This window comes from Ischnura elegans, chromosome 8 (assembly GCF_921293095.1).
Source record: "Ischnura elegans chromosome 8, ioIscEleg1.1, whole genome shotgun sequence".
NCBI lineage: Eukaryota > Metazoa > Arthropoda > Insecta > Odonata > Coenagrionidae > Ischnura > Ischnura elegans.
Genome location: NC_060253.1, coordinates 75,687,971 through 75,926,454, shown reverse-complemented (window position 1 = coordinate 75,926,454; position 238,484 = coordinate 75,687,971). Strand labels below are relative to the sequence as shown.

General features: G+C 37.4%; 1 protein-coding gene across 2 annotated transcripts; it reads left to right on the top strand.

Moving 5' to 3' along the window:
- The first annotated feature begins 8,448 nt into the window (after positions 1 to 8,448).
- Positions 8,449 to 232,845, top strand: LOC124163756 (C-type lectin 37Db). Of its 2 annotated transcripts, none has more exons than XM_046540838.1 (4): positions 8,449 to 8,847; positions 180,036 to 180,160; positions 195,551 to 195,659; positions 230,926 to 232,845. In XM_046540838.1, the coding sequence occupies exons 1-4, from the start codon at positions 8,715 to 8,717 to the stop codon at positions 231,168 to 231,170; spliced, it is 612 nt and encodes a 203-aa protein (XP_046396794.1). In that variant the 5' UTR covers positions 8,449 to 8,714; the 3' UTR covers positions 231,171 to 232,845. The 2 variants fall into 2 exon arrangements, with proteins under 2 accessions (XP_046396794.1, XP_046396795.1); XM_046540839.1 differs by lacking the exon at positions 195,551 to 195,659 and adding an exon at positions 185,109 to 185,217.
- Positions 232,846 to 238,484: the final 5,639 nt, after the last annotated feature.

Below are 238,484 nucleotides of genomic sequence, written 5' to 3'. Positions count from 1 at the left end.
TCTCTCGATTTTAATTAGAATTAATCCCGTGCATCTTTCATTACTCCGAGAAAAGTATCCGACTTCCAAGCTCATCTAATTTTCATCAGACTGGAACGTTGTACTAACTGACAGGTGCGATGCATCGTCGTATTGTATCTCCATTCACTATCTTCAACCGACCTTCGAGAGATGTGATGTGTGTGGAATACCATAAAATTGATAGCTTCCAAAATGCAGTAGTAGTTCAAATTGCCTTGATTCCAATTCATTGCGAGTCAAAGACATTCTTTCCACATTTCCGCCCATTCTAATCATAAATATTTACTTTTCCACACCTTTCTCAACCTTGAAAATGTTGAGTAATTTTTTGCTGTGCTAATGATGAATAGAGACTCACTTTTTAGCAAATATAAATATGTAGAACTTTTGCTTTCACTCACCTTGAATATAAGTCACGTCATTAAGTAAGATATCTGCAGCCACTGGAAACGAACGCATAATTGACAAGAAAGTGTCTTAACTAACTTACGAAAAATGTTTGGAATGGAACCCAATATCCTTGAGAAGACTTGGTTTCTTAATTAAGCGTCATGAATAATTAGCAGTTTATTTTTTTTGAGCACTCATAATTCGAAGTAAAAATTATAAATGACTTAGGTTTGCACGAGATTAACAGGAGATCCATGCGTAATTGGTATGTTGACCCTTACTTGTTTCATATCCTTTTCTTTTAGGAGAGCCCATTTATTTTTGGCTGATATATTTTGAAACCTCACTTATGATCGGTACAAAGAAATACTTCACTATGAGGAATTTTACCTTCAACAACACACTTCATAAAAGAAAAAAAATATTGAAAAATCATGATTTACAAAATATTTCTTCAGCAAATGAAGTTTTTTCGATCATGAAAAGTGTTAAAATTAGTTCCAAACCCTCTACTAAGTACCTTTTTTTTTCAAAAATTTTCCCCCTGGTTTTGGACCCCCCCCCCCCCGAACGAAATTCCTGGATACGCCACTGTGCCGGGCTGCGTTTCACACGAGATCAGGTTTCTGAGTTGGAGTCAGCAAGAATTTCCAGAATTTTAGGCTTTGATTTCTTTGGGCTGTCTCAGTACTCGTACATGATGGGTTAGCATGGAAAAAAATCATCAAAGTAATCTATTGATGATAATGAAAGTAGGCACTACATTTTTTTCCGAAAAGCGTGTAACAAATTTGACGGCGCAATTTTCCTGCACCATAACTAATTTTCTGATCGAGGAAATAATTCAAGTGCAGTTGGAAAGGAGACGCTTTTAATATCTTATCATGTAGAGCGTGGTAGCTCACTCAGAGAATAGATGGTTTGGTTTATTTCCTGACGGTCCTAGGTTCGAACCCCAGGAGAAACTTTCCAATGTCCCTAATGAAAATCCTTGCAGTGAGAGGTGGCCCAGAGAAAGGAAATAGCCCCCATACCCAGATTGTAGGTTACTTAGAGGTGAGCGCAGCCCTCAAATATCTACAAAAACTTTCGGTGTGATGAACATAATGGGTGAGTGATCATGTGATAATTTCACAGCTCCAATGTTCTTACGGTGTTTCACGAGTTCGAGTAAATTAAAAAGCTATGCCAACCAAGGTAAGCAGAACAAAACTGACCAATATCAAGTTTCCAATGTAATACTATCGCTTCTATGAGTGGAAATGAAAAATTATTGGATGTATTATTGTAAATTATTTCGTCAGACTGAAAGCGATGAGGGTGAGGTTGGAAAAATCTGACTTTGTCTTTTATCGATAAAGAGAGAAAGCTTAATCGTTGCATGCAATAGTATTTCACCATTCCTACCCGTCTATTTTTGAATTAGGGAGTGACATTAACTGACAGTCATTCTCCAGAATTATAGGATTATTTACAAGCTTTGGCTAATCACTGATTTCTAATACATAAATGGGATCAAAAAGAGTCCACGAAGCGAGCATAACATAAATAATGAGAAATTTAATATTGAGGCCTACTTCAGAATTGTAGTTACTGAAACATAAAAATTGAAGGAAAAAATTAGTATCTTAGGACCCAAAACGATTGTTTATACAGAATTCGACAGAGGATTCAACAATCCCTAATTTAGGGTCGTTGCATCTTATCTCCTTGAAAAAATAAAGAAAAGGAGAGATTAATAAGATGAATCTCCAGTTTTGAGGAGGTGATAAGTAAAATCTTACACACTAGCCTTCACTGGGGATCTAATTATAGGCTGAAAAAGGGAGCGGCTACCTAGACCTCTTATCAGAGCGATAGCATCGTTTATTCTTCGCACCCAAAACGGAAGCGCTAATGGAGAGGCAACGACACGGATGGAATCACGGCATAATACAGCCCTCGAAGTTTCTAGATGTTTTGCCATATTTCCAACCAGAGGTGTTAGAAGACCAAGATATAGCCATCGGAAAAAATCTACGTCGGAATAACACATGAAAGACAGCTATTTTATTTATTTGTTCCCAAACCACAGCACATACTGGCCATTTACACCGGGGTCTTCAGCAAGAGATCTCTTTCAACGAACGAAAAATCATGCCCTGGATAGGGCAACCTACCCAGGTGGGATCTCACGAACCCGCGACCTCTTGTTTGGCAGGCGAGGACTTTACCACGCCGCCACCGAGGACAGCAATATAAAAGACTAATGACATTAGGGCCACCTTACACAGGGGCGGAGGCAGGATTTTTTTTGGGAAAGGGCACAAGGCAAACGATCTTCTAATAGTTGAGATTAAAAACAAGTTACAGCAATAACTGTACGAAATATTTGAAAGAAAATTAATTCCCATGTGCCGTACTATTTGGTGGGCAGATGGGGGTGAGAAGTTATAATGCTAACAAGGGGAGTAATGAACGAAAACAAGATAAAACACTAAGAGATTATACAAACGCGAAACTCACTCACGATCCTCGCGGATTTGCTCCAAGGAACAAATGTCCGCGTAGGACACACGCACTCACACACTCAGGTTTGTGAAGCTTGTTTGTGAAGAGTACGGCCCTGGGGAATTAATTTTCTTTCAACTGTTTAACGGCCGTAGTTCGTTCAATCACTTAATTGTACGAAATATTCTCTTTATTTTAACACCAAATTTATTAATATGAAATTAAATGATTGAGGCCCTGTAATGAACAAAAATACGTAATGAACAAACGTACGTAATGATAACAGTATAAAGTGTTTTTTCTAATTTTTAAGCGTCTTGGGGGACACGTGTCCCCGTGCCACCCCCCCTAAATCCGCCTATGACCTAACATATTTATCAGGCATATTGAGTAAGACTTGATCATACACGAAAACAACACTAATTTTGAATAATTTCTTTAAACAACTTTATTAAAATTGTATAGGCTTAAACCATGCAGACTTTCACGAACACTATTGAAATGGACTTTGGAAACCGTACCAACTGTCTCTTTTCTAAAAACATGGAGTTTAATCAAATGAGCCTAGGATGGTATCGCGGGACCCGGACCTTAAGGACAGGCGTCGTAGGAGGCAGAGAGGTCCGCATGGTCCTCGAGGTCTGTATCATGCGAAATCCAAGCAGAGGGTTAGCATCAGCAACAGCATTTTAGAAAGAAGAAAAGAAGACCAAGACGATCGAGTACAAAAAAGCAGCAATGAATGTAGGGACATGGAAATTTGTGGTTAAGGGGACTCCATTAAATGAGACCCAAGAACACAGCGGTTAAGCGTTATATCTTTTGCCGTTTCGCGCGCATTTTAATCGGCAGCGCCACTAGGCTGCTGTATCTCGTTCAGTGTGACTTTCGCCATTAACCACGGTGAAGTGATCTTTTTAAGATGACAATCATCTCGTATGCGTTATAAATGCATTGCATAATTTATGCATGCAATGCATAAATAGTCTAGCATGCGTTTTACATTATTTACTGGCCCAGTTACGTACTGCGGCCGTGTATTTGCCGGCCGGCCGTACTGCCTCGTGAACTTGTGACGCGATGATTGGTAGCGCCGCGAGTGGTGATTTTGAAATCTGATTTTAGTGTGCGCGGAGCGACAGTGATTCTAGCGACAGACTTCAGGACCCTCTAATGTAATATTCATTGCCATGACAATTTGGGCGGGTATACTAGAAAAAGAGTCAACGAAGGGTATCTTTAGTATTAAACGGTAAGTTGGGTGAGAGAATGGTTGATATAAAGCAGACAAGCAGTACTTGACATGATGGGCAATGAGAGAAAGATTTTAGATAAGATACGGAAAAGATAAAGGGTTTGGATGGAGGGAGCACTGAGTGGGGAGGAGGTGTTAAAAACCGTGCTGGGGTAAGAATGATTGGTGAAAAGTGGAGGGAGATGAAAATAATAGGATTTATAGATGGAATGAAAAGGAGAAGGCCGTGTTGGGCTCTGAAGAGCAGGGGTGGTAATCGAAACTAAACGAATATCAAAACCAGTAAAATTTCAATTGTTTCGTTCCCGGGAGCGAAATGTAGAAACGAAACGAAAAAGAATTAAACCCGGGGAGCTAAACTCAGGGTAGAAACGAAATCGGAGTCAAAACTACTCCGGTTAGAAACTAAACTAAACCTCTGGAACAAAACGGAACGCAGATAATATTTCGCACCGGAGGGACCACGTGTTTCATCTTCTAACAGTTTAGTTTCGACCCACACACCGAGTGCGAAGAATGGTGAATGAAGTACAGGTTCGGCCTACCGCCATTAGATGCATGGGGCACTCATACTTTTACCACAAACAGGCGAACGGTGAACGCAAACTGGCCATTCGATTTTTAAGCTCAATGTTTTAACCTTTCTATATTCTGTCATTAAATGGGTCGAAACTATATCCTCTTATACCTCTCCGCTCAACTTATGGGATCGAAACTTAACTACGAGCAGCGGAGTTTCGTTCATTTAGTTTCGTTCCTGGAAGTAAAGTTTCGTCCAGGGTCGAAACTAAACTCCTTGGCAATTTTTATTTCTTGCGGGAACGAAACTAAACCTAGGCCTAGAGCTTTAGTTTGCCTCCGGGTCGAAACGAAATATTTTCGTTTCGTTTCACTTGCCATCCCTGCTGAAGAGGGAAGTCCAAGAGGTAGCGGAGATGGCCAGAGTGAATCTCTCATGCTCCATTCAAACCTACCGCAACCGGTAAAAAACTTAAGTAATAATAAAGAATATTTTAATGAGTCTATATTGCGATCGGAGCGGAAATAACCCGCGTGATTCTCAAATGAAATCATAAAGCATATTTAAATGCGTCGATAGAGCATCCGGATCTTATAATTGTTGAGAATGAAAAAATAGGGCGTATATTCAGCAATCATCAGTCCCTCCACAACGAATTCAAAATATGAAAAAATACTGTATTTTAGGGAAGTGCAATACATGCCATGCACCTTGGAGCAGGCACGACCTTAAGGCCTCCGAGCTCAGCCAATGGCATTGTCTTTCCAGGAAAAGGAGATGCAAAATAACATCCAGGTCCTGGACAATCCGAGGGAGAGCCACCAGGAAATTTATTAAAAAATGTATTTTGAAATTTAAAATGGCACGTAATATCTGTAGATAAGATACATTTCGATTTATTTTGTACAGATAATATGACCTAATGTAATAAGAAATCAGAGTGCAAAATCGAAATTAGTAAAACTCAGAAAAATAAAATACAATGCAACAGAGCATGCTGCTTGTTGATTATAAAAAGACTTATCCATAAGATTTGAAGGATAATTTAATACAATTACTGCTAGAAATTTTCTTTTTTTTAATGGGGAACGTGGCGGCCTGATGGGTATATCTTTTAGCTAATCACTAAAGGATCATTAATTAAGAACCGCATGGGTCCTCGAGATATCCTCGGATTGAAATACAGCACAGAGTAAGTGACTGCCCCCCTTATCTTGAATGGGTGAGATGAACAAGCATGTGACAAAGTTCGGGGTGATATCTAACTTTATGCATTAGAACCAACCTTAGGGTTTAGTTGAGGAAAACCGAAATTTGTAAAACTCATAGATTACAACCTGTAGTTGAGGCACTGTGATATTTATTTGTGGTGCAGCTGATTTGGGCGTCGAAAATGGGCGTAAGTGAATGTAACGGTGGCACGTGGATGAGTTGAAAATAAATGCTTTCGGCGAACTCAATCGCTTCGGCTTTAAATTTGTGAATATCCATGTTGAAATGAAAAATAAACATCCTTGGTAACTTTTTACTGGAAATTTGTATAGATACGACGCGTTTCCACGTTTAAGCTTCATTTTCAAGTACGCCTCTGCATACGTCTGCATCAAAGCGTAATTGAAAATGACGCCTCAGCGTTGAAACGCGTCGTACCAATAAAAATTTCCAATGAAAAGTTACCAAGGTTGTTTATTTTTCATTTCAATACTTTCGGCGTTAGAAAAGTATATGGGAATTACGATTTCTAACCTCTCCTCCAAATCAAACTTGTGTGACACATAAGAAGAATTTTATGAAAGAGACTTTGAGAAACTAGGATTCATCAAGCGTATTGGGAAAGGCCTTAGGAGGAAAAATCGGAAAAGAGGAGCAACTTTGCCCCGTATTTAGAATACGTGGCAAGTACACGCGAACTGGCGCAGAATAATTCAATCCGTAAATTAAATAAAATACAAACAACAACCGTGCGCCGTGTTACAACAAAGCAGTTGTAACAGATGGCGTAGCACAGATTTTAGACGGATTAGAATAGGGTGGTTTCCTATTATTTCTTTATTGCCTAAATCGAAAGATTATTACTCCTGGAGTACGTATTTCGCGCTTCTAGATTTTTAAATGACGATATCGATTTTTCGCGATTAAATGAAAGGTGAAAATTTTTAAGCGCGCGAAAACGCGACAGCTACAAGTATGAATTCTAGGAAAAGCCCGCGTGACGTCTGACTGCTGCTGTTTGAGGCCATCTGGGTGCGAGGCTATGAACGCCGCCGCGATGCAGGCTGCTTGCTGCCGAGTATGGCGGAAGCGTAGAGTACCCTGCCAGCAGGTAGCGCATTGCTTAAATAAGGAATATTAATACCCTATCAAACGAAGGAAACTTTCCGACCTTAGCCAATTTTAATAAGTGATTATTAAGAGATGTTTCCCTGAGCTCTGTGCCTCATGCATGCATTGGTAATCTCAGACGAAGTAAAACTCCTGACCACTCGTATAGCATCTAGGTCCCTGTGATGTCACGTGGAGTCGCATCGCATGGCCGCCAATCTGGCCTTTTTTAAACGGGGTTAAAATTGACCATTAACATTCGGCTGAACTGGGATTTAAAAAACCAAATAATTTGTACATTATGAATACACTAATGGTGGGTAACGAATAGCAATCAATGCCTTTCGTTTTCTTTGATGAAAAAAACTACCCTATTGGAGCCGATAGAGCATTTGAGGCACTTTTTTCCGATTTTTTTTTAGAATCCTCAAATAATTAGGAACGGATATTTCAGAGTGAGTATGAGGATATCATTTAATAACCGCACAACATTTCGAAGTTTGTCATAAAATAAAAAATTAGCGACATTCTTTTTCAAACTGATGGGAAAAAGATTCGTTACTCCTGAGAACAATTAAAGACTTTAATTAAATTATCCGTAGCCCACTCGCTCACAACGCAAAACTTCATTTATCTTACAGGTTAACGGCTGGTGTCTCAACACCCTTCTCAACGGGGTGCATCATTTAACATTCACACTACAATTCCAGGTCTACCGTAAACGATAAAATAGGAGATATACTTTTTTTAAAGGATCATTATATGAATTTTTTCCCTGGACAACGTAGGCCATAGAATAACATTTGTATCAGAATATTAAATATATTACCCTATATCACTGAGAAATAACTCTGGTGATGATGAAATGATTTCCAAAAGAAATTAATCTCCGTCTAGATTAACAATGAGTTACTTTAATTATCCAAACAACTTATGGACATAATGTATAGTAATTTATCTAACCTTAACATTAAATGTTGTTGTAAATAATACAGAATATCCCATCAAGGCCCTCTGCGAACAACTGACTAATGAATAAACCAATATGATTAATACATCCATTATTATAAATAGGAAATAATGCTTTAGTAGATTATGTAGTATGTTTAAAATTAGTTCGCAATAAATTAGCTCATGACGCGCAACTTAACTTCTCTAACGTGTCCCGAAACTCCAAGACACAACACCTATCGAGGCCGTTAGAAGAGTACATAATGTTTAGAGGCCAAAATATATGCATGGAAGTCCGCAGAATCACCTGTCATTGAGCCGGCGGGCGCGTGAAGCTGCCTTCCGACGGAAACTGAGGAATGGTGTTGCCTTGCAGAGCCACCGGGGGATGGGGAGAAGGGGTGAAAGTGGAGACGGGGGAGAGCGGGAGGGGCCGGCCGCCTCGGGGGAGCTTCTGGGGGCCGGACGGTGTGGGACTGGCCGCGAAGAAAGCAGTCCGCCTGTGGAGACCGTCTGAGAACGTTGTGGAGGGTAGTAGTGCTGCGGTGTCTGTCTGCGCGGGTGAAGCGCTCATCAGTACAGGGGAACGAGTCAGCTGCTTTCGGACCATACGACGTGTACTCGAAGATAAAATAATAATCGCCGATTTTGTGAACTGGTGCAGTGACTCCAGGATTTTTGGTCTGCCTCACCGGACTTGTCGGTGAAAATAAGAGATAATAAGGAAAGTCGAGAGACGAGTATCGGGGAATTAAAGTGAAGACGATGGCAACGAATGCACGCAGCTGTAGGAGTCGCGGGAGGAGCGTCTGGCGCCCGTTCGCTGTGCTTTTCGTACTAGTGGTGCTGGCAGTGCCGGGACATCAGCAACAGGGAAGGAGTCACAAGAGGGATGCCGGTGAGTGCCAAGCAATTCTATTTATCTTCTCTCTTGGTGGTGTTCTGGGATTTTTTTCTCTGCGCTCATACTTAAACACAAGACAAGGATATATAAAGAGTAACCAAGTGTCAATACGAGGGCTATTATACGTTGATTACACCAATAAACTAGCGACAAATCAGGGGGGGAAACAAGTATTCTCCCTACCGGGTGAGAAATTCTCAAGAAGCTCGCGTTTTGGGTGGTGAAGCCTCATCTATTATCCAAGCAAAAACCAAAGGAATTAGCCATCATTAGAAATATAATGATGGCATACTAATCTCAAATATATTGGGAATTAAGCCAATACATAGGTAATGTCTGAAAAGGCTACCCCATTTATGTGCTCGAGAAAAGCTATCTTTGCAAAAATTTACTTAATTACAAAGGCTATTACCTTAAATTTTTGCTAAGGTAATGGGTGACGACTTGCTATTCAAACCGTCTGGAAATTTTGAATTTCATACCCGGTACGCGAGCTAGCGAAGACTTCGTGAAGATTTCATTCACAATCGACAGGAAAAATAAAAAAATATACATAACTGTAAGTTGTTTTGGTCGAAATCTTGTTGAAAAAAACATACGATTTCTTCGACACCATAGAAGGATTAAATTGTACCAAAGAAATAGCAAATATCAATTTCGAAGTACAACATGCTAGATTAGTTCGTTAGAAGCTACATAGCAATACTGTCACAGCAATGGAGAAAACATCTAATAAATTAAAAATTATTTTTATTTAAATGCAAATCATCATTTTCTGGCTAAAATCATTCTAATTTTCCGGTAAATTAGTATCAAACTTTGTGGATCTCGATATTAGTGCATATTAGTATAAAATGCACTCGGGCACAAGAAAAATAGAGCCAAATATTCTCCCAAATCTAGCCGAACAAGATCAACCTTATGAGTTAGAATAAATTCCCTGCTTTTCGGATGAAAATATTTTCCACTGTCTTACCAGAATTATAGATAGCAAATTAACTCAGATGCATAAATAAGTAAGGTAGGATGTGAATGATAGCTACTCGGGCTGCCCTATCTGGACACAGTTAAAATAGCTAAATTGATAAGCATTCAAAAATATTTTTTGAAAGAGATAAATCTTTCTTACTTCGCCAAATACCAATCAAAATTCATCCTCGAAATCATGTAAATGTCATGAAAGTTTGACGGCTATCATTCGAGCGTTGAAATCACCGGTTGTCCTTCATCAGCATGATGCGATCGAGAATTCGCTTTTGGAATCTAGTGAGTGCGCAAAGCCGCCCAATGCACAGCGCGACGGACAAGTTTCGAAACCCGCGGATGGGATCACGGCAGGGAATTAACTCGGGCTCTCAATCTCGTCGAGAAATCCGGATGTCGGCGACGGAGGAGCAACAAGTCCTCCTTCGGACGCCGCTGGCTGCACTCCTAGTGGGTCACCACGGGCGTATTTCATCTCGAGTCGATCAACCGCGAGAATCTCACTGCTCTGAGCGAGAACATCATCATATCAATTCAATATTCATGTATGAACAGCCTTTTTGATAGGATAGAATGACTCCCGCTCATCTGCCTGTTTTTACCACGCATTGTTTGTTCAGAACTTATGCTACAATATACATGTAAAGTCTTCAGTCTTCACTTGGTGGAACCACATGTCTATAAAGCGAAATAAATCACTTTGTATTGTTCCACAAAACTTTCTTATTCCGAACCTGATTTCAATTACAATATAGTCAACCTTGCACCTTGACTATAGCACCTAGATAATGGCAATTGAGTAAATCCAGTTGAAACCCACGGTCGAAATAATAAGGTTTTGTGGAATATTACCGAATGACTTATTTCTCACTATAATAATGCTATAATCTTGAAATTAAAAAAAAATGCAGTGTATACCTTAGTCAACAAAATTTGCTGCAGCTCAACTTTTATAATTTTGCCTCGTAATTTTCTCTGATACGAGGTTTATGCATCTGAGGTACTGGTAAATGCTCGCAATATTAGGAGTGATGTGCACTCAGAACTAGGATATATATTCCAAAGAAAGAAGCAACCGACGTGAAATTCTATTCTAATAAATCGATCAAATTATAATCAGAAATTTAGGCGATTGTATGGGCTTTTGAAAGTTTCCCGAAGCTGAAGTAAATAGAGTTACATAATATTAGCTTCCGCTGAGAGTAAGCGAGAGGATCTGAAGCTGGAAAGTAAAAATTTGAAAAATAATAGTAATCGGAATAATTTAATTCAATGGAAAATTTAATGATGTAAAACATAAAATTATTAAAAATTCAGTATAATTTTGTACAATGGAAAATTAATCGATGTAAAGGAATAACTTCTTTAAGGTTCACTAAAAGCTAATTTAAGACGGAAGATTCGGGCATGAATAACTTAGAAACGACATTAAGTGAAGAAGTTGTTACTGAGAGATGGCCTTAAGGGCCAAATCCTTTCTGTAAACCTCATTAAAATAACTCTTTGCTTTCTAGTTGGATGTTCTTCTCTGTAAATCCTTCAATCGGAAATATAGACACAAAAACTCATGGCTTACAAGAAATGCAAGTTAACATACTTGACTTATTTTGATTATCCAAAAGTAAACATGAAACAATTCGTTGCATGCTTTGCGAGCGTTTAATTGGTGGATAGGGCTAATGATACGAGATATGTTATCATCAGGTCGGGGTAGCAATTCCCGTCTCGATTCACACATGCAAGCATAACAACTAAATCCCTCCCCAAAACAAATGACACACTCCATAAAAATGTTTGTACACATTCCTCCAAGCCATTATTGTAGGTGGGCGCCAATCTTTTTTAATTCAACTGATATATTAAATAATTTATCATATTAATTATACTTTTGTGATCCCCCCAAAATATAGTTTAGAGACGACCACCCAAAAATTCAAATGACGCAATATGCGCCATTTTACCCACCATGAGCACCCCTGCAAGTAGTACAACATATATTCAGTTACAAATAACACCACATTAGTGTATTCATGGACCATTCCTCTTAGCACATATTAGAGCAGGTATTTTTATAGGTCATAGCCGGACCAAAAATTGGGAGTGGACATGTAGGAGAAATCTTCTGGCCCCGAAAAGTGGCCAAGCTCTCTTTCAAAAACTTTCGCGTTTCGATAGGTCCGTCGAGGAAAAGAATTTTCAGGTGCTTAAAACCGTTTGGGAAATAAAATTCACCAAAGAGAGTTCAAAAATGCTCTTTTCGTCGACGCTTCCAAAGTTTACAGTTAAAAACGTAACACTAAGCAAAGAGAAGAAGAGGAAAAGAAAAGTGAATCTACCTCCGTGGCATATGTCCAAGGTCATTCGTCATTTTTTTTTCATCGCTCAATTCTGGCACTATACTAACTTCCCCAGTCTTATTGATAGTATTTACAATTGCAGAACTGTTGCAATCTGAGTTAAGTCACAATTACGGATGCTATGGAAAATATATCGAATAGCAGTAAACCAGCTCATCACTTGATTGTGAATCAATTAATGATTTAACTAAATAAATTCTTATTTTGGCAATAAAATCTTTTCGATTTTATACATACTGTGGTTAAATGTCGCTTAAATTGCATCTATTTAAAATAATGTGTCTGGTACTCGATGAACATTGACAAGAACATGAGTCACAATGGATCTTAGAAACTTCTGAAAACATTCAAAATCATTAAATCCTACTGAAATATATGTTTGTTTATCATTTTAGCACCTAATATTAAAAAATAAATTCAAAGCTTTGATGCATAGGTATCAATATCCTGGTGAAGAGGTTAGAACAACATCACTGGAAAAAATTTCCGATACCGTTCATGACTTTTTTCCGCAGTAACTTCCATTAGCAAATATATATTTTTCAATTAAATCCAATTGACTTTTTTAATGTTCAGTATTACACACCAAGCTTACCGAAAATGCAAAGTATGAAGGATACTTATGCTGACCATTAATAGTTGCAGAACTTGCCTCTTCAACTAAACGACACAACTCACTTTTCCAATAAATATGTCCAAAGGAAATATGTTAGGGAGGTAGGGAATCTGTCCTGGGGATTGACGGTCTACAAATTCCTCGCCAATATCACCAATAAACATGAAAACACCAGAAAAAAACCTCCAAGATCGGGATTCGAACCGAAAACTTTCACTTTTCGAGCCAATACGAAGGTCAATCCGCTACGCAGTTTCCTTTTTGAAGTAATTTAATATTTCTTTCATAATGTGTTCATAACTAACTATTATGTTTGATTTTTTACATCGTGGGTATGTTAACATAAAAAATAAGGATCTAGGATGCATAATGGTCTGCGAAAGACCCGAACAACCTTCGACCTGATTCGATTGCGATACAGGTGTATATTTTCATCGTGGTACATCAGGTGCATTTCGCAGGGGACGAGGCTGAATCGAAGCGATCGCATATCTCTATTGAGCTTCCGGATGACCAGTCCTACTCCACGGCGGAGACAAACACGCGTTGAAAGAAAGAAAGAAAGAGGGAAAACCGCTAGACGCGGAGTATTTTCGTCTCCTCCCGAATTTGGGTCTTGCCACCTGCGCGCCTCGCGGAAGAGTGGCGAACGGCCTTGTGATTCATTCCGAGTGGCGCTGTCGTCTGTCTCACCAAATACGAGCGCTTAATTCGGTTGATCACATCAGAAAAAGAATGGGACTTTTGAGTTCTGCGTGTAAGGGAATAATGGAACTGGAAAAAGAACTCAAGTAATGAGACTCATGAATAATCCTGAGACGATTCTGTGACAAGGAAGAAGATCCATGATTGGGTTTTTCTGAAGATGGTATTTTTTACGTGAGGGGAAGAGCTTGTTTACGTGTTCTTCTTTCGATTTTATTTTTATTTTCATTAAATTTGACATTTAAGAAGAACAGGAAAAAGGATTTGAATGAAAGTTATTTTTCAGGCTTGAATTTACTACCGTTTACCATTTTCCAGCACGATATGGGATATTTCTGGATTCACGCGGTTTAAATGTTAGAGCCCGTAGACTTTTCATTAATTCTAAATTATGTAGTAAATGGTAACCTCAGTATTTGACGTAATTCAGACGTAAAATAGAGTCTGAATAGTGAAGATAGCATTGCTGATACTTCCGCAAACGGCATTATTTACCCTGGATTATATTCATCCTGAGACTATTATTATGAAAGGTATGCTGCTAGAAGTTGCAGTGGTAGATTTAGAAAGAATATTTTGCAGCTCTCCCCATCCAGTCCTCTTTCAACATTGATCTGCCGTTTGCTGTTCACAATACGGCCCAATCCCTTCATATCTTCCGTAAAACTATTATTATCCTATGCAATGATATTAAAGTGACTTCAAATTTAAGGTGTTAATCCTGAAAAATTTGTTGGTGAGTTTTAAACGTACTTTTCCCCCCGCATCACATTTCTTCCTAAATGGAGGAGTTATGGATCAAGTCCTCTCGGGTAAAAATTACATTTCATGATAATTTTATTATAAGGGGATGCAAGAAAGATGTCGCTCATACTGCAAAAGTCACTTACAGTTGATGCATGCTCTTAATGCGGCGCTCAGCTATATTAAATAAAATTTAAAATAAAATACCATTACGTTATCCCACAATCATTATCCCCCATCATAGTTCCATATCATAGGCACATATATCCCACATTTTAGTCTTTGATTTTAATAATTTATTTTAAGGGTAAATTTTGAAGAATACACAATTTTTTGTCAACGTATTACCTCGCGCCACTGTACACATAGGCAATATGTGTTACTCAACATCTCGACAGGTGACTCCTACTCCTGCTATAATATATTTACATCTTTAGGTGTGAAGATTTCAATATGCTATGAAACCCGGGTCGTGCTTTTTTAAATATATTACTGAACCTTAGAAAGTTTATTAATTTATTTTTAATAATGGAAAGGTTTCACACAGTTAAGTCCACGTTTTCTCACCGTGGAGTGCCATTCTCCAGTCATTAGCTTTTTCCATAACACTCTCACGTAACCACACAATTCAGATAGGTACTAGGTACGTACAAAATTGATTTAGTTTGACCAGGTCGCCTCCGTTTCTGTTCCGCAAGATAGCTGTCGCAAACTCTTGTTCACAATTCATCTTGGCAGGCAGCATTACTGGCAAGCACTAGTTGAAAGCAAGGAATTTAATGATTAGTTAACTATAGCAATTAAGATTCAGCCCATAAATTCATCGAGATCGACTTATTAAAAGAGAGTCAATCCAAGACTTAGCGGAAGTCAGTGAGATGACGATTTAAACCTTTCTTTTAATAAATAAGCTAGCAAACTCCTAGAGAGAGCTTTTAAAGTGTTCAGGCGTCGTACGAAATATTTGGACGTCCAAAATCATCGTCATAGACGTAGGTAAAAATGGACATTTAAAATCGACGTCACGCAATATGGCCCAGCAAAAAAGATTTATCCTCCTTATTCTGATTGAGTAAAATTTACAAGCCTGTGGCTTACTCCGGGTAGTGCTCTAATCTCACCTATACAAACTAGTATTCAGGTCGAAATACTTATAAAAGATCGATTCTTTCATGTTTTTCACGAATCCTGACGTTTTAAATGTGAGTGAATATCAATATGAGTGAATCTAAGGGAATAAATGGGACGGAATTGAGTAAGTACATATAATTCCTCATCCTAATATACATACACCGATCATAATCCCTCACCTTGTCACCTGCTTTTAAGCATTATCGTGTGCCATTCAATGCAAAGGTCAACTCAGCGAGCGATCCATCGCTGGAATGCGAGTCCCCAACTCTAAGTGCACTAAATATTCTCCCATTTTATGCACAAAAGTGGGTTACCGCTTTGCGGAGCACAGGTTAACGAGAATTGTCCTTCTGGGAGCGTAGGTGGCCACTGAGTTATATCCACGACGTAAAAGAGAGTGATAAAGAACGTGATACTGATCTTTTAACAGGACAAAGCCAAATGTAGCTGAGCTGGAGAGTGACTGAAAGTGAAATTACATTAAGACTAGAAATAGAGCACGGAGTCCACCTTATAATGGCCACTAAAGTGAAATTGAGAAATTTTTGCTATAACTCTGCTCAAGTTTTGAAATGATGGACTGAAGCACAGTTGCACTTATTACGTCGAGCTCTTATCGAAGACCTTATGCTTGATTATTTGCGCTTAGGCAATACAGGTCCACACGTCGTGCACAATGTTAATGCAACGTACCAAACACGTAACAGTGATGTATCGTGATCCACTCTCACCGTTTCTGTCTTCTTTATGGGTTAACCATCGCATTTAAGATCCACACCACAATCTTAACGGGATCTGCGTAAGAAAAGCACCATGCAGCGCGCAACAAGTGAGAAGATTCAAATGAAAGGGTTGCTTAGCTCGGGAGATTTATCGCAGTGCAAATGAGATTTAGTGCTCCTTTGAGCGAGTCGATAGCCAAGGCCCTTTTGCATGGGACTTTTAAACGGATGGACGTTATTTCTCAATTTTCTGAGAGATAATGAAAATAAGTTAACAAAAGAGGAAGCAGACGGCATTTTTTCAAATACCTACACCAAGGATGTAAGGGTATCAACTCGAAGTTCACAGCTTCTAACCTCACTTAACTTCATGATAATGACTGAATAAATTATTTAATTTTTCTGAAATATCATAATACATGTACGATACGTTTCATCATAATGCGACGTTTACAGTAATGATATTTTTCTAAACTTGATATTGAACATATATTGTTGACAACATTTCTTGACACAATGGAAACTGTTACGTAAAATAAATTCTCTTTTCGCTTCCTGATAGAAACGTCGTACTTGGTGATGATCGGGACCATATCACCAATCGGTGGTTTTGACACATGAAGTTTCATTGCAAATTGTATGTTAAAAACTTGCTCATTTAAAAAGAAAAGTTGTACTTTCTGCTACCGTAGAATTTTAAGGACATTAAAAAACTTAAGTGAAGCATCTATCATGGAAATGCACCAATAAATTTGTGACAGGTGAAGTCAAAGCAAACAAAGAAATATTACATCACAAATTTTATTCGAGAAAAAAACTTAATCACATACTGTCTCTTATTCCACAATAATTAATGCCTCACTCATCATTGTTTTCCTACCCAAAATGAAGAGACGTGCAAACATTTTTTATACGAATCGAATTGGGCATATTCTCCAAAAAATTCACGTCCATGTAAGTAGCATTAATTTTAATTTTAAATACCTTGCCACCCTAATTTTTTATTGGTTTAAGTATCATTATTCCTTGGGTAGAAATAGAACTAATTAGCCTTTGACTGTTAACTCAATAGGAAAGGAATCAATGCATCAAGATGTGAAAAACCCACCGAGAGGAGAGGCGAACCCTCGACCTCTAGGCTATCAAGCGACCAAACGTCGCCGTCGCCCAGGCAGCCATACCCAAATAGTACACTGTAGCCTACTTCTACATACCCTACAAGAGTCTCTCGGAGGAATAAGTAGAAAATATGGGTGCAAAGTGGGTTGCGCAAAACGCTATGTCACGGTTCAGTGTATTCCGGAAGCGAAAGCGAATAGACGAGGTGAAGGGAAGTATTAAGGTACGAACGCGCGGGGAAAAGGATAGCGTCCTGCGGCTAGCCATTAGCAACCAGATGTAGATCCTACCCAAGCGGCACCTCCTATTCGAACAATGATCTTCCGCCAAGCGGTCTTGTGTAACATCTCCGGTAACGGAAACTCCATCACTGAGACTCCGCCCACACAAGGCTCAGCTCGACGTCGCATCGGAGGCACTCAAGAAAGATTGATGAAAGGTCGAAAAAAAAAGATCTTCTGGAAAAGCTGGCACGTATGGAAATCTGAGGAAGGTTTTTTTCTTTGTTTCAGGGATGAGTTTGAATTTAAGATTAACGGCCAGAGGAAATCATGAAGATGAAAAGGCCGGGGTCGTGAACATCATTTCCGTTTCGGGTCAAAATCACTAAGTCCTTTTAACTCTTCAGCAATTCATCGTAATTCGTAAACTTTGACCATGACACGCATTAAATTTTGCACTAGTTCCCCCTCTTAGTTTCGGGATTGACTTTTCCAAGTTAAAGTGGTGCAAGCTCGATTTCCTTTAGCTAAATAGAATCCAGAATAAACTTTGTTATACTCCACACAGTATTAATAAAAAAAAAAAACCTTCCGTTTTCGACCTTTTCAGGTCATCAAGAGGTTACATGGCCTAACCTCTTGATGATGACTTGAAAAGATCGAAACCGTGAACAAATACTGTGTGGAACATAACAAAGTTTATTTTTGATTCTGTCATATCACCATTCCACGAAGTGAACTCTCGAGCCATTCATTTGAAACCTTGAAGTAGTTTAACAAGACCTTCCCTCGGATCGCAGCGTCCTGCATCATAGAATTCTTTACGCCACTGATTATTCTGCCGATCTTCGTAACTAGAACAACTATGACTCGCATGCTCTCATGAATTGTAGAAAATATTACTATTAATATTTCTATCGCACGCGGTAAATATTACACTAATCTTAGAAATTTAATTATTTTTTAAACAGTCTTTACCTCTCGAGGAATTTCGACTCGGTGTTAAGACTGTAGCTATTTTTCGTCTATTTTTCCAATCATGTTAATTTAAACCGCATAAATACATTAAATAAGATACTTTGCAATGAAATTATCCTTGGTCTAGGTTAATGAGACTTGATATAATCAGTGACGGTTTAGGAATGTTTAACCCACAGTAGTGCCTCATAAGCGTATAATATTATACTTTAACGGTAATTATATTTATCTTATATTATTTATAATGACGTTAATACAGATATGAATTAATACGTAGACATCTGACATTATTAACACTTAATGAATACAACATTTTATTTTAATAAAGTAAAAAGCAGTCATCTGTGTGCTGAAATTTATGAGGAAGGTTCATTAGAATATACCTTGATTACTGCAGTTAATGCCTTTCATTATTTAAGCCATTAAAGCAGTGCTATATAATTACTGTACGCCAAAAATAAGAATTAGCACACTATCATAAGTATGAAGTGGGATCCGCAAGAAGTGGTAAGGGGAGAGGGAGCCTTCCCATAGCAAAAAAATCATTACTTAGGCTCCATCGTGCATCTTTCTCTGCCCTTATTTGAGAGAAAAATTACCATCCTATAATTTTCTCGGAGATAACACCACCTTTCCAAAAATGTTTAATGCATGCACCCTTTGCTTCTGGGCGCACTTGATGTACTTGGCCGCTTTTGGAGCCTCTGATACGCTCTCGCGCATTACAAAAACTCACGAAGCCACCGCATATTCGCCAGGAGACGCATTGCCCGCGGCGAAGACTGTTCTAAACACCGATAGGAGCTTCTTCCCACGGCTATTGGTGAGTTCCAACGCTTGCAAGCTTCGTAATTGCCGATGAAAGAGTTTTGACAGAATCGTAATACGACGGGCAATACGTGGTCGGTTAGACTTTGATTAGTGGCGCAAAGCGATTAAGGCATGGATTTCCCGGCATGCACACGATTATAAGGATGGAATGGAAGGAGGAACTGAAGCCCAGATATTTTTATCTGTTGGGTACACGTATAACTTTCACCCATAACAAACTTGAATCGATGTCCGAACCTCTTGGAAACAATTTATAATGCTTGAAAACATGCTTGAAAATTGATTTTGAATTATTATCTTCATCCCATCGTGACAGCAAAATTAACGATAACCTACCTATGAATCAGAAAAAAAATTGACCCAGAGACTGCTTTCACTAACACTCAAGTACAATTTGTATACCATATCTCGGTAATAAGTACTTTTAAAAGACACTTTTCGCACTCTGAGTTGATATTTCATGAGGAAATATTGAATGAATCGTGCGTAAAAATCAAAAATTGCCTCAATTTTGGCTAACATGACACATCATACATCGTTATGACTTCATCCCTCAAGTAAGAGCTTACAATATGTATGTGATTTTTACGTAACAATAGGTCGATAGCTGATATTACTGACAATCAAAGTGGTGGTTCAAATATCAAATTATTTGAATAAATGTCTTCACAAGTCAAAGTTCAAAAGAGAGGCATCAGTGCGAATGCCTTCGGGTCCTTGTCAACTTTCACCGGAGGATCTGCATTTCACTGGCTGCCCTTCATTGCATTTCAGTTCTCCATGTGATTCAATTCCAGGCTGTGCATACATTAAATCCAAGCAATTCATTTTTTCTACAAATTCGTGTGGAATCTGTATAGGAAGTAGACTTCGCAATATTCGTATCAAGCGTATTCTTTCCATGGACAGACGTTCATGGTAGTAAGGCCCTTTGTTTCCCCGAGTGCTAGAATCTGTTGCAATATATAACAATTGTAATCCATCTAAAAATAGAAAGGGACGAGAGTGCAATTAGAATCAGATTACTAGATAGATTTAACTGGACATTTTTAACAAGTAATTGATTCAAGAAAACTTGTAAGTTGAATGAAAAAATCAATAGCAACGATCATCGGGATTGTTCTTCAGAATTATCGTTTAAAAAAATTCGAATAACAGCCACCCTTGACGGACTACTTGTGAAACATAGACCTGACTTAATTTCACCCAAATATTAGAAGTATTTCATTTGCACGCTGAACGGAATACCGTAAGTTTAATCCCCAGTATTTGTTATAACTAGAGTCCTAAAAGAATGTTATAGCTGCCACTGTCTTCGGCTATAAAAATCAATATTATGTAAATCATCAGAAGCGAGGCAGGGCATCGAGAAAGAGGTTCAGGAATTATCAAATAAAAAAGATCGTGATCTTTCGATCATGAATGGAATCACTAATAAATAGGTCACTCAGCGTAGATTCGCGGTAGTGGGAAGATGATGCTAACATCTGAAACATCTGAGTACTACATGATCGGTATTACTACAGAAAAAGGAAAAAGTAATGAGTAAAAGCCTTTGAAATAGATGTTAATCAGAGAACAATATTCTTCTTTTCTCTTGAGTCCTAAGTTTAATGAGGAATAGTTTTTTAGTCGAAATAAACAAGCTCACCGCTCCAAAGCAATGTAGTTGACAAAATCAGCCAACGACAACCTTCCTCTAAATCAGAAAATAACTGGCATAGAGACTGCTTCTTATCTGACGCTCAAGTAAATTTTTTAACAATAATTTATAAATTTATTTTTGTTTATTTTTAATTTTCAGTAATACGTACATTTTGAAACTCTTTTTGCACTTTTATTCGATATTTCATGGGGAAATATTGAATGGATCGTCAGTAAAAATCTTTATTACATTATGATACCAGCCTAATGGTATGCATTTATTTTCGGAAGACAGTCTCGATTCAGTAGCTTCTACCGTTGATTCTACCTAAATCTCCGAATTATTTGTTCTCAAATAATGTAAGCAGTCATGAAGGGAATATGCATAATAATTATTATTTTGCCTAATAAGACATCATATATCGTGGGATTGAGAAATTTTATTTTCTACCCTGGCCGCATGCTCAGAAGAAAAGTATCTAGTTTACCTATCCTTAGTATAATAAAAATCCTCGGGAGAAACTTCTTTTTATTTCAGCCAACTTGGTTGGATAGCGCGAGGGCGAAAAGTCGGCGCGGGAGTTACGAAACGTGTACGTGTGGGTTCGCGAAAGACCGCCCGCCCCTCGACGCATAGTTTTTCCCACGCGCGCGTCGAAGTCTCCGCCGATCAGCATGCCGTTGCGACACAATGCTCTTGGGAGCACGGTCCACACCACCCCCGATGAAACGTGCTCTCGTTCTCAGCATTAAGGATCCTTCGTGTTTTTTTTTCATTCTTCGATTCTCTCCACCCTCGTTTCAAAGCCCATGCAAAGCGTAGCACGGAGGGCCGAGGTGCGAGGCGAGCAAATAAAAATTTGACTTTCCGCGCGCCAGATTTTAGGTCATGACACAACACCCTCCCATAACCCTGAAATCATATCGACAGGACAATGTAAACACCCGTATACATTTTTTCACGTACCAACTAGTCGCTCAAATAAACGCTAATGCCAATGCATGATAATGCTATGTAAAAGTTTATAACAAAAATGTGATGTCTCAAACAAAAGTGTTATGTAACATAAATCAATCTGCCATTATATCAAAGTCATAAGAGAAATTAAAGAAAGGTTGTACCAGATATAACGAAATATTTTACTTTTAAAATCATTAGAAATTTGAATATCAAGCAAAAAATACGGTAATTTCGGAGGAGATAAAGCGATGAGTATCAGGTAAAATTTTAGAAAAGGAGTGAAATTGAAAAATATATTAATTCATCTCCATGAATATTGAATGAATGAATATTTTTTATTATGCTCTAGGTAAAACCTATGAGAGCAAAAAATAGAAAATACAGGAAATGTTCTACTCCATGGGTTATGCAAAGAATTTTTAGGAGAAACCACGCGTAATTAAAAATATTGAATTAATTGTAAAACGCAAGAAAGATTTAGAAGAAACTCAATTAAAAAAACCAACAAAAATGACTGGAAAGAAAAACGATTTTGTCCTTTTGATGAGCAAGAATGAATCCTGAGCAAAGTGTCTATCAATCAGCGCTTCCATGAATTTGCAGAAACATACACATTCTTAAATCAAGAATGAGGATTAGTTGTGATTAATGTACAAGTTGGAGAACTAAGGGCCTGTATTCGATTTTCGGTCCAGGTAAACAATGGTCTTCGCGGGAATAAAGTTTGACTCCACTCAAACGGCAAGTTTGAGATAACCACCCCAACGGGATGAAGAAAACAGAATTTATCGCTGGCGTTTTAAATGAGCGCGGAAGAGATGATTTAAAGTTCAACGGATGAGACGGAAGATAACAGAAGAAGGGTTCGACATGATAAAGGAGGGTACTTACGGAGAACATTACATAGAGACAGCGCTGGTAGATGGAGCAGGTGATGACGTAAAATTAGATGGTGACGAGGATATCCTAAATGACAGAGAGAGAAATATTGTGTAAGCAAGGACGGAGAGGGAAAAGATAAGTCTTCGTGGATATGGATCGTATGCTCACTTAGAGAAAAGAGGTCGTGGGAACAGGTAGAATACTTTGCATGTACATAGGCCCGTTTTAAGTGGTAACCAAAGTATGCGGCCGAGCAGGACGCCAAACAAAAAGGGGCGCCTAAGCGCTCAGTCCAATGATCTGTACTAATTAAACAAAAAGATTAAAGATTGAGGGTTGATTTAATCCACAAAAGTATTTTAGAAGTAAGGAGTAAAGGTTTATCGTTATATGTTCACGTTGATATATAAGTATCGACCGTTATTTCTAAACTATTTGTATTTATTTAAAAATCTACCCAGAGAGAATCCCTACAGTCTCTCAGGTTATTTTTGAGGGTGGGGGGTGGAATATTGCTTGTTTACAATAGAAAAATGTCTAGAACAGGCCCTGAATATACATCACCGAAAGAAAAATAATAAAAATGTACATATGTGAGCTTATAACTACTATTAGATCGTTTACATACATTCATGAGTGTTGTACTGCTTGTATGTAAAAATGAAAAGAACAACTGAATGGATCCAATAAGGTTTGGATTGGTTATTTGCTTTAATGTCCCAAATAAAAGAGGTCCTAGAATGGTAAACGAGCATCTTCAACGAACTCGGAGAACTGGTTGAAAATTCCGGTAAAATCTGGACTGCCGTATGAATGGAGAGGGATTTTCAAAGCAAAAGGAGGGAGAAAGAATGTGACAAGTGGAAGGTATTTCCAGAACTTGTTACGGTCTGAATTTCCTTCTTGTCCCGAAAAAATTTTTAAGGTAAAATGAGGGCAATAGCCTTTTCTGAAGAATTAGAGGCAATGGGAGACTTTTCCGATATTTAGTACTCGTAATATGCCATTAGCAACGATTACCAAAACAGAAAGATTCTTTCGATGAAACCGCTCTTATTTAAAAAAATATGGAATCAATCATGAAATGGAAGCGATTTTTTTAACGAGATCTAATAAAAAAAGCAAGTAAAATGCTTGAAAAATTAATGACTTAGCCCACGGTTTCCTTGGTGTGCAGACATTAATCCTGAATAAAAAAGTCTACGAACCCCCATGAAGTTGCAGAAAAATTATGAAGTTTTAAATCAAGGATGAGAATTAGTATCGGATAACATACTGAGTCGGAGAACCAGAAGCCTGCGGCTCGATGGTTTGAATGATTAATTTGGAAAATGCTTAAAAGAAGTTAAATATTTTACAAAGAATGAGTTCCAATAATGGTAAAATATTACGAAACGAATAAATAACAATCCCAAAATCATTTTCTTAGTGCTCATGCGAAGTAAATAAATTAGGTACCACTCCTTCATTACCGATTGTTCCTAAGACTCGTACCATGCCGAAATGATCCCTTCACGATTCGTCCAAACCATGATTCTAAGAAAATTCTTTCATAAAACCCAATGGCACAGAAGGCATGCCAATTTTTAGCGACTAAGGTAAAATATTGCGAGTGCTCATAAGTGATTCCAAACGGAAAAACATCAGGTGAAAAGTGTGTAAAATGAACCTAAAAAAGGCAAATTTCAGTGAAATAAATTGATTCGTAATACGATTCTCGGTATGAAACTACGTGATATCATAAGGATGAGCTCCCCTAAGAGATGCTGCTAAAAACGATGCTTAAAAGGGAAATAAAAGATAATACGTTCAGCACAGTCATCACCTCATGAATAAATATCTTTCTTCAACATGTGTCAAGATCCGTAAACATTTCCAAAAACCATTATCTGCGATTGAGAGATGTAAGTCAGGATTAAGGTCATATCTGATCGTTCATATTCGAGAACAATGGTGAAAAACTGTCATGAATTTTTATCAAGATTTATAAAGGAAGAGAGAGAGCACCATAACGTGAGGTTTAATGCCAGCTCATAAAGCACTGCAATCCATAAATGTACACGCAGTGAATCTTTTAAATGTGCCGTTATTATCTATTATCTAACTATCCTAGAATCATGCCGTATCACTGTAATCAGGGTGTTTTGAGTGATGAAGATGGTTATGCAAAGAAAGATTATCCTCAAGTAAGGGATAATCGTCTGAAAGCTAACGTTAGGTTTCGTAATCAGCGACGTTATTGCATTTGGCCCCGGAAATCTCCGCGTCATTTCAAGCAGAGTAAAAGATTGTAGCGTGACTTATGAACATCTTAGATTGACTAGAAGGTCATAACGGAAGCCATGCGAGCTTATTTTGGTTGCAATTAGTGCTTTAAATGAAATAAATGAAAAAAGTTTACATTTTTCAAGATGAACAATAATTTTGTCGCATATGAGTATCTCATTAATCCTATGACAGTGGTTTTCTTTTATGTTAGACATCAAATTTCATTCAAGACCTTTCCGTTGCGATGGATTTTGGTGAATATTATAGCCGCATGAAAATAACCTAATGAACCAGCAATTCCGGATCAGTAGCCTATTAATTTACATACGCATCACGCACCCAGTTTTAAAAGGGGAAGAATAACCAACAAAGAAGATACAGGACGAAATTTTCCGAAGATATTAGAGTCTGGTCCACATTTAGAAAAAAGCAGCACTTTTCATATAATAGCTATGGATATTATTTTTACAAAAAAATTAAAGCAGCGCGTACAGAGGCTAATTTCATTATTAGTAAAGGTTCTAATGGTAAGCTGTTAAAATGATGTGAAGAAATTTCCCATAATTTGGCAATAAAATTTGTAAAGGAATCACTCAATTTCTTTCTGCCTTCAAAGCTAATATTAGGAGTATACAACTGGCTCCCAATCCGGAACATGTTGCTATTTTTGAAAGCAAAATATTAACAATTACGAAAGAGGTGGTATTTTCCTCAACCGTAATAGACATTTATATCACGTGATTATGGCATAGGAGCCAAAACTCGAATGGTAATTAAAGAAGCGGTGTTGAGGAAGCTAGACAAAAGGCTCAGTTGTAAGCACTGGTATTTATTCAAACCTCCCTGATTCACAATGTTTTCGATGACAGCCTTATTAAACTAAAGATCTAAAATTTAAAAAATCGAGTTTCATGTTGAAATCTATTTATAATATAATCATTTCCTTAAATGTTTTATTAGTACCATTAGTCAATATTAATGTCTTTTGGGTAAACCCGCATCAAAAACTAAGTTTACTCCCTTTGCAAGAGAAGTCATCAGGGCTAATTACACTTGATCATGTCTCCGGCATAGGTGAGGAAACATTGGCCATTTTAAAGTCTTGACGCAAGTTAACCCAAAAGCCCTTAATATTGACGAACACAGACCGCGAAAGTTTAAGTAATGCCATTTTTCATTTAATCAAGTATTACTATTGTCTAAAAACGTCGATTTCGAGACCAGGGATGATGATTATTACTCTTTCGACCAGTCTTAACGAAAACTTTTCCTACAGAGTCACTCTCGGGGTATGCTAGGATTTTAAGGATACTTAATGATTATTTGAGGATCCTAGAAGCCAAGGTGTACAAGTGCAATAATTATAATTTTGGAAAAACTGCTGATAATGGTTGGTGCGGTACGCTTTATAATTGTGCCATCGGGATAAAAATGAATCATTAATAAGCATATGTATGCGTACATACATAGATTCAGTGGTTCACTTTTATTTCTCTGCTACGACAATATTGTGTACCCCACCTACCATTATCTGCACTTATCTCCAAAATAATAAAAATTGCACCTGTACCCCTTAGCTTTTAGGGTTCTTATTTGAGCATCACGATCTGAGTCCACCAGTGGCGCAGCGAGGGAGGGTTTTGGGAGTTAAAACCCCCCCTAGAGCTCAGAGAAATATTTAAGTTTAATCCATTTTACTTAATTGGATTGATATTACAAATAGAATAGTGTAAGGATTAATAAAATATCCCTCAGAAAGCCGTTAAACTCAATATTTTGAACAATTTATCTTAAAAATTCCGCAATTTTTTAATCTCGCACCTACCGCTTATCCTGGTGGATATTTCATACCCCCACACACCCCGGTATTAGTTGCTCCTAAACCCCCCCCCCCCCCAGCCTGAATTCCTGGCTGCGCCCCTGGAGTCCACAGCCATTTCAAATTTAATCCTTGCGTCTCGCTCATGCGTTCAATGCAAACTGGCTCCCATCCTGCACCAAGGACTTCGGAATGGTTTATGAAGGAACACCTCGATGGGAAGGATGGACCAAGATGCCCAATTGGACCCACCACTAAGACGCAGACGATATCACGCGCGTACGTGAGCGCATCTTCAACTGGCGTCCGTCTTTAAAGGGCAAGGCCGTCCGTCACGTTGGATTTTTTTTCCTCAACTCCCTTTTGACTGGTTGACGCGTGGGATGGGTGATTGGTCGCGCCTTGAGGGACCGCGGGGAATGCTGGGAGGGCGAGGAAAAACGGAGTGTGGCCTCAAACTCTCTCTCCGGACCTCACTCACACTCTCCCTGGGAGAGTAAAAAAGAGAGGAGAACGTTACGAGGTCAGTCAGGTAGCTGCCGCGATGACCTCCTTGCTTGGCGCGCCGTAATGCTAACGCTACATCCCAGCATCCTGCCTGTAACCTGTCGCTTCGAACGGATTTCCCAGCGATTTTCGATAGTTCTTCATACTTTATGTACTATAGACTACGCTGAAAATTATGCAGAGAAACAGGTAACAGCCCATACATACATGGCATTTGTTAGTTAATGGCCGTCAATTCTAACACACCGTCGACTGTGGATTTCTTCTAAAAGAAGACCTTCTATAATCAATGGTTTTTTTATAGTCGAGTATCTTCTATAGTTGATGAATGGATGGTTTTCGATTTTTCATGTTTTCATATAGTTAATGGTTTTCAATTGCAGGTGGTCTTCGATTGCTGATGGTTTCGAATGTTGACGGTTAATGATTGTAGATAGTCATCGAGTTTAGACGCTCTTCGATGTTATACACACTATTTCGATAGCTTTCTGTATCAACCTTGGGTGAAAGCAAACATCTTGCATCGAGAGAAGCGCTTAGCTACCCTAGATTGATACAGAAGGCTATCGAGATAGCTAAAATACAATACAACATGACCGAGAGGTGGGGCTCCCTCTCCACCAATCACAGAAGAGAGCACGCAGAGAGGCAACAAATCAGCGAGTACAGACAAAAAAGGCGGCAAAGGAAGACTATTAAGACCGATACTTGGGATAGATACTAAAGGACCGAGTAGTGTCTTCAAATTTAGGTAGGGCCTGAGCCTGGGGAAGTAAATAGACATGAAAAATCCAAGAAAGTTCGACAGAAGCAAATAAAAGCTAATTTCAGCACATCAGTCAGCATTAAGACCGAGAAAATCACAGAGCAGCACGTTTAGCCTGAAGACTACAGGCGGATCACTGTCGAAAATGTTGTTTACGGCAAATTTGGACGCGGTGTAACCCGAAAAATGGAGAATTATATTCGCTGAATTTGTAAAGCAAGTCTTTTTTTTCTTTTATATGAAGAAAAGATTTAGGAGATACGAACTATATAGAATACATGTACGGACAAGATGGGACAACGATTTTCATTATTTTTTCATAGAAGTTTCAAAGGTGAAAGAACAAGAAAAACGCTATAATTATCAAGGTGAGGAATTTACCGCAGCTAAACCTTCCAAGCGCACCAAAGATCTGTACCGCTCAACAAAATATTTGAATTTTCTGGGTCACACTGGAGAACGAGATAGTGGGAAATTAATGACGAAGTTCAAGGCTGACGCTTCTAGAGAGATATACGATAAAAAGTAGTCCATCGAAGCTCTAGCTCCGTGATTTGGGACTGTAATTTTCCCGAGTATCCACTAAGACTATTACCACAAGTTCGTAGTTCCATACCTACGTTTAACGAAATTTTGTACAGAAAAAAGAAGAGAAATACTGATGACCCTGAGTCTTTAAACCTATCATCACTTTCACAATCTAGCAGCCCGCTATGATTTTAAAAAGTGGCCAGCGATATATCCGTGTCTTGGCCCAGCGGCATTATAGCCTCCAACAAAAAATTCAAGGTTTGTAGGGCATGCTGATGGATACTGCTTAGAAATTGATCGTTATTTCGTAAAGTCTTACTTTTTAGAAGATTACTGTCGTTAAAAAACTTATTTAAGAACGTCTACTTGAATTTTCCAAAATGGTAGTGTTCATGACTCACGCTAGCCTGTCAATCGCAAAAAATATTTATGCCTAGGATAATTTTTCAAAAAGAAAAAATGTTCATTGGAAACATTTTCGATTCTTAATAGTCACTAAGCAGTTTAGCTCTGAGGGTGGTTTGGATAGGTGAAGGTAGGGCTCATAGAGAGCTACGCCGCGGGTGTGTAAAGTTCACACATTCAAGGTAGGAGTAGCTATATCCTTTTCTTCGGCCACATTGTACTCCGAGAATTTCTTAAGTGTAGAAGGATTAAATTTCAAAGTATTAATTATCAAAATCCAAAGCTTGCAATCAATTATACTCCTCACCAGCGTCATTCAAATAAGCAATTATATTTTAGCCACAAGAAGATAATTAAGTCAACTTTTTCCAGATAGATATCGTGGAACAGCATATCAAATGATAAACAAAGGTAAGATAACTGATGATGATTGAAAGGCCAATTGGAACACGTGTAGTAGAGCCTAACATGAGCCTTGGTAAAATTGCCACGATATATCAGGAACCCGGATATCGTAGTGGTCTACGCAGTGGCCCGGAAAGGTCAAAGGTGCGTGGTTCGATTCCCAGTCCAGGGTAATTTTTTCTCATGACAATTTTTGAGCACGTGCAGTAGAGCTGTGAAATAATATTATGTGGGCAGTACCACGGGCGTACCCAGCGGGGGGCAGCTGCCCCCATATAAGCAATAGCAAATTTAGTTCAGAACGGAAATTTTCTTGAAAACCAAGAAAAGTGATATTAATAAAAAATGTAATTGAAAAATAAATTTTTTTCGAGCAAATAATTTTAAAAACTAATAAAGCACCGTATTATTTTGTAGAAATTTTGGTTTCTTTAACCTTCTCTGTGTTACAACTTGAATGACTACGGCTCGCCCCCTCTAGATTTGATCCTGGGAACGTCCTTTGGCAGTACGATATCTTTGTTTATCCCAAGAAGAGAGTTTTCATATTTAATACCGAATACATGTCTCAATATTCAGTATCAAGGGAAACAGCGAGCGTTTTCCATAAATATTTCACAGTTCTGGTATGGTATGGTATTTGGAGAAGGCGACCAACAGCTGAGGTCATTTGAGCCAAGAGGGAAGGGTATGGAAGGAGGGGTAAAGATAAACCTGGGAGGGCATTAGCCGGATTTTAACCAAATGCACCAAGGGGACCACAGCTTCACGTCCCATTCAACGTACGTACTGTTGCGCTTGACATGTCCTCCGCACCACATTCAAGCAGGGATTGGGTAGTATCTGAAAATTCTTTGCCACCGCCGGGATTTGAACCCGAGCTCACGGGGTGGGAAATCAACGTCCTAGCCACCACACCAATCCGATCCCCATTTCAGAGTTCTCATTGTACTAGAAAATATTTAAAGTCTCCATCACGAGGAAAGAGGGCATCCACCCCATTGAAAATATGTCGTGCGCATGGAAATGTTTTCCCATTCCTCGAACGGATAGCTGTCGGATTTGCAGAACTTTAAATGCAGCCTTACCACTTTCACTCTCGCTATTCCATACCTGGCACCTGAGGAAACGGCGGCGCCCAAGACACGTGACATGCGGAACCACATCCATCGATCCGGCGACACCTGATTTCCGGCTTGGTCCCTAAATTAGGGTAGTTTACGGGAATTAACTTTGATGCATCAATTTGGAGAATTGAGGTATCTTTACAGGTTTTTATTTTGCAAATACAATACGTACGACCATAAAACAGCAGTCTTTGGGTGATCATGTCAGCAAAAACATTATTGCTTTCTTTAAACTCTAGTTAAAATAGATGGTTGAATAAAAAATGCTGATAGGAAATTAATCAACGGAAAATTTCTATCAGGAGTAATCACGGTGTATGAAAAAAATATTTCGACTTGATACATTTGAGATTCCATATAGAGAAATCATAAGCCAATTAACAACCTACAACTGTGTCTACTTTAGGATGATCTCTACCCTTACCTACGCACAAAAACACTTGGGTTGAACTTCTGAGAGAGAGGCGGCGCAATACTACGAGCAAAATAATACACGTACATATATTTCAGAAATCGTCTGAGGTTGGATCGTTAATTTCAAGCTAAAAGCGTTCAAAATCATTGGCTCTTTCAACTATCTACATCCTGCAAAATCCGACGCCGACTACAGTAGAATATAGGTAAGAGCCCAATTAAAAACGGGTAAATAATAAGCCGCGATAATTGCATTAATGTGAACTTCGACACAGTTTAAACGTTACGTAAATTTGTGGTCCTCAATAATATTTGGGAACATAATTAAGGTCATAGAAAACCGTAAAGGAATTAAAATCAGAGGAAAGCATTGCATAATAACTCATCAGTGCCAAAAATGAAGATTCATCTAGAACAATCGGTTTTTAAAAAATTCTGGCGATCCGCCAAATGATTAACTATCGAAATTTAGTCATGTAACAGTACGAATACCATCAAAATTCGTTTATTCGAACAGATTACTAATAGAGTGCAGTCTTCAATAAGTAGGCCATCATTCATATATCCTCATCTCCATAGTCATTTTATTTCTATTGTTCTTACGCACGATATTATGAGGTACAATTTACGGCTACTTCACGATTTTACTCATCTGAAAAACTCCTGTTTTTCATTTTCCCTATCTTCTTGATCTAATCAGACGTATGAATACAAATTATTTTCAGCAAGAACTTATTTACAAGTCTCGAGGGATAATTTAGCCTAATGAAATGATAAGGTGAAAGAGCTTGGCATACAGCAAAATAATATTAGGAGAGAGATTGTCTCTCACCCTTGATGCCATACGCCTTGTCATAACTATCCGTCCATTAGCAGCGGAGGAGATTCTGCTGCCACGGTATCTTAATATGCGAACTTATTATTCTTCAATGCCAAGTCTTTCTCAAACCTCGACCTTTGCCGTTCTGTAAACCCTTCCTAGCTCAATTTTATAATCATTACCTTGCTTCCCTCTCCTATGGTATTTCAAAAGTCACATCTTTATCCATTCGCATTGCAATAAGCACGAGTTCCTAGATTTAAGTCCCCGGATGACTGTCAAAAAAAAAACTATTTCTACTAATTATCTCCCACTGCTTCTCATCCGTCCCTTTGACTTCCTTTCCTGCCGACACCTCTTAAGGTGGAGGAAAAACCCAAGTCTAGATGGGGATGACTTTTGAAGGATGAAAAACCACTGAAAATTTTATCTCCACACTTTTAGTCCACGGACCTGACCTTCACTTAATCCTTCAGCAAAATCGTCTTCTTCACTCTGACCTTGACTATAGGAAAAAGAACAAATAAAACAAGCAATAAACGCAACACCTCTTTCAAACCATGTCGACATTCAGCGTAAGGATATAACGTTACTTACGGTAAGAATGCAACTGCCCGTCACTTCAACTAATGGAATTACTTTCACTTCTCATAATATGCTGATGCAATTTTTCCAATACTATATCAAATTACCTAGAATGATTTCCGTGTCATGCGTTGACCAGAATTCCACTTTGAATGCGTACATTAAAATTTTAAAATAAAGTCTATTGTTCTAGCTTATCAAAAACTGTATTCCACCCCATTCTATACCTTTTAATTACTTTAATATATCGATTCTACATCGGTTTTCTGTCGACAATCCTGGCAGCATTTAATTTATCAGAAAACATAATCTATTGCTCCCAATACTATATTAGTCTTCTACTACCGACAATTCCGGCTTCAGTGGCGGCGGCGGGGTCTTTGCCTGCCAAACCGAAGGCCGCGGGTTCGAGTCCCGCCTGGATATGTTGGCCCTTTTCAAGGAATAGATGATCATGTACGAATTGTTAAATGTAAGAGTCCAAACAATATTGTTTTCGGTGTCACATAAATATCACTTCTTAATATTAAGATATTTAAAAAATAATCTTCTTAATATGAAGATATTCAAATAATACGCAGTGAAATAGAAGGCAATTCTTCATTAAATCATTCGTAGGTACTCGTCATGTTAGCCATTTCTTTAGGGCTTTGTCGCCGCGTCAAAATTTGAGAGGTCCCAACGTTTCCCGACCGATGCTGGTCGCTTTTTCAAGTGGATCGAGGTTAAATAGCTAAAAAAACAACTATGGCAAGAAGTTTTCTTAATAGATAAGTACGCGCTCTGTGAAAGGAGCTAGGAGTAGGTGCAAAAGAAACGACCTTTTTTACGTAAGATTTCAGTAATATTTCTTCGGCTACGTCCCTAAGCTGCGGTTTTATTTCTGGATAGAACCGGCCTTAACACTTTCCTTCCGACGAATTCTTTGATTTTCCTAATCATTCTCCGCTGATAGTCCAAGTCCCATCGCTCTCTACGTTTTTTCAAGCTCGCTACTCAACACACTAGCAACAGTTTAGCTTTCTCTTCACCACCGAAATGAGGGAAGGACCCAATCATTTGAATTCGTGACGAGTCTTTCTTTTTTCGGAAAGGAAAAGCCCAAGCTTTGCCAGGACGACCACATCACTCGATTGAATCCTTGGATGTTCTCACGGAAGGAATATAAAAGCCTTCCACTAAAGGAAAACACATCTGAGAGTGCCTCATTTTTCACTTTAACGTACTGTCCATGTTTTCCTTCTAAGGATGGGGATTCCAATTTATTTGTGTTTTTTCAATGTGACATTCTTTTCGACTAGTGCTGAGCAGTGGTATTAAATAAAATTATAGCCACAATACGCTAATGAGGAGGCCTATTTCAAAGATGAAACTCTCTATTATAAAACAAACTCATGGTGATCCGAGGCCATCTCAGTTTAACCTGTAAGCCTCACTGTACAGGAACACTGTACAGTGGTGCACAGCTTAAAAAGAAAGACCAGTCCCCTAGGATAAAAGGCTATATCAATACAAATAATTTCCGAAGGTTGATGGATCACAATTGTGCAATGCACCAAAAGATGCATTTCACCATGGCAAAATTTTCGACTTACCCGCGATTCAAACCCGCATCTCTCAATAACGAGTCTGGCGTGTGCCAGTTACACCAAGCCATTTTCGCAGACCGAACTTATAACATAAATTGATTTACAATTGCGCAGTTTAAATAATCATTTCATCAGGAGCGGTGCTGAATGAAGATAGCTTCAAGACGGTTATGATATATGTATTAAATTACTCAGGGTTAACGATTTGGTTAGTAATTTTATGGTAAATTTTAATTTTGATTGGCAGTAATTATAAAGAGAATTTGGTGTACCTAGCGAAAAAAGATATTTTCTCTTCCGCGACAACACGCCCACGAAAATGGGCATCTTACATCTCCGTGTTTTTTTTCTCGCGAAATTGAGTGAAAACGTGAGTCACAAATTGGTGGCACGCCTAAAGAAAGGATATGGAGGGATCTCCGGGGCATTTTAAAAATTTCCAAAAAAAGAATGTGTACATCTATTAGTGGGAAACGCGCGAAAACGTGATCTACTAAAAATAATCCATAACTTTAGAGAAAGCAGGAAGATTGGCCCTTTGGACGGAAGCTGAGAAGACGAATTTTAAGGAGTCAGTCGAAGCATAAGGGAAAGCTTTCACTCATTCGCGTGGACCTCAATCAGAGAGCATAATCTCGGTAGGACACAACGTCACTCGAAAGCAACGCCGACGGTTATTTTTTGCATAAAAAAGCGCTCGAGTACATGTAATTGCAAAGGGCGTTTGCGTTATAGCAGACCGGAAACCAATCTCTGACGGAAGTATCAAGTTTTTATCGGTGCCATCAATCACGACACCTGGACAGTTGACAAAATTCTCTCCCCAGTCGAATGTTCGACAGAAGGTGGACCCAGACTGGATTGAAAAAAGAAAAGAATAAGGCCAAAAGAAATAAATCAGCTCCTTCTCGACAAGAGCCGTGACTTCTATTGCGTCAAGTCAGGAATTTTATGGTTCCATTTACGATGCGATATAATAATGCACAGTTGAGAATGGACCTAATGGTGTAGATAAAAGGTAACCAGTAAAAATAATAAACAAAACTCAAGGATTATCACTTCATTCTCATGGTTTATCTCACCATTTTAAGCATGTCACATGGATTCACTGATGGATTTCTAAAAATATTCGATATTTATTTATGCCAGCAATATTGAAAAAGAATTATGCTAGAGAGTTTTCTGAAAAACTGGGTTTATCGGGACAAAATAGTTTTTTTATGGTATGATGAATTCGTTTAAAAATTGAAGGTGCCACAGTACTTGACTCGGCACTTATAATTGAGAATTATGTGATGATGAGCAGGACATGGACAGGCATTGGGTTGATCCCTTTCCCAAGGACACCTGAGAATCAAATATTAAGCTTTTTAGAACATTCCACCGAGATTTCCCGCAGCAGAGTCGAGTTGCTTAATTCGAAATGAAACCCCGAACACTACGGTGGGCAATCTGGCCTTCTCGCATAATGTTACTGCGACTTCGGATGCTGTTATGAGAAGTCAACTTACAAATCTGAAAAAAGAAAACCTTTTCCACTCACTATTTGATACTGAAAGGTCGCGCAAATATTTTTCTAATAATATAATAAGGAAAATTTTGAGTTGATTCACGACTAAAGGCCGGGACACACATGACCGCACCGAGCCCGCACCGACACACGGCCGACACACGGCCGCGGCACGGACGACTGTTGGTGACGGTGGTAGGAGAACACACATGCCCGTCATTGCCCCGAGCGACGGCCGTCAATATTGTCTCATTTCTGTTCCTAGCGTGGTGTGTTTTTCTGTTCTCGATCATGTTTTCAAACTTTCGGAACAGTGATCTAGCGATGATTGCCTTGGCTCTAGATGAAGAGGAAAAAGAGGAAACTTTGAGGAGGCGAAGAAAGAGAACTTGGGTGGACACTGCATGGAAATCAAGACATATTGAGGGAGAATTTAATACCCTGTTTCATCGTCTCATGGATGATGAAATTAAGTTCTACGGATATTTTCGAATGACACAAAATACCTTCCATCTTCTCCTCAATAAGCTCCAAGAACACCTGAAGAAGAACGATACTTTTTGGAGGAGATGTATTCCACCAAGTGAACGTCTGGCTGTGTGCTTAAGGTATGTTCTCATATTTGTGAGTTTTTAGGAGGTGTACATATATGTGTGTGTGTGTGTGTGTATATATAACACACACACGACCAAATATTCTTCTTTTCTAATTTCTGTAGTTTTACATAATTGTATAAGAGAGTCACTAGTGGTAATAGAAACACAATATCAAAAAATCAATACTTTAATTGCCAAATTTTTTATACTAAACATGTTAATATTATTATTTTTACAATTTAAAAAACGAGGCGTGGTTCATTGTATGCATGGAAAGTGGATTCGTTATTTGTTGGTTGCTTTCGTTAAGGGAACTGTAATGAGGTGATTCATTGGTGAATGATGAACGTGTGGAGGAATCATTGCTGCCTGCGACGCTTTCATTTTTTGATAACTGCTTCAACTCAAACTCTTGCACTGTAGTGAAAATTGATGTTTTTGCCTGGTTTAATAATATGGGGTCCAAAGATTTCAGAACTGGAGCCAGGCTAGCAAGAAAAATATCGATAGGGTGTTGTTCAGGACTGGTTGGATTTACTCTGACTTTTTCTGCCTCTTTTTCGGCTAATATATACGCCATAAGTTGGCTCGAAGGAGACTCTTGCGCCGGTTTTTCATTATTTGATCCCCTTCGTTTAGCATTCAATGGTCTATTGAAGTGGTTTCTTTTACCAGAAATGGTTTGCGTGGACTCAGCTGGAGGAACTGAAGAGGTAGGCTGAACTGTAATCTGAGAACTTGTACCAGGGTATTGAGAAACATCGTATTGGCTTTCAAGCTCACTTCCGGGATCATGTTCAGGCTCTTCTTCCACTCTAGAGTCAAATTCGGAATCATCCCTTTGGTATTCCATTGATGTCACATTGGAGAGGGTTTCTCTTTCCACAATATGAGGCAGCAAAAATTCCAAAATGTCTTCGTACTTGTACTTATTTTTTTTGGCAGCAGCTTGTCCCGATTTTGTCTTCCTCTTTTGTAGAGTTCGACGGAACTGATCTCGAAACGAGGCCCACCTTTTCCTGCACTCTTCCGGCCCTCCTAAAAAAAATATTCTTTTAGAATAATAATTTTATGTTAAAATCTATCAAAATATCTTTTTTCAGGTTCCTTGCAACTGGGGATACTTTCAAGACAATTTCATTCAGCTATAGGCTGGGCAGATCGACTGTAGCTGCTATCATTCACAGTACATGTAAAGCAATAGTGGACGTTATTCAAAAGGAGGTCATGCCTGTGCCAGATGAAGCAAAATGGAACACTGTGGCATCTGAGTTTTGGGAAAAGTGGCAGTTCCCCAACTGTATTGGAGCCTTGGATGGGAAGCATGTTACAATTCAAGCTCCGAAGTTATCAGGCAGTCTATACTGGAATTACAAACACTCATACTCCATTGTACTTCTAGCCTTAGTTGACCCATGCTACAACTTCATTGTGGTAGACGTCGGAGCTTACGGGAAAAACTCGGATGGAGGTATTTTTTTAAACTCGAATTTTGGAAGAGCTCTGGAGCATGGCCAGCTCAATGTTCCCAGGGGTGGAGCACTACCTGGAACAAATTTCGAACTGCCAATGGTCATTGTAGGTGATGAAGCCTTTCCTCTTAAAAGATATATGATGAGACCTTATCCTGGAAAAGGTTTGACAGATGACAAAAGGATATTTAACTACCGTCTAAGCCGAGCTAGGAGGATTTCTGAAAATGCGTTTGGAATTTTGGTACAGAAGTTTCGCATTTTCTCCCGACGGTTGCAAGGAAATCCTGAAAACATTACGACTTTAGTACTAGCTGCTTGCGTCCTCCACAATTTCATACGACATAATGAAGGAATTAACATGTCAGCATTAAATGAAAGCAAAGATGGGACTGAGAGCACCAGCCTCCCTAGCAGGGCCTGCAATTTTCAAGACCTACCCCGTCTACGAGGAGGGTCAACAGGAGAAGCGTTTGCTGTTCGAGAAAAACTCAAGGATTTCTTTAACTCTCCAGTTGGAAGTGTAGAGTGGCAAGTGAGGGCTGCACTGGGAATATAAGACGCCCAAGATTTACCGCCAAATGACATTGGACTTTAACGTACAAGTAGCGATATTATTTTGAACTACAACTTTCAACTTTGGAAATTCAACTGTGTTAGTGCGTTAATTATTATTGTTAAATTTTTATTTTTTCTTGACCTCTTCTTAAACTTATTTATGTATATTTTTGTGAGTTCTTGGAGTTTAGGTCGAAATATATAAAAACCAAATTTAGCCAACGCTTCGATATAATTGTATATCTTCTAAAGGGCTTAGTTATGAAAAAGAAAATGAGATAAACATATGGATGAATTAAATATGATATGATAGTAAAATTTGGAATCATAAATATATAAAGTTACAATACTGTTTTTAGTTTATAATAAAATAAAACGACAAATTCAGTATTAAGTAATTGAGAAAAGGGATACACAGGAGTTCAACGTGACTTAATTTGTGGTGTTTGTTTGTTTATGGTAACAATGATTATTTTGTAGACCATGGTTACATTCAGAGAAAATCAATAAAGTAAAAATAAATTATACTCAAATTATCAATATCCGATCTTTTATTACAACAATTTTCATTTTTTTGAAATATATATAATTTCTTTTATCAACCGCTTCGCTAAAATTAATTCATTTTCTAAAATTTTGGTATTACTAAAGTCGAAATAATGGCTATTGAATAATCTGGGTTGTGCAAGGGCACATAACTGTGTTTTATTTTTTATTGATGATTTGAGTTGTGAATTCCTATTCATTAAGTACTGAGATGTTTGACCAATGTAGAAACTGTTGCAAACTTGTACATGCACTATACACGGTAAATAAACACTCTGTATAACGAAATGAAAGAATATAAAAATGTGACATACCTGATACTTTCAGTTTCTCGGAAATCATTTTCCACACCCTTTCCTTGTACTCGACATTCCGATAATTATCCACAGTTTGGTCATACAGAACTGGGAATTTCCGCACTTCTTCAATAAGTTTCTCGCTCTCCATGTTGCACGAGCCCGCACCGTCACCGTCAAAAAGTAAACTGAACTAGTCGGTGACGGTGCGGACTCGGCGCGGTCTCCAAGCACGGTGACGGTGCGGGCACGGTGCGGTGGTGTGTGTCCCTACGCGTCTGAATGCATTGTTTTCCTTTCTCGCCGTAGCACGTCCAACACTCGGCCGTGTGTCGGTGCGGGCTCGGTGCGGTCATGTGTGTCCCGGCCTTAATAATGAACAATTAGGTTTATTTATATCAAACTAAATTCGAGTTCGTGCGATATGAAATTGTAAAAAATAAGGTACGTCACCAAACACAGCCATGCTATTTAAGACCGTGGAAGAGCCAATGCCTATATTCTTGTAGCTAAATGATGATGTCGTCCGTCAGCATTAATGCATACCTTCCCTGAAAAAGGGGATAATATCCGTCGTTCATCAGCCTAAGTAGCGAAGGATCTTTATAAATTACTTTCACGTGACACAATATCTTTATTTCACAATGGATATTTGATAAAATAAATAAGATAATGCCTTGAGACACAACTCAATCAAATTATACCTCTTACAACCTTTTAAGACGATTAAGAAGAATTTCGAGCGAGAGTCGGAAGAATGCCATTAAACGTGCTAAAATTTTCATGATCTAAAAAATACGTGATATAATTGTGTGCGAACATTTCAATACCCATTCTTCGCTTGGTTTTGTTTACGTTCAACAGAAAGTAGAGAACGTAATGTTTTCATCACAAGCTTAAATGAACCCTTGGCTGTCTCGTCGGTATTATTACTTAAATGGGTCAATCTTGCCAAAATTAAAGACCGATCATGGCTGTTGGTGTGATATAGTGGCCGATAATGTAAGAAATCGATCCGCCCTTAAATGCTTTGAATTTGAAAGTGAGGCAATCAACAATTCACCACTGTCAAGGTTTCCAGGTATATTCATGGGTTCCAGATATTGAGGTTACATTGTGACGCAATCCATTAAGTCTGTAGGACCAAAAAATTCCAATGAACTGTTACAAAAAAATCTTTAATATCCACCGTTTATGGGCGTTAAACCTTTTAATCTATTTCTGACGCAAGAGAATGAAAAAATACCCTTGAATTCAGAAAAATACGGATAATTGACGATTTTAAAACTAGCTTCTCAAACAAAATTGTTTTTACGAAGTATGTTGATTTTATTACAACTTGCCTGATGGCTTACGGTACGATTTCTATTTCAGTGTGATTAACTTTGAAAATATGTGTCGTCAAAGCATATTCTGTTATTACGTTATCTATAATAAACATCAAGTTACCAAGCTAAATTTAAAAAATTAAGAAGAACCTTACACGACAAATTCTGCATATTCAATGCCTAATGTAACATTTAAACTCTCTGTGACACTGATAACAAAATTACATGGATAACCACACAATAGTACTAGGCTACATTGTTAAACGAAACGCCTCGTAGGAATGTCCATTTGAAGGTCACATTCCCATATTTTTTCTCTAAAAACTGTTTTATTTTCAATAAGACACACGCGTAAATGAAAATAATCGCCCTATATTCTTTGCTGCATATCAAGTGAGTTTCAATACCTATAAATTGTGCTAAAATAAAACGGGAAGTTAGTTTTTTCCGGTTAACAACTAGTAAAACATCATTATCTGAACTAAATGACTCCCAATCACACCTCCAAATACATTCTTTTAGCTTATCGTCGAATCTCGATTAAAAGATTCATACCACACGGCCAAGTATGAAACAGCAGGAGACTTCAACTGTCGTAATTCACTACCTCGGAGGACGGTGGGGAGATATACTCGCAATTGAGGAGACACGTGATATTTCTCGCTCAGCGGTCGAGGCTTGCGGAGTTAGTGTATGTATAATTAACTGGCATTATTCCTCAACATCTCAAATATATACTCATGATTTAACGTACGGTTGCCAACACTTGCTCAGTTAACTGGATTAAAAAATGAAAAAGTGTATTTTTTTGGGGGGTATGGACGACATTACTATAATTAATATTCGGCAAACATTTGGGAATCAATATTTTTTCTTCGAAGCTTTACGTGCCTCGCGGACGTGATCTTTTAAGCATTAACGTCGACGCCAGAGGGAATTAATATGGAGACACGTGTCGCTGAAGCTTTGATCACGACCGGTGTTGTAACGTATTACAAACTCAAAGGGCGATTCATCGCGGCGACTAATGGAACTCGTCCAATGACAATGAAGTCAGCATAACTCCAGAAAAAGGTTTCATTAATGGCAAAGGGACCGAAGCTACTAAAAATATATCAATAGTGGTCTCTAAAAAGGAAAAAAGGTTGCGTTAGAAGATGGGAAACTCAATAATATTTCATAAAGGTAGATGCCAATTGAAGAAAAGAGCAAAATGCTTACATAATTCTCTCACTATACCAATTGTTTTCCTATTTAATGAATAAGCTTGCGCAAAAAATAAAAGAACAGTTTAGGAGAATAATAAATATGTGAATTCATTTTCATTTAATTTCGTTTTGCTTTGAAAGTTTAAGGTGTTTTACTAATCTATACTATTTATTCATGCATACGTTAATATCGACCATTTTACTTTGGTTGATTGAGGGCACTAGCAAGCAAGTCAATAATGTTCAGAGAAAATGTGCAAAATTGAGCATTGAATCACGGAAGATTGTTCCGATCCAACTCCTGAGGAATATACGTTTTCTTTGCTTATAACAACAAATATAAACCAGCACTGAGAACACGTAACGAATCGATCTTTAAATATCCTTTCCATTATAGAAGCAATAACTAAATCCATACAAATATAAACACAAAATTGAAAAAAACCGGCTTAATTAGCAATTCGAAGTTAAAAAAAAGCATACTGAAAACGAATGTAAGTTATTAGGCGTAGAATGAGAACGCTCGAAATCTGAAAAAAATATTAACAACTATCAGTAGAAGTTCGGAGTTAATATATACTACTACTATACGTATTTGATAATAAGTACTTCCGTGATAAAGAAAAGAGAAGGTCTTTAGGGATTACCATTTTGTTTACCGTTACTCGCTGCCAAAATTTATATGACCAATGCCGCCAAAATCCATAGGAATAATTTTAATGTCTCTAACAATATGATTCCTCTAAAAACGCCAGGACTTGCCGTGAAAATGGTGAGTCTGATAAAGGGACATAACACTCGTGACCGGGAATTAGAAGATCCGGGTTCGAATCCCGGCTAATTCCAATATTTTTTCATGGCGAACTTCATCCTTTGGTGTTTGTAACTTTGCACCCGTGCGCGTGACTGCAAATAAAATCACTTGTTTCAGGCAGAGCTCCGCATGGATAAACCACCCAAAAGAAACTGGAATTGCAAAGGCAGAGGTAAGGGAGAAGACAATATGAAGGTACGCCAGCAAGACAAGAACAGGAAGGGCATGGAGGCATAAGACGGGTGCATTGTAGTGAACCCGGATTATTCTCGACAGCATGTGGGAAGGATCGAAGGGCAACAGGGTAGAAGGGTTGTACCAAATACACGTGAAGAGGGAGTGTTAGCGATCAAAATAAGAAGGAAAAAACAAAAGGAAGTGCATGGGAGCGTTATTGGCGGGATGAGGAAAATCGGATCTCAATGGAAGCAACATTCCAAGGATGCGCACCAGACGGCTATGGCAAGGTTATCGGTGGCTTTCCCTTTTGCGATTCCATACGCTGTCTCCTCCGACAACAATCATTATCTAGTTCCCACGCACGCGATCCGACTTCACTTTTGGAAAGAATGCACCGCGTTTTAACCGATGCATCCGATGCATTACATCGCTGACCACGCAAGCAAACCTTTTATGAGCTATGTCGACTGATCAGAGTCGACTTGGCATCCGGAATATTTCTCTTCCCTCAGCGAACACTGCACGTGTCTCAGTTTGGATCTTTTCCATGAGGAATCACATCATCCTGCAACGCTGCAATTTAACAATCAAGCCGTTTCCGAATACGGATGATATTTGCGGGGTTTACCACTAAGTAGGCAATTATTATCATTGCATGCAGCAATGGACGACGATTTTAGAGGCATGAAAAAGTAAATACATAATTGGAGGGAACTGCGGTGAGTAAAATATTCATTTTTAAAAGGTGTAAATGTTTCTGCGATTTAACAAAACTCCGATCATAGAGAATAAAATAAGAACGAGTGAATAATGTACCGCATCAGTCCATTTTACTTTAAATAAGTAAATAGAGATAAAAGTATCATGGGCCCATAAAATTGACAGGTAAAGGAATACAAAATATGAAAAAATTATCAATACCCTCTTCTAACCAAACCAGCTTCAGTGCGAACTACCCTCTATTCTGAATTTATGAAATTCACATACTAGTACACAGGTTTTTCCTGGAGAAATGAGCAATATTTAAGGAGGTGGTAGGGAAGACAATTTAAAGCATATTTTGTCCATAACCAATGGGTCGCAACTACTTAGATACTGAACCGTGGCAACATAAATATTGTTTTGGATGTACGTTGCAGTAACTATGAAAACGGTTTTTTTAGGGGTTCCAGCCTTTTCGACATATTATTAAATAATCGGGATTTTTAAGGGCATTTAGTAATTAAAGCTGGACGAAAATTTGCGATTATAATTGTCTTAAAAATTAATTTAAACCTATGTGAGACAGCGCAATCCTATTGGCGATACTCACTCAAAACTTTCGTTTAACTAAGCTCAAGGATTAACTGTTTCAGACAATTATAATCGCACATTTTCATCCAAAATTAATTTTTTATTTTCCTTAAAAATCCAGAGTATTAAATGTAATGTAGAAAAGGCTGTATAACCAAGAAAAACCATTTTCATGGTAACTACGAAGTGCACCCAAAGAAATTTTTGCGTTGCCATGCCTCAGTAACTAAGGAAGTGCGACCCCATGATTATGGACAAAATATGCTAAAAAGTTTCTCCCCAACTGCCTTCTGAAGAGTTGTCAATTCCTCTTGAAACACCCTGTATATTCCGGGATGATCTCAATAGCCTCGCTCTCGCAAAACCTAAATGAGGACATTTTTTGCATGGAGAATGATTCCCAAGAGTACCAAATGGCATGAACAGATCTGGTGACCAGGTATCCTGTGGAAAAGTCAGGCACTAACAAATTAAGACATGTTAAGCAAAGAAGTAGACAAAAATGCCAACTCCCTTCTTTCAGACAGGAGACCACTGCGGCTCCTGCTATGAAGCCTGCAGTCCATGCAGACCTTGGCCGAATCGGTAGCTACAGGATCACATTATGGAGGTGAATCATTGCCGAAAACCTGTCATTAGTCACAGTTGACTGAGTTTTCAGAGAGCAAATCCAGACCAACCTTTGAATTGAAGCAGTGAGTAAGTGACCGTAGACGAAAGAGCAATTGGATGTCTCCTCTCCTACCCACCCCTTCCAACACCTCTTCATTCGTCCCAAAATGTTCGCTGAAAGTGGAAGTGGGCGAATACACGCATACTCGACGGATGACGCATGCGTAGAAGGCGGCGTTGGCGAGAGGAACGGGTTCGTTCGTGGGATAGAGCCAGCGCCGCGGTGTCCTTCGAGGTGACCACACTACTATCCCCCTCCCGGTGAAACGGTACTTCCCTCCCCACTAGAGCCTCACGCATACGGCCATCAGCTCATCAAGATGATATACAATTAACCCCACGCTTTCCTCCCGTGATGCAGCTCTCATCGCTGGCACTGACCAAGGCAATGCAGCGCAATCTCTAGATAAAACGATTGCGACAAATTCGCAATCGCTATGAGGTTGGTCCGTCTATTATCTGAGTATGCCAAAAACTGTAAATTATCCTCGAGTTTTACACACGGTGCCATTTATGCTACGCACGGTAAATCTTAGTGGGTATATTACTTTGATGGAGAGGTCTACGTTCTATTTTCAGCTAAAACTCTCTAATTGCAGGAAAGCTAATTTTGCTGAGATCCGTGGGTGGACGAAAATCAGTAAAAAAAAGTTATCGTTTGCGACATTACGCAACTACGCTTCGCAGAAATTATTTTTCTATTGCAATCTCAGGTTTTTCTACGGCTAAGGGCTTTCGGCGGAAACTTTAGCCTGCTACTATTATCAAGTGGATAAATACTTACGCACTAAAAATCCACAGATTAAAAAAATCATTTGCTTTGACCGGGATGAATAATTTTTTTCGCCCAATTTGTGTATTACAGGTGACAACTTAAAAGTTATCACCGTGGCTAGTCCAGGTATACTCAAGAAATACTTATATCTTTGAAGTTTGGCATCACCATCAAAATTCTTGTTCCGCTAATGGCTTTTAGCCAGTGTAGAAATTTGAAAACATGTAATTTGGGTTCGCTGAGAAAATATTCCGCAATGCCAAGTTTTTCATAAATATGCACAAAAGCCGCAATGTAACATCGAATGAAGGGTGGAAAATAAAGCCGCAAATATAATAAATAAGTCGCCTCAGTAAAAAAATTATCATAGACCGGGTTTTCATGGATTAGCCCTTACAATCTCGGTCCATCACTAGTTACATGAACATAAAATAATCGGAGATCGGGTTGATATGGTGGCTAGAATTTTCAGAGACAACCCTATCCCTGCTTGAATGTTGTGTGAAGGACATTTCAAGTGTAACACCTCTTCCGTCGGAAGGGACGTTAATCCGTAGTCCCCCTGGCGCCTTTCGTTAAGAGCAGGCTAATGCCGACGCCGGGTTTCTCTCCACCCTTCCTTCCTAACCCTTACCTCGTGGTGCAAATGACTTCAGCTGTCAGTCCCCTCCTCCAAATGCAATACCATAAAATTATCAGCAAGGCATACTTGGCATCACTATAAAAGATAAAGGTATCATTCACAGTCGCCACAAGTAGGTATGGAATGTCAATATGCTTCAAAAACGTAAAATATAATGAGAGTAATTTTATAGAAACAAAAGCACGGATTAGATTAGATTTCCAAATAGCATGGGAATGAAGAAACCTGTATAGTGCAGTTGCCTGAGCAGTGAACGTAAAGCGAAAGATCCTTCAGTCCATGGCAAAGTTTTCTCTTCGGAATTAAATTAACTTTACCACCCCCGTTCACGCGGAAGATTTTAAAAACATTGCAAGGGACCTTTCCAGTGGATCATTCAGATTTTGAGAGCAATAGGTCTGCTCGGATTTTCGGTTCTCACTTCCACCGGTTATTGAGCTTAAGAACGGAATCTGAGCGAAAGTAAAAGAGAGTTAGTACCAAAATAATTTGCACAAATACCAGTTCGGAAACGTTTATGAAACACATGGACGTTACTACCAACTTGGTGACCGTAAATGGAGCCATCTTTTACATTGTGGCTAAGAATGATATTTGCTGATATTTGTTATTGCTTATGTAACCAAGTCGTGGACTGAGATTTAAAGGGGTATTTCATAAAGAAAAGCTGTAATAAATCGATTCGATAAATGTGAAGATCTTCTCACTACCCACCTACACATACTTTAAGAAGTGTAATTTTATGGAAATAATCACTTTCCAGATGTCATAATTCATAATTTCTTAATGACCATTCGCAAATCATTAATAAATTTTGAAAATGAAGCCATATGAGTGTAACAATTGAGGAATCAAGAACCGGAACCGAGAACCTGGACCGGTAGCTGCGGTCAGGGACAGAACCGGAATCGGAACAGGGGAATGTGTGGAACCGACCCGTCATAACCTAAAACCCTCCAAAAGTCTAGATTTAGGAAAAGAACAGAGGTGTCATGGTGCCGAAACGCCGTTCCGGCACCGGTTAACAAAAGATATAATAGTCAAATAACACTTTAAACAATTTTTTTGTCTCAAAATTACTAATATATACATTCGTAACCAAAACATAATAAGATGTAAATAATAACTCGTAATAAAAGGACAAACAGAGTAATAATTAACTTCTAAAAAAAAGTTAAGAGAAGTGCGTTCCGGTCCTGATAATTTTGCCATGATGTCACTGGTTTATCATAGCAATAGGTGAAGATGGTGAAGATAAAGAAGGATTAGAGTGAGCATTTACTTTGACTGCCAATCTATACCCAATGGAAATAACACCGGCTGCCTCTAAGAGAACGTGTAAACTTTTCACTCGCTGTCGGAGCTATTCCCTCTTCTGCGTCGTCACACCCATCGGACTTTCTCCTCTCGACTGCCCCTCTCACTACATACTCTCCCTCTCTTCACTCAAGAGGAGGTAGCATCTCCATTCACACTCGACACTGTCTCCCAACAGCCCTCTCCTCCTAACAAACACCTTTCCGACACGTCAACCGTCAAGTCCGCACATAGAAAAATGCTTTAGACACGGCCCATCACGAGGGGAACCATTGTAAAGAAGGGTGATGGCATTAGGCTTTGTTGCGGAGGTTCTTAAAAGAAAAAGGAGTGGAAACCTTACACGATTTCATGAAAAGGAAAATTTTAATATTAAAAAAAGTATTTTTCATTAAATGGTTAGTAAAATATAAATATATAAGTGATTTCAGAGAAATCCAAAGTTTTTATTTAGAGCCCAGTGGCATCACATCAGGGAAGAAATATTTTCTGGTATTCCCCCAGTCACGATTCCATTTATTTTCACCTGGTTCTCGTGTAGACTGTACTTCCACGCACAAATAAAAAAATCGTGATGCTATGACTAGAAAACAGGTACATTCGAGCATTTAATTTCAAGTTAATGAGGACACGAACACCAGTGTGATCAAAGGATTGAGTATCGTTATATTACCCCAGTTTTGCGAGAGCAGACACTGATTCAGACACGGTATATGAATAAAAGATGAATAGATTGCCTAAATCAACTTATTTCTATCAGGATTACCGGAAATCGAATTCTGCGGTTTCTTGCGACCATACCCGTTACTTGGCCCTTTGTGATTTGATTTTACCATTCTCACGATGAGTTCCCTGTTTCCCTAACTGAAACTTTCCCTTTTCTCCTGTGCCCTACTCTTGTGTCAGAATATAATATTTTTTTAGGCACAAGTTTGTATTTCCACAGTGAAGCTCCAGGCAGCATTCATTAGATGTCTAATGCCCGAATAATGGGGCGAAATGTCAAGATTTTTCATTGTGTAACTTATGTTTCTCCATCAAACAATTTGCAGAGAAAATGTCTAACGAGTGCGAAAAATAAAACCTCTATTGCTCAACATGGATTTCCAAAATGTCATGTGTCAAATGGCAGGGGATTCCTTCATTAATGATTACTAATGGATAGGAGAGGCGAGGATAAAAAATACAATAGTGAAAAAATTTCAAGACGTATTTCAAGAAGGGCTTCTTCGATACAAGAAATATTTTGCTTCCTCAAATTAGGGAAATATATAAAAATGAAAAAGGGAGGGAATAAAAATTAGGGAAAGAGTATATTCTGATTGGATAAATATGAAAACAGGAATCAATTAATATTTGTATCGGTTAGCCATTTTAATCAATAAAGCAGTATGTTTATAAAAGGGTCAACTATTGAGAGAAAGGGTTTTGAAGAACCTCATCAATTGCTCAAAGTAATTTTACTATACCTTAGCTTAAAGTTATTTTTCCAGCTTAACGGAGTAAAGTGATTAATAATTAAATTCCCGTTTTTGATTGGAGGTATAATATCAGCTTCACTTAGCCAGCAAGTGAAATAAAGGGATGTATTAAAACTGTTGTTGTTTTTAAAATTGGCGCCGATGGCGCTCTTAGAATATCTTACCCGCGCGGAAACATAAGAAAAATTTTAATATTCTGTTCGCCGGGAAAGTGTAAAATCATATGCAAAGGGATGTGTTTACCAGGTGATGAAATATCAGATAAGAAACGCAATGAGAATGACGATGCAAATCATCTTCGAATAGAGAAACCATAATCATCAAAGGTCATCTAAATATGAGAAAAAATGCGCAACGGATATGGCGAAAACGATTAATCATCTACATCTCTCAACAGTGCTTGCATTAGGGGATGATGAGCAAATCAAGTCATAATGATGAACGGACCTTAAAACCAGACGCTACGACTGATGAAAAGTTCTATTCTCTAATTCAGATTCCTTTCATCAGGCTTAGTGACCGCTATTCATGATCAAGCATTTCCGGTCTAAACCTCAACACCATTTAAGATGTGAAAGCTGGGATTAAATTCAAATCCTTCTTTTTCTTTCTAAAGCCTTGAATAATTAATGATTTTTTCTTTAAGGAATAATCCATTTAAATTAATTTTAGCTGTAAAATATTCTCTTCAAAACACGGGAAAAAATCTGCACCTGACATTTACCTAATCTCATATTAGATCAGCTAAGTTAAAAAATATTACAAAAAGCCTCAGAGTCCCATCAGAAACCAATATGAAAAACGCCGTCAAATAGGATGAAATGCCACAATGACATTGCCTTTAAATATTTCTTCAGCTCGTCAGTAGAACATGCCAAGAGATCCAAAATTGGCACGATCATTTTATTTGGGAAGGTCAAGCTTTCATTCACGTAAGCAGATTTAATTTATGCATACGGAATTTTAAAATGCCAAAATAATACGATGACAAAGCTGTTTTCCTTTAAAAGCTTACTAAAAGCCCCCAAGTTGGATGACAAGTTGAAATGAGCATCTCACGTATTACAAGCAATTCTTCAGGTCATTTGACATATTTCACATTTCAATTTGGACAACTAATCTCCTAGCGAAGATTTCAGGTTGAATAATAGATGTCCTTTCCATCGTCAACAAAGCTTTAAAATCAGTCTGATGCGAAAAAGTTTGAAAAATGGCAGAATATTTCAATTCATACTTTGGTAGTGACTGTAGATGCTATTCTTTTCTCTTCTTATTGGTAAAATATGAGGGTAAAATTTCATACTAGATCCTTATACCGCGTCCTATTTGAGCTTACACTTTCAGACTAACAGGTACTCGCAGTAATTAAGCAGTCCATATAAGAAAATATCAACTTATTTATTAACTTTAGCTTAATTGCAATTTCGGTTTCCAGAAATTTATTTCTGTAAATTATGTATATTGAACATAACAATCAAGTTGCATTGTTTTTTGATAAAATTTTCTTTTTGAGTTCATGTGTCAAATATATACTTATTAGATTCTTCCATAATTTTTTCCAGTATGTTGGAGGAATACCAGCTACGATTGTGACAAATCGCACTGGTTTTTACTCTACTCTGAAGTGCAAATGTTAATTTGAATTTTCAATACATCCTTAAAAAGTTCAAAACTAACACCTCGAATGAAGTCTTCATACGTTTAATGAAAAGGCATAGTAAAAATTAAGGGCATTAGGGAAGAATTAAGAATGAAATGATATTACATTGCCTACAAAGTAGCAATAATAGCCAGGACATCTAGAATGAAAAATAAAGAATCAAGAGACTTCAGGTGCGTCATTTTTCCAGATTTAAGTAAATGCGATGCTAAGCCTGCATTTTGGTTTAAGCGATATGGCGCAGGGCGTTTAAAAGACAGTCCTTACAGTCGAACCAAAACGGTTCCTTTTTCCTACAAACTTCATGATATTCGAGGAGGAAGTCCAAAAAAAAGAGAAAATTCTACTTTATCACGTATTCACAGGATACTACTTTCATGAGTAATAAAAATTTCATTTACGTATTCATCGATGAAATGTCCAAAGAATTAAAACGATAAATACACTACGCGTCTCAGTCAGATAAAACAAACAAACTGCCAAGGGCATTTACTTTTTATTATTTAGGGAACAAATATGTCAGAAAAACAATCAGTTATGTGTTTGAATTTTTTGAAAATTTTCCCGGTTGGCAAAGTGAAATGATGTTATTGCAACTGCTGCAGTGCTTCCTGGCAGGCGTAAACATCATACACAAGCACGATTAACAGAAATCGCTAATGTAGTTTTTTTAATCATACTGTTGACTAGAACAGATTAAATTCAGACTAAAAATAACGGTAGATATGTCCCAAGACTGAGGAGGATATTCACTCCCTACCGGGGTGAATGTGGCCCCTTGTTGAGTCATCCTGAAATGACAGGTCGAGGAAACAGAGGAATGTACGTTTGCGTGATCGTGCAAGGAAATGGGGATGATGTGAGAAAATGTGAGAAAAAAAGCAGCCTAAAAATGAAGGCATGGAGAGATATGACTGTTCGGGGCGGGGGAGTCGTAAAAGGAGACGAAAAAGCTGGGACCCTTCATTTACATCTACATAATACACTGCGAGCCACCACTAGGGCGGTTGGCAGGGGGTGATCAATTACCAGCATGCAGCATGCAATAGGATTCCCACATGCATACCACACGGTTACGCATGCTAACAAATTATACTACCATATTCATGCCGAGGCAAATCTTGCCAACTACTCGTTATGGTAATCTTCCAATAAACCTAGAACACACAAAACATCTAGTTAGAAATGATAAGGAAATTCAGAAACATGCATTATGGAGTACATAAGTTAGTAGGCTACACTACAAGTCATCTAATCCATTCGTGAATCCTAACGCTGCCACTATAGTCCAGGGGCGGATACAGAAAAAACTCAAGGGGGGGCGCAACATATCTTGAGTTGTCTTTACTTTTATCGTAATAAAAGATCACAGTCAAGTCACAGCCAAAGTATAAGAAAATATTATTTAAAATGATTGTAAACATGTAAAAGATAATGCCACCTTATGATATGAAAAAGTTGCAATTGTGGTTTTGCAATGTTCGGCAATACGGGCGGACCCGCAAGGGGGGGCGCGCGCCCCCTGCGCCCCCCATCTGTATCCGCCACTGCTATAGTCTTTTATTAACCGTGAAAAAACAACATCATGAATCCATCAGTTCCACAGTCTATCTCACTTACTTTATGTATATGATCTGATCCACCGTATTATGTTGGCGTTCGTAAGATATGGTGAACCCTTGGAGGATTTGAAAACGGATTCTGGGAGCGACAAAAGAGTGTTTCGGATGAGAGGACTGAATTGATAAGGTCGTCTGTCATGCCTTCTTTGGGATTCAGAGATGATTTACTCAGGGGGTGAGCGGGAAGAAGTTGAAAGGTCACGTGAACGTGTGTGATTGGGTAGGTCCTGCCATCTTCAGCGAGAGATGAAAAAAGGTTAAAAGAAAAGAGAGCCACGGAGGAGAAACCAATGTTTCTTGTCCAAGTTCTGTTCCTTTTTTCAAGATTTGGTGAGCGTATTTCTTTGTTATTAATATTATTCATTTACCGGTTTCAACGCCAGGATCACGCCGTAAGAATTATATCTCGATATTTGAATATAATTATGTAATATCCCTTACATATAATCAATCCAACGACATTAAGGCAATCTAACGCAAATAATTCTTAGATTGCTCATTCGATATTGAATGAATTAATTGGTAATTGACAACATACGCAAAACCATAACAATTTTTTCTCCATTTAAAAACAGAAAACTCTCGCGTGATATAAAATTCATTTGCGGAAAAGGACCCGCAAGTTTTCAATATGAGAGAAGATGATTTGAAAGTGTTTTCTTTATGATAATTTCTCTACATAGGAAAGTGTACAATAATAATATACGTAAAATGAAACAAATAGTTAACGCAAGCAATTATAATGTATTTTTTTTAAATGATCCTAAACGAGCATTTCGAGAGAACGCTAATTTAAAAGGAACACTTTAACACTATAAAAGTCCAAACCGTATGAATTGCAACACTGATTCACGTGTTCTATTATCACTCGATAAGAGAAATACTCCTTTGTTGGCCCCATGACTTGTCAAGGAGCTCCAAGTGACATTTTATTTAATGGAAATGAAACTGTTTTCCCCAGAAAGTTGAAACTATGATTACAGCAGATAGTAAGTTTGGAGCATTTGTTCGAAACTAGGGCCTGATTATTTTGGCGTGTGTGCTCGTTGCGTTGCCTAATATAAATGTTGTGATTTGCGCTATTTCCAATTCCTTTACAATTGTAGAATGGAACAATTATAATTGTTAATTAAAGGCCCAGAAGTATTTTGTGGGTTTGCGAATGCTAATGCTGTTAAAATGCATCCACTTATCCTTGGAATTTCAACCAAAATTCAAGAAATATTTCCTTCTTGCGTGCCATTTCTTTCGATTTTTTTACGTGTGTATATATTTTGGGAGAAAATGATGAAGTAGCAAAATAAGTCGGAGAGGAATCATATTAATTCCGCAAATTGTTAGGAGTAAACCAAATCAGGGCAAAGACTATGTACTACACTCAGAGCATTTCAACAGGTCTCCTGCTTTCGGTGACGTAATATTGACCAACCTTCGATTGCTAAGCTAGCTAAATATAACTCACGAATCCCAATGTCAGGAAAATTCCCCGCGTTCTTAAAATTTGCATTCAAGAACGGTCAGACGTTCGCCCACACGATCACTCCCTTTCCTCCTCAATCTCTCCAGTGTAACGGGCAGTAAAATAAAATGCTAAAACATTCCTCGTCCTTCTTTGCACGGCCTTGAGGCTTCCTCTAAGAAGCTTTTCCTTCGTCTTCGACAGACTTATCCTCCGGCCATACTTTTCTCCGTCGCTTTCCAACTCATAACCAGCGAGAGATGTATCTTTTAACCTATCATTTTTCACTCCTCATGGGAAAGTTTGCCTGCTTGGAAAAAAAATCTTGTGATTAACCAAAGAAGCCGACGGTAAATAACAAGTTTAGAGATATTTTGGACGGATAAGGTTACAGTAAGTTCAAATGATTCGTTAAAAATGCTACTGCAGAAAAATCACAAAAAGACCACTGGTATTGGAAAGGAATGAATAAAAAAATTCCTTAATATAGTTTTCAAAATGGAAGATTGTTCTTTCAGTCACCTTATGAAGCTTCTCTTATTTTTTGAATTCAGTTAATGAAGGTTTGAGCTTTTACCATGTCGTTAATAGTAGGTTTAAATCTATGGTTATCACCACAAAATTATAAACATTAACTGTAGAATAAACGAGAACGTTTTGTGAAAAAACACGAAGACAAGTAAATTAAATACCTTCTATGAAATTTAAGAGAATAAACTCGAAGATATAACCTATAAACTTTTGTTTGGTAACCACTTTATTAGAAATATTTCCCAAAATAGAGAAAATGATAACAGATGGATAAACCATATGTCAATTATGCCAGAAAGGCTGATTTGAAGACCATGTTGCTCTTTGCACATTCTCCGTTCACAAAACAATCACACCAATACCTACATTCATGCTAAGCCATCACGCTACTTCGAGATCTTCTTGGTCGACACTTCGCCAAATTAATATTATAATTCGTTTGTAATGGATGCTACGAAAGATTACAGTCTGTTAGCAGAGCCAATGATTAATGGAAAGATTTTCTTTGCTAGCGGAGCCAAAACATCCTCAGGGGACAAGCAGGTATTACGCAAGACCTTTTGAATGAGATGAGGCAAGGACTCATTTCAAATTGGCGAGCCTGGGTGAGATCGGTGCCTTCTTTCAATGCTAACCGTGATGGGGCATTTTCATCGATTTTGAAATTACCATCGAAGGCTAAATCTTAGGCTCCGTTAGATCAAACAGTGGGTACTTCCTGCCCGAAATAACTGCCATTGACCATTCGCTCAGAAAGCATTTCATACATTTCATCAATAGCTTAAAAGAAAATTTTGCAGGTATTTCCCATAATATATTCAGTGGTATTTGAGCTCGACTAAATCACGGTCGGTGTAAGCTACAGGTGAGATCGAGGTTAATTCGAAAGCTTACCTACGTCTTCATCTCAAACATTAAAATTAAATTTTATAGCACTAAATTTTGTGTAAGAGATATTCAAATGAATCACATTATTCTAAATTGATTCGTTTTAAAATGTGCATCTACTCGAAATTTATTGAGAATAAAATATTATAATCGATTAAAAATAAAAATCTTCCACTGGTGCAGCACTTCTAGATATCTTGCAATCTCAAAACAAAATTGTTCTCAGCATGGATAAAATACAGGCAGCATAAAATAGGTTCATACCTTCCCCCATGGACTTGATTTCAACATCGTATCGCTATCATTGTCCTCTGATACGATCACTATTTTAAGCCAGCGTTCTTTCAATGTGATTATTGGCTGGAATCCACCATTCAAATTACAACCCAACCATGCCCTACATGTAGGATCTTTGATTGAATTTCTCAAATCGTCCAAATTCTTATAGAGTCATAATGGCCGTCTTCTTTCCCCCGAGAGGCACGACATTGTTATTGAGGATGCCAAAGGCACTACGTGAATCAGTTCAAATTCTTGATGCAACAATTTTTCAATCAAATTAGAAAGACCACGTTCAAAAATGATCGTTGTCTTCAATCGCGCTTCAATGAGTACACTCATCCTTTCCTTTGTCCCAGTCTTAGAACCTATTGATTCATTATTTTATTGTCACTTTAATGTATACATAAATTAGTGCATAACAATTGGTCCCCTCTTTTAATGATTTTACATTCCATCCTGAACGCCCTAAGTGATGAATAGATAAAAAAAAGATTAAAGTAAGCAATAAGCAAATCAGCGGTATAAAAAAATTGAAGATAGCTGGGAATTTTAAGATATTTAACTTATAACTAGGAAATTTTATACATTGAAAAATACATACAGTTATTTAGACAGAAAACTTCAACCATGCAGAATTATAATTGCATATGCTTTTATCCAGCTCTTACAAATGCCAAATAAGTTTAAAAAATATGAATCATGCATCTATTCTGTAACATGACTAGTCATTATCAACAATTGGACATAGTTCTCTACCCAATTCTCCTATCAGCTAATCTATCAACACATGCTCATTTCTTCTCTTTCACATACTTCTTTATCTATTCATTATATTTTATTCGAGGTCTTTCTTCTCCGATCTTACTATCTACTTGTCTATCATCAATTTTCTTCACCAGGCCAATACGTCTAATGCTATGTGTGTATAGTATGGCTTACGCTAAAGTTTATTTTAAACACCTGAGTTATTTCTTCCGGCACTGGGAATTTATTAATGGCTCAATTGTTTTAGGTATTTTACAATATCTCGCATACATTTTTTTGCATGCGTTCGACTTTTTGCCAGAATAAATAATATCTCAGCGTAATTTTAACTTAAAATTTCACCCGTTTAGTGGAACGAGGATAGGGACACATGAGAGAAAAGCTTTAGTGAAACTAACGAGCAAAGCTCGGTCCAGTGATGCGTGTTAAAATGAGCAAGCATATACATGTTCAGCTCATTAAAACAGCTTACAAATCAAGAATAGAAAACGTAAGGAATAACGGCTCTGGGACAATTTCAATTCCTTCACGTGTATGCTTCGAGTTGGTTATTCGGGACTCAATAGTGAAAGTCAAATGAGGAGGGAACCTAGTTCCTAGGGATTGCTTGCATTACGTGGGTGTCGTGCATCCTAGGCAATAAAGGGGTGCTGGAGATGAACCTATGGCTATGTGGCGATCAAAAGCGATTTCCCCTCTCTTACGTCACCAACGAGTCGTGAGGGAAGTGTATTGGATGAGACGGAGCGCCATCTACTCTGGTTGGACGACATTCACGACGGCTGGACGTTCACACCGCAGAGGAATTTACAGAATTCGCGTCAACCACAGTCTGCACGCCGCGAAGTTGCAAAACGAACAATTCGCTCGCCCAGAGAAGGATCGGTTTCGTCTCTCGCACACAGTGTGAGAGAACGGGCGTGAGCAGACGCATCTCCTTGCTATCTGAAACGTCTCTCATGTAATTTAAAATAACCAGTAACGAAAATGTGAATAGTTTGTGATTATAAGTGTTTTTTTGTTCATTTAGTACCTTACTTAATTCACACATTATGTATAGATGTAACTGGTATGCTGACATTTTTTTAATGAAGTACTTGGACGCCATTAGAAAAGGAATTATTTACTATTTAGTTAGTAGTATCAGTGATAACATAACAGGCATATATGATTCCAAGCATTTGCTGGAGAGAAGAAAATTTTATATTAAAAATTTATAGATAGAAGTTTATGAGTGAAATTGCTATTTTTTAAAACACCAATACATTGTATATATGGTATGATATAAATTTCTTAAGAGTCGCAGCCAAAACCCCATAAACTGCCGGATTAAATACATCTGTAGTAAAAGAGAACTGTGAATACTTGTTTTCAGTTTCATGAACAGAGCATAAGAAAAAACAAAATTATGCGAAATGAACTTATAATTTTGAGGTGACCACTTCAATGCGAAATATGGAGTATGATTACGACATTAGTTCTTTAAGATATAACTCATGAATTTTCTTTGGCCATTTGCTATTCGAAAATTTAGTAAGTATTACATCATCCCCGAAGGGGAAGATAATTACCCCCTCATTAAGCAAACTGATAGAACAATGAGATCAAATACTATTTTTTTCAATATAACTTGGAAATAGAAAGAGGTAAGGTTTGAGTTAAATAAGAGAAGGATAGGGAACCAGGAAATAATTGAATAATGTGGCTTCACTCGGCAATGTCCGGAGTTTAGCAAGCACGTTTTCCGGGCCAGAGATTTTGAGGAACCGAGCCTTTCTTCAGGTGCCATTATACTCGAAGTGTTTGTCTTCGCTAAAGCCAATTAAGATTGCTGAAAGGGATTGCATTATCATTTGCTTTCTCCTTCCTGATTATTCTCTTCCGTAATGGGCGATCCGGCACGCTTTTTTAACGTGATTTCGGCCTTTGGTTTTTCGAACGTTACTTAAAATCCCCTATAATCTTTATTCGTCAGGGTCCATCTCCTCGTGATTCAATTCCTTCCCAAATAAAACCTCCTCTCCGAGGTATTTCAATCAAAATGAGGATTTCCGCCATGCTTACTCCACCTTTTGGGCCATTTTGTGATTAGCACTTTGAATTGCTTACTTTCTCATATTAAAAAATTTGGAAGATAACTGTCTGCAGTGGGGTTCTCGACAAAATTGTATTGAAATTTACACATTCGTGGTGGTATGGTATTTGGAGGAGGCGATCGACAGCTGAGGTCATTTGCGCCATGAGGGAAGGGTATGGAAGGAAGGGTGGAGAGAAACCCGGCGTCGGCGTTAGCCTGCTCTTAACGAAAGGCGCCAAGGGGACCACGGCTTAACGTCCCATCCGACGGACGGAGTGTTGCGCTTGAAATGTCCTTCACACAACATTCAAGCAGGGATCAGGCAGTCTGAAAATTCTCTGCCACTGCCGGGATTTGAACCCGAGCCCGCCGGGTGGGAAGCTAACACTCTAGCCACCACACCAGCTCGATCCCCTTACACATTCGTTATAGGACACTTAAAAAACAGATTTTATTTACAATGTACATCAAAAAAGGGAAACAAAACTATTTCAAAATCCATAATATTCTATTATATCATGGTATTTGCGTGAAATACGTGATAAAATTGATTTATTTACATTTCATCAATACATTTTGTAAAAATCTATTTCATTTTATAAAAATATTAATATTCGATTATATCAATCATTGACTTCCGTCAAAGTCGCTTCATTATAATCTAAGCGTGAAACAGCGTATATATTTTCAGGATGCATATACAGAAAAACAACCCTCAAAAGTGCTAATGAAGCTCATCAAAAATGTAAATTAGGAAAACAGTACATACTGTAATGCTACATATTTGTTTTCCTTATGATAAATTTCAGCATTGTAATAAGTTACCAACAAAAGTAATTAAAGTATTTTAATACTCATACATTACCAGTAACTCTCATCCGCTCATTTAATGCACGGAGGGCAGCACTGGTGATATGTTTCTTTCAAACACGTATTCCTGCACCTTTCATTGGAAAATTAAGCTATCGCTTTCAGTCGTTTTTAAAATTTTGAAAACGCAACAAAAATGATTTTTTACTTAACATTGTTTCACTCAGGCCTAAAATTATATCTAGTGGGATTGTTAATAAAATGTTCAATATACGAATAAAAAGATAGTACATTTCTCTAATTAAATTTTCCGGAAAAATCTCAAACTTGTAAATTGTAAGTAAAGTCATGAAAAATTTTCACATGGATTTGGTTATTGCAAGATATATGCTTTGCAGTGCAACAATGACATAGGAAATAAGGAATTGAAAAAATAGTATTAACTATTGTTGAAATTTATGGGATGTCGGTGAACTCGGAAGTTGCTTTTGATTTGAAAGAAGAGCAAAATCTTTCTCCAACGCAACCTGTTTTTTCCCCATCTCTTTTAATCGAATTCCTTTTCTTTAACCATAAGATTAATGGATTTTGCTGGCTAGGCTGTCGAATGCGGCTCGCTGATTAAGGTGAAGGCCTCAGGAAGACGAGTCTCATGGCTCATGGGGAAAGCTATGGAGCTGGAAAGATTTGTTCCGTATCCCATCACGGACTGTCTCCCTCCTCGGACGGTCAGAATCGATTCCATAATTGACAGAAGTACCGAAACGAGCAAAATGGAGACAGGAGACACATTCCTTAAACTTGAGCTAGGAAGAGAAAGAGTCGGTCAACTCGGAAGCGATCAAGAGGTATTGACCCTTTCAATTTGAAAGAAGAAAAGAGGAATTCGTGGCAGGAAGCACTCTTTTTCCTTATAAAATAGTTTTCAACAGAGACAGGAAGGAGCGAGTAGACTGCGGATTCCGATGGCGTTCTCACCCGCAAAGGTAAGGAGAAAATAAGGAGGAAAACTTCAATCAAACTGCAAGTCTCAATAGGAAGCGTGGTTAAGTTATCTACTTGCTACAGAAAATATCACTAAATTGCGTTAAACGGAATAGTTAATCTATTAAATATTTTCATATTAATAGCCATTCACGGATACCATTTTTTCAAAAATCTACAAGAACAGTTTAAAAACCCATTAGCACCATGTACCTACGTTTGCCTAGCTTTCTCCTTCGTCATTTACCAGCATTCTTGATACGAAAGACAAGATTCTTTCTATTTAGTGTATTGAAGCATCGTTGTAAATATTACATGGAGGGTAAATAGGACAACGTAATTAAACCTTGGTAAGGATACGATGAAAACTACTAAGGCAGCTTGATTTTGTCCCCTTATGGCAGCAGTTAGCAATCCGAAGATTGGCTTCACACAATTCTTGACTCAATTCTTTTATCATCTTGTCTTTTATCTCCGACATAATTCTTCTGTTTCACATAATCAAGGTAGTTGTAGGACATAATTTAAAAAAATGGGGTAGCAAATTTCACGACTTAAAAATATATTTACCTAAATTAAACAAACACAATCGCCATTCCTGACATTTAATTCCAAAATTGAGTCATCATCCCGCTACAACATCGTTAACTTTCAAGCGAAACGAAGATATTAATGTATATAAATCATTCGTAGTTCCAAATTTCAGTATTTTATTTATCTTTATTTTGCATCATCCCAATTTTTTTTAGAGCTCACGAAGAATAAACCGAATATCAAAATTTAACCTCCTTATAAGTTTTCGCAGCCAGAAAATAGAACCCAGACCTTCACGATAAGAAGCCGATACTAAACTTACCACACCAATTACCAGGTGATTTATATGGTGACTGTTTTTAGCATCCACCACAGGTAGTACTGTCTCCCATCTGAAAGAACAAACATGCATTTCCAAGATGATGAACCGTTTCACTTGCATACGGCTGCCACTGACAGAAGTTTTTTCATGCGCAGCACGAGAACACGAGCGATTGGTATGATATCGGCGTCATAATGCTCTTTTGCAATACAAGAAAGGTCATGGGGCGGTAACGACAAGTATGTTTTCAATCAACAGTAATAGTCCCGAGGGGACTTGTGCTGCCGGTGGGAGGAATGTTGCTGCCTCCCATTATGGACCATCTTCGAAGCGTTGCGCAACGGAAAACTTAAGCATCCCATTGGTAGAGCTGGTTCCGCGGACAACAAGTTTGCAGACTAATGAGTGTATACAGTGGAAGAGATAGCGAGAGAGAGTGAGTGAAAAACAGCTAGGCACATGATAACTCAGATAGTACAATGACAGATGATGATCACTCAGGTACAAGATCTGGATTCAGGATGCAACTTTGAATTCAATGACATGATGCATTGAATGATTGCTTGTTACATCTTTCATCATTCATTTAAATATAAATTATATACATATTGATAGATTTTGAGGGTGCTCTAACGAGACAAAAATTGATTCCGCTTACGTTTCGAAAATATTTTTTTTTCTTCTCTTCCGAGATTTTACAACTTGAATAAATACAATACTAGTTGACGTCTGTTTTATTGTAACAGCTATATAATTTATAATTCATGCTAAAAACTGAGGTCAAGACAAATATTCATCTTATCTATTTCAGCGTGATGCAATATTTCACATATAAATTAGCTACTTAAGGAAAAGTTAAATTAATAGCAAATTCCAAGAAATTGGGAAAATATATTTTTGAAACATTCATTGAAATTTTATAAAATATTATTATACCGTCACCTTCAATAGTAATCAGAAGTTATATGAAAATTATATTTTTAGAAGCTGCAGTATTAAATTGTCGACCCTGATAAAGCGACCATTTTCCTTACAATATGTCATCGATAAGTTTTTTTTTACTGATAGAGATGAGTTTTTACTGACTGAAATAGCGCAATAATTAGTTGCAAGACAAGAGTACAACGAAGACCATAAAATGTTTGTCGTTCGTTCCTTTCATCAATTTTATTTTTACTTTTCATTTTCTCCTTTTGTCTGTCTGATGATCAGTTTAAAGCACAACTGCATAATATGTAGTTAGCGCTCGTTGCCAATGCATTGGATCGCAGATTACAAGCCCGAATCAATATAGTCTCCAGTTCAAAGGAAGTTATATTTGAAAATAATATAGATACTTTATACGAGTCAGAGAAAATTGGCAGTTGATCCTGGCACCATTTTTATCAGAAAGAAGCCCGCTTTATTGCTTCTAGATGCGAATTAATGGAAAAAGGTAGTCCTGTCAAGTTATAACAAACATACATATATTTCAGTTAACATCATAATACCCTCACAGTTAATCAGATTCAAGAGATATAACTCATGCATTACTCATCTAAAATGAAGAGCTATAACAGTTTTCATTGGAGCTATCTGACGTCATTTTCTTGGCTGCTAAGTACAACAGGTGCCCATACAGCTGGATTAGAGTCATAATGGTAGGACTAAGCGGGATGAAAATATTATTACTTTCACTATGCTGTTTAAACAATGCATATAATCAACTAGAACAGTCACGAAATTTTCTGCCAAAGGCACATGAAATAGGTATCTTTAATATTGCTGCACCAGGAGATAAATTGCGGCTCCAAAATTATGTTTGACCCTGAAAAACTATTTTTTTCTATTTTGAACACAATATCTGCACATCGTAATTTATGGTTACCAAGCGACTCTCAATAATAATATGGTTATGAAAGACTATGGTCGCACATAAGGAAATATGAATTTAATATTCAACCATATAGCACTCGTCACATCCTGAAATGAAACTAAAACGAAGAGAGCTGGATATGTAATATTTGTGCATCATCATTATCATAAACACTGGTCAACAATCCTAAGATTGGTTTGACCCAGCTCTCCACTCAATTCTCCTATCAGTTAATCTTTTCACACCTACGTATTTCTTCCCTTTCACATCTTTCTTTATCTGTTGCATACATTTCGTTCCAGGTCTTCCTTTTCCGTTATTTCCGCATTTGTCCCTCGATGATTGTATTCATCAGGCCATCATGTCTCAAGATATGGCCTATTAGTTTGTTCCGTCTTCTTATTGCGGTTTTCATGAGGCTTCTCTTCTCTCCTAATCTTTTTAGGACTTCCTTGTTACTAACTCGGTCGATCCATTTGATCCTCATCATTCTTCTGTAGCACCACATTTCGAAGGCCCCTATCCTACAAGCTTTCTCCGCTGTTGTCATTGTCCATGCCTCACTTCCATATAGGAGTATACTCCAAATGTAGGTTCTTATAAATCGTGTCCTTACTTCCATATTTAAGTTTCTCGCTGAAAGCAGGTCTCTCTTTTGATGGCAAAATACTTCAGTGATAAATTTACTCTGAATGAACATTCGTTGAAGACAAATGACTATCCTTCACGTGTAAACATTTCTTAAAAATACATTTCCACTAACATTATGATATCCTCATATTTAGTCAAATGAAAATGAAAGTGTATCACGATAAGATAAGATGAGCAGTTAAAGAATGGAGATTAATGAGGTTAGGCACATAAATTAGTCCTCTTGAATGAGGAGCGGCGGGTGGCTTCGTGTTTCTGGCTGTTAAGTGCAAAAGATTAATTATATAAATATGAAGAAATATAATGTTAGTGAATATTATCCCTTAACCACACAGCACGCGTCGCATCCGAAAAATGAAATGAAAACAAAAAGCGAGCGAGAGAGATTGGCCGTTACGCGTCTCGACGGGGAGTCTTCGGACCACCTCCGTGTAATCCACGCCGCGACTTCTCTTGGTGTGGAAGGCCGGTTTTTCGCGCTGAACGACGGATCCATCCCGTGGGTGAGTGGGACTGGAATGCAGTGAAATTCATGGCGGAGATTCGCGGGGAAATGGAAGGAGGTGTAGGATAGCATATAGTGAGGGTGGGGAGGGTTAAATGGAGGGGAATCAGCTCACAGAATATGTGCTATATAGGGACCAAAGACAATCCATATAAGTAGAGTATTCAGAAATAGACACTCATAAGTAGTGATTGGCCGAAAGTATTGCTGTCACGTGACACATTCGTCGATCTCTCCATCTTCCGGGTATAGTTGTAGGTTAGTATATAGTGAGGGTGGGGAGGGTTAATTGGAGGGGAATAAACCCTGTCGATTTCTGAAACAACAATGCCTGTTCGCTGTCCGTTTGAAGTCTGTTGATAGCCTGTTGGAGATTAGTGAACAGAGTATAAACAGCCAACGAACAATCTCGGGTCACTCACAAGTAGGAACAACTTACGAACAGCCTACCAACAGTTTCTACTCTGTTTGCAGCTTGTTCCTTAACAGGCAGGCAACAAGCATTTCGGGAACAATAGTGAACAAGCTTTTAACAGGCAGGGGCCGGTTGGTAGTATGTTTCACCGAACAGGGAATGAACAGACAACAGTGAACAAACACTAAACACCCTATCGATTTACGTAAAAATGATGCCTGTTCGCTGTCAGTTTGGAACCTTTTGGAGATTTTGAGAACAGATTATGAACAACGTACGAACAATTGTTTTAAGTTTCGGAATTTGGACAACAATTTGGATTAATCCAAATTTAATTGAGTACAAGGAAGTTTGATTGAATCCAAAGAAAATATCATCTACTTAAACAGTAATTATATACGGTTGAATTCATTATCACGATTACCATCAACCACGGATGACGGTTATTGAAGTGAGAACGCAAATTATATTAGCTATCTGCTCGGCTTACGCACGTTAAATACTTTACTTCGCCAATTACAGGCAGGGGCCGTATGTTTCAGCCAAAGAGTATGTACTCTGTGGTTTCAGCGGACTGGGAACGAACAGACAACAGTGAACGAACAGACAACAGTGAACGGACAGTCAACAGGCAAGGGCCGGTTCATAGTCCGTTTCACGGTACAGGGTACGAACAGAAAACAGTGAACAGCTAGTGAACAGGTTCTCAACAAGGACGGAAAGATAGCGTGGTGCTGCTACCTACCTATAGAAGATAGCAAACGCAAACAATGACGCCAATAACCGATACCGTTATCCGGACAGTTTACGAGCACATGGGTTGTGGTGAAGTTGTTGGTTGCGGAGAAAACAGTTATTTATTTGATTATTATTTAACCTGTGCTAAATGCCCGCAGTGACGAATTAAGTAATTCGTGCATCCATTCAGTGATAGTGAAAGTCGTGAAGTGATATTTGTTCTTGAGTGTGTTTATTTAATAATTTATTGTGTCTCTTAAGTTTTTGAGCAAGTACTTACTGAGATTTGTATTGTATTTGTATTATGCGTATGTGCGTTACGTCGCCAATAAGAACCAACAAACATTGTCAGAGGACTGTCTTTCTTGTAGGTTTGTTTGTGAGAAGTGAAATCATCGTGTTCATAAATATTCTTTAAAGGCGTGTTTCTCTTTTAAAATCACTCGTATTATATTGACATAGTGCAGAATCCGAGTTGTATTAATTTAAGGAAGTACATATTTCTTTGATGAAGGCATGTGAAATATTTGTTGATGTAGTGGTTGTTCTGTTAATGATGACAAAGCTTGCTTTTCTGCAACTATTCAAGATTTTTATAACTAATGGAATATGTGGAAAAGCACAATAAAAGTTTTTCTTACAATCATTCAAATGAATTTCAACTTTAAATCTATTTTAACATAAATTATCTCTTGTCTATTATGTCCAACTTAGCAACAGCGAACAGTTAAGGAACAAAGTATGCGCATAGGGAGAGAACAGACAAATAACCATCTTCCCACATTGTCACAAACAAGGAACAGACAAGGCGTTCCAATTTACATTCTACGAACAGTCGCCTGCCTGTTCTCTCTTGGTCAAGGAACAGGGAACAAACAACCTAAGAAAACAGGCAATGAACTGACAGCGCACAGTCCCCTGCCTGTTCATTGTCTGTGGTCCAACAGGTAAGGAACAGAGAATGCCGCTTTCTTAACAGGGAGGGAACAGACAAGTAACCCTTTTCTCACAGACAAGGAACAGACAAGGCGTTCCAATTTACATTCTACGAACAGTCGCCTGCCTGTTCTCTCTTGGTCAGGGAACAGGGAACGAACAGCCAACTGACAGACAATGAACAGACTTTATTGTTACAGAAATCGACAGGGAACTCACAGAGTACGTGCTATATAGGGACCAAAGACAATTCATAAGTAGAGTATTCAGAAATAGACATTCGTAAGTAGTGATTGGCCGAAAGCATTGCTATCACGTGGCATATTCGTCGATCTCTCCGTCTTCCGGGTTATCGCCGCGTTGTTTGTCATTGGTCGACGACTGTTTCGCCGAGGTCCCACCAGGCGTCTCCAGGTTGAAGTGCTTGAGCATTTTCGGCATTTTCGCTACATTTATACAGCCCTCGTTCTCGCTGCTGCGCAGTAATTGGCCGGTTTCTGGAACATTCTCTTTCAAGCATTAGTTATCCAATAAATGCCTGGAAGAACCCAAAGAAGAATACCATCCCAAGATTCAAGAACGCCACGGACTACGAGAGGACGAACAACGCAGGACTACGAGGCAACACGTGACGTATTGTACGAGAGAAGAAAAATTAAAAGCGGAGACGGCTACAAGGGAATGTTAAATAATCCATTATCTTTTTTTATTAATATTCATGGTACATTCATCATTCACTACACTATAATTTTTAACCTGAAGTGTGGCGGTCCAGCTTATTACCGAAAGAGACACGGATGTGTGAATAACATGCATCCAAGTTGGGCGGTTATTTCCTCTACCAGTAACACTAGGCGGTTTTTTGCAAGGTGAAGGCAAGGACTCTAATTGTAAGCTAAAATAAATTTCCTCCAATCAGTAGTTTCTGCAGTAGTAGTATTGGTAGAAAAATTTTAATATACTTACTAAATAAAGCCAGTAGCTTAGCTTCTACACTATCCTGCCCTTCACAGGGATGTGATTACGTGTTTACTCACAAGAGAGTAGTTTTTAATCTCGGATACTCATCCATTTACTAAGGGGCCCACTTCTGACCACCTTTTGACTCACCCATACAAATGTTTGGGGTGAACGAGACGTGATACGGCAAAAAGTCAGAGAATCGACCCCCTATAAAATCGACTGAAATCCTTGGAAAAAATGTCGAAATACTACATTGTCTATTTTTCTAACCTACCTATTCCAGCGGTTCTCAACCTTTTTTTTCTCCCCTTCCCTCTATATATAGAAAGGCCAAAAATTGCTCTATTACTTACTATATGAATATACCTCCTCAAAGGGGAAGAAAATGGAGCATGGCAGGGAATGGAAGAGCGCGGAGCACCCCAGCGTAATAGCAACTTTCACTTGCTCGGATCTTGGACTGCCCCTCCATTCCTTCCACCCCTATATCACCCCCTCCAATTTCCCCCTCCCTCCGTGACACCTCGCCTTCCGCTCACTTCCACTCTTCCGCTTTCTCAATGTACCGAACTCCATACCAAGGTCCCAAGGCAAGGGCGTACCCAGGATCAAAACTAGGGGGGGAGGGGGGGCAAGCCATGGTTGTTCAAGTTTTAGGTGAGATTAAAGCATGGAAAAAGTGAATGAAACCAAAATTTTAAAAAAATGTAACAGCTCTTTATTAGTTTTGAAAATTATTCGCTTTAAAAAATATTATTTTCCTTAAAGACTTCTTTTGAAAGATTTTTGCTTCTAGGGGGGGCAGCTGCCTCCTCCTGCCCCTCGCTGGGTACGCTCATCTCCCAAGGTTCTGGTCATCCTTTAAGGCTCCCGGATACTTCGTCTGATATCAAAACATTAGTACATCAAAGTGGGATGCACTAATATGGAGACAGAGGATTCTCGTTTAAAATGAGTGCAAACGATTTTGGATTCCATCGACATACATGCCGCAGCAGGTGGCTAATTTAGCCGAAATCAGTGTTTTTTCGTGGTCAATATTGCAGCGAGAAAAAAAAAGAAATAAAAAATTGTAACACTTATTTTAAGTGTCAATATTTATCCTTAATAATTAAGCAATAAAATATTATGTGGATAGAATAGCAGAGGCCTCAGACGAATCTGCCCAGACGTCTGCAGCGTAGTTTTTGGCCGAGGTATCCGGGAGCCGTTAAGACGTTTTATACGGGGCTTGTCATTGCGTAGTTTGGCAGTAGGCACTGAATACATGTTGGAATTGCGAGAACTCGCATCCACGCATTCTCACCTGTGTTCAATAAATTCACCGCTTTACACGATGCACATATGTCTGATTGCGCAACGACGTGCACCGCGTAAAATGGTCTTTAGAGTATACAACCAAGAGCGTCATAGGTGGCCGTGCAATAACTAAAAGCTGAGTGGATTGATGTGCCCACTCGGTTGTTTTTGAGATGTCGATCAACGTTCACTATGCACTTGAGTGAGTCAATCGAGAATGGTCGATCGTCGGTCGCTACTTATGTCAATCACAATTCACTACCTATGTCAGCCACTGCCTACATTAATCACCTCCGATGTCATTCACGATCAATGTATATTGCAATTGATGTAACTTTTTGATCGGTCAACACCAATCTATATCACGACCGCCTTTGGCCGTAAATGAATGACGAGTTATTCGGTCACGAACGGCCAAAAAGATTGCATCGTTCGGCGAAGCGATCCCGTTCATCAATCGATCACAAGAAAGATATCGTTGGCCCAAGTCGCACCGACCCATTACTAGCTTGAGCTCAACTTTGGAATTTAAATATTTATGCAAAAGAAATTGATAAATTTACTAAATAAAAGACATGAATTGAGTTAATTAAAAATCTGATTCGCTCCCTACTTCGCTTGTGCTAAATTTAAGGAAAATAAAAATAAAAATTGGAATAAACGATATAGCAGCAAACTATAACATTGTAATTGACCAATCAGACCCTTCACGACATCTGGGATTATGCTTTTTTAATTTTGGTCGCGAGAGCAGAAGACGAAAATCGGTTTTGTTTATGTTCAAATGATTATATAAATGTCCAAATAAGCTAGCTGGCCCATTATCTTGGGAAGTATCGGACAAATGCCTAATGAATAATTGTAGTGGTTGTAATATCCCTCATTTATTAAAAATACAAATAGTCATCATTTGTATAACTATCATGGATTTTGCAATTAATGATTTCTATTTACACGAATACCAAAATAAGTTAATTCAATATAAATTATTATTTCCTTGGTAGCTGAACACCAAACTGTCTTATCCAGACGAAGAATTTTTAGATAGCCTGAGGAACATTTTCCTTAAAAATGAGAATAAAGTTGACGGTGTTATTAGAGCTCGTCGAAAAATAAAGCTGGCAGAAGAAGCTTTATGAAAAAATATTTATCGAGACCCCACATACTGACCTGTTTTTTAAATTCCTACCATCAACGATGACGAAAGAGAGTCCCAAATTGATGCACAAGAAAATCTAGGACCAGGATAAAGTCTGAGTTAATGCTTAATTTTCAGCGATAAAAGTAGTGGTATTAATATTGGACGTGGAAACCATTAATCAAACAGCACTTTATGGAGTAAATTTTCGTTCAAACTTGTTCTTGCAAACATGTCGGCCTGTGAAGGAGAAATTACGTAGAATATGAGCGAAAATGAACTACATTGGCTTGAGCAAAATGTAATTACGCGTTGGAAAAGCTTCATGAACATTTGCGTCCCTCAAAGGCTCTAAGATTAGTACGCCCGGACCATTTTAAGAATTTTTTAGCTCTAATAATACATTGACAGTGGTTAAAATTTGCACCCTAGCAAAGATTAATGGCGAACTCACAGACGCGAGAAAACCAAAATAATCAATACTATCGGTTTCCGCTCATAGGCTCACATTCTATGAACCTGAAATAGTTATAATTTTATTTATAAAATTTATAAATTTTTATGGCGACATATGCACAAAAAGTTCAAGTATAATAGAATGATTCAATTCAAGATTATTAAATGGAAATAAAAAAGGAATAAATAAAATCAAGTAATGTTAGTCAAGATTACTAAATAGAAAAAAATGCACGCTCTCATGATTTCCCAAGCAATGCTTTCTCATTATATGTTTCAAGCACATTTTATCAGCTGGATGACATTGAAATGAAATTTCATATCAATTCATAGAAGCATAGGCAACAAACAGGTATGCTGTCCATGCAGATCAACCAGAAAATGCTTATGCGAGCCAGACGGTGTTCAAAGGCTGAAGATTAATCTTCCTTAGTACCCTGATATAATTTTGGCTTGCGTAGTCAAGCCATCCATGTAAGCAATTGAGTTCCACGCTGTAAAATTTTAATGCTATCACGGGACGTGATGATAATATAATACTTAATAATATATTGTCAACAATATAAGCATGAATACACATAAAAAGATAATTCGTAAATAAGTTCTGTATCCAACTTTGAAAAATTCGCTCGAGTATATTTTGAAGACATTCTCTTCAAAGTCATTTCTATCGCCATGGATATGTAACAAAAGTTTCCTTAGTCACGTACGGGGGAGGTATATTTCTTGCGGCAGATCCGAGGCAGTCTGGGAAGGAATTGACACTGCAATCGCGGGAGTTCGAGGTCACCAGAACGTACACGTCCATTCCTGCGGTTTACTCACCACAGGGAATTAATACCTCACTGTGCAGAGGAAATGGAAGACGCTTTGACTGCTTTCCGGCAGTTGCTGACGGTGAGGCGATATTTCGCACCCCTAACTGAACAAAGGGTGAAGTGTCATTTGGCCGGAGACACTTTAAACTGGAAGGCAGTGCAGATTTGAGTGCAGATAAACATAGTTCTTCTAGTGCATTCCGCGGGAATTAAGCTCTATGTAAAACCAAAGAAAAGAAAACTATTCTGAAAACGAGAAAGGGCACGGTAAAAATAATAAAGCTTCCCATGCAGAAACCTAAAAAATCTGGAATTTACGCTGGTAATTTACGCTTAAAATCGAAAAAAAATTAAAATCAGCTTATTCTCTACCGTCCTTTCTAAATTTATGTTGTTTGACAATTTTGACAATATACTAGATTTTAAAACAGAAACACTTTGAGTTTCCTTTTACCTAATTTGATGGTTATGAGACTACAATAGACTGTGATAAACATTCCATATGTTTTAAAGACGTTTGGAATGAGAAATTATTAAAATCAGCCTACAAGAATGGCTAAACCTTTACCTTCAGATTATGGGGAAATAGAGGAGCTATTGGCTCAATTAATAACATACTATGTACACTAACTGTGCAGCTCAAATAATGTCGGAATACTGCTTAAGTGGATCATTTTAACTGACCAAAAAACCGAAAATCCCACAAGTCCTTTTTTAGAATTTCCCAAACCCAATACTGCATTCCATTTACTTGGAGGGAGGTTTTTCGATTCCTATGTAGAACATTCGTTTCCCACGCTCTGTGAAATGTCTTAAAGTCAGTTGATCACTTCACAAAAACGATCCGATTTCAAATTGAACTTTCTTGTTATAGGATCTGGAAACATTTGGCTTCAGGAAAACCTTCCAAGGAAAGAGTCATGCCAAAAGTGTACTCATCTGATAGCGCTTGTTAAAGACAAGTCATTTGGGTCACCAGCATGAGTTTAGATGAATGACTAATTAAATCACTAAACCACAGCTAATAAATAAAGAATCATAAAAATATTTGAAAGGAAAGATACACAATTGTTACGCAGGACCACATAAAGATTTTATTGCAACGATAAGTGACAAAAGGGGATATAAGTCGTCGGAAGATATACATTTTGATTTAAAGTAAAGGAAAAATTTTAAACTAACAATTATTTTTAGCGTTGTAGTTGCGAATCAGGCTAAATTTATATCGTAAGGCTTACGGCCTAATGCAAATCTGAGGTAATTAAATGGAATTTGGTTTGCGGTAGAGAATATTTAAACCTCAATTCCATCTACGAAGCGTTACATTACGTGGCATTACTTTGATATAGCTAATCAAGAAGGACGCTAAATCTTCAATATTTCGTGCTGTAACACAATACTAGGTGGTGGATAATTTCAAGCTTCAAATTTGGTGTTCAAAGAATAGCATAAAAAACTGTCAAAGACAGTATCAAATACTCGAACAGGCTCTTGCAAACTTCCATCTTTGCAAGGCATTTCTTAATTCAAGGAAGTTTCAAAACTTTTAATTTCTAAAAAAATTGCTCTTTGTTGGCACGACCTATTATTTAAATTCTGAGCCAAATAAACGCATGGCGAAATGAAGCGTGTACATACGGATTCAAATTTTAGGCAACCCAGACGAAGGAGCGTGCGTGTGTTTCTCCAAACGACTCTTTCGCAAAAAATATGAATTTCAGCGACCGAAATGGAGCTTAGAAAAGCCAAGAATGGGCCAAGAAGAAGCCATCGCAAATAAAAGAAGCGATTTCTCTATCACCGCAGAATATGGAAGAGGAATAAACAGCCGTTATTAGCGTATGCGGGAGAAGGCTTAGGCAGCCCCCAGACTTGAGACGGCGATAGAGAAAGTTCTCACCCGCCGTCCGAGAAAGCGTGTTTACTCCTATATAATCTGCCGGCTTGCCGGCGAGTCGGTCCCGGGGAAACCTGCAAACGTGTGTTAATACATGGCCACGGAAAACACCTAGGCGGGCTTCCTGGGCGAGCTTATTCAGAGTGAAAACCATCCAAGGCGCGATTCAGGAATTGTCGGAATTCAGAAAGAGTGAGGGGAGAAATTAGGATTGTGGTAACAGCATTATGTCACCGTTGGTCACAGTTTTGTCCTGAATTTCCTGATGTTTGTCTTCCGGTTAAGTCCACAAATTTCCACAAAGGGTAGCTTAACTTGCTAAAGCACTCGGACGGAAATCAAGGAATTCGGGTTCGTATTTCGGGCAAGGCGAATGATTATTCCTCGGTGAAATTTGCCATATCTGTGCATAAAGTTTATTTATTTATCCGTACAATTCTTCTTCCTTCCAGGATTAGGCTACTAAGCCTAATCCGGCTCCACACTAACATCTTTTTCCTGGTCTTCCAACACTTCTCTTGCCAATTGGTTGATATTCATAGGCGCATCCTGGGGGTGGGGGCGGGCACGGGGGCACATGCCCCCTCCAGACCCTTAAAAAATATGCAAGATTTTTAATACGGTCCCGTTATCATTGCGTTCATTTTGTATTACGCGGTATCCTTGTGCCCCCACCAGAACAAAATCCTGAGTACGGCCTTGCTTGGGCCCCCCCCCAGAAACAAATCCTGGATCCGCCCCTGTTGATATTCCATTGCTTGTTGTGGAATTCTTTCATTTGGCATTCGAAGTATATGTGACCTTCCATCGGTGTTTGTATTCTTGTAATTTATCAGTAACTGCCTGGACACCCAGTTCATCCCTCATTTGAGTATATCCGTGCAATATAATTCCTTATTCCCAACGGGATCCTTGGCAATACATTCTATGATTCATGTCATCATCATTCGTCAACAATCCTCAGATTAGTTAGACGCAGCTCTCCTATCCGCAAGTATTTTCATAGTAACGTATTCCTTATCTTTTACACGCTTCATAACTTGACCTAAGCAACTCATTCGGGGCCATCGCTGGCCATATCTCCCTTCCATTATTACAAAATGGATATAATACTATCACTTAATAAATTGTCAAATTGAGATCCACAACAAAGTTTTTTTGGTGAGATTTAGTTATAAGTAGGAATATAGTAGTAGTGAGCGATAATAATAGCATTTATGTGTGCATAAAATATACTTCAATCGGCCTTAAGTTTGGCAGATAACGAATAATCCATTCGAGCAACGTTTATATGCACTTTGAAAGCGAATTGAAACTAGTTTATAAACCTAGTAGCAAATACATTGCCGATTGTTTCGTCTCTGTCATATCACAAGGAAATAATGGAAATACTTGCAAACTCCTATCATCAACTTTGCAGCGCGAAAATCCCTTTATAAACGGGTAACGACTGAGCGACATTGAAGCAAAGATATTTGTGTGACAATTCATTTATGCCTACCTCCGATACCGTTTGAAGAACTCATCGCTAGATAAATACGATTGTACCTCATTGTCGGACCAACACTACAGAAAAATGGTTTCTAGGAATAATAGCAGAAATGTAAATTTAAAAAAGCGTTTTACATAATTCGGCGTCAACAAAAATGATTTTGATACCAAAAGTATGGTTTCTCAGTCGTTGTATCTTTACCTTTCCTTAAAAAAATATTATTTTTTTCGATGAAAACTTACTCAGGAAAGTAGGATCTTTTATTAATATAGTAATTCTGCGAAATCAAATAGGTTCAACCGTAAATAGATTCGAAAACGTAAAGTCAAAAATAACTTTTATCTCGCTTTCAATTGAGGACGTGTGGAGTGAATGAGTAAACAAACTTTGTTACAGGAGTCAGCATGAATAAAAATGTTCAATAGTTTAAGTGAATAAGGCCATCAAAAATGAATTCTCCACCGAATTTACAGAAAATATGGAAATCAGACTATGTGGCTAATTTTTTCCTGCGTTCCATTTACGGCAAGTGGCACCTTAGGATGAAATGGAGCGAAGGAAAAACCTCTTTATCAACACAAGCATGCGTAGAATCAACCCGACAAGCACGAAAGGAAAACAAGAACGAGAGAACGCCGTCTATCGAGTAGGTCCAAGTCGCTTTCACATCTTTTGAAAACTTTGCTCCCTTATATTTACGTAAATAATCGAGATTGTTTTCAATATTTAGACAAACTCTTGTATGCTAATTTGAATACGGCATGCTTGACGAGAGTGTACTGAATGTATGCGTAAACATTGGCTAATATTTGATCTAAACTCATACCTCTCGTTACATATTTTTACGAGCAGCTGTGAATGTCATGCCATACTCGCGTGCAAAGGCTTATTCAAAGCACAACTCTACTTCACAATTACCACATATGAGAAATCATAGTGACCTGCTGCAACTTTTCCATGAGTGTCCCACAAATATCCGATTTTCAAGTCATGAACCTTGAATGACTTTTGCACAGTAACGCATACAGGAAATTCACATACTACTTTTTTGATTCCCATTTCATAAATTATTATACTGAAGGCAGGTTAAGTATTGTTTTAATTGTTATTTTCCTGGGATCGATAAATATTTCACTAGAAATAACGTAGAATATCTCAAATTAAATACTTCCTTCACAACAGTTTTGAAGAATATTGCAAGGATAATTTTATAGAACCTTCCTTTAAATTGTGGAGGAATTGAAGCCCTTTGAGAAATAGTTCATTTTAATCATTTAGACATTGACTTTTTTACTAGCTTAAATAACACAAGCCTAATCAATTAAAGCAAATCCGTCATCTCAGTCAAAAAAAACTCTGCGAGCAGCCATACAACACCTTACGTTGGAAAAAGACAAAGGTGAAATCACGAATATTAAAAGAGGATCCTCAAGTTCGCCTTTAAATGTGTTACCCACCGCGCATTTAAAAGGGTTTACGAAAGTCGCCACTCGCGTCGCTGACAGACGAAGTGATCCGAGTTTCACGGGGAAATAAGGTGTAACTAGCGGTTTTAACCGAAATTGGTTTACATGATGATGTGATCTATCAAATTCATAAAATGTGGATCGCAGTGCCGCGCCGCGGACATTTTTTGAAGCCGATTAATGTGACCGAAGTGACAACAGGAATCAGCCTTCTGTGGGATGGAATAGGGCCTCCTTTATGCAGTCTCTTTGTGTGAAGTTGTTAAAAAAAATTTGAAGGTGAAAATCGGGTGTCCATAACATTCGGAGCCTTCAATGAGCGGAAGAGGTTGAAGGATCCGGTCAAATATAGGTACCCTTGAGGCCCATTCAATGCATCCGGGTGAAATATTTGCCACATCCCACGTCTCGGGTCGAACAATGGCCTCAGAGAAGCCCGATAGTCCGTAAAGACAGCGCCCCACCTACGCGATCATTGTTGAGGAAATAAGGTCAGTTGCGGAGTCGACCTATCCAGGAAAATAGCAGGGTGGAAACGGCAGCTTTTGAAGAATAACGAGCATGATACAAGCAAGTAGAGCCTACGAATATGCAGATGATAGGTAGAAAATGCTAGAGGTTTCAGAAGCAGAAAATAATTAAGGAATATTAGGTCTGAAATCACGATTAAAAAAGTTATTACACGGAAAATGAAAGAATAAAAATACATAATTGAAAACTGACCTGGATATATCAAGCTGAAATAAATGGCATAAGTCATTGACAATGCGATAATGAGAAGGAAGTTAGACATGTAATGAATGAGAAGCTATCTGAAATATCTGGAAGGATTTGGTATTTTACATTATATCAGTGAAGCAATTAGTCTTCGTTGTACTTTTTAGGGTTTGGTCAAAACATCTTTAAAAAGTTAAGTAAATAATCGTACATGAAAATTACGAGTAAGAGATGAAAATGTTAAAAGTATACTTCTTTCAATTTATCTATTGTGATTAATAATAAATAATCAATAGAATGCTTCTTGTAGTTACTGAGATACGTATATTTGTGTACACCGGTCACATTGTGAACCTATCCATGACTTCGTTGTATCTGCGAACAATAATAGGTGGTTATGGACCAATTTAATACATATCTGCTGAATTTATATTTATTTTTTCCCTCGTATGTCTATGGGATATACGAGAAGGGACCAAAAAATAACCGGAAAAAATTTAACAAAATTCAAAATTTAGTTTTTTGTCTTACGAACGTTTGTCACCTTCGAAGTATACTCTCCAACTGATACATTGGTTAAAACTTTTCTGCCAATTCGCGGAACACCTTTGGTACTCGTTGTTTCCGATGCCTTTTAGGACCACCTTCGATTCCATTTTCACCTCCGTAATGTGATGAAAACATTTCCCTTTCATCGCCATTTTTATCCGGGGGAACAAAAGGAAATCACAAGGTGCGACATCTGGTGAGTAGGGTGGGTGTGAAAGCAGTGCCATGCAATTTTTTACCAAAAACTCAAGTCTAAGCAAGCAGCAATACGTGCCGCATTTTGATCAGGAGACAGCAAACGGGGATGAATTTCGCGTAGGAATGCTAAATATACAATGAATCTCCATTAACTACCTATTCAAGTGGATATCAAATAATGAATTTCCCAAAACGTGAGTGTTGGTTTTCATTACCCACCACAATCGGAGGGCAACGCATTCTACTTTATTCCACAACGGCAATTTCTCCAAACGCAAACGATACAACTCCGCGTAGGAGTACTCTCGGGTAACTTTTAATGATAGCAGGAAGTAAGCGAGCACGTGAATCGATCCTCTGGGAAAATAAACAGCAGAATGCACTCAGGAGGAACGGGGGAAATACTCCAGTTCCCTCAGTAGGCTCGCGACGAAAAGTCAGTTTGCTGCAGAGGTAGCTTGGGATTTGGCGTCTTTGTGCTACGGGTGCATTTAAATAGTTCACTGTCAACCATCGAAGGTCTGTGTGAGATGAAATTAGAGAATGAATTGAAAAAAATGGAAGAGAAAAAGAAATATGTCAAGTTTAAGAGAGAAAATATATTCAAGATAAAAAAAAATGAATAATATTTCAATTAAACTTCTTTGAAACCAACCATGAACTAACCAGCAGTCACACGGAAGTACACTTGCGTGAAAATTCAACTGAATACAAATTATAGCACTCGAATTAAACTCAAATCATAATATTGAAGAATTGGATAAAAAAATTCAACAAATAAACGAGGTTATTATTATCCAGGATCGATCTCTAGCCGTGCTTACGCATTGTTTTTTTTAGGCTTTCAAATAAAAACAGCTATTTCTATATTATATTTTTTTAAATGGCTTTTTAATACGATGTTCAAGTACCTATTGAGTGAATAGCAAATTGAAGCTAAACTTATTTTTACAGCCACAATAGTTAAGTGAATACGGCACAGCAGTCAGCTCAAACTCCATGAAATAGATCCAATTCAAGCATAAAATCGCTGGCAAATCTGCATGTTATTATCTTTAGTTTTCACATGATATTTCTTTTCATTTGTTCTATACACATAAAAAATAGAAACTAAGAATGTAAATAAAAATCATATTAAAAATTTGAAGTTTATAACAGAGAGAAATAGAGACTCATACGCAAAATTTCTTCAGCACTCAATTACGCGCACTGCTAGAACGCTGGAACATTTTTTACAGCGTAGTGACAACGAGATGAACTTATATTAGCGAATGATTCATTCAATCGAGGGTGCGATCGTTCGTTTCCAGGCCATTATGCTCCTCACACATCCAGATTTCTGATTTTATTATTGCCATAAACCGAACGTCCCCTTTAGAAAGTTGCTTCACAAATTCACAATACCCTGCTAATACTTATATTTAGAACGTAGTATGCATACAACGTGACTGCAAGCAGAAGGAAAGTCAATACACCACTAAGGCGTGAGAACGACAAATTGCTTAGCTGATAACTAGCGAATAAGAACGCAAAAAATAGTAAAGACAGTGTTGTACACTACCTGCCGATGTAGTAAACCATTTAATATGCAGAGTTCTATGCAACAAACAATGCTATCTGAGGTTCGGTGTATTAACCGTTGGCAGAGTTTCTGAGCTTACATCACCGCCTGTTTATCACCACAAAGAATGCTGTTTTGGTTGCGCACTTGTTGTTGGCATAAGCTACGGGAATTCTAGGAGTATATCACCTGTACGATGGCACATACTCAACATAAAGGTTGATTTACAAGGAAAGGGTAGATACTCTATTCTAAGGAATAGTTTCTTTTTAACTTTTCTTAAAAAATAAATAATCATTTTTCACCGCTGAAATTGTATATCCTATTAAATATAGATGTTGAGAAGACAATAAACAAACAAAGATATGAACGATCACTATTTATTTAGTGAGAGAAGAGTGGTCAAATAGTTAATTGGGAATGTGCGGCTGAAAACATAAGCATAATTCAAGTACGTACTTAGCGAATTATCAAATTAAATTTGATTTGCGAGAAGTAGTTTTTGGGAAACTATTTGATGTAGCAAGGCTACGAAATGAAATCTGGATATTTATTCCAACTAAACGCATGATTGAGATGCTATTTTAAACTCAAATGAACATTTTTGCATCTGATGACACTTGATTTACTTTTATAAATATTGATGATTAACATATTGAATGGCTGATAACTGCACAGAATTAGAGCTTGATTTTTAACTTAAACTTTACAAAGTAATTTGACTTAGTAAGCTAATAAAAATTATTGGCTCTCAAAAATATTCAGCATTTATACTTACATATAACCTGTAAAATTATCCTGAAACTTTGGATCTTTTAATTCCCTCATACATGTAAAGGCTTTATAATTCTAAGCTTGTTCGCACTGTGTACTTTGATGATTCGCGGGTTTTTGTGAAAGATAGTCTTGGAGGCTTATGCCGCCTTTCACTTGTTGTAAAGGAAAACGAGGCAGGTCGGGTCAACTAGCAATAACGAGAGCCTTAATGTCACATAAAAATCTTAACTGCTTTGCCGTTTGCATTCCGTTTTCCTTTAAGGCAACAAAGATGCCCAGGGTAATATTTTCTTGCACCTTTTTAAAGTTATGGCAATAATTCAATGGTTATTTATAAAAAAAACCTGATCTCTCGGAGAAATGTAAAACGTGGAATAATTTTCAGTAAATTCGTTGCACTTGATACTTTTACGATGCACTATTCATCATCCAAACGTTATGTATAAAAAATTTATCCTTTTAAATTATAAAAGAAAGATGCATATTTTATTGAATACTTTTTCGTAAAAACCTAATATCCCATATTTTAGGGACTTTCTGAGCACCATAATTTGGAATGGTTCATGCTTTTATCTCACTAACTATATGCCATTTTTTAAGTCCAGAAAAATTTGCTATTTATCATCACAGTCCAGCGCATTAGCGCGAAATGGAATCTACACCGATTGATTTGATGAGGATTTTCACTGAGGCTCTATCAACTAATCTCTTTACGCGGATCGCATTTATTATTTTTCATATGAGTGGTTTGGAAACCAAGGGGTACAGTTGATTTCTTTTTTCTATACACAGGTACAGAAATTAGGTATAGAAAACAAACGAGATGAATTACATATTTGATGAAGTGCATTTGATTTTCCAGTCGATGTCAGCACAGAACAGAGACTCACCCGTATCCCTTGGCAACCAATATCTGTATATTTCTTCTAACAATTAACTTTACCTTACTCTATTGAGAAAAAAATCACTTGTACCCCTTGGCTTCTCAGCCCCTCACATTATATACTACTACTCTTCTTAAAAAACTACCCGTAAGTCTCTCGCGAGCTAAAATATGTTTGGCTTTGTAACTTCTCCTTAAAAACAGTGTTAGCATTAGGAGTAAGACACCCAAAGCAAAAGTACTAGGTCATCTTGAGTGGAGGGAAGGAATGTAGGATAGAAACGAATCGTCAACAACGGCGCGGTCTTAAGAGGACGCATCAGCCATGCTCTATTGGTTGTATGGCGTGTTTTTTCCTACATTATTTGATCCACACTCGAGGTGCCATATTAAAACTTTTACAGTACAATAAGGTGATCATGGTCAAAATTCTAAAATATCCAAAAGCAGAGAAAATAATGAGTGAAACTTGTCATAATTGAAGCAGTGTTAAATTTTAATAAGATTAATTCAGTATACACTGAACATTTCAAGAGGATAGTGAAAGTTTGAAGCAGTTAGGTCGTCAGGAAAAATGATTGAAGAGCGGTTATGGAAGGTGGAAGATGATGGAACTAAAGAATTCGAATGGAAGGTGCTGATATGATCGTGGTATCTGATGGACGGAGAGCTATAAATGAGGTAGGTTCTCTTCCACGCATCATTCTAGCACGAATCAGGCTAAATATGCGAAATTGTCGCTCTGCCGGGAATGGAACCCGGGCAGGGACGGCGCTAGCAGGTGCGGGGCTGGGGGCGAACCTTCAGGGTGGGGCCCTTCACTTAAAATATTAAACTCTATACCCCATCTACAAACTCGAGCATTTTGAATCCCTACCACTCTCTGGCCAAGTATGTGTTCCCCTCCCAAATTCAGACTTCGTAATTACGCCGTTATGATACCATTACGCAGTTGAGTTCAAAATAGTATAATACAAATAAAATTTATAATTATATTTATTCATAAAATTATAACGTAAAATAAACATAAAAAGCGCTCTTTTTACTTCAAATTACTGCATTCTTATTCCTTTTTCATAATATTATTTTTTGTCTAGCACGGACTTAACAATACAGTAATAGTTGAAATTGCGTTTTCAAACTATCGTATATTTTAATTTTTTTTCACGAACGCGGGGCCCCTCAAAGCGCGGGGCCCGGGGCAGTCGCCCCGGTCGCCCCGCCCTAAGGCCGGCTCTGAACCCGGGTTTTTGAAGAGAGAAGTAATTTGTCTTTATGTAAATTCTGTGTGATTTTGAAAGCAAGTTAGTTATTTTGTGTGGTAGTTGTCTACTTATGAATGATAGTAGGACCCTTCAAACTGAATGCATGAACGATAAGTAAATAACCACTGAATTGAATTTAAGAAATTTTTTATCACATATTGATAGGAACAGTTCTGTCAGAACAATATATGATGGTAGACCCAAATTGACAATTATACAACGCATACGTTCATATGTAGTACCTATATACAATAATACATATAGTTAACGCAAATATATTCCACAGAGTTTAGTAAAGGGTACAGTGTAACTCTGTGAGTAATAAAGATATATTTTCATTATTATTAGCTAATTAAAACTAGGGTGGCGTGAAGTGTACTAGCTAGATACAAATATTTTATTCATGACACAATTTCGGAATCTATAAGTTCGTGGTAAGCATATGTTATTTCGGATTGCATAACGCGGCCCGGTAGGAATGAATGCCTGCATGGATAATGGACACACCTGGGTCGGCCCAAGTAATTGAAACTTCACGGTTCCGTGAGAAGTGGGTGATGGGACAGAGCAGGGCTTAAGGAGAGGGAAAGGAGAGAGTGAAAATGCCCTGTGATTGGACGAAATCCCGGACGTGATAAGTATATAGATAACAGGGCGTGCGAGGTGAAAACGATACGACTATTAAAATGTGAGGCAGATACACGTGTTAAGCAATTAATGGTAATTTTAAGCCGACGTATAAAATACATCATTGTGGTTTCACTTACTTCAATTGCCCAAAAAAATAGCTGATTGATTCTCTTGTGACGTACAGGACAAATGATTAAGGAATGATTGGATTTAAGAGGTGGCGCATATTTGAACTCCTCGAAACCTGCCGTTTTTTTTACGAAAAAATTGTAACTATTATTTTGAAAAAGAATATATTTGAAGGATCCTTACCACTTTTTCTTCATTTGCGTTTGCTTTCGTTGACGCATCAATATATTTATAAGGTCCTACGATGTTTTTATGCTAGAAGTGGTAACTCTAAAATATTTCAGTCCCTGCCTTATCCCTTTCCCCTGCGTAAAATAAGTGTGCCCTTAACACAATAAAATTTGACTTTGTTTAAAAGATGTTTTTTGTATGAAAGACCAAAGTTTTATAATTTGTTACCTCCGTCATGTTTTATTCGTAAGTCTTTGAAAAAGTTTTAGCAAAATGCACATTCTTGGTTTCTCACTAAAGAAAGTGTAGAATAAATATTGTTATAAAATATTGACGTAAATGAATCATAAATACTAGTTACGTTTTAATTTTTTATGCACGCACTTCAGCTTTGTTAACATAGATTACCAAGGTAACACAAATTGAGCTACACTATATGTAAAGCATAATACATCATTATTTTGGATGGAAGCCTCAAACAGGTTATCCTTCGAGGCTACCTAAAATTGCTCCATTTTGCTATTGTCATGTAATTTGTGTGTGTGGAATAATAAAGTTATTAATATTATTAGTATAACATAACAATAACAATTCGTCTCTATTGGGTGAAATTGAGTCTAGAAAATCCCATCTTTCATCTAATCCCTAAATGTGTAGATGCCTTGGATCGAACCCGGGACCTTTCACACTTGCCGTGCTATTCCACACAACTGAAAAAATAAAACGAATTTTCACGAATCACAGTGGAACGTGTAGAGTTTATTTTCATAAATACCTTGGATTTTACGACTAATATATTAATTTAAGTGATAGGTATAAAGCTAACAGACCGTGCAGGGTGAAAACGATATGATTATTAAAATGTAAGCTTGATATAATACACGTGTTAAGACAATTAGTGGTAATTTTGTAGCCAACGTACAAAATAAATCATTGCGGATTCACTTATTTCAATTGCCCACAAAAGCCAGCTAGTCGATTCTCTGGGAACGTATATGACAAATTCTTAATAAATGATTGGAGTTGCCGTTATATAAAAATACTAATTACTGACAAAAAACGGGTTTATACGAAACTGAGTTGAACGTGTAGTGTTTATTTGCATAATTACCTTGGATTTTGCAATTAATAATTAATTTAAGTGATAGGTATGAAGATATCAGGGCGTGCGAATGAAAACGATGTGATTATTAAAATGTTAGATTCACGTAATTAGCGGTAATTTTTGAGCCAACGTATACAATACATCATTACGGATTCAGTTACTTCAATTGAGTAATTTTTCCAGTAATGAGTTATAAATAATGAGATATTTCTACAGTGCCAAATTATTTTACGAGTTATAGCCTGTGCCTTTCAAAACCTATGAGTATTCTACGTCACCATCCACACCCGCATATCATAATCCTAACTCTTTATGCTTTTATTCTTCGTGAGTATTCACTATGCTTTAACCCTTTCTAACCGAGAGGTGCTTCTAGGAGAAATCAAATTTCAAGATTTCTCATTTTGAAAAATTGGAAATTTTGCGCTTAATTTTAATTATCGTGGCAGATAAATATTTCGTCATTAAAATGCACACCAAAAAATAATATGCAGTTTAGATATTTCCTAAATTGAGCTGAAAATTTATGCATTTTTGATGTTGTTTAGAAGCAAATTTGAGCTATAAAGGGTTAATGGTTAATGACTCTTACTATTAATTTTCTTAGGAAGAGTTGATATCAAACTTTCTTGATCTCATCAAGACCATGGGACCATTCCTAGCTATTCCATTTCATCTACTTCCATTTTAATCAATTGGAACTTATATGCAATACAGCGAATCTTTCAGCTGTTTTTGTCTTTTCAGCTATTTTTGTCATGTTCCCTGGCATTCGAAGACTTTCAAGACGAAGACATTTTCTTACTTAACAGGTTCTCCAGAATGGAATACCCACCTTGATTGACTCGAAGTGGTAGTCATCGCGTAACTCATGTATCAAACTGAAAAAAGTTCCACAAAAATCATAAAGATGCTTCGACATATTTTTAATCTTCTCACGCGCCTTCTTAGTTTCAAAATGTGGGTCTTTGGTTACACAAAAAGCGTAATTCAAATCTCAAAAGCATGCCCAACCAAAAGGATGGGATTAAATCTGAGTCTCTTTCGCTCCGCTTGAGACAGACGTTATTATGAGACGATGTGGCCCTACCGTCTGCAAAAGACCGCGTTGTGCAATATCACATTTAGGGAGAGAATCCCAAATTTTTTTATTGTCACTAAAGGTAATGATAAAATAAAATAAAATAAATGTTTAAAAATGTATCATATTTACAATGAAATGATGTATATTTTATGTATGTATGCAAACGGAAATTCCATTTATGAATTACCAATGAATTCCATGGTCATAACAGCAGGAAAAATATATCAACATCTTAAAGTAAAAGCTTTGGCCGATTATCAGGAGTATTAGAGAAAATTAAATTATAAGTTTTTAAAACATTAATAGTTAAATGCAATAGGAAATAACATTTGAGTGGTTTGGAAGCCATAGGAATAGGTGATTTCTTTTTCCTATGCACAGTTAAGTACAGAAAGTAGGTATAGAAAACAAACTAGATGAATTAGATATTTGATACAGTGCATTGGATTTTCCATACGATGTCAGCACAGAACTGATACTCACTCGTATCCTTTGGCAACCAATTTTTGTGTATTTCTTCTAACAATTAACTTTACCTCACTCTGTTTAGAAAAAAATCACTTGTATCCCTTAGTTTCTCATCCCCTCATTTGATGTATTGATTTCAAATCATTTATCTAAGACAAAGCCGAAGCTTTCAAACAATTTCAATCATGGCAATATGGTTATTAGGTGGAGAGATATAAGCTAATTTATGGTATAAGCAACGTTTATTTTGGCAATATGCAAAATATGCGTGCACATCGTATAGTTTTTTTCTTCCGTAAACCGATTTAGGAGTATTTAGTTTGAAGTGAATATAAATCCATGAAGAAATTTTGACCAAAATCTGAGGAGCAAGAGGTTGGGGCTATTAGGCGCCAACGTGTGTAGGTGGTGCGAAGATGATAAGCCCGCGAAACAACATCAGAGGCAGGAGAGAATTAAGCAGCGCCCACCCCCAGGCGATTGGCGGTGATGCCGATGGCTATACGGGCGAGGGAGGATGAGTTAAAAAATTTCAAGCGGCTCCAAGCCTCGCCGGTGTTTTCGTAGATGCCGCAAATGGAGGGAGCCGATTGACCAACCTAATGTTATTATGACTGCGGGAGAGCGATGATCACTTATGCCGCTGCTCCTTTTTTTGTATTTTTTAAATTGCGTAAGCTATATCAGCAGAGTATCTTGCGACAGGGGGAGAATTATGCTTTACGCGCCATACCTGCGTCTTGAATGGAGATCGATTTTTGCTCACCGAAAATGATATTTTATCCTGACTCAGGAAAAAATAGCATGCTACAGAGCGGTGAACAAAAAACTAGAAACTTCGGTCAATAATTCGGTGGTGGGGAGGAAATAATAAGGGAAATAATGATAAATTATTTTTATTGTTTTAAGAAATCTATGTTATGTATAACCGAGAGTGAAAATCGCCATGAAAAAATCATTTCGCTCATCCGGGACACCGTTAAATGATATTAAATGGCAAATTTTATTCTCGATGTATATAACATTGGACATGTGCATGTAACACCGCACTAAAGTTACTTGCCGAAGTTACTATCTCAATTTTAGTTTTTGTATTTTTGCCGTTTCGATATTTACTAGGTTTATAAAGAAGTACTTCTGTATCCAACACCTCCAATTAGCTCTAAGTTCTCCCAGACGTCTTCGTTAAACCATTATATTCCGAATCAAATGATTAATTCTATGCCCAATCAAACGAATAACACTGCTCGCCGAAGTCACAACCTTCGTCGTGAAGTTTGTGTTCATTTTGAGATAAAGAACGGTATATTGTAGTAATATTACGTATATAAAAGCCTGATAACATTTTTAGCCCCCAGTGCTGAAATATTTGTTGAGAACACAAATAGGAATATATGTAGGTACATACAATATGGAGCGTAAGTACATACAATTAAGCATTACGTTTTGTATTGCTAATCCATTTTTTCGCCATTACATAAAATTCCAAGTAAGACAGGTTATAAATCGTTAAAATAAAGCAGTAGTTGTCATGCATCAAAAAGCAGAACAAGTCGTATACGTGTTTTCTTGCAAGGCACAGAAAACGCTGAGAGGAAATAATACTATGAAAGAAATATTTACAGTCTCAGTCACCCGTTTCCTTTCTTTCATAGGCCCAAGATGTAGGCGATACCAGTCAAAAATTCAATGAGACGTAGGCACATATCACGGACACCTACTATGAGCATCACTTTTGCTTTCAAATAGGGTAATTTACAAGACGTTAGACACCATGTCCCACATATTAAAACGGACACGAGGACTCCACCTCCAAAAAATATAACCCAAAAGACTAATTTTTATTGATCATGCACGGACGTACACCTAAGAAAAAGCTGAATGAATAATGCATGGTCTTTTAGAATTAATGAGGGCACATAAATTAAAAGAAAGAATAAAATTTTTCCTGATGGGAGAAAACCAATGTGAGGAAGAGAGTGCGAAGAATAAGGAGGATGGGAGACGGAGAAGCCTCGCGTTAAAAAGAGGGAAGTCGTGTGATGAAGGAACTCGGAGGAGAAGCGAGGAGTGGAAAGTGTTGGAGTCGCTCGTGCTGGTCTTTCTCGTCCCGTGACCCACTTGGACCGCCGGCCGGGTCGTCGCCAAAAGATTTGTCCCAGATCGGCCCTCGCCTCTCCTACCTTCCTATACGTGCCTTTTCATTTTCCTCATCAGGCGCACGGAAGATACAGCAGCTGAAGGAGGGGATTCCTTGAAATTCGTACTCGAATCACAGGGTAAACATCCAAAAAGCTATTTTCAGCTTTGGCTCATGCGTATAAAATCCGAGGAATCAAGTTGATGGAGTGGAAATTTTCCTCATTGAAATAAATACTTATATAGTAGGTTTACATATCATAATATATTTCAGTCTTACTACATTATTTTTCGGTAGTATAGTCACTTTGAAGATGATACAGTGACATTGAAACTTAGTTCATAAATGTTAAAGTCGTGGAAAATTGAAATTATTTATTTCAACTCAGCTCCTGCGGCCTAAGTTAAAACGGAAAATACGAGTTTGGTGCTGGGTCTCTATTTGGTGATTGCGTTTACTTATATGTTCCTAATTTCGATTAAAAATTTTACTGGTGACACATACTATGATTACGAAGAAGTAGAAGTATCACGATATTTAATAAACCCGATTTATAAGCAGGTATTTATATCGCAGACTTCTTCCATTTTCTGAGATATTACTGAAGATTGAGCTTTAATTTTGGTTTCAGCTTTTGGTTACTGCTCAGGCACCTTGAGTGCTCTTTCTTGTAAGTATTTACTCTGAACGGTGAATGACACAATATGACCATCTAATGATATCAGATTTAGTAATTTTTCCGGAATACACGAAGAGTAATGGCTATAAATTTTCGCCACCGAGTAAAATGGTACATTTGGACCATTATATCGAATGGAGAACAGTTATTCATGGAAATTTTGACGGATATAGACCCGTGAAGAAACAGAATAGGCTTCAACTATCAAAAAATTCAATTCTTAACTTATTAAGCGTAAAATATCGTGATTGAAACGGTACTCCATTCCAGAAAACGTTTTAGGAACGTGAGTGAAAATTCATTCCACATAGCTTTAGTCTACTCACCTAATACGGTAATGCTGTAAGATTGTATCGTACAATAATATTTTTTTTAAATTCGTAGAAATACAAATGTTTTTTCATAATATTCTTGCTGAAAAAGTTGCCTTTTTTTTCCTCCATTTACTACAGCTGACCCGAGGGTGGGGATGTGGTTACTTCATCGCTGAATTGATTTCTAATAATTATCGAAAATACGGTTATGAAAGAATTGGAACCCTTCACCGTGCGATTCCACAAAATATACCCCCATTACATCTTCAACATTAGGAGAAAACATCCGTGTAACCTTTAAAACGCACCATTCAAATAATGGGCATTGCGATTATTTGCCATTCAGAGAATTCGGGGATGAGTAAACTGCATGATTGTGCTAGTAAATGGAATAAAACTGAGGGGAATGAAATGAGAATGCTCCCTCCAAGAATAATTTTCCAAAATAGGTACCACACATCTCAGTTGCAATTTTCATCAAGTGCTAACAATTTTGCAGATTTTTCACCAATCAAAGGCAAACGTCAGAATGCAGGATAAAAAAAACAGTATGCTACTGGGAATGAACGGCCATAAAAATATTACATTGCGGCGTTTACCATAAGAGATCTTGAGACATTATGGGGCTAATTCTGAAAAAATGCCGGTTGTTAAAGAATTATTACTGATCGAAAAAATGATTTCAGTGAATTTAACAAGTAGGCCAAGTTGATAATGTTACGTAAGATATTATCTACCAAAAAAAACGTAATACCCCTCGCTTGCTTTGGGTGCATTTTAAACTCAGTTTTTTTTAGACGATTTCTTCCATAAAGAAATCAGCATTTTGGACGAAGATGCACCGCTATTGGGCTGATTAGGTTTGCCTCATCGAATCCTAATTATAAATTATTCGCTTGCTTTCTCGGATTTCTACGTCAATTTGGCTCGATTCCGTTGATTATTGAGGAGAATTGACGGAGATTTTCACCCACCAAATTATGAAATGCGATGTGCTCAATTTGGGTACCGATAATATGATATTACAATCTTAAGGCCTACGTGGATGTGTGATAGAAAAAGTGTGTCATGCGAATAATCAAATACCAAAATACGATTTCTGTACTTGAACCTATTTTTTTCAATTTTTCTCTTTCAAGCTTATTTGGAATCAAAACCTGCCGTGAGTAGAATAATGGCAGAGTGTAAACAAAATATTAAGTTTGAAGATAAGGTTAAGACTCCTTTCCTTAAATCTTACCACTAGGATATTTTCAAATCGTTGCACTCCTGGAATTGTTTTTACTGTATATAGCATACCTCCGTACAGTATAAAGGATTCTAGAAATAATAAAAATTACTGAAAACTTGAGAATATACCGACGTCTGGAGGCCATAAAATTGGCTAGTAAACACTTTACATATGGAATTCTTGTGGATTTTTTTTCAGCGAAGTAAACAGATTAGAAGGAAGGAGAATGTACATAGTGGGTCAGGATATTTCTATCTCATATTATACTCACAATAAGTATTCATCTCATCAAATTTGAAATAAATTATACGTTTCATCCAGTATTTTCTTTTTTCACTTACATTTTCTAGCATAAATCCATCTTTCCAGGTTATTCTTGGTGATGGGAATATGATCAGTATTTTACTTTTTAGATTGGTATGGAACCCCAAGTTAATTTCTTGCTTTCTGTTTCTGTATTTCACTGTTAAATATCCACCTCGTGCATGCTATTCAATTGGTACCTAGATTTTAATTTGCACGGGAGAAAATATTGGGTGCAAAGGTTAAGAAATTCGTTGACCTTATAAAATACGGTCACATATTGAAAGAATCACGCCTTCAAAATATTCTCCCAAGCAAACTTGTACATACAAGACACAAGAAATAGAAATGTGATAAATTATTGTTCATCGGTGCAAAAAAGTTCCAAATGATTTACACTTTACCTATGAACTTAATGATAATTTTCATGATTTTATGCTCGGCTTTGAAGGGAAACATATCAATAAAAATTCCAGAATGAATGAGGTAATTTAAAGTGGATGTATAGAAATACAATATGATGCATGCCTATCAAATTATGTATTGGTATTTGGTTCCTTTATTCTTGTTCCTGCTTTATGATTTCTTGTATTATTCTGTCTCTTGGTACTTCTATTATGTTTTCTGTAAATATATTCTTTACCTAAATATTCCGTATGAAGAAAAAAAATAAGGCTAAGTTTTTAGCTGGACCAACGGCGGAAATACTGACTCCCGAAGGCATACAAAAATCTGATAAAAAAATCCATTCTATTAGCTCTATTTGAATAAACTAGTTCTCCTATCCAGTCTTTGTCATCATCGAAAGGAAAAATTCGAGCTACTGTTGGAGACTTCTGCGTGAACGCCATAGTTAAAAATATTCCACGATGTGAGATTATATCTATTCCGTGAACTGCTTGTGAAAGTAAACCACTCCAATAAGGAAATGAATCTTATATTTATATAAATTTTCATCATACTGAATCGATTTGAAAAAATCGCATACTTTACACACAAGTTTTCCAAATCGCGCTCAAATTTGGTCCAAGACACATTTGTAAATGGCCAAATAAAGAGTACTTAATTATTTGATAAACTTTACTATACATCAAAGAAGTGAGGTATTGACAAAAACCATGCGTTTCTTCTAAATTATGCATTCAAAGCACTGTCGTTTTCATCATCAGTAGGGCTTAATATACCGTCCTCAAAACTACAAATGTTGTTAACTGGTAATAGAAATCAAATCAATAAAATAGAAATTTGAAACATGATAGTTTCAAAGCATTATGAGATTTATTCCACTTCAACTGTAAATTACCTAACACCTCATCTCGCACATGCATGGAAATATTAAGGAAAAAATTATTTTTTGGAAAATGTAGAAAAAATGGTATAAATATATGATAATGATAATAAAATCATGGATTGGAGCGTTTAGTTTTGCTAGAAGCTTGAAAACTTAATTTGAGCTATCACCAATTAAAGTATACTCTCTGATAAAGAACAGACATTATGCTCTTAGCCAGCCCCTTGAATATAATTTATATAGAACTAGTAAAATATAAACTAGTGTAAAGCAAATAAATGGGAAAATGTTTTGCAAAAATAGATGATCATCGTTTAAGCTTAAAAAAACCTCAAAAAACGTGAAACGTATTGCAATGAAAAATTAATACAGCACCGAAATATTATTCATTGCTATACCATAGAGCACTCTAAGTTCAGTCAAAAAGTGCAAAATCTCCTACCATCACAGATATGTTGCATACGTATACTAATTAATGCACCAAATACCACTCGCAAGCTAAATCTCTGCATCGAAAAGTAAAGATAAGAGAGGAAATTAAACTGTTAAAACATACGGCTTTGACTAGATTTCCGTGATGATTAAATCTGGTTCGATTCACAGCCAAGTTTTCATCATGATATTCAAACACATGTAACTATGGTACTCCAATTGCTCTTAGACAGTCCCTCACGGTCACTAAATTGGGTTATCATCGTCTTACCGGCGACCAACAATAACGCTCACCGATAGAAAAACTTACATTTCACTTGTTTTTTCTTTGTGCCCTTTCCTGCAATACTGGTCCCGCACCAATTAGCAAGACCTTGTCCAATTTTTCCTGCAATGCCGCCAAATCACTGAGGCACGTCAGGATCAATGAAGCAGCAACTTCAACCAGTCATTACCGAGGCATCGCAAAATTATGGTTGAAAGAGATTGTGATGTCCTCATACCGATTTGGAACTAATTTAGCAGCATACGAAAATTGTACCACCGCAAAATCTCCACTGTTACAAAGCAAAAAAAACACCGTATAGGGAAAAATTCGAACAAATGAGGGAAAACGTTTCCCAAAATCAGTCTCACTTTGAGATGATTTTGGGTGCAATGCACCTAATAAGAAATGACGTAAATTGCGAAATAAAAATAACTTCGTATGCAATCACTTGCACTAGTGAGATATATGTACACCAAAGTATCGAGTTGGGTGCGAAAAAAATATTTCCTTGACCCCAATCTCATTTCTCATGATTTTTTCAGGCAAATTCCATACATACGAGCGTGTGACAGGAACGGTACATTGAATCGTGGTAAACATTTATTTTCACTATCAAATCAAAACCAATATAAGAACTTCTAGCGTCCAAATATAATTTTATACGATGAAACACGTCAGTATAATGAAATTTAAACCTATTTTATTGAGTTTGTGATAATATAGCTTCATGAATTAATTGAGGCTCTGGGATTGGATTTTGGATTGAATCCTTGGACTTTGAGCTCAAATCACAAACTTTATAGCTTTAAATGGTAACTTTAGAAGTTTTAAATTAATGTTTAACACGCTTGCTACTTCAATATTTTTTTATTTTACAAGTTCTGCACTTACACCGCACCAAGACTTCAAATATTTTACAACTTTTCACCAATAACTCTTTGAAAAACGGATTATATCACGAAAACAATTCAGTCTGATTGCATTTACGGTGAACTATTATTCGCCATGATGCATCAAATTCTCCAATTTTTCAACGATTCTGAAGTACCTTTAGAACCACTTTTTCCCCGTTCACTGACGGCATCAGTGCATGCCACCCGAATCAATAGCAGAATAAAATAGTAAAATAAGTATAATGATAGAATAAGAATATAATCGTTGATATAAGCTAATCTAAAATATGCGCAAAAGGTAAAAATATAATGCGTACCAAAGTTCAAAGTTCATCCATCAATTATATCAATGTAAAAATAATAACTATTTTCATTTCGTATTCGGAACTGAGATTCCGCTGGAGTTCTAGATTGGAAACGATCCAACTAAAATGCCTTCATAAGGGACCACCATTTATGGACCACTAACTTTGAAATACTAACTATAAAGAATGGAAATTTAATTCCGTGAATCTATATCAACTCAGTATTATACCCACTAAAAATTAATGAAGAGGAAATTGAAGCAGTTATCAGAACTGGCAGAGATGATGCGGAGTCCCAAAAAGAAGAGAGTTTTCTGATGATGGGTTAAACTGATCAAAGTTAATAGTTTCCGTTACTGTTCTATGAAAGTATGAAGCTCTTAAATCAGCATAGATAGTTGGGAAGATTATGCGCAAAAATATGGGGTTCCCATTTTTAAAATATATAGGGGTTACCAATTGCTTGAGTGGTAATTATCAGGACTTTTTTAAGCAAGCGACAACTGAAGAGATGCTCACGAAAAAAGCGGGACACCATAAGTGTCTCCAATACTTTCTCGAGTTTGTGCACCCTTTCCTTTTCTTCCGGACGCCCTTAAACTCTCTCTTTCATTCCAGCCCGTCGTTAAATTTAAACTGATTAGCGTATTAACTTTCACATGTATTCGATTGTTTTCTCGTATCTTACTTTGCAGGTTGGGACACATTTAGGGACGGATACTAAAATTTAAGACTTTTGCCAAACTACGATCAATGAAAACTATGATTGATGTGAAAATATAAGGGCAGATAAATTACGACCAATCAAAATCAATTTTTAGAAATATCCGCACCAAAATAAACATCTAAAAAATGATTCTATGCACATTCATGCATTTCCCGTTTAAAATAAAGTGAAGAATGAAGCATCATTCAAAAGATAACTGATTCCGCATCAAAATCTATTAGATGATGAATGGATTAAGATTTTGATATTTTTACGGGTGAAAAAGGCTTCTTAACTCGAAAAAAGGTGATCGTGATACATGAAGGACGAGGTAAATGTACGAGGCTAATGAGAAGGTAAATGAGGTTAAAGCCTAATTTATTTCTCTTTCATTAGATCTCTTAAGAAGGAAAAGCGCTAAATTCTAAGATATTTCAGGAATTAAAATGGGTATGTCAATCCTGAAATTATCTATAAGAAAATATTTTCAATTATAATTCTTGGCAATTCTTCCAATGGCTATACCTGTTATCGCTCACAATGAAAGTCGATGAAGAATCGATTTCAATTAAAATCGAAAATCGAGTTTTAATAGTCAAAGATTCAGGTAATCGAGATCAATTCATGACCTTCGAGTTTCCATCCAAATTCGATTTTGCAGCTTCGACATATTGATTGATCTCAACAGCGTCAATTGAGGTCTATGGTAACGGCATCCATCCCATGGAAAAGAATCTTCTCCGAGGTTGGTAAAATTGGAAAGGCACGATTAATCATCAGGAAAGCATCGAATTAAGTTGATCTACTTCAAAAAATGCTAGGAAAGCCGAATGGTCCCAAGAAGTTATCCCAAAACTTAAATGCTTGGGCATTCGTAAATATTTTTAACACAAATAATTCAAGCATGTATGCTGAGTAGTTTTTTCTACTACTCATATGTACTCATGGGTAGTATATGAATATTAAGCGTTTTTCGAATGAATAATAAACATACTTATTAAAAAGTATTATTTTAAACAAAGAACCTCCCATATTTTAGATTAATCGATCTTTTGGTTTAAATTTCGATATTTGTTGAAAATTCAATCTTTTCATTTCAATTAAAAATCGATTGCTTAAAAAAATCGATTTTTTTTCTTAGAATAATCGATATTTTGATTAACTTTCGATTTTCGTGGAAAAGTGGATCTTTTCGTTTCGATATAAATTCAATTGCTCGAAAAATTGATTTGAACCGACATTTTTCCATCACTAGATGGAGCGAGGTTCGGGTCACGTGTCTCACAATGGTCTTACCCCGCGACCTTTTTCACAGAATCAATCCGCCTTTTCTCTCCGGGCGCACCCATCACTTCCCAGACTTCCCGTTCCACTTTTGAGATCGGCGCGTCACCGCCAAAACCCTCCGCATCGCCGTCAACATACTCCAAGTCTCCGTTGCACATATATATACACTACTCACGGCCCAGTGGGTCATCAGGGTGGATCTTTGCCCCAAGGGGGCAACGCGGGGCCGCGCGCAACTTTTACCCAAAAACTGGTCCTGCGAGCACATTTGAATCCGTCTCCACACCTCCAAACTGCAGTGATGTCTTCGCCTCAGAGAAATCATTAGCATACCGCAGGCTTCCCACTTACTAGGCATACAAATTCATGAATGCTTCCTGAAATGAATTTACGAAATGATGAATTCCAATACGAAATTAATGTATATTTGATCGACTGTTGCAGCGAACGTGAATGGATGGATTTTAATTCCACGACAATGTGTGAATCCATTGATCAAAATAACCTAAAATTATTCTTTTAACCCTTTCAAACCCAGAGCTACTTTTGGGAGAATTCTAATTTCAAGATTTTTCATCATGAAAACTTGAAAATTTTGCACTCAATCATAAATATCGTGGTAGCTAAATTATTAGTCATTACAATTAACACCACAAAATAATGTGTAGTTTAGATATTTCCTGAATAGAGCAGATCATTTATACATATTTGATGTTGCTCAGAAGCAACATTGGGTTGTAATAGGTTAAGAATCATAAAACTAACTCGACACTAAATCTGTTTAAGTAGGATTGTGGGAGGTGACCAAGTTACTCCTGAGTTTAATCCATGTGGTCATTGTGACTTTTTTAATACGTTTTTCCACAGTTTCTTCCAGAAAGCCCTTAAAATCATTCTAGTATTTTTATCAAAGACGTAACAAGTCAAGAAAAAGGTATTTGAGCAGTTTTCTTAAAATATATTTGGCTGATAGAATAATGAGGATAGGATTGGGGAACGAGATATAATTAGCAGAGTAAAAAATTCAGTGGTACGCTCTATAGATCACCCTGAACTGAAGTAGTACCAAAAGCTAAGTAAAATGTGTGAATAAATCAAGCTAAAATATAATATATACAAGGCAAGTATATTCTTCGACACCAAAAATACAAAATTAATATGATACGAGCAAAATGAGCTGTTCAGTATTCTTCCTCATCCCTCATTTCGTAAGATCAGTTGCCTAAATGAATTCCTATCGAAGCTTTCTCAATTCTATCTCCACTCCATGTCCTTCTTACGTAAGGCAGGGCCTTCTTTTGCCTAGGTTAAATAAAAAAATAGAATCACGCATTCCGCCTCAAAATTTTTCAAAACTTTAACCTACTTTCCTAAAGCAAACGGCACACCACTTAGCTAACTTAATGGTGTATTCCTACGAAACACCGCTAGATTTGATAATATAAACGCAAATATAAACATAAAGTCAATTCTAAACAGAGTTGTGGTCATATACGGTCGTGCTCATTCAACAATAGAACGTGACTCAAGTTTAGCTTTGACCAAGCGAAAACATGGTAAATTTAGCGAACATTATCATGCGAGGTATCCAAAGCGCGGAGGGACTTTCTCCCAAAATCGTGGTCAGTTATAAAGGCGGGTGTGCTAAGGTGTCAAAACTGTAAAAAAAATAGCGTAGGCGTAAAAAGAAGCAAACGAAAACAACGCAAGACAGTGCTGGGCTCCGTACATGGTCCTCACTTCAAGAAAAATATTTCCCGTGCCATCTCGAATAGGTACGTGGACCCAGCCCAATAATATTTGCAGCGTGAAAAGGTGAAAGGATGAGAAAACGAAGGAATTAATTCTCTCCCGAAAGCAAACATTCGAAATCCGGCGTTTCTTTGAAGGTTCTTCCTCAAATACTAGCCAATTATGGATTTACCGCTCTCTCGCAGGGTCGGACTTGTCAACGTATTACGCCATTCACCAGTGTGTTTGCTCATCTTTTGTCTCGTGCCCATCCAAGTATCCAGCATCTGACGGTTGTGACCCACCCATACACCTCACCATCATCCTTCCCAGCCCCCGTTTCCATGGCGACCCATTGACACGAAAAAAATCGTCCCGTTTCTCGCTAACACTTACCCTTCTGGTTAAGATTTGATGGGCCCACGGGTAGGAAATGAAATCTGTTTTAGTATGTACAGCCAAGTTATAAACGTTCAAGTATACTTCTTCATAATGGTTCAACCTTAAAACGCATTATAATAAGATTGATTTCACACATTTTAGGTTTCCTTGATTAGTAATGAAATCGTGCAGCGCACGTAATTTAGTTCATGGGTATTATTATAGTAAAAATACGGTATAGTTAAGGCAGATTTTATACATACTTAGATAAAAATGAACTTAGCTCAATCGAAACCGAAAATATAGGGGTCATCATTAATTTAAGTTCGGTTTGTTCAATGAGACTAAGTCACTATATACAGGTCTTTCCTTCGCACCTTCAAAATTTAACCTTCGCATGTATCTAAATTAAATTCCTTCACCTTAGTTATGGTTTAAAAAAAACTAAAATTTCTTAATTATCTTATTTAGAGCCTTAAAATTGGTGCCGTAACGTTAATTTTTGGGAATGAAAAAAAATTCTTCCGTTTTGCGAACGAACATTCAAGGCATCAGTGGAGCACAAAGTGCGATAAAAAAGAAATAACACGTAGGTAGCATTAATTAGAAATAAAGAACTTTTTAAGTATAGTGTCAATCGTACCAAAATTTCCAAAAGAGATTTAGCCATGAAAAATACTCTGATTGTAAATTGCACTTGGTTTCTTTCTTATACCAGTGTGTGAAATCAACAGCTAAGATCATCATATCCATAGGTGATAATACATCCATCAAAGATAATATTTGAAACGTAATTTCTACTTCAGGTTTCCCACGAACGGTGACGTAACTTGAATAAATGTATCGTATTCCATCCATTTTCATTCAGTTTTTCTCTTCTGAGTGTTAGAAGAACTATAAGAAGGCATGCTAGTATACGCTCTCCATAGCGTAAAAATGATAAACGTAAAATTATACGACTATTCCATTGGAAATGGTAACTTCAGCAATGGAAGAAATCTCATATAGTTTCCTTATTGCAGTAATTCTAGCTTTGAAAGAGTTCAACGAAAGGTATGTAAATTACTTATTTATTGGCCACCGCTTCAGAGACATTCAAATTAATAAAACTCTTGAAATTAAACGCTCTATTTTAATCCGCTACTGCAAATAAAACTCTTTACTTATCATTCTTTATAATATGATTCTAGCCAGAATTTTCCGACACTAACTCATTAGGTTTGCTTGCATTGTAACACTACCGCTGCCACGCCCACTAATGCACACTACCCTCTGCTTACTCATACTTTAACTGCACAAATAATTAAAATTGTATCTTAGAGAATGTCTAAACTCACCCTACCATAATTAAACTTAATAACAGTGATTATAATGTTAAATAATAATGAAGTAGTGGGTGCATAAAAGTATGGTAACATTGGAAACGAGAGGATACCGAAATGCCGAAAGGAAATTAACCAAAATGACTTCAATAAGGAATTGATTGCGGAAAATATTTCTTTTAAATGCATAAAAGGAATGGAGAACATCGTGACTGTAAAAACGGCCTAGGTTGGAATAAAATCTATGATGTGGATATGTTACCAAGTGCCCAATAGTTAGAAGCAAGAAGGAGCTAAAGTATCAGCAGAGGGTCAAATTAAAAAAAAGAATAATTTGACAATGGTTACAAAATATGTAAGTAGTGTTAACGAATATTCGTACAAAAATATAGAAAGTGCTCTTATATTTTTAGAAGATCCCAAGAAAATGGTATTTTCCAATAAAAAAATATCGATAAATATCGTTAACTTGATAAAACTCTGATCGTGAACCAATAAAACAGTTTTCGCCGCGAGCAAATTAACATAATTTTAATCTATACGATTTCATTTAGTGACGATAAAAATTATGGACAGAAAAAAGAGGTGAGATCATATTTAACGCTTTTCTCACCATAATGTCGTACCTAGCTCTCTGCGATGAAAACTTTACGAATAAAGTTAAATAGTACCAATGATATTCATTTTACCAAATAAACCCTCTCTCTACGTTAGAGCACTGGAAAAGTCAACGAAATTTTATGAGAAAACTCAGGGAAAAAGAAATATATTGAATGGTTCCATGCCACAATAGAATAAAGTTCGAAATGGCACATACCCAATGTTTTAATTAAATGCGAACGGCGCTGATTAAATTACTTCGAATCGTTTGCCATCAGATCATTCAGATTCTTAAGCTAAAACGAATCAAATCATACCCGTATGGAATTGAGTCAATTTTGGAGCATAACAACGGGTCAATTTATGGGGTAATCTAATCGTATATAAACATATTTTTTTAATTAGTTTGAGCTAAGGAAAATTTAGGGGGCAAGTAGAGGAGATCCCCTATTTAGAAATTTCAGGTACAGGCGCTAGGTGAAAATGAACCACGAAAAGAAGTGGGCAAAGACCAACAGGAAACGCATATCGCAAGAGCTTGTTGATCCTTACCGTTGATTTATCAGCCAACGCAGCCTCGAATCTGACAACGCAGCGATTTAGATAATCAAGAGATCCAATCAGCCCGATAGTAGTGAGAAGAGTAGCTACAAATATGGGCATTTAACACTTGTTGAGAACCAGAGAACATAGCAGTGAATTGCGAACATCTGATTGACATATTGTACGTTATCCAGGGATAAGAAACGTCAGGTAACTTGGACGTTATATTTGTGCTCGGTAAAGATTAGGAAATACAGGCTTACATTGATTTAGGTGAGAGCTCCAAACAGCTCTCGAAAATGTTTGGTGAAGCAAACGCTTGATGGGAAATGGACAAAAAAAGTGGTGTGAGCGAGCGTCGAAAGAGGTAGGTACATTTTTATGACCGATGGCGGCAACTGAACAAACTAACGCCTCGGTAAAATATGCTTTGAGAACGCAAAGCAAAGTGGTGGGGATGATGTGTGCATAGGGTGCCTCTTAAAGGCGCAATTGCCACTATAAAATTTATACGGCGTCCAGAGTCTAGCTTTACGACTTATAAAACGACTTGAGTACTGACTCAATTAGCATCAATCACCAAACGGACAAAAAAGATTGGTGATGCCGATAAATTAGACATACTATTTGCCAAATGATTTCCGAAACTGTTTGGTTAAGGCTATTTTTTTATTATTTTTAAAGCCTCTTATATTTGAATGTACTTATCAGCAATTTTTAGCCATATTTGGGAGGGAAAAACACATTCGAATAATTCAAAACTATTTTTGGTAAAATTTCAAGTCATCAAAATTAAATTTCAAAAGTATTTTATACGTTGTAACCTGATTTATTAAAGAAATGTTAAGAGCTACACTGTTTGTCAAAGTCAGCAGTAAATCACATCGGAATGGAGAAGGAAATATGAGTTATGACAAAGTAATAAAAATATAAAATATAGGACTAGTTAATATAAAATAATAAAAATATAAATCAACCTGCTCAATAAGTATTCAAGGAAATCCATAGCGTTGAGCCTCGGAATGATGAGCAGGAATTATAAGGCTTCTAATTGGCATTGACATAACATGGAAAAAGGCAATGGCGATTAAAACTTCAGGGCATTGATGTAACATTATATTCAGGAAAAGTTTGAGGACCTGCGGATAGCTTTAATAATTTTTTGAATTTTAATAGATTTCCCAACCGGAATTTCAGTTACATTAATGACAAAATGAGGTCGTACCTGGTATAATTAGAATTATAATAAGGTGCAATGTATTTTTTTCCGCAAATACCTAATAAGTATGTAAGTAAGCAGTTCAATCATATGACTATTTAAATAGAAGTTTTACCACGCATAGAATATTTGACCAAACTGTCAGATGAGCAATGTAAAATTTATGCAGCGAGTTGTTAAATGATCTTCATTAGCCATGTAACTTTAATTCATCAAATATTATAAAATAAAAAGCATCCAACTTAAACGAGGCTTGCTCCGGCAATTCAAGTCTACAAATCACTTGGTCCCAATGGCTGAACCCATCGACACTTCCTTAAGAAGCAGTTTTTCAAAAGCATGCCGGGAGAAATCGTAACTCCGTCTCGGCATCTTGTAGATCTAAACGGGTATGCTGATTTGGGGATTGGCGGGGAGGATGGGCAGTATGATAAGACGTGCTATTCGGTCTGACTGAAGAAGACTCGCCAAAAATGGGATTATAAAGGAGAAGGAGGATGAGGAAGATGACGGAGTCTTTAACGACGGCGACCTGCATACCACAAGACTGGATCCCTCATCGTGGCTCGCTAAAAAACAGGAAGCTGGACCACGAAGAGCTACGTGAACCTTCGCTCATTTCTTCCATCAGTTTCCCAAAAGACTGTATTGGATTATTCAGCTAAAGAGGAGCGGTTACGGAGTGGTTAAGGATGAAAGAAAACACAAAAAAATGCATTACCAGTTACTGAAAAAGGAACAAGGAAGTGCTATACATGGCTGGTGAGGAAAGAAAACTTCTAGATGGAATGGAAAGCTTGGATGAAGGAAGTTCTAAGAGGGGGTAGATAAATAGATAGAGGTTATTTGCTCTAGGACTTTTCCTTTGGACCATTAATAGTTTTATAAAAACTTGGACAGATCATGGTCAGAAAAACACACACAATATTATTAATCTCGTTCAAAAAGTGCAACGTGATAATTATCAAACTTCAGCAATAGGATAAGATATCTAAAACCTAGTTCTGAAGGAGGATGTTATGAAATTGTGGCAAAGGGAAGGAAGGGAATGGGGTATTTGGATAGAATAAGCGGAAATTGGCTTTAAGAGGAAATTTCTACGTTGTAGAGGGAAAGACCAGGATAATTCGCACATACACAAGGTAAACCTAACCGATACAATACCTTTATCAATAAGTCTTAGTTATAAATGAATATTCCAGCACCTTAAAATTTATTACCATGACTATCAAACTGGATCATGAATAGAAATAAACATCTTCAAAATCCGGGAAAATATGCTAGCAGCTACGTATTAAAGGATTCTTTATACCCGTGTAAATTTTAGGGACGTTCTCGCAAATGTGCCATTCTTAGTTGTAAAGGCTGCTCCAAGTGAATTACTTACCTTAGTATTTGATGTTATTTTCATTTCACGCAAAAGGCTAGAAATTACCGTATTGTGGCATAATGTATAGTGAGAATAAAAAACTGGCGCTGAAAACTGCCTTTCATGGCAAGATACTTGGGAAGATGATTAAGGCTTGAAAAAAAACCGCATTAAAAATGAAGAAGAACCAAAATCTAGAAGAAATTCTTCTTTGAACCACAAAAAGTTCTTTTAACTTTATTTCATTATTTATAACAACTCCATTGCCAATTTCCAACTATGATATAAATCACAGCCTCCGGGATTCCAACATAATTCAGAGTACCTTCTCTCCTCTCAATCCTATTCCACAACAATGAGAATTAAGAGGCTATGGACCAAATACTCATTTCTTGTCTTTCAATGACCACAACCTTTTCCTTTAACCTAATCCATTAACATTACGCTGTTTTCAAGCTATTGGAATACTTAGTACGAACATACATCTCCCCATCAAGCAATTTCCATCATCTCAATCATTACTTACTTCCTTCTATTCTTGGGAGCAAGAGAAAACTTTGGCGTAGTGAATTTGAAAGGGAATCACTAGAAGCACTTACGGCTGCTCTAGCGCTGCACTTGCGTGGATTGAGATTTTTTTACACTGAATTATGGGAATACAAGTAGCAGTGAGTGATGTTATGCGAATGGGTAACATCGGGGAAAAGTTCCACTCCTTACCTCTCCCAACCTCACCATAGTTTCGACACCATTCACAGTGTCATATCTTGATTAACACTTAATTTGATGACATGAACCAACCCATTCATTTCTCATACAACGCTCTTCCTTCCCTATCCAACCAGAAAGCGGTTATCACCCCAAAGAGTTGAAAAACTGACGGAACGGGAGGCAACTTCATGAATGAGAGCAGAATTGAGATGCAAATGAAAGAACGACTTGAGATTACGAGAAATACGCCCGACGGTGTAAAATGCTAACGTGACTTTGAATAACTCGTAGTGTACCGCGAAAAGAAAAGATTCATCGCCACGTACTCGCCACGAGATAAGCGAAAAAATCGAGAAAAATTATTTTCACGAAAGTCTTTCAGTTTTCACTTGGGAAATTCTTATTTCAGAGAGATAACTACCCTGAAATCGCGTTCTCAGCCATCATCACATATATGTGAACTCATTTGGCGAAAAAACCACAAAATCAATCTATATTTTCCGTCAAAATGTTTTATTGTCAAAAAATTTACATCCGAAAATTAAATCATAGTAATAATAACGGTCAAATGAACCATTAAAATTTAAAAATCAGAGTAAAATACAACTTTAACTAAACTCGGGACGAATTGATCGTAAAATCTCTCATTCGGGCATGAATCCGCAGTCGGAAATATACACAATTAAATTAATAGCCCAAACTGCAACACATCAGCAACATAACTTCGCAAAAAAATCACTGCGCGACTTTTGTTGATTGAATTCACTCACAAAACAACATTGCACAGACCTTTCATCGGATGGAAATGCATGAATGTCTTTACAAGTTGAATTTAGTGCTATAAAATGTTAAATTATAAAGGCGGTGTGAAACTTCGTTTCTTCACTCTTTTCAACGCGATGTAATTCAAACGGTTACGGTTACAAATGGGAAAAAACGCGTATTACATGTCAGAATCCGATAAGGCCTAAATGAAATAACCTTCAAGCAGTGCTTAATTTCAAAAATTCTGGGTACCGAAATGCATACCAACCACACATTTACTCCACGGACCATTTTAAATATAACCATCCCCCCTCCTAAAATTTCTAATTTTTTACAACCTGTAATAAAATTGAAAATGTCATGTTTTACCTAATATAAAAAAACGATAAATAATTTTTACGCGACCAAAATTTCCCTTAGCGTTGCCGGAACGTCGCTCCGGCGTGTCCCGACTGAAATTAAGCACTGGCTTCAAGGAATATATGGCACACACTACGCTAAGCACATAAATCTCGTATGGAATCAATGCCAATTTGCTGATTGGTATATTGAAAATTATTTAAATGGACGAAGTTTCACATTGTGATGCATTTTGAAAGAATGTAGACTACAGCCTCATTTTCCCTTTCCCTTCCCTTCCATCCACACCTTTGCCTTGTTCCTGTTTCTTCAATCTATTCCGTCGCAAAAACTCCTAAAAATCACTGTGACTTCCCAATCATCTCATCTTATCACAAAACAACAAAATTCTCTCTTCTCTATCACTTCTTAATACAAAAAACAATCATTCTAATAAAATCAACAATGCATCATAAAAAACATGACTAACTGATCGTGAATTATCATCAAATATCCGGAAACGAATTCTGATAAACATTTTATGACCATTTTCAACAATAATTTAAACTAACCAAACGCACACTCACTATGAACTTGGAAAATTATGGCAATGTGGCAAATTTTAACACCTGCCGGATTTTCGCATTTCTTCATATATATCACCCTAATTTTATTAAAAAACTTAACTTCGCCATAAATTCATTAAATCCAAAATGCATTCTCACACTAAACAATATTCACTCTTCGCGAAACGTAAATTGGGCGAAAAAAAACATGTAAATGACTAACATAAACACCTACGTAAAAATTTTGTAAACACACCTATAACATCGCACTGGGACACAAACCGAAAATTCATTCTGTTACCCCTCCGTTTTCGTCCGTTCAAAAAACTCCAAACACTCGAAAAATTGTCCCCGACCGTTCTTCACCGCGATCAAACTCGGAATGCCTTCCCGACTTTCCGCTGCAACGGCCACGACAATCCTGTTTCCCCCTCGCTATAACTTCCCCTTCGACATTCTACCACCCCTCCCCAACAATTCATACATCAAACGACTTTTCCAATCCCCTCTCTGCTCCACTTACTACTAAAAACCAATTCCTTCACAATCCCAATCCCTCCACAACACCATATCTCGACGTGAAAACCTACCAAATAAACCTCCCTCCCCCTTCTCACCCTGCAAAAAAAATCACACCCCATTCGCACAAACAGGTGAGATAGCCAGGCAAAACCGCATTACGGAACAGATATTGGCCCAGTTCCTCCACCGGAGACTATTCCCGCACGCGGCGGCTCCGCTCCTGTCTGGGAGGCAGGGACAGACGCCCAACTACCTCCGGAGGCCGTGGCCGGTGGCAGCTCCCGCGACCTGGGACCTGAACGGCGGCGGAGGCGCCGCCGGTGGAGGTGGAGGCAGGAGGCAAGGCGGTGGAGGAAGTAATACTCGGGACAACTCCGGAGGGAGCAGCTACGAGGACACGTCGTGGGAGGAGGAATACTACGACTCCGGGGACGAGGAGGGGAGGGGGGAGGACGAGGGTGGGGAAGAGGGTGGGGGGAGGGAGGTTGGTGGAGGGGGGAAGGAGGAGGAAGGGGTCGGTCAGCGGCACAGGTGGAGGGATGAGCAGGGGGATGATGAGGAGGAGGGTGTGAGGGGAGGGTCGTTTAACCTGCTGGGGGATGGCAGGGTGTTCTGGAGGGGAAGGGGCGGAGAAGACGCACTGGAGACCGGAGAAACGGAGAACATCTCTGCGGAAATAATTGCACAAGGTGCTTATCCCACTCCCCCAACTACATAATCTATCCATTTAATCATATATAATAATATTTCATACTGAGCTACAAGGTTTATCATATTATTAATACCGAAATGATAACACTTGTGACCAATATACTGGGTATAAAAATGAGCAATATACCGAGTTTAAATAAAATATACAGTTTCCGGCGTATTTCAGTGGCAATATCCGATAATAAACATATTGAAAGTACTTATCCATTTCCATATTTATTTGGCAATAAAATGGCATCATGTGCCGAAACCTGAGCCGGTAAACAGAAAGAAAAGAGGCAATACACAAGTACCTTCATTATGTTAAATCCAACCAATTATATAATGCATACTCGCTCTCGCTCATAGGGGGAGCTCTGTCGTATGACCTGGGTAGTGAAAATCCATCCAGGAGGTATTTGACCGATTCGGTTGGCAAGCGAGCACGTAACCCCGCCGCCACACACTGTCAGATACATATGAAGCTGATGGTAGATTAAAAGCGAACTAACTTGTGATTCCGTGTTTTTCCAAGTCCTTAAATGTCCTCTATTTGTTAGATACTTTTGACCATCATCGATAGAAATAAAATAACGGTAAAAGTATGTTTAAGTGTAAGAATGCACATTTAATAATGCTCAATACTGCACGACCTCACGACATGGCCACTCGCCTGACTCTATCTCCAAAACATCCAATGTATCTCTCTTTATCTATGGATTCTAGCACATTTTTTATATCTTTATATGCCATACAAAAGGATAGTCGTTTTAGGTCAGCAAATATCCACGGAATACTGAATAGGCACAGGTTGGTGGATGGACCGTGTATATAACGAATGGCGGAGGGGATTTTGGTAACCGTAATGGTCGGAAGAATATTGAGTAAGCGAAGGAAGAGGAGGCAGAGAAAAAGGCTCACAGACAGAATGAAGAGTAGGTAGCCTCAAGTGAAGGAAGATGTATAATGTGGCATTAGGAACAGGCATAATTAGCTAAATCTATGCAAACCTACCTCGACCGAAGGATCAATTATAATTGAGGGGTTGAGTAGCTAAGTGGTACAAGGGATGTTTTTTCTCGACAGAGTTAGGTGAAGTTAATTGTTGGAAGAAATACACAAAAAATTGGTTGCTAAGGGATACGAGTTAGTCTCTGTTTTGTGCTGACATGGAGTGGAAAATCAAATGCACTACTAAACATCTTATTGACCTCATTTGTTTTCTATGCCTAATTTCTGTACGTAACTGTGTAGAAAAAAGAAATCACTTGTACCCCTTGGCTTCTCACCCACTCAATTATCATTATATTCACAGGAGATTCAGAAGAAGTGTGGTTCTCCACGCGGCTATTTTTTTATGATATTGTTAACGAAATTGGCCACAGATATGTGCTTATCAAATAAGCGCAAATCTGAATATTAAATATGTATATTAAGGAGCAAGAATTATATATAAAAGCTCCCTCTGAATAGACGACAGTTTGAATGGCATTTACCCCTGATATCGCAAGAACAGGCAATAACTTAGGAAATAGGTCGTACTTTAAATTTACTTAAATTTCTCATCAATGAAAATATATCTACTCAGCAAATAACGTTTGAGCTGGTATTTGCTTGAGCGAGTTCATGACATTGAACGAATATTAGGGCCGTATACATTCAAGCCAAAGGCGTTCACCAGTTCTAAACCTGTTCAGGTTATTCATGTGCCCTACATTAAATAAAATGCAGCTGAAGATGCCATTCTCAATAAGTGAACGCCGATTAAGAATGTGAATAGACATGTTACTCGTAAGCCATGAAAAATATTGCACACTTCTAAGAAAAAAATCGCAAATAGTTTTTAATGCTCTTCGATACTACAAACAAAATAATTTAAGGCATGAAATTTTTTAGTAACATCGAATATACTGTTTTTATTACCAACTAAGAGTGATTTTTTTGGGAAAATTCTTATGGATACTAAAACATGAGCATTAAATGATTTAATTAAAATTTAAACGGAGAACAGCAGAATACACAGCTTTACTGTCGCTCATATTTTTTTATTTGTGCCGCATAACTGTGGCATTCCTTTTTCTATGAAAAATATAAGGAAACAAATAAATAGGGCGATTTCACTTATTTAAAATATATGAGCTCTATCACCTTCCATTTGTGAAGGGGGAAAATTGAGGATACCGGGATCTCCTCACTTCGAAATGTGTAAAGCTATCGTATTTCATTGTTCTCGTCACGGTGAAAGGAGAAAAAACATGACTCTTTTATCTCATAATCAAGGTAGAACACATCATCAAATGAAAGGCGCTAAAATCTTGTACGTGGGAATATTAGATGCCTCTTGTTAAATGAATCATTCCTCCGAATAAAACTCAACATAAAATAAAAGAAGGAGACGAGGATAAGAATTGATGGGTAATTGAATAAGTTGGTCGATATGAAACATTAGGAAACAACTGAGGATCCGTCAGCGGTGGAGTTTATAAAGTCACCCACTAATTCACTCAGGATTCAAATCACAAACATGAAAAACTTTTCGCCCAGCCTTAAAATTGAACAAGGAAGTCAAGAATACGCCCGGACTACTTGATTCAATTAATACATCCAAGTGACTTTTTGGTAACTTAATAATTACTTGAAAATACAACTGGACTCACTCACATGAGTCAAGATGCTCGTGTGTAAAGAGGTTACTGGGATGTACCTACTTGAATATCGAACATTTTAAGGGTCCATCTCTTCCTAATATAGCTTATCTGGATGGGGATTGATGAAAAATAATCATGCAAGCCGTGGGAATAAAAGCTAATTAAAGTGCTCCAAAATCCAACGGCCTATTTTGAACCTATACCGTTTCCCAAAGTTTGAAAAAGCCTTATACGGAGAGGAAGCAAAACGTGATCACGGTTATTTTCACGGAAGGAATAACGCGGAAGATTAGTGAGTGAAAGCGAAGATCCAAATGAGCGCGAGCTAGGGTTTGCTGACTGCTTTTTTTATTGAAAGTCTACGGGAATATGTGGACAACGGAAAGTCAACTGTCTCGATGTAAAAAAGGCAAGTTATCTTTGTAAGTCCTTACAAATGGGTTGCTGCTGTTTTTTACGCCATACCTTGAAGAAAAATGTGCCTCGCTACAAAACGGAGGAGCGAGATATCTGTTACAGGTGAACTGAACTCATGCGAACTCTTACCATGCGTAGGCATTCTCATTTGGGTGAGAGCTTGAAGGGAACTTCAGAGTCCGACTTTGACGAATGCTTTATTAGAAAAAATACACTGGTTACGGCAAGTGCGAGAGACATGACCAATTTGTGCGACCCGTTCAGGCCTGTTCCGTCAGTTGAAAAAGTTTGTGAATTGAACATGAGTTTTGAAGGAGAATTCACTTCATACAGAGTTTAGTGCTGTGATATTTGGTTAAATTTTTACCTGAAACTCGATAAACATTTATTTCGTAATTTATTCGAAGAAAAATTCCAAAATATCAACTTGGGAGTAAAAATGAGTGACTTACTCCATTTTCACAATAAGCGCGCATGCCGAATCTTCATACTGATATTTCTAAGGAAAGAATGCACAAAATTATGAATAAATGTATTAACTCATCCATTTCGACGAAATATGAGCTACAAAGATTAAAAAAATATGAATACAAAAACATTTTGCAAATTCGCGGAATAGATACTTATTTCAAAAACATTAGCGGGAAATGACGGAGTTGATATTCACACATGAATTGCTCTACTTGTAACCGCATAAATAAAATAATTTAAAAGAGGAAAATTAAGTGAAACTTTAAGATAAACTTCTTTAATCTTTGGGATTTGAATGACATCATAAAAGAGTTTAATAATACTCTAAACGAAAGCATATTCATAAGAAGTGACACCTACACAATTGAAATAATGATGCTCTTAGTTTAAAAAACTGTAGTTCATAATAAAAATAATTGGTCTTCATCCGCAGTATTCATATTACCGATTTCACGGTTTCAAAAAAACTGTGCCATAACCTGATAATGGTAGATGAATGTATTATTTCTGCAGAAAAATGGCTCGGTTTTTCAAAAACAAGTAATTTGGAACCAAATAACTTCTTAACCTGCATATTGTCAATATCCACCAATTTAAGCTGGATGTAATTACTCATGACTTAAGGATTGTTCAATTTAGTGCAAGGATTTCATTAAGAATTCAATTGAAGAAGATCGCGTACGAATAAAAAATATATAGCGTAGCTTTGATTCTTAGCTTACAGGTTCATTTGAAGACGTGGCCATTTTAAAGCCAATTCTTCGACTTCGTTCGATCGTTTACGCAAGGAATGAAGCATTGGCTTGAAAAAGTCGTGCACATATGCCCAATAGGAGTAACGGTACAAATTTTTAGACAAGCTATCTACGAGCCTTTAGCATTTTTAACCTCCACATATTGTTGTTGGTCATAAGTCATACATCATCGTTCAAGAAATAACATGAAACCGGAGACCAAAAGAAAGCGACTGTACTTAAGAGCCTTAAACCACGCGGAAAACTTTTTCCCAGAAAAATAAGACGACAAACATTTAGAATTGCGAAATGGATCTTTCCGAATCCTATTTCTCCTTGCCCGACGCAGCATATATCTTGACCATGGGGGTAAAACGGAAGAATTTTTCTTCCTCGAGCATAAGGCAAGTGAAGCGGAAAAATTGGCCGGACCAGGAAAAGAATCCATCGTTTGTAAGTTAAAAACATTCAAGAATTTCCGGCCAGACATTTTCAGCTCGAAGCGGATGATCGAAACGCGTCAAAAGATTAAGGAAACAAATTAAGGGGAGGTACCAGGTGTCCATGAGATAAGAATACCGATGGGTTACAAATTACCCATCCTTCCTCATCAATAATGAGGATTACAAAATATTACTCAGTCCGATGGCTTAGCTGTGATTATGTAGTTTACTCGAAGCAATGCCGTGCTTGAATTATGTCAAAGACTGAATGAATTGTCAGTTGATATTAATAATGATTAATTATATTTCATAGATCACTTGACTCAATGATTAAAAGAAATGTAATATGAAAGTTAAGATGCACAATGGTGCAGCACGATTTCATGAATGAAAATAATTGCTTCAAATTGTTTCACACCATAATAATCAGAAGAAAGTTGAATTTTTGTCGAATACCAAGGAGTTGCTAACGCCTAAATCATTTCTGTGTTTTTTCACTCCAACTCTTGTAACACATGTAATGTATTCTTCTCCCCCACTTCGACGAATATACTTCGATACCTCAACCATCAACGAGAAATTACTTAATTAAGAGCTTCATATAATTATGCATCAATTATTCGTACGGAAACGCAAATATCAATCACAACAGAGGTAAATAGGGTTCAAATGTAACCCATATTGTTTTGCTGTATCTTAAGCCCTGTTTACACGATAAATCAATACGTATTGGTTAATTTTTGATTGCATGTACGGTTTTTGTGGGCCGGAAAGGAGCATATACTAATGCATGAATCGAATTAGAACATGTTCTTTTCTCTGTTCACGCATTCGAACAAGTTGTGTGGTTACATAGTTCATTTTAAAGTTTCCTAAGGAAATTCGAGAGATATCTGCTAGGGCAGATAAAAAAGGACTAAAGGGACATAGGTGCACTAATTTAACTAGCTTGAGCAAGGAAAATATTGAATTAATGGTAATAATAAAAAGATGTATTCATTCGGGCGAGGTTGAGACTAATAAGTACCTTCTTCCACCTAACCCCTCGATAGCGTCACTGCAAAAATATTTAAAAACGGCAAATAGACGTTATAAAATATACAATATTCGCTATGAGTGAAATGTAAAACAAAATAAACAAATATATGTGAAAATGTTATGTAAGAAAAAAGATTTCTTTTTGTAGGAAAAATCATGAGGATAAGGGCGTAGCCTTCCCTTAAAAGATGCTTAATATGATGAGTTCCTAATTGAAAGGTTAAGATTATTCCATTCCCTACATGCAGCAATGGTAAATGATTTGTTGTAAATGACAGTTCGGTGATGAGGTTGTAACGTTTTTTTTTATTTTCCTCTTGGATGGTTCACAAATATTGTTATTGCACCGAATAAACAAACTCGGGATCCAAGACACACTCGCACACCACAACATTTACAATCCAACTTCCCATACACTCCATCCCGCGCCGTTCCCCTCTGCTGCTCATTATTGCCCGCTTCGTTGTCCTCCTCCCATCAATCGTCACACCAACCTCTAACTCAAAATAACTCAAAATTAGGCGTTACAAGGTATAATAAGATTGTGATTCCCTCGTGTATTTGTCATAAGGACAGCGTCAAGACTCGTATGATAGGTAAGGAGGTGTTTTTGTGATTAGAATTTGATGCGGGAGAGAAAGAGTAGGAAGCCGGCTGAGGGCTGCAGAATAAAATATTTGGGTCGCAGTGCTATGAATGAATGTCTTTGAAGCATTTTACGAGTGGAGCTTGCGGGACACGCGCCGACTCGGGTTCCTGGAACAGGAAAATACAAGTGTCAGTCGCATTTCACCCGATATCACACCCATCCTCTAAACGCCGTGTTGTCCGCCCCACGGCGTGGAGACGCCATCGGTCCGGGAGTGTTAACCCCAGGGCGGAAGCGACACCCTCCCTGTCACCATCCGGCTCGGTATTTTCCCCAACGCACTGTTTTCGCCTTCACTGAGATGATCCGCTCCACTTACATACGCCGAAAGACGAATGACGTTCAAGCTGACGCAATAACCTATCCAAATCCTGTTTGTAGGAAGAAAAGAAGTGGACGAAGGACTCGGAGGCTGCGCGATAGGCTTAAATTGCTTGAATAAATTGAGAATGGATATCTTTAAGAGCGACACAGAGAACATAATATTAGAGCCACACTACATTTCCAGGTCCTATAGAAGCGATAAATTAAGAGAGATGTTTTGCCGAACGGATAGATATGGTAATTCGTTTTTCCCCCGAACCATAAAGGACTTTAATAAACGCTAGCCCCAACTTCGTTAGAGCACTTCATTTTTTATTTAGCTGTAAACGGCAGGTGTCCTAACACCCCCTGCCACATGCCTTTTAGGCGGCTTGCAGAGTATTATGTAGATGTAGGTGAAGTAGATTATGACGATAAAAAATGTCAAAATTTTTCATCGATAACAGAATATATATCGGTACAGGCGGTTTTCTAAAGATATTTAGCTAAAATCCCGTAATGAGGAAGAAAAAAAGATTGCCGGAGATTATCGCATGCTTATGAAGTGGGCTATGTCGATAAAAATGTCAAAGTTTTGCATAAAAAACAGGATATATCGGCACAGACATAATTTGATACACTTATTTTGCCAAATATTGATTGGATCAATGACCCATATGTGCAACAAAAAATCGTTCCGGATATAGTTTCACAGATTTGAATTTTGTTAATTGGTTAAAATATTTACATTCGTTTTCAAAATTCAAATCATCAATCTACGAGTTCCCGCTCATAAGTATGGAGGAAAATTTCAGGGTATAAATTTGAGTTGAGAATAAGCGTTAAGGCACTTCAAATTAAAAGTTTTCTATCAATTGTCATACAACAATATTTTATAAAATAGTCGGCACCTGGTTAAATGGTTTGGAAAATTAAAAAAAAGCTAGTAGTATTATAGATATTTTATCAGACGATTCAAACACTTTTAATTTAAAACCCCGCAATGAAATTCCATTAAGTTTGAACTAAAACTATTTTAAAAAAAGATTACTAGCCAGAAAAACCTCGGGGTAGGCGACCAACATACGTATTGGGTAGTTAAAAATCATAGTTGCTCCTTTCAAATAATAAAATGCGCTATAAAAAGCAGAACTTAGTTACCGAGCGCAGCCTGAATGTTGATATACTCGCATGATTGGGTGGTTTGACTTAGTTTCCGCGCACTCAAACAGGATGTTTAGGAGCTCATGTCGCAATGCTCTGAGGCAGAAAGTGCGCCTTAAGACAAACATATTTTTTACCCGCGAGCATGATGGCACGATAGTTTCCTTTCGCCTTTAGAGTGCATGTGAGAGAAAGGGTGAGCAGCCTATGGTACTGAGTAATAATGACACTTGCTCTAATAGCTTCCTTGTACTGTTAACGGCAAGCAATTTTACTGTCTCTGCCGTATGAAGCCATACTTGGTCATAACTTTCTTTTAAATATCAACGGCAGTACATGTCTTGGCCATCCGACCTCACCAGGAAAACAACTGAGACATAATGCTGGTCTTATAGATTGATTGAGTCCAAGCTCGATAATAACAGTCTCATATCGATTTCATCAATTATTGGGCCAAAAATTAATTTAAATTCAAAGAGAATTACTAGTATTGCATGGTGTAATGAGAACTCTCTATTGATAAATCAATTACATTAACAGGAAGGCGATTTTGGTGAAAAAGGTAACGTTATGTTCCCATACGTAATTTTTTTATTTTTTTTAAATAAATGCACAGTCGAAAAAATCTTTGAAATTTAAATGATGCAGGCAGAAATATTTTGGGCGTATATATAATTAATGACATGAATCGCCAGTAATATGTAGTTTTAATAATTTCCAATTCATTTCTTTCACTTATTAGTTAACTTTAAATCCTAAGCAATATTCTTGATATACCATTATAATAATGGAGACCATGTACATATACAGACTGCATTTATTAGAGGTTATCTTAATTATTTTCGGTCAATTATGGTTAATTTAATGGTTTTTAAAATTGAATCTCCTTCCTTATAGTCATTCTCTTATCTTCATTCTTGATATGTCATTTCAAAATATGCATTTTTCATCGCATATAATGGCGATGCTCATCAGTGCTTGTAAAAGACAAAAGATGAATGTCGATTTTGTGAAAACTTGTAAAGACTACGCTATTACATAACATCAATGGTGTGCCTCTCTATATTGGACTCTAGAGTTTCTCGCCTGAGGAAAAAAAAGCGTTGGCCGTGCGATAGTCCATAATTCAGAGCTGGAAAAATTTGTGTCATGCAGAATTTTGTGATGAAGGTAGCCCTGTGAGCAGAGCAAATGACAACACAACGGATTTCAGATGAAGCCTTTGGGCCGTAAAATTAAAAACCCTAGCGTTGCGAGATGCACAAGGAAAAGAAACTGTCCCACTAACCCTTATTTTTTTTTTAATTCGCAAGCCTGCCACTTGCGACCGGCTTTATAATGTCTGGTTCACGCTAACCATTAGGTGATATAGCCTTCAACTTCACTTACAATTAGAGGTGGTTGAACATTCTGATTAACTTATGTAAAAGATCAGATTTCATGCGAACTAGAGCACTTATTAACCGCCAGGTAAAGTGGATGGTTATATCCTCTTATGGGTATCGCTAACCAGACATGAAAAAACCGGCTATTAGATTGGAGTGAGCTATATCTCACCTGCCCCAAGTAACTTCCCAGTCAACACAACAATTGTGGACACAATGTGGCCGTACTGTGGACATAGTGGGTTGCTGTTATGGCTCCATAATGGTTTTAACCCCCGGCCATAGTGTGGCCAAAGTGTGGCCCGCCATAATGTGGCTTAAGTGTGGATAATACACTTTCTTTATATCAATAGAATCGACCAACTACCAATTTAATAACTTACCAACAAACCTGTATCAATAGCAACCGTAATATACTTATGTTTACAAATATTTGGTTTGCCAATCTGTGGCCTTCCTGAGACGATCCACAGTGTGGCCATATTGGCACATATGGCTTGCCGCATGGCAACCACAGCTCGGCCATAATATGGCAAGCTGTGGCTAGCCATAGCCATAGTTGCCACAGGTAAACCACAATTCGGCCACAGTGTGGCCATAATTGTTGTGTTTAATGGGTTTCCAGTAAAAACACTGTGCGATCAAGCGAAGGAAAATGCCAAAAAAAAAGCTATTGGGCTTCTGGCCGTGTTCTATCTCTCCATTCGGCCGGCGCGACGCTTCGGAATCCGAGTAGCGTACCAACGTTGGGGCTGATGAGGATTGGATGAAGTAGGCCAGATTTTATTATTATCATAGTTTAAGTATATCGGAACTAACCACGGTGATAACTTTACTGGAGTCACCCGCAATGCACAAATTGTGCGAAAAATCCACAGAGAAAAAAATCATTCGCCTAATTTCCACAGGGGAGAATGACGCCTTCGGCGATTGATTTTTTCTCTGTGGATTTTTCGCACAGTTATCATAATTATTACTGACGAATATTTCTCGGGTTCTCAGCCAGGTTAATGCTTTTGTGTAAGCCGACGTTTCGGGAGACGTCTTGTCTCCCATCCTCAAGGCTGTGTTAATTTATGGAAGTCCAATTTCACACTGAACCGGATCGACCGTTTACCGAGGACAACAATGCGGCTCAAGTGTCGTCCGATTGGCTGTAGGCCTTTTCAATTTCTTCACGTTCAACCCTTATGTTTTTTATACAGCTGATTACAGGTCTCCATACATTGCAATAGATCGAGATCTGTAATCAGCTGTATAAAAAACATAAGGGTTGAACGTGAAGAAATTGAAAAGGCCTACAGCCAATCGGACGACACTTGAGCCGCATTGTTGTCCTCAGTAAACGGTCGATCCGGTTCAGTGTGAAATTGGACTTCCATAAAGTAACACAGCCTTGAGGATAGGAGACAAGTCCTCTCCCGAAACTTCGGCTTATATAAAAGCATTAACCTGGCTGAGAACCCGAGAAATATTCGTCATAAGTATTCACCAGGAAAAATTAAAATCGTTTATCATAATTATTACATTTTTACAAGCAGGCCATTGGCCTGGTGGTAGCATGAAAATACGAAAGCATTACATGAAAACATTATACTTTAAAACCCACTTCATTAACCGATTTTTTTATGTAACTTTTTCGGGAAGGGATCAAATACATTCGTTGGAAGGTTGTTCCAGTCTCGTATGGTCCTGTTCAAGAAGGAGAACTGCTTCGAATTTGTACTTTTTGATCGGCACTTCATGCTGCATATCGAGTGTCAGGTGTCGCATGATTGACCGGGAGACTTTGCATTGCCATTGAGGAGTCTTCTTTTTCCGCGTATTCGTTCTCGAATCATAGCAAGGCTCGTTCGTTTGAGAATACGATTAAGAGCTGGTGAAATATTTCCGAGACACTCTAGATTTTTGAAATGGAACCAGTGGCGCCGACTCCATGGGGCTTGAGGGGGCCCGAGCCCCCTCAAAAATTCGTTATGGGTGTGAGGAAAAAATGTGTAAGGCTTGCCGATTTTCCCCGGAGTGTCCAGATATCGAGATTCGAGTTATAAGGATTCTAATGTTGATCATACGACTCTTCTAAAATGCTTAAAAAACTTAAAACTCACTACTTATAAAGTTTCCCGGGGTAAGATTACCGGTTAGGGCGGCCCCCCAATTTTTTTGTAAGTCGGCGTCCCTGAATGGAACGCAATTCAATGCCTGCGGGCAATTATGCTTCATTCACCGTTGTTAAAAAACTGAAACTCCTCACATTCTCTATAAATGTCATTCAAAACATACAATTTTCATCTTATATGATAGCGATGGTTATCTGAGAGTAGAAAAGATAAAATATAAATTTAGATTAAGAGGAAAATTGTGAAGACTACAATACTACGTAGGAATCATGATAAAAATTAAAGTATATGCCTTTCTACATTGCACTCTGAGTTGCTCACACGTAAATACTCTACTGAGGAAAAGAGTGTTGGCGAATAAAAATCGTGCGACAGTCCATAAGCTAGTGCGCCACTACGCAGACCATTAGGCTTTACACGTTGATTTCAAAGAAATGTAAAGGTACGGAACGCAAAAGGCTCGCGGTTCGATTCCCGGACCAGGGGAATTTTTTCTCATGGCAATTCATGAATATTTCACCGCCGTTCACGCTGCAGGCTTCGAAATATTACGCATACGATCTTTCTGACATGAAGCGCAATTGGTGTGTTGTGGAGGACCTTCGGTGGTGGTAATGAAGCGGGGAACTCAATTATAAATCCGAGGCTGTCCTTGTCTCCATCCCTCTGCGGTTGGTGCAAGGGCGCGGCAGTGGTCACCAGGGAGGACATCGCTCCGGTGACACCCGGAAGAAGGCGGGACCCGGTCGCCCGAAACGTAATGCATACGCCCCGTCTACATTACAATCGATGGGATGTGACGTGGTGACAGTGGGAAGTTAAGTGAGGTCATTCAAACCGTGAAAGGCTTCGTGCGATCAAAAAGATGAAAAGGCAATGAAGGATCAAATATTAATGATAATCATTCATTCAAAGCAATCATTCAAACATAATAAATAAATTTTAAGTCCTGCTATCCGAAAACTATACCTACTATGCATTCGTTGGTATCCTTAATTTCTCTGATGTTTTTTTCTTGTGTTTCCTTGATTTTCTTTCAAAATTACGTATCTCTTGGCCTACATCTGAGGAATTTTCGATTTATTTTTCTCTCCATAACATTTCTCGAGTAATTCAAAATATATCTTGTTATTCATCATCAATGGTCCGAATTCCTAAGATTGGCTAATAATGGAAAGACGGAAGGAAGGAAATTGAGTCTTATAGTACCCTGTTCTTAAAGTTTTCTCCAGGTATTTCTCTTCCCCACTCATCCTACAGTTTCTTCAATAGTCGCTCGGTCTACTCATTTGATTTACATCATTTTTCTGAAGAACTACATTCCCCTTGGCTCCATTCCTACTGTCATCGTCCATGCATCACGGCAATATAGAAGCACTGCTCAAGATGTATTTCTAATGAATCGATTCCTTACTTCTAGGCTTACATTCCCTGATGCTAGTAAACACTCTTTTTGAATAACGTCCTCTTCTGTATTCTAATGAAGTTTTGTCTTCCCTTCCGTACCTACGTCATTGGTAAGTCGGTTTTACCGATAAAAGTTCCATATTTTTTTACTAGCTGACCACTGGTCTTGGCGTTTTGTATTTTGTTAAATATCATTACAGAATGACTCAGGTCATTATAATTAATTTATCACTATTAACTAAAAGGTAAAGTTTACACGGAAACGCCAATTTTAGCATATATATCCGGCCGTATTATTTTCCGCACTAAAGTTCACCATTCGTCTCCACATAAGGCCTATTACTCTATACTATATCCATTAACCATTTCAAGACCGAACTAACTTACCAACTGATTTTTATTATTGCATATCCCATTTATTTTACGACTTATTAAAAATAATTATGAAAGTAAACCCGAATAATAATTTTTAAATGTGTTTTCAAGCATGCTCCCAAATCACTTTCCTTCTGCTTCATTCACATCCACCTCATTTCCAAGTACTCATCAACCATGTCTAGCGTCTCCTCGCTCTAGTTTACATCCCTCAATGCATTCATCGTATCATGCGACATCTGAGAAAATGGGAAGTTTATGCACTAATCATGTCTATAAATCTGCATTCAAATGTTTTCAAACCGGAATAAATATAAAAAAGTAGTTGGAGAAGCCAAGGAGGTTGTAAATATCTGGAGGGGGCACCACTGGTTTCGAGCGTGGAGTGAAGAGTGGCCGAAATGAGGCTGTTTGGGTAGGACAAACCACTTTGACCAAAACATTGACAATCCCATAAGGGTCTATGCTTTCTATTTGGTGAAATTATTGGTCATAACTCGTTAATACATTAAAATAACCTATGGAACGGACAATGTAAACCTTTTTTCTTATTTCATTGGCAGGTTTCACGAAATTATGACTCAAACATCTTTTCCCAGAGAAAAATTATCATCAATTACCTCGGTTACGTTCTTCAACCAGCTCAGCTGAAAATAAAATTTGCGAGAGTAAATTAGTCTCTTGCCTGCACTTATGCTGGTATTTAATTTTATTATAGCAAACGGAAATCGAAAAATTACAGTAATAAAGTATATATTTAAGGATATCCACTAGTAAAGTGGCTAACAGACAGAGTTTTTATACATTAATAGAAGTATCGCGGTTGATGGGAAAATCCAATAACAATCACGGGCGCACTACTAGTCATTGTAGTAGCATTTTTCACGCATTTTAGAACACAACTTAGCCACATCAAAATATCATCAAAAAATTGCCAAACCAAGATGGCGGATCTTAGACCACGCAAAAAACTCGGAAACAGCGCCTCCTGATATTTACAACCTCATTGGGAGAAGCTGATAGGGCATATGATTATTTCAGATAATTCGTAAATATACATGCAATAATAGGATTTTCAATACTGTTTTCCAGTAGAATTAATTTCATTCGATTATTGTACGCCTCATTGTCGTCCTCGGTTGAAATGTTATTGACATTTCCACGCGAACTTAACCTCTTAAAGGACTTTCTAGCACACCGTTAATTGATTCATTGCTAAACCGGACCTTCTTTATTTATTTCACACGACCTTTAAGTTCATGCCAGTAGTCGGTTTAATTTCGACATGCTATGAGTGTCTATTATGATTCATCAAAGCACTAGCAAGCGAGGCGTCGATGCAGGCAGTCAACAATAGTTTTCCAAAAGGTTGAAATATGACCGTAAACCGTGATGCAAAGGCTTATCTGGTCAGCCATCTTAGGTCCGGGTTCAACTCCCTCTATGCTGAACTGCATTTATTCAGCGTGAAAAGTGCAACGGAAGTATATGTCTACTTGTACCACTAATTATACGGATAAAATAAATTACATTTTTAAGCATAATCTTAGTAACAGTGAATTTGAACTTCTCAGAAGCGCAGATATAGATTAGTTTTAAAAATTTTCCTCTTTCATACTTCTGGTTATGTTCCAAGTAATTATAAGGTTAGTGCGGGAGTATTTTAATAGACGAAATGCATATTTAACAATATATTTCAATTCCAAATAAAGGAGGAAATAATTTTAAAGCTACAAGAAACCGTATCCTTGAACCTTGAGGCGAAATCTTTGAATTCAGGATAAACTGAGAAAAAATGCATTATTAAAAATAAACCGACAAGAATTTCGTCTAAATAAAAGGAAAAGTCACTCACCATAGCAAAACACATTCATGCGGAGTATTTTAATGGACGAAATGCGTATTTTAACAATATATTTCAATTCCAAGTAAAGGAAGAAATAATAATATCAAAGCTACAGGAAACCGTATCCATGAACCTTGAGGCGAAAACTTTGAATACAGGATATAATGAGAAAAAATGCAAAAATGCATTATTAAAAATAAACCGACAAGTTTTTCGTCTACATAAAAGGAAAAGTCACTCACCATAGCAAAACACATTCGTTGTCACTGGCCTTGAAGGCGATGACGCGGCCTGGGTACCGTAAGACCAGCGTCGCAAGAGAGGGCAGGAAATCCAATTTCGAAGTGAGTCCCTCCTAGGTGTCCTTCTGATGCTCTTGCCCACCGCAGTTTAGCCTTTGATGAGGGATGCCCACAGCTCAACGTGCAGCCTGCTTGTATACTCATGGACGACACTGTTGTATCACTTGGAAGAGAAAGACATATGGACAGATCATCTAAAGTTCCAATCACACGCGTTCTTGCTCCGAAGGCCTTCTGAGTCAACGTACAAGTGGATTACATGTTGGAATTAATGGCAATGTGAGAGGCTATCAAATGATCATTCTATTAAAGACACTAAAATCAATCCATTGTGATGATTCTATTGTGATGGATAATTCCATTAGATGTCGGAAAGATTTTTATATAGGCACTATAAAAGCAAAAAATTAGTTTCAATTATATAATCTATCTTATATTATTATTTTTTATAATTATATTCTTACATTGCTGCGCCGTTACTCATTAACTCACCACCTATTCCAGTAATACTTCTCATATTCAAGTACGAATGTAAAGTAGTTGGTCGAAAATGAATTTCATACGAATTTTTTATTTTGTAATTATTACCTTGGAATAAAATAATGTATTTCACGACATACCGACATGACACCAATATTAAAAACTAACTTACCGTTTGTAAATCTACTTTGAAATGTTTTCTGATCGAGAGTTAATCAACGAGCATTTTGCCTTCCACATTTGAAGTAGCATCTTCAAGGTTGATGGTACAGTTATCATTTTTTCGTACAAATAGTTATTGTATGCAAGCAAGACAATAATTATGGCTTTTCAATTTGATCTCATTTTTAGGCACGAAATGTTACGGTGACTATTCAGCCCGCGCAGAGTGCGATCACATATTGAAATTAAAAATCAGTTTCAAGCCCTATTTACGAAATTACAAAAACTTGTAGGTCAACTAATTTAAGACTAGCAGGATTCTTATGACAATTCTTTGCTTTCGTTACTTTTTAATGATAATGATTAATTAAGAGACCTAGATGATCCAAACAGCGCAAATGATGTGAAATTCACCAAAAAAAAATCAAATAAAAAAATGGGGGCATACAGGAATGTCTTTATAGATGGTTGGTAAATAGGTTTGCTTTACTAACCAGTCTCCTAAATAAGAGCCGTATGCTGACACCAATATTAGTGCGATAGTAAGCAGAAGAGAACAGGATAAGATCAGAGACCCCACAAGGATGTAAAAAGAATACCAGAATAGAAAAATAATGAATATATTTGTTTTATGATTTCCCAGAAAATGTTTAACTAGCGCCTGGAATCACTTCTGACACTCGGTTCAAGGTAATAGCTACGCTTAGGAGCCCTAAGTGGAAGAAGATAAATTCAATACATATATTTTTTCTCAGCTGGAAATAAATACCGATGTCAGAGCCTTCGATAGGTTATAAATGTGATAAATTAAGAAGCAGATATAATCAGAGAAAATTCCGCGAAACATCACACGAGATGCAGCACAATGTAATTGTTGGAGAATATCTATGATTGAGAAAATGTTTACAATCGTTCTCCCCAGAGAAGGTAGTTCTCTCCCTTATTTAGCCTTATAAAAGGCACATTAATGTCATGCATTGAAAAATACTTATATAAATTAGCGGGGAATGTGAATAATATAGTATTTACAGCGGGCGGACTACGCTCACTAAAGAATTTTTTTCATTGCTAATATTGCACTTCCGTTAATATCGCCATGCGTTACGTCAACGATCTGTAACCGCACAAAGAAAGAAATTATGTAATTACAATTTCTTCTGACGTTTTGAAATAAATGTTTCTATAAATTATCACCATCATCCGCCAACCTCCACGTCAAAAAGGGGTACACATTTTGCAGCGGCTGAGTAGATATATGCAACTTCCAGTCCAAACTGAAACTGAAATTTTGATTAAATAAGATCTAAGTTGCTATTGCTAATGTAAAAATCTCTACAATTGATAGTTCATTCAAATCGGTGGAACCGTTTGGGCGCTACAGTGGAAATATCACGCATACTCAGGAGCTAAAAACAATGCACTTTTCTTTCCTTAGGCAGTTGTGTATTTAACTACTAACACCAACAATAAATTACTCCATTACTATACTTCCCAGTGAGATCTTTCAAACAAATTGGCACTTGTCCACAAAGTTTTTCTTGCGTACGTTGCGTTAAAACAGTAAATTATTGTGAAGTACTCTGTCAGCCAGTAAGCCAGTTTACTTCGTAATGACTCAAAGAGTCGAATCGATTCGTGCGCAAGTAAAACTGAGTGGTAAAGTACAATCTTGCTCGATTGACATCATGATGCCTTTTTACACATAAAATATACAGTGAACATAAATTTATTAAAATTCACGCAAGACTTTTCAGCAGGAGGTCTGCAATTAACTTCACAAACAAGAAAAACGAGGGTCAATGATCTCATTTACTGGAGATTTATAATTATTTTGGGCAACAAGAATCTGGAGGGAATTCCAGCGTAACTTTGGCGAATGCTTTCGAAATGTTCCAGTTTTGTAATAGCTTAGTGTTTCCTTCCAACTGAACTGGTCCCTGAGGCGGCTCGTTAAGATTATGGAATCTTTATTTCACACGTAAGCATTGAATGCTATAATATTAGGTTGTCCTTGAGACTAAAGTATGTGGGCAGTCCCCGTTCCAGAGGGTGGCTGGATGTTGGGCAAAACTGGGGCTTACAAGGTCAGTTGGGAGTGGTGGCACAAGCTAAGAATATGACCTCATGGATAAGGTTCAAGATCAAGTGAGATTTCAACGGTTAGCCAACTCCAGGTTGTTTCCATGATGGAGAACGTTTTGAAACCATTTTGGAAAGCTAATATTATTTACACTCTAAAATTTTCACCTACGGTCATTAAACATTTATCACATAAATGCTGCTAATATGGAAGTTTAAATATAAATCTAATCCTGCACGTTAGAATAACGTACGATGGAGTGGAATAATATCGTCAATAATAATATAAATACAACCACAAAATATATTTGTAACTATTAGCAATATATTTAAAAGACTACAAATATTCCACACTTCGGAAAAAAGACTAGAAGTTCATCATGGCCGACAAAGTTGATTCAGAAGTTACCCCGTGATGTCTTTTGCTGAATAGTATTTTAAGAGGGAAATTCCTAAAATTTACATTAAACTTCACCATCGGGAATATACTGACATTATTGCACGAATTAATCAAATTTTAAGGTAACATAGATTTCATAGAATATGTCTATTGTATTACACAAAAAGTTTTCCCAAATAATTTGAGTAAAAAAGCTTTTAGGATTACCTTTAAATCAGTCAGTAGTATGCGCGCCTTACGGAGTTCTAATCGTTTGCTTTTATTTAGAAGGAAATGGAAGAAAACACTTCCAGGTGTTTTAGCTCTTTATATCTTTTTCCTCTGCAAGTCTTTAATTGTACATCCATTAGAAAAAATGCAAATCAGAAAGTTACAGCCACTTCTGACGTGAATGCTTCATTCCTCCTGAGCAAAAAATTTCGGATAGAACAATAATGGCAAGTAATTTTAATTGTTTTGACGCTGTGATAAAAGCGTACCCGCCCACATCAACAAAATGAATTAAAGGAACCACTAGAAAGTATCATGAGGCCGATATATTCTCCACAGCTAATTTCATACGCTTAGAAAGACGAAAGAAACAAGTCTTGCGGCATTGTGTGAAATTGCAAAAGTATACATCAGAAGCAGAGAATTTACGAAAGTATGCAACATGAGAGACATGAAAAATGGGCATAGTCGAAATTTTCTGGTGCATAGCATTCATAGTGAAATTATGACGCCCAATAATTAACCTAAAACTTTACGAAGGCACGATATAAGATCTTATGTGAAAAAGTTATTCGATCGAAAGTTTAAGTTAAAAAGGAGTGAAATTATAAAGATTACGAGGATAGATATTTTCGTAACCTGCAATTCTACCAAAAGTATGATAAAAAATGACAGCTTAATGATTGACGTCTCAATATAATACGGATTTGAAATTTACATATTTCTCGTTTTCTATCTTAAACATATTGATTTTAAATTCAAAGGGAATCAGTTTTGCCGCTTCCTTTTCTTGGTCATCCTCACCGTTTTCATCATCATAACACCTTATTTCCACACGCGCGCGCATCTAATTGATCCGTGAGTTATTGCCCTCCCGAATATTAAGTCTGGTTTCTACCGCCTGCCACCAGGGGAGCCGCGAGTCGACACGCTTCGAGGCGTGGTCGTTGAGATCTCGTGTGAGATAAACTCATTGGACACGACCATTCCATTTCGGCTCGGACGCTATGACCTCCCCGCGGGGCTTATTTTTCTCGCTCGCCAAAACAATTGAGCAACGAACCTGGGCGTACGGCGGCAAAAAAAAAAACTGCACGCGAAAAATATTTTCGAGAGAATACAGGCTTGAGAGTGATCGAGCAAGCAAGCTGAGAAGCCTATCGATTTTCAGTGGGACGGATTAGAGAGTGAATATAATGATTGCCAGTGTTTTACACCTCAGAGATTAATTCAGGATTAAATAATGAGGGCCCGGAAGTTTTCGAAATAAATTTTGGTGGTACGAACAAAAAAATCCGTTCGTTCTAACTTAGAGCAGAGAATTGTTAGCTTTACCAACATTTGGTTTCTATATTTTTCCATCGAAATGAACTTCACATAGTTGTTTAACTTAACTAAATGAAACTTGTCCACAAGGATTTATTATCCCATTATGACCCAATGTTGCCTCTTAAATACACCAAAAATGTATAAATTTTCAAATCTATTTAAGAAAGATTTTACCTACGTTTTCTCTTGTTCTGTCAAATTTAATGGTGAAATATTAGGCTGCCACAATAATTATGATCGAATAAAAATTTGACAAATTTTTAAAATGAGAAGTCTTGAAATTTGATTTCTCCCAGAAGCAGCTCTGGGATAGAAAGGTCCAACATTTATAAAAGCGGCATCATTTACATAATATTTTTCAACTTGTGTTGAATTTTTCGTATCAAAGGCACATTACCTCAAAAATGTTTCGGAAAAAAAAACAAAAAGGCTGATAAAAATATAGTATTTCCAATTTATTACAATGCAATACAATCATTGTCCTAATGTCATAATGATGCAACAATGGCAATTTCTAATGCAAAATATTAGACAAAGTAGCATAACACAATTATACCGAAATAATTTAATATGTCCAAGTAATTAAAAGCTTGATATCCTTAGATCCTTATTTAACTTTGTTTTGACTTGGTGTTATCAGTTTCATTTTTAAAATTTGTATCCAGCATATTTAAAATAAAAATGAAATATTGGGCATAAATTAAGTTTACTTTTTGCTTTATATTAAATTTTATTAAAAAGTTTATCAAAACTAAATAAAGACGGTACAATACCGAGTGCATTGATAAGTTTCCCATAAAAATAATATTTTCTACTCTTTCCTCCAACAGGTGAGTTAACCAAAGCCATCCATCATACTCATCATCCTCAAAGCCATAAGGAGCTGGTGGTGCGACGGACCTGAAAGTGTTGCTTTGTGATCAAGATAAACGTATGTACTTCTGGAAAATATTGTATTGCGTGCCCAAGGCTTGCACATGACGCACAAAAATGAGAAGAAAAATGAGAAGCGAAGGAAAAAATACCATTTGTACGTAGGAGTTACCTTAAAATTTGAAACTTTTGAACATAAAAGAGCTATAAATGTTATTACGCCATAGACTTTTGAACTCAGAAGAATGTGAATATCTAATGGCTTATTGATCTAATGATTTAACGATATAATGATTTAATACTTTACGAGTGATGGGCCACGTATTACTACGTCCGTAAAACAACAATTTTATGATTGCCTTGAAACAAATAGTTCCAATTGAACATAAAAAATTAAATGCATTTGGCGGCTTTATATCAATTTTTCAACCTATTTATTAAAAAACAGATTGTTTTCATTGTTACATGGCATATTACTTAAAAGGCAGCAAAAATATTCGTTCAACTCATCAATAAATAAGGGCATAGTTTATTTAAAAAAATACCCTTCGTAATAAATATAGTGTTGCTGCTAATGTCTTATAAAAATGTATGAATTTAGGAAAAAATGGCCGGATTTTTCATAAGGATTTTCAACTTAGCGACCGGTACTCAAAGTGTTCAGCACATTTTGGACAAAAGATAAAATAAAATCGCATCATCAGGCATTCAAGGGGCATTAGGGAATAAGGTGATGCAAAACAGCTATGGAACAACAATAAGTTTCAAAAAGAAAGTCTTTCGTTCCTCTCTAATCCTTAAAAAAAATTGCAGTTTAAATGATGAACTTGAGATTAAATTTTTCACAAGGTGAGAACAATCGCAATTTACTTAAAGGTTAGGAAAGGAAATTGGAAACAATCAATAACCGTATATGGGCTGTTGATAGATCATTTTTCTCTTTTTTTAAATTGTAATTTCCTTACCTAGAGTACAACTCATCATATGACCTAATATTCCAATTTCCTAAACGTCCAACACGAGTGTAGCGTCATAGGGCATGCGAGAAGTTATGACCCTGTTTACAAAGGCTTGCGCACACGTTCAATTTAGCTGCAATCACGTTTTCCATACGCACGGACATTTTTTCAAAGAATTTTCCCGGTCTCGATGATTCAAAGAGAGCTGCAGAGCTGAGCTTAAGAGAAGGGATTTTGGGAAAGGATCGGTGCTTGTTCTAAAGTGGTACGAGGAATTCGAAGGCAGCAAGCCCTTGTCCTCACCAATTGCCTTTGCAATATTTACCGCTGTTGCCGATAATTAATGAGAATTGTTTTAGGAAAAACTTTGTGAAGCACTGATTAAGCCAAGAGACCAGCAAGGGTGGGCTAAATGCTTTCTCACCGAGACTAGTTACTAAGGAAACACTCCTCTTTCTTCCACTATTAACTAGTCCAACCGCGGGTCAATACTATATTAATACTGGGATCCTATTAATATTGCATCCATGTCCATTAACTATCAATTATGAATAATAAAACGCCTTGTGTAAACTTTCACACCAAAGATGAATTTCATGGTGATATGGAACATGCATAATCAATTTATAATTTCAATCAAAAGCTGCGAAAAATCGGTTCGATGGTCGTTCAAATAAATGTTGAACAAAAGATAATGTTATCTTATTTCATTGCGTTAGAATTCTTTCGCTCTTTATAGAATAACCAAGTATTATACCAGAATGGCCTCATTTTTAAGCCATGAGAATATTTTATTGGCAATACGCCTATTAAATGTAACGGGTGATGACTTAGGACACATTGAAGAATGCCAATTTGGAAATTTAGATAAAATATTGCATGTTACCATGTAAACAGAGAAAATAAAATTGTACATAAGATGTTGACAGAAAATAATTACATAGCTACCTTAAATGCATAAGATATTTTTGAATTTTTAATGACGCCCATAAATAAAAGCCATATCATGGAAATATATTATGATAAGGGGTAAATTTAACCAGCAAATCTTGTGTTCAGCCTGAATTAGGGCCGTTTCCCCTGCGTTATTAAGATTGGAACGATAATAAATTGTTAATCAGATTAGAATAATCCAAATTGGTATATTATGAACATAATTACAACTCCCAATAGAAGCTATTGAAGACTTTTGGGGTTGCAAAGTTTGAATTCATTCATCAACCCTTCTGATGCCCGAGGAATCAAATAAAAGATTACCTACGCGTGGACGGGCTTATTTGAGGTGATAGAATTAATGAATCAAACCAAAGACGGAGTAAAAACTAGTTTCTTCAAAACAAATGACCCGGACGGGTTAGGCGGAGTCAATCATTGCATCACTTTCCCTTAGGCACAGTTCCAATGCCCAACTTAACGGGCTGTAATTTTTTCCGCCCATTCATCGACTCCTGAATCATCCCTCGCTTAATCACATTTCACGCCGTTCATGGCGTTCCAAATAACTATAAAAAAAGAACTGAAATACTTACAATAACCTTCAAGTGAGAGTATTCCGATCACCTTGAGGCGAAGGAAAAGCTTTTATTGGGTCAATCGATTTTGATTTCTTGTCAGTTACGCGTGAGATTTCAATAAATGTACACAAGACTATCGTATTTCGCCGGATATACGATATATGCATAGAGAGTAAGGTTAACGTGTTTAGAACTTCATCTAAGATGAGCCTGAGATGAAGGAATACTTTCACGATTGATTGAAGATATACCCCGAAATCATTGATGAATAGTGTTAACATAGATTAGAAGCATATTTTAAACATGCGTTGAAATAAATAATGCCTTGATCACCGCGGAATCCAAAGTTTTAAGAGTGAAAAAACAAAACAATATATGCGGTTACAAAAAGAAAATATTTGATTTAATATTGTTTGGGTGTTAAAAGGCAGATTGGCACAATCTCTAGCACATCAACCTGACTCCCTTATCCATTTCATACAATAGACCTTACTAATAGAGAAATAGTTACAAGTATTTATTACACTCCCAAAAATCTTCAAAGGCTTCTGTTGACACTCAGATTATGTTCTTACTACTCCAATTTGGATGATTATGGACTGATAAAAAAATATATTACCACTCTGATCTCAATCCTAATTACAGAAGAAACAACCCTAATTCAGATTGAACACCAAGTTTACCTCAATTGTTAAGTGTCCCGTATATCTTCAAATATTTCTATGATGAAGATTACATTTAAAGACGTAATTAAACATTGTAAAAAATAAAATCGTAAAAAAGTACTGAAAAAAAGGTATTTCATTATTTCCTCACTTCATCTTTTGTCCCTATGCTAAGTTACAGTAATAAGTATTGCAGACTTTCAATCATTTTTTAAAATTCCATAATGTAAATAAAGTGCTGGAAATGGTGGGTGAGGACAGGCCGCTTTTAGATGAGATATGGATGGAGCGAGTACTTAGCGGAAAGGAGATGTTGATAGAGGTGTGAGAGGGTAGAGTGCTAGGTAAACGAGGGGGAGTTAGGCAGAGAATAGGATTTTTAGATAGAATGAAATGGAGGTGTAAATCTTAAGGTGAATTGAAGAGGGAAGTGCTTGACGGGTACGAGGCTCTCAGAATGCTTCTTTAGTACTCCATGAATACTTTAATAATAAATGTAAATTATTTCCGAGCAGCCCTCTCACGATGCAATTCCACAAAGTGGAACCTGGTCCTCTTCCCTCTATTTAGGCACGGCCATAGATGTGTCATGTTCAGAATAAGAAGGTTTTGGAGCGCGGAGGAGTACAGAGGAGGGAATCCTACGCTCTGTGTATTGTGAGTGGCTGTCGCGGACAAGGGCCTCCGCCATTCCCCCACCCCGTCGTCGCCCAGTTTGGCAATGTGGAGCAATGAGCCACCCACTTCGCTTTCCCCCCTCAAATCCCCCCCCGGACTTCACGTCATCTCCCGCTGGTCCACACCGTGCCAATCCATTACCCGCTAAGATGTGTCCGGGACATCTGTCAACCATGTTAACGCCCTAAACGGCTGTGAGAAAAGCGAGACGCAGTTCTGTACATACAACATTTAGCGAAGTTTATCGCAGGAATTGTGAGAACGTTACGATGTCGTATCCAAACGGCTAAAATCCGGTAAAATTGCATTCGATTGTTCGTCAAGTATGTGTTCTTAAGCATCCTATGATTCAATATTCCTTATGATCCACCAGAATCCTAATTCAAATGAGATCCGCTTCGCCATAAGTAAGGGCAAAATATGTTCGGTTTGGAATGAAAATCTCCGATTCAATCTAAACTATATTTTTTTTGTAGAAAAATCTACCTTCTCATTATCAAGTAGACAGGTTTCAAAACAAAAATAAAAGGTCAAAAGCAAGTGTCTTTCCAAGCCAATCTTAAGACCGTAGCATACAATCAATTTCCAATAAACTAATAGTTCATTTCTCTATTATTGATGCTGAAATTTTCTACTATAATACATGGGTAGCGTAGTGGATGATGAGAAGTTATGGCCAAAGATTCAGGTTGAAAATCAACGCGAACGAACATTCACGAAACTCCGGCTTAATTAGCCTTATGAATCGGAGACTGTCTTTAGCAAAACCGAAACGTGCTTTTGTTTATCAGGCAGTAGTACCAAACAAGAAAAAGTCTCCACGAGATTAAGGATGATAACCCTCGGAATACCCCGCAAACCGTGAATCCTATTGTGCAATATATTTGGGCTAGGATTAAGGACATATGTTCGCTTTGCGCAGCTGAAAAAACAAAACCTACCTCTAGCAGCACGAATCAATTATAATGGAAAGTGGCTAGCGGCTCTTTCCATGTAAGATGAGGAGGGCGTCACCCGAATCGTATGGGCCAAGACGTTATTGTCACCCTGTCAAGACAGTTAAATATTTTTGAGAGAGGTCACGACTTGGATTGTGTCTATGAGGCGGGAGAAAAAAATTAATAAGAACACCCATAAAATTTTCAGAGGAGAGCCGAAAATTTGCATTAATAAATACATATTTGGCAAGCGTGCTAGTAGGACCATGATAACTCATAACGGTTCATCAAAAAGAAGCTGAAAGCGCAGCGTGAATCTTTCAAGGTGGTGTTACATTAACGGTAAATGGAGGAGAAAATTATAGCACGGTATTCAAATTATTACCTTGAGTGCCCCTTTATGGCAGAAGCAACTCCTGGATTATCCGAAAGAGTGTAACTTTACGTCAGGCAATGACTTTCTGGAATCTTTTATTCATCGCATTACTGGTACTATAAATATGTTCCAGAATTTCTGGTTTTGGAGAGCAAAGGTTTTTTAAAAACCAATAAAGCGCTATCAGTCCAATGATGATAACCTTGCCCCATACCTTAAAATATATCTCCCACAAGGTGAAATTTTCTTAAGGGATGGACTATATTCGGGATATTTAAGGCCATTTATTAGAAAGCATCATCACATACGGAAAAATTATGAGCAGATAGCAAAAATCAACTCGCATGTATATTAATGCTCCTAAAACCCTTAATTACACAAAAGAATCAAAAAGTTGCTCCCAAAATATTTCATTCCTTACATTATGAGTTATATGTGCTCAACTTTAGGATCACATTGTGCATGAAACTGCAAATGAAAAAATACTTCTAGGGCAATGTGGGAACAAATAATTAGATTAGTAGTCGTGCCCAAAAGAAGTAGACATGAAGTTATAACATCCATCGTCATGAACATTTTTCCTGCATGTTTAATTAATATTATTAGAGTAGCATCAGAATTATTTCTACGAAATTAATTCACATTCATTTCACGTGTTTTTAATTGTTTTAAAATCGGTACTGCATTTTTTTTTACAAACGAACCTGACTCAATACAATTATATTCTAAGAATTATTTGCAATCAGAAAATATGAAAAAAAACAACGCGATGTTAAATACGAGCATTAATTATGTCATTAAGTTTTCAGATAACTAAATTGAAGTCAAATGCTGGAAAGTTAATTATCATATATCCTACTTTGGGGTAGCAATCATTTAAAGACTACTATCACGTATGATGTGTAACATTCGAGCACCGTCAGCACCGACTCTAGCACCTACTATATCGTGTTCAAACCATCCAAGAATTTATCGAAGCTTTTCTTAGTTTGTCGACTACAAAAGATTTTTCAAGGTGAAAGATGGTCCACTCACTTTAAATTGACGGAAGAATATTGCAATATAGCCCTAGTAAACCAGTGTTACCCTGCTGGGATTCAGTGGATTGGATATATACCGTTAAAGCACGAAAAATTGGATTGGATTGGATATATACACGGGACCTCACACTGTCTTTCTTCTTCGAAAATTTATGCAGTTTCCGAACTGGGGCTCATCTTCATAGTCTTGAGTGCTTCCAGTAAAGTTCCACCGTTATTATCATCTATCCAAGCGAATGAACATTCGCCATAGGGCGGCGAATAAATTTCCCTGGCAATAGAGCTGCACCGCGTATGACAAGATGAAAACTGAGATTTTGACATAAATGTGTGCCATCAATATCTTTCCTAGATATTTACTCCAGAACTGCATCACGAGATTTTATGATTAAAGGTCTTAAATAAAGAACGTTACCGTTCACGGCGATTTTGGTTATTTTCCCATTCTCTGACAGAAGCAGCAAATTCCTGCAGCTCCTGACACAATGTGATCTCAAACTTGAGCAGCAAGAGCTAATAATGACGTGAGGTGGGAAATAATTACGAAGCAACTTTTTCATTTTTTGTATTAATGAGTGTTTAAAAAGTTTTATTAAACGTGCGAGTTGATTTTTAATATCTGCGTGTAATTTTTCCATAGGTAGTGACAATGCTTTCTAATTGAGGGCCTCAAATATGCCGAATAAAAATGTCCACCCATTGAGAAATACTGCGGTCAACAACAGCACTTCCAATGTATCCGTATTAAAACAAGATACACAGATAATTTAAATGAAAATATTGCCAATAATTATTTATCCTAACTTCATCCTGTGCTGCGTTCATCTACCTCGTGCGATCAACTTCGCTCATTTTTTATTGCAACCGGGTACGACACAGTCAACGGTTACCATTCTACCTGCCAGTAGTTAATGCCAATGTTTGGTATTATAATTTTAGCATTGAAGGCTCAATTGGTCAAATATTAACAAAGTTTTGGTGAAACTATATTTCTCCTTTCATGCACCGCGTTAACTCAATAAATACCCAATTCAATTACGAGTAAAAAACCTCATCTGTAGCCACTATTGGTAATTATTTCGATAGAAAACAAAATAGCCCGACGAAATACGCAGACCACGACGAAAGCGAGAATGAGAAGTCTGAAAATCAAGAAAAAAGATGGCTTAAACCCTTAAAGAGAATCGCTGAACGCGTCAATAGTATCGCTGGCCACGTCATCGTTTGCGTGGTTCTGAGTCGAGCTGACGTCACGTTAAATGACGGGATCTCGAGCTGGGGGAGTAACTGGTTAAAATTGGCCTCAATGGACATTTTTAGACCGGGATAACAATCGAGAAAGATGAATGGGAATTGCTTATGCCAAGGGTTCAATCTGAGGGCTATGCCTTTGGTGGACGTAGTTTCCTACGAATTCGGAAAACACAAGAAAATAGCGCCTAATTTTAGCCCCGAATTCGCCGAAACAGTTATTTTGTTAATCTTTAACTCTAAAAAAACGAAAGATAGGCACAAGAATATTTCAAGCGTTACCTATTTTCATTCATAAAATACCCAAGGGTCTCGAATATCTATGAAACTACAAGAAAATTATCTCCCATAAACTTGACTCCATTTATAGAATTTTGGGAAAAAAATCCGAAAAAGGACTAATTTTGCCCTCCGAGGAAACGGAAACTTAATATTTATAAGGGTTTACCAGAAATATCAAACGAAAGTGTAGCGTCTTGTAATAAAAATTTTATGGATTTAAATTCTTGGAATATTTTAATTACATATTCTTAGGAAATTGTCCAAATTTTTTTACTTACTCCTTTTTTGCTTTTTGGCATCAATAAATCTTCTGCAGCATTAAAGAATTAGGAAAAAATAACGAGAAGCATATTTTTAAGCTAAGATTTCTTGGTTGGATAACTATGGCTTTTACCATATTTTAAAATTATGAAACGACCGCCGCGGATTAGATTCTAGAGGGCAGTTTGAAATTTAAAAAAGAACGTTTAATTATCAGGAAATACTCTTACAAACGAATATCTGTACCCATCCTTTCCCTCTATTCTGGCGTCCGTTTCAAAATTCGTCTCTTCTTCCGTTACGCAACTAGGTTATTATAAAAAGGTAAATGTATTGGTAACAATTTACCCTTGATGAGGATGATGATTATTCATCGAAATCCGGGTCACTTTATTTAAAGAAAAAGGAGTGGTATAAAAAAGTTAATTATCCAAAGGACCTTAGTTTTTCACCATCTTAAGGCCTGACCACACGATACATTAACTCATACGAGTTATTGTCTGATAGCATGAATGATTTTGGTGGACCGGAATTGAGCATGTACGAACGCACGAGCCATAATAGAGCAGATTCTATTTTATATCCGTGCATTTGCATAAGGTGGGTGGTTAGACTGTGCATTTTCGTGTTCATTCACGCGTTTATACAATTTGAAATTAACTAATATGAGTTAATGTATCTACATATAGATCTAGGATACCAGCTGTCTATATATAAAAGCAAATGTTCAAAAAAATTAAGACTAGCATTTATTGAAGTCCTTTATGGTTCGTGAGAAAAATGAATTCCCATATCTATCCGTTCGGCAAAATATCTCTCTTAATTTATCGCTTCTTTCGGACCAGGAAATATAGTGGGGCTCTTAGATAATGTTCTCCGTGTCGCTCCTAAATATATATTTATTCTCAATTGTTCAAGCAATCTAAGCCTAGTGTGCAACCTCAGAGTCTCTAGCGGCTCCCAGCCTAATTCTCTCTGGGTAAAGCTGTCTGTACGCCCGTAGAAGTTTTTGACGATCCGTGTCGTGTAAGCAGGCCTATAGCATCAATTAATGGACTACAGTACCAAAAATTTAAAGACAAAATTGAGAGAAGCATATAATTTGTGTTTTTTTAGTTAGATTGGTATTTATGAAGAGCAGCCCGTAGCCTCAATTGATCCTTCAAAGCACGCGCGTGGTTCAATCCAGCCAGACGGGGATCGAGGGCCCCCACTCTCTCTCTCTCTCCATTCGCGGCCCACGGATCACGGTCACGATTCAACAGCTGTGCAGGCCGAGGGGGATGAACGCGAAGCAGTGCTGGGATTCCGGCCGTCGCGAGTGGAAAGGCGAGAATGGAAAGTGGACGCCGGAGTCGACAACTCCGTTTCTCCCTCTCGGGGCGGATAAAAATAAATCGATCGATGATATCTCATAATCTCACGTTCATTCATTCCTGTTGGCTCTGCTATAGCCAGAAGGTTATCTTAGCACAAACGCAAAACTCTAGAAAATTTAGGTTTCTGATTCAGTCTATCAATGAAAGTAAATTAAATCGGAAGTTGATGCTTTTACGTGGTGGAAGGGCTCCATATTAATAGTGAAAAACACTTGGTTACTTCCACAAAATTCACAGTTTCTGTTTTATTACCGGTCTCGGCTATTACACCATTATCAAATACATCTGTATTTGATGTATTTGAAAATGGTGTAATAGCCGAAACCGGTAATAAAATAGAAACTGTGAATTTTATGGAAGTAACAAAGCGTTTTTCATTATTAAAATGAAAGTAAACATTAAATTTATGAAGTGGAGTTAACTTGTAAATCGCTGGTCTCGGTGGCGGCGGGGTAAAGTCCTGACCTGCAAATCCGAAGGTCGCGGGTTCGAGTCTCGCCTGGGCAAGTGCCCCTATTCAGGGCATATGTGTTCGAGAACGATTGTAATGAAAATTTTGTTTTATAGGCCAAGTAGCCCTGTTTTCAGTGGTTTGAAAGTAAATTTAAAAAAGGAAATATCTTGGTGCTGTAACTAGTTAACACATCTGACCAGCAATGAGGATATCCCGGTTCGAATCCCGATTGTACTAAATGTATTTTCATAGCGAACTTCATCCTTGATGTATATAATCCAATGATGAAAAGTACGCTAAACACAATGGCATAAAAACCAGTTTCAGTGAACACTACAGCATGTCTGGAAACTACGTCGAGACAGTAAAAGATAAGCAGCATGATTACAGTGGTACCTATAAAAATAATAGACGAAACGGAGTCGTACTTTAGAACCATCATTAACAATTAACATGCTGGTATCAAAGACGGAGCTGATACATGACATTGCGGGAGGGATGAAATATTCTATAGCATTTCTCATGAAGAAGTATTCAGTAGCCATTTACGTCAAAAAAATACAATGAGCTATGACTTAGCATTAATTTTTCCAAGCGCATACTTAATAGAGCATGATGAACTTTTAAACCGACGATAAAGAAACGACAAACCAATTTTATTTAATTTCGAAGAAAAATTAAATTGAATAAATAAGAAAAGAAAAAAAAACACCCTAACAAGCTCTTCAATAATTCGAAACAATGGATCATTTTAAATCAAGTATCGGAGTATTTCAAAAGAAAGGCGAAGTCAGCGGAAAAACTCTCGTAAAATGCATTTGAGGAGAAATTTGACTGATATCCCGGAAATTGAACTACGAATGGGAGTTATATGTCACAATTTACGGACTCTCGTGGCCTTTTCTAAATTCTCTTCCGTTCGCATGCGGTTGCTCCTAAGACATATATTTAGGGGTGAATAAAAATAGTCTTGATACGCCACATTAACACGGAAACCATGCCTACAATGTCCTGGGAAGATGAATTTTAAGTCGGTAACCAAGGAAACCTAAATTAAGATATTGAAAAATCACATTGAATATCATCATTTAAATCGACCGCGGTCAAAATCATCTTCAATATTACTATCATATCCTATTAATTAATATAATTTATTATTACGGAGGCTTCCGCGGTGATTAAATTGATGATTAGTTTCCGGGTTAATTCCGCGTCGACTTCATAGCTCATTGTATTTTAACCCAGAAACTAATCATCAATATAATTCATTTTCGTAAAAATCCTCTTAATTCATTCGTATACAATTTAAAAATTAGTACCCGCTGCCATGCTCAGATTTAAAAAAATGGACGCTTTTTGACCTGGTGTCTAGGTACCAGTATAAAAAAAGATATGGTAAGCATATCATAACCGTCAAGAAGTAAAAGTTGGTTTGAAACAGGATTTGAATCATGGTCCTAAGGTAGTTAACAAGCTAATCAGGCACTCCTATTCTCATTACATTTTTCCTAGGGTTAACTCACTCTCTAGAACCCTCGTGAAATAAACGAAAGAGATGAGAAACTTCAAGATTCAATGATCGGTACATTGAAATCTAAATGGCGAAAAGCCACTAATTTCATCGTCATAAGTACTCAATGATTCGGATTAGCCAGATCAACTCTACTGGAAGAATTTCCCAACGTAATTTACCAAGAGATCATAGAGTATAATGAAACTCAATGATTAGTCACGCACAAATATAAGTCGTAGATCGATACTATAAAGGATTTAAGAAAAAAGATAAATGTATAACAGATGTGTAGAATAATTTCCGGTACATGATCGTTAAAAATTTTAAATGGTAAAATGGCAAGGTATCAATTGTAAGGTATGGAATACTTAGGAAAAATGTGAAGCACCTATTAATTACAACTAATCTTATAAACCTGGCCTAATTATCTTAAAATCCGTCAAACTGCCGAAAAATAAAAAAACAAAAGCGACTTTTTTCACTTTCATCAACTCATTCATGGCTTAAGGGGACACGAGTAAAGTTTTCGCCGGACTTTGTTCATGAGTTCACGATCAACGTCTTGAGGGCTTTGAATGAGCGAGGTGGTGGTGGAAGGTTAGCGAGCCTGTGGGCGGGGAGGGAGGAATCACAGTCGTTGGGCGGGGACCATCCTGGGAAGCACGCCCAACGCGGGCGACGCGACGCTTGTACCTGGTATTTATCCTCGAGGCTATCACGAATATGGTCGCATGATGACCTTCGACTGAGAGCCTCCCACCCATGACGATACGTGTTAATAAGACCATTGTTGCCACCTACAACCGAACCTCCTATCAATCGATATCCTGCTCCAAAGCATCCTACCCCTTCGATATGAAATCCTTTCTCGCTTGACGTGGTGGAAATGTGCTATATTCATGATAAAGTAAAAACTACAAATGGTAATTTCCACACTTTAAAAAACAGAGTGTTTCACTAGGATTCTTCAATACCAGTCTTCCGCCGCCATTTGCGAATTAAAATGTCAATTTCAAATTATTAGGAAAAGTTCTCGTGAGCAATGTGTATAATATGCATAAAAAATTATTCCCAGCCATTCTATGATCAGTAAGTTCAACAATGTAGGGTATTTCAGAAGGTGTTAGGGGAGACAATTTTAAGCATTTTTTGTCCATGAACATGGGGTTGCAGCACCTTAGTTACGAAGCTATGGCAACGCAAGCATTTTTGATGCACTTCGAGTTTACTACGAAAATGGTATTTTGCCTATTAGACATTTTATATAACACTTCGGATTTTTAAGGGAATTAAATAGTTAGGGTTGCACGTGTGCGTTGAAAATGTACGATCATAATTGGCCAGCATGACCAATCTTTGATCTTTATTAAACGAGAGCTTAGAGCGAGTATCAACAATACGATTGCACAATCTTACCCGTTTTGAGATTAATTTTTCACACAATTATAATAGCAAAGAGTGTCGAAACCATGGTCGGTAGGGAATTTATATATTAAAGTTTTGAAATTACAATCTGTAGTTTTCATTTCATCTTGGATCTATCCCTTCGAGTTCAGCGGTCCATACGGTTGGTATATCCTTTTTTCGTAATTTCACTTTCTCCCGCCTCACGAAGAGCTGACGCCCTCAATATTTTTCGTCACAGCGTGCCAAGGCTCCCTAAGCCTTGATCTCTAAGCCTATTTCAACTTTGATTTATTTCAGCCAACAGCATGATTCTAAATCCTTTCACACCAGATTTGATTTTGAAAGAGGAAAAAATAGTTTTTGTATTAACCCGTTTACGCCTTGCGGTACCATATGCTAGGTATCAGCTGATAAACGCAGTACAGCAATTAAATGTCCCTTTTTTATTATGCATCGTCAGGGTTGTAGAGAGTTTTAAATTTATTGGCATATTTTTAGTTACATTTTTCCTAAAATTTCTCTTTTTAAGCTATGACTGATAATTTAGCGTAGTTTTGGATGAAAGTGTGTGTTCATTTTGCGAAAAATGGTAAAAATTTCAACGTATTTGGCATTTATTCAATTTCGAAATGTGTGTTAAATTTCGATGCATTGACTCCTTCAACGCCTATGAGGATCATATGTCACCAGGCTGTATCTCAGTAACTATTTCTGCTAAAAGTATAAAATTTACGCCTAATTACTCATAAATTAATTGATTTGAAAATAAAAGAATATGACATAATTAGGAAAAATATTTTTTATTCAGACGCTATCGAGTTAATTACGGTCAAAAACGTACTTTAAAGCTGAAGATGTCATTTTTACCTCAAGTTAACCGAATTTAATATTTTTTATAAAATTCAGAAATCTTGATCGTACGGGCCTCGTGGTAGCCAGAATTGTATTTAGATCCATACTTCGGCTGAAAAAGCGTGTCCAATGCATTGGACACCGGGTCTGAAAAGTTTAATTTCCATTATGCCATTTGGCGTCAGTGAAACACTTTATAGGTATACCTAGCCTTAGTTAAATTATTTTGGCATACAAGCCGCTTTACTGTCCACATTTTTCATTCAAGGCTACTTTCCAACTGATCATACAGTTTTTTTTTAACTATTTATTAACCTCTAAATAATTTTTTCTTGCATTCTGTGACATTTGTGCAATCTACAACAGCAGTCTATTCATTAAGAGGACTCCAATTCAAGAGGATATTCCGAATAGCGTAACTGAAAGTTTTTAAATGCACAGCATTGGCAATTGCTGTCATAAAAAATGGTGTTTTTTGTCAATCAAGAACTAGGCCGTGTATTTAAAGAGGAAATCATACTCACTTAATTATTATGTGTAACACAGTTGAATGAGTATTGCTTTTCTTAAAAAATAGCAAAATATTTTCCTGTATAGTTTTAAAATTGAGATCTCTGTAAAGGGAGGTGAAAATTTTATGATAACGAATATTACCATTGGAATGGCCATCGCAAATAAAAAATGCCTTCTGATATCTTTTGGCAAGCTTTCAATTTCACTTACCAACCAGTTTGGCAACAAACAGATTTTAGAGCCTGTAATTTTAGAATATTTTTGAAGCCCGTATTTCCGGGTAAAAAAAACCTCCAAGGCTGCTCCAATTAGCAGTGGTTCTACTCCTTCTCGATAACATGTACTCACTCAAGGCCATTTAAAAAAAATTATAACCTTAAAGATGGTTATTTTCAAAATGACATGAAAATACCAACACTTTTGCAATATTAATGAGCAGTGAAATCTTGATTGAAATTGGTACCGGTTTCATAGCCCTGCTGGAAGTTGAAGGTGATAGTTTCCTTGCGTTTTATCAGACATCCAGACGCCAATTGTGCCTCTAGCAATGCCTCCAGAGCTGAAATCTGTCATTTTTACATTAATACTCTCGCACTTTAGTGGTAATACATAGAAAAAGGTATATTAATTTCAGCAGCCAAGTGAACTCAGGGTGAAATTTGCTAACAATAATTTTCATTGAAATTAATCCCTAGCCAGCAGAAAAAACATCTGCAATGATTTTATCAGTGATGAAGTCAATTTCGTTACTTCAGGCAGCTTTGTATTACATATGGTCGAAACCTTAGAGGTATTAGGTTAGTTAAATGATGACAAGTTGTAGCTCAAGTTGAAGCCCTGGATACTTGAAAACATATTACAAAATTCCTCCAGATTTCTCAGTATGTTTTATTTACATAAAGCGTGATGGTATGGCTTTTCGAGGGTGAGATCGACAGCTGAGATCATTTTCGCCATGAGAGAAGAATATGTGATTCTCATCAACCCATCAGATGGACGGAATGCTGTGCTTCAAGTGCCCTCCGAAAAGCGCACTTTGGAAAATCTCCGCCAAAACCGGAATTTGAACGTAGGCCATCAGGATGGAAAGCAAACACTCTTGGCCACCACACCAACCCGATCACCTGTACAATATGATGTAGACTTGTAAGGCTAAACCTATGTCATATAGATTGAAATCTCTAGTGCCTGAGCCTTTTAAATGCCATTGTAAATCCCTCCATTACTCGAAAAAGGAATTTTCCAAATGAATCATCCCATAAATGATTTTCATAAATAATCTTTAGAATTAAGTCGCAGCGTAGAGTTAATTAATAATTAAGTTAATAGATTAAATAAGTTTAATTATGTTAATAATTAAGTTAATAGATTAAATAAGTTTAATTATGTTAATAATTAAGGTAATAGATTAAATAAGTTTAATTATGTTAATAATTAAGTTAATAGATTAAATAAGTAAGATTATAGCCAACCGCTCGTAAACTATTTATATTTGTACAAAGTCAAAATGGATCCACACTGTTGTGAATATTTTTGAAGGAAGAATTATGCTATGCTTTTGCACTTTTGTCTCCGTCAAATAATACTGTTTTGGACTTAGGACCAGAGGTATCTTGGGAAATAGTTTTGAAGGAAACTTTTCGGTTACTTAATGCTGTAATTAAATTCAAAGAGCATCTTCGAAGATACCGTCTCGCGAATGCTGATGTGGAATTCCATTAAGAAAACATACAGCACGCTCCGCCGCGCGAATGAAATGATTAAGGAAGGATTTCGTCACATCGGCCATGCCCGAAAAGTTCCCATCCAAAACAAAACCCACTTTGATGTGCCTCTTGGTCATCTTCCGTAACGCCGCTTTCGGGAATATATGAGGAAACAATGGGAAATGTATGGAAAGAGACGGCCCTAGGCTGAAACGGACATTTAAGGAGAAGAAATTGACTTAAGGGAGGAAGGAATTATTTGGGCGGGGCATGAGCCAATGCTGAAGATAAAAAGACCTTAGCTTCTCCGAACACAAGTGTATCAGGCCTCCTCGATCCATTTTTTAAAGCAATTTTTCTTAACCACAATTTATAATAATGTTTTTTATTACTTTTTTCTGAAGGAATAATTCTAATTTTAACAATGAAAACACTTTGTTACTTCCACAAAATACACAGTTTCTATTTATTACCGGTTTCGGCTATTACACCATATTCAAATACATTCTAATTTTATTTTTCGAATATATAAATTTTTCTAATATCTAAACAAACCTATAATTGAGTACATATACCTGTTGTTGAGTAAAGAAGAATGCGAAAGAGAAGAAATACATAGAAAAAAAGGTGTGAAAAGATTAGCTGATAGGAGAATTGAGTAGAGAGCTGCGTAAAATAAATCAGAAGGTTGTTGAGCAGTGATGATGATACCTATAACTGAGTTACGAGTTACATATCGATGGCTAACTTCTAACAACATGTATCTCAAAAATAGCAACCTTCAGGAAAGCAAAAAAAACATAATTTTTTTAATTGTATATAATTTTAATTGAAATTAAAAACCAGAAATGCATAAAACTGAAAAAGAAGCAAACATTCGCACTCAAAGAGTTGTATTTTACTTGAATTATATTTTTTATTAACAGTAAGCAGTTTTAACATAGACCGGTCAAATTTTGAGATACGTGTTGTTATAACTTAGCCATCGATATTTACATCTGCAATATCATAAAAAGAAAAGCTGAAGAAACCGATTCACGTCCAGCAGAGATATGAAAAAAATTGTTGCAATGGAAACTAAATTGGTTGAAAAAATTATAAATTAAAATAAATGTATATAATATACATATTTATAATAATGGCAAGCAAACTATAGAATATTTATCTCTACTCGCAAATATCATTACCTCGGATAAATCTGATCATGTTGACAAAAATATTTTTAGAAAATATGCCGTATTAATAAGCTAGGAAATATTTAATTTAGGAATTTCAGTGTATAAATAGTTTGATTAGGAAAAAATGTTTTAGAAAATGACATTATTAGAAATTTTGATCGGGAACCCTTTCATATGGCCCGAAGATCCGCACGCGATATCAAAACAATTCACCATAACTTTTCCTCTAAGGCCTGGCGCCTTGGGGCGCAAAGGGCTGTGCATGAACTATATTTGGATCGTTCCGTGTGATTTCGCTTTCTCCAGATAAACTACTCGTTTCCTGGGCTATGCGATTTTCCCAAAAAATATGAATTTAGGAACTGGACAATGCACCAGATTGTGACGGCCGAGCAATCTACATCATGCGACATAAAGCTATGCAAGGATAATCACTATGAAAAATATGAGGCACTAAACTATGTCTTTGTCCGCAGTTATGCTGTATATAACACCATTGGCGTAGCCAGTATTTTGACGTGGGGGGAGGGGATGTTCACCGGAGATTTCGGGGTCCTTACGGGGCGCATGTAAAAACCCCAGGGCAAATGAGGGTCCTCCCCCGGAAAATTTTGGGATTTTGATGTCGAAAACGTGATTTTCAGGACTCAAAAGCAATAATTTTGTGCCGGTGTATTAAGTTATTTATTTACGTCATCTTACTCGTTTTTGGCGTCCCCTTTAAAGTCAAAAGGGGGAAGGGGGTTGTAACCCGTTGGTACGCCACTGTATAACACCAACGTGCCTCCACTTCCGACAGGTATTTAGCCAGAGAGGATGTTATAGCGGTCTAAGCACTCCCCGTAATTTTTTCAGCTTTCTCATATATTCTGTGAAAACCCGCTAAAAATGTTATTTGGCGTATTATAAATTGTATTAAAATTTGAAATTTTTACCACCAGAGCTTGTGAACACAATTGTTCGTAGTAATAATGGCAATAATATAATAATAACAATATAATATAGCTGATTAACAAAGATAACAACGAGAAGGAGCTTTAGGTGGTCTCCAAGGTCATAGGACCAGAATTGAGCCACCATCAGATAACAAAAATGTATACCAATAAAAGAAAATAATAATGCAGTAAATAATACATAAGTACTTTAAAGAAACAGCATAAAAATAAAAGTTCATATATTTCTTGCGAGAAAAGCCAGTCTTTGGCAAGTATTATATTTCATTTGACCATTATCAACTCACTACTGAAGAAAGAGTTCCCACACGACAACAATTTCTGGCTACGCGTCTGACCACCTCGATTATTATTTTTCTCACAATTAAAGCAGCTCATTTCATAAATGACGTCATATCTGAAAAGCTGAAGACAGAAGGACATCTAAATAACACAGTGTGCAACAAAAGAATGAAAGATTGAGGAATAAGGGCTGATGAATAGCGCCCATTAAGGGCAAAAATATCGCATTCGTGGAGCCATTTTTGATAGATGTGATTCAGAAATTCCTTCGAGCAAAGGGGCGCCCTCAAGGACACCCTAAGCGTCGCATCGGAATATTCTTAGCCTGAAAGCTACGATCTACACATAAAATGAGACAAGCGCCTCACTTGCGGTCTCATTTAAATAGCGTACAATTACAGACCGGTTACTTATCGGTGCAAACGTGCGATCGGAGCCACGTCGTATTCAAGCATTACGACCCAATGTCAAAAGTTTTACGACGTACCATGTATTTTGCTTTGAGGCGAGAGTGACAGATTTAATTCATGAGTACACAGTCATCTTAACATTTTCGATCTGTGTGGCATACTAAAAAGATCTCACAAGAGTGATTTACGCCATGAGAAAGACCAAAAAGTAAGCAAATACCTATTTTTTACTACCTATGCCATGATACCCTGTACAAGTATTTTCGCATCTTACAAATTTTTCGTGAATTTCATTCACTACTCAATACACAATATCTTGCTATAAATAACATCTAACATCAATTCAAGTTAGTTTAATCTAAATTAATATGCCATATGTTGATAAACTATCCTTTCCCTAGATGTTCGCACACCTATCAGCATGGGAGCATAACTAACGGCGCATTGGGATAGGTCATAGAGTGTTCCCAAAGGTGTTTAGATAGAAAAGTAAGAAAGGAAAGATTTATTTTTCTCCAACGAATATTAACTCACTGGTGAGGAATAACGATCCATCTATCTCAGATCAATGAAATAGCTATCAAATGACAAGAAAGACAAATATCAAGAAAGTGAAAAAACGCACTGGCAATAGGCAGAAAACATATATGAACTGCAAAAAAATACCAAATTATCTCAATAATTATTCCTAAAATGCAAATTTATATTAGAAGTGTAAATTGATCTGTTCAGCACCAAAATTTTATTATAATACGCAAAAAAGCCGTACTTCAAAATTATTTATATCCACAGAATCTTTCTCTGTCAAACCTTGTTAGAAATAAAACACAATTTATGGGTTTCAAATAAGGCATCCACCATCACTGTTAGAATCGACTCGAAAAATCCAGGTACTTAAATGAAAAACCCACAAAGAGCTCCTGCATGACTTATGCAACCTGTGCTGAAATAATTTATAAGGTAAATTTATGGATGCATGGGATAACCCGACACAAATGACAGATATATTGGAAGATATCACCTATACTCACTTATAAAAACTTCGTAGTATACCTGTCTACTAAGCCATAAAAACCTACTAATCATTCTCACCACTAGCAAATGTTTTGATGGAGAGATTTGGCTCCGAGATGCGGGGATGCAGGGCAACAGCTTCCGCTACAGAATCAACATTCGATTCTAATTCCTCAAGAGATATTTTCTCTTTTCACATGACGTAAAGCCTCTTTCATCATATCTCGCGCAGTGTCACGTATAAATACTGGAAATTATCATTTGAAACGAACTCCTCAGTAAGTCATATACTTCCTTTCGACAGAGCTTGAAACTGAGTTTTGAATGCCAGTGAAGGAACTATAATATATGGAAGAATACTGAGAGGTAATTGTAGTAGTGAAGAAAATGAGGAGATTTATGGATCGAAAAACCCCACAAATTCATAGAATAGGTATAAAATCTTAAAAACTTGATTAAAAACATGAAATAATTATTAAGAGAATTCTAAGGCTTAGAAAACCTCATTCAAAACGTCATAATCTAATGCATATTTCTCAAAACTCCAGAATTTCACGTTAGAAATTGGTGTATTCAACGGTGACCACTCTGCAGACTTTTGTAGGTAGGCACGTCTATGGTGGTAATTACAAAAACCTCGCGAACCAAATTTAAATGCAAGAGAAGGATTGTGGCTTAGGAAGCTCTTCCCGTGAGAAATGGTTCATTCCTTGAAGTAACGGAATATAAAAGACGGAGAACCTGACAGGCTACTACGCACTTTGGATTTTCATGACTCAGAAAATAAAGCAACTCTTGCCCCAGCGTGGATGTGCATGGAATAATTTTTTCCCGATGCATGCAGTACCCTTCACTTGTGCCAGGAAGGATAAATGGAGCGAGAAGAAGATAAGCCGCGGTGTAAATACCTCAGGTGAAGTAATGCGGAGAGACTTTCCCCGCCGAGTAAAATATTGCACAGCACACACCACGCAGAGCTTGAAAAACCAGTGGGAGCGACCACGAATATACCCTAAGGATTTTCGATGTCAACACACTGTATATATAAACAAGAGAACTCAATATAACTACCCATCAATCGATAAATGAGACCAAATTTGAATAACTATTGCCATGGGAAGAGGAAATGAAATACTTATTATTAGTAGACTATAAAATAAATCATTACTATCCCTTTTTTCGCGAGCAATAAATTTAACATACTCAAACTATACAAACAAAAAAATATTTAAAAAAAACTATCATCTGAATTAGATAATGATATCCTTCATTAATCAAGTGGCCTAGGACTCATTCTCAGCTGCCGATCAACGCTCTTGTTTATTTATCTTCTGCGTGGACGCCGCAACTGCGGGTGGTACCAAAAATTGCTCAGCATATGTTAATAAACCATGCCAAAGATACCAAAGGGATTACTGCTCCACTAATTCGGAGCTGCAAATGCTGATGTTGGGAGATTATCCTCGATAGAAAACGATATTAGCTTCGAGACCATCAACACTAGTTTTCGCAGTCACTGAAAATTTTCTCCATTATTCCAACTGCTCACATACTTTTGTGAATGGCGAAATAACATGAGAAATATACATGACACATACAGTGAAAAACTTAAAAAATGGTAGGTGGAAATCGAGGGAAGCAGCCGCTGTGCACACATGAATGGCCTTGGCTATTAGTATTCAACAAGGTAGTTTTTCGATGAAAACCAAGTTACTTTGCTTGTGGATGCGATCTTATTTTAAAATTGGATTGTATCCATAGGGGTTCACAAAGGTAGGTATGGATAGGATGGATTAGAGGACTATAAAGTAATAATGTTAGAGAAGAAATAAATTTAAATTTTTTCAAATTTTCAGTGTGGAAGGCTATGAAACTTACGTAAATTGCAATGAGAAAAATTTCCTAGAACATCCAATCTGAACTATTTAGTTTCCAAGACTACTACGAACACTTCTAGGAACTAGTCTATTCCGAATAGATACTATACAATACTTTCCACTGCCCTACGCATTTTATCGAATTCAAGGATTCTAGGATTTAGCCCAGGATTCTAGGTGCTCACAAAATTTCAAGATGTGACTTTAAGAGCAATGGAATAACACCATCTATCATTATTTGTACAAAAGGGTATTCTGTGGGTATCTGAAGGTCTGTAAAGGGTATTCTATGCTCGATGTGTTCCTCCTAGGTACCGATTTCATTTATTAATGCCAAATATGTTCTCCGCGAGGGAAGACTCCTTCTATAGTGATAACACGAATTTGTATTAAACAGATTGTGCACTGTCATTATCAGGGTTCAATTGTGAATTAAAAATTGTATTCGCAATCTTAACGATTGCAGTTCCTATACGGGTGTGTATTACAACTTGTCACTATACATGGACGAAGGTCAAGTCCTAAATAAAATATGAATAAACCTTCGAATATTAACAAAATCTATTTTTACCCACGCACGCATTCACTCTGAAATGTACAACGCCAGGAAATATCAGAATTACCTCCTTATTCCTTTTAACCACTCCCGCGTCAAGCTTCCTTTTACGCATTTTTTTTTCACCAGAGCCAATAAAGTTTATACGGCTTACGTCCGCGCGCCTACAACAAGAAATCCTGATTTTTATGTCTTTCCCTCAGCCTCGGGAACGGTCGCATTTTTCTCACTCCTCGAAAATCCCATTGGGCGATACGATAAAGTGGATTTTTTCAAAGGGCGTGCCACGACCCGGGTCCAAATGCCCACAAAAAGCATTCCCGCTGTGATCGACCACCTCTCAACGTCCCCCCAAAAAAACCGCACCGATATATCCCGCCCTTTAGGTCCGGCATCGCAGCCTCTGCAAAAGGTTCAGCGCTTCACATATGAGACGAACTGTAGGGCCACGTGGAGTCCGTGACCCTATCAAGGCCAGGCGGGGATACATGCGGCCGCTTTGAAAAATGCCACGAGAAAAATCACCGCGTCATTTCAAAATCTTAAGAGCACGAATACCTCACCCTCGACCGGTATTTTTTTAGACGCGAATTAATCGCCTAAAACGTATGCTAACAATATCCAACGGATAAAAACATTTTACAATACTGATCAACTGAGAAAGCATCGAACACATACCTCATCTTCGACCGGTATTTACTTAACGGCAATCCATCGCCTTAAAGGCATCCTAACATTAGTTTATTACCAACGGATAACACTATTTTACAATAATACCGACCTACTGAAAAAAGCATCAAGACGACTAAAACAATAAACAAAAAGTAAAGCTAGAACATTTAATTCCTGAAGCGATACTTTATCCTTTTACATGACGCAAGACCTATATCTTCTTTCTCGCTATATCACCAATTAAATAAGGGAATTGTCACTTTAAAAGATCTCCGCTGTAAATAATAAACTTCCATTCTACAGACCTCACAACCTGAGAGTTATGATTTCCAGAAAAGGCACTGGAAGATATGGAGGAGTATTGTGAGATAATCGTAGTAGTATCTGGAATGAGGAGTTTTGTGAGTTGTAAAACTCCCGCAAGTTTCAGTAATTGCTTAACAAAAATAAGTCTACAATATTCAAGTGACTTCATTAAGATGAAAGGGTGCATTATGTAGTGATTATATATATTACATATCTAATATCCATAGATTACAATCATTCTGGTTTTCTGTGAAAATATATAATACATGAATATGGACCCATTTTTACGAAAATCCCAAGTTTTCTTCGGAACGAAGCTGCAGATTTGTGGAAGAAATACAGGTGCGTAGCATGAGCACTACCAGTCTCGAGAAGACAGGAGAGCCCGCTGTAATGAGAGCCCATCTTGAAATTGTCGGGGTAAGTCGAGAGAAGCAGGTACCCCGTTCAACATTTGCTCGTATCCCAGGTATTAAAAAGTGACACCTGAGAAAATAGTTTAAAAATTATCAATTTTAAGAATCAGAAATATGTTGAGAACAGTCTAATTTATAAACCCAGATAGTTACAAGCTGATAGCTTTAAGTTTTTAGTGAGTTATCTGTCACCGAATAAGAACGGTCGAGAAAGAGACATGCTTTCTCTTAAAACTAATTTCTACGTAAATCTCTACGGGAATGAAAACTAGTCTTGCTATATTCTGGTGGAAATTATTTCATTCTGTTATTTGAACATGGTAAAGGTTTTCTTCCACTTTCGGTGCTGCAGCATGCGTCGGTGCTCATGTCTGACAAGTTCTCCTCCGTCCAAGGCCAAGTTTAAAATGGCAAAAACCTCGGTAACTTGATCCCTGATGGATCTAATTTCCTATTTTAGACGATAGCTTTGGTTTTTTTCGTTTAGGCACTTTGTCTAAGTACGTTAAATTTAATGCTCACGAAGAAAGAGGTAATTCGGATTTTATTAATATTTCTTATTCGGATTTTTTATTAATATACTTACTTAGTATTTTATATCCATTTCCCATAGCAATATTGATTGAATGCTGGCTTCAAGTATTGGTTAATGCGTAATTATTTGAGAGCTCTTTTTTATATTCAGAATGTGGTGACATCAAAAATCCTTATATTATATAGTTTACATTCGTAGTCGCTCTTACTGGTTATTCAAACTTTACGGGGCATGCACTCCGCAAGTTAGGAGACATGAGTCGAAGGCTCTCAGATTGGTTTGATGAAAAATCAACGTATCTCTCTTCTTCACACATTTATGACACCATATTTTGTCCTTTATTTCCATATATAGGGTTTGAATCAACTTCTACCCTGCACCACTTTCAAAAAATTAAAGAAACTAATACAATATCCACATCATGTGAAAAAGAGTGAGACTAAAGTACACTCGTGGCATTATTTCGATGCAGTTTTCAATTATTACTAAAAGTGAGTTCAATAATACCACGTGGGGTGTATCAAAAAAACGGAAAGAAAGTGTAGAAATAACGATTTACTAGATTTTTGAGAATGAGAGTGTTGAAAGATGCCCACCCATTTTAACAACCTAATGGCCGTATTCTATTGTAATTTTTTTATATCCATGCATGGAATCACAATAAGCATCAAGAGTAGCACTGATTGTCAGCCATAAAGTATATCACTCATGGCAGTATGAACTAATAAACCCCTTACAATAATTATGCTTTTAAAATGCATATTACGTATGAATAATTAATAAAATGATTGATATTATCCTCATAAATGAAAGTAAGCAAAACATTTGGTCACAAGATCCGAGCAATTAAAGAATAAATGACCATATGCTGCAATATATATGAGGATAAATCTCTGGCAAATCACAAATTTCTACTTTGCACCACAATAACCGACATTACTGCACGCCAGTGAGAAAATAATGATGTTCAGTGTCCAATCTTGAGTACAAAAAAATCCCTTCACAACAATGACAGACGATTTAACTGAAGTAATTGAGACCGACATTGAAATCTAAATAAAATAATGTTTTCTCAGCCAGAACAAAAAAATGCAACAGTTTTCTCAAAATGATCAGTAATAAATATGATCTATATCCCTTCCAAAAAGTACTAATGAGAAAGACTACAGCCGGTCCCCACGTCTATCCGTAAATATTGACGCAAGCCTCCGTAACAAAGAGAAAATGATAAATAAGCCTTGATGTTAATAATAAGGAGTGGTTGTCTTTGGTGTCCAATTCAATTAACTTCACTGGCACGAGTTCCATCGCTTTTGAGTTATCTCTAAGAATTTAACACAGTTTCAGTAGTAAAGTTAAAAAGTGCACATCAACGAATACCTTTCAATTTATAATACTATCTGCAAGTACGTTTAATGGTACATCGCTGATAACCGCTAAAATATTTTCATAAGTTCACGGGGCCAGTTCCTTCGCCAAAATTTAAAATAAAACTGAGAAAAATTTTATATCGCCTCATAAACTACCATGGTTTTACCTACGAGAAATCTAGAGCAAGGATCGATTAGTCATCGATTGTGTTCAACTTCAAAAAGGCCAATGCCTGAGCTCTTTGCTCCAAACAGGTAACAAATGATGCTGGAGCTCCGCAAAATCTTCTTCCGCTTTGATAGATCGACGTTATCCAGACACAAAACCCTTCAGGCTTGAACGCCAATCAACGTCTTCACGCTATTGCTTCACCGCCTCCCTTTTCTCAGCTGTCGGTTCTGAAATCAATCACGACGACCCGTCAGTCCAAGCCGGTTAAAATTAACTCGGTGTAATACCGGAGACCCGTAGCCAAGCGACACCTTTAACTTTCCATTGCACGCCTTTATTTTTTGCCAACCCTACGCAAGAAACAATCAAATCGACCACCTGAATGATCGCTACGAATGGCGATGAAGAAAACGAGTACAGTGGGCTCTAATGGTCAAGGGGAAGGACGGATCCGCTGGCAAGGAATTTAATGCCATCGAGAGATCGAGGCAGAATTCTCCAAGCGGACATTCTCGTTCCAGCACTTATAATGTCATTCTTATAAAACCTATGGTGCTCACTTGCCACTCGCAATGCGAGGTGGGAATAAGAGTAATTATCTCGCGCATGAACTCAAGGATCTTGGAATAAGCTGAATATTTAAACTTTGAGAGATAATTTATTGATTTGTGGCCTTAATTTATGGTGTAAACGCACGCTAAACAAACTGAAAGAAGGCATAAATAAGAAATAAGTACATGGGACCGTTTGTTTCTATGATTTGCATTCAAAATTTATCTCATTAAAAAACTTTAGAAAGGAATTGTGAAAAGTTTTAGTCCATGAAACACGAAGTGAAGGTTTATGAAGAAAGTAAAAGCTTTTGGGTATTGACACACTTGCTTTTCTCACATCAAGAAATAAGTGAGTTTATTATTAAACCCTTGACTTATGATGAGGGTAGGTGTGTCGATCTTTATGGATGAAGACAAGCACGAATAAAATGTCACGCCATAAGATTAACTTGTTATGCAGGTAACAGTATGAGGTACTTTAATGAGTCCATCATTGAAAATTGAGAGAAAATGACTAAGACGAGAAACTAAAAAATAAATGACTCCATGGGTCCAAATGCTTGATGCAGAAACGACCAGTAAACCCTGGCCAAAATCACCATGATATAAATTTTCTGAAATTCAGATCTTCGACGGAAACGTTGATGGTCGAGGGAACGGAACAGACTGTTACTACTAAATGTTCATTCATCACATTCAGATTGAGTTCTATTGTCACTCATTCAAACTTCAGGAGCATTCATTGCGTGATTGAATGATTTTGATGCATTCATTTTATCTTTGGGTATACATTACGTACGGAGATATGTACATTTTGGTTATAATGGATAAAATATTTCACGTAATCTCTCACCAAAGGCTAGTAGTTTCAGAGACCGTAATACAGAACTGATCAAATCAACAGTAGCAATCCAAATTTCTCATGCTAAAGTAATGAATGCACCATGCTATGGTAGACATGGCATATTAAAACTAGCTAGATCATCACTTCCCATATTTTTTTATTTATTCCCATACCACCGAAATCAACTCTTCATTGCCTTTTACATCTGGGTTTCCAGGATACTTACAATTTTAACGACCACGAACAACCATGCACTGGATGGGGCAACTATACCTAGGCGGGACTCGAACCTGCGACCTCCAGTTTGGCAGACGAGGACTTTACCCGGCCGTCATCGATGCCGGTATATGATGGCCCTTCTCTTTATTTACGTTTTCTTTTTCTCGACTCCTTACTTTATTTGGGAAGAGCTCCTCCGTTTACGGTCCCTTCCCCAGTTTAAACTCTCGATCTACCCCAATTTCCGACCTCTATCCATTCGATCTATCGCGGACATTCCTATTTGCCAACTGGAAGGGAAACCGAATCCGCAGAAAGAATGAGCGGGACAGCTGATTGGCGTGTTAATCGATGGTAGTTGGACTGCGGGAAGGTAAGGGAACAAAAACAGCCGTGCGATTTCCCCCATCCGACGGAGGAGAAAAACAAGTGAAGAGCGGAAGGAAAAAACCGAACAGGGTCGTGAGGGGAGGCTGTTTTATGGTGCTGGGGAAGACTTCCTTTCTAAGTTTATGTTTTTTTCTAAGGCGAGAAAGGTTTTGTGGCGAGAACGGAGAGCCGCGCTGCGTTGTGCGACTGCGAAAATTGCCTAGCGCATCCCGTGAGGCATACGCCTATCTGAGGAGAGTGTAGCCTTTCACTCAAAGAGTCCTCTGTATTGCCGATAATACTACACTACACAGGCTGTTTTAGAAGGGATATGCAATACTTCAAGAGCTGTCAGGGGAAACAATTTTAAGCATTCCTTGTCCATAAATGGGGTGGAAACTCCTTACTTACAAAGCTGTGACAACGCAAACATTGTTTTACATGCATTTTCCAGTAACTATGAAAACGGTTTTTCTTGGTTTCAAGCCTTTATGACATTTTAGACAATACTCTCAATTTTTAAGAGCATTAAGTAATTAAGGTTGTACGAAAATTTGCGATTAAAATTGTCTGAAACAATTAATCTAAACTTGTGCGAGATTGCGCAATCCTATTGGCGATACTCACTCAAAATTCTTATTCAATTTAGCTCAAATATTAATTGTGATATTATATTATTATTATTATTGCGATGTAATATTAATTGTTTCAGACAAATATAATCGAACATTTTGGTCAAACTTTATTTACATAATTTCCTTGAAAAATCCAGAATATTAAATTAAATATTGAAACAGCAAACCGCTTTCATTGTAACTGCAAAATACATTCGAAAAAATGTTTAGTTAAGCGTTAGCTAAGTACCTAAGGAGTTACGAACCCATGTTTATGGACAAATAATGCTTAAAATTGTGTTCTCAACCACCTCATGAAGTATTACAGGTTACTCCTGAAACACCCTCTGCAGTACACACCAAGGAGTTCGGAATATACAGGAGGGGAAACCAATGGTTTCCTACCGGTAAAGTGGCTAACAGGACATTGAGTTTAAACATTAATGGAAGTACCGCGAATGATGGGAAAACTCCGATGACAATCACCGGCTAAATACTAGAGATTATGGTAGCATTTTTTAATTAATGTAGCGCATTTTCTGAACAAAATTTAGTCTTTCAAAATATCAGTCGGAGACTATGTCCAAAAACTGTCAAACTAAGATGGCGGACCTTTGACCACACTAAAAATCTCGGGAACAGCGCCTCTAGATATTCCAAACTCCTTGGTACACACAGATAAAACATTAAACCGTATGACGGAGCAGTGTAGACATTGCCATCCAGAGGACTCCGCTTTCACTTTGCACCGAACGCCATCTCTTTTGGGGAACTTATACGGTTCCCGACCGAGAAAGCAGGAATCTTGCGACCGGACGCCACCAGATGTACTCACTCTCCCTTCGTTTCGCATAAAAGTAAACTACTGGCCAGAGCGATCCACTTCGGCTTTCTCCGATTGAGCTCCCGAAGCATTAATGAGTGTGGGAAGGGTTGAAAAAAATTGGAATGGAATGCCGCTCCTCGTTTCTCCGTCCGCAAACTGAAGCCCCCGTGAAATGGAGACAAGTGTATATAAAGGGTGGGATAAATTGGCCAGCATCCTTTTAAAAAAAATCGTAAAGGTGCGTAAAAAAAAATACAAAATTCATAAAACTTTGAAAAACCCGCAAATAAATGAAAAAATAGAAAAAAACGAAAAGGACTTTGATCTACACATACAAAAAATTTTAAAATGGCCTTTATGGCAATAAAAAAAATAGTTGCGCCAATTCTTTTTTTATTGTTCCAGTAATTTTTTTTAAATTTTGTTTTCCTAGATTTAGATGCTCATCGGGCCAGCATGCCCGTCGTAATGAGGAAATTAAACATAAAACGAACAAGGCGGACATACCTCACTCTACCGGTCTTTATTGGTGACCGAATCCTAACGTAAAATTCATGCAAGTAAGATATGAAAAAGATCGTAGTCAACATCAAACTATATCTCAGCTTTGGAAACTTTATAAGTAATAGTAGCGGGCGTGACTTATTGGATATCCTTTATCATAAGAGCCGAAAGAATAAAAACTTTGCTTTTTCCACGTGGTGACTTGTTTGGTGCGGCCAGCGTTTCGTTATAGCGTGGCATTTTCAAGGTTCAATTTCATCACCTTGAAAATGTTACGCTGTAACGATACCCTTGTCGTACAAAATAAATCATCACGTGGTAAAAGCAAAGTTTTTGTTCAATCAACTGCTTATCCTTTTATCTCTGAATTTTTAGGGAGTACAGAATATACCCTGCTGAGCATTTTCTTGTACTATATCATATATTTAAAACATTAAGCTTGGGAAATAATCAGAAGATAAAAGTTAAACATTACAAGTAGGAGTTGCGCTGTAACTAAACCATGGTCGGTCTAAATAAATCACTGTATGGAAAAAGCAAAGTTGTTATTTCTTAAACTCTTACGATAAAAAATTTCCATCAAGTCGCGCCCACTACCATTACTTTCCATTTAAAGTTTCCAAAGTTGAGATATAGTTAAATGTTGACAAAGATCTGTATAATGTGCCCTGAATATTTAAAAACGATGATATAAGCTTTAAAAAATTAATCCGTCAACAAAGACTGTTAGAGCTGGAGGGATACGCACAATTTAGTACCGCAATTATTTATTTATTAAGTACCGCAATTATTTATTTATTAAGTACCGCAATTATTATGAATTATTTTAATCAATGATGTGCGAGAGGGTGGCCACAACAGAGGCAGTTCTTCATTTAGAGTTGTGTTCGTGTAAATTATAATGTAAAATATCATGGGGCAGCGACGTGGCAAGGGGGGACGTCCGGGGGGTCCGGACTCCCTCTGCAATATAAAGACACAAATTTCGATTTCTTGAGAGGGACAAGAATTTAATATACATTATTTGGGATTCTAGGCGTCATCATCATCATCATTAGTCAACAATCGTAAGACGACATTGACGCAGCTCTCCATTCCATCCCTCCTATCCGCTAGCCTTTTCATAGCGACGTATTTCTTCTCTTTTGCGTTCCTTATAACCTGTCCTAAGTAACTCATTCGGCGCAGGGGCGCAGCTAAGAAAAAAGGTAACGGAGGTTTCAGGGGCAAGTAATACTTAGGTGTGTGGGTGTATTGCATACCCTCCAGGGTACGCAGATGTTACGGAGGCAATCCTCAAGAAAAATTTGAAAAATAGTGGTTCAAAATGGCGAGTTTTACGGCTTTCTGAGGGATCCATCCTTTGATTAATCCTAACACTATGCTATAAGTAATTCTGATCCAATTAAGCAAAATGGATTAAACTTAAAAAATTTCTCTGAGCTCTGGGGGGGGGGGGGGGGGTTATCCCCCAAAACCCCCCCTCGCTGCGCCACTGATTCGGGGCCGTCCCTTGCCCTTCTACTTCTTCCCTTCCACTTGTCCTTCTGCGATTGTTTTCATCAGGCCATCATGTCTCATAATGTGGCTAACTAAGTCTTCTGCTTAAATCTTTTAGAAGACTTCTCTTTTCTCCCACTCTTCTTAGAACTTCCTCGTTATTTAAACGGTCAGTCCATATTTATCTTCATCATTCTTCGGTAGCACCACATTTTGAATGCTTCCAGTCTTGACTTCTAGATTCTAAACGTATGAATTGGATACTGATCGGCAAAAACCTACACAAGCAGGGACACTTGGCAAAAAAAGACACAACCGGGCGTGGTACAAGTTAGTGCGAGAAAAAGGGTCGATGGAGGAAGGTGGATGGGATAATGGAAGAGTGAGGTGTTCGTCCAAGGAGATAAATGGATCCGTCAGCGCTTAAGCCGGGAAAGCAATTAGGTGCGAAAGAAACGAAAATAATTTGAGATGGGGGATTTGGATTGGTGGAGAAAAAGGGTTGAATGATCTATTAAACCCGTCGCAAATATCCTCAGCGATAAGTGCCGGGAGATAAACTTACAGATACAGAGTACGCCCAAAGGCACTGGTGAATATATGGGCCAGGATCTAAACGTTTATTCATTTTGTCACCATTTTGGCGAGGACTTTACCCCGCCGGCCTCGGTGGCGGCGGGGTAAAGTCCTCGCCTGCCAAACCGAAGGTAACTTACCCAGGCGGGTTCGAGTCCCGCCTGGGTAAGTTACCCTTATCCACGGCATGGATGTTTGTGATTGTTCAATGTTATCAGCCCCGATGTAAAGGCCGAACGGTGCTGTTTTCGGTGGTGTATGAAATAAATATATAAATAAATAAAACAATTTGGGTAAGAATTGAGGCTCAAACTACTATGTTTTGGGTCAAAATATCGAGAAAGAGCTTCTGCACGTACAAAATTCACAAATGATGCTTAATTAAGCGATGTATTCTGAATCGACAACACAGAGCCCAGACGGCACAGAATCCTCCGTATCTAATTCGTATGCAGATAGTATCCATTGACGAAAAGCTCCGTCGCCGTGCCGTCTGGGAGACCTTCACGTTGGCCAATTATGTCGCCCTAAAATATTCACGGAAGGAGTTATGGCCCCATGATATGAAAGATAGTAGACCTCTTGAAATTCAAGATTGTTCTTCAGGGCACATGCATGAGTATTATTATACTAATTTAGTGATTTTAATAATTGCTCCTATTCGTATTGGAGGATTATTCGGCTATTCGTGGTCGTGTTTACTGAAAATCGTTCCAAATTGTCACATATTTCATTTTTATAGAGCTAATCTCATTAAAATTTATATATGTAGTACCCCGGTTGGAAAAAAAGAATATATAGAAAATTATTGAATTAAATAACACACACAAAATAAGTACCACAGTCTAAATGACGCTAAAAATTTCAACCCGCCATTCCTTCTTCAAGTTAAGCCACGGGATTAGCCAAGATAATTAGAGAGCGTAATTGAGGGATGTGCAGAATATTATTTATATTGCCGAAGGAATTGTGATTCCAAAACATAGTCGCAAGATACGTTACCATAGTAATGCAGCTTTCAAAGAGCCAAATCATATTAACTTTCAAAAGTAGTCCGATAGATTTTAGGAACAAAGCAATGATGTGTAATTAAAGATATAGTACCTGAAGAATGGCTTCTGTCACGAAAGATTTCTCTCCCTTATCCCCCATTCTTGTGGTACACTCACTTTGATTGCATACAGAACTTCTGAGGGAATTGGTCCAGGTGTGCGAAGTCGAGAAACATTCCGAGACAGGTACGATATGGCCAGGGCATTATGGGGTGGAAAGTAAGCAACCTTTTGGGGAAAGAGATATCCAATAGGGTGGAGGCATCAATCAAACAATGGTGAAATGAATTTATCACTCTGCGGTATTGAGGGAACTGAAAGGCCATATAAAATTAATTCCGGGCCTTGATTAAAACTCGGAAGGATCAATAAAGCTGAATGACGCGGGGAAAAAGTTTAGGTACCGGAGTGATTTTCGCTATTTTTTTTATTTCGCTCGAGAGACTAGGCCCTTTTACCCATTTTCGTCTCCCACTTCCAAACTTCACCTTTCAAGCCTCCTAGCGAGAACTTCCACGGGTTTCCCTCATTCAGCCCTTCACCTAATGTCAAGACTTCGAAGAAAATACCCAGAGCCTATGACAAAAGCTTCGTGGAAACGTTTAAAACTGCTAATCGCATCGCAATCATGTAATAATTTAGATTCATCAGGCTTTCAAACTTCAGAGTAAATATTTAAATAAACAACAAGTTTTCGCGGCGAACAGAACTAAAATGGCAAATTACAAACGGCCTGACTACAATTGCGTTTGTTTAAATACTGGTTGCGTATGGTAGACATTCTATTTCCAACATATTTTACACTCAAGAGGAAGGGTGAATACAAGGTTTAAATGAAGTGTATTTATGAATATTTAATACCCTAACTATTCCAATTTCTCGTAATAATACTGAAGTTGGGGTTCCAATTGTTGACCTCAGGTTTTGGTTACTGCGCAAATACCTTGGGCACTCTAACATATATGTACTTCCGAGTTCTATCGGGGTAATATTGCTCTATTATACCAAAGATTCACCAAGTTTCGATGAGGTATTCTACCGTCATCTTCAGAGCATAGATGATTCGGAATAGTTGAGCGATTTCATCCTGGCCTTGATGATACATTACGTCATCGAAAAGTTATTTCAATAAACATCGTTTTGGCAGCTTACTCTACCACCGTATCCAGCAATCCACGCTCGAGCATGGAACTTTCTACTTGAATGAAAACTCAATGAGCCAATATTTGGAACGTGCACCAGAAAAATATGAAATATTTGAGTTCATCCGTATTGGTTATAACGTTTTTCTATTTTCAAGTATAAAAAAATATGCTTCCTAGAACAGAAAAAGATCGGGAAACAGAGAACTACGGGAAGAACGCCTATTTCCTAAGATTAAGTGAATCTAAGTGATTCATCAAAGCTTTCTTTAAATGCTTCGATTCACCATCCCATACACAAATCCCAAAGTGAAGTTCACAGCGAAGAATTTGCCTGAGAGATTATTTGGTAACACCCATTTGCCATAGGAATTATCCAGCTGTATTTCCCCAGGGAATAGAAAAATAGCCGCCAGGAATCAAGAGCGGAGCATTTTAGCTAAGCGACCTTGCAATGACAGTGTCTTCTCTCCATTTGTTATCGAATATTTCCACACTGACATCATGTTTTGTCTACTAAAAGAATACAATAAATTAGCTTTTGCATATTTCCTCAGGGCGCTAGGCGTACGAGACAACTGTGACAGAAAATACTGCCAAACAAACAACGTGCGAAGTACATTCTATCGACGAGAAAAACACCTAACGAGACCCATTATGTACAGTGTTGCGATCGGCTGTTTACATAGAACCTAGTGGAAAACAGACAACGAGTAGATAAAAAAAATTCATTCCCGAACAATAGGAGACTATAATATCATCAAATTATGTTTTACAGATGTGCGAAAGTTTCAGTAACGGAAAGAAGACTAAGATCGCGTAACCAACAAAATGTTTTTTTCCGATTCATTAAAATATTTACTTTAAATAATGAGTTGCTTTTCCATATATTTTTCTTGAACCTGAACTTTTTTGCTACATTGTGATTATAAAAAGGTTTTCCACGACTTGAAGCGAGAAAAAATTCCAAGTTTGGTTAGTTTATCAGCAATATTCACAAATCATTATGAAATACATAAAGTGTTTACCACAAATGCATCAAGTAAAAATATCAATGAAATCATTAAAATAATCTTCTCTCACGATGTAACTGTATTGCACTATTTAATGCATTGAAACAAATTATCGTGTCATCACATAAACGGCCTTAACTCCATTTCCCTACGTCCAAGGAAATCGGATATTTGGAAGTAGCTTCCAAAATTTGCGAAAAAAAACAGCATGCAAAATTTTCTCTCCGAAGTAATATCTCAATTGAAATCTCTATGGACAGGATTTCAGGTTAAGAAAAAATGGCTTTCTTGAAAAGTTCATGTCTCAACATATTGGAAGTAAAGTAAAACACTAACTGCACTAAAAAATGCACGGCTAAAGAATTTTGAAAAAAAAAACATTTACTTTTATTTTTTAGAGGACATTTTTCGTGAAGAAATAGGTATCTATTTATATTGTACACGGAATTATCTCGATGATATAATACTACACATTAGCTAATTTTGTAATTTTAATTCACTCAAAAACTAATAGACTTATACAGCATAAAAACATGAGATAATTAGAACATAGATAAAGAGAAATGATTAGAATAGTGAGGGTAATAAATTAATGGATACATAAAAAACGTGGAACTCAGCAATTCAATGGGAAATGGACAATATACGAGGAAAAAGAGCATAATTTATCCGCAGATATTGATGAGGAAGCCACTTTCCCACGTTCTCCAATTTAACGGTACTTAAATTCTCACTGAGAAATCACTTACACAGGTTGCGGAACTTCCATACTGCAAATAAGAATAATAAAGCCATTGAAGCTAGATGTACGATGTTAAGCACACTTTAAAGAAGATATTCTCTATGTTGACGTCTAGTGACAAAGTTTTATCTTTCTACAAATAAATATGGCCATTATTGAAGGCCTCAAGGAGTTTTTACAACCGAGAATAAATATGATAACAAGCCCCGAGGTGTCACTTCGTGAAGCATTCCCTCAGGATCAAACAGAAAATTTTATGTGCTACTCAAGGAAAGAATGTATTTATTTTCCTTTCACTTCCGTCAAAGAAAGTCAAAGTGAACGCACTGGTTATGAGAGGAAGAAAATTGATGAGAAAGGTTTCTCTGGCCATTCCACATCCCTTCATAATTACGGTAAAATTCATATAATTGAGCAAAAAAATATCTTCGCAAAATTATTATAGTCACCTTTCAGACCCTTAAGGCTTTGTTCCTCAGAAATGAGATTTAATTATTTATTTTAGCTTTTAAGGAACTACAATGTTTTTGAAAAATCTTCATTGTTTTTCCCAAAACAACTATTTATAGAAGAATGAATAAATAGAAAATTTCTAGGAAAATAAAGACACCGTTTTGACTTCGACATGATTCATGCTTGAATGGATTGCATTCTTGATAAATTTCAGCGCTATTATGGAATTGACGTGGCATTTAGCTGGATGGATGTGACACATACCAAAACTAAATAAGAAAAAGAAATCTTGAAGTGGTGCACGAATTTTTTCTTAATATACCGAATAGTTAGTGACCCACTGAGCAAGAACAAAATAGACGGTAGAATATCCGAGGTAAATAGATCACTCTATAAATAGAAAAATCATTTCAACTAAACCCCTCAGAAGCATTTTTTTGGTTTCAGCAGAGGTAAATTATATTACCTTTTCTCCTCAAGACAGTCGTAAAATTTGACAATATTATTTGTACACAGAGAAAGAACACTGAATTTAAATTCAATATTATAGACAAAAGTGTCCAGGTGATCGAGAAGAATGTGATTAACCAATACAGCATACCTATTTTTGGATGAGTTCTCGGTGGTAGTGAAACTTCTGATATGTTAACAAGAAAATTAAAATTTTAAGGTCTCAATTAGTATCAGTGATAGGGGATTTTTCTGGATAAGAAATCACTACAACTGATGACATAGTTGAGAGAATGTACGACAATGAGTCTCGATGATGAAGTTTACATTTTCTACATTGTAATCATTCGCCGGCCTCGGTGGCGGCGAGGTAATCGAGAAATATGTGATTAACCAATACAGCATACCAGTTCTTGCCTGTCACCAAAGAGATCGTGGTTCGAGTCTGGGTAGGTTACCCCTATCCAAGGCATGGATGTTTGTGTACGTTTAATTATTTTTTTCTAACCCCGATGCATACGATACATAACTGTTTTCGACGTCACAAGAATAATATAAAAGATAAAATGTTGGTGCCTCATCATTCATATTACTGAGGAATCCAGGAATTTTGATTGACTAACCTGAGCTACTTCTAGTCGATTACGAATCATTCTGCACTTCCTTTCCCACCAATTCAAATCAATAATAACGAAAGCTGGAGGACACTTACCATGTATAAAAAACACTCATTTCTAAAAGGCTAAAAACAGGCCGAGTAGATGAATTCAAAATATTTGTGAAACATGACACATTGAGCAACTGACATAATCCGGATAATTGGATCCTCCTAGTTAGAGGTGATTTAGGAAATTTGGCAACGCCTTGGTCATGGCAAGTGGCGCCGCCGGAGATTCAAAGTGGGTCTGTGACGCAAGAGACGAATGTATGTGTCATAGAGAGAGAGAGAGGGCAGCGGAGTATGCGATTGGGGAAACCAGGCCACTAGTCATATCCAGAGCGCCGGAGCTGGACCAAGGTCAGAGACAAGGGTGGACCGCGTAGGATGGAGAAAGAAAGGCCTACGGAAAGTCGTCACTTGTGAAAGAATGGATGTCAAGTGTTCAGGCTTCACTTGATGGAACTGCATATCTATAGTGCAAAATAACTCACTATGTAATGTTTCAAAAAATTTTATTATTCCGGTCCTGTGTTTCAACTTCTATATAGTCATTATCAAGGTTAAATAATGACTGGTAGTTGTATACCTCATGACGACTACCTCATAAGTAGAATAGCCTCTTTTGATATAAATCTCATTCTGCCTCATTTCTCATCCAAAGGTAATCTGGCAATGAAAACGCTAGTACTTACGTCCAGATCGATAAGCATGAACTGTTGTATTGATGAACTGTTTTATGACTTTCACTGAAAAATATAAGCATCTGTGTTCCAAAATCTTCACCCCCAGCAAAGCACATTAGACGAGGTAGGCAGAGTACTGTGTAAATATGTGCCAACAGCTTTCAACTCATTAAGTATTTAATACCTGAGATATATTCAATGGTGCCGATTAATGATTTTCAATTTCCTGAATTGGATGCCACATTAGAGCTCCTCATTTACTATAAATAAAGAACTTGTTACTTATTATAATAAAATTTATTCACTTAATGCTTGAAGAAAAATAACCCGCAAGAAAAACTTCCATTTATCCTCTCATATAATTAAAAGCAGTTTCAAATAATGGTAGAATTAAAAAAACTATTCAGGAACCAACTACTTTTAAAATTTAAAAGTAAATGCACCCAAATATGTCCCGTTTTCTGTTTAAAAGCGATCTCCTGGTTCTAATGGGAAATAATAGTTAGTTTTCAAGTAATTTTTTAATAACTGATTTTGATACCTAAAGCATCAATCAAACTTAAAGCTTTTCCTCTTGCTATATAAGGTATGATAAGCATTATTTCTCTTTCGTACTAAAGATTATACTTAAACTATGATTCAAATGCTGTAAGCAATATCGTCCATGCGCAGTAGGTACATCACTAAAACTTGCTGCCCGAATATTTCTAACTGGTTTCTTACTTTCTCGATGCCTTACGTAACACACAATAGAAAATAATATAATAAAATAGAAAGTATTACGTATTTTGAAAATAAAAGTGCGAGCTTAAAAAAAAAAGCTGTAGAAAACACATAAGCGTAATAATTAGGAAAATGGGAAACATAAGTAATCAAAGGCGTGAGGAACAATAATGTAGCATCAAGTAAAGTAAATCAAAATATAAAGATAAAAACAAGATGGATATCATGGATAATATTTTATTATATATAAGTTATATAGTAGTATTGATACGAAATATTCTATTAAGAAAGCTGAGTGATGAGGGCTGGAGTATAACCTATATAACTCCACATGATCCATCTAGTGGTCATTTCTATTTTTAGAAACCTTCGCTAATTTTAAATGCTTGCGGATGAGAAAGAAAACCCACGGTGAATTCCACAAATGAAATATCTACGGTAAATCACCTACTCATCAATTCCAGCTGCTTAATGCATGAGAGCGAGCCTTTTATGATCGGGGTGCTATTCTAAAACTATAAAAAACTAATGTGGCTCCCGAGTTTTTTGATATCTCAATTACGACATCGATTTGTAACGGATTTTTTTATTCAAGAGAATAACTTTCAACTCATGACCTAAATAGTCGGAATATGAATGGATCTACAATGGTCTCGGAATTCGGGTGTCTACAGTCTAAGCCGGTGGGAAAGCAGAGAAGTAGTTTTTTTTTTTTCATTCGTATTCGTAAGCGGGTTTCGGAGCTTCGTGATCATCGGCGCCTGGCGCCCCAATGACCTTCCCCAAAGAATGACATGAGGCAATAATCAAGAGCAGCAGCTGTTGCGGGAACGAAGTTAGATCACGTAAGCAGCCACCCACATCTGAATCATAAATGATATGATCTCTGAGTATGCCTTCATTGTTTAAGACACAATCACGTCTTGCACCATATGAATGCGCGGGATATAACTGATACAGGGCAATAAAACAGCCTTTTTTCGCTGAAACATCAGGAATTCCACAGCGTAGGCTTACTCGTAAATCTCAAGGGGGGCAGTAAAATTTTCTCAAATTTTAGATTATAATGAGTAATATCAAAGAATGTAGAACGAAACTGCGCCGGCCTCGGTGCCGGCAGGGTAAACTCCTAGTCTGCAAACCTACAGGTTGACGGTTCAAGTCCCGCTTAGGTAGGTTGAACCCTATCTAGGGTATGGTTATTCGTGCACATAGAATGGTTAAATTCGTTGAAAACCCCGACATTAAAGGCCAAAATTTGCTGTTTTCGGTGGTATGGCATTAATAAAAAATAAGAATAAAACTAATAAGCATTTTTTCTACCTCGATAGCTCATGGAATATTGAAAAAAGATTTGATGATTTTCCGGAAAGTAATGTGAACTAAACTCTCTCGAGATTTCCACCGGATTAAAAATTCCATTTCCGCCGACGCGTCGCGACGTTTCGAGCTCTAACTCAGGGTTCATTATCAGGGCTGCTGAATTTCTTTTCGAGGGATAGATAATTTAACTAATAAAATAAATACTTTTTTCGAAACGGCGATCAACAGTCCCGAGGATGAGCCCCGATTCGGAGCTCCAATTGTCGGTAGCAATGAAATTTTTAACGCCGTGGGAATCCCGAGAGAAGTCAACCCACGTAGAATATTAGATTCACAGGTACATAGGACAATTGATTGAACTTGCATGTATCATGGAAGTGCAATAGTTTTACTGACATGACCTCATTCAACGCATACGGTTTATGGGAAAAAATCCTCTCACTTTTCTAATGACAGAGTACGAATAAAATCAACTGATTTGGGCGTTACTGGGTGGAACGATGAAATGTTCATGGTGAAACGAAACCCAGTACTACTCCACAAACTTTTATTTCAACTGTCAACTAGTTTCAACGTTCATGCCGTCATTATCAAGACTAACAGATAATGACGGTATAAACGTCGAAACTAGTTGACATTTAAAATAAAAGTTTGTGGAATAGCACTGGGTTTTGTTTCACCATGGACAGAGTACGAGTTTAGCATTTAACTAATCGATAAAAATGAGCATTGGCTATCCTTTTTCGTGACAATAATTAAAGGGCGTCATTGGAAACCCCGACGGCGTCATTACAGCAAGCGATGACATAATAATTATAGCAATGATGATGGTAGTGACAATAATAATAAGATTTATTGTTGTTGGACTTGTCCATTAAGATCCAGTAGCGGGTATAAAAAAACTCAAGGGGGTGGCTCAAAAGAAATCTTGAGTCACCTTTACTTTAATCGTAATAAAAAATAATCAAGTCGCATTCAAATTTTAAGAAAGTTTTAATTAAAGTAATTTTACTCATAATGAGACAATGTTGTCATATAATATAAAAAAGCCAAAGTTGTGGTTCTGCAATGCTTGGCAAAACGGGCGGCCCTGCAAGAGGGGGGCGCGTACCCACCCCCGCCCCATACGTATTCGCCACTGTTAAGAACATATTTGGGGTTATAATGTACCATAGCACTCATAATAAACAAATAACAAAAATTTATATTGTGAAAATATAGGTATGGGCGGATACATTGTAGTGAAAATGACATGAGAATATAAAAGAGATGAAGTGACTACAGAAGTTTTACACCTCCAAGGGTTTGTGTATAGCGAAAAAATCTTGGCTACAAGAAGATAAAGAGAAAGAATCCTTCACATCCTATGGAACATTATTCCATAATCGTGCCCGGCAACAGAGAAAGATTTTTCATAAGTGGACCATCTGTTCAGGGGAGCTGATGAAGGACAAAATGAAGGAGTTATTCCAGCCAAAATGCTGTACTTATTCTTTCTGACAGAAAAACATTGCCATAGGTAACTAGGTTGTTTACTTTTTAAAAGAGAGTAGAGGTATGTATTTAGCAAACAAGTATTATCTCTTGGTTTTGCCTTCACCCTGGTGACATGAGTAGACTTCTGTGAAAAGTGTGAGTCGATCACTACTGGCAGCATCAATAAATCAGGGTACAAGGAACTGAATTCCTACTGGTGAGAAACCAGCGCCGTAACTTCCCACGCCCAGAATCCAAGGTCTCACCCCACACACCCTACCAAGGAAACAATGGGACGTTGTGAATTCATTACCGGTCCTCTGTATTACGTAGCAAACGGTCTGACCCCAAACCTCTCACGACTCCGCTATTCTTTTGAATTTTTGACACGGTCGACAAGAAATTGAGAAGACAATGCATCTGTGAAGGCACTAAATAATGAATACAAAGGAATTTCCACCGCGAAGGATATCCTGACACCCTGGTGTACCCGAAATGGAAAACCGTTAGGTATTGGGAATCAAAGGAAATCAAGTAATTATCCTGCAACATGGCGGCACAATCGGAACATTTGGAACATAACTTTTTGCCATTGCCGTGGCTCGCCATTCAGAGATCATTGAAAGAGTTTCGCCAAAAAATTGAAATGAATACTTGAAATTTTCCACGGTTATGGACAATGACCGCAGCGTAGAAAGCAAGGATAGAGGCCTTCGAAATGTGCTGCTACAGAAGAATGATGAAGATCAAATGGATCGACCGAGTTAGTAATGAGGAAGTCATAAGACGAGTAGGAGAGAAGAGGAGCCTCATGAAAAACTTAACAAGAAGACGGAACAACCTTATAGGTCACATCTTGAAACATGATGGCCTGATGAGGACAATCGTCGAGGGACAAGTGGGAGGCAAGACGGAAAAGGAAGACCTCGAACAAAACATATGGAACAAGTAAAGAAGGATGTGAAAGAGAAGAAATACGTTGGTGTGAAAAGATTAGCTAATAGGAGAACTGAGTGGAGAGCTGCGTTAAACCAATCCTAGGATTGTTGACCAGTGATGATGATGATAAAATTTATTACGACCTAGGCATCAATGTTACTACATCATCTTCAAATTGAAACCTAGGTCGTTATAAATTTTATAATAATGGAACATTGCAAGTATTTATTTCGGTAAGGAAAAATTCCACTCAATCACGTTTGAATATTTGGATTTTATTCGCTAAAACAAATTGTGTCAAGTTTCTGTTCAGCATAGAGTAAGGCGCATGATAACATTCAAATTAATGAAAATTTTAATGAAATTTCAATAACAAGAAAAATATAAGTAGAGAACAAAGCATTAGCACTGCAGAAGCAATATTCTCGATTATTACAAAATCACCATAAAGATTGCAAGATGTACAGAATGTACCTTGCATCAAGACGAATCTGGCCAGATAGTTGCCTCAGTGACTAGCAACGAGATCATAAAGTTGGATTCCACGAACTTTCAGAGAGCAACATCTACGCCCCGATTGTAAAAGTGCTAACCCATCATTAATATCGTGCGCCTCTTTCACCCACGAGATAATTCATTATTAGGACGGCAATGGCTGAGGAACGGAAGATAGCTCATCACGTTGAGCAACATAGCCTAGCACACGCTTCTTCGAAAAATTACTCAAATCTTTCGAGTGAAAAACCAACCACGAAAGTTTTTCAGTCAACAGGATTTCCTTGCCCTCTTCCTCTTCAGCTTACATATTTTTACGGAATAATTTGATTAAGGTAAATCATAAGAAATGACATGAATGTCAAATAGGCCTGAAGAACTAAACAATATTGTTCACTAATCAAATCAAAACTAATCACTATTATTAGTATGAATAGTTGTCGATTCAGTATTTTTAACAAAATGCATGACTCTATTGTCCTTCAGCGATAGGGTTTGTTTTACAAAAGGGAAAGGGAAAGGCTCGCCTAAGACTAAGCTATAAGAGTAGGGATACCAACGCAAACTATCATAATTAAATGTTGCCTGAGAGGGATCATCAAAGCGGTTTGACTTCGGTACGCCATAAAGGCCACCATCAGTCGACATACATCGTATCAGGAAATCCCCTAGGAATTGACATTCTGGATGAATTCCAGAGGTTTACCAAATCTCAAACCCGCAAATATCAATTTACTATACCAAAAGAAATGAAAAATTAAACCGTATTTACTTTGGAGAGCAGCATGCCGTAGAACGAAAAAACGTGTGTTCAGATCCTCATCATTCGTCCGAATATTTGAATGAACGTGCAGACACATCCCAGCGCCGTAGTAATGAAACCCTTTAGATGCGCCAACATGCAGAATTATGACGTACATACTCGTGGAAAGATATTTCTGGACTTTTATATAGCTATGGGCTAAATTTGCGGTGACCACGCACGGGATCATGGGTTGGGAAAGAGATCATAAATTGATCTGCTTTTACATCTGCTATGACATATGCGGTTAGGTTCGCGGAGCAAGTGTGGTAGCATTATCTATCGATCTGCGGTTAAGTGGCTTTGTAAGAACTGAAATCGCATCCATAAAGACGGAATGTTTTGGCTAGATAATTGAATACAGAACAATTCAATCACAGCTAGCATTATTCTTCACGAGACAGGTGTAAGGAAGCATGCCATGAATATAGCAAGATATATTTTCTTTAAATGGAGCCAATTCAATTAATACGTATTATTTTAGTAACGAATTTGGGATTATAAAATAAAAAATATATGTTACTGTAATACATTCAAACCACACAAAAATTTTTTAAAAAGTATTTTGCTGGAAGGATAAGCCTAATAAGGTAACATAAGGTAACTATACCCTCAAAGTATTGTTATACCTGTTGTAAACTAAACTACCCGTAATCTATATCTATGAACTTTAATTCAAATAATATTGTGAAACAATTTTTATCCAGCTATTTCTTACGATAGTTTTTCAATCACACGGCAAAGTCCTCCAAATAATCCCTTCGCGCGTACATTTAGCATGTGTTTCGCAAAAATGTTAATCAACGATATCGTATCGGCGTTTTGTCGGTAACCGATCACACATTGAATTTTTCTCTAGAAGCCAAATCTTATTCTCCCATGACTAAATCCCAGCTTCAGATATTTATATATACTATTACATTTTAATATCTTGTCTTCATTAATCTTCGAAGTGCAATATTTTGGTAGCAACACTTTTGACACATGACTCAATATAGGTGGTTGAAATAGAATATTTCCTCGTAACGTGGGGATTTTATTCATAGTAGGTCTTATATTCCGAAAAAGCACTAAAAAAGCACTCAGATTAGATAACTAGTATCGATACCTTGAAGCGTGGCTGCGTGAAATTGCTTCTTGTCGATTCAAAAAACCTTCAAGTCATGAAGAATGAAGCCATACTTTCCTGGATTTGCACCCGAAAATGTCGCACGACGACGAAACTCGTCGGTACTAAAATTATTTATGCGAAATCTACAAGGTTTTTGCTTCGACATAGATTCGACATAGACTATTAACCCTTTCTAACCCAGAGCTGACTATGGGAGAAATCAAATTTGAAGATTTTTCATTTTGAAAACTCGAAAATTTAACACTCAATTATAAGAATCGTGGCAGCTAAATCTTTCTATAATAAAATTTACTCTACAAAATAATGGGTATTTTAGAGACTTGTGGGAATGGAGTGCTGGATGCTGTTGGTACGCAAGCAGAGTTGGAAAGGAAAAAGCTCGTAGGATTTTACATTAGGAACGGGAACTAGAATAAATATGGAGGTGATAGGTAATCGGATACTGCGCGTGCAACCAAGATTTAACCCTTTCTAACCCAGAGTTGTTTCTGGGAAAAATCAAATTTCAAGATTTTTCATTATGAAAACTTGAAAATTTTACACTAAACGATAATTATCCTGGCAGCTAAATATTTCGTCATTAAAATTTACATTACAAAATAATATTTAGTTTAGATATCTCCTAAATAGACCTGAAAGTTTAAACATTTTTGATGATGCTTAGAAGCAACATTGGGTTATAAAGTGTTAATTTTGAAACGTGGTAATTTACACAGAGGAGGATTCATCTTTCGCTGAAAAAGCACTCTTAAAGAGTACCCTCCGAATAGAGCATACGTTTTACATTCGCGCTTCTTAATCTCCTCTCTCTATCTCTCCGAGACGTGTTAATTCTTACCGAGCCGCACTTACAACCTAGGGGCGTGCGTCTCAGCCAGCCTTCCTGTTGTTTCCTGATATCCGCGAGCCCCAGGTACAATATACACACCTCTCATTAACTTTTCTCCGTCAAGAGTTCGTCAGCCGTCAACGACGCCACCAAGCCCTCTCTCCTTCGCCGCGTCTTCATTCGGGAGCGGCGTCTGTACCTTCCGACAGGAGGCTCTTCTTGCTTCGCGCCTCGCCGGAAACATTTCCGGCCCCACTAGAGCCCTTTTCCGTCTCGCCCGCGAACTTATTCCTTCCCGCTCGCTTTCTCCAGAAAACTGCACGGCACTCACTTCCTATCCGAGCCCACCTCAAAGTGAATACGTTAGATGGGGTTACTTGGGCCCAGTTGCGCAGCGGGGGGGTTTGGGGGATAACCCCCCCTTCCAGAACTCATAGAAATTTTAAAATTTAATCCATTTTACTAAATTGGATAAATATTACTTATAGAATAGTGCAAGGATGAATAAAATATCCTCCAGAAAGCCATAAAACTCACCATTTTGAACCATTTATCTTAAAAATATTCTGGGGGAGAGCAACCCCCAGTATTAGTTGCTCCTAAAAACCCCCCTAACCTTAATTCCTAGCTGCGTGCCTTCTTGGGCCCACTCCGCTACTTGCACGTACGAAAATATACGTTTTAATTTCATGCTATCTTTCACTCATTACTTTTCGGAGTTCAGGCTGTGTTGTATGAATTTCAGAAGCAGAAATGATGCAGAATTTCCCTGGTGATGGTTTTTTTTAGGTAAATTGGACCAGAGATGCCCCAAACTGGGGTTTCTTGGTCCCACAAACGATATTTCATGGTTATGATGCTTGATTTTTAAGGATGGGTCAATTTTACCCCCAGGAGGAAGTTTACCCATCGAATTATACTTTCATACTTTGAAACCATGAAAACTGTAGAAATATTTAGTTAGTTCTGCCACCTAATGGTAACAGTATTCAGTATGATAATATGTTGACTGAAAAAAACTGTTTGAAAAAATAAAATGTATTTCAAGAGTGTGGGCCAAAGTACAAACCCCATCTTAGAGTACCTATCTGTACGCAAGAGCGTGTAAGGTGGTTGAGCAGCAACCAAAAGCTTAAGTTAGTAAATAACCCCTCCGTCCCGCGGATCGTCCGCGGGCGTACAGGCCACTGACACAGGTTTGTGCTTACATATGAACGCCGACGGCTGACACGGACCAAGCAGATTTGTCATTGGTTATAGAGAGAGCTTGGAGATACCAGTGCGTGTGCGTCTTTTCACCATGTATAGTGAAAGAGAGTGAGGAAAATAATTGAAAAACTTTCATCAGGACGAACTACAGTAAATGTGGTCGCGAAAGCAGCTTTTAATTTTCTTTGTGCCACAATAGGGTGCACCCTAAACCTCCTTTTACGGGCTCTATCCTTCCGTTTTTTTCTAACCTGGTATACAGCAGTTGCTTGAATTGCTCTTGGCAGTATGACGTTCCTCTACCAAGGCAAGCTGCGCCAGCTGATATTGCGCCGGACGCGGACAGATTTCGTCCGCGCCTATATGAACAGTGGCGACCGCTCTCTGCGCCCCGCGCGCGTATCGCGGAAGGCGGACCGTCCGGGTCCGTGTGAATTAGGCATTAACGTCTTACTAATAGATTTTGTTAAAATCCCGACACCTCCACTCCTTCGCGAGTTATTTAATGCAATGGAAAAAGTTACGAATGGAATGAAAAAGCACGAAAAGAAACTCTATTTTCGAAATCAGCTAATCAGATCCATCACGTGTTTTTAGATTTTACCCCTTCGTTCTCGGAATCGCACTACAGCGATTCACAATTTCTTTCCTCCAATATATTTTAAAGATTTTACCCGACAGGTATATCGGAGATGTGGGCTCGAATCCCGAAATATTTTCTTCTAGCTCAGAGATGCAAATTTCATCCTTGCGGGATGTAAATTTGCATCCTTGCGCATGTTTCCATATAAAAACATTAATTAAAGCACAGACAGTATGCACAAGAGCAATCAATATGGATGCTTGGTAACTTAAAGCTATGGCAGCATTGATACACCAACATTATTATCATTGGAAATGGAAAAGTTAAAAAAGTGAAATACTTGAAGTACATTTTATTCAAACCCTGATAATTTATACTAACAGATGGCAATTTCCACAATTTAGTATAGAATTTCACAATCGACCATGGTTTCGACACATTTTTTTGTTTATAGAGGTTTCCTTGAAAATGAAATTAATACTGAAGTAATATCTTACGAGCGTGCTGCGCCCGCTCCCAGCAGGCTTCCCCCGCTCTTTTCAATGCGGGTCCACAGAGGGATAGGCGCGTTTCTAATTTTAAAATGTAGAAAAAAAGACAGGGTCTTTTGTACTTTAATTGGAATGTTCATGTACAAATTGAGGTCAGAGGACCTCTTTAAACACAACATTGGAAGTAATTACACTTTCCTCTGTTAAACGCACATGATGACTCATACTTACGTATCAACAGGAGACTTGAATGTGGAATCAGCCGCATTTTGATAAATGTTATTTAAAGAATGCGAGACATTGTTGCAAATGAACAAATGTATCAGTTTGTGCGCCGTTAACGTCAGGAATATTTACCGGTTTTTTTTATTATTATTTAAAAACCAATTTTAGGAAACAATAGCAATATTTAGGAAGTAAGATATGCCGTCGCACGTTCTCTGATAAATTCTGTGCATTTAAGTGCCTCATTTGTAGAGTTTGGTTGCGTATAAGTTGAGAAAAAGGTAACTATACAGTAGAAATAATAAAGAAGATAATGTGGAAATTACCATTTGTTGTTTATATGATGGTGATATCGAATTTCCACCGCGTCAAGCCTAAAATGATTTCATGCGTTCTCCATCTTAATTTATTTTAAATTTAATTGGAAACAAGTTTAAAGCCAAGATTAACAACATGAAATGTTGCGAAATCAACATTCAGTCAGTCAATCAGTCCCATCAGAGTCATAAAATGATCACAGATTAAATCATCGCATGCTTAGAATCCTATTCCATCCATCCATCCATATATCCATCACCTCCATATTTACTCTGAAGTCCCATTCCTAATGAAAAATCCTACGAGCTTTCCTTTCCAACTCTGCCTGTGTACCAACAGCATCCAGCACGCTATTCCCTCGTATATGAGTAAAGGTGTGACTAATGATGAAGCTCCAAGATCATGATTGTTATAATACAAAGGTGTTATAACGAAATACTTAAAAATAGATTTCATTGAAATCCTTATACTTCCCCATCTTAATGTTTTTATATATTTAATCGTAACCAATTTTCCAGCCAAAATAAACAGGCATTAAGTGTTATAATCATAGCCAGCTAATCAGAGCCATGAGAGTCATAACAAGATCGTAGATTTAATCACCGCAAGTGAAAACTCCGACGAAATATTTGAAAATAGATTTTGTTGAAACCCTGATACTTATTCATCTTAGTTTGTTATAAATTTAACCGGAACCAAGTTTTGCAGCCAAAATAAACAACATAAAATGTTACGACATCAACATAGTCATCCAATCATTCCCATCAGAGCCATAGCGCGAACACATATTAACCCTTTATAACCCAAAGTTGCTTCTAAGCAACATCAAAAATGTTTAAACTTTCAGGTCTATTTAGGAGATATCTAAACTAAATATTATTTTGTAATGCAAATTTTAATGACGAAATATTTAGCTGCCAGGATAATTATCGTTGAGTGTAAAATTTTCAAGTTTTCATAATGAAAAATCTTGAAATTTGATTTTTCCCAGAAACAGCTCTGGGTTAGAAAGGGTTACATCTTGGTTGCACGCGCAGTATCCGATTACCTATCACCTCCATATTCATTCTGAGGTCCCATTCCGAATGAAAACTCCTACGAGCTTTCCTTTCCAACTCTGCTTGCGTACCAACAGCATCCAGCTATCCATTCCCTCGAATATTTTCCCCTCTTGTATGAGTATCGGGCTCTTTTCTCCCCCATCACCCGAGGCACCCTCTTCCGCCGAGGGAGAGAGAGAGAGAATAGCACGCCTCGCTGCTGCTAATGAGCCTCAATCGATCCTCCAGCGAGGCGCTCTTTTTTTCCAATTTCCTGAAACCGGACGCTTCCTCCTTCACTTCCTCGAAGACTGAATAACGCGAGGAGGGAATTCTTACCCTGGAGAGGAATCTCTTTTTGATTTTACGTAGTCGAGGAGAGAAATTGATTCACCGGTTCTATTCATCCTTCAATCATAGGTGGGAGATTACTATTTGATTATTTAATTTTATGCGTCGCGTTGGATTTTCCAATCAGGATCTAGCGGTATTGGCTGAAATTTAATTCATGCTAGACTAGACGTAAGGTAAAATGATGATCATCATCATGAGTCAACAATCAAGAAAATACAAAGGAAGGCTGCGAGTTTCGTCAAAAACCGCTACGGGCGTACAGACAGTGTTACCCAGATGTTAAGCGAATTAGGCTGGGAGCCGCTGGAGACTCGGAGGCTGCGCGCTAGGCTTAGATTGCTTGAACAATTGAGAATGGACATCTTTAAGAGCGACACAGAGAACATAATATTAGAGCCACACTATATTTCCAGGTCCGATAGAAGCGATAAATTAATACAGATGTTTTGCCGAACGGATAGATACGGGAATTCGTTTTTCCCCCGAACCATAAAGGGCTTTAATAAACGCTAGTCCCAACTTCGTTAGAGCGCTTCATTTTTTTTAGCTGTGAACGGCTGGTGTCCTAACACCCCCTGCCACACGCCTTTTAGACGGCTTGCGGGGTATTATGTAGATGTAGAATCCTAAGATTGGTTTCACGCAGGTCTCAATTCCACTCTACCATCTGCTAGCCTTTTCATATCGACGTATTTCTTCCATGCATCCTTATTAACCTGTCCTATGTACCTCATTCGGAGCCATCCCTTGCCCTTTTTCCAGTCCAGTAGTCCTTCGACGATTGTTTTAATCAGGCCATCATGTCTCATAATGTGGCCAACTAAGTTGTCCCGTCTTCTCCTTAAGGTTTTTAGAAGAACTATTCATCTTCATCATTCTTCGGTAGCACCACATTTCGAATGCTTCCACTCTTGACTTCTCTGCAGCTGTTAACGCCCGACCCTCGCTATCATAAAGAAACATGCTCCATATTTAGCATCAGATGAATTGTTTCCTTACTTCCATAATTATTCTCAGCTCTAAGTAGATTCTTCTTTTAAGAGAAATTGCACTTCGCCTGCGCTTAACCCTGACTATTACTTCCTTCCTTCGTCCATCGTTAGCTATTCGCCTTCCTAGGTATCACTACTCTTTCAACTCTTCCATTTCTCGTTTTCTCAGTTTGATATTTGTTCTAGCCTATAAAACTATTGAATGAAAAGTGATAAGGATTTGGGATAGTGCGAGAGGGCATATTTGCGAAAGGGGAACCTTAGTTCGATTCACAGTGTCGTGTAAAAAATTAATCTACTCTTCCCTTATAGTCACATTTTCTCATAGATGTGAAAGTTCTATTGGGTTGCAATCACTTTGCACTCTTTAGTTCTTTTCCATTCATTACCAGACAGTTGATTAAGTGGACTTCAGCCTAGAAATATCTAAAATATAAAAAAAAAACCCTGGTGGCCAGACGAATAACTTGCTCGAATTTTCTGACAGTTCCTCTCTATATGAAATTCCACTCCATAAAATTCCAAGAAATTCATACCTTCCAAGGAGCATGCAATTCAGCGCTCTCTTTTCCGCAACATCAAAGAAGTGTCGATGTTCCGGCCTGAAATAAAAGTCCTTCATTTCATGATTTCCGATCACAAAATAAGGGTTTAAAAACAAAGTATTCTATGGTTATAACTATTATTTTATTTTACAGCAAGGCATCCTGCCAGTTCGATCTGAAAACCTTTTCAGTTGTATATTTTCATCTATTTATATCACATTTCCGGATTGACTGCTTCCTATAGGGATAAACCCATACCACCTCGATATGTCGCCGTCCATTTTTGTCCACGACTCTCGACAAGTGAACTTGCTTATATCACCTCTATATCTGGAGGTCGACTCATCACCCGCAACCCGGAGGACGCACTCAGTGACCTTAAACTCAGCTGCGAGAAAATTATGGTATTTAATGGAATAAAAATAGGAATTTCATACGTTCCTCACGGTTTTTTTTATTTTCAGGACCATTTGATGATATTTAATTCAATTACATGACCTATCAGTATGCAGCGGTCACGTTCAAGACAATCACAGATTATCTAGGTAAAACTAAATGAATACTTACATTTATGTAATAGATAAAATATTGCACTCCTTCAATTATTTAAAACCAATTTGACGTTTTAGTTCAGCCTAAACATCGATTCCTTTTTTGCTGCTTGGACAACCAAGTTTTTTTCTTCCAGACTCTACTAATGTGAGATTGCAATTTTTTAAGCTTACGTGACTGAGGATAATAAAATTAACTACATAGGTACAGAATAGGTGACCTTGAGTAAAAAAACTCTCGCTCCGAGGTCTAACTTTTATTATGACGCATAAAGCTCGCAGGTGGTCACGCAGCCTTTAAAGATAAGATGGTGTGTACAATAAAAGGATAAGACAAATGTACTCAAATAAAACTAAATTTGTGGTATACTCGAATTCCACAATTTGTGCTATGGACTTATTTCTCTTAGATGATACGCAAAATAAATTCAAAATGAGGTTTCGTTTAGTTAATTATTCGACCAAAAAAATTGTGCCATAACATTTGTAAAACCTTTTAAATTAACAATCAGAAAATCAGTATTTTCTCTCTAGTAGCAGCAAGAACCTGAACAACCTGAAAACATGCAGATTAACAAATAGGAAGAATAACGCTGGAAGAAAAAAAATTATGACGAATTTTGAGGATATATCACAAGAGTTCTTAGCGGTATGAGCTTTCAATTTCCACGAGATCCAACGATACGCAAATTTTTTGCCATAGTTATAAATAAATAGAAAGAAATAAGAAAACGATTATATAAGTAATGACGAATATGGGATGTGAAGATTAAAGCTTATCACGATGGAGGTGACTAGGACTAAAAATATAAAGCACGAATTGGTATTTTTACCAAAATCAAAAATATCAGAAAGAGCTACGATAAGCCGATATCAGAGGATGATTAGAAAGCTATTAATTCCCGAGTATACGAATGACCTTAGGAAGAGATGATGAAATCTGTTTCTGATTTCGGACTTTCAGAAATGAATTCGATTGCCAATAATAACGGCTTTATCACTGAAAATGCATTTTGGAGAAGTAAAAATGTTTAATTAAACTGGAAAGATAGTGTTATCCCAAAAATATAGAGCAATAGGGTGTTTTCCTATAATTTTTTTATTGCCTAAATCGAAAGTTTATTACTCCTGGAGTACGTATTTCACGCTTTTAGAATTTTAAATGACGATATCTATTTTTCGCGATTAAATGAAAAGTGAAAAATTTCAAGCGCGCGAAAACGCGACGCGTAAGTAGGAATGATGGGAAAAAGTCCGTGCGACGCATTTCTGGTTCCCCCTCCCGCCTTGTGAGGTGACCTTGATCGAGGCTCTGAGCGCTGATAGGACGCAGGATGCTAGCGGGTAGCTGATTACCTTGCTGGCTGGTAGCGCTTGGCTTAAAAAAGGTTTATTAATACCTTATCAAACGAAGAAAACTTTCCGACCTTAGCCAGTTTTAATAGGTGATTATTAAGACATGTTTCCCTGAGCTCTGTGCCTCATGCGTGCATTGGTAACCTCAGACGATGTATAACTTATATCCTCTCGTGTAGAAACTAGGTCCCTGTGACGTCACGTGGAGTGGAATCGCATGGGCGCCAATCTGGCCTTTTTCAAATGAGGATAAAATTTGACCCTTGCCATTCGTCTAAACCGGCACTTCAAAAACCAAATGATTTGTGTATTATGAATACACTAATGGTGGGTAACGAATCGCAATCAATGCCTTTCGTTTTCTTTGATGAAGGAAACTACCCTATTAAGCCACGATCCAGATTATGACACTACATCCAAATAATACCTATGGCGTACAATTTGAATGCATGGAAATTGATAATAAAAGATATTTTGAAGTAAATCCCGCAGGAGCAACTCCGATGCCACCTCTTCTATCCCCGATAATCGGTTTTAAGAAGCTGAGAGTGTTTAAGTCCCACATTCTTTGATTTTGCAGGGTCACAAGCTCTCACATGGACAGTAAGAGTCCCATAAATCGATGCCTCTCTTCTTTTATGATTATATCACGAAATTTCTGTACTAGTGGTGACTTTAATTTCGTAATCTTTTTCTCTTACAGACTGTGCCAATTGTGTGGATGACTCAGGGTTTGGGAATTCCCTCGGATCGAATTCCCTAAACAGATGGACCATGCCTTTGCTCAAGTTAGGAGAGAAGCGGTATTACCTCGGCATATTCTTCAAGGTGAGTTTATCTTACTTAAATTTGGAATAAGTGTATTTATTTACCATTTTTATGTGTAAACCACTTTTGTGTAAATGAACCTAAGAGAGTGATAATTTATGTTGTGAATACACCAAAGAGGGTTATTGTTTCAATCTCCGATGACGCCGCTATTTGGAATATAGTGGAGTAAGATGCAGATCGGTGTGATAATGACCGCGTTGCCCTCACTTGCTTAGTAAAATCATGGCTGGGTTAATAGCATTTTTTCACAAATAAATAGCTGCCCGGGGCCAATAAGATCCATAGACCTTGAATATAGTGTAGTAGACCTTGAGTAGAGCGAGTATTGCGTCATTTAACAGAAGAAGAGATGGGTAATGAGCTGGGTGGTAGATCTCTTGGGCGTGGTGGGCAGCAGGAAATTTTTTATGACCTTCATACTGCGAAAAATACTGTAAAATGCGTTACACATTAAGTTGACAGTACAGACCAAATGGAGGAAATTTGTGCTATCCTCAACCACGTCGTCTGGCTTTGTGTTACACCGTGCCAAAATATCGAATTTAAAATAAAATAGGGGAGCGCATGATTTACGTCGTTCCTATGCACGCATTGTTTGGCGTTGTGTCGTGAATAGCATTGAACAACTTCAACACATACCTAAGCAATTAATCAAAATTTCAATATTTTAAAGCTTAAGCATATATTAACCCTTTCAATAATGACCAGTCATATATGTATTTGCTTCTGAGTAAATGAAAAAACAGCGAGGCAATAAATCAATCATAAATAATCGATTTGAAGTGGTCAATTAATAACGCCGCAGATAGGGATTCCTTGGTTTGCGGTCTACAAGTACCCTTGGTTCAGTGAACAAGACGAATTAAAATTTTTGAATTCCACCTCTTTCTTGGCCTCAAGACAAGTAGCAAATGTTAACTTCATTGATCGACTTTGTTCGAGCGATAGAAAGCGTCATCTCGAAAATTTAGTCTTTGCAAATACCCAAGCCTCAATATATCGGCAGTAGCCTATCTTGATAAGGCATGTGAAAAATTTTCCACCGATAACATTCACGGTGACTATTTCAACATACAAGTGAAACATTCACGTAAATTACCTGGCTTTTATTAAGTGAAATACGTTTTACTCTTACATTTTTATCATATGCGTCATCGTTGGTTGAAAATAACCCTCGCATAAAATGGTGATAAAATAGATCATAGCATTAATTTAAATTTATATACATTGTCTTTTAGCACATTTTTGATTAAAACATGTACTTCAAAAGAGAGATGTGTCTGTACCTATAAATTATTTTCGCTCTTTATTCTAAAATGAATAAGCGACTTTCAATTCAATATATTTTACTGTTAAGGAATGGGAAAAATTAAAGCTATCAAATTCACCCACTTGTATATTGTTATTTTATTAATAATGCTAATGGGGGTTTTGACTTGTTTCCTTGGCTTGAGAGTAATAAATAAGTTTCTGCTGGCGTTTCATTTCTCATGAATTGTGATGATTACATGCGAACTGTGCATTCAGTATTTTTTCATCGTAAGAGCCCAAAATCATTTTGATTGAACAGTCAATATCGCATTAAGCCTTATGCCTAATCACTTGGGACAAAACCAATCCGGATTGTGTTTCTAGTTGAAATCGATAGCCTCAGAGTGTGTCAATCAATATCACACTTTTGAAAACGAAACCAGGGGAAATCACGAGGCTCTCATAGTTTAGAATAGAAGATGACGTTCATGAATGGGCATTATTTTCAATACTTAAACTAGATTTTAATAGACTTATATACATTCTATTTAAGGTAGGAAATGTATAAAGTAATTAAAAAATTAAGACGAATTTTTTACTGACTCGATTCTTAACGTACTATAACTGTACTTTTTTATCATTGAAGGTAATGCCTGAAAATATAAAAAAATTGCACAAAGATTTTTCCCATATTTATCTAAGAGATAACTTGGCTACCGAATGTGCATATACGTTTCATAATCTCTGCAAATTGACACCTGCGCGCAAAATGGCCATCCCAGCCGATTAGAGCTTTTGAAAACTATCATTAAAATGCGTTCAAAATATAGAACATTGATAGAATAAATTCCAATGGTGATTCATCTAAGCCTTACCTTACTTCGCAATATGTGCCAATTTACAAGTCGCAATCGTTAGAATGAGGACTTTGTGCGTTGGCGATACATCAGAAATACTTGGATTCTAAATTTTCTGAACTAGCAGCAAGAAAAAGAACTGCGCCACCAAAAATTTTCTTTTTATAAATATATTGAACTTGATGAAAATCATTTAAGCCGTGAATTTATGCAAGTTCCTAATATTGATAATGGTACACAGCTATAGCAAACTATACTAAATTTAACCTTTAGTTACATGCTAAGCGGGGATTATTCCGTATTTTTCGAAATTTCGAAATAGCGCGTTTAACGCGCATAGGTCACTGGTGGCACACTTCGGTAAGAAACATTATGAGAAAAATTATTCAAAGTATTTATCAAGAAATTTGAATATTATAATGCTTTATATGTGATTATAAATGAGAGATAAAACTATTTAAAGTGCTTTTCATTATTAGAAGTTAACCAAATGCGCTAATACACCCTGAAATATTAATGGATACTTCGAAATGTTGCTCGACGAGATAAATATCATAAAATATCCCAGGTTGGGTAGAAACACAGGACACAAAAAGATTAAAAAAACACTCATTGAACTAAATTTTCGGTGGTATAGTTAGGTAGGAGACTCAACTGTCTCTCCTACCTGACCTCACTCTGAGGAAATTGGATGTATACCACCGAAAATTTAGTTCAGTGAGTGTTTTTTTTATCTTTTTGTGTCCTGTGTTTCTGCCCAACCTGGGATTATTTTCTGAAATATTAATGTATATTTAGGAAAACCGAAAATATTAAAGTGCGGCAAGAAGCCGTAATCGTGCACTGGCGCTGTTCCCGCGGGCGCGTGTAGTTAGCTTCAAAAGACCCAGGTTGCAGAAAATCATAAATTAGCTCTTAGGTGCCGAAACTAATACGAATTCATATTAAAATAAGTATGGAATTTATTATGATTTAAAGAAAATTAATTAATGAAAATTTCTGACATATGCACTGCGTAATCATATGGGATTGATTGATTCAAAAACATTTATCATCATCAAAAGCAGAAAATCGAGCGACCATCAGATGATTCAAGAATACTTTCACCTTGAACTTCGCCATAGCGTGCGAAGCTAAGCTTTTACCTGCCTGTCTCTCTGGTCAGCTATCAATAAACTTGATTATACGTGCAAAATAAAATGAAACACGAGGAACGAAAGCGAATCGGCCGTATACTCGGTTCTTAATGTACTGAAGTCACTATTTTCATATCATTGAAGTTGATGCCAGAAAAAATAAAACGGTAACACAAATATTTTTTATTGTTAAAGATATGTAGAAAGCGTTACATGAAATAGCTCACCATTTTCTTGACACGGTTGTCTGCGATAGAGTTTGAAAAATAAAAAGGCACATATTTTTTTTGTTTTTAGAGCCGTTGATTGAGCTATTATCAGTTGAAATTCAATGGCATTAACCCATTCACAGATAAGTTGATGAAGATAATAACTGCTTTCGCTGAGCAGTTTTCGAAATTTTACACATTATAGAGAAATACAGGAGCATGCGGAAATGCATTAGCTTGAGTAGCTTAAAGAACTAACAGCAAATTAAGGGTCATAAATTCATCAATATTAGTATTGTACGTGGGCCATCGCAACTAAACTTGTAAGCATCAGAAACTTGCTTGAAAGATCTATTTTCAACTGTTAGTTTGATTTCCTATGCATTTTTATGATATTTTCTATAATGTTGTAAATATTTTTTTTAGAACCAACACCATCACTTTTTCACAAAAAACATTCCATGCCTTTCTGGCTGCTTTGGAATCTGGGTGATGGAGACGGGATGAAGGAATCATAGCATGGTGGAGAAAATTAAAGAGGAGGTGATGGTAAAAAAAGGATTCACTCATTCATTCATCTAAATATCTATGCTTTTCAATCATTCATTAACACATACGTTCTTTTTAAAATAAAATATGGTTCAATGACCTTCATATCGCACATTTGCTCACTGAGTCCGATGAATATTTACTCATGTTAAGCTCAGCAGGGACATTCGCTCAATTATACACATGCGTACGTCTCCCAGGATCAGAAACAAAATTGAATTTAAAATCGTTAACGTAACTTGTAGATTATTTGGGGAGTCATAACATGTGTATTCAATCACATTAATTTTTCTATTTCGTACAATTCGGCACTATTTCTGAGAATGTATTGTAAGTAGATTGCTTCCACCGGTAGTTTTTTCACGTCAAATAGCTATTGAGTAGCTACTGAAATACCTCGACAATAAGTATACTTATGTATGTAAATATACTACACTATACCACTATACATAAGTAGCTATGTAAATATACATAGCAAGTTCGCTCTCTTAGAACATCGTAATAGATAGATAGAAAAATATGTATTGTTCAGGAAAAAATCCATATGAAATAAAATAATACAATATAGTTGCATAATAAATAATATAATGCTTATAGTTGACACGCAATGATCCATCTCCTCGGGTCAGTCAATTTCGTTTTACTTCCAGTATGTGTAAGATTTCCAAATGATTTTTTTTAGTGCAGACCTGCTATCACATTGAAACTCATTATCTCCATTACTTTCGATATTCAAATGCTCCTCCACCTCTCCACTTCATTTTCTACGCTTTGAAATCACATCCAGAAGCCGCAGGATGTGATCGGCTGCATCTAACACCCGCACCTTTCTGTCGAGTTTCCTCCTCACCGCTCTCATTTAAAATGTACATTCGAAAGAGCCTCAATATCCGCCTTCACCTCACCGCCACCTCAAGCCCCGATATCATCTTTGCTTTTGCAGGCCAACTGGTACAAGGCCAACAGATTCTGTCGCTTTCACGGCATGCAGCTCGCTAGCATCTCATCCGCGGAGGAAAACCAACTCCTAGAGGACCACGTTAAGGCACAAGGTAGCAATGCAAGCAAAATATAAACATTCTATACGTAAATAACCTATGTCACTCTCTTTTCTCGGAACGAATCTTCTTCATCATTCTTCTGTCTCCTGGTAACATGGTGTGGTCGGAATTCATTAACCATTTCCATCACAGGACTCATTATTCACACATTTCTGGTTGCTATAAAATTCTTCACTGTTCCACTAACTCCTGGTGACTTGACTGATGTCGGAATCTGTTAACCACTTACTTCACAGGAAAAATACTTTTCATCTCCTTTTCGCATTTTTAAATTAGTTCTATTTGCATGCTTAGAATAGTTTTAATTATTACTTCTCACATAATGTGATTCGTATCTACCGCACCTATTTTTTTATATACACATAGGTTATGCTTTAATAACTTTGCCTTATCACCTTGGGTATTTATGATAAATTTTACGGATACATACTCATGCTTCAACAGATGACTATTGTCTTTAGTATTTTGATTTTAATCAATTTTTTAAAGCGATATATTATCTTTTTGATGAACTCTCACACTGTGTAAAGGCCGGATGGATTAGCTAATTAACGCAAAATTTGGATAAATGTCGTTAATTTCAGCTACTGCAAGTTGTCAATAGAGTTAAAATACCTATTTAACTAAAATAAGAACTTCTGCCCATATATCTTGACAAATGAAGGATTTTAAGCTCCATGAAGCACTTTTTGGAGCAATATTCTTGTATCAATTTGGTCCTATTCCTCATTGCATTCATAAAATAAATGTATAATTAGGATGCAAAAAGATTGTTCATAAACAAAAATTAAATCATAAAATAGGTTCAGATAATATAGAATCGCTGATTAAAATGTAATTAATTCTAGTGCTTAGTTATCAAGTTTTTAGTCGTAACGAGCTCGTATTTGGCAGCCATCCATTAAAATAGCTGAATTTATACTCTTCGCATGAGACAGAATCTGAACTTAATTTTTAATTTGGGCGCTACCGAGATATATTTCACGTCATTTCCCAAGTCACGCGACCCGGAAAGTTTTAATGAAAGCGAAAGGACAGCGTGGCTCGGTAAATAAAAACCAGAGATGTAAGATAATCATAAAATGCGTATGATTAAAAGCCAAACTAGTGAAGTTATGTTTTAAATTACAAGCCGATTAAACACCGCCACTAGCGTAGAAAAATAGGATGGTTTCTTATCATTTTTTATTGCCTAAATCGAAAGATTATTACTCTTGGAGTACGTATTCACGCTTTTTGATGTTTAAATGACGATATCTATTTTTCGCGATTAAATGAAAAGTGAAAATTTTCAAGCGAACGAAAACGCGACGGCTATGTATGAATGCTGGGAAAAGCCCGTGTGACTTCATTCTGGTTCTTCACTTCGTTCCGGCTGCCGCTGTGTGAAGCCACCTTGGTGCGAGGCTATAAGCACCGCTACGATGCAGGCTGCTAGCAGGTAGCAGAGTACCCAGCTAACAGGTAGCGCTTGGCTTAAATAAGGATTAGATACCACTATCCTTTCAAACGAAGGAAGCTTTCCGATCTTAGGCAATTTTAATAGGTGATTATTAAGAGATGTTTGCCTGAGCTCTGTGCCTCATGCATGCAATGGTAATCTCAGACGATGTAAAACTCCTGACTGCTCGAATAGCATCTAGATCCCTGTGACGTCACGTGGAGTGGCATCGCATGGGCGCCAATCTGGACTTTTTCAAATGATGTTAAAATTGACATTCGTTAAAATAAACATTCGTCTAAACTGGAAATTCTAAAACCAAATAATTTTTATATTATGAATACACTAATCGTGGGTAACGGATCGCAATCAATGCCTTTAGTTTCCTTTGATGAAGGAAACTACCCTATTTGGCAACTTCATATAAAAGGAATATCTAAGAGAATATTAGGACCGTAGAAGTGGAATTTAATTCTGGGTACGTTGAGGCCAAAATGACAACCTTTTTACGAAAGATGAATGAAAATCTCCTGTGTCAATTCTTAGAACAAGATGATTCATTTTACAATAATCTGAAAGAAAAAAATATGAATACTAAACATTACAATTGCCCCATTTATTGGTAAAAAGTTATATAGTTACACTTTATGATGACATAGATAGGCTGTAACCGTTTTTAACTATTTAGGCCTGTATTATACGCTAAGCTAGGCTATAGGCTACATGTAAGATATAGCCTTTAAATATGATATCAGTATATCAGAGGATTATTCAGATTAATCGACTTGATAGAAGATAAATACTTAGCCTGTTTGTAACGACTAAAATTTGATATAGGTGAACGTATACAAATGATATTATACATTTCAAAAGCATAGCGGGTACGACATCGGTTTTCTAGTAAATTGATTAGAAAAAAATGAATACACATGAGCATCAAAATAATACGAAGATTTTTGATATTTTTTCCTAAAGACACTAAATAATAGCTTTTAGTATTTTAAGGGATTGATATAAAAGCTTTTTTATCTGTGTCACGATCGTTTCAGTCATAGGTGCTTGTGTTCAAGCTGCTAGGAAACGCAATAATTTGGTTACGAAAATAACCTCAAAAATAGAGGAATGGCCTTGTCTTGTTCAAATAATATTCAACAGTATTTTCTTTAAATAAAATTTTCAAGTGAAGCTTCTCATCAGCATAATCATTTTTTGATTACTGTCGTACATTCTTATCTCACGAGATCATCTGACGGATGTATATATTTTCCGAGTCTCACGGTCGCCTCTGTAACTCAGCCATCTCATTGGAGTGGTCGCAAATTACTTCGTCTCATTTCTCCCCTCCTTCCACCATTTGGCGCACTTTTGCGTGTCCTTGATGGATTTTGACCGCAGGACACGACGCTCAATGACCCCCCACAGTTCAACGACCAGTTCCCTGCAGGTCGAGAGCACTTTTAACATCGTACCCTTTCGTGTTACTGGCCGCGGTGGTTCCAACAAACAAGCGGTCCTTCACCTCCACCTCTCCCGAGCACAGAGAACCCCTGAAGCCACACCCTGCCCACGCGAAACCATTTTCCCAAAAATCGGCCGCCCAAGCATTTCTTTCTCCCGGCCGGGCAGAAAAAAATAAAATAGCGGACGTTGCCTCCGCTCAGGCGCGGCCAAAAAATATCCGCGATTCCCCTTCCCTAAAAATGAAGGCTGTAAAAGAATTTCACACTTTCCTCCTCCCTCTCTCTGCTCTGTTTAAATAATAGCCTAACCTCCTCGCTCCATATTAGTCCTCCCTATACCAGTCCACTACGTTCTGGCATTACAGCACCGCAAATATAAGGCTTTCAACTTCGTGAGGACATCGCAGAAAGGATATATCATCCGATTAATTCGAGATAAGAATTGAGTTGAGTCGAGAAAGGGCATGGTAAACAGGTTTCAAAACATCTAGTGCTGGTTTTAAGGATTAGATAGCCACAGAAAAGTCATAACTTGTGCCACACCAGTGGCGGATCCAGGATAGGGAAAAGGGGGGGACTAAGTGGGGGTTAAAATTCAAGCAGTAGTGGGGGTCGGAAAAAATTACCATTCTATCTATTGTAAATTGGATACCCAAGGCAGTGGCGTAGCCAGGGGGGAAGGTTCGGGGGGTCCGGACCCCTCCGAAATACAGAAAAAAAATTATTTTCCTTCATAAAAGAAAAACAAAATATTGAAGAATCATAAATTTTTTAATATATAAATATTTCTTTAACGAATGAAGTGTTTTCGATTATGAAAAGTATAAAAATTAGTTAAAAACCCTCTATTTATTACCCTGTTTTTCAAAAATTTTCTTCCCTGGTTTTGGACCCCCCCCCCCCCCGAACGAAATTCCTGGCTATGCCACTGACCCAAGGGGGGACTATAGGCCCCCCCATACATCCGCCACTGCCATGCATAGCCTTCGAATTTTAACTGAGGATTATTCCAGGCATGCTATTTTATCAAGGTGGGAATCAAATTAAATATATCACAGATAATTTAGAGAAGAATCCAAAATTAATTAAGATTCCTTTTTAGAGTCATTTTTATAAATAAATCCGGTTTAAGTGGACTACCTAATCAAAGGTTTTACGGTATAAGCTCTGAGTTTATTTTTAAGGTACAATATGACAAAAGATAATCAAGCACATCGATTGTTGTTAGAAACGCCTCTCTAATCTATTAGTCCCTAGTGCTTGGATAAAGAAATCATGGCAAAATTGACCCTGGAATCTATATTGACAAAATTGGAGGTGCATAAAAACTTAGGTATTATAGTACGACCATAGAGTTCGATCATTTGGCCGTTAAAAGTCGGCCAAACCTGGAAGACGTTAGATGTCGTTTGGATAAAGTGAGGTGAGGAGGGACCCCTTGCCAAATATATATGAATACGGATTTTTTTCGTCAGGTGATTTGGTCGACATCGATAAGTTTTCATTGATTTATTAGGAATACGAGAAAATTTCGTCAAAATTGAGTTGATATATTTGTTAAATTGCAAAGGAATGGGCTTTGGTCAAGATTTTTAGAACGTATACCCGTTAAAAAACAAATGGCGATTTTAATGTTAGAATTTTGATAAAAGCCTTAGCCATTGTATCATGCATTTTAATAGAAACCCAAGATAATCAGATACGTCAAAATTCACTAACTCTTGATTTACTTTGTGGTATTCCATTGTAAGTTTTCCTGGATATCAGACAATTACAAAAAAAATTACACTCTCAAAAACAAGGGGTATAAGTAATTATCTGATATCCAGTAAAACTTAATCAGATAAGTGTTCCTATTGTTTTCTTTCCGCAATCTTCCAGGCCCCGAAATTATAGAAATCTCGATAATTCCAGCCTCTATCCACGATCTCAAGAGGTAAAGAAAATCATACCCCTCAACAGCAGAAAAAATTACACGGTTTTAGCTCTGTCATCAATGCACCGATCGCTAAAACGAAGAAACAAATTCATGAATGTTTCCATCAAATAATAACAGGCGACACGACAATCGGTGAAATTATACGCGGGAGCAACGCAAGCCGTTCATGGTCAGAGAGTGGAGCAGGAAACTTTTCATACCTGATGATTAAGGCCCAAATAAGGACTGATGGTCTTACCTTCGTTAAATTTTGAATAAAATATTCGATCGCCCACTTACGGCAGCCATTGACCCTTGCCAATTTAAGAGCCCTTCGGGAAATAGAACGACGGGCGAGTTTTATTTTATTTTTTGAGAATTTGATTATTTTAAATAAAAATTGTCAATATTCTAAAGTCCGACAACAGTAATGCAACAATTACGAAAATAATGAGTGAAACACAGAATGTAACATATTCGAAGGAACTGCCATTTCATTCGTACGCCCTTCCATGCTACAGTCAGCAGCGTATACATACCTATTTAAATGATATCATTGGGGAAAAAATGTATTCAAATTACGAAGGGTCCTCATAGTCAATGCATATTTAGTACTAAAAATATTGTTAATAATAAAATGTGCTTAATATATCTAATACTATTAATTCTTCAGCAGAAATACCACATGTCAGCAAAAATCGTGAATTAAAAGCATTGTCAAATTCAACCGTAGGCATTGCACGTCAACAGATTTTCATAATTTTAGCACAATCTAGGGGAACAGTGTAAATATTTTGAAAGTTTAAGTTAAATAATGTTTAAAACATCCGTAATGTATATTTAAAAAGTCATATTTCATGAAATATGATGCATTGGACGCAAAAATTATTTCATACGAGTAGCGATAGCTCTTCTCGATGTATTTAATTCGATGCTTTACAATATGAAATTATAACCACTTTTTATTTCACTGTTTTACTTTGATTAAAAACTACATTTTATTTCCTACCATTTCATTGAAAAAAGAACCACAGGACACTATAGGATGGGAGCACGATATCTAGAAAACAAATTGGAGAGGAAGGCGTATTTGATAATAAAGGCAAAAGAATGCTTATTTTATCAATAGTGGGAATAGCATCAAAATGTTTTCAAGAGTAAATAAATCTGTGCATTCGGAAAGGTTCAGAATTCTCGGGAAATCGAGGAAATATTGGGAAAAATTCCGCGTATCGGGGACGAAAATTTTTGCGTGCGGATATATACGCCCGGTGTTTCGTTTTTCAGGACCTCCTCATTTAAATCCGCGAGACTGTGTCGCCCCATGTCCGCATTCCGCCATCCGGATTTGTCACGTGGACGAATCTGGGACGCGTGGAGGAGGGGGACGCTCGTTAAAAAAAGGCATGTGCGTAATGTCCACAGCCAAGATGTAGCGGGAAGAGTCGCCTATTCATTTCTGGGTCAGAGTCACGGGATGAAAGGTCGGCAATTAGTCCCTCCAAATCTGACCCCCACCGGTTTCTGCAAGAGTGAGCTACGACAGGGCGGAAAATATCGGGAACTCACTGTGAGAACCATAGCTTCCAAAATATAGACCTGTGGTGAAGACTAAAGCAGCAGATTTATCAAATTTCGGTGGTTATACGAATAGATAGAATAAATATCTCTTCATCCATAATGCACAATGGCATTCGATTTGGCTTCTTAATCCTCATTATCAGGCTTGCATTACATTCAAATGCGCGAGGGAGGTGACATTTCAATGATAAATAATAATAATGATTCGCAGCATTTCCCGAGATATTAAAATTGCTTAAAAAGCCTTGTTGCATGATCAATATTATACTTTAAGCTAGCAATCTGGGAGTAGCAATGAAATACAGACTTAAATATGAGTCAGTTTATTTTTTTTTAATGATAAACATATATGAATTTCAGTTTTTCACATTAAGTACCTCTTTCCGTGCATTTAGATATATGGGCAGCATTTTAATCAGGATATTTATGCAACTATTTTAGAGATATGAACAATAAGTAAGTGAAAGATAAGTCAGTTATTTCATAAGAATCCGCTTACACCGCAAGACATACGTCTCTCTATTGACAATATATGTTTATTTCGACTTCGTCACCGATGGGCAATACTTTTTATCGCTTATTTTTTTCTCTCTCTGAGATACCCATCTACGCTGTCTCCCCAGATTAATTCAGCCATTAAGTGCTCTCGTTTATTTGCGACTCGAGGGGGAAGAGTAATAAGATCACGTAACTCAAGCTCTCATCCGTATCCGAAAATTACAGGGTCCAGGGCTATTGAGAGCCCACCATTAATGTGTCAATCATTTTAACGTGGAAACCATTCCATGCGATGTTATACTCCGAGAGAATGTGAGGACGTTTGACGAATTCAAAGCCGCATGAGGGGGTTGAGGTTGAAGAATTAAATCATGCAAGACTAATCGATAAGTTCTCAATAAGGAAAGATGATTGACTCCTCTCTTGAGTACACTAAAAACAATGCGATGCATATGAAATTCACTTAAAATTTGATAATGCTGATCTTTATCCGACCACTCAGTCTTTGCTTTTCAAAAATTTTAATTTGAATTCGGGGGGATCGGGTTGGTGTGGTGGCTAGAGTGTTGGCTTCCCAGCAGGCGGGCTCGAGTTTAAATCCCGGCGGTGGCAGAGAATTCTCAGAGACTGCCCGATCCCTGCTTGAGTGTTGTGTGGAGGACATTTCAAACGCAACACTCCGTCCGTCGGATGGGACGTTAGGCCGTGGTCCCCTTGGCGCCTCACGTTAAGAGCAGGCTAATGCCGACGCTGGGATTCTCTCCACCCTTCTTTACCTACCCCTTCCCTCATGGCGCAAATGACCTCAGCTGTCGGTCGTCTCCTCAAAATACCATTTAATTTGAATTTGGAATCTTAGCAATAACGACCGTAAGAGCTCATTAAAAGGCTTAGCGGAGGTTAGAGATCCATCTGCCATTCCTTTCCGGGCACTGACCTCTAAAAATATGTCCATGCTTAACAGCCCAAACACACCAAACCCAGGGGTTTGATTACATATTTGCCGTCAAGGTTTGGGAATCTCTTGGGTAAACACATAAGCGCAATAATAATATCATAAATCATGGAGCCGAATAGAATGTTTTACAATTTTTATTATAAAAGATGTTGGAGTGGCCATAATTATATTTAAAAATCTCACCACCGTATATTTATCTCGAATAGTTTATGACATAATATGTAAAAATCGGAAACGAAAGTGAGTTTATTTCCTTTTGGGAGGAGGTCGATGCCTTATAATGGGTCAATGGACAAAACTTGGCCCATGCTATCGACCTTCAACGAGCACGAGGAATCTTTCCATGGAAAAATCCCACACCAATTTAAATTCACGAATGTGAAACGTCTCTCTTCCGAGAATCCACTTATGAAAATGCGTCCGGCGATAAACAGAAGGAAGCAATTAAGGAGTCGGCTTCTGCTCTCGCCAATCATGAGGGCCGGGCTCGACAGCTTCCAAAAGCTCACTCAAAAGGAGGAGGCAAGCCAAAATTTTCTCTCTCAATCCGCATCCCATTTTTTTGCAAACAGCTTAAGGCTGCACTGCGCATTTTTTCTTCGCATGTATTCGTGAGAAACTTGGCATAAATTGGTTGTGATTCTTGTAAAAATACCCGGTGGAGGAGAAAAAAAATTAATTTTTTCGATGTACTGCACTTTTTGCGATCCAGGGTACTAAGGTACAGTCTAAGAACCTTGTTGCGATCCAATCCCTTTCCTGTGTTTAGAATTTTAAATTTGTTATTCCACAGATTCTTTTTTTAAATCACGACGATTTTTTAGATTTTTGACGTCATCTATTGGTAACACCGTCGAAACCATGGCCGTGATTGAATAAAAAATTCTGTAGAAAAAAACACAAATTTTAAGTTTTATTCATTCAAAATTTTCTTAGAATTCCACTATGTACCGCCGAATACAACCTACTCCTTTGTTTAGATTTGTTGAAAATGTTGTAAAGTAAAATCAACGGTATGCGGCGAGATGTTTCGCAACATAATTATGTAAAAGAAATACGGGATTGATGTAGCATGTGTCTACATTATTATTGCAACAGTTTTTGAACACATTAAAGTTGACATATACTACATCCTTTACGAACATTCTTCATTTGCTCTATAGCGAGTCAAAAATTCGAAAATAATGCTAACTTTATTTTTAAAAAAATATTATAAATAGAGCTGAAACTTCAATTGGAAATTGTTAATAACTAATTTTTTCTCTCAAACACGGCAATTTTCTTACTTTATCCACTCCTGCATTTATTGTGAATCTCTTCGCGCCGTGCCAAGCCTTACTTTTAGAGCAGATATTATAAGAACTACGTAGAGACTCCATTCAAAAGGGCGTCATTATTCATTACAGTTTAGAAAACGCATACTTGCATAACATAAAATAAGCCGAGCTGAGGATGTACTTAATAATGCAGAGGTTATGAAATGAGAAGGTTTTAAAAACATAAAATTAGGCAACTTTAATTTTAAAAATGCATGCATGTACGTATTATATGCTTAAATAAGATAATATTTATTCCATCGCCTTGAGTTGAACAGTTCAAATTAACAATACATCCACTTTCTTTTGACTACCTACAGATACGGAGAATAAATTCACTGCAATCGTCCCTCAAATTCAAAACCACAATCCTGATACGATCATTAATTGTGTTGGAATTTATGGATGACGATTTAAACTTGAAAAATCCAAGCTGTTTGATATTGACTTTGAGTTTTTGTCACGTTAAACCCCGATCGATTTGAAAAAATAATATCTAGTAAGTATTCGCACAATAATACCGTGAAATCAACGTTTGACAAAATAAATGCGCATGATGAATCTATTTCATGGAAGTGCGATCATTTTTTGTTTTTTTTTAGTCGTAACATGCTTTTATAATGAAAGAAGTATAAAATATATTTCCATGTATGATTTTGCTTCGCTAAGAAAGGTGAGTTCTGTAAGACTGATGATTAATAGGCTTTTAGCGCTGCGAATATGTTTCCAGCTTGAGGACAAGAATTAAAAAACGACACATGATTACCTCTCCCGGCGTTTATACATGCAAAGAAATAAACCTAAAGAAGCCTAAAGGATCTAAGGTATTTCGCTTCATATTTTATCCACAGAGCGAGCACGTAAGGTGATAGACCTCATTTTTATACCTTGACTGTATGACCTTCAACTCTTAGAACTCAGCCAAGAAAGAAAGACAAAGAGTCAAAAACCCCAAGCCAAGGAAACCTGTCTCGACTGAAACCCCCACTAAAGGTTTTTTTTATTGGTGGATTGTAATAAACATGCGCTTCGACGCACGCAACCCTTTCCTTCAAAACCTTCCACACATACCTCTCCCTCAACCGATTCCTTCGGCTTCCTTCCTATCCATTTTTCTCCCTCCTCCCTTTCCAAACCACTTGTGATCCCCAGGCCAACTGGTACAGAGCGGCGCAGTACTGCAGGTACCACGGGATGCATTTGGCCAGCATCGAGAGTCAAGAGGAGAGCGACAAGCTGGAGAAACACATACGGGACTATGGTGAGTCATTTTTTTCCAAGAAGCAGCAGCAGCCGTGGGCGAGGCCGTTACTGGGCTGGACGAGAGGCTGAATCGGGATTCTTGCGTCGCCGACTTGCTTCCCTTGCGAGCAAGGCCGCGAGGACAATGCATTTTCGCGTCATCGAGGGAGAGTGGGTGCTAAGAGTATGACCCCACTTAAAGTTCAAGGCGGTACAAGGGATGGTTGCCGACTCATTTCATTGTACCTTCCGTGAATTTTCTATCAGTAATGTTGCTTCGACGCACGAATATTTCAAAAGATCGTAAGCTTTCCCAGAGAATACTATTGATAAAATCTTCTCGGGATTGGCACCGGATAAGGCTGTTAAAGGCCAACGTTTCGATAAGAAACTCCCTCATCATCATCGATGCAAAGACCGACTGCATATATAAAATCACGCCATATCAACAGTGAAGTGCAGTAATTCTTATGCCGTCACTTCAGTGATTATGTCCAGTCAGTCTTAACCCTGATAACGATGAGGGAGTTTCTCATCGAAACGTTGGCCTTAAACAACTGTACCTGGTGCCAAACCCGAGAAAATTTTACCCATGAATATTGCATTAGAAGATTCTTAGGTCCGTCGCTAAAATTGTTGTCGCTCCGCGCGCATTAAAATTTCAAGTTTTCAAAATCGCCGCTCGGGACGCAACCAGTCATCGAATTCCACTTTTTCACGAGGAAATACACGGCAGTAAAACTTAAATGAGCCAATAAATCAAGTTGATGACAAAGACCACTTCCACTACTGTTAATAGGTGTGACGTCATGGCAAAATTTGCCTTGCCGAAACGCACTTTCCTTGACTTTTTAGCGAAATATTGTTACGTTTGGTTTTTATTTTAGGTTATTACTTACATTTTATTACAATTTTTTGTGAATAGAATGCATGCAAAACAGCAACAGATGTAACGCTAAACCGCCATGTCATAGAGCCTCCTTTAATGGAGGCCTATTGCCTCTAAATATGAAGTAAGGCGGTGACGGCTTGCCGCGGCGTGTTGTTCAACAGTTTCCACGTGGGTGGGAATAACGCAAGGTGCGATCAAACGATTCAAGGTGACATCATATTTCCGCGTGGTATTCGTCAAAATCATTCCAATTACTATTTTTTTCAATGAGGATTCAATAATCTAACAAAATTAAGACAATAGAATGCCTTACATACAGCATTGGATTACGTAATTAATCGAGAATCGAGAAGGTACCTGATGATGACGCCGCTGCGCCGAAACTAGTAGTACCACATAAATAAATTGGTGGATTTATACATAGTTTGTTCGCTTTTATTTATTTAATCGAGAATTATTTATGATTAGATAAATTGGTGTTCTAACTAAAATAAAGTTTTCATATTATGAGTTTTTTCAATTCGATAAGTTTAATAGAAAAGCATATTAGCAGCCTAAAATATCACCCATCAATCTACGCAAGTTGATCGTACATTCATCATTTGAAAGTAGTTTTTACTTAAGAGGTACTTATATTAATTAATATACAAAATTTTGAACCTATTTTCGTAAGAACGAAATAAAATGATTGCTAAAATCAATTTCTTTAAGCTAAATAATTAATTTTGAGAAATTTTCACGGCATATATTGTAAGGTCTCAAATTTTATTGAACATTCATAAACAGCCAAATAAAGAAAAGCACCGATAAAACAGCACAGATCTTGAGTTTAAAGAAGATAGTAAATATAACACCGACCGAGTCGATCGAAGCTTAAAATGAGTTCCATTTAAAGAATGCGTACATTAATTCATATTAACGCTTATAAAAAACTAAACATGTGGAATAGTACTTTAGTAAGTTCCACAGAGTACAACATTTTTCTCATTAAGCCTTGAATGATGTGATACAGTACTCGGTTAACTCTTGCTGAAATTTTAGTTTTTAATTAAATAATTATGACACTACAATAACATGCTACAGAACTCGGAAGAGTCTTGCGTCAATAACTTGTCTCGATTGAGGTTACCTCAAAGGCATGCAAAAGTACTGCAGAAATCAGTAAAGTCTTCCACGAAATTTTAATTTCAAAAGAAAAAAATTATGATACCACAATGAAATGCTACAGCACTCGGTCAAGTCATGCCTCAATGACTCGCCTTGGTTAAGATTACCTCAATAGCATGCTACAGAACTCGGCAAAGTCTTGCACGAAATTTTAGTATTATTAAAAGAAATAATTATGATACTACAATTACAAGCTATAAAACTCGGTCAAGTCTCGCCTCAATGACATGCCTCAGTTTAGATTGCCTCAATAGCATACTACAGAGATACAGAACTCGGTAAAGTCCTGCAAGAAATTTTAGTTTTAAAATAAATAATTATGATACTACCCCAGCAGTCAGGATCACTTCCAACAAGGGCATACCGTACACTACACCCCGAGAAAAAAAAATTCGCCATAAACAGAGAGAAAATAAATTAGCGATCCTCCACTGCAGGGATAGGCTAGGAAAAAAAAGAACCAACAGCCTATTGTTTCCCCTTTCCGCAAATCCGAGACGACAATAGGACGGTACGAAAATGGCGAGACTCCTTCGGTCCAATAAGGGGAGGTGCGGATAAGGATCGTCTAAAATCTACTCTCCAAGGACGATTGGGACGGGAAAGAGAGGAGATAAGGAGGATTGACGGGGAGGATAAAGAGTTAACGACCCTTATTGGCGGCTGAGGTGAAGATGACACAGGCTATAGCCCTCGTGCGGGTTCAAGGAAGGTTGAAGAAAGAAACCTCTGCCGCAAGGGGATACTCATTTATTTTTTCCTTGCGTCCACGCCAACGCCACCTACCTCAAGGCTCCATAATCGCGTGAAATGAAATACGGATTAAACTAAATCCATGAAAATGAATGCAGAAAAAATAAGTAACAACTTTTATTACTTAATTTGGCATTGCATTTGACTAGACTTTAACTTATTAAATGTATTATTGTATTTTTTACTGTTTATTTTAAAAATAGCATAATTTTTTCAAATTGTTGGTGAAAATTTTCTAAAAAAGGATAAAAAAGCTAAACCAAATATTAAAAACCAACTTCAACTGACAAGATAGTTAAATAATATCATTTCACCAAAAGATTTAGTTTAGGAGAAGCAGCCATGTTCGAGAACTCGATAAAACCATGATAAAGTATTTATAGGCAGTAATTTCACCAAACCTCGTAGTTCAATAATTCAGATTCAAGTCATTTCATTCCAAATGAAGCCAAAAATTATATTTTATACTTAAGCTGTAAATTTCAAAGCTACTTGCATATTATATATGAAAAGGGCAATTATAAATTTTGAAAAAGATGAACATTCTTGGGGCGTCGATGAGTTTCGTTCTTGGTTCTATTGTGCCCCACGAGATCTCAGGGTCACTAATGAGTAATTGCCAACAACGTCTACAATTACATAGGTATATATTGGCTGATAATAATGCTACTTGAAATAAGTTTTCATTCCTCCATTCCGCACGAATTAATGGCATAAATAAATTATCTGAGCAGAAGTTTCGCATTTCCCAACTACGGTCATGGAGACAGACAGCAGCTACCCTCGGATCTCTCTACCCATGGCATTTTGCCCCTTCCATGGATGCACTGCTCGTTATATCTCTCCTGGAGGCATCCAAAGGACAAGAGAAACGGATGCTAGCGATGATGTGTGCCTGAGAATTTTTCCACGAGCGAATTACGTGATTCGCTTTCCGAGGGCTGGAAAATATGAAGATTCTCCAATCTCCTCCCTACCCTTCTCATATTTATTCTTAAGCTATTAGCCTTAATTATTTTTTGAACCATGCCTTTCAAACTCGGGATGGGGTCGTGGACGGAATTTTTCCAACAGCTGTGTGTTTAAAGCTTTTGTTTCCCTGAAAGGTCCGAGAAATATATGCGAATAAAAACAGAATGCCTTCCCACACTTGTTTGTGTCACGTACGGTCGTATCCCTTGCTAATATAAATTCCTTCCCGGTGGCCATTTATATCGCCGATTGCGTTAAATGGACAAAAAAATGTGGTCGCCCAAGAAGCTTTTAGCGTAACTTTAATGACTTTATTGGGACAAATTGGTCATTACCATTCACTTTTACGAAATTATAGTAATGGGAATATATAAAATAGGAATTTTCAATAGAGGACTACTTGATGGCTACATTGTTAGCGTATCAGCTGAACTGTTGAGCCGTTGTCTAAGCCGACATGTTAGCTAAATAATTGCACCTTGTTAACATCACTCCAAAAAAAGTAAGTGGGTAGTAAAATATAGGATTTTTAAGTAGCAATTAATAGGTTGACTTATTAATTTCATGAAAATATCACTGCCAAATCTATTCGAACGCTAAATTATTAAGATTATCACGAAAATCATTCAATAGCTAATAAATTATAATGAACTTAATGACTCATTTATTCTAATGGTACCTATTAACTAATTTTTGAACGATTTTATTACTTTTATTTTAGCAAATACCACTTTCATTACATTTCAACTCATAAAAAGTACATATTAGATAAACAAACCTCTTTGAATTTGTGTGCTATGTTGCATCTTTTTTTCGTAAATGATCACAATATTCAATTCAATTTTTTTCTCGAGTTCATTCTGTTATGTTCATTTCATCTGAAAAATAATTGTGTAAATTTCTATAGCTTTAGGTCAAAAGAGCGAGGTAAATTAAGCCCTTAAAGTAAAGGAAATACGATGTATGTATACAACCTTTATTACATTCTTCAACCTCAGTTTATGAAGTTGTACCAATCGCATAAAGAATAAGGTAAATTAATTTTCCAACGGCGTGATGATTATAAAACCAATGTGTGTATAAATATTAGAAGGTTTCCCTTTTAGGTTTCAGAATACTTAAGACGAATATCAGTAGTCTCCCCGAAGTACATTGCCAGAGAAACCCAACGTTCACTCTTCAAACTTTTGACTTAGTTTGCCAGTTTACAGAGGTTTTAGGTTTCCTAATAGTAAAGACGAATATCCGAAGTCTCCTCCAACTTAATTCTTAGAGAAACTCGCCATTGACTCTTCAAACTTTGGCTTTAGTTTACCTATTTACAGTGACATCACAATCTTTTCGACTGCATTCAGCATATATTGAATAATGAACAACACGGTCTCTTGGATAGCTTGATCACTTAAAATGCCTCTGATAGCTGCAATGTACTGAAGGGGGGTAAGAAATAGCACACCGCTCCGTGATTAATCACAGAAGGTACGTGAGATGAGGATGACAGATGAGGAGGACTGCGGAGAAGGATAAGAAAGGCCCTTTAAAGTGAAGCGCAATGCAGGGACGCTGTACCATGCATTCTGATGTGCTAGTGCTGCAGCAATTAAATAAGTCTCGAATTGTTGCATAAGCAACAGGATGACACATTAATTAAGACTACTGGAAGACTAAGCAACTAGGCATAAAGGTTAATCAAAACAATTCGTCTTAAAATATTTTAGACCACCTCTCTACTATGAAATTTGATGCAATTGGTATTGCTTAACACACTCTTCTAAGGTCTTAGAATGGGGCCTTGGTATTACTCAATAAAGTTTATTATAGCATTAAATTGATCAAATTATTTTTGAAGATGTATACGCATCTAAGATTATATGTATCGGTGAAGAATGTATGGGATGATTACTCTTCATTTTTTACTTTTTATACGATCGATTCATAGTTGATAAAATAGCTCTTATGGATGCATCTCTTTTCCTAATATTTTTCAACGGGACTGGAGAAAAAGTTAACATTTGCAAGTCAAATTATCGTCATTCCCATTCCCAACTTTTTATGTTATTCTTTCAAATGGCCTTTAACTACTGGCGCAGTTTTTCGAGACGTTAGTACCTACTGACGTGGTGACATACCAGATCCCCTAATTATTTATTTAATTTCTGAATAACTACTGATAATTTGTCGAAGCCACCATGCATTTTTGAAAGTTTAAATTTTTTTCAACAGTTGCATATTATTATATTTGGATATTTAATATTTTTTCATATTTTTAGGAAACAAACTTGCATTTTTTTGTGAAAACGTAAAATCATATTTAATTTTCTCTTCATTCTGGTCCTGGGAACTCATAATTCAATTATTATAACAAAATGCAATAAAGTAATATACATCACTTCACTTCACTATGGTAATTACTTCAATGCACAAAAAGCGAGGTATCTATAACGCAACTAGTGGCGCGGGGACATACCGAGTCCCCAGATCACTTTGCACAGTGTTTACACTTCACAAGGGTGAGAAAGAGTGACAAAAACCATTTTGATGGGAGGGGGGGGGGAGTAGACTTGAAACTACTAAGTAGCCTAGCGATGCTGCGAATCCCCCTGGAAGTAAATAAAAAATTTAGCTGCCTGTGGATCTACCATCACCAGACCCAGCAGTTAAGGGTTAACATTATTAGTGAGCAAGATGGCCAATGATCGATGCGTTCACTTGGTAAAATCTCGTCATTAATTTAAAAAAACTTTCAACCTGATCACATATAATTATTCCTTCCTTGCATTTCCACGTCAAATTTATTGAAATGATGCGTCTGATGATATCAGCATCATTCTGAGTATCATCAGTACTACTAGTGACCAAGTACAGTCAATGATCGATGCTTTTACTTGGAGAAATATCGGTATGACTCAAAAAACTTTCAACTTCACCTATACTGAAGTCCAACTACAGTCGACTGAAGTTGGTCTAGTTATAGGTACAACTAGACTAACTTCACCTTTTGTCAGTCTTTGAGATAGACTGACAAAAACCAGTTTGGTGGGAGGGGAAGTAGACTTGAAGCTACTATGTAGCTAAGCGATTCTGCCAAATCACCCTGGGAGTAAATAACAAATTTAGCAGAGGATCTACCATCACCCCACGCTAAGTTAAGGGCTAAAATTCTAAAGAAATCTTAAAAGCTAAAAAATTTTGATTGTTTTCCGGCGAGGAAATTTAACAAAACGCTTAGATGTTCATTAAAAAGATAATTTTATTGTACTTTTCATACAATAAATATATTTCCGGCGAAAATAATTTATCTCTATTTAATGGCGTGTCAAGGTAGCAATAATTGCGAAAAATGTCTACCCAGTAAGAGATAAGAACAAAACTGCTTTCAATGAATTTTCGTGTTCGCTCGCCGGCAAAAAGTGAGCGCTCCAACGGTGTCCAAGCAGTCAGACATAAGGACTGCTACGGAAAGGCGAACAATAAATTCAGCTAGCGGGCAAGACGCCACTTGCAACCTCCTCTGCACGCGGAGTCTTCGCTTTCTCTCCCCTCCCAAACCCTCAAAGCTCACTCAGTCACCAGGTGCACTCAGAAAGGGACAAGGAGGTGGATGACACCAAAGAGGCCGATCCTCCACAAGCGCAGATTTCCATCCATGGGATGAAAAAAAGTGAACTGAAAAAACTCAGAAGCGGAGTTCTCCGCTGCATGTTATGATGAATGTTGAAATGTGAAGTATTCAGCATCAAACATGCTTACTTGGTATAATATGCATACATTTAAAATATTTTATTTTTTTATTTTGTGTACATGCCATGTCCCATACCTTGATCAAATCTCTCCAGCACACCTCATAACCCCTCGATCTAAGTTGTATTATGACCCAATAGCCTATGTGAGCATTGATCTAACCCCTTTTCTCCTCAAGGGAGCACACAACCTCGTTGGAAAGTGAAGACTCAGTATAATGGTGAAAACACAAGGCAATAATCTACTTAAAATGGGCGATATACCACGTAGGAACGCATATCCGAGTTTTAATGCAAAATGAGGTCTGATAATGCCATAATTAGACTATTTACATCATTATTATGTAAAAATATTTCAAGGCGAGGCTTCAGTACTGAACATGGCCAAATGGCATTATAAAGCAGGGATTCAAAAATACATGGGTTCCCCCTCCCACCTTACGATTTTTTACTTGCCTTCGCCAAATATATCTATATAAGCAACAATAATTACCTTAGTTTAGAAAAAAAAATATCGATACGTTCCCGAAGCTATAGAAAGACTCATGAAATCCAACCACTTAAGTAGCAAGTTTTTTACTGAAAATAAAGACCAGTGTGATGAAGTCACGATAAAATTTAACAAATTAAAATGAATAAAAGATGTCATATCGTCCCCTGATTATCGGAACTTCACGAATTTTTTCATTTTTAAAGCGCATACTACCACATTTTTAAGTAACCATACACTAAATATGGAAATGAAGTATTTGCGCCGGCAATAAGTCGATTTAATGGAAATATACAATAACTTTTACCTTTTAATGATCATCTATTTGTTCTACTACCCAGCCGGATGATTTTCAGAGAAGTAAAATTTTTGAGTCTTTTAAGATTCCCTAAAAATTTTAATCAATCGAAGAAATAATGATAATAGAAATAGAATAGAAATTACGCGCTAATGTCTAAGAAATGAATGTTTTTGCCATGAGAGTTTATACTAACGTTCTCCAAGCATATCATTTGGAGCATAAAATAATATTAAGACGATTAGTTCACGAAAATGTACCCAGCAAAAATAATGACAACAATAAATAGGAGCACCAATATATATTTGATAAAGCGGTAAGCCTTAGCCAGATTCACACTTTAAAATTCAAACTTTACGCCAAGAATTGAGACTTAGGAATCCCTAGTGACTTATGGTGTCCACGGTGGTGGCTGAACAAGCAAACATAGAAAATGATGTAATATTTCTTATCCTGCAGCGTGAATGGCGGTGAAATATACAAGAATCGCCATGAGAAAAATGGACCCCTGGACCGGGAATCGAATTACGGACCCTTGGCTTTCCGTGCCAATGTGCAGACCACTACGCTATCCTGGTTCTTTTGTCCCCATGGCAATTATACTGAGGCTCATGGTACTTGGTGTTCTTGTTTAGTTCACCGCCGTTAAATCGGCAGGATTAGAATTAGATTAGAGACTCTCAACTGGTTGTGGCTTCGTGGAAGTCCTTTCTCCCTCGCATTGCCATCGTTGATGGACCGCGAGGGCCTAACACCTAGTACCATGAGGCTTAGCATAATTGCCATGGGAATTTAAGAACCTGGATAGCGTAGTGGTCTGCAAATTGGCATTGTCAGAGAGGGAAATTGTTTTCGTGCCCATTACCTCCATGCACGAACGCTTCGTGTCATTTCCTTTCCTTTTTCAGACCATTGATTCTTCCGATGGCCGCTTATTATGAATGCACTTCCCTCTCTCCACAACGTGTCTAACTTCCGTTCGCCAATCTAATCACACAAAGACCACTCGCCTCAATACTTCCTAAGCCAACGAATCCAGAATAGCCGAAGACGCCTCTCGAATTACGAACTTGGTTGACCCATGAGTTGCAGTTTAGCCTCTCAAATCAAAATAATTATTCCAAGTGAATTGACTTAATTTTGAAATCAGCATATTAAAAAATTAGGAAAAAGAATTTTTCAGATGATACACATTTCTATGCTAAAAGTATAAAATCTCATGACATAGAGGAAAATATAAATCACATAATTACATAACGGGGTCTCACGACCAACAACTTCTCTCCATTTTTAGAAAGATTCATCGAGATTGAATGATATGAATATACAAAGACAGTTCAGATTTTTTTTTAAATAAAAACAATTGGCAACAATCTTTATGTTGGTCGAAAGTATGTGCCTATATAAACTTAAAACTTTCTTATTTTTAAACCTAGAAACGTACGGCAATATACATGCGGTTTTGGAAAGTATTTGAATTTTGCATTAAAAATGGAATTATTTGCAGTAAAAAATTCCATATTGGCTCTTACATAGCTAGAAACGGAGGTGTGATCACATTTACCAGTTTTTACCAAGCATTGCTATACCCGTAAATATTGATACAAATAAAAAATTCATTTCAGTCAGTAAGCATGACTTCTAACTTCAAGGTCTCATTGCCTTCTTATTAGAATATCTTCTCATATCAATCCTGAATAAACTTTTATCATGCTCTTTATTATTTAAATGCCTAAACAAAACTAAAAACTTCATTATATAGGTTCATAAACCACTTCTGCCAATTATTCACAAAACATCAAATGCTCTATAACGTGAAAGGGGGCAAAATGCGCTCTTCTGCTTTGCATCTCAGATAAATCCATTATTATTATTGCACACTTAAGTCTTTGAAATGATGTTATAACGATTTACGTATCTCTCTTTCACTGCACACATGACACCCATGGCGTTAAAAAACAGTTTCTACCCTACCTCAATGCGGCATAAAGCAGAGGTGAACTGACCATTGAATCGTTATTAGGAGGAGGCGATAGGATTTATGGACGGATCGCTTGCTATTAGGGCAACGGGACATATCGTGAAGTCGACCGCGGATCCGCTACGAGAAGACAACGGACAATGGTTGAGAACGCCCACGAAGGGATGAAGAAGACGAAATAAAAGACGCGGAGGTGGAAATAATTCTCTGGCCTGAAGGAGTGATCGGGATCGTACGTGGGCATCGTTAAGAGAGGGAAAGTGGTCCTTCGTCCTCAGGCACCCGAGGTATCTGATTCAAAGTCAGCTATCTGATCGGAAAGCATCGATAATTAAAGAGCAGTAAATGCATGAGAGTGTGTGAGATAGAATCGGATACTATTTTAGGATGACTTCAAGGCTTAAATAAAAAGGCCAGATTTAGCTTGCATATGAAATTTCATCATTAAAATATAGATCAATGTTATAAAAATTGCAATGAAATATTATCATTTTATGATCATCTAAAATGTTTGTCATATTTCGTGGCCGGAAGATAGCCAAGTTTTTTAGGCTTTTAAGAACTCATTCAAATGTTAATCAGTTGAAGAAATAATAGTTGAGAGTGGTAACAATGAAAAAATGATGCGCAAAATTCTCAGAAATGAATGTTTTTGATACAGTATCGATAAAAAATATTAGGGGAGGGAGCCATTCAGCACCAAAATATTAACTTCATTACCACAACCAATTCATGGAAAAAATTTTAAGATATTAAATTTTACGACAAATTATCAGTATTTTCCCTAAAGAAGAGACAAATAAGGGATTAACTTTACGGATATGTCTAAGTAAATGTCAGCACAATGGTAAAACTGATTTAGCGGCAAGGACATCGAAGTAAATTAAAGTGATTAATGAGAACCTCATTCTAGGAATTATGCATGAGTCAAATATAATCCTCACAAACGGTACAAATAGTTATGCATAAAATACCATTCACCGCACAAAAAGTAAATTGATATCTTGCTAATCAAGTCTTTGGCACTGACGGAAAACTTTTCCTGATGACTCACTCAAACTAACGTAGACATCACCATTATCTTAAATCGAAGAGGCTACATGAGATCCTAGCAATTTTAAAAACCTATAAGTTTCTGTTGGAATTATTTCTTCTTTTCCTCCACAAATAGCTATTAGACACAGTATTAATGTAAATAATGATACTAGTAAAATAAGACTGCAATATTTCCACTGAGTTTTATTATGACACTACGCGTTTCGTCGTTAGAAACAGCATTATCAAGTGTTGTTTGTAACGACGGAACGCTTAGTGCCATACTAAAACTCAGTGGAAATGTTGCAATGTCTTATTTTACTAATATTAAGAACTTCCACCATGCCCAACAGCATGCAAGATATTTTTAAATAATGATCTTACTAATCTCAAATTATACACGTCGTTGTTGTCTCTTTGACTGATTGATCTTCTCCTGTAACTAATCAACAACTCTTGACCCTTGACAACTCTTTTGCTTATTTCTTTTTATTTAAACAAGCAATTTGCTGTTTTTCCGTAGTGATAGAGGTTATATTCATCATTAGACTAAGTTCAATATCCTCATGTTGATAACATGGCTAACCCTGATAGCGCTAAGCAAGGAAACCCTCTAACGGATCATATTTCATTCATTTCTGGGATTTTGACTTTTAAATTTTTACTAAGAAAATACAGAATACTTTCAAACTTTCATTTTTTCACTTTTCACTTAATCACTTAACGGTTTCGCCCTTATCATAAGAAGGAGGAAATAAATAGGAAAATAACTTTTAATATAATAATATTGGTGGGAATATAAGAAGCAATATTATTCTCAAGACACGAAAAGCAAAGGAAACAACATTATATCTCAAAAAAATACTCCATGGAGCATGAACCCGACTTCCATACAATCGAGCGGTTTTTTTCAAACTAAATGACGATCATACCAAGCATCAATCTCACGAGTAAATTTCGTAATGGCTCGACCTCACGTAATATCACGTGAACAGGATACGACGATCCATTACTGTAATGTGCCTGACCTCAACACGCATAGAATGGTAAAAAGAGCATCCACGTCCACAGGCCTTACGAGAAAATTGTTTTTACGCATTAGATAAAAAATATCAGGCCATGCTGTTTTGACGCAAATTCGAGGGATGAGCTTCAACTCGTCCAAGGACGGGGAAAAAAAGCGAGCATCGCTCCTGAAGAGCCCTTTTGTGAGGAAATCGTCCATACGACGACAAACTGAGGGCTGCTTGACGTCACCTCACTGAATCGGCCCTCGGATTTCGCGATGTTGTCATGACGACGGCGCTGCTTGAAAAGCGTGGCGCCGAGTTATCATCCTTGTGAATTAGACCAGATTCGAGTCGAGTAAAGGAGAGGCTGGCAGAGAAAAAAAAGACTACGTGGATGCGACTCCCTGGGGGCAAACTCGAGTTTGATACCACTACCGTCGAGTGAATCAACGTAATTTTCGCGTCACACAATTCAAGTCTCCGGAGCGAGTAGGTGTAATTTTCTCGAAGGTGTTTTCGCAGACCTATGATCAGGAAATGGTGAGGAGATTTATTAGTATCAGGACGAGCAGGAACAGGAAAGAATCGCTCCTCAATGAAGCGTTGCCAGTCAAAATTATGAATATCTCGGCCCATTTTTCAATAACTGCCTCTCGGGCAAATTTACTAAATTTAAACACATTTTGCCGTCAAGATGTATTCATGAAAGACAACAGTGAAATATATAGAAAACTATTATGCATAAGATGAGATAAACACCGAAATCTGTTCATAAAGTGTGATAAATAGCCCAAATATATTTAAAATTGAAGGTTTAAGTTGAAAATTCCAAACTACGTGATTAAAATGAAAGGATATTCTTTTACGCTACTGCATTGTGTGAGTTGATAATTCGTGCTCTACATATATTTTAAGGGAAGGCACTACTTATGCTATTGAAGACATCATTTTTCCAAGCACAAATGTTACGGATGAACAATATAGGTTGAACTTATGGCTAAGATGATGATTCAAGTTTATGCTCAAGTTTTTTCAAAAGCATAAACAAAAAACGTGCCAAAAAATATACGGCGAGATAAAAGTTACAAATATGTAGGTTCCCCAAGGCTCACATTTGGGTCCCCTTCTGTTCCTGATTTTCATAAACGATATTGGTGCCTCACTAAACCCAATAAAACATCTAATCTATGCAGATGACTTGAAGATCTTTCATCCTATTGATTCAGACAATGATGCTGTGGATCTCCAGAGGTGTTTAACCTCTCTTGCTGACTGGTGTGATAATAATTCGTTGAAGCTGAACTTAAGTAAATGTAATGTACTTACCTTTTGTCGAGGGAAAATCCCATACCTAAAGAACTACATTTTATCTGGGAGTACACTAGATAGAGTCGAACGTAAACAGGACCTAGGCATTTTGTTTGACTCTCAACTTAAGTTTGACACACATATCGATACTATAGTTAGTAAAGCATAGGTATAAATCTCTTGGTTTCATTTGCCGACACTGTAAAGATTTTAACAGTATTTTCAGTTACCGTATTCTGTATATTACCTTAGTAAGATCTATGCTTGAATACTGCTCAGTAGTATGGAATCCATACTATTTGACATATGACGCTGCTATTGAGCGGGTTCAGAAACTTTTTTTTAAGACTTGTTGCTTTTAGATTTAACTTAGAAAGAGAAAGAGGATCATATGTTGAACTGTTAAATCTACTCAATCTCAGTTCCTTATGTAATAGAAGAAAACAATTAGGTCTTTTGTTTTTGTATGGCCTGCTAAATAACCTAATTATATGTCCGGATCTACTAAGTTTAATCAATATTGAAGTTCCTGCCTTACACTCTAGAACTCATAATCTTTTTTATCTCCCGCACTGCAGTTACATTACATTTATTTTTTGCCTATGTTCAGGATAGCGAGAGATTATAATAACATATGTGTAAATTCTGATATTTTCCAAATGTCAAAAGTTTCTTTTAAAAAATTCTTGATGGACTGTTTGCGGTGCATTTCCTAAGGTACCCTTTTCAGTTTTGTAGTGTTGTCTTGATGTTATTGTGATAACTTTGTGCAATTTTAAATTTGTGATAATGTAAAAGGGCTTAAGCCCGTGAAATAAATTTATTATTATTATAGAAATTTATTTCAGATTCCTTGACTTAAATAATACGTTCATTTGATGATAGTAAATTATTACGTGTTTACGAGAAGTTGCTGAGCAACGAATAGCGAATGCGCATATTTATTCGCATAAATTGCACGGAATGTTGTCACTGAATGCTCAACTGGAAATTATCTCCACATAGCACATAATCTCATAAATGTTTTCTCCAACGAGTAATATCTTTTTGTATCAAATGCCCACGGAAAAAGGAACGCATATTTATCATTCCACCACCTACTGTGAATACACTTGTGAGCGATTCCTTCCCGCAACCAAAGACATTCTCTGAACGATAAAATGACCTAGACCTGTGATAACGTCATCAACTCATGAAAAGGGGGCGGTTCCTGTAATTATATTATAAAAATAATGACAGAAGAGGTGAATGAGGAATATTTTTTTATTTTTTCGTAATCTATTTTTCCCTTTCAACTGCAGCATTCGTTTAACAAAATGCGATGAGGAGACTGTGAGAATAATTGTACTCTATCAATTAAAAATTCAATCACAGTTAACATATTCATGAGCAAACAAAAAATTCTCCAAAATCATTATTCGCTATTGGTATTGGAAAGAGGCGCCCGCGCCGCCGCGATAGGACCCCGACGACGCCTCTAGGGTAGGGAAATGGTTGGAAGGGATGGGACGGGAAAAAACACCTTAGCGCTATAGAAGCGAAAAGGGCCCACTAGCTAGCGAAACCAGGCGAAGCCATTACTGTGCCAGCGATTTTAGAGGATTATCCTATGAGGAAGAATAATCCAACGATCAAATCGCTAGATGGTATACCACGACAATACAAAGACATTCGTGGGATTTGCCGAATATTTCATGAGCGTGCATGGCCGGTTTAAGCGCAAGCAAATCGCGAGGCCGCGCCAAGCAAAACTAAACGCGCCTAAACGATCGTTTTTGAGTCCTAAAAATATCACATTCAGTATACAAAAGCAAGCGTGTTATAAGTCCATGCTGATATTTAAGTCTTGATCCTAACTCCTAAATTATCTGAGTTTATTTTCAAAATGTATCCAGGGAGAATCACTACCAACTCTTAGGTTATTTTTAAGGGGAGGAAATTGTTCACATAGGCTATAAAAATGTCGAGAACCGGCCCTTTGAGCATGCAAGTATATTGCATTACTTTCGGGTGGTATCATCATATCTACATCTACATAATACCCTGCGAGCCACCTCTAGGGTGCTTGGCACGGGGTGATCAATCACCAGCATGCAGCATGCAATTGGACTCCCACATGCACACCACACAGTACAAAAAACGTCACGCATACTAACAAATTATACTACCGTATGCAGTTAGAAATGATATTAAAATTAAGACCATTATTAAGTTTTACATAGGTTAGCAGGCCACACTACAAGTCATCAAATCTATTTTTGATTTTTATCGCAGCCGATATAATCTCTTATTGATCGTGGAAAAAAAAGACATTCTGAATCTGTCTATTCTATAGTCTATCTCTCTTATTTTAATTATATGATCTGATCTCCCGTAGTATTTTGGCGTCCGTAAGATATGGCTAACTTCGTTAGAAAAGACACTGGTCTCAAATTTTTCTAGAAGGTTTAGTCTATTTTTCATTCTACGGTCTGACAAAGATTCCCATCCCAGTTTATCTAAGAGGTCAGTTACACGAACAAGACTATCGTAACGACCTTTCACGTACCGTGGATTGCAATAATATTTCTGGAAAATAGTATTAGAGGCGAGTAGGTCTTTTAAGCGTGCGTCTATGCTAGCATCTTTCGCCTTTCCATCCGCGTAATTTATGCGCCGAGATAAATAAAGAGCGACTGCATGGATAGAACTCCGCGGAGCCAACCATCCGTGCCACGCCCATCTGGAAGGAGGCAGGGGTCTCCGCCTTTTTCTTCGAAACCTTGCGCCTTCCAAGGCCATGACTGCCTGGAGGGTGACCTTGGTGGGTGGGGTAGGGAGGGGGATTGCATGTGGGGGAAGTAGTCGCGGTGATGGAGGTGGGAGGGGGGCGCGAAAGTTGTTGGTGTAAGTAAGGAGGGAAAGTGGACACGGATGGGGATGGAGTGGGCAGGGAGAACAAGTAATGGGGGTGAGTCGTCGTCACTGGGCGTTGGCCCTGCTCTCCGCCCCTATAGCAGACGTATCGGACCATGACGTGAAAAGTCCTTAGTTAAACATATCGCGAATTAGCACTGATAACTTTAAATCAGACTCAGCTGTTGATGCTCTATGTTAAATGTAAATTTTTGCCAACGATTCGATAAAAATATTGATACACTTTCACCAGGGCTCTTGGTGAATATGAGTACATTATTATGTTGCACCAGATCTACATCTACATCTACATAATACCCTGCGAGGCACCTCTAGGGTGTTTGGCAGGGGGTGACCAATCACCAACACGCAGCATGCAAGAGGACCGCCACATGCACACCGCACGGTCATAGAAATATTACGCGCACTAGAAAAATATACATGCTTATTCATAAAAAAATTGCTAATGGTTAGTAATTCCTAGAGCAAATACATGCGAGGTTAGAACTATGAAAAAACATCCAACGAGTGATCCTAGCGAGCGACGCCATTAATCCTATCAATTGAGACAACGTTGCTATCCTTAATAGTACGAGGGAAGAATGACATTTTAAATCTCTCTGTTTTGCAGTCTATTTCTTTAATTTTATTCTCATGATCACGTCTACTATAGTACGATGGTAAACGAAGGATATGATTCACGTCGTCTGAGAAAATATCTTCTTCGAATTTCCTGAGATGACCCGGTAAACTATCTATAAATACCAAAATCAATTTCGGTTAGTTCTTCTCGAAAAAAAACTACAACATGGCTAATGCAATTCGGTTAATTTTGGTCACAAAATATTTGTTTAAGTCCAAACATTTAATGCCCCGTCTTCCAACCACGTCACGGATTATCCAATCATTGTAATAGAGATAATTTTGCCAACAAATAAGTAACTACATACAATTTTTTCGGTCAGTACCGTTTTAGGCCTATCACTGCTATGTGTGAGTATTAAATAAAACTTCCTTACAATTCAAATTAATATAATATCTTCATCTACATTCACTACAACGGAGATACAATACAGTTCATCATTTTAAAGCTTTCTGATAAAGAATATTTTTTTTCTTTTTTTTGCGTCTTGTAAGTATACATAGATTATAATATTCATTTGAAAACAGCTTTCATATTACTGAATGTTTACCAAGAAATTTTTTGAATCATTTCCCAACCCACAAAACTCATGAGCGTGATGGATCTGGCGGTGGCACCAATTGTAGTAACCTTACTTTCCCATCATAAATCCAGTACATTCACCGCTATATTTTAACGCCTTAAAATATTGACTCATACTCATTGAAATATACTCCTTTGCTGGCACAATAATCTACTACCCGATCGTATATGAATATTACTCGTTCCAGGATCACAGAAGCACTGCGTCTTCGAAATTGTTTAATTTCGGAAGATAATCTATTTTTTTCCTCTTTCTCATTTACTGACGGTTGCAAACATGTGACCTGCTCCTATTTGATGGCTCACAGGATAGGTTGCACATGCAAAATCAGGAATGCCCTTAATTGCCAAGTATCTGAAGAGTAGCTCAAATTTATAGCTTGTCGAGATACTGTTTCTTTGACACAGAGGTCGCTGAAATTGACAATAGTTTTGATGGGGTGTGGACAAATCCATGGCAATGGCCGTATAAAGGAGTCATTCGCCGTAAGAACGAAGAAAGGAAGCCATCCCAGGGATGATGGTGATCCAGCGACAGCTTCGGAACCGGTCTGTCCTCCCCCATTACTGGTCAGTGTTACCATTCTTGCCTGAACGAGTCACGGGAGCCAAATAAGTGTCAACGAACGTGGTGAATCCCTTTTTTTATGCTCAGGGTAAATAAAACCGCATAAATGTCCACCGGCTGGGATGATACGATGGTACAATGACCCTATTCACCACGTCATCGACTTGATGCAGACAATATTTCTGCCACATACTAGTTTCTCCACCGAGCCAAGCTCGAAAAAGCAATAGATGCGCATATCGTACGGAGCGTAAACTATCTAGGGAATTTTCAAGTTTATGTCCCGAAGAGTGAATGTATTGTTTCCTTACAAACCAAGGTGCTAATGTTTCTCTGTAACGATAATGCTATAAGTAAGACAGATTTTACCATGAGAATGCAGAAAATGTATTAAAATAAATTATATTCTTAGGTTTTTTTCTCCTCCGCAGATTCAAAGTCCGTAAACTACTACTGACTGTATAGATACTAAACTCTCTCTGGTAACGAAAACTGGGAAAACCTCGTCTATCATTGCTTTTGACGTCACAAATGTGTTAACGCTGAAAGGTGTAGTAAGCAACAGTCACGCGTTGAATACCTTTCAAAGCAATGCATAAAACACGGTCATATACGTAAGTCAGCTAAAAATATATATAATATCTAATTTTGAAATACTAAGGCTTTAGAAACCTCAAAAGCTTCAAAACATACAATCATGTCAGCAAGAGGGGAAGACGTTATGCGTTATACGGAATTCGTGCATTCTGGGCCATAAAATATTCTACACTATAAAGTGTTTTAGAGCCGATTATGAAAGATATTATTAATTAATTATATGACTATTCTATTTTTTAAATTCCCTTAAATCTACTTGATCCACATAAAAAATAATAAATGACACATATGTGCTATTTATAACGGAAAATCTGAATTTTTTCCAGCATAAAACTGGTTTGTCCTGTACAGTGCTACTTATTTGCGACGAAACCACATAAATTGCTACCAGCATAAGACTGAGAGACCCTTAAATACTTATTTATGACCAAAACACGAGTTACTTTTACGAAAAAAAGAGTTACCAAAGGATCTTACGCATTTTGAGTGTTTTGACGCAAATTAATTTCGAGTACATTAAGCTACAAAGGTTCCAAAGTATTTTTATTAATATTCTATAAAAACTTTGATTGAAATAAAAACAGTTTTTTTAGTTCACCCATATGAACAACACATAAATGATGCATAGCCCGTCGTGAATAATAAAAAAACGGAGTTTTTGTAGATAACTTGATGGAGCTATTGAGAGAATTAAGGGAGGAAGCGAATTTAACCTAAATAATTTCTGTGCTATCATAAGTTTCAAATGAATCGCCATTGATGGCGGTTTTAGTATTCACAAGTTTACCAATAATCGTTTATTTCTTTGTGATGAAACTGACCAAAATCTGGATCCGCTTGCCGTTTCGTAGCATTTGGCATTGAAGGAACGAGGGGGTATGGCTCAAAAACAAATCGGGAACATGTGGATCAATCCAGATTCACAATCGACACAGAATGAGTTACGTACTCCAGACTTCTGGGGGTAGAGATAAATCAAATTCCAGTGTCCACCGCGAGGGGAGAAAAACAAAACTCTCCCGTAAACAGAGACAACGTTCAACTCTCAGGAACTCTCCCCAAAACAAGTGAAATGCGTACTGCGCGAAAACCGTACTTGTTACGACCAATCGGCGCGGCATATTTTCCCCAGGACTCATCCATTTATCATTTCGCAAGCACGACTCCTCCCCTCTTTTTTCACTTATAGTTTTTTCGACACCGTCCTGTACTAGTGGGTGCAGGAGACCGGCTCTATTATTCACGATCACTCGCTTACAAGTGCCGCTCATAAAAGAGATCTCCTAACGCGATAAGGGTGGACTATTCCACTCCATAATACCTTTACCGCCTCTAGACTGCATGAGAGGAGGTCATAATAGAGGCCGACTCCACGAGTAACGAGACAAAGGTTTATCTATCCTCCCGATTTTTCCCAGCATGTGGTTGTAGTCGCGTGGCCAGAAGACCGTAACGACTGATCAGCGCACCGGATTGAAGGACATATAGCTAAAAACTGAGAGTTTGTAAGCTGTGCCTGTACTGCACTCACGAATGTTAGAAAAGAGGATCATCAAGTACACCTCTAAATGAGTTCTCACCCAGCGCGGATTTAAATGGGTTTACAAAAGTCGCCACTCGCGTCGCTGACGGACAAAGTGATCCGAGTTTCACGGGGAAATAAGAAATAATTAGGGATTTTAACCGAAATTTATATATGAATTATTAACTTAACATTCATTCTTCATTTTTCAATGCTACTCCTCGGAATTAAAAACATTATACTGCAAAATATTAGAGTAAAGTGGATCACATATCATCATTGCGGGCCTTTTTGAAAACCGATTCAAATGCGACCTATGTGGCAACAAAAATTAGCCTACTATGGGATGGAATTGGGCCTCCTCTATGCGGTCCACTTGACTGCGCTTATTGGCTCACATACTATTTCTTGGGTGAAAACTTTGACTTATAAGTTGGAGCAAACATTCCGCGGAGTTACCACAGGATCACACTCAAATGGAGTGCTTTGACCTGTGATAGAACCGCATTCTCCCTAAGTAGTTTCAAGTATGTTAACCCACCAAGGTTCCAAAATATTTTAATTAATACTTCATAAAAACTATGATTAAGATTAAAATATGTAACTGTTTTTTTCAATTCACCAACATGAACCACTAAGTAATAATGCAAAGTCCGTGGTGAATAATAAAAATAACGCCATTTATGCTAGATAACTTGGTGGACTTCTTGAGAGAAAAAGCGTAGAAGTGAATTCAACCTAAACAGCAGCTGTTAGAAATCATAAATTTAGCTGCAATTGTTTATTTATTCGTGAATCTTGGAATCTAGAAATTTCCTCCTCGTATAACAATATTAGAATGGAACAATTGACTTTAAACTTGAAAATAAAATATGGAAAAAAAGGATTTTAATTTATAAAACCAAATTTTAAATACTCAAAAAGTTTCGAAAAACCTTTTCTACTTGCTAGAATAACATTACAGCGCACGAAACAAAGTTTCACCGGTACACTATATTCCATTTAAAGAATAATGAATTGAAAAGTTTATTAAAAGTGAACAACTTTTTGGAAATTAATATCATTACCGATATGGATACTTGGTAAGCAAAACGAATCTACTATTTAGAGAAATGATGTATTTTTGTATATTGCAGCAATCGAGAGGATCAAAATCCAAATAACGACATGGGGCTAAGCAGCAGAAGTAACATAGCATGCCTTCAACAACATATTTCCTTTATTTCGGTTACAATCACTGTTATTTATTTCGAGCAAAGAGTTACCATGGCATGGAGAAACAACATACGGACGAGTAACGAAGCGAAACTATCTCACACCTTCGTCTCATCTTCGCCGTTACTCTTATTTTCACTCCGTTTCGCCTCTCCTCATCTTTCGAACGTGAGCTTTGGATAATTGGGAGAGGAAAATAAATTACCCTTTGCGGCAAATACGTCCCATACTTTCCCCGTGACTTTTTTCAATCCCCTTGTCGGCACCCCAAGCATGTACCCTTGAAATGAAAGCACTTAAACCTTTCGGACTTTCTCATCTCGATAAATCGATTTTTTTCTCCCTAATGAGAGTCGATAAATACACAATGTTAAACTACTGCTTCCCATTCCGCTATAAGAGGGTGCCAGAACGCCGCTACTCATGTTTTTTTTAGGTCTCGTCTCTTGATTTTCTTGCCTGCGGAACAGAACCATTAAGATGGTTCTGTTTCGCAGGCAAGAAACTTAAGAGTTGGATCCGCTGTTAGAAAGAATGCTGGTGGAAAAAAGTTCCCAAAGATAAGCCAAATACCCATTAATATCCTCCGCTGAAATTTGAAAAATTATTTTCTTGCAATGGCTTTAAACTTGGCCGTCTTTTGATTTCAACCTTCCGTCCATGGTAATGGCTCCAAATACACATGACAATGGTATTTTTGCCGAAACAATAACTGCAGAAGAAACTGATAGTTTGCTAACACAAACTATCGAATGGTCGAGAAAAACATCAAATAGAGTATTCAAGAATGAAAAGTAAAAAAAAGAAAAGGTTCGGTGAGAACGATTTGCGATACTAACTGCGATAAATTCCGTTACTGACTTTATATCTAAATAAAGTAACTCAGCGGAGATCAATACGTGAAAGACTGCAACAAATATCGGTAATAGAAATTGCGCCAATTACGCAAGGTGTATTTATCAAAATTTTATGAAACGCATGATCAAATATGAAAGCTGTCATTGATACGAGATTGCACGACATGAATGAGCTTAATACAATAATACCTGTTGATACAACAGATTGTGAAAACAGCAAGATGAGTTTCCGAATTTCTTTTGGGACGTAAAATGCTGATATGAGCAGGGTTAACTTATCATAATTTAAGGGAACATCATTGGAATAGAGGCAATCGGGATCAAAATTAAAAAATAATTTTGATTAAATTAAAGCAATGCTTGAAATGGAATTCTCGATTTGCCAGAGTGAATCAGGGATTGATTTATTTAATTAATTATCCGGATAAAAATATTTAAGTCCACAGTGATACATTATGCAATTAAAAAGGATATTACTCGCTCAGATATTTTGATTCGATTGAAGATTTTACAATACTGAGAAAAACACTGAAGCAATACGTAAATCATTCCATCGGGATTCAATTACGAAATAGGTACAATTTTTCCTTGTGACTTATTTATGACGTGATTGCGATGAAACAATCAAATTTGATATAGAGTATGATCCGCATTATAGAAATTATCTTCACCATGAGCGATAAATCGTGCTAAAGCACGACGAATTTTTTGTGATGCTTCGTAATGATTATTGCATTTCAGGCATGAATTCAATTTACTGGCATAAACTCATTTCAAAACATTTTAAATTTCCTTATTCTGAAGTGAAACTATTATCACATAAATATTATTGATAAAAACTTAATTACAGAAACTCTTACAAACTTCGAGGTATTCAAAATGCAGTCGAGAAGCATTAAAATCCTAACATTATTTTAGTTTTAACGAATCCACAAAAATCGACGGGTATCAAATTGACGCACTTAACTTGCCATTCCTTTAAGTTTATAGATGCATATTAGAAATAAAAGAGGATATCATTAGCTAAAATATTTTGATTCGTATGAAGATTATAAATACTGAGTAAAACATTGAAGGAATACGTAAACTCCATTGGGATTCAATTCCTGAATATGTGCGATAAAATCTAGCAATGTATTCATCACGTAAATTTCAAGCATTTAGAATCCGAAAACAACAGGTTTTTATTCGGTCCGGGAAAGTGATAAAACTAATACCTATCCTCAAAGAGATCCTCATTTGCATAAAACTTAAATGAATCTCATCTAGCCTCACAAAAAGGTGTTTGGATTCGGTAAACCACCCTGAGTCAAAGCACTGCGTTCATTCGTACAGTATACGACCGTTAAAATAATAAAGCATTTGGTAACATAGAGCATATGACGACCCACAAAATAAATATCGACGCGACAGGGAGTTAGTGATCCGCTGGCAAAGCATCCCGTCAGAAGCGAGTGCGAATAAAAAGCCGTCGGTATTTTTGAAAGTGGAACACCGGGACGCGGTCGTGATATCCCCGTGACTACGGCAGGCCCTTCAAAAGCATCGCCACCCGACCAAATCGCGAACGAGTCAATCACTTCGCCTCCCAGAAGATAACCTGAGCGCCGTTAATACTTCACTTAGGCAGGTCCAACCATGAATCGACAGCATTCAGGCAGCTAACCAATTGATTGATGGTCGTAATGGACAGTTCACTTAATCATTTCCGGGGCTTTCTCCATTGTTTTCCCGGAAAATTTATTTGCTTGCCAATAACTCCTGTCCAAGGATTTTCTTGTTGTATGTCCCCCCAGTATAATATAATATTATGGTGTCTAAAATTCCAACTCCCTAAAATATTTCGACCAATTTCTACCAATTGATTGGTAATAGTTCGTAAATGATCATCATCTCAATCTATGTATTCAAGGCTAGGAAGAACACATTTTAGAGGTTTGATTTCAGCATCCTCAACATAACAATACTTACTTCGCATTGTTAGACTTGTACTTAAAACGACTGAGTCAAATATAAAAAAAATCCAGAAGAAGTCTTTAGGTATATCCTCTAGAAGTATTTACCTGCAATCTGCCCACTTTGTATAATAAGAATGAAGCCCAAAATTTCGATGCATTTTCTCACCAATCCATTAATTTCTTATATATCTCCCAATAGCATAACAGGCAAAGGCCGGTGGTTTTTCACCACTATGTATTGCACACTCAATTTCGACAAGTTGGTAGACAGATATTTTGTCAGCCCATGTTTGGCTTAACGAAGCTTTTATGATAGAAGTGTAGCACACTCGAAATCTAACGGATCATTGGGCTGAATGAAACCCAAACAATACGAAATGATATCTACAAAAACTGTTGGATGATGCCAGCTGCATGAGAGCTTTTTGGTAATTCGGACCAAATATATGACATCTACTCGGATTAGGAAATTGCAGAGAATGGATTCACTAAGTCACCAGAAAACACGAGAGCTCCGCAAACTGCAGCTAGGGTAGCAATGTTATGCAGTGGATATGAGAAATATAGAAAAATATAGTGTGTGCGTTACCGGGATTTCGTATCTTATTAGCTGGGAAAAATTATTTTTAGAGGTTTGAGTTTAGTATCATGAACCTACCAATACCTTTTACCAATCGTTATTCATGTACTTCAAACGACTGAGACCAATATAAATAATTTCAGGAGAAGTCTTCAGGCATCGTATACCTCTATGTTACTGGTAAAATTTCAACATGTGCATTAACTTGCGGGTGGATATCCCGGAAACTCGAATTATAACCATCTTAAATAATAAAACATACTTTCCAGATAAAATGTCATAAAAAATGTGACGCTGAATATACATACGCAAGAAATAAGCATTTAATCCACATTGACCGTTAAGAATTAGTTCAATATGCATTTTACTCCATTTGTATAAACTCATCCTGCTGGAATGTTGTATAGATTTTAAGCTAGAAGTCTGATTTGAGCGAAAATTAGGTATTTATTAGGTATTAGGTATTAGGTACAATTCCTTCACAAGACCCATTTTGGTATCATCTGCAAGTCCTTTACAAGACCCATTTTGGTATTACCACGGAAAAAACCCTCTCAGAGTTCGTAGAAAAAAATTCTATTCAGATAAAGTTTAATGAAACTAAGTTTTAAGATCTGCAATGACTAGATTTTAAGAAATATATATGAAAGATAATGAAGGAAAAAAAAATTAAATGAGTGCCAAATTTCTTGGAAAAATTCTTAATTTGAAGAGCCCCTAGATTGAATGAGAGTAATATAACTTGCGTGTGTCGAATTTCAGTATAAGTTATCAGGTAAAAATGTGGGCGATCGAAAAAAATAATGATTCCTCAAACCACGCCCTCCACCGCCGAAAGTGAAACAATTTACTCAAAACATTTGGCAAAAAATAAACGTTCATGAAAGCTCCTATATTTGCCCACTTTAATAAACTTAAAACTTAGGCTTTTACTAATCTTGCAATCCTATAGCATTTTACAAAACTATGTAGAAAGGGTGTGGGTATCCTAATTCGAAGTTCCGGGTTAAAATGCATCAGAATGGCGGTGGAGATTTACTGAATGAACCCTATTCAGCGCCGAATGGATAGATATTTCACCTTAACACTAATTTTCTTGACGTCTTTACTTCTTTAAAGACAAAAAATTAACAAATTTGAAAGAACAAAAAAAGAGCTAAATTTAGTCACCTTCCACTTGCGGATAACTACAGAAAACTCCATACGCAGATGTAGTTATTATGACAGCGTATTAATAAGATTGGGATATTTTCGTTAGCTATTGCCGTTAAACTTTTCCACACGTAATATTGCGCTATGGCAATGTTGCCATGGAATTACCTCGAAAATGTCACCAACATTACAGAGATCTGAGATTTTTTCTTCTGTACACGTTTACTTACGTTTTATTCAGTATTCGTTCATCTCCGCAAATAATTTATGATGAACAGTGCTGTAATTGGGCCGGTACGGCGTACCCCCTAAAATCCAAACGCGTATCGGTTATCGGTTCGTGACCGGATGTATAATACATGTTTAGCTGTTGGAATTTTTGATGAGAACCACCTAATTTTTTTTCTAACTACAGCACTGATGATAATGTAGTGTGATGTGTATTTAATGTGATTTTGACATGTATTTCTAAACACACGAGTTTTTCATACAAAAGACAAGTTATTTTTTATATTTTCTGATTATAACTCTGATGATTAATGGCATAATTTTCTTTTCTGATGACTTTCTCAATGGACGTGGAGGCGATTTAGCGACTCCTTCCCTTAGTCTCCCCCTATGCACCCAGCGCTTAGAGTTTGGATCGGTCCTTGGGGACGGCAGAAGCCTTTTGGGGTTCCCAGGATTCCTTGACAGTGGCATTTTCACAGTCGGATAAACACCCCACGATGAAGCAGCTCCCGCTTCCAACCCTACCCGCGACTCCTCACGCAATAACCCTGAAAGGTCACTTATCCCTCCACCAGAGCCACCGTACCTTCTAAGATCGCGGGTGGGAGTCTCACGAGAAAAATTATACCCCTGAGTTACGGTAAAGTGCACTTAAAGAGCATGAATATATGGTTGAAAGGAATGAATTCCCCATGGCCGTATTCAAGAGGATTGCTCAGAGGAGGCCTAATTCAATCCTACAGTAGGCTACTTTCTGTTGCCACTTCGGTCGCAATTTGATCGGTTTTCAAAAATGTCCACTACGCGGTAATGAGTACAATGGGATCCATACTGTTTTCTAATATTTTCCAGTAAAATGTTTGTAATTGCGTGGAATAGCATTAAAAAATTATGAATTAGATGGATTACATAACTATGCATAAAAAATTTCGGTTAAAACTCAGAATTACTTATACCTTATTTACCCGTGAAACTAGGATCGCATTTTGCCTCAGCGACGCGTGTGGTGACTTTTGTAAATCCATTAAAATGCGAGGAGGGTGTCACCACATTTAGAGGGAGATTTGAGGATCCTCTTTTATAGTATTCGTGGTCGTACCATTTACTTCGGGAATTAATTTCTTTCAACTGTTAAACGTGAAACTTGGAACGTTCATTTATTTGTAAAATAGATACATGATTGAGATACGTGTTTACTTTGTGAGATGTAGGGATGTCAATGAGCAATACAGTTTCATGTTATTCACACGTAGTAGGTACACATGACGAGTTCCAAACAATTGAAAGATAAATTAAATAAGGAATATTTTTAAAAAATTCAAAGAAGATTCCAATCAAAGACCACTTTGATGAAAATATGTCACGATTTTGATGAAAGAAAGAAAAAAATAGTTACTCCATAATTGCAGATTGTTATCAACTCCTATTAAAAGTATGTTCCCTGTCGCAGGCCGAAACAGATGAAAATTTGAAAGCCAAATTCAACAACACCTGATGGCGTTTTTCTAAAACTAGTTACCTAAAAATTAAAAAAGAAAGGCACCGCAAGACGACGGTAATGTCCACTGATACACTCTGGTTGGTCCAAAATAGAAAAATGATGTCATAGTGACCAACAAATGCAGCAAAATTGTTTGATTTTTTACATGCACTGGACTGAATGCATATGGCATTAAGTGCGAAATTTTGTTTAAATTAAAATAAATTATTTTATCCACACCTATGATGTAATCTCTTTGTGAGAACATTTGGGAAAGTCGAGAAGCCTTTTTACTGGAAAAATACCAATGAGTATAGCATTCTTACAACATGTTTCGTAATGAGGGTAGAATTTGTAGCTCTAATGAGCAGCAAATATCCGTTAAATGAAAATGACTTTTCAATTGATATAATATCTCAATTGCAAAATCACAAGGGTTGGACAGTATGAGCAGATTCATAATATCGGCAATCAATTATAAATGAAATTAACAAGAAATTTGATTGCTCTGGGTGCCATAAATTAACACTTCAAACGCATCGCTCACTAGAGTTTTTAGCAGCTCAATATGAGTGATTATTATTTCATTTTTCCAGTCTTCTTCCGTGCGGACTAATTTTCATTTCATCAACGCAATCTTCGTCGCATTTCAATCATTGACCGATTTATGCCCTCGGACTGAAGTAGGTCATAATGGCAGTCGCATGCGTAAAGGCCTTTTTCCGTCATGCGATAAGGTTACGTTCATTTTATTGGAAAAAAGTAACGAAATAGCAGAGCCGAAAAGCAAAAAAGGGGGTCGTTTTTAATAACTTCAGCATGCGAATGACAGGCGCGCTTAAATTAAATAGAACTGATTAATTACTTGGCCCAAAATCCAACACGACCGCCATAATTTGATTGAAATCGTATATATTATATGGAGACAACACGGTCCTACTCCAATTTCTATTCTGCAAAACGAGTTGATAAATGAAGAACTGAAACAAATATAGGGTATTTTTTAAATGCTGAAACATTAAACTGTACAGTGGAGAATTTTAAATTGAATGCCAAAAAATCAAACTTTCATGAATCATAATCATTATGCAGCATTTGTCATCATTTTATCGAACTCGCGAATAAAGCATAAACACAACTGTAGTAATGATGGAAAAACGTCCAGTATTTTGAAGAATCGCAGCCTATTCCAAGCATTTACTGTAGTAAATATGTTTCGAGTGATATATTAGCGAAATAAATGTCTTTATAACATTATACAGTGTTAAAATGAAAGTGGAGATATTGTATTTTAAGCAATGATGAATTTGATGACATTTTGGCTTACCTTAGTGATCCGTCGTTGAGTTCTGCTCTATAAATGGGTAGATTCATACAAGGTTTTCAGCGTGGCTGGATCTAAAATTTTAAATAGAAATAACCATCGATAACCAAAATATTATAAAAATAAGCAACTTTCACGAATATCTTTTTACAGCTATTTATTGAATGTTGCTTATAATTAGTAAAGTAGTGAATTAGTTTGAATAAAAAGACATGATATTAGATAAAACTTTGCCAAAAATGACATTCTCTCGAAAATTTTCACGGTGTTTGCTGATATTAAATAGAATTAATAGATATAGAAACACACAGAATAAACTAATTTTAACATCTGGTCAGCTAGCCTGGTCTTAACGAAAGGCGCAAAGGGTTTCTAACACTGAATTGTGTTAATTCTAATGTGATGTGAATTCCTATATTATCAATTTTAATGCAGAAATTTTGGCATGGAGATGTGATAAAATTTTATTTGATATCCGTTATGTTGAATGGAAATTAAATATGCCAGTGATTGATTCAGGTCAACCTTTGGCAGGCAATATAAGTACAAGATCAAGAACTGTGCGAAAAGCTGTAATAGCTAATTTAATCAATCGATTTGGTACATCACTACACGGGATGGACTGAGGCACAGCTTCACAACGCAATTTCCTTATGAGATAGATTTAAACGAATTGAACTTTCGAAATACGATCGAAAACGATTGATGCCAAAGGTTTCCAGCCAATGGCCTCTGCTGTCCGCCCCATCCTACTTGGGGATAACTCCGTGGCCATGAAGACGTGACCTCGATTACCGGCGGTCCAGACGCTGGGGAATGAGTCAAAATAGTAATTAAATATGAAAGAGGAGGAACCACTACGCGGAGGGAAGAAGACTCGATAGAGACGGTGAGAAGGGGAAAGAAAGCAGGACAAATTTCACTGACGTGTGTGAAAAAAATATATTCTAACCCTTACTCGCGTTGATATAAGTATTTTTTAAACAATGCAAAAATTATTTCTGGAAATAATATGGTTTCGATGCGCTTTAAATTAAATTTCAGTACATAAAAATGGAACTGTAGAAGATAAAATAAAATCACTTAGTACTTTCAACACAATTTTTAATTTTAGTTTTAAGGTTTTCGCAGCGATTAGATGCACTATTATAATTCATTTTCGGGAATACGTCTGCGTGCTATTAATATTTAACTCAACGTTTCGTTCCACTTACTGGGAACGTCGTCAGGAGAATGAAAATATAAACACCTATCATACCGTTGGAAAAACTGGTCCATTGTTGTTAAGGTATTTAAAAAAGTAAATAAAAATAAAATAAAAGCCAACTTCTTTAAAACATCTAATATAAAAAAAAAGGAAGATGAAAGGTGGAATATTGTAATTAAATTTTCGAAATGTATCTCTTCCACACATGGCTTAAATTATATCCATCATCCCTGTTAAAATTCATTGGTCTTTTAGAAATTTCTATCGCCTCTCTAATAAGCCGTGGATAATATGCAGATTTTCTTGCAATGGCTTTGGCCTCATCCAGGAGGATCTTGTGTCCTGGCCCCGACATAAAATGATCGGCGACAGCGGATATGCTAATTCATTCATTAGGAGAGCTTTAAGGGAAGTCAAGGCCCCGATGGAGAAAACAAAACCAAGTGCTTTTGCAGTTCTGCCTTACGTATCAGGAACAACGGACCGGATTGCTCGCATCCTTGGAAAAGCCAACGTTGAAACCAGGTTTGGCACGTTGAGGAAGATCAGAGACCTACTTCCATCCGTCATTGATGCTGTTCCCCCATTACAAATGGAAGGCATATATGAGATTCCGTGTTCATGTGGGTCTAGTTACATCGGACAGACCAAACGGAAGATAGTGACAAGGCTGAAAGAGCATGAAAGGGCGCTGAAGGCAAGGCAATGGGAAACTTCAGCTGTCGCCGATCATTTTATGTCGGGGCCAGGACACAAGATCCTCCTGGATGAGGCCAAAGCCATTGCAAGAAAATCTGCATATTATCCACGGCTTATTAGAGAGGCGATAGAAATTTCTAAAAGACCAATGAATTTTAACAGGGATGATGGATATAATTTAAGCCATGTGTGGAAGAGATACATTTCGAAAATTTAATTACAATATTCCACCTTTCATCTTCCTTTTTTTTTATATTAGATGTTTTAAAGAAGTTGGCTTTTATTTTATTTTTATTTACTTTTTTAAATACCTTAACAACAATGGACCAGTTTTTCCAACGGTATGATAGGTGTTTATATTTTCATTCTCCTGACGACGTTCCCAGTAAGTGGAACGAAACGTTGAGTTAAATATTAATAGCACGCAGACGTATTCCCGAAAATGAATTATAATAGTACAATTTTTAATGTTTTGCGACCGGTTTCGACGTGTTCTACGTCACTTTCAAGCTAGACCGTTGCACGCCAGATTCAAGCTAGGCAGTCTAGCTTGAAAATGAAGTAGAACACGTCGAGACCGGTCGCAAAACATTGAAAATTGTGTGGAAAGTACCAAGTAATTTTATATATTTTATCATGTATAACTTCCACAAAGTTAATTCACCAATCATCAACTTCATTAGAACTGTACAAGATTGACAAGGGTCAGCCCCGAATCAGTTGCACAGGATAGAAATAGAATAGAATAGAATAGAAATTAATTATTCCGGGACAAGTTTGTCCCGTAGGAACATTTATGGTTATAAATATAATAGAGTCAGACATATTACAAGAATAAGTAGATTTACATTATACGTCGATTTCTCAGAATGCGACTAAATATATGACAGAGTGGAACAAAAAAATCATATATGTATATAATTAACAGCAAGACAAACGTATGAACTCATAAATACATCTGATTTCATTGAATGCGGCTAAATATATGACAGGGTAGAACAAAAAATACATAGGATAGGGGGTGTAAAGGAAGTAAAACGGAAGATATACATCGCTATGAAAAGGCTAGTGGATATGAGAGAGGAACAGAGCCAACCTTAGCATTGATGATGGAAGAACCAAACCAAGCTGCGTCAAACCAATGTTAGTATTGTTGATTAATGATTACGACGATAGTATTAAAGCGAATATTTCCGTTTGCGAACGTCGACCTCGGTTTGCAACAATAACGGTAACATAAATATACAGCAGTCCTTAAACATTCGATAAAGAATTAACAAAACATGGAAAAGGTGCGAAGCAGGAAGTAATGTTTTTTCCAAAGTTCCCATCTGATGTCAACACGTCAATATTATTTCTCCCTCAATTTATATTTTTAACTCAAAATTTAATTAGGGAAGGAAATTGGGGAAATATTACTAGTGAAAAAGAGAAATAAATGAAAACGCTTTGAATATCTTCCATTAATAACTCTCCCTTTTAAAAAGTTATTATACTAATATTGGCAAGAGTTACCCTGGAAGCCTGAGGATGAAATTCAGCAAATACAATATTAATTAAAATGAGAAATACTTGAACCAATTGAAGAATCATCTTCGAGGGCAATTGTGTAGATTAATTTAAATATTTCCTTCTCCAAATATGCCTAATATAAGATTCAATATCTGACCTATATTCCAAAAGTGTCTCAGATGACAGTTCAAAACTATTTAGGACAAATTTATCCATAATACATATCCTGCCGCACTACCGGAATACAGCCATCCTTGACTCGGAAAAACACTTTATTCAGATTTAAAAAAAACTTTAAGAAGGAGGAATATAATTTAATGAATTAGCTTGAAGCAAAATAAATTCCGTTATACTCAAACGATGCCAGCAGAGGCCATAGAGAAATGGGAACAAGATAGTGTAGAAAGTAGGGCCCATAATGACAGCATATTTCACGTCTCCATTACAAATTAGACCCAAAAAGCTGACTTTGATGGAAGCAACCGTAAAATGACCGTCAAAGGGGTCAACTACAGCAAAATGTACTAGCGTTCCCAAAGGTAGGGTCATGTTCAACGCCTGAAATAACTAAAAGACTACTCTGATAGCCACGAGGGTGGTGCAAAAAACACAGCTAATGTTTTTGCAGTAATTAAGATATAAATGACATATGCCAATGAAAATGGGGATGTATTAATATTTTTTCTTAATAGATTCACCGTATGGCAGATCTATTTTATGAATAAACTGCGATAAAATAAATATTTTAAAATAGCCTATGTAAAAATATTTTTTTCATGCATAGATTTTTTGGAAGGAAAAAGCATATTTTGCGCCACATGTAACTCTTTTGAAACTTATATAGTTAAATGAGCTGATTGAAATGAACCGGCAGTACCACGCCAACCGCCACCCAAACGTATTCAAAAACCAAAGAGAGCGAGAGAAATATTCAGGGATAACTTACTGCAAGATTTATTGATCCGTAAATAACATTTGCTATTGTTTTTTATAAAAAAGTGGGAGAGTGTTAGAGAGTGCTACCATGGTGACTGAGTTGATATCAACAGCTAATTGAAAAAATGGCATTGCACCTCTTTGAGAAATCGGAATAAAATAATGCGAGAGTTTTATAAAGCCTGAAAATGGCACTTTTCAAATTCACCGAGAGATTTGCTAATGGGCTTCAGCTACATTTATTTAAGCCTACTTAACTCAATTCTGAGGTAAGCTATTTCGTTTTAAACAATAGCTTGCATTGCATTACGTATGTACTACATCTTGCATAAAAATACTTTGCTTCTTCCGCTAAAGGAATATTATTCAACAAATGCCCTAACTTGAACACAAGTAAGGGCATTTGTTGCATACACGGTGCTGGCTATAATAAAATTCTAATAAAAAGACATTTCTTTTTTTCTGGAGAGCTAAATTCTTGAAAATAAACTAACTTTCCCTACTTGACTAGAATTTGCTGCATGACTATATACTCTAGTAAATACTTAGCCCTACATGTTAGGAATATATAACACTAAATGTTGTGATGCTTTCATGGTGGTGGTGAATTTGTTTTTCATTTCCCGATTTTCCAAGGAATATTATAACCCAATTTAAAAATCCAAATAGCACTAGTTGTTACATATATGTTAATATGCAACTGGTCCCCGGCTCATATATAAACGCTATATTTTGTTTGTCCGGGCATTTACTCAAGTGGGAATAATTCCAATGATCACCGCAAGGAATATAAAATATCAAAAATACAATAATAAAATACTATGGTGGAGATCCTAAAAATAGTCATTATTTTCTGATATCCCAGGTACGGAGCATTAAAATATAACAACGCCATTCTTCACCAATACGGACATTATGACAGTTATCCCATGTGAATTGTTTGCTTCAGGGTACTAATGTGCGATATTCTACTGACGAAAAAAATCAATCGCCCAAACCGATATACGATAAATTACCCCTCGACTTCCAGCCGAGTGCTTTACCCAGCTAAGCTACGAAAGCATCAACCCATTATGTGGATATTTGTGGAATATACCGGTCAACACAATACCGCACAAATTTCCACGGAGGGGATTGATGCATCGGTTGCTAAACTAGCTAAATCCCTCTGCCAGAAAAAGAGTAATCCCAGTTCGATTCGCTATCAAGGCGGATGATTTTTCCTCACATTTGTGCATTGTGGGTGACTTAGTAAAGTTATCACCAAAGAGTTTATAATAGCAGGAGATCCTACTATTCTCCATTCCCGCGACTTCACTGACTACCACCGGTCGGCGTAATTAGTGGCGCTCCAGTCGCTAGGATACATGTGACTATATGTATTAGCCCTCAAGAGATACGCTACGCGGTGAATATGCATATTGCAAAAAAATAAGCTCATGCCAGCTGTGTAGAAACACATTACTATTAATGAGCGATTAAATTTGCCGCCTAGCGTATCTCTAGCGGGCTATTGACAAGCATCCTAGCGATTGGAGCGTCACTATTTCCGGCGGGAATCGACGGAATCGGAAGAGTGGAAAATCCTGTATACAATATTTATTGTTATTACCATGGCTATTCCCGGAATAATTCAAACAATACGAATATTTATCTCGAAATTTCTCTTCTTTATCAATAGGCCTAGGTCTCGAGCACTTCTGGACATCCGGCACCGACCAGGGTGAGGAGGGTACCTTCTTCTGGCTGTCGAACGGTCGCCCAGTAACGTACACCAATTGGAACGCTGGAGAACCCAACAACTTCCGCTACGAGAACGGAGAGGAGGAACACTGCCTGGAACTCTGGAACAGAGACGGCAAGGGACTCAAGTGGAACGACACACCGTGCTCGTTCGAAACGTATTTCGTCTGTGAGGTGCAGTGATGGAACGATCTGGCAACAGTGGACAAGGACGCAATAGAGGGGGGATCCAATGAGGGACGGCAGCTATTGAAGCTACGCGTTCCCATTGGCTGATGGACGTGTGTCGTAGTGATGACGTGTGGGAGGGAATGATCGCTGGAAGCAAGAGGACCAGGAGGGAGATCTTTCCAAGACAAATGGTACGACAAGCGATTGCTTGGGTAAAGCAGACTTAGGAGAAAGAGCGTATACCATTCACACTCGCCAACGATGGAAAAGCAGGGGTTTAATATAGACGTTGGATTGATTATATTCGTTGAGGAGAGAATTATATTTTTCCTATGAATAAGTCGTCACTTTAAAGAGATGATCGTATGATCCGTAATACTTCCAACTTACTCAAACGTCACATTCAGTTATATTTCAGAATTTTACATGAAATCGCCCGATTTATGGCATGAAATGAAAAGAGATGAAAAATAATAATGACACGCATATTTTCATTAGTAAATCCTAGATATCGCCTCTGCACCCATATGGGAATAACAATATTTGGAAATTTTATTTCTCTGCGTAAATGACTTAAATAAATTCGTCTTATTAGCATTTTTTCTTCGTTTGCATTTTTCACCGCTTGCTGCTTCGCACGATGAAGCTGATGTTTGCCAAAAGAGAAACTGTGCCATCGGAATTCATATTACTTTTTTCAGTATAAATAAATACACCCTCAGGGAAAGCATGAGTGAATGAAGGAATAAAAAAAAGGATACTTCTCAGGTAGTCAAAGCAACTTTGGGTAACCTGAAGAGAATGATGCATGTTTAAAATAATTTCTTCGATTCGTTTGGTCGTAAGTTTTAGCAGATCTTGTACCTTCAAAAAGGTAACCATTTCTTTGAAGGTACAATAAGTTAAATCTCTCTCTGAGATGGAACACTGCAAATATATGTAAACTGTGGCATTTTCATCACGATCCCTTGCGATTAAAAATTTTGTAAAGAGGTAAAAACAATCCTAAGAGTCAACCCAGACAAAAATGACAATTATTTTTGAAAAGATATCATTTTGGCAAACCAAAAAATGTTGCCATCTGAGAATCCCGCGAAAAAAGTAGAATGACGCGGAAATTAATGAGTGAAATGCGTAAATAACTTTTCTCGAATCTCTATCCTGGCATTGCCTCCAGCGACATGTTCCTCCAAAGACACACTGCTGCCCTCTCATCAAGATTATGATAAATTTCCAGTGGACTAATTTGAGCATGATGGCTCGGACAAAAAAATTCAGGGAAAAAAATACGTGTTGAGGTATCACTTAAGGTGTACTTGAAGACAATATACCAGACTATCCCAAGTTTCGAGGATACATAGTGAACTACGAGATTACATAGCATAACGAACTCTTTCTGATCGTGCTTCACACTTATCATCAAATGTTTATGCTCTTACAAAAATCACACTTTGAGTGGTATAAATTTTGAAATATACAGCCTTTCCTAGTTATCTGGTACACTTACATGGAGACGGTGTATCACTGGACATGGTTTTGCTACTCTCGTCGGATATATGTAAATCTAAATCATCAAACCTCTCCATTTCATTTGTTGTCCACCTCATGTGACGGTACGGAGTGGTCGAAATTCTTTGCATGTAGTGTACAAAAGTTGTTTCATCTTTTCTTACCTCACTCGATTAAACAATTGCATGAAAACACTTTAACCAAAACCTTCATATGTTGAATTCCAACATGTGGGCATAGTTCATAGACATCATTCGTATGTATGACCTTATATTTGTAATATATATTATCATGTCTTCTAAAATTATTCTGTATTGTTTTTGTTTGGTGGGGCAAGCTGAAATAAATCTGGAAAGAAAATTGTAATTTCTACCTAGATCGTTGCATCTTGCCCTTCACGTGAAAATGATAACTTTGGTTCATTTGTATTTATAAGTCCATAAGTTTTAGAAATGTATTTTATAACATGTAAATGAGACCTGTATTGTAAAAAAATATATTTCTATAATAAAAATTATGTGTTGATGAATTAACGAAATTCGGTTTCATTAAAACTAAACAGAGAGAAAATTATCATAGCCTAACTATATTAAAGGGCTCCAAAAGATAAATTATTACTTTGTAAACCTTATCCTTGAATCATTATTGGCTTATGTGCTTTTTATCAGAGTCTTTAGACCTGCGAAGAACCAGACACATCCAGCGGAGAATATGATCCCCAAACAAGCCATCAACTCCAGGAAATCGCTCTTAAAAGCCACTACGGTATCAATCAACAACAGGAAGTTGAGAACAAAGCTGATTTTAATCACCTAGACGGCAGATATCTCACGTACATATCTAAAAGATCCACTTTATTAAAAAATAATCACTATCGATCCAGAAGGGCGTTGCCCGAATTGAAATCTGGAAAATTTAAAGTCCATATCCAAATTTTTAATTAGCCAATAATTTTTAGTGCGAGTAAATTGAGTAAAAAAATATAATAATCACTAAAATTTGAGAAATTAAGGTATAATTTATCATTCGAGGCATGTAAAAAGATTCAATCCTTCTCAAAACATAGAATATGAACTTTTGCCCCAGTCTGGTGCATTATTGAGTACAACAAATACATCAGATGCTTTTTAGTGATTGTGTCGACTTCTAATCTCATAACTCTACCTTTATTTAAATATTTCATAGCGGTAAAGCAAGTCGTGAAAAACGAGATATGAGGGAGAACTTATTCTCAAAAATGGAAAAATACTTGAGCAAAGCATAAATTATAGCACAAGAAGGTAAATGAACTTTTTAAAGATCAAACAACCATCACCAATTCACACCATAGAAAAACAAGGGCTAAACATTACCAGGCACAACAGATAGCTACATATACCTACTTTCAAAACTATTTCAATGATGAAGTCAACGTTTCGCTTCTGTAAACCTTACTACGCACAAACTGTATGTAACTACATGGGGGATCAAACATTTCCTCAATTTACAAGAAAATGCTGTTTAGTTCGTTTATGAGGAAAAGTTAGATTTTTCCTACTGTTAGGGTACTGCATCCTTTCTGAGCAGTGCTGCGAACTATATTCCTCGAATATCTCTCATCATTAAGGCTTTTGTCTAAAACCGAGATTTCGATGACGACCTGTATTATACATGACACTGTCAAAGAGTATCTGTTCATCTTCAAAGTCTGTCCTCAGAAGAAAAAAATCAGTAATGGTGAGTATGAGCGAAACTAATTTCCTACTCTTTAAGTGGTCACCAAATTTTGATTGGTCTAAGAACGATAACGCTTTAGAGAAACCAACTCCACCATACAGATACTGATACGATAAAAAGTCTAGCCAAATTATAATGTAAAAAGTATGTCTATTTATAAAAAAATTAAATGACATCTACATCAAAATGAAAATAACTTATTGAATAATGGCATTGAAATAACTATGTAGCCAGAACGTATTCCATGATCTGATTTCTGGTTTAAGTTCCGCTTATTTTTATGATATGTAAGAACTAAAATTATATATAATCATTATCGATTTCGTTTTACACGTAAGCGGTTTCTAACATGACGAGACTTATCTCGAATCTATGATTAATTAAAAGTAATAGCCTAAAACTTACGAAACGAAGTCCATAATCGATTGAGGAGCTCGGTTGAGAGGGACTTGAATTGCATCTCTTCAATAAACGGACGATGGAATCATAGAATCGAAATGCATAGATATCAAAACCGTTTGGTGGGAGCTGTACAAAGGAAACAATACACATAACTTAGCTATTTGGAAGGTGGCTTTTGAGACACGAGTAAGGATATGGGATCGAGACTCTCCCAGGCAATACGCACACGCTACTGTTGTTAAATACGAATTTATAACAACCGCATCACCTGTATTCCTTAGAAGATCATGTGGCTTTTGCATCACTAGCAAATACCGATGAGTTGCAAGTTATAAGGCTTGGAGTACACTATACAACTTATAACTATTGTTTTTCGAAGTCATTTGATGGGGTGAATTCATATATAATATCAGGATTACCCCAAATGTTGACATTTCGGCACCTTCGGGAATATTTTAATGTCAGGGGCCAAAATAAAACTTACCACCCAGAAGTAATGAAGCCCATGTGAAGCTCAACACTTAAACTGTAATTCTTGTTTTCGGATACTGCACCCGCATAAATTTTCACACCAAAAAGTGATAAATATTCATGTGCAGCTTAGTATGTAACGCTCAGTTCAATGTCGTTAGGAGGGCGTGCAAACTATAAACTATGTTTTCGTGCGAAGAACTAATTTCTCTCCACTGTTGCCAAGTAAAAAGGCTTTTTAAGGAACATGTGAAGTGAGTTCCAAGTAAATCGCTTATGTTGATTGTTTTACTGTAAACCATCAAAGCTAAAATTATCATACATTACATTAGTGTTATTCTCGTAGTAGTCATTAACATTAATACAAAAGTAAAAAATGTTTCCTCGTAATTTATACGCTTAAAAAAAGAATCAACTGGATATCATTAATTTTGGCCACATGATCTTTTTCCATATTTCAATATAAAATCATCTCTTGGTCAGTCATCCTTTGACACGGCATTCGCCCTTAGCTGTATAAAATTAGATTTCATTGCAGAGACACAGTGATTTTCAACGCAGCAAGAAAAGGTTTACGGTATAAAAAGTATTTAAACAGGCAGTTCCCGGTTACAACGGTAAGTCTATGAAGCACTCACCTCATTGCAGATAAAATACTTCGCAGATATCCCTTTTTTCACACTTAATATTAGAGAATGACTGCGATAGATCTTAGTGAAAAAAATGCTCCATGAGTCATTCTCACATTACCTTGATGTGGCGTCAAATTGCGCCCCTCGCCATCAAGTTATTACATTTGGAATAAGTGTCACTGCCATTTTTTAATATTGGCCGATACTTTACCTTAAATAGACCCTGATAATGCCAATAAAACATAAAAGTTCTGGAACCGGTTAATTTTAAAGAATCATTAACAACGACTCTTAAAAAAAATCGCGCTCAGCCATAACAATTCGAGCCTCAAGCAGTCACCAGGCACTCATTTTTCCCGATGATGCGGAATGCACAATCGTGATTCAACTCCGATGACCGGCACGAAATAAAGCGAAGCTCGATCACGGACGATCGCGCAATTTTTTCACGCTATCGTTAAAAATAAAAAGGAATTTGCGAAAAAAAGCACGTCCCACAGAAATAAAAAATTCTTCTTAAAAAAAAAAACGCGGGAGGATGTGGCCCGCTTAAAAATACTGCACGCGACGAACCTGGCGGAAGGACGGCGAACTGACGGGAAACGGAGGAAATTCCCCGCGCGCCGCTCCTCCGCCCGGCGCGCACTGCCATCTTTTATCGAGCACACGGACTACGTCGCGGAATCGTGCAGACCCAGAAAGATCTCTCGGTAGTCTGTGTGTGTGTGTGTGTGCTCCCGCTCTACTTCCCCACCCGTTCCGCGGGGGTGTGTGTGACTGAGGGACCAGCCGCGCAAGCCCCCCAGCAGCGGAGGGGCAGAAATATAGGGGAAGGGACAGGACCGTCCCCACCTTCCGAGAGCTTTTCGCGCTCTCTCCCCTTCGCTACGACACCCTATCCCGGGCTCCCCATTCGGAAGATGGCGACCGCGAGCCGCCGCCGGTCCCGGCCCAACGATCCCACCGCTCCGCCCGCATAAGCCCGCAGTGTCCGGGGTAGCCAGTCTCCCGCCCTGGGAGAGGAGAACACAACAAACGCCCCCCCGGTGCCCTGACGACGGACTCAAACCCGACTGAGCTGTGTTCCACCCTCAAAACAACTAAAACAGTGTCAAACAAAGTGTTTGTGTGTTGCACCCTAGTTCGGACGATAGGAGCCCTCTAGGCGAAAAAAGGTCACTGAGGGATAACCTACAATATCTTCTACCAATAGTCCCCACCCTGGGGTAGGAGATATACCCTTCGGCACAACAAATAGGCGAGGAGCAACTGCGGCCTATCCTCCTGATAGCTCGGAGCGGGGAAACCGGACAGCCCTTGCCGGAGAGAGGTGGACCCAAGGTCCTCCTACCACCCCTGACAGGATACGGAGCGCACAACGCAGCCTACATCTTAACTCTCCGCGGAAGGGGCGGCAGAAAGGGTGCTAGGGAAAAGGATATATAATAGCAAAGGGAGAGCGGGAGGAGCTCTCTCCCCCTACGACAGAACGGAAAAAAACATTCCCGAAGGCGAAATAATGGAGATGGAGAAAAAAATATATATGTACATATATATACGAGTGTACGTGAACCGTGTATGTATGTGTGAGTTTTGAGGGAGTAAAAGAGAGAGAATATGAAAGTAGAAATGAGAGTGGCATAGTGTGGAGAAGGAAAAGATCGATAAGTAGGTTAAACGGACGGGATTCCCCTGTAATTTTTTATTGTGGGGAGGTTTTTTTTCCTCCGTAGGATTGCGGAGAGAAGGGGTAACACGAAGGGCAACAGAGGGGTTTTTGAGGGAGAAGGAAGAAGGTGGTACAAGAGTGCAGCGAAGTCTGTGGCCCGGATAAGGTGAGGTGATCCCCCCTTATCGCCCAACACGGGGACGCTGTGCGTCGCCCCTTATCAAAACGGTGTGGCAATTCCACCTCCCCCTGACCCTCCCGCTGCGCTGTGGCAACTCAGAAAGGTTCTATTTTTTTCGCTGTGTTGGTGGTCGGTGATTTTTTTTTCGTTTCTGTGGTGGATCTTATTGTGCTCCCCTCAAGGGAATAGTGTTTGACCCGAGAGGTCCAACATCGTAAGATTAAGTGTCCGGACCCTAGGGGAACACCGCCTGGAAAAGGAGAGACCACCAGGCCAACAAGAGCATCCGGTTGCGACCCGATCAAAGGAGAAAAAAAGGAATACAATAAAACACTGCGAAGTGGACAGGTCTCGACAGGACAGATCTCAAATACACCAAATTCAACCCTCCCAATAACATTTTACTTTTTATATTTTCACGCTCCAAAGTAAAAAAAAAAACATATAATGGGGAGAAACGGAGCTGATTTCTAACAGGTTTCCAGATTCAAAATATTCAGTCCATCTCCCGTCTCCTTCGCGTCTATCTATCCTTCTCTATCTCCGCTTTCGTCTTCCTCTCTTCTTTCTCCGACGAGTCTGCCTCTGAACCTCTTTGTCCGCTGATAAGGGGTCGCCCCACGAATTTTCCCGCCTCTTACCCCGGCGCGGGAGCCAGGGAACCCTGGGTTCCCGCCCCGCGCCCGCACCTAGAGAGGATTTTTTTCCCTCCACCTCATCGCCACACATCCACCGGTCCTCGTCAC

Bases quoted from the DNA above. Each gene is read 5' to 3' on its own strand.
- LOC124163756 (XM_046540838.1), top strand. From the start codon at position 8,715: ATGGCAACGAATGCACGCAGCTGTAGGAGTCGCGGGAGGAGCGTCTGG. The intron at 180,161-195,550 runs GTGAGTTTATCT...TGTGATCCCCAG, and splicing joins ACCTCGGCATATTCTTCAAG to GCCAACTGGTACAGAGCGGC. The intron at 195,660-230,925 runs GTGAGTCATTTT...CTTTATCAATAG, and splicing joins GAAACACATACGGGACTATG to GCCTAGGTCTCGAGCACTTC.